This window comes from Strix uralensis, chromosome 5 (genome assembly GCF_047716275.1).
Source record: "Strix uralensis isolate ZFMK-TIS-50842 chromosome 5, bStrUra1, whole genome shotgun sequence".
Classification (NCBI taxonomy): Eukaryota; Metazoa; Chordata; class Aves; order Strigiformes; family Strigidae; genus Strix; species Strix uralensis.
In genome coordinates, this window is record NC_133976.1 from 33,606,124 (window position 1) to 33,894,481 (window position 288,358).

General features: G+C 40.0%; 3 protein-coding genes across 17 annotated transcripts; 1 reads left to right on the forward strand and 2 right to left on the reverse strand.

The window, feature by feature from the left end:
• Nucleotides 1–30,483: 30,483 nt before the first annotated feature.
• ZCRB1 (zinc finger CCHC-type and RNA binding motif containing 1) lies at nt 30,484–42,887 on the reverse strand. 5 transcript variants are annotated; one of them, XM_074870378.1, is made up of 8 exons: nt 42,767–42,887; nt 37,843–37,930; nt 37,641–37,669; nt 34,351–34,462; nt 34,159–34,266; nt 32,621–32,730; nt 32,447–32,522; nt 30,484–31,136 (listed from the first exon to the last, which is right to left on the reverse strand). In XM_074870378.1, exons 2-8 carry the CDS (start codon nt 37,924–37,926, stop codon nt 31,005–31,007), a joined length of 651 nt encoding a protein of 216 aa, XP_074726479.1. In that variant the 5' UTR covers nt 37,927–37,930; nt 42,767–42,887; the 3' UTR covers nt 30,484–31,004. The 5 variants fall into 5 exon arrangements, with proteins under 5 accessions (XP_074726479.1, XP_074726482.1, XP_074726480.1 ...); XM_074870381.1 differs by having other exon boundaries at nt 42,776–42,881; XM_074870379.1 differs by having other exon boundaries at nt 42,721–42,881.
• A 99-nt stretch (nt 42,888–42,986) lies between these two features.
• On the forward strand, nt 42,987–115,822 carry PPHLN1 (periphilin 1). 9 transcript variants are annotated; one of them, XR_012629185.1, is made up of 12 exons: nt 42,987–43,233; nt 47,020–47,067; nt 48,163–48,254; nt 49,327–49,383; nt 53,403–53,582; nt 54,469–54,530; nt 72,780–73,036; nt 77,484–77,566; nt 81,775–81,894; nt 84,450–84,590; nt 90,794–90,872; nt 96,451–96,525. XR_012629185.1 is itself a non-coding variant. In XM_074870384.1 (11 exons), coding segments are annotated over exons 2-11 (1,203 nt in total). In that variant the 5' UTR covers nt 42,987–43,233; nt 47,020–47,066; the 3' UTR covers nt 113,767–115,822. The 9 variants fall into 9 exon arrangements, 8 of the variants coding, with proteins under 8 accessions (XP_074726485.1, XP_074726487.1, XP_074726491.1 ...); XM_074870384.1 differs by lacking the exons at nt 90,794–90,872; nt 96,451–96,525 and adding an exon at nt 113,557–115,822; XM_074870386.1 differs by lacking the exons at nt 90,794–90,872; nt 96,451–96,525 and adding an exon at nt 113,557–115,822 and having other exon boundaries at nt 72,780–72,994.
• Nucleotides 115,823–119,445: 3,623 nt separating this feature from the next.
• PRICKLE1 (prickle planar cell polarity protein 1) lies at nt 119,446–185,267 on the reverse strand. 3 transcript variants are annotated; one of them, XM_074870393.1, is made up of 8 exons: nt 185,035–185,267; nt 128,880–129,059; nt 126,509–126,622; nt 125,534–125,671; nt 124,830–125,033; nt 124,080–124,266; nt 123,081–123,944; nt 119,446–121,704 (listed from the first exon to the last, which is right to left on the reverse strand). In XM_074870393.1, the coding sequence occupies exons 2-8, from the start codon at nt 129,009–129,011 to the stop codon at nt 120,848–120,850; spliced, it is 2,496 nt and encodes an 831-aa protein (XP_074726494.1). In that variant the 5' UTR covers nt 129,012–129,059; nt 185,035–185,267; the 3' UTR covers nt 119,446–120,847. The 3 variants fall into 3 exon arrangements, with proteins under 3 accessions (XP_074726494.1, XP_074726495.1, XP_074726496.1); XM_074870394.1 differs by lacking the exon at nt 185,035–185,267 and adding an exon at nt 170,818–170,942; XM_074870395.1 differs by lacking the exons at nt 128,880–129,059; nt 185,035–185,267 and adding an exon at nt 128,632–128,709.
• Nucleotides 185,268–288,358: the final 103,091 nt, after the last annotated feature.

The window sequence follows — 288,358 nt, forward strand, 5'->3', positions numbered from 1 at the left end:
GCCGTGCTTTACAGCAAGAGAGAAACAAGAAACACTAAACACGAGGTTCTGCTTGGAAACCTTGGTCCAAACCAGCCTGCTACTCAGAGGCGGGTGGAGAACACGATGGGTACCGCTACAAAACCAGGAGATAGTGGCGTTACCTGGTACCCGTCAGCAGTGCGGCGCTTCCGCACTTAAAAGCGTACAGGTAGAATGTGGCTCACATTAACGTAACAACGTCAAACAAACCAGTGGTCTTCATTATCCGTAGTATCTTAGTGCATAGGAGCCCCAGTCACGGCCTAGGATGCCATTTTGCAAGATGCAGTACAAACAGAACAAAGAGCACATGTCCGAAGTACGTAACAAAAGACAGCAGTTAGACACAGGTATGGCAGAGTGCAAACAGACAATGAGATGGTATTGGTCAGCATTGTAGTGGTCAAAGCTATTTTCGCTGCATTGTCTTTGTCAAGAAACAATGAGATTTTGAAAGCAAAATATGCCTGAGTGGAGTTTTACCCAAGAGTATAAAAAATCATTACTGAAGATGTAGACATCTTTGAAAATTTAGCAAGTGAGAACAATTGAGAAACTTTATGATTCTGAAGGCAAAGTTGTCAGAAAGAATTTAATCTAGAAATACTGGGGGGTGATGAAGAAAAGGAAAATATAGGTACAGTGCTTGATGTCATCTAAGGGAAGCAAGGAAAGACCCATTAGTTGGGACACGTACATTTATGTAAAAACACTAATGCTTTTACAAGATTCACAGTTCTCTGTGTCTCTCTAGCAATCCTGTACACAAGCAGTTTGAAACCTGTGCAGTGTTTCCTACTTGTGGTTGGCCATTTATCCTAAACTTCCTTCAGCATTCACATCTTGCTTCCAGTATTGTAATTCTCCCTGCCTTCTGGTTTTTCATGTATTTGCCTTGCCTCTTCCTTTCTTCTTCTATTGCAATTTATTTCTTGCTTTTTTTATAGAGCCTTCTGTAAATTATTAATAAAGTATATGGATTACACATCAGAGGATGGGCAACGCCAGGCACAGACTGCTGGCCGGGGTTTGTTTATGGTTAGTTAGCCATCTACATGAACTAGGTGCCCAGGCCCAACCCCCAGCAGGGAGAAACAAGGTCCTGCTGAAGGTGATTGATCAGATGCTAAGACCAGCATACGATTTTCTCACCTACAGGGACTGTTTCTCTCAGTTGTCTGTAAAGAGAGCTTTGCACCAGTAGTCCAGAACTGGACATCTACTCTTTAAAATTGCAGAATTATGTGAGGTGACTCACCTGTGCTTGAACCTCATGCTATGTAGAAATCTCTAGACAGGAAGCAGTGGAGAAAACTGTCTCCTCATGCCCTTTTCCACAGTGCACTGTCTCTACCGTATAAATAAACATATTATTTCTCTGCTTTCAGAAAGCAATTATTTTGAAACAACCTCTTTCTCTTGACCTTTCCTCTGTCGCAGCCTACTTTTTCCATACCAATTGTGAGAAACAAAACAGAACTTCCACTGATGGTTACAAAATGCTGGGATATGTTGTAATCCCACAGGAACCATTCTTGGAGAGAACCATTTCTAATCAGCAGGAGGAATCGCAACTGCCAGCCACAAATGTTATCCCTAACAGCTGAGTAATCTTTCTGATTGTTGCGTTCCAGACCTTCTGCTGTATGGCCATCGCCCAAACCACTGCGCTTAAAGATCGCAATGTTTTCCCAGCAGCATTGGGCCTATTTCCCACTGATCTCCCAACTAATTCTTATTCTGGGAGCTGAAAGGTGATTCAGATGGCGCATTCAAAAGTTCAGCTGGATGGGTCATGGAGCCCTCCACATGGTGCTACCCATGGTGTCCATGGGCCTATGCAAGGATGGGTCTCGATCTTGAGTAATGCTGACAAGGAAAGAAAGGCCATTTTCCTCACACCTTGTTCTGTCCTCAAATAGGAGCACAAGAGAACACCACTAAAAGTACCAAGCTGTCCCGTGTCATCTCTGCAACTGAAACGGTGGTGGAAAGCGTCTTTTAGCAGAAATGCAGGAAAGCACATGGAAGGGGTGTGTGTAACAGTCAGATGCTTAATCAAGAGATTTAGGAGGACTTTGCCACAACCTGACAAAGCTGAGAATTCCACAGCCAGACATTTTGTCATCCAGTAATACCCATGTGAACCCAGGAGATTCATCTATCTTCTGCTAAATATTTGTATGGCACATGACCTAGGTAGTTTGAATGACAAAATTGATGGCATCAGTATTAACAGTCTTTAAAAAAATGTTTCAGGGAAAGAAAGGGGATGAATGAACCTTCATTTTGAATCCCCTTAGTTTTAAGTTTGATTTAATCTAAAAGTTCAATTCCGGAATAGTTATTTGCACCCTATTTTAATTCAGCTGAGCTAAAGTAAACACATCTTTAAGACAGAAAGGATGGGCAACATATTTATCTCTGTGCATCAGGCATTCATTCTCTAGCTAGTGTTTGGTCTCTTATCTTAAAAATTACTTTTTCATAGTATTGTACTAGGGAAATGCTCATGGTATGATTATGATATTGAATATGATATGCTGATAGCTTTGTGGAAGTTAAAGATCTAATAATATTTTCAATATGGTATAAATGTTCTGGCATGCATGACTTCTTAGTTAAAAGTTTATTCATATTAAAGAGGATGTGAAAGGGGATGGTATCAATTTCTAAGTATCTTTTTGTGTGAAAATTCTTGCTGCAGAGAAAATTACAGTTGTTCCTGAAAAAAAGTGTTCACATATGAGGTTATTAAAGAATAGGCTGTTGCCATGTGTAAATCCATATGAAAACTTGCCATTTAGTCAATACTTGAACCATTGTGCACATCAAACCTATGCCACTTGCTGCATTACCAGCATCTTGAGCAATTAAGTAATCACTTTGTCACTGTCTGAGTTTAATAAAACTCTCCATAAAGACGGTTATCATTACAGTGTAGATAAACCACCTTTTAATCCCTATTTATGAAAAGGAAAACTGCATAACTATAAAATTGCACTGGAACAAATGCCACATTATTCCAGCACAGTGTATCTGTTTTGCTTGGGTTGCACTGATATAATAAAATCAACACAATTAAATCAATTCTTGGGAATTTGTCTGGTGAGTTTTTTAACATGTTTGATATAATGAGGCCTAAATCCTGTCTGGGCTTCTAAATGCTACTGCACTGCACAAAAAAAAAAAAAAAAAAAAAAAAAAAGTACTTCAGAGCTTTTAAAAAGTGAAAGATACTTGCAGACCCTGTAATAAAGACAGTAAAATCAGTGACAGTGAGAACTGCCCCTCCATGTTAACCCAACCTGTGTTTGCTCAGCCTCAGGGTCAGCCCAAGCTATCAAAAAGTATCAGTGGCTCCTGGCAGTCCACAATTCTCTTATTAGGAAGCAGGAGAGGGAAATTCTGTTTTAGAAAGGCCTGGGGCAGAGATGGACCACATCTAGAGTATGTCATAACATCAGAGAGCCTAAAATATGTTTTAAAGTAGTTTGCAATTCCTTGCGTGTACAAGCCTGACCTGAACACATATAATTTTTAGGCAACTATTGCATTCATGAGACTTGGTTCACCACCATATCCTTCAGGCTTCACACAGAATGGCCCTGAGATCAGCAGGGATATGCTGTTGTGAACCTGGAGTAACACAGTGGTGATTAAGTCCAGGAGTCTTTCTAGGGCCATAGTTTGACTGTATAATATGTTTGCAAGAATTTGGCTCCAAACACATAAGACAGAGTATTGTACACAGAACACTCACAGGTTATAGTGCTGCAACAGTATATAGTTGTCTGTGTAGGTGATCATTAGATCAAGAAAAATTCAACCATAGTGGTCATTTTTTATATTTTTCCTCTATGGACTGGAATGAAATTGTCAAACCACTTAATTTCAGATGCTTGGTAATTATCAGATAAGTATTTTGGTTACTGCCTACTCTCCTGGTTTGGGCCCAGCCTTTATCTTGCAGATTTTGTAGTGAGGCTTTTCAGCTTTATAGTCTCTGTAAGTCCTCTACTTCGTCACAGAAAACTCTCACAGTAGATGTTCCCCTACTTTTTCCATTCATTCTCTCTTGAAGGTAATCTGAGGTGTGAAGGATCACTGCTAGGAATAGAAGAACATTAAGTATTTCTGGTCCTTTTGCTGAGATTCCCAGGTATGGTGGTGCACATGACATTCTTTTAGAATGAAGATGATAATTCATTTTGGATAGGTCACTAAAGATTAAATAATACTGATACTTCATTCTTCTATCATAGCTCTCACAGGAGAGGTGTGCTAAAGATTGCCTGTGAATGCTAGATTGAAGGTATGCCAGGCGATGATTTCAGACGCTGTCAAGGTGTTCATGCGGTGTATGTCTGGACTTGAGGAGCCAGTGGAAGTTTCCCTCCAGTGGAAGTTTCCCTCCTAACAGATGGTAAAAGACTGGCTTCTCCAGGGCAAATGGTTCAAAGTGGTATAGCTGGGGTCTTACTTTGAACCATCTATAAAGGGAGCAGAGGGAGACAAGGCTCACTAGCCTCTGTGAATTTGTATCTCTGGGGTTAAGGGAACTGGAGTGAAGCTGCTGTTATCAGCTGTTTAAATTTGGGGCTAAATCTTTTCCTGGCTGCTCTCATTCATTCGGGCAAAGCCAGAACCCCCGAGGAGGAATGGGTATGCATTGCAGAGGCTCCTTTAAACAAACAATCTCTGTCTTCAGCTGCCAGTTCTTGCTGACATCAGCATAAAATCTAGCTGGTTACAGGGTTGAACACATACATACCTTGATTAGCAAGCCAAGCTCCCTCAGGGTCATAGGAGAGAAAAAAAAATAGCCCACTCCCAATGCTATCTGTTCAGGTCTGCTCCCTGTTTTCATCATCTGCCTTTATCCCTCCTACTTTGCTCCCTCTTTCCCTCTCTGCTATTTGTCATCTTCCTGGTTGTTTTATTTTTCCCTCTCCTCTTTACATGTTCTTTCATCCTCTTTCCTGTTTTCTTTTCCTCCTTGTCTTTACATCTGAGATTTATCTTTCTAGCTGGTCTTCTGTACTGCTAATTCTGCCTGCTCCATCCTCCAAGTTCCCTTTCTGTCATGTCTCACTCTTCTCTTGCTTGCTTTTCACCTTCACTGATGCTCTCTCTTTTAAGAGTTGTTTTAAAGCATTAAAATCTGGCCAGAGGTTGAGTTTCCTATTTTTGTGTCGTGCAGGTGGCAGGCTTCCAGTGGAAATAGTGCCAAAGGAAGAACAGCAGCCCAGAGGAGATTTCACACTTTACAGCAATATTTAAAGCATTCTGAATCTGATTAGGGGATATGGCTGAAAGTCACATAGCTTCCTAGTCCTACACGGCATTTTTTAAAAGCTGTCAGAGCAAAAAATGAAATATTGGAACTAAAGCCCCTAAGCAAGTTCCAGCTTCAGTTCAGTACTCCGATGTAGTGTCAGTCAGCACGCAAACACCTACTGCAACGACTAGATTCACAAGTGCCGTAAGCCGCCTTTGGATCAAAAGTGCCATTCAATTTTTCTCACTGTAAATCTCTTTCATACATTCCTCCAGATTTACTTTGAGATCAGAATTTGACTTACAGGCATTATCTCTGACAAACGAAGGGGAAAAGGTGAATGTGTAGTACTGTGGCATCAGGAAGAAAAAAAGATATTGCAGATGTACTGCTTTTTTCAGATATAATAGGAGTAGTGAATGAACAAACCAACGTTCTATCAGAAAAAAACCATACAAAGATGATGACTCCTTAAGAAGAATGCCTTCTCTGTGTATAATAAAAAGCATATTTCACTGCTCATAGCTGTATATACACATACACACACAGAGACATGGGTACATAAATATTCAAAACAGTTGCAAATTTGTCTGAAAAAGTATTCCATATCAGGTCATTACAATTTCATTATGAAATACTCTGAGGTAAGAGATCTCCGTGAGAAACCTTTCAAGTCCCATTTTCCCAATTCCCACATTATTCTAGGTAAAGGAAGAGAAAGATGGATTTAATAAAGGTGCTGCACGCAGGAGTGCTGGTAAGAGATTTCACTTTTTTCTTTTTTTTTTTTTTTGGCTTTGTCTCAGTTTGGCAAAAGATTATATCCTTCATGACATAATCCATGTCAGTATCTTCTGCCTCCAGCCCCAGTGTTACACTTTCCATTTTTTCCCTTTTTTCCCCTCCTTTTAATTAAATGAAGATAAAATATAGCATCTAAAAAACAAAAAAGAACAAAAAAAGACAGGAATCAGATCCAGCTAATAGAACACACCACCATGTGGTTTCAGAATCAAGGCCAGGCAAGGAAGCCTCTCCCCTGAGGAGAAGACAATTTCCTTGCCACTGTGCTAAGGTTACTGCAATGCCAGCATCCCTAAATAACCACACACTGCGTCTTACCACCCCTTCATCTCTCTCCCCGACCTTTTGGCTGGACCTGTATTGCTGCCAAGTGTAGGGCTGGACTGTGTAGAGACTCAATATTTGGTAGAAGCTCTTTACAGAGCTTCTTTTTCAAAATAAATACAGAAATGGGAGAGATAAAAAGTGACGAAGTTCTTTAATTAACGTGGAGCGTACCCTCAGGCTTTGCCTGTAGGTTCAAGAGCACTGTCTGTAGCAAGCCCATTGCACTGACAGGTGGTCTGGGGCTGGGAGAAGCAGAAATCTCCCAGAGGAGCTTGTCAGTCGACATGGATCGGTGTTGATTCCTCCTGTTAGGTAATTGTTTAAGCAGAAGATTCTCCAAATTGTTCAGGATTCAGGAAGAACTGTTCAAATAAAAGACTATCTAATCTTGCAGCAGTGCTATTTTTAAGATGATTTAAACCTTAAAAAAACTGCCATGGAAAAAACTATTGCAATTACCAAGATGATCATCACAGATCACCATCCCTGGAAGTTGAACATTGAGGTCAGGCGACTTCTTTAGGAAGCAGCTGCACCACATGGTCTGACTGGTGCTGTCTGGCCTGCAAATGACTGGGGAGGCTGCACTGCTAATGCTGCAAAGGCACACCGCTGATGCAAAAGCTCTGCTCTCAAGCTAAACTGCTGCTCTCTGGCTGCTAAAAAGGAAAAGGAAATGTAGCTACACAAAAGGGAGTTTGAAAAATGACATATTTTGCTACTTAATTCTGCATTGGAGTTATCATCATCTGTAGCCCTTACATACTAACCCTCAGAATGTTCTTTCACAGCCTTACAAAGAAATCTTCAAAGAAACCCTGGCATCAAGGCAGTGTAAGCACAAGCTTTAAGTCAGCTTTGCATGACAGCTTCTGATTTAGGCTTTCAAACGTACCCACAGATCTCTGCCTCAGTTTGTTAGTTATTACTTGCAAAATACATAAGGACATGCAGTGCCTTAATATACCTCTTTCAGAAGAATACTATCTTTATACATACTCTATTAAATTAGATGGTTCGGAGAAGAATTACATTTTCCTGAGACTGAATTTGTGAAAAGACTATCTAGAAGCTTCTATTTTTAATTAATTGCAAATTCTGTAGCATTCTAGATAACTTTAATGTCCAAATTTGTCCTCACTAAGTCTATTTAACTACTACCATTTTCATATAAACATTGCTAAATATTGCTAAGAATGAAATGTTGAATGTCTTTTTTATGATAGCAGTAGAACATGCAGTAAAGGCTTTACCATTTTCCTTATCCTTGGGGAGGTACTTAAGCAGATAAAGTAATTAATAATGTGAGTTACTAGCTTATATAGTAACAACAGAATATTTGTTAGCTGCACATGTAAGAAGATTTCAAATAAATTCAGTAGTTCTATCTGTAGTTCAATTCTTTGAAAGAAAAAAAAAAATCCTGTAATTGGATTTATTTGTGGAAAAAAAGCTATTTCACAGTTAAGGAGGGAGACATGTAGCAGAAACTCTTAGCCACATCTCATTAATGTGCAGTAAAATGAGCTAGATACTCTGCTTGGCTTAACCATCATACCTTTATGCAAGCTGTTTGACCTATATATTTAACTCCAGATAAGAATCCATCCCTGTGTAACTAGAAGATAACAAACTGTATAGTAGACATAGGGTAAAAGCACCTCAACAAGACAGTGTCAGGAAATGATTGATTGACTTTGTGTTCATTTGGTATCCTCAGGAGGTCAAATACAGGAGAAGTGGTAGACCTTCAAAGTCTAAAATGTGCACGTATTCTAAGAGCTGTGTTCTGTCTTCTTAGGATTGTGCCTGGGACACTAGCCAGAATATCACTGCAATAGCACCTGACAGATAAAATTAAAGCATGAATCATAATCTCTCTGGTCTGCCAAACTGAGCTTTATTCAAATTGTAGCTTTAAGATAGATTACAGTTTATAATTTGGTGGCATGTCCAAAAGTTAACTATCCCTGAACTTCAAACAGTGTTGTGCAAAGGTCATGTATTTGCACTGGGGTACAAACATGGGTTTGTGTGATGAGAATTGAGTGAAGGGAGTTCAAAATCATAATGGTTTAAATTGTTTGAATTTAAATTGTTTAAATTAAATTGTTTAAATTTAAATGAAATACCAGCTGGACATTTGCCAGGATAAGATATCATTCTGACAGAGCAGAACACTCAAGTATATCAAGCAAGCTCTTTGGATTAGTCTAAAAGAATAAAGGGCACTGTAACACTCTTAAAAGGCAGGGAAAATGTGGAACGCTTCAAAAACAAGCATTCAAAATAGCATTGATAATAAATCATTTAAATGGAATTTGGCATATAGAATTGATGTCTGAAACCTTTTTCTTAGATATGAGGAAGAAGGCAGGCAGACTAGACCTGGAAGAAAGCTCATTATAGGGTAGAAGGGTATTATTTTCATTAATGTTAGCATTATTGGTAGTCTAATCTTCCAAAACAAACCCACTTAATCTATAACCTTTGAAGCTATAGTATTGCTTGGGTACCACAGTAAGTATCATCCTTCCAATTTTCATTTTAAATGCTGTAGCACTCAAAGGATGATATAGCTTCAAAGAGTAATATGACATAGTTTGAAGTTCAGTTTATCATGCTGGTAATGGACCAACCACTGGGATATTTTAGTTGGATTGACTGAGACAAGGCATAGACATACAAAAGTCTTCAATCATCCGATTACCTTGATATGCATGACTAATTGGTAGTCTGAATATAGGGTTAGGTAAACTAAACACTTTGTAATTGACAACAAACTGCCTGCTTTATCAACACCAATAAAAAAGACTAATGCAATCTAAGAGTTTTTCTCTCTGTACCTAGATACGCAACACATTTGTGTCTCTTAACAAGTGTTGTAATCCATAGATCAAAGGGCAAAATATTATAGAAATGAAACACACTATTCAATTTATAATTCAAAACATTCTTACATTTGAGATATCAACTCACGAAAGTAGAATATCTAGCAGACTTATGTAAGAATACATATTTACTTCTAGTCTCTTTGGTAGTGTCTATTCAGGACCTGCCATTCATTTCATCGGTTGCAGATATGACCAAACCTGTGAAAAAGGGGATCTAGATCTTGATTTGAGTAGCCATCACTAGATGCAGTTCATATGTTTTCTAGGAGTACTTTCAGTTAAATTAGTGATACACATTCTCAATATCGACTCCAATTTCACATTGATCTTTGAGAGTTTCTTTAAGAGGTTTTACATGTAAGCATTTAATAAGAAAACACAGGAAGAAACCCAATAAGAAGACACAAGAATGGTAGTACAATACCTGCCAAAAACTAAAGATATATATGAAGAATCCTGGCTCAGCTGAAAATGTATCTGAAGTTTTGAGACAGATTCATCAGTAGGCACTGGTTGCTTTGTGCTGCTACATGGCAATGCAAAGCAAAAAAAAAAAAATAGTCATAAGTTAGGCCAGGTCTACAGCTGCTTTACGTTATTGGGGGAACTAACACCAGTCAAAGAGACCTTATAAGCCTGATCATTAATTGACTAGCAGTCAGGCACAGAGATCCTATACAAGAGTGGCACTGGGGACCAGGTGGTAATTGTGTACACTGACAGGGAGAGCTATTAACAGATGAGGCCGGTGTCCCCGACTGATTTTGCCCAATTAAATTGAATCATGCAAATCAGTGAGTGAGGAAGGATGACTCTTGGCTTTGTTATCTCCAGTGTTATACATCCAGGTATAGATCTGCACCTGCTTATTGCCTACAGCAGTTTCTATACCAGTTGTTAATAACGTACTGTCAATGTATGTCCTCCAACTGAAGCCTACATGTGAGATTCCAGGAGCTTTAACTCTACGGAAAGCTTGAATGCTCCTGTGTTTTCACGTTATTGAACAGAAATGTGGGATAAAAGACTGGCAAATGGCAAATTTCTAAAGTGTCTGTTGTGGGGTTTTTTTAATTTTTAAGTTAAAAATTAATTTAAATATTTTATCTGTAAATTGTCACAAAAAATGCTATATCCAACACATGGGTGATGCATCCTATGAAATCCACATCCTAGGTGATGCATCCTACAATCCATTCGAAAGGATCTTGAACTTTGATGTGTACAAAGCAAAGAAGTTTTGAACCATTCACTCAGATCTCTGTAAGAAGACGCATACCACAAACATGCCAGTACTCTATGTTCCTTACGGTACATTCAAGGTCTGGAAACGCGACCAAGAAAAAAAATCACCTATGGTGATGATATTACAGATTATATAAGCTTTCTCTGATGTTCAGAAGGTGTAGAAAGGGTTGGCGTAGTAGGCATAGTCAGGATGATCTCTCACAGCATGCTGCCACTTCAGTTTGAAGTCCTCAGTAAAAAGCTCGGAAGAATTATTTCTGGCCAGTCCAATCATTGTGTCTTAGATGTGCTGATGAATGGTGTTGCTATACAAAACCTCTAAGTTCAGAAGCAACCTTGAAATATCTGTTTCCAGTGCTATCAAAGATGAGAAATATTGTAAAGCAAATGTTACCCACATAAAGATGAACAGCAGGAACGTCAGTGATAATATGAGCGTGCTGCAGCTGTACCTGGACAGTGGGAAAGCCAGGGAGTTAAAAGCAAGAGACAGTCAGTTCCAGAAGATGGTCTGGGTGAAATTTTTCTTTTATTGTCTGCTGTTTTATTTCATTTTTAATTGGCGAGGAAGAGGGGTCATATTCTGGTACCAGGAGCCTTCCAAAAGTCAAGAAATGTCATATACAAAGTCAGTCAGTGTAGCTTTGTTTTCTTGGAAAAACTATCAGCTACTAAGTCATTTTATTAGATACACATTTATTTTAAGAAGCAACAGAACATTATACAGAGGGTAACAAACTATGTAATAGCTGGGGTTTTTTTCTATTGCACATGAAATATTTTGCACAGGCAAATGTGACTACACAGTCAGTTTCTTTGTGTTTGAAATCAGAGATGGGAAGACTCAAAGCATTTGTAAAAACTAGTGATACACCATGTTTTTCAGCTGTATTAGGATACCTGCATTGCTGTACTGTGGAAAAGAAAAAAAAATTCTTCAGCTGGAAAGCCCAGATACATTACTCCAGGATACCAGTAACCTCTGCAAATGTTTGTATTGAGGTCCCCATAGAAAGATTAAATTATGTTTTCAGAAAAAGCTATTGCCACTAGCTTTTATGTGCCCAGTAACTTGCAGTTGTAGCCTCTTGGTGCTTTCAGCAAATGAGCTAAGTTAGAAATGTCCTTGGGGTGTTTTATCCCCAGACTCATGGCAATATTCTCCTCTACTCCAGCCTGGCTTCCCACTTAAGTAGCAGCTGAGCACGGGAGCTTAGTATTCAATATTCCTCCAGTGGCCCAGCTGAGGAACCTTCTCTTGGTAGTTAACAAGGTCAAATTTACTGCCTGAATTGATTCACAGATTTTATTTCAAGATAGCATGATGTGTTTGCACTGAAATAAACAGTGGGGGCAAGTTCTTTCTTGTTTAAACCTGCTTCCAGGTTGTTTACATGTGTTCCTAACTCAGCCTTGGACTAAGATTTTGAGTTCTTGTCTGTCTGTCACTGTAAATCCAAGCATTCACTCTGAATTTTGAAGATGTTCAAATGAATGCAGACTTTTCAGTTTTATCTTGTTTGGGTTTTTTTCCCTTTCTTTTCCACCTGGGAAATAAAATAAGCAGATGGAATCTCAAGTCTTTTGAGAACAACCGCAGGGAAGAAGTTTTCCGTGGGTGTGCAAAAACAAGCTAGAGGACAATTTGTAATTTATTGCTGCACTGCTGAGTCTGAAGTAATTGTGCCACTTCTGAGCAGTCTGAGGAGGCTGGATGAAAGCACACATTAACAGGGGAACGTTGCTAGAAAAAACTGCGACGTCAAACTGGCTAGTTCCCACAAAAATTGCTGATGTGGAAATAATAGAAAAATTATTATTTTTCTGGATGGTGTTAAACTATGTATGGATTAAGTTGTATTAAAAATAAATAAATTTACAGCTTTTCTGGTTAGAAACCTCTGTTAATGGACATGCACACAACATTAAGAATGATTTGTTTATCGCCAACCAAAGTATTCTGACATAATTGTAGCACTCCATGGTCTTTCTTAATGGATAGTGTTAATTTTGGAGCCTATGTGGGTTTGCAGAAATTACTCAGTGTATTAATAGGTGCCAGCTGTGAGATAAGCCACTGACAGCTTCTTAAAAAACTGTTGTTCTTCACACTGACTTAATGTAAAGCTAACCATTGCATGGTTTTACATTTGTTGCCGAAATCTAAAAAGAAAACCACCACTTCACTATTGCAAATATTTAACTGATGAAGTATAAAATATTCTCCAGCTTGCTCTTGTTCTATGCCAGAAGAAATAATCATTTTTTAATAATCATTCTTTTCTGCTACATTTGTTTGAGGGAAAAAAAATATGGCAGGGAGTCTTTTACTGATTCTGCAGCTTCATGGGGAATTTCTCCTGGAAATTTTTCACACGTAAAATCACCTGAAGAAAAATTTTAATGGAAGTACTTCTGAAGAGCGAAAGGTGAACGACTTTGCAGTTTCATGATGACTTTATACAAGCTAACTGTAGCTAAAAGTAGTACCCAAGGGAGTGGTCCCCTTCTCTGCCCAGGGGTCCATCCCTGCCTCCTCCCTGCCTTGGCTGCTGTAGGGACAGAACAGGGCATGGTGTGAGCTGGATCACCTTGCCAGGCTGACAGCAACAGCTCTGCTGGGTTTTCTGCAGAGTTCATTTTCTCTGCTCCAATCTGTGACCTAGTCTGGCTCAGCCCCACAGCTGTTTGATTGGAAGCAGCAGGAGTTTATAACCAGAGGCAAGGAAGAGAGAGCTGGACCATTCTTTCTAGACTGTGGCAAGTCAGGCTTCATTGCACACATCACAAGTCAGCATTATAAAAATAGGTAACCTGAGCAATAAGACAGCATTGGAAGTTGCACTGAAAAATCACTCAAACAAAGAAATTCTCCTAACGTTAAAAAGGACATAAATCTGACCTACGATCAAAAGACAGAAAAGCCTCCAAACAGGCAACTTACTGGGAAGCAAAAAGCTCTCTGTAGGTTATCACTTATTTAATAGCAGACATGTAAGTGGTACTTCACAGATACAGGACTTGATTCCTGGCACTCACAGTCTAAACCCTTGCCTTGCACATTGCAAGACGGAGACACGGAGACCAGCTTGCATCACGGGGTTGCAGTCCTGAAGGATCAGGTCCTACATGAAATAATTAAACATGATAGGGGGAGAACTGACCCAGACAGTGACTAGACACATATACATTAACTTACAAAATAAAACTGTACTACCATCTCACAGTTTGCTGACGTAAGAAGATAAAGCCCTACTTTCCCAGGGCTAATCCCGGCCCTGTGGCCCCACCTTTTTCCATTTTCTCACCTCTGGCACTGTCTGGCACTGTCTGACCCATGGGTGAGCCAGGTCAGCTCACTAAACTAGCTTTCTGCCAGCTCAGCCAGCAGATCCAACAAACTGTGGGGCCATGTGGGCAGTAACAAGAAAGCAGAAAGACTGGCAGAGCAGAAACTGTCCTTCTGGGGGCAGCCAGGCATCCAAGTGTCTCAGCTGTAATGGGAACCCTCCCAACAGTTCTCCGAAGTGTTAATTATTTGCATTCAGTTTATAGCACTAGTGACAGCAAACCCATGTCTGGTTGTTTTTTACTTTAAAAAATCATAGGGTCATGGGATAATTCAGGTTGGAAGGGATCTCAGGAGGTCTCTAGTCCAATCTCCTGTTTGAAGCAGGGTCAGCTTTGAAGTCAGACTGGGTTGCTCAGTGCTTTGTCCTTTCTTGCCTTGAAAAATCATTCTCTTTATTTGAGAAGTTGCACAGTTTATATAAAGTTTGCGATATTTTCCAGGGCAAATGCTTGTCCTCTGTCACAAGAACATGTAACATAGCTTTAGCAGAGAAAATCTATAAAAAATTACCACTGTCCTCCTGTTTGGGCTGCTCAGGTGTAGGCAGAAGAGCATTCTGCAAATGCCTCTGTGCAAGCAGCACACTGACACACTCATAGCCTTCTCTGTTGGGAGGCACCCGTTCTTAGGTACCATTTCTTAGGGTCTGCTCTGAGAGTTATGAACTCCCACCCTGGGACCCTTGACTTCTCCCTAACCATTTCAGTCTGAATGAGGCATGTGAGCGAAGGCTCCTGCTCACCCTGTTTAACCCCGAGTGATTTCATTCCGACCTCAGAGGCAGATGGCGGGCTCAGCCGGTAGGTACCAGGGCACATGCGTTTTTCCTTAGGAAGGAGTGGGTGACTATGAACTGCAAGGAGGATAACTCTTCACCCCAGCCCAGCTGGATCTGGAAAAGGGCATCTGTCCATAGCCTAGGACACACATAACATGGTTGTATCTTCTTCTTTAAAATTAACTTGAGATTTTTTTGTGGAAAATGAAGCAAGGAAGCTACTTAACGAGAACATTATGTGGGTAGAAAAGTCAGCTACCCCAAAGTTAGAAGATGCCAGCTGACTATACGCCCTTGACTTGGTCCCCTGCACAAAGTGCATTATGCAGTATCAGCACGTATTGTTCCTCCATGGGATCTCTGTCTGGTTGAGTGCAGAATACAGATGAAAAAGAAGCAATAAGAGGATCTTAAACTTGCCACTTTCTAACATTCAAAAGCTTCACCTTGAACCTTATATCCCAATTAATATTCCTGTAATGTAGAGGGTTACATGCAGTATGCATGATGTGTGTAGACACCTGTATATACTTTGGACCAGGTTCTCACCTGAAAGAAAAGTAAAAATGCCTTGAAAAAGACTGAAAACCAAAATGATTAATGATGAGATTTGATTTTATCTCATTTTACAATTCATGTTAACTTTGGACTTACATGTTAAACATTTTATATAGGAAACAGTAAATCAGCTTATCACAGCAAATGTAAACCAAGTATGACTGAGTTTAGATATGACCATGTGAACAGTCACATGGGGAAAAAATCCAGGCAGCTGCCTCCAAATAACCATTAATCCTCCCAAAGGCGAACAGACAAGAGAATGGCCTAAGGCCTCTAAGAGCCAGGCTCCATGCATTTCAGGAGAAACAACACTGAGGAAGCTGGGATGAAGCAGAAAGCTGAGAGGAGAGCTCACGTACAATGGCACCATTTGTTACTAATGCTGCTTTTTTTCCAACTCTATTAATTCCTTCAGCTTTTTTTTTTCCCCCTTTTTTTCCCCCCTCCTTCCAGAGACCAAAGTAAATTCCAGAAGACAATACGTGCATAATATTAGCCCCATTAAAATTTTTAGATGTTTAGGAATCAGAGCTATTTTCAGGTAAAATTTCTTATCCTCCCGTGATTCTTGTGAAAGGCCAAGAAATCTGTAGAATGGGCTGAAAGGTGGGAAATCTCTGACATATACTGAGTTCAACAACCCTGTTGTCTAGCCCTTTGTCTCTTTACTGCTTCATGTTGCCTTTGTGGATGAGATACAGGGACTCGATATATTGGCTTTTATTTGGTCCCCTAATTTCTATTAAAAAAATGAGGGAATTAAAACCTATTGGTAGCAACACACATTGGATGAAACAGTACAGCGGGAAAGTGAACAAGAAGCTTCCCATTGATTTGGTGTGATCAAAATTTACACCACTGCGTTTTAAAAATACATCAATTTCTAAATGTCCATACAATAAAAGGGCCAAAAGGTGCCTGCATTTAATCAGAAAAACACACAGAAAAGAAACATTGTAAAATATGAAAAGCCTTCTGACAGAAATAAGATGTCTTTAAAGATACTATTTTAATTCAGATCAAGTGTTTGTCCATTAAGAGCATTAACTGGGGACACAGTCATCCTAACTGGCATATGCATTCATCCGTGGACATAGCCTGCAGGGATGGTGATCAATTATTCAACAAGGCATTTTATGCTGCCTCCACCTTTCATAGCACATCATCTGCTAGCTTGTGATCAGCAGCAAATATCTGAACAGCAGCAAATGTGAAAACAATTAATATTTCTTGGTTGAAACTAAGTGAGATTTTAATTTCCTCAGTAAAAACTCTCCTCAGTCACTAGGTTATGGAAGATGCATGAGTCCAGCTCCTTCTGTTCTCCAAAAAGAGCTGAGATGGTGGTTTCCCATTCTCCAATATCCCATATGCTTTAGCATTCAAACTCCTCAGAATTCTGCCTTTCCCATCACATTTATTGTCACCTCCTCCTCCTCCGGATCTTTGCTGTTGGTCCAGGAGCATATTGATAGAGAACAGCTCTCCCTGTGTGCTTTTCCAGTTTTGAAGCTGCCTAAGACTGCAGTCAGAAACATTGCTCTGGCTAAAGCTGATGAGGTCACTGCCCCACTCATCAGTTTCTTCCTCATCCTCCCCATCTACCTCCAGCTCAGTTCTCTTGGGTCAGCCCAAAGCAAACTATCCCACCAAAACCCTGTTTATTTTCTGTTGGATCAGGGAAGCTGATTCACCCTGAAGTTGCATAATTCCTCGATGTGATGCAAGGAAGAGAACAGGGACACACGTGGGAGTGGGGACATGAAGACAGACAGACTGCCATCTTTTGTGGCAGCCCACAGTTGTACCAGATTAACTGCAGCATGAACCACTCTCAGAGAAGAACATGTTGACCAAAATCTCTTTACTGGGGAAAATACAATATTGTAAGGTAACATAAGTTACTTCCCACTTCTTTTGGCTTTTTTAGTTTGGCTTTCATTGGCTTGCCCCTCGCCCAAGCTGGAGTCACAGTTTATGTGCTTCAGAAATGAGATACATGTAAAAATTTTTTTTTCCTTAAACTATCACTAACACATGCCTGGATGGATCCATGCAGGACTCTTTCCATACTCATTCTCTCACTTTCTAAGTTATTTATACTTTACACCCTTGCGTTTTAGCACTAAGTAGGCTCTACATATTTTTTTGTGTGTAACAGATATCTTTTTTTGCCTCATAACAGGAAAAACATACCAGAGGCCATTATAAAACAATCAAGATCGTTAATCCTATTCTTCTCCTGTGGGAGCTGCTTTGTGTTTCTGTTGCTCCAGGGCATCCAACTCTTAGAAGTGCATATTCAGCATTTTCCCTCTTGTATTTCTTGTTGTCATCGGTAATATCAGGTATGGAGTAGGATACGTGGGTGAAATTGCAGTATCTCTTCATCTCTCTCGCTCTCTCCTAAGAGGTTATGGATAAGAGCAACATGACTTGGGAGGCAGCATTTCAGTTGATCTTCCTGTGGGCAATTATTGTATCTGCATTGTCTAGATGAATTTGCTTAGCATCTTGAAAAGGCCTGGCTGATTCCAAACTGAGGTCAATATTTGGAAAAGAAAATGTTTTCTACTATGAAATTAAAAGTAACTGGTAGCTCTGTAAGAAGTAAACTGTGCAGTTCTTACTTTTGAGTTAATAATCAGACCTAAACCACTGAAAACTGGCAAAAGGATGAACAGCTAGCCTGGTTGTATGTCCATCCACTGCCAAAACACTTCCTGATCGTAATAAACAGCTCTGGGTTTGTGTGAAATGTGTGAATGTGTCTGCCATCACTTTAAAAATTATGTCTATGCCTGTTCAGTGGGAAAGGTTTTGGGAGAGGGAGCCAGCAAAAACTAAATGTTTAGAAGTAGTCTCCCAACCACCGAGGGATGGGAATGTGACATGGTCTTGATGAGGTGGGATGGGCCAGAGAAGGGAGCATCTCGCTGCAGAAAGGTCAGGGTGCAGGATAACTGAGAAGACTGGACAGTCCTGCTGGAAAACCCTGCTGCTTGGCAGTGTGCCCAGAAAATAAGACTTATCATGAAAAGGAGGCAAAGCACTCACAAAGGGGTTTGTCCCTCTCATTTTGTGCCTCTGTTAGCCTGGGACCTTCTCAAGAGTACCTTGGAACCAAGGAAGTCTTGTTTACTTACTGTCCCCCCTGTTGCTGCTCTCACAACACTCTGATTGGTGTAGATGGATGCCCATCTTCAGAGGAGGGGAAGTGGCTCCTACAGAAGGGAGGCTTGGGGGCTGTACCACCAAATCCCTGCTGTACTTGGGAACTGCATCCTCAATCCCACAACAACCGCAGCCAAGTTCACTCTGCTATAAACAAGACTTCCCCCGACACTGGACCATATATTAGTATTCTTAGACTTTTTATAGGCCCCCTTCAAAGTCCTTATTAGACACTCTGCTAGTCCAAGCCCTTTTGATGCCTCTCCTTAAGGGCACAAAAGGCACTGGCACTGTATATCTTATCCCTGGCCATTCTGCCAGTGAGGGACTGCTGCACAGCAGCCCCCCTCCACAGCCTCAGAAGGTCTCTTCCCAGATCCACTCCAGATCACAGCCGATAAGACTGGAAACAAATGACATTTCTATGGCCTTTGATGGGCTCTATATGGGTGATAGTGCCACTGCTCGCTACTATGGCAATGGAGACCTGTGGTGTAAGGCAAGGTCCAAGGTAAAGGCTGTAGAGATCCAGCTGCAGTACCTGCAGGAAAAGGATGGGTGGGACTGAGAATGGGTGCTTTGGGGAATCACCTTTGCTCTTGGGCAAAGCAGTTTTAAGTGGGCAAAGAGCTGACCAAGAAAAGTCTTGAGGGGAGATAGAGGAGGTACAGTAAAACTCTGGTGAGAAAAGAAAATACATGACCTGTCATAAGACCCATCAGCAAACACTTAACCCCTTTTGGGAATACTTCACCATTTGAAGTGACTTTATACCCGATCAGTATTTTGTATAACATAGCTGCAATATTTTGATGGGGTGCAAGGCATTCAAAAGTCAGGCTTAGCGCTTTGCCAGGCCATGACCCACAGCCTTTCAGCCCACAGTACTGTCACATCTGCTAGTACAGTGCAGGACCTAGGGACGGCGGAAGGACCCACAGCTCTACCTCGCTGCTCTGTAAACCACTGTTAGATTTTTTTTCCTATATTTCTACAATAAACTGTAAAGCACCGTTATAAAAAGGGGTTATTAAATAAATAAAAGCTGGCAATGAACAGCCTCCTCTTCAGCAGGAAACTCTGTGTCATCGAGCTTCTCCCTTATGTCAGGGAAGAGAGGAGTGAAGGAGAGGTGATAATGACAGGGGCTGCCTCCAGGGAGGGAGGTGGAGACAGCATTGGAGGGGGTGGAGAGCTCAGATTGTGGCGAAGGGAGAAAAGGAATACAGTACAGTCAAAGGAATACGGTGGAAATAGATAAAGGTCAAGCAAAAGAAGAATTTATTAGAAGTGAAACAAAGCAGAACCATCAAAACCTTTGGGGCTATAAAAATGAGGAGAGAAGAAAAAGTATGAAAACATTCTCATCAGAACTCCTAAAATAGGCACATGTTAGCACACTCAGAGAGGAAAAAAACTAACAGGGAGCCTTCGATCTTGTCTGTCTCTTTCTCTAATCTAGCGAGCAGTGTTGCCCACGCTCCCATGCAACGTGACTATAATTATAAGCTGTGATCTATCAAAGCAGAACCTGGAAATTTTCATGTTATTGCCCTGCAAACATATGGGGAAGGCTGCAAAATTGTTAAAGCATCGACTCTTCTCATCTAACCACATTATTATTTAGCACCATGATTCTACACATAATGAGAGTGGCTGGGTTTCCAGTGAGTAGGGCTTGATAGTATCACACAATTAGATAAGAAATGTAATGAACATGACCAACACCTCACCCAGGTTTACTGTCTCTTGGTGCCTAATGGAAATTGCTTGCAGTTGCCTCCTCTTTAAATGATGATGCCACACAAGGCTCTCTTTCCAATTAACAAGAAGTCTTGAAGTGTAAGAGCCCTTTTTTCAGTTTTGTCACTTACTTGTGCTCAAGAGTCTGTTTCTCATTCTTTCCCCCACATGCTGATAAACTCCCTGCTGACAGACTGAAGGGGTTGAACTCAAATGAGCCCTGAAAATTTGTATTTCAGCTTTGGCATTTACTACATTGGCAATGGATGCCTCCTCCTACCACTCCATCAGAGCACCAGCCTCCTGCTGTAAAGGAGTACAAACCCAGGCAAAGATAGGATTGCCCTCAATCTAAGAACACTGAAGTATTGTATAAATGTGGTATTTGACCTTGCTAGTGATGGGAAGTTATTGATACTTAGAGGAGCATCACAGCTAGAGGCATAATGGAGCTTGTTGAAGGCTGTGGGAAATACAGTCTATGGCCCCAGGCTTCAACATAGCCTTGAAAGACAGAGGACAGTTATTAGCTTTGAAGATCTTACAACTTGCCTCCAAGGAAAAGAGAGTCTTGTTTTGCGAGACAGGGACTTTGAAGATAAAAAAAACCCAAACAAAACAAAATGAAACCCCTCAAACAAACAGCTCCCCTCCCCAAAACAAAAAAAAAAACCCACCACCCAAACCCCACCCAGCTTTAAAGGATCTCTTCCTTGAAATATTAAAATGCCTGTAAACCAAACATTACCAGACCTACCATTCTCTGGGAAAGAGATACAGAATCTACTGAAAGCCTATATCAAGCCAGAAAAAAACGGTCAGGTGTGTGAAACCAGATTTAGGGGTTTCAGTCCCATTTTTATCCAGAAAGCTTTTATTAACATATTCTGCCTTTGAGCTGTGCTTAGTTACCGATCATCTTGCCGTTGTGCCCATAGGACAAAGACACGTAAGCCTTGAGCACAGGTCAGTTCGGCTGGTAAAATTGTTGTGATGAGCCGAGGGCAGAAGCCCATGCCAGCATGGAAGAACCGTGGGGAGAAGCAAGGGCTGAGCAGAAGGTGCTTGCAGGGGTCATTGGAGGTAACTGGTTAGCTCAGGAACAGCCAAGAAAAGAAGAGCTATTCTTATGCCCATTCAATATTCAGCAGTATCAGATGAAAAGCCAAGACAGCTGGTGTCCTACGTGATGCTCGTTATTCACAAGTTTTACAAGCATATTTTCCATTCTACCATCCAAGGTTTTAAAGAGAGTATTGAACAGTATCGCATTCATTGACAGATCTCTGCAGAACCCCACTCAGTACATCTCATCAGTTTGTGAACTACCGAGAGCAGTTTTCCCCAAAAATTTTCATTCAGGCTACAGAAGTAGCATTTAGGCTATGTTGTTACTATGCCACAACATCACAGATCTTAATGAAGTCAAGATAAATGATATCTACCACCTCTCTTTTACATGTAAAATCTGTACCCTTGAACAGAAAGACATCAGATTGATTACAGCCCATATTGATTTTTACTTCTTACCCCTTTGCTCGATAATTTTGTTCCAGGATTGTTTTTAACCATGGGTCTAAAATTCCTCATCTTCCATTTTTTTAAAATCATAATCTGAGTGTATACTTGTAAATGCAAATTCTCAAAGACAACTCCTAAAATTGCCTAGGGTCTCTAGGTACGCTGGGAGGCCCAGTATTTTAACAACATCTAACTAATCTAAGCATTCCCCACCCCTTTCTTTCGCAGTTGCAGCTTGCACTCTGATAGATGGTTGCTAGCATTAGGGTTGAGTTTATTAGTGAGCACTGATTCCATCAGGGCTGACACACCTGCCTTTTGAGCTGCTGCACTGAGGACTCCTCCTTGCTGAAGGGTGGATCAACTCGCTTCCTGGATTTACCCTTCCTATGAACACACTCCTCTTTTCCTGTTACTTGCAAAACATTCATTACTGTTTCTTGTTTGATTGGCTGATCTTTTGATTTTGACTCTGTATCCTGTGCTAATAACACTTAGCAAACTGACCTAGGTTCCCCTTTTCTTTGTCTGTTTTAACACTGTTGAAGAGTTCATGGTTTAGTTGTTGGGCTCCTGTCTCACTCCTTATTTTATTCCATTTTGGGGTAGTAGTAGAAAGAATCATAGCTTCTTTAAGGAATTGCCTTTTTTGCTTTAGACTACTTTCCATGAGCTCTGAGTTTTCATCTCTTACTGCTTCAGTTCTCTTGTGGCACTTTTGAAAATTAATGGGATCAATAGTACTTTTACTAAGTGAAACTTGACCCACTGCCTCTGGATGAGAAAAACAGGTTGGGAAACCAGTAAGAGTGAATAATCAGCCGTAAGGAATTTCTCCTCAGCAAGGTAGCTGGTTTACTTCATATGACTTTCCTGTTTCTTAACAAACTATTAATGCCATGTAAATGATAGCAGCCAACTGAGGCTCCTCCCAGTCTCTCGGTTCCCTCCTGTGATTCTCTGAGTTGAAATGCAGTTTCCCTAAACCAGTATTCAGCTGTAGTGGTACTAGTAAGAAATATGAACATTTGGGAACAGCCTGAGTATGGAACTATAAAAATATGAATCAAAATATGGAATAACCATCTGCTGGTTGGCTTATTCTTATTAAAAGGGACAAACAGCTAACTTTTATTTCTAAATGAATTAACATATAATAAATTAACTTTTTAAGCTTAAGACAGTATCTCTGAAATCCTATAAAAATATTACAGAGATTCCCCACCACACTATTTTAGAAATAAAGATATAATTCTAAAGTGAGTATTTTCTGCCAAACATCAGCAGATTTCCACAGTGAACTCTTAAACCCTTGAAAAGGAGGGGGAAAAGAAAGAAAAAAAATAATGGAACAGTAATAAACCTTTTAAGATAGCAACAGGAAAAAATACTGCCTATCATAATACTATGGCATAAAATACATCTTTTAAAACCAGTTATCAAAGAATAATGCACTTATCACTCAGACTGGAGGCGTGTATGAAACTCATACTTGAGTATTCTCCAAAAGAATATGTCTAGACATTTGAAATATAGTTTGTTGGCCTCTCTCATCAGCTGAAGCCTAAGTATGATACATCTGTCATCAAACATGGCAGCAAACATTAGCCTGTGTGATTCATTGCTGGTTTTGTTATAATTCAGTTAATGATGACCATATATATTTTAATCATCTCAGTGAATTCAATTTAATTCATTCATATTACGTCAAGGAACTATAACAATTATATTGCAAGAAGAGAGAGAAACAGAGATGGCAGAGGAAAGTTTCCAGGCAGCAAATTTTGGAATTAATTTCTTGTTCCTTATTCATTATTAATACAAGTAATTTTAGAACAAAACATAGGATGAACTTTTATTATTAGTTGCTCATTTCAGCTTGCTAGGGTTGTGTCCATTTTTAAACATTTTATATTTTTCTGGTTAATTAAAAATTTAAAAATAGATGGGCTAAATGTGACAGAAGATAACTGAACCCCTCACATTATTAGCAGTTTACTGAAGGGAAAAGAACCTGAATGAGTAAAGTCTCCTTCAGTTGTAAACGTAGGCCTTTATTTAGATATTAAATTTAGTCAATGATAATAAAAGTGGAAAATCAATTGGACAGAGTAAGTAGATGAATGGCACAGCTGGAAAGCAATGGTGTTTTTTTAAACAAGCATCTTGCAGGTGAGGTATAGTTGTAATGAGACACCCTGAAGCTGGTCTGCAGACTGGATATCAACACATAAAAAAACACTGAACAGACATCTCTCCATCTGACAGAGTCAGAAATCTAGGGAGGAAGCCTCCATCATAGGCAGAATAAACAGCAAGTTATGAATGAGGAAAAAACCCTCAGTGTAAATCATATCAACGGTAAAGTGAATAGAGATAGGAGGACTTTGTCATTCAGACAGTTGGAAAATCTGGAGAAACCTCTGAACAATAACAATCCCATGGGGGAAGGAGGGACAGGAGAGCAGGGAAGTGAGTTAAAGAGACACTGGTTTTCAGAAGCATCCTTAGGTCTTAGAAGTTTTTACTAAACTAACTTTAGTTTTTACTAAAGAGCTCTTGAACAATATCCTGTGACACAAAGGATAGATTGGGAAGTCATTCATGGCTTTATTTTTCAAAAAAAGTTGAGGTGCATCCACCTTTGCCATATTGCTGTGAAGTTTAGCACCTGAGAAAAATCAGATAACCAAGTTCAGAGTTGAATGTGAAAAACAAAACCTTCACGGCAATAGGCAATATCACTTATTTCCTATAAAAGCCTCATTTAAATAGAAGGGAATTAATGTTACAGATGATCGTCTGTGTTAATTTGTAGTTGACCTTTTTTTGCTCCCTTTTGTCCTTCATTCTGATGCTGGTCTGTGCTCTACCAGTATTCTCAGTCTCACCTGCCAATTTTATTTTTTTTTCACTTCTGAACTCTCCTTCTTCTCCTCCCAAGCATAATACATCCTCTTAATTTTCACAAAGCCTCTGTGTTGTCTGCATTCAAGCCTCTCATGTCAGAATCTATTTAACACCTATGTAAAAAAATATTTTACAATAAATAGTTCTACTAACAGACAGGTGTCATTGTTCCCCAGAAGCCAGTTAAAGCATGAAGATAATGTGAATATGTAGCAAGTCCCATTTTCATTAATATAATCCATGTTATACTTCTGTGCGACTGAAATAAAATCTTTGCAGTTAGAATTTACACTTGTGCACTCCAGACAGCCACACAAATTTAATCCTCATAAACTCTGATCTAAAGTACTGTTAAGAGGGGAATCTGTAGAAAGAAACCTGAAAATGTTTAGCATAGTTGATATACACTTATTCTGGACGGACATTTGACCTACTCATTTCTTTGCCCTGCCTGCCTCCTTCCCTCCTCCTCTGGCTCCCAGCCCCTAGGAGCAGTGAAGTTGCACCCAGAGAATGCTGTTATAATAATTACTGATTGCCCTGTCCTCAAAGGAGCAAAGTAATCTGTGTGCAGTGCTGCTGGCACGGTCAGATCAAGGAAGCTCAGTGCCTTCCCATCAACCAGTTTTCAAATGTTTAAGTGATGATTGCATGCGTATGAAATCCTAAGGAAGAACACTACACCAGATTTACAGTAAATTGGCAGGAGTAATAATACATATTGTAGCTTGTACTCTTTTAATATTTAGCGGGCATACAACATGTGTGCAATATAGTACAAAATCCGCCATCCTAGCACAAATAACAGCAGAGTGAAAAAAAGGTAAAAGTTTTGCAAGGGCTACTTTGTCCTGAACTCAAGTACTCCATCATGGGCTTGACCTAAATTGTGAAGCAAATGGAGAGGATTCTGGACATTCTCCAGAAGCTTCAGCTAAATTAAATATGAACATGAATAATGCCCTGGGGCCCTGCATTCTCTGGGATGCCACAGGCATGGGACTCACAGAGAATCCACCCTTGCTGCAGAACTGTGTTCCAGATTTTAATTAACTGAGTTTCCTCTGTTAAGCTTTTCCTGTGAAAGCCTCCCACAGCAAAAACACATCTTAAAAGCATTATGCCTCAGCAGATGAAAATAAATCTAGCTGTTGAATTTTCAAAAACTTTATTTGAAAGAACATAATTTCAAGGACTACGATCACTCATTCCAGATACATGGTTCGTGAACTCAAAACCATCACGTCCAAGTACTGCATGTTCTCATCTTTCCTAACTGCCATATGCTACTAAGTCATTCCATTTTATATGCACCCTCATGGCTCCAGGCTTCATGGGCAGATGGCTCTTTGCCACCTAATCAAATTCACACATCAAGGGCATCCCAAGTGAGGTCCTTTGTAGAACTGTATCCTCCTTTAGTTCCTCCCCCTTTCTTGAACATTTGCACATCAGTACAAACTTGTACTACTAAAAGGTTCAAAATTTCAGATATAAGACACTCATTCTTCAATTAGGCACAACATAGTACAAGCAGTTCTATCCCATTCACTCTAAAAATACAATTCAGTGCCTTGGAACTTCACAGCATACCCACACAGTCCTTAATATCCCTTTTGCTTCTATTTTGGCTCTTTCCTTCCTCCATAGCTGCATCTGTTCATTGGGCAGAATGTGTCTACGTCCTCTGCCACCACATACGCAGTTATAATAATGCATCTTCACTCCTGCAACCAAGTGACAGTTTTTGCTGTACTGCACCAAGCTTGATGCAGTATCTAAATTTGGATGCCTTCTAATTTTCTTTAACTGCATATTGATAAAACTGAATTTTCATGGATCAGCTCATCTTAATATAGGCTTGTGGCTGTTGCCTTTGATGGATTCATAATCTCAGAGTTGCATTTGATTCTCTGGAGCATCCTATTAATCAGACAGGAAAGTTCTCATATTAGTAACTGTGGTACTTCTTCAAGACACGGTGACCTACGTTGCCTCACCGTGTTGGTTAGATTTTTCACATATGCTTTTATCACATTTTATTGCCACAGTTTCTATAACTCTTTACTCTCTGTGTTACCGATCTCATCTATTAAATACTTGTATAAGCACACATCTTGTGTAACTGAATGCACAGCAGGGTCAGGGTTAGCCTGGCACTGATGAAACGTTATTTCACAAACCTGTACATTTTTTCAACTTAAAAAATATTGCTTTCTTTTACATACAGAATCTCCTCAGCTTATCCCTTCTAAGATACGTTTTACAAACACCAGGATAGATACAAGAAACAAGGTCATCTACATAGAGTGACTAAACCCTCCACTTGACACCTTTTCCTCTAAAGAAGGAACAGTATAGTAATTTCTAATACTGCCATCAACAGCTACAGAAAAAACTCACCCTGTTAAGATAAACAAAGCTGTTTAATATGAACATTTTAAGGACTCCTAAAACCAGTTTTGTAATCTATACTAAAAAGAAGCGATCAGCTATCCAATACCAGTTATTTTAAGATAACACATGTGGAAGAGTGTTACTTGAAATATTTTTATAGACGAGCAATGGTGGAATTGTGACGGTACATATTATCATATTGATACTGCAGATGCCAAATAGACTAGAAAGTGGAAATGAAGAGATCTCTATACTAGTTACTTCTAAATGTTCATAATAGCACTTAATAAATCCCATTTTTCAATATCATGTTTTACATCTAGCTTTTCTAAGCAATTTAATATTTTGTACCTCAAAAGACTATAGCCAAACAGCATGCACAGCTCACCTTCTCATGCTAGTGTCATCTCTGCAGATCAAAAAAGGGCTATCCCAGAGAATAGTGACCCAGAAGCCAAAGATAAACTGTTTACAATTTGTTCCAGACATCACCTATTTAGTTACACATAGTTCTTTATATTTACAGCCCCTTCTATTGCTCTGCTGAGAGTAGTAACCTGAATATGCCAACATAGTGGGAGCCTGCTAAACATGGACTAAATTTACTCCAATGTCTTACAGCTGCAATGGTTTAACAAGTGCTGCAGAGGCACAGTGAGTAATCCCATTTATAATCAGTTAAGCTAATCATCCTTATCCCCCTTCAATAGCCCCTTCTTCCCCAAGGACAGATAAAAGTCATCTTCTTTTGAGACACTACTCAGTTATCAATTTCAATAGACAAGAGGTCTCATGTCCCAGAAAGCATTATCTTGATAACTTTCAGGCTGTTTTGAAAATATGAAAGACAAAATCTAGTAAATGGATGTTTGGAGAAAGATCCAAGTTTTTGATATTATTTAAAAAAAAAAAAATCTGTCTGCCACAATGTCATTTTCGCTATGATCAGAGCCACAGTATTTATACTCTAAAACTAGTATTTGGCTTGCTAGCCTAAGGTAGGTCCTCAAAGTACTAAAAAACCCCCACAAACCAACACAAAAAACCCCACCCACAAACCCCTGTGGTTTTTGTAACAAAAACAGGAAGGTGTTCTACAAGGCGTTTAATTCTTCTTTCTTTTGATAACATGGCTGCATAGCCTTATCTGTCTGTCCCAGAGCCATGCAGCCACCAAAGCTGTTTTCTGCTTCCTGAGATGGTGCTTTAAGATACCAAACTCTGACAGAAGCACCACTCTGTTGCTCGAATTTTGAAAACTAATTGCACCCTATTGGCCTGATCTAAATTAGGAGCCTAGTTAACGCTCCACTTAGCTTCTCAGCACTGATTGGGCTCGGATAGAAACCTGAAGCCATGCTGTTTGGAGTTAGGTGAGGTTGGGCACACACAGGAGCAAATCCCTTTCCATTCAAAGATTAAAAAAGGGAATTAGTTGACAAGTTTTGAGCTTTTTCCAGAATGAGGCAGCTGCATCAGGGGGTGCTGCAGACAACAATTTTGGATTTAAGCAAGCAGAACAGGTACTCATGCTATCTAATTTAATGGTTATCTAATGCTAGTGTTCTGAATTTCTCACGTAGAGGTGCTTCATTATCTTGCCAACAAAAAATAGAAACTTAAAATGATTCAGGAGACCAAAGTGCAAAAATCCAACTCCTTCAGAGTCCCTCTAGGTCCTGTTTTAGCCACTAGAAGCTTTCTTCTTTAGCCTAACTCTATGGCAAAAACTATTAAGCACTGCTAATCAATAGAAGTTCAGAGTTACAAAAACTGTTAAAAGAAGGTTATTTAAGGTAAGGAATTCTAGATGCCAATTCTGCGCAAAAGCAGGCTCGTTTTTATCTGTTTCTTTTCCAGTATCACCTGCCTCAAGGGATATTGTTTGGAACAAAAGAGCATGGAGGAACACCACTGGGTGAGTTGCAGTAGTCTGGACTGAGGTACTGCTTCATGCTGACAAAAGCAAATCCTACAGGGAAAGCAGTGAGGCAGAGGCAGCGGAGTAGAAAGATATATCAATATGCTTCAGCTACTGGAACTCTTAGAAGAGTACTGTATTAGGTCTGACAAGACACCAGTAGCAAATATGAAACAGTAAAGTGTAAGAATAAAACATTCCTAGACTGTTAATATTTGAATATTTTACAGTTAGGGGTAGTCAGTAATTTAGGATATTTCTGAGTGGAGATTGTATTTAAACTAACATTTTTAAATATCATATTTCACATATAAGTCTAATCCTTTTGATCCTATGACCCTGAAAAAAGTTTCATAGCAGTGAGTTCCACTACTACATTACATAGTGTAATGAAATGTTTGAAACTTGCTGTCTGATCACTTCATTGAATTCTTAATTTTTATAAGCTATCAAACATTCCCAAATCAGTGTTATGGACAAAGTCAAACTGGTCCTCTGTCACATTTATTTTTCCATTCTATTTTTTTTTTTTTTAAAAAAAAAGCATTGAAAATAGTATTGGAGAAGACAACAAATCCTGATTTTTCAAAATCTTTGTTTCCAAATTCTTGTGAAAGTAGCAACAAAAATGACTTTCTGGAAGTGACTGCTTTACGTTAGCTTAGAGTGTGTGTGTCTTTGCACCCAGTTATATATTTGAATGTAAACTGGTAGTAATTAAGAATACATAGTAGTATATTTGGATTTACATTTTCTATATTTGGAAGAAAAGCAAGTCCTGATGAGCAATAGGAAGAGCTTAAAATAAGAGACAGAGGCCAGCTGGTCTCTTCTTCCAAGTGTGAAAGTGTGAATGTGTTTTATATTGTGCCTCCTAAAAACGGAAAGTTTGAGGACACAAAGTGGCCAATACAAAAGGGTTACCACCATCACCATGTGTCTGTGGTTTTGGATGTGATCACTGCTGCAGGGCTTTTACTGTTCTACTAATGTGTCTATGAGGCTTTTTAGGCAAACATGACTAGAACCCTACAGAGATTTAAGGATGGAGACCCTAATTTAAAAGATCTGAACGGCTTTAAGTGCGAAATAGGTGACAACACACTTTGCTTAGAGACCATGACAGTTCCAAGTATACATGAAAGCTGATTTTTAATCATGTAGGAAACTTCATGCCTTTTGGATTTTGCCAGCAGGTTCAGATGCCTGAGAACATAGGACTGTGATCCGTGTTAGATACAAGTTTATTTAAAACTCCGTGCATAACCATAATTACCATGTTAGGCACCCAAACTGCAGTCAGGGGAAACAGTGCAGTATAAGCCCTTATCACAGCAAGAGATTTTCAGTATCAGATTAGAGCATATTAAAACATACGCACATTCCCATTTTTAAAACATACGGCCATTCGCATTTTTAATGCAAACACAACAGAACTATCACTCTTGAAGTTACTAAAACTGTTCATAAGACAGAAGAACAACATCTTAATATCCTTTTGGAAAACAGACAGATGTATTGTTTAGTCAAAAATGATTTCACAGACCAAGCTGACGTGACAGTAATTTATTATATTACTGCATGAAGAGTTAAAAGACTAGTACAATGCTCAAGGCTGATATTCAACCCTATGCAAAGGAACTAGTGCGAGATTCATATACTACTAAAGCACCGCTTCCAAACAGGCAACAAACAGACCAATACATAAAGCATCAGTGGTGCTAACAGTGATCCTAAGAAGAACTCCGCTTCAGAAAAAAATCTTGGGAAATTCTCTTATGAAAGATTTCACTCCCAAGGGTTAGGTCTAGATACTAACTGCAAGAAGCACTCTTCCAGATATTTTTCTGGATTTAAGTATAGAAACACATCATTTTGTTAAGATGCTGCCTTGAAAGATGAAGTTTTGAGAGAGAGATATCAAAAGATGGGAGGTTCGGGGGGCAGGGTAGAACTACAACATGATTTTCAGTGTCTTCAACACCAAGGCAAACCTGTATTACAGATAACTTTATAACACTTTACAAAATGTACACTATATATATTACATATGCATATATACCAGTATTACTTCAATCACTAAGTTCTTCCTCATCACTGAAATAAGCACTTTTCTTAATCCGTGGACGTTTTGAATCATCTGAAATGGAAGATTCCCCTGCAGTCTGTGTCCATCTTTGTTGTTCTTCCTCAATTTTGGCTTGCTACAATGAAACAAGGAAAAGTATTAACTAAGATTAAGAAATATTAAGATGCATTATAAATAATAATGCTAATTATTACTATGCATTGAATTGTTTAATAAGTTAAAGAATTGAAAAAGGTTTATCTCCATTTCCAGATAAACTGTGTGATGAGTGAACTAGAAAACATTTCTTAAAGTAGTTCTCACATGCAAACAGTAAGTCTTCTGCACCAATGCAGGCCACATGGAATACCCTCTATTATCAAGGAGAAGAACTTTGCCCATGGCAAGCTTACAGATCTGAAGCCAAGAATGCATTGCATTTCAAATTGACATTATTGAATCAGCTTTGTTTCACTAGCAAGTCTTCTATCTGTTGTCTTCTGCAGTCATTCATTCAGTGAATGAATTCTTCAGGGACGTAAAGGTTATTCTACTAAAGATTTAAATAGATGCTTCCTATTTTTACTGGGAAATATGCTATCCCAGTTAAAATCTTTGGATGACAAAAGAAATGGGAACGTTTCCTGGCTTGTTTACATTTATAGGTTTTACTTCTAATCACAGAGTTTTCTGGGGGTGGGTGGGGATAATTGTGCATATTTGCATCATTTTTTTGGACTACATCATGTAAAAACTCTTAAAGGTTTTTCTAGGAGGGACAGGGGCACACAGGGGACAGCTGAGGACTAGGGAGCCAAGAAATATGAACATCAGGTCAGGCTTGCTCCGTGTAGTGAAGCAAAAGCCTGTAAAGAAGTACTGAAGAAGATAGTAATACAGCTGTCAGACTATCTAGCTACATAACAAAAAATGCATTAAATATGTTTTGAGAGAAAGAGGTCTATTTAGAGACCACAATGGACTCTATTAGGCAAAGGAACTGCTACAGAAATAGATGTTGTTCAAGGATATTCTAGTGAGTGAGGGCAGAGGATGTACCTGGTCATTTATAAATGACTGTTCTTCTGGTTGCTCAGTTAACAGAGTAAAAGAGGGATTTGTGGACCAAAAACCTAATAGAGCATCACAGCAGAGATGACAGGAAACTAAGCAGCAAAGGAGCTTGAAAGAAAGAAAAATTGTAAGGCACAGACAGCAACAGCGAAACAGTGAAAAAAAAAAAAAAAAAAAAAAGACACACAACTGAACATGCCTGCAATATGGAGAAACCAACTATCGTCACCAACTACTGCCTGGCAAGAGTGCCCTGAGTGCTACAGAGTGGACAGACCTACAGATGTATCTCAGAGCTTTTGAAAAGCAGCTAAAAAAGGAAGTTGATTTGCATTTAAATGATAATAAATATGCAATGCTTCAGTTTTGTACCTGAAAAGCTATGGCTTGGCTGAGGCTATCCAGAGCAGGGTCTTCTCCTTCCTCTTCGCTTTCTTCTTCCTCTTCACTTCATTGTGCAGAGAGAGAAAAATATATAGATCTTTAAGTGTTCAGTATGAAAAAGCTTCCTAAAAGTAGTAGTAACATGTAAATAAGTATACATACATTTCTTCTGGCTCAACTACTTTCTTTCTCTTCTTCTTTTCTTTTTTTTTTGGTGGTTCCCGCTCTCCTAGCATATTTTTAGGACAAGCATAACTTAAGTGTCCTGCTTCCTTGGAGAAAAAGAAATATTGCTTAACAGAAACCATTACAAACAACTATATGTTAAAACATATCATGAGGACAGTTAATGTAAGACAGTTCACAGGGAAAAAAATGGAAGCAATTAGTAAGATAAACAGAACGCTGAATTAGCACACAGAAACAAACTCTCCTCTATAAGTTTGACATGGAAATAAAGAGATTGGTGGTGATATGCATGTTTAACTGCAAATTGAGAACAAGCTATAAGCAAAGTAGATTTTATTTGACTGCTGCAATAGCTGAATACACTATAGCATGTTTAAGACAAGATATAAACCTCAGCATTAACAGTTTAAGAAACAGGAGTGAGCCAACATTTTTGTTCTAAAAAGTGTTATGAATATAAATCAAGTTTGTACTTGACATTAAATACTATCCAAATCTTAATCTCCTATGTTATTATGTTTGGGACAAGTGAGGAATTGCCTAAAACTTAAAAACACACTTCTGTATAAATATATTTGTTTCCAATATTTATTTTACTGCCAACTGTGCATTGAACTTCTAAAGATATAGCAAAAGCACGTATTCTGAAGCAGAGATTAGGAGGTTTCCCTTCTCAAATAGCATTATACTGATACTCAGATCTGTCTGCCCATCATCACGTTAAGTAGCCATTATATGTACATATTTTCCCCCATCCCCAAATAAAAGTCAAAGGGGTATTATCATTCTTGGAAAACAGTACAACTGCTACACAAGTTGATAATAACAACAGAAAAAAAATAATTTAACAGCATGGGCAGGATTAGCAATGGTCAAACTGAAGAAACAAGCTAAGAGTCTGTGCTAGTTTTGGCTGGGGTAGAGTTAATTTTCTTCACAGTAGCTAGTGTGGGGGCTATGTTTTGGATTTGTGCTGGAAACAGCGTTGATAACACAGAGATCTTTTTGTTCCTGCCTAGCAGTGCTTACATTGAGTCAAGGTCTTTTCTGCTTCTCACCCCACCCCACCAGCAAGCAGGCTGGGGGTACACAAGGAGTTGGGAGGGGACACAGCTGGGACAGGTGACCCCAACTGACCAAATGGATATTCCATACCGTATGGCGTCATGCGCAGCAATAAAACTAGGGGGAAGGTTGGCCCAGGGGGCTGCTGTTTGGGTATTGGCCATTGGTGAGCAATTGTTTTCATTTGCATCATTTGTCTGTCTTGGGTTTTATTTCTCTTATTTTTGTTTTCATTATAATTTATTATTATTACTTTATTTCAATTATTAAACTGTTCTTATCTCAACCCATGAATTTTCTCTCTTTACCCTTCCAATTCTCTTCCCTCCCATCCTGCTGTGGGGAAAAGTAAGCGAGCAGCTGTGTGGTGCTTAGTTGCTAGCTGGAGTTAAAACATGACACAGTCAAAAGATGGAATATATTAGTTCATTTCTGGTTTTACTCACCCCACATTCATAACACTTAGACTTATCAAAGTAATTACGCCTGCGAATGAATTCTGCTGCTCTTCCATTATCAATGGCAATACTTGCTTTTATTACTCTTCCAAACAACTACAGCAAATTGGAAAAGAAAAAGGTAAATATTTTGGAACTGTAAACCCAACCCTCCTGCCATAACAACTTTCCACAATTTACCTGTTTGTTATTAAGTGCCCGAGAACAGTTTTGTGCAGATTCTTTATCCAAAAACAAAATAAAGGCAACTCCTTTGCTCTTCCTGGTGTCTTTGTCTTTCATAATAGTAACTCTGAAAACATATAACCACATTATTGATACACTAAAATAACTTCATTTTTTCCTTAAAGCTCTCAGTAGGATCTTAGCTTGGTTATATAGCAAAAAAGTATATTTAACAATAGAATGGCTCATTAAACAGAAATTCAAAGGAACAGCTAACCTGGCCACATGCTTACAGGTAGAGTGGAGATGATTTAAAAAAAGTATGTGGGGGTCTTTCTGGGTCTAGTATCATTCTTTATTCCCAGAGAACATACTCTTTAGATTTGCAGACAACCTAACTGGAGGGAACTACACATACTGGAGGTGAAATTAAATTCAGGAGTAATCTTGACCATTGCTGTCACTGCTGAAAAACACAGTGCATCGAACTGCATCCAAACTGAGAAATCTATGTCCGTGTACTAGCTAAACAGATTCATGACAGGAAACAATAAGTATATGCAGTATTGTTCCACAAATATCTCCAACTGGAATCCAAGTAGGTCATGGATGCATGCGTTATTTTACATGATGTACAAAGTTAAATCTTCAGTCTAACATTGGAATCAACAGCTCCAGTAGCACCTCAAGAAATTCAAAGAAGATTTAGACCCAGTAAAAACAACAAAGAAGAAGAATGACAAGAGGTGAAGAGGGAGGGAACCTACAAAACCTCAATTCTTTCAATCTTAATGTCAATTGTATTTAGCCCTAAAAAAAACCAGTTGGAAACAGGATGCCAGTCTGCATGTACATGAAAGTTTATGTTAAAAAGTAGGGAATAAACTCCTCCCTGTGTCCCCCATGGGCAGAACAAGGTTGCCATAAGACAAGCCAAAATTGTAAGAAGCAATAGGACATTTAAAAAAAACCCCCAACAAACCCAAACCAACCCTACTTCAGTGCAGGAGGTCTACCTGTATAACTAACAGATGACCTACGTAGTAGAAGTGTATAAAATAAAAGATCAGTAAAGAAAGCTCAATTTCCCCCAAACACACACACAGAAAGATAGAGCTTAGAACAGTTTTTCTACCAAACCCTCTCGGACAAGGATGTGTCCAATTGAACACATTGAGCTGAAGTGTCAATAAAACTGACTTTAGAACAGTTCTATTAATTCTTTTGCTAAGTTACTCTTGAAAGAGTTCCAACAGAACCCTAACATAACTGTCAGGCTTCTAATTGGGATATTGATAACACAAGCATAGAAAGAAACAAGTGTGATAAATATTTAAAAGTCAGCAACTTCTTGGAGACCTAGAAAGTCTGATTTCTCACTGAACAAACTGAGCTGAAATCAGAATAGTCAGGATATACCGGGATAAGAAATGCAGTACAGAAGAAAAGTCAGCATGATTTTGCCAAGTCAAGACACACTTCAAAAAAAAAGTCTATTAAAGATTATTTAATTAAGTTAAAGCTGACCTAGCTGGCATTGCAAAGCTTTCTGCAAAGTGTTCTAAAGTCTCTGAACAAAGACTCTACAGAAATCAAGCTAATATTTGAAAATATTTTTCCTGGGAATTAATGACTAGTTACAAATAAAAAAACTGATCCTTGTTGGCCTCAGTTTCACAGTGAAATGGGAATATCAATAGAATCCCACAGTATCTGCACTGTTTATAGTCAGGTCAGCTTGCAAAGGGGCGAACAGGAAACAAATTTTGCTAGATACAAAAAAAAAGTCATGGTACTATTTTACACATGGCATTCTGTGACTCCGCATTTCGTTTAACTTCTGGCAGTGACTAGACAAAATGTCAGGAAAACCAGGTATCAATACATGAATTTTTTTGCAAAACAATATATAGGTGGGGAAAACAGTAATTGTGCAGACAGAATTGCAAGCTCTAAATTAGGTAGTTTCACACAGGATTTCTTCTGCATCGGCATCTGAAAACACCATTTCTGTTGTCTATGACAGTTTGAAAAAACTCAAAATACTAGAAACTATTAAAAAAGGGAAAAAAAAGAAGAGAATGCTGCTGTGACACATTTAAAATAAGCAATGCATCATACAGCCAACGCTTCATACAATTCTCATCCTCCTATCAAAGCAAGTTCAAAAGCCAAGACAGCAGAAGACCCCTACCCCCAAAGACAGAGAGTATATTATCAAATTATAGCAGGGAGGTCAGAAGTGTCAAATTTATGGAGAACAGGGCCCTCACTGGATAAACACTAGCATTACTACAACCTTTGCTCAGGATTTCTTCTGAATTGGTAGTTCAGCAACCAGCTAAAACAGGTCAGACACCCAAACCTGGAAACAACAGACTGTAGATGCCCAGCTGGATTGGTCACTGCATGTCTGCCATAACCTACATAAGGGTTTTTCTCTCAGTCAATTTAAAAAAATATGTTTTTCTAAAGTTGTAGTTTGGATTTTCATGATATCTGTCACGTGAAGCACATTCCTAAGATTTCAAAAACTTTGAATTTAGCTCTGTATCTCACAGATTATTACAGCAGCTACTAGAAGTTAGAGCAGATATTTGCCGGTGTAGGGTTAAAAACTGAAGTCTTGAGTCTTGTTATTCTCACCAGTTAAAAAAATAAAGAAACCAACCAAATCAGCAAGTGACTTACTGTCGCATTTATTTCTATCATTTGAACATAGAGGCAGGTACTCACAACTATTGTTCATGAATACCCCACATATTAAAAGCCATTACTATGCAGCCATACATCTAATCTTAAATATAATACTAAGCAGTCACAATAACAAGTCCCTCTAGAACCACAAATACAGGAACTGTACACTGCAATTGTGGGAAATGTTTGTGGGAATTGTGACATCTAGTTCACATAAGTAGAAGCTACCACTTTTACACTTATCCACTTGTGTCCCAGGTGGTGTTCAGGAAAAGGGGAACAACACTTATTAGAAAAATATTGTTTCAACTATTTCATGGAGAAGACCATCGGCATATAACAACATTCTACTTGCTCTTAAAAAGGGGTTAACAAAACCTGTCCCCTACTCAAATATTGTTAAATCATGTGCATAACTGCAAGAACTTCCAGTTGTTAAATTAAATTTATACTTTATTAATAATGAACAGAACTTCAATACAGTTCCACATTCATACTTATATAATTATATCATAATTATAAAAAGCACAAGATTTTCAAGTGAAGCAAAGACATTAAATATTTAAAATGAAAGCTACAAAAATAGCAGGCCATATCAGGTCACTTACTTGACAACTTTCCCATACTTTGAAAATATCTGAAATATAAAACAAAATAAAAAGATTTAACAATAGATAATTGCATTTTGTTAGTAATAAATTTATCGATGCAAACTTTTATAAGTAAAAGATACATATCAAATACTCAAAATTTACACTCAAATTGTTGTCAGTAAGTTTAACCTGAACAATGGAACTCTTAAAAACTTACCCTGTAGAGATCGTTGTTTGTCAAAGCAAAAGGTAAATTGGACACATACACTGTGCTTTTGCTTGGTGCCAACCCACCACTCATTTTTCTGATGAAAGGAAAAAGAGAGAAGAGTTGAACTGTATTCAACAGAGAAATCAATTTAAAAACAGTTGCAAGACTTTTTTAAAGTTGCTTTTCAAACCTAGCCCAGAGGGTCATGATAAAGTTGCAGGAAAGCATAGCTTTCATTTCCCTTTCATCATTTTTACATGAAATTAGTGCTTGCCTTCATGTTCTACAGAAGACATACATTCCTTCCTCCTCCCCTGGATCCAAAGCGTATTTTTGCTGTATCTGAGTCAATTTGTAAGTCATGAAAAAACAGACCAGTTAGTGTTCTTAAAATAAACCTCGACTGATTTGTGCAGTAAAGAAAGGTTTAGGTCCAGGAAGAAACAAGTAATGTCCACTTATTACACATTATGGCCAAGATGTGAAATTATTGACCTTTGTTCAAGTACCTGCATGATCTGATTCTTTATACAAGTTTCAGTTCAGACGCATTCAACATAGACTGAACCACAATCAGGTAAGGAAAAAAAAAAACCCACTTCCCTAAAGCAGAGTCCTAATTATCGGGGGGAGTGGGATACTACATTGACTTTAAAATGTACCTAAGATGCTAAACCAGCAAGCATCTCCTCTTGCACATGCTTCTTCACTGCTCTGGTACTGCAAGCGTCCAGAGATGATCATAGACAGCAACTTCCCTAGAGGTACTCCCCCTCCCCCTCCTGATTAAGCAGCACTATACTGGCAGGAACCAGGGAACTCTCAAAAGCCATTTTAATTGCCAATCTCTTTTAAGCTCTTGAAACTAAGTATGTCTGGAAACAATGAATCAATTCAGAAAGACTGTTATAACTGCATACACATCCTCTAATACTAGGTGAAGAGTAACTGTACTAACTTGAAAAAGAACAGCCTGTGTTCTTCCTCATGTTTGGACATTTCCCAAAATTTTAAGTGGTGCTAAAGTCTGTGCAAAACACTTCTTCCCTTTGATCCATTTAGTAACCATGGCTCGGTCCAAGAGCTAAGTAAGTAAAATTTAAGTTCAGAATAAAGCACAGCCCGTATGAGAGGGCACACTGAATAGTACAGCAAACCCATTTCCTACACAGTGCAATTACTGTCTCCTTAACCAGTTTCCTGCAGCCTTATTCCTGTTGCTTGGCTCCTCCAGCTGATTCCTAACTGAGGACCAAGCCATTCCTTCAGCAAGACCAACTCATTTTAAAAATGCAGACGAAAGCTGATGAAGGGATAAAAGAAACTAAAGTATTAAAAATCAACATCCATCATAATACAGTTTCTTAGGGGACTTTTTGGGTAGTGAGTCTGAGCAGATTGCTTGGACAAGTGCCAACAAAGTAACTAATACCAAACTCTAATCCAGCTGTTGTTATTTTCTCGCATTTCATGATTTAGTCATCTGAAGACCTGATATTCCCAGTAGACACTGTTTTGCTTCTCTTTCCTGACATGCTTACTGTATCACAATTGATCTCAATGGTAGTTTCCAAGTGACTGAATTTTGAGGTTTTCCATGTTCAGACACTGTTTTTTGGCATGAGCAGAAATGGCAACATAAAGGTTAAGCAAATGAAAACAGAATAAATTTGCAATAAAGGCCACACGTTGCATCTGGTGTTACGCAGACTGGACTCATTACCCCAAATTCCTTGCTGCTTGGCATTAGTATCCTTGACAAGCCTAACCAGACTGACTTGGCAACATGCCACACAAATAGATGGCCCGAAGTGCAGTTATCCAGATGTACAGTGGATACAAAGGATTCCGTAAGCGCTACCTTAGTGCTGCATTATGCTGTGTTGCCAATGCTAATATATTGCAACAGCGGAGGATAAAACAGCAGAGGTGAACCTCACGTGGCTGTAGATAGCAATTTAACTCTGCCTAAAAGACAAGAAAAGCTACAACACCTTGTAACAGGAGACCAAGAAGACCTCATATTAATGAGCAGATGCCAGCAAGGATGGCATGACTGGAGAGCACTCAACTTGCATATTCTGCAAGACTGCAGTGCAAACCTCCAAAGAGAAGGTGATATGTCATGAAAAGATTATTGCAGGCCTAATAGCTCAGTCAATAGGAAATTATCAATGACTGCAAGCTACAGAACTTCCATTTTCAGCTGTATACTACTTTTTCCAGAAGCAAGCTGAACAAGTTGTACCTCGGAGTGCTGGCTTCCAGACAGCTGAGGCTGATCTTTGTTTCTAGTCCCCTGGACAAATTTAAGTGAAACAGTCTTCCTGCTCCAACTGCCCAAATATTCTCAGCAATTTTTATTGTTTCAGACTATTATGCCAGGATTTCTTACTTTTAATGTCTGACTTACCAGACAGGCACAATTTTAATAAAAGAGGAACTACAGTAACTGTAAGGCTATTGCCATGCTCGTGTTCAAGATGGCAAAGGTTCAAATTTACCACTCCAGGAAAGAATATTTCCCCAGATCTGCAGGAGGACTTCCTCTTCTACATACTGAGAGGTCATTGGGATGGTTTATAAATACCTTGTTCAAGCCAGCAGATACACTGACAGGTTTGCACAATGGCAACATTTGGGCCATTCATCTATCTACTTAAAAGCCTGGTCATGCTTACTAAGTCTTCTGCAGAACATTCAAAAATAATATTCTACCAAAAGCAATCTCTCGAAAAGCTTAAGCATGTTAAAATGCAGATTTTTGGTTATCTGTTGTGAATACAGTGGTATAAATGCAGTTTTAGATCCACCTACTGGCACAATTCTTCTTACCCCAATAAACCTTAACAAAACATCATGAGTCAATTTTAACTCTGCTATAACCAGTTCATTAGTCTTCCCTGCCCCCCCCCCCCCCCCCCCTTCATTTATGGATGCCATATCAGCTTCACATTTATTGGTCAGATGTTTTCTAACCAGGGTGGTGTGTGTGGCAAAAAAAAGCCAACTCCAGCTTTAGGCTAACTCTCTAGATGAGACACCTCATCTGGAGGCTCATCACTACAAGGCTGAGTCCTTTTATGTCAGGAATTTTTTTCTCCCCCAAAACGCCTGAGCTTTCTACTTGCTGCAAGGGTCTCACCCGAGAGTCATGTACAAGCTGGCTTCTATATCCTACTAGATCTCCCTAACAAACCAAACATTCTGTTTTGTACTGAGTGCTCTTATGGGGCTTCCTTGCTTGCCAATGTATTACCTGGTGACTTACTTTAAAGCATCAGCTGGAAGCCAGTACATTATCTCCATGGGGTTGAGCACAACTCCCATTAATGTAATAGTCTCTCTATAATATTAATGCCTTCTTCATTTATCATTTTCACATATTAACTTTCAGAATGGAGTTGTCTCTCATTACTATGACTTCTTGAATTCAATCTTCTTTGTCTTCTCCAACATCTCAAACTAAAAGAAGTCATTCTTTGACAAGAGCCATCTGTCAGTAATGATTCAGTTTCTTGCAAAATATATCCAGTACAGGAGTATGTTTTGCTTGAATCCAATATGTTTAATGCAACATCTGTCACTGGTGTTGAGAATGTCATAAGAGAAGATGATGATTAACTTCAATAATTGGCTTTTCTACTCTGTCCCAGACATATAAGGATACCACCAAAATAGTTCAGATGCCTCTGACACATCAAGTGAAGTCTAAATTTACTGATATTTTCATGACCTAACATCAATATTTCAACTTAAGCACAAACTTTCATGTTTGTTTTTAAGTGCACAGCAGCAAGGTCAGATTTGTGATTTAATCAATTAAAGTATGTATAAATGATTCATGGATAAGTTATTCTAGACACACTCACTCAAGCCAACTCATTTGGGTTCTTCTATCTTGAATCTTAAACCACCGTATTTTATTTCTGATTTAACAGTATCAGCAGAGTTTAGACCCAAATCAACAAACCATTAGTTGTGGCAGGAACTTGTATATAGTCAAAAGTCTGTGGTAAAGGAGAAAACCAAACCCATGTTCTCCTTGGTCCCAGACAAGGCTATTAACCACTTACTGCAATTCTGTCCTACACAAGGCACATGTAATGAACTCTCAGAGCAGAATCTGTTTTATCTCTACATAGTGCTTAAATATTACAAGACGAATATTAAATAGGATCAGAATAAGGTAAATAAAGTTGACGCTATCAGCAGAAAGAGTGCAAGAGTGTTTCAATCTGCCGAAGGCAAAGATGTACATGAAAAGGATCCACGGTCTGAATCAAACTACTCTTATGTACTAATTCAACTACAAAAGCTTTGGGACAATAAGACTGAGCGACCAGGCTGCCAGCAGGAACTACGTTAGGAGCTTTAACAACAGTTTCTTTTTAAATGTATTTCCAGGATAGTCAAGATGTGAGAAGAGTTGCTTGGTTCGGGCATATCTAGTCTCACCTAGAACTTCACCCAGGAGGGACAGAGCCAGGTAACTCAGTGACGCTCCTTCCTCCTAAAAACCCCAGCTGAGACAAGCAATTCCATTTCAAAGCTCAGCACGTACAAATCAACATTAAGGCAAGAGAACTACAGGCTACTCAGAAACTTCCAGATGTTATATTTACGCCTTTAGCCGTAAGAAACATCACCCTGCCATTCCTCTACCGCGGCGCGGCCCCGGCCAGCTGCTGATTTCGCGTTGCCCAGCCGCCGCGCGACGCCAAACCGCCGCTTCCCCGGCCCACAAGTCTCTCCCTACCACCACGACAGCCAGAAGCGAGGCGAGCAGCCTCCTCAGGTGTAAACAAGCTCCTGCCACTCGCGGTGCGCTCAGCCGGCCGCCACCGAACCACGGCCGGGCCGGGCCGGGGCTCACCCGCGCACCTGCTCGCACACCCGCTCCCCTCCAGGGGAGGCGGCCCCCGGCTACCTGGCCTACCCGTCACGGCGAGGCTCAGCCCGCGCGGGCGCCCATGGTGCGACGCGACACCGGACGATGGGACGGGACAGGACAGAACCGGACGCGACACACCCTGCCCGCCCGCCCTCCCATCACGCCGGCGCTCTTCCGGTGACGCGCGCCATTTCCAACCAATTAGGCGGTGGTGATGGCGGAAGGAAGGCGGGTGCTTCCGGTAGCGTGCGGGGGGCGCCGGAAGGCGGCGCGGCACGGCGGTAGCCGGGGCAGCTGCGTGCCGTGCCGCGGGAGCCAGAGAGGCGGTGAGCGACGGGCCCGGGCCAGGGGCGCGGGTGGCGGCCGTCTGTGCCCGCGGGGGCTGGTGCGGAGTCGACCGTCCGGTCTCCCTCTTCCGCGGAGTGAGCGTGACAGTTCATCGTGTCAGAGCCGGTCGTGTGGCCTTCGGCGTCGGCCCGCGGGCTCTGGCTCGTGGCTCCCCGGTGAGGCGGCTGGCGCTGCGGGGCGCAGGACGGGGCCCGCCTTCCCTCCCGGCTGCGCTCTGCGCGACCGGGGCGCCGCGAATACGTGCTCGGGTGGTCGCCGAACCGTCTGGGAGGCCCGTCCTGGAAGATGGCACCCCCGGGGGCATTTGGGAGCGGGCGTCTCTTCCTGCACCTGTGGGGAGCCTCGCTGTCGGGCGGGATCCTGTGCTTCCCCGGGTTTATCGGAAGTTGGGGTGGATGGAAACGGCGGGACAGGAGGGGTGGGAGGGATAGCCTCCTCTGGGCAGGCCGCTGCTGTGTCAGCACCGAGGATAACTTGCAAACCTTACCTTTTAGTCCTTTTTAAAACCTATGCGCGATGGAAGATTTTGATTTTCAGTTTAATTTGTGTTTTTGTTTTGAAGGAAAAGATATTGCTACTACTTGTGTGTACTTCTGAGAGTTATTTTAAACTTTAATAGCTAGTCATGAATGTTTGGAGGCTGTATAAATCCTGTTGTAAACACTTTCAGGGAGGTATCTTGTGGGTATGATGGTGCAGCATCGGTATCCTTATGTTTCTAGAGGAATAAGTAAGATGTGTGTTACTTAGCTGATTTGCTTAGAAGTACTAGAATAAATCTTTATGCTTAGCTTAACGGTTGGGTGTCCTGATATATTTAAAGTCCTTATTAGTATTTAAATACTTTAAGTCTGCTCTTCCCGGTTCTTTGTTCTCACTCATACTCCTTCAGTAGGCCCTTTACCATGCACCGGAGTTTTCATAAGTAGTCATAATAATTCATCTGAGGTGTCTGGGACTTCAAGGGATCAAAGACTTTGTCAGAAATACACAAAAAGATATGGAAACCCACAGAGTCTGTGCAAGCAATGAGTAGAGTTTGCTACAGTGATTTGCCCTGGGTGAAATATTCAGAGTTGGTTGGTACTTTCAAGTGTAAATGTTGAAAACGTTGCAGTTTTGACCTGACAACAGTATGGTGAGCTGACATATTTTGTTGTCAAAGTGTTAGTGCTGCAAGACAGAAAGCCACAGTGGAGGTGGTGATCCATGCAGTTGTTTCTGTTGACATTGCTAGCGTAGCAGCCCCATCACAGCCTGGTAGAATATTCTTTTTGTAGCATTGGCACTGATGAAGGACAGGATGTTGGCAACTGCAGGTGTTCAGACAAAGATAAGCACTTATACATCAGTCACTGTACTAGTATAACCCCCAACACATTGCCTCCATTTCTCTTGCTCCCAGTGATATATTAGAATGATGTGGTAAGAAAACTGAACCAGTGGGATTGTAAATCCTTATCAAAATGCTGCTGCTGTTAATAATTTTATTCAGCTTACACATTTCTGGCTTTTTTCCCCTTTTGAGATGGGAGTTAGTTTGACTTTTGTGGGAAGGGCTTTTTAAATATTTTTTTCTTTCCATTATTTTAAGTCAAAATTATTGTGAATGAGTCAGGAAAGATTGAAAGAAAGGCTTTTCCTTCACATTATTTGGTATCTAGGTTGAATATGCCTAGACTTGTTGCAGTCGTGCTTCTAATTGCTTTTGAAAATCTTGTAGCCTAATACTTGTTATTAGGAAGAGATGGATTCTCTTTGTATCCTCGTTTTTCTTCAGTACCTCCCTCACAGTATTCTGTGTACTGTCGTGGTGGATTTTTTCCTCTGCTCTTACACTTCTGCTTTTTCATTTTACCGATAAGAGGACTATGCATATTCAGTATCTCCTGCCTGTCCCAAGTATGGGGGGAGGAGGAGAAAGTTATTTTTTTTTCCCCCCTCAAACTCAGTTTTATCTGTCTTGCCTTCTGCTGTTTAGATTGGAGATACTGGGATGTCTTTGAAGCACTGTCAAATACAGATTCTAACTGATGGAAGAAAAAGCAGTGGTTTTGATCTTTGTGTTCTCAAAGCAACAATTGTTGCAAAATTGGCCGTGGTATTTCTAATAAGTTGCAATTCTCCAAGCATCTCTCCTAGGTCTTATTCCTACAAAAGCATCTAAGCTTTTTTTGAGAGCTTTCCAAAGTGGAGCAGAGACAGAACTGCCCCACATTTGTCAATTTCTGCTGTTTGTCAAAGTAACAGTATAAAACCAGATATATCCCAGTAGCATCAGAGGCACTGCAGCTGCCTGCCTCTGCAGTTACAGCACAGCGTTGGTTTTATGCTTTGTTCACATATGGCAAGATGTAGCCATCTGGATTAGCAAGCTGTATGTTTTTGAAACAAAAATGTAGATTCTGCAGAAGGTTGATAGCACACGCTGGAAAATTATGAATCCTGGAGAATATTTCTAGGCGTGATGAAAATGGATGTCTCAAGTTAAGTGTAAAGAGATAAGAATTGTGTACAATATATTGCAGAAGACTGGAATGCTTTTGCAAATGTGTCAGGGTTTGTTTTAGCATATATTATTTAGAAAGTAAAAAGATAAAATAATGATTGATTGATAAAGAAAACCCAGTTGTGCAAAAAATCTGAAGTTTAAGTGGCCCATGTAATCTTCTTGATGAAGAAATCCTTTAGTATTCCACTGGTTATACTAGCACAGAGCAAGACATAGTGCTATGATAATCAGAGCAAAGCCATTCTTGGCAGTTGGCCACAGTGGAGCAGCTTGCCCTGTGTTAATAGAATGGCTTCTGCGTACACTGGAGTGTCTTTATTTGAGAAAATAAAGACCTTGCTTTATGGAAAACAGTCACCTCTGATCAAAAATAGGAAGAGGGTGTTTAAATTAATATAACAAGTGATTATATATCATGATATTAAAGAAATATCAACTATCTTTGCTGTATATGTTAATAGAAAATAGTCAGTATGGGTGACAATGGTGTTAGGCGTGAAACAAAAATAGGTGGTTTTTTTTAATCTTTGTTTTAGAACAACTTCGTACTGAGAGAACAGATGAATCTGAATACAATGTAGTAAACTTGAGGTTTGATCTCTAATCCTTGTTAATGGAGTATTCTCATATTGATCCTAAAAGTTTAGTCTCTTCTTGATTGTTATTAAAGCTGTGTTAGGTCACATCATTTAAGATTTTTTTTTTTTTTTCTATAGAAACAGATGAACCAGGACCAACCAAACTCTGTTGGTTTAGTCAGCTTTTGATTTATAATCTGTGGCTACATCAGACTAGTCCTGTGTCTTGGTTATAGAACGTTATAAAACCAACAATGTTTTAAGAAGATACTCTGGTTCATTTGTACCAACAGTAGAGTCAAAATCTCTGAACATAAAGGCTTATTACAGTTGTGAAAAGATCTACTTTATCAGGATTTACTATCTATTAACAAAGGAAAAGCATTTGTTCAATCAAACTTTTCATTAACCTCTTATCACATGCCTTATTTTTCTCTACTTAATGATATTGAAAGGCAATTAAATAAATAAGTTAAGTGAATATATTAAATATTTTTCTGAGTGTTTTTAAAAAAACAGTTACACTAGTTTCCAAAAGCTTTCACTGACAAATGGAAGAAAAACTAAGACTCGAGATAGTGAGTAAAAGATGATAAAAAGGAAATAAACTCTGGAATTCATTAGAAAAGTGTTGTATCTGTAATAATTTGTCATGGGAAATTTTTTGATATTGTGAATTCAACTGAGTAGTTTCTATTCTTTCTTAATTGAGTGTAGTGAATTTACTAATTTGGAGGGGTCATGGGGGATGGACAGTCAAAAGATTTAGATTTTAAATGTCTGGTTTACTTAATATGTATTTATGAATATATATGAATTTTTTTGCTAACCAATTTCTTTCTTTTTTGTAGGTAATTGAATGGATCTTCGGAAGTGGAATTGCTAAAACTTAAAGAAAAGTAAGTATACGAGTGTTTGTTGTTTTTCACAAAAATATATCTGACTTAGTGCTACCTTTGTTGACAGTTAATAAACCCTTTTTTCATGTTGATTCTTAACTTCTGTCATAATCAATATTTTTATATAGCCTCATAAGTCTATTTGTTAATTGTTTGTGAAAGTAGATAATATTATGTTTCTCTTGACTATGTCCTTCTGTTTCTTTTTATTATTATTCTTAATAGCTAGGACTACTGTTATGAAGGGAAACTTTGAAAAATATGATTCTAGCAATTTCTTATCTACTTTCAATGATGTATGATATATAATTTGTCACCATTGTAAACATCAGGAAGGTTTCAGCTCCTCATATTTGTGTGTCTAACATAGCATGACTAGGATCTCTTATGGTGAGGGTTTATTTCCACCTGCATTTAATTTCTAATTTTGACTTTGAAAGTCACTTATCTCTGGAAAGAGGAATTTTTGTGTTCTGCTGGCTTCCAGTTTAAAACAGGAAAAATCTGCGTGTGAAGAATGCATTTCATTCATGTATTCAAAATGCAGAGCTTTGTACTAACTGAATGATGTCTTGTGTTTTAACCTCTTTCCAGATGGTTGAGATGATGAAATAATTCAGTCAAAGTTATTATATAAAAAAGTAAAATTTTTTCAATCTAATAAATAGGAGTTGAACTCTTTTTTTAAAAAAATGTCCTCTATTTTTAGCAGAGCAGTATTAAAATTGCTATAAGGTATGTGTATATGAATTTATATGTACAGCTGGTATTTGCAGTAAGCATATATTTCATTAGAGCTGTTTATAGTATCTGTAAGTCCTGTAATTATACTGATTATACTGCACTAATTTCCAGCTGTTCAGTTGTTCTTGCACATACCATGAGTTATTTTTGCTTAAAGCTCATTAATTACTTTCTATAACTAGATAGACTTACTTTCAAAAAGGGCTAATAAAAAAAAAAGGGTATATACAGGGCTTGTGCATAATACCTTATAATGGGAGAAGTCTGGGAACCTTTATTTCTATGCTCATTATCCTTTTGTCTATTCGTAATGAGTCTGGTTTTGGCTAATTGGATTTTTATTGTCTTCAGTGGCATATCGAAGAGATGAAATGTGGTCTGAAGGGCGATACGACTATGAAAGGGTTCCAAGAGAACGTCTTCCTCAAAGGATTCATCCTGATGTAAGTGTATAGTGTGTTTCTTTGGCATTATACCATTATACTATACCTTTATACCATGACTTGTACCATAAAGCCTGGATTTATGTACATAGTTATGTTCCTAGTATACCCCAAGTTCCATTCTTTTCTCATTCATTTAAGCCAAGAATCTAGCAAATGCATCTGCACAGAGTTAATAGGATGCTTACAAAATTAAATATTTTTTTTTCAAATCTATTGGAAGTGTTTTAGAATGTTTGTATTTTGATAAATTTATTTTTTCGGTGTAATTATTTGTGTTATTAAACACGGAATTTTTAATAACTCCTGGAGAACCAAAGGCCATACTATGTTGTATTTTTCCCCAGACTTTTTTTTTTTATGTTAATACCTCTTTGAAGTGATTTGAGGTGGTAAAATGACTACTTTCAGTATTGTTCTTGTCACCGATGCAGTTTTTTATTACGATGCTTAAAGTATAGAAGGAAATGTTTATAACAAATGTTGAAAATTAAATCTTTGCTAAAGAAATTGTGTTTTGGATCCTTGTAAGGAAAATGTTATCAAGAAGTGCGTAGATGGAAATCTACTTTGTAAGGATGGAGAATTCTACTGTATCTTATGCTTGTAAAAGCAAACACAGAAGCTGTGCTTACTCTGCTGTAGAATTACTTTAGAATGCTTTTAGAAAATGTCTGTGCCAAAGAGTTGGGTAAATTTTTTTTTTCTCCTGTGTCTGAAGTCTCTAAAGAAGAAAGAAAATAGGTTGTAGCTTTGTCTTTTGAGCTATTCGACCTTAAATAGAACTTTAAGAATACTTTTTGATATTTCTTTTACATGCTGTGCAATGTACATTTGGCAAAATAAAATTTCAGGTACCTTTGCCTGTTCTCTGACTTTTCTTTCAGTTCCTTTAAATGTTGGAATAATAGCCTAGCTGATGTAGCATATTTTCTGGGTTCCCTCTTCCATATTTTCAGCTTGTCGTTTTGGAAGTGTACCAGTGTTCTAACTTAGTAACTAGTTATGTAGTCTTTTCTGAGTAGTGTATTAGTGTTTGGCTGCTTTGTGACATTTTTAACTCTCTTTACAGGTAACAACAAAATTTCTGCATTTTCAGCAAACTGGAAATCAGATAAGTTTGCACAGGGTATTTAGTCAGCTGCTTCTCCAAAATATTTATCAGCAATAGGACATGAGGAAAGTCAGAGTGTATTTTCACAGATTTTTATTTTTTTTTTAATCAGTGCTTGACTTGACTAACACATTTCTAATTTAATTTAACCGCTGCAACAGTGATATTCCTGAATTCTTTTAGTCATCTTTCAAGCTGTCCAGGGAACAATGCATGGCATGCATTATGAAAATTTACTTAAGAGCTGAAAAGATGTGCTACACTCATTTTGATGCAAGAATTAATTAGATAGTTCAATGATAGCTTTATATTATATGTGTTTGGAACTGGGGATGAAGGAACTAGCAGAATACACTCTTTATCACAATCGATACTATCCATCTGCACCAAAACTGTGGTCCTGAGGGAGCTCGCAGATGAAGTGGCTAAGCCACTATCCATCAGATGTGACAAGTCATGGCAGTCCAGTGAAGTTTCCACTTACTGGAAAAGGGGGAGCATAACCCCCTATTTTTAAAAAGGGTAAAAAAGGAAGACCCAGGGAACTAGAGACCAGTCAGTCTCACCTCTCTGCCCAGCAAGGTCATGGAGCGGATCCTCCTGGAAACTGTGCTAAGGCACTTGGAAAATAAGGAGGTGATTGGTGACAGCCCACATGGCTTCACTAAGGGCAGATTGTGCCTGATGAATTTGGTGGCCTTCAATGACAGGGTTACAGCATTGGTGGATAAGGGAAGAGCAACTGACATCATGTACCTGGACTTGTGCAAAGCATTTGACACTGTCCTCCACAACATCCTTGTCTCTAAATTGGAGAGACATGGCTCTGATGGATGGGCCACTCAGTGGATAAGGAACTGGCTGGGTGGTCACACTCAAAGAGTTGCGGTAAATGGTTCAGTGTCCCGGTGGAGACCAGTGACGAGTGGCATTCCTCAGGGGTTGGTATTGGGACTGGTGCTGTTTAACGTCTTTGCTGGTGACATGGTGTAGTGGTTTAGCCCCTGCCGGGGTCTGAGACCACGCGGCCGCTGCCCCTCCCCCACAAAGGGAGTGAAATACAAAGCCCCAAGACTGAAATAAGGAAAGGTTTAATACAACAACGCAATAGCAACACAACCAACAACAACAATAACAATAACAGTAATAGTGATAGCAATGAACAGAGCAAAATAGCTACCAAATACAGCAGTTTGAAGCACGATGTACAAAACCACGAGTGCACCGCGCTCCGCGCCAGGAAAATGTGACCTGCCAGGATGTGACGTCGGCATGGTATCTGAATAACCCGGCTAGAGCTTCCCCCCCCACTGCTGGGGAAACTTAACCCTATCCTGGTTAAACCAGGACACATGGACAGTGGATTGAGTGCACCCTCAGCATATTTCCTGATGACACCAAGCTGTGTGGTGCAGTCAACACACTGGAGGGAAGGGATGCCATCCAGAGGGACCTGGACAGGCTTGAGAGGTGGGCCCGTGCAAACCTCATGAAGTTCAACAAGGCCAAGTGCAAAGTCCTGCACATGGGTTGGGACAATCCCATGCACAAATACAGGCTGGGCGATGAGTGGATTGAGACCAGCCCTGCAGGGAAGGACTTGGGGGTATATCAGTGGATGGAAAACTGACTATGAGCCAGCAATGTGTGCTCACAGACCAGAAAGCCAACCGTGTCCTGGGCTGAATCGAGAGAAGTGTGACCAGCAAGTGGAGGGAGATGATTCTCCCCCTCTACTCTGCTCTCATGAGATCCCACCTGGAGTACTGTGTCTGGCTCTGGGATCCCCAACATAAGGACATGGACCTGCTCAAGTGAGTCAAGAGTAGGGCTGTGAAGATGACCAGGGGGCTGGAGCACCTCCCTCATGAGGACAGGCTGAGAGAGTTGGGGTTGTTCAGCCTAGAGAAGAGAAGGCTCCAGGGAGACCTTACAGTGGCCACCCAGTACTTAGGGGGCTACAGGAAAGATGGGGAGGGACTCTTTATCAGGGAGTGTAGTGATAGGATGAGGGTTAATAGTTTTAAACTGAAAGAGGGTAGATTTAGATCAGATAGAAGGAAGAAATTCTTTCATGTCAGGGTGGTGAGACACTGGAACAAGTTGCCCAGAGAGGTTGTGGATGCCCCCTCCCTGGCAGTGTTCAAGGCCAGGTTGGACGGGGCTTTGAGCAACCTGATGTAGTGGAAGGTGTCTCTGCCCATGGCAGGGGGTGGAACTAGACTAGTTCCAACCCAAACCATTCTGTGATAAAACAACACGCTCAGTAGTTAAGCAAACCAGGGTCTGGTGTCTCTCTGCCTTACTGAAAGATGGATGTGAAATTCCTTCTCAGTCAGCTCTGCCAATTCAAGGTAGTTGGGAGGCAGTTTCTGTCCTTGTAAGCCTGTGCCATTTTATCTGTGTCCACGTATAGAGGTCTGACTTAATTTTAACTAGACAAGTAAAATGGAGTTAATTTAATCAATATATGAACTTGCTTAGCATTCGCTGATAGGTTAGTATGTTGGAACTGAGACATGCAAATGATACCAAATAAAATATGTCTTCTTTGAGAGAGCAAGAGACTTGTACTAATCTAAACTGGGTGCTAATTATATATCAAGTATAGATTGTAGTAGAAGCACATGCTTTCAGATCCTGGTAAACAATATAAAATTATAAGTACTTGGCACAATTAACCATAAGTGGGTACGCCTTGAGCTTTCATGTATGTAACTGCACTTCTGAATGTCAGTACAGTTATGTGATGGGGACTTTTGGGTGAGATTAAAGCACAGAGCAGTTTTATTTTAGCTTCAGAGCATATCTTTGTAAGACACCAAACTAAAAAAAAGCCAAATGTGGAGGATGTTCAATGAGGTAAGGGTAGATCAAGCATTGTATCTGTGGTTGAATGTGTTTGTAGTCTCTATTTTCTATCAGTATGGCTGTAGGCTGGTTTTGCATTGCCCTCTAGTGAATTTGTTGGGTGATCTCTGAAATCAACTAACTTTTTTTTTTTTGCATGATAATATTTAGCAGTTTGTGAATTTAATGAGTTTTTCTACAAAAACTTTTGGTGCATTAGATTGTGACTTCTACTACTATTAATAAAACTAGTTTGAGTATCTTCCTCCACCTCTGAACTGCATGTGCTAACTTAAGTCTTTGCATTTTTAGCTTGTGTTTTTAAGGACCATAGAAAAAATACCTTGCTAAAGGAAGAAGACTTAAAATACAAGGCCTTGCATTCATGTTTTCATTTGCTTTTTATTTGCAGTTTGCTTATATAATACTTGGTTCTCGAAAATTGAATTTATATCTTTTACAACTGTTGCAATTTGTGCTTAATAAACAAAGTATTTCTTTAATTAGTAAATGGTGTATGACATCTTATTTGAAAGAAATACAATAAATTAATTTTGCATTCCAGCAAAAAGCTATCCAAAACTTGTGTTAAAAGAAAACCTGAGTGTTAAAATTCTCTATCACTTGAATCCTCAGATCACCTACTGCATTGTATTGAGAAGGCGCTTATCTATTCAGATCATGACTGTCTTCACCATAATCTCCATACTATGGAGGATGTTATTGACATTAAGAAAATTGATAGTATTTTCAAAGGGGCTCTTTATTTTACAGTCATTACGGGTATAAATTCCTTTATTGCATTCTGAAGTTAACATAAAAGTCTCTGAGAAATATATGTAGCTAATGCTTAAAAAAAAAAAAAGTAGCTGATGCTTAGAAAGTAGCTAATGCTACTGCTTTAAACTTTCAAAAGAAACTTAACCCACATTGAAAATTTTATCTCTCTGATTACTCTTGTAACACCTAAGGATTGCAACTGAATGGTGTCCAGTTAGATTTAATAAGCTACTCCACCATCAGACTGGCATGATTTTTCATGTGTTCTGTTCCCCTGTGCTATTTCAGCTTTAAGATTATTATAGTCCCATATTTAGAATAACGGGGCTTTTTTTACTTTTGTGTATTCACTACAGATTTCCAGCTGTTAAAAGCAATATGATTTTGTTTGTTTTGTGGTTTAGGATGGTTACCATAGAGTAGTAAATATTGTGCCCAAGAAACCACCACTACTCGAAAGACCTGGGGATGGGAATTACAGTCGGTATGATGATTACAGTCACACTGAGTACAGAGACTATGAAGAGGGTCGCAGTTTTGCCCATGACCGAAGAAGTGGCCCTCCACACCGAGGTGTACGTAAGGTGATTCTTCTTGCATGTTTGTGATGTTTATCTTCTTATTAATGCTTGAATACTGAACTATTAAAGTATTATTTCAAACAGAACATTGGTGCTACTGCTGTTCTCATAAACTGAAATAGAACAAGTAGAAAAAAATCTAGGTTTTGATACTTGCTCCTTTTTTGTAGTTACTGTGCTTCTAAGCCTCTTGTGATTGTACGGTAATACCTGTTTGCTGCTTCTTATGGTTCCTAGCTACCCTATTGACTTAGGAAAGGGCTCTTGTCCAGCTCTGTAGAATGCTCAGAGTCTGAACTGGGAAAACAAAACCGGCCAGAAGGTTTCTGTATGAATAGAGGGATTGCAAAATCTGTTTAACAAGTCCTTGCATGTGCAACTTGTTGAATGTTGTCTACCTATCCTTCTAATTCATACAGTTGTTCACTTAGTTAAATTCTGTCATGATGTTGAATGCATATTTTTTTCCCAGTAGCTACACTTAAGTACAAAATTTATGGTCCTTCTGAAAGGCCATTACTGCTGCCTCCTCCAACCCAGCTGTTCGAAGTTCTGTAATTTCAAGCTAGTGATGATAATTTACATTTCAGTGAGGAAAATTTTCTTTAAGTCAGGGCTCCTGCATATAGTTTGGAAATTTTTGTAGTTTTTGTATTTTGTACAGCATTTCAAAGTTGCTTTCTTTAGTATTAATAGAAGAAGAAAATAAGAGAAATGGGGTAGAGTGAATAAACTGAGAGGAATTTTGCTGTGAATGATTACTGCTTTATTTTATCTTGTTAAGTGCTTTGGTTTTGCAGCAAATAAGTACAATTTGGCAACTAACTGTACCTCACATCTGATGTGGGAGATACACGTCACACAGTTGTTTTGCATGTATGTTTTGCAGGATGAATCAGGATACAGATGGCCAAGGGATGATCATCCTATAAGTCGGCAGCCTGAATACAGGTATTTTAGAAGAATTTACAGTAGTGCCATGCATAAGATGGGACTATTTATGGCATTTTTCTTTGTTATCAAAACAGTTTGTAGAGCAGAGCAATGAAATTACAGGGATGTGGGAAAAGGACATTGTTGAAGTAAAAGACAATAGTAGAAAAGTGGTTTCTAGTTGTATTGTTTGAAATACAAATTAAATAAATGGTACAACATGAAAATCTCTATTTTAGTATTTGTTTAGTAAGGATAGGAGGCATAATGATAGCAGCTTTAGGATGTTAGCCTGAGACTGTAAGTAATTTAGTGTATCTCCCTGGTAAGACACACTTCTTACATGACTTAGCAGAATTTTTTGGTCTAATACTTGCTTCTGTGACTGCAGTACATTGGGGCTACAATACAGTGGAGAGATACCTGTGCCATTTTAAAGGTTGCTAGGCTGGATAATGGGATTATGTGAAGTTCACCGTAGCCTTGTTCTGACCTCCTTGTTTTCTCAGCTGGACTGAGGAGTTGGTATTTCCATCATACACTATATTAATTTCTGTGAGCACTTAGTCTGTACCTCAGGTTCCCATCTATGAAACGTAAGGAATGGTATGAAACAGTAGGGCTGTAACATACATATGCCTGCAATGATATTTGATATGGGATTATTTGATATGATAAATAAAGTGCACAGGATAATGTTACACTCAAAATTTATGGACAAGGATGAAACTCACCTTAAATATTCAGGCAAGAATTAATAGTTAGTATAACTGAAATACTAACAGTCTAACCTAAGAATGTCATCTCATGGCTGTACTTTTATATGCCACATCCTGTGCTTCCACTTCTCAAGGTGTCTGCTATTATTCCAGGCCTGTGTTTCTGTATACTGCATCATGGTGTTAGTCATAAATACCTCACTCTTCATAGAGTAACTCCTTGTTACTGCTGTCTATATAGAACTGTGGTTGCACGATACAAAGATCAACAAAAGTAGACAAACATTAGCTATAGACACCTGGTCAGTTAGAAAGATTGCTGTTAAACCTGCACCAAGTTAAAATAAAGCTTTCAGGAAGGTCAAGAAGAACTCAGAGCAAGCCTGACAAGCTTGCTCAAAGCCACAGTCTTGAGGCCTTGCAAACTCAATATAAAGCTGTTAGTAGCCATGGCAATACAGTGCTACGGGGCTACACAGTTGCAGTAGATATCTATTCATTGAATGTGATGATTTAGACATAGCATAACTAGGTTATTACATAACTTTACCATAAGAAAAATCCTTCCTATACCATAAGGGTCTGTGTCCACTAGACTTCTCTCAAAATTGCATTCTTGGGGCTAGAAGTGACAGTAAAGGGTTCTGGAAAGTAGTAAGTGTTTTATAGAAACTTGTGTAAAAATTCTTGCATCTTTTCTTCCAACTCCAGAAGAATCAGAGTTGTTTAAAGCTGAAAAGAAAAAAGACTCAGAAGATTGAGTTAGTGCCAGGCAGTTTATTTTACACAGAACAAGAGTGGCACCCAGTGGTCAAAAAGATTGTCTTCAATGCATCCTGATTTCTTCCATTCAAACTGTGAGGATAAAATGTAAGCTTGTTTTGTTGAAGGCTTTAAAAATGTGTGTTGTGTGGTAGGTGGTAGTCCCATATGAGTCTATATTTCAGAATATGTAACTGTTATACAACTGCAGTAACACTAGGGAAGAACTTCATAAAGATACTCAGTTCAGTTGAGGGTATGGGAATGTATTTGCAATTGAATGAAGCCCTACTGCTTTATTATATAAATATGTGTTAGCATGTCAGAAGTGTGATTATGCAGAAGAGCACAGGAATAGTAAATAACCTTGGATATAAAATCCTATGATCAGACTGCTAAATACTTGTAGCATTACATGCTTGGTAATAAACTTAATTATGATTTTTTGCATGTTGCTCACTATTGAGCTATGTAGTGAATCTCAACAGAGGAAATCAAAGTACATGGTATATGTTGTCTCCTGTTACTAATTACTTTCCATTTCAAAGACATTTGCTCGATAAGACATGAGATGAAAAAATTATTATATGCAAAAATGCTTTTCTCTTTGGATATGATGAAAGTTATTTTGGGTAAGTTCTTCTGGAGCACATATAAATTTTTTTTTTCTCTTTGAGATTGTAGAAGAAGATTGAAGATTGTTTTAACCTGAAGTACTTTTTAAAAAATTGCACGAAACATGGCTAGTACAAAGCTAGATTTCTGAAGCTAAAGGCACTCAGGAGGCTTGTGAAGTTAGTGGGTTTTCGTAGTCAGTACAGTGACTATACATTCTAAAAAGAAAAGCTCTTTTATTAACATAAATAATCAGTTTTCCTCAGTATTTTTAAAAACTCATTCAGCAGCTAAAAATGTGCTGTAAGAAGTTGTTGTCAATATTATGTTTAGCATTTCCTTTTAAGCATTAATCATTCATATCTTGCTCCTTTGATTTTTGGCAACTTAACGTTAAAAAGTTGTTTCTGATCTCTTTCTAATGTTTGTTCCCCCCATCTTTCTTCGGATTGCTGAAAAATGTTACTCGAGATTCTCCCAAAGTAAAAGCTGCTGCTTATCTGGAATATTAAAAATCATTAAATGATGCAGAATTTGGGAGGGTGAAAGTTTCCTATGTTGAAGAAACCATCTGCTAGGGTTTTTTTGGAGTGGTTTTTTTTTTGTTGTTGTTGTTTCTTTTGTGGATTTTTTTATTTTTAAGCTTCTTGCCTTTTCCTTAAAGTAGGAAGTTCATGCTTGCTTAGCAGTTGCATAGCTGTGGCTTGATCTGTGATGTTCCACTGACCAGCAGCAGTTCTCCATGAGTGACAAGAGGATTGTTGAGGTTCTGCCACTCGGCTTAGCTGTCTTTTTTTCTTGCTTGCTTTCTTCTTCTGGAGTTATGCTCCAGTTTCCAAGCAACTGTCATTTGCCAGTAGTCTGCCATTGAGCAGAGCATTACTGATCCTTCTGCTCTTTCCTGGACCACTCAGTTCTTGAGAGTTATTAGCCTTGTTTTATACTATGCTTAGTGAACAGATCTTATCCTGACCATGACTTCTTTATGGTAATACCATTTTTTATATGTAAAAAATAAAGTAAAATAAAGTAATTCAGAGGATGTGCTAGGCATAGATTTCAGAATGAGTTCCCAGCCCTTTTTCTCCTGTTCTGACCTAAGGGATTTCTGAACTCCAGGAACTGATGTCAACTGTGTAATCTTGTGGTCGTAGCTTGGTCTGAAGTGTCTCTTGGTTCCAGCCTAGTTGGAATGTATAAAGAATTGTATGTACATCAAAGCAGAATCTTTTAGTTTTTAGAACAGAGAATTTTTTGCACACATGATGATAGTTTTAATGTCTTGGTCACTGATGCTATGAGAATTGTGAAACTTGGGAATTATGAGAAGAGTAGAGATCAAATAACACATTCTTTGTACATTTATCTTTTACTGATGTTGATCACTTCTGGGGCTGTGTTACTACTTGTCTTTAGTGATATATCAAACTCATTTATTCAAAGCACTCATTTTATGCATGTCAGACTTTTTGAGAAATTGCAGAGAGCTATGCTGTTACATGTTGAAGAACTGAAATTTTACATTACTTCTGTATGGGCCCTCATAGCAATGGATTTTGCATACAAGTTCATTTTTATAAAGTCAGATGAACTTTTCAATATGAAATGCTTTAGAAGATTGTTAGCTGCTGTTCACTTCAGTCATACCAAATTTTAATCCTTTTGAGTGCACAGAGCATTACTTCATTCTTTTTTTTTTTTTTTCCAGCCAGACTGAGTTCATAAGATGTGAAATATGCAAAACTTGGCAACTTAAGATGGGTAAGACTCATCTTCAAAGAGACATTACAAAATGACGCACTTGTAAATCCCAGCTATACATGCATTAAATTTGATCCTTAAAATTATCCGAGGTCCAGATTTTTGTAAAATAAGGATTACCGTATTTGTAGACAAAGTACTCTGCATCAATAGTAATGTTGGTTCATATAATATAGACTCCTGAGAAGTGGCTCACATAGGACATCTTGAGTATCTTCTCTCAAGCTGTCGATATGAATAAATTTTCCTTTGTTAATGAAGGAAACTTGCTGCTACTATGTGTGTTCTTTTGTTTATTGGTTGTTGGGATTTTTTTTCCATGTCCTGTGTGAAATTAGGAAGTAGTCTTAGTCTAATCTTTAATACTATTGCATTTGTGTATATAAAGCAGATCTACTTATCTGTGAAGTGCACAGGAAATATTTTGTAGTAAATAGAAATAATAAGAAAGTAATTTTGATGCTAGAAATTGAAGAAAACTGACAAAACGTTGAAACTTAATTTTAAACAATTAGCATCTGATTCAGCAGTCAGTTCTATATTTTGTTTTGGAAGTCTTTTAACTCAATGGTACCTTACCTTTCTCCTGAAAATTTGATCCGGCTTTCTGAACATTAAACTTAGTTACCTCTTTAGGGTGGTAAAGCATAATATACTCCAATTTTTGTAGATGCATAAACCTTCACAGTGAGATTGTGTTTACTGAAGGTCATGGAGAGCCCAGTAATCATGGCTTTCTTGAACTACTCAGAGTACTGAACTGCCAGTCAGAGAGGGACCTGGGGGGTGTTGATTGACAGCCGGCTGAACAGGAGCCAGCAGTGTGCCCAGGTGGCCAAGAAGGCCAATGGCATCCTGGCTTGTATCAGAAATAGCGTGGCCTGCAGGGACAGGGAAGTGATCTTACCCCTGTACTCGGCACTGGTGAGGCCGCACCTCGATTACTGTGTTCAGTTTTGGGCCCCTCACTACAAAAAGGACATTGAATTACTCGAGCGTGTCCAGAGAAGGGCAATGAAGCTGGTGAAGGGTCTGGAGCACAGGTCTTATGAGGAGCGGCTGAGGGAACTGGGGTTGTTTAGCCTGGAGAAGAGGAGGCTGAGGGGAGACCTCATCCCCCTCTACAGCTACCTGAAAGGAGGTTGCAGAGAGCTGGGGATGAGTCTCTTTAACCAAGTAACAAGCGATAGGACAAGAGGTAATGGCCTCAAATTGCACCAGGGAAGGTTTAGACTGGATATTAGGAAGTATTTCCTTCCAGAACGGGTTGTTAGGTGTTGGAATGGGCTGCCCAGGGAGGTGGTGGAGTCCCCATCCCTGGAGGTGTTTAAGAGTCGAGTTGACATAGCGCTGAGGGATATGGTGTAGTTGGGAACTGTCAGTGCTAAGTTAACGGTTGGACTGGATGATCTTCAAGGTCTTTTCCAACCTAGACGATTCTGTGATACTCTTCCATTTGGTGATTCACCCCTTGCAGGTGCAGTATCTGAGGACAGGATGTTCTAGAGGAATGGTCTGAAGATTGTACATTAAGAAGAAAATCATTCTTTGGCAAGAATGGTTATTTTAAACCAAAACCATTGATGAGAGAGTCTCCAGATAGAAGTTAAGGGTTACTGACTCTTCTCTCAATAAAGCAGTATTTAATATTGAGGGTTCAGGTGTGTCATAGACTAAGGCAAGTTATCTTTACGTTATCACTGTTCAATCACCTTTAAATTACAGGGGGTGGCTTGTTTCTCCCCTCCCCCATATGTAAACTTTAATGAATGAAACAGTGAACCTATTTAAATATTTTATACTCATTTAAAACAGCGTATTATATTGTGGGAGGTCTTTACACCTTGGATTTAAACTTTCTTGTAATGTAAACTGATCTTTGTCTTGCTTACAGAAGAGAAACTTGGCCAAAGGGATTTATGGGATGGTGCTAAAATGTACATAAGTCTGCTGTTCTGTTGCAATATTTGGCAGGTCTTAAGGGACACCATACAAGAACCTCATTCTTCATTAAAAAACATGTGTGGAGGGAAATAAATATGGCCATTGCCCAAAGAAAGTGGTCTTGTTTTTCACAGAGATTGATAAGTAGAGTTCTGATCATATTCATTAGCGCATGCCTTTTTCTTTTAATAAATGAATAAAATCTCTGCCAGAACATTGAACCTCTGAAGTATTCACACAAACTGCTAGAGCAACTTGTTTATTCATATACAAAGTTACAGTTTCCTTATAATAGGTCATTGTGGTAGATTCGTTATACCTGTCTACAACTCCAGGCAAGGACTTGTCTGTGAAATCTTTAGTTCAGAAGACCCATTGTATTAGGCTGCTAGCTAAATTAGTTTACCTTGGCTTATGATATTTTGGGGGATTGGAGGGGGGAGTTAAACTTTTTTGGAAGAAGATAATAGGTAATAGATAACTCAAAAGTAGGTTCTGGTTTACACGTGACATGTAATGACTTTGTATTACACTTCATGTCTTATGTAGCAGTCTTAGTGATTCAGTAGTTGCAACATTGTCTTTGAGGCTGTTTCCTGCCTCTTTAGCTCTTTTGTGCTTGGCACAACCAATTTGTGTGCAAAATGAGATTTATATTTTATAATTTGATTTTTTGTTACTTGGCCAAAATTATGTATGTCTAATTGTATTACTAATGCTTTGGGTTCTTTCGGACCATGGATTTTTATTTTGAATAGATTTTAAGAACTTGAATCTTCTGACGCAGAACTTAACATTTTAAATCTGCCTGGTACTGAAGGCTGTGTATAGTTAAGAACAGTTTGGGACTGTCCACTACTGTAGGCCAATACAACTGAAAGTAAAAAGCTTAAATTCAGACAAGTCTGGTGTTGTTGCTGTGATGAATCTCTTTTCTCCATTTAACTTAGAACTCAGAGACTTGAAACTATATATGTGAACACTGACTGTTTCCTTACTAAGAATATTAGGTCAGACTGAGTTTCTGCTGTTATTTATATTGGTGGGACCTGCTTTGTTTATATCTAGACTTATACTAGAAATGCCATTCGAAGCAAGACTACTGTCACTCCACTTTCAAAATATTTATCACTTGAGAGAATGGGGAGAAAAGGAGAGACTGGTGGACAGGGTTTCAACTGTAGAATTTTTTTTCCTCACTCTACAGTGTAAAAATATGGGGAGGTGGTACAAATTCCTCTTATTTTAAACTGGATTTTTTTCATGTGTCAGCTAACTGTGGGGTTATTCTATAAGGTGAATGTTGCTTTCACTGGCAGCTAGTTGCAGCTATTGAGTGATTGCTTTTAATTTTTAAATATTTTTATTTGTGTAACTGTTGACCATGATAATTATGGAAGGCCTATTCTGTTTCTTTGCAGAATTTCTCATTTGAATTCTAAAAGACATGTTTGCTTTCAAAAATTTCCTACTGATAATTCTGTTCCTTTTAGGGGATGTTTCAGAATTCTGATTTAATTGCTTATGCAATTTCCATCTCAGCTTGAGGAGAAGGAGTTTAAACTTTAAAGTCATAATATATGCTGTATTGATCATATTTTTTCTTTTTCTCTTAACCATTTCTCCTGATGAGCTTCTGAGGTCAGTGTCAGTATTTCTGCTGTTCAGCTAGGACCCGGGAACCTCCCAGAGAAGTCTGAGCTGTGATATTTTTTGTTTATTTGTTTGGTTTTTGTTTTTTTTTTTCCCTCCTAACTGGTGTAGGACTCCTTTGACTGTTGTTGGTAACAGAGGGGTCCTGCTGTTCTATTTCATTTTGCAATGATGTCGTGGAAGATTTGTTTTTCTAATCAAAACATTTCAAAGTTTCTCATATATGGAAATTGTCAAATTAGCAGAACTTCCCGCTACCTTTTTTTTATTTCCTGCTCAGCTTGTAAATACACAACCTCATGCAGTAGAGCTTACCCTTTATATGAAACATAGAACGGTTCTAAATCTTATTTTTACCTCTGCTGAGAGCCATAAGAGAAAACTGGGTAAGCTTGTTTTTGAAAAGTGTGATTACAAATAGGTAATTTCAGTCTGATGCTGTGTGTATGGTATTTCTTATACTTTGGTCCTTTTGAAATGTTTCAGTTACATTTAAATATGGTCTTTATGTTGTGACTCAAAAGGATTGACAAAGTATTCTTTGGACTAAAGACAGGGTGTTATAATCTTCTCAAAGAACGTAGTGATATTCTTAAAAACACAGCCCGAATTATTCGTAGAATCATAGTATAATTTGGGTTGAAAGGGACCTGAAAGATCATCTAGTTCCAACCCCCCTGCCATGGGCAGGGACACCTTCCACTAGACCAGGTTGCTCAAAGCCCTGTCCAACCTGGCCTGGAACACTTCCAGGGAGGGGACATCCACCCTCTGGGCAACCTGTTTCAGTGTCTCACCACCCTGACATGAAAGAATTTCTTCTTTACATCTAATCTAAATCTACCCTCTTTCAGTTTAAAACCGTTACCCCTCATCCTATCACTACCCTCCCTGATACAGAGTCCCTCCACATCTTTCCTGTTGGCCCCCTTTAAGTACTGGACGGCCGCTATAAGGTCTCCCTGCAGCCTTCTCTTCTCCAACTCCCTCAGTCTGTCTTCATGAGGGAGGTGCTCCAGCCCCCTGATCATCTTCGTGGCCTCCTCTGGACCTGCTCGAGCAGGTCCATGTCCTTCTTATGTTGGGGGTCCCAGAGCTGGTAACAGTACTCCAGGTGGGGTCTTACAAGAGTGAAGTAGAGGGGAAGAATCACCTCCCTCAACCTTCTGGCCACGCTTCTCTTGATGCAGCCCAGAATACGGTTGGTTTTCTGGGCTGTGAGCACACATTGCTGGCTCATAGTCACTTTTCCATCCTCTGATACACCCAGGTCCTTCTTTGCAGGGCTGCTCTCAATTCACTCATCGCCCAGCCTGTATTTGTGCAATTATTGTTGAATAAAGAACAGCCAGGTAGTAAATTGACTTGTAAATATTTATTTGACAATTACAGTAAACACCAAATTTGGCAACAGAAAAGCTAGAAGTTTTAATCATGGTGGTTCTCAACTGCTATCATGTGTTTGTTTAACTTGCTTTTGATCCAAAGCTATATTATGTTTTAAGGATCTGTGGCTTCTTATGTGTACAACTGTTTCCCACTGCAGTTTCTGTAAGGCTGTAAGTTGTCATATGAAATTGGTGTCATCATTATATTTTTTTAATAGTGGTTATTGCATGAGAACTGTTTACTACAGCTGTTAGTATGTTATGATATACATGTAAGGAAAAATTCAATAGTGTGTGCAAACTTAGTTAAATTTTGTAGTAACCTAATTTGTGGCTTAAAACTAAGTCACATTTTGGGAAAATGGTTATTCTTATCAATTATATTTACATAATGCTAATAAACTGTAAGGAGCTCTTCTGTTTACAATGTATGATAGGGCGACATGCCTAAAGATAAGATTATGTACATCTACACTGTAAGATCTTGACTATCAGCTCACTTTAAAGAAGACTTTAAAAAGCAAGCTCATCTGGTTCAGTTTTATAGCTAGCATTATAATCAAGTGGTAGATGGTATCAAACTAGCAAGCTAATGCTGTATTGGGAAATAATGAGGCAAACTCCCATGGATAGCACTTGATTATTCTGGAAAGCCTTCCTAACAAATATGTTGAAAAACAGTGAAGTACTGAGAGATAGTGGGGAGGGAAAGAGAAGGGAGTCTCCTTTCGAGTCCAGACACCTACTGTTAAGATGGACATCTAACTAAATCATCTCAACAACCAGCCAGTGAATTGGCTTAATGAATGTCGTCATGGCTTTCTCAGGATAGGGAGTTATTGTCACAGAGGACTTGTACATAATTTCCCCTGGGAAGATAAATTCCTCATCTGTTAGGTTCCAATGAGTTGTTTGTTATATTTTTGAGTATACTAAACATCTCAGGGAATTTAATTCCCAGTGAGAGAGGGTGGGAATACTAGGATGAGCTTTGCTTAGATGTTGTTTCTTCACATGAATGCAAGTTGCTCCCCGCCCCCCCCCCCCCCAACTGACAAAATGAGATGTGCTGTAAATTTCAGTAGAGTTGTGTTGCTTAGATGTGTATGTCTATTATTTTTAGGAAAAAAAAAAAGTATTACTTAATTGAGTTTTACTGATGCTAACTTTACTCTAAAATTCTTCCAAGGGACCTATTTTAGATACCATAAATAAATAAAAGTCATAAATGCAGTAAGGAAACTGATCTTTCTACAGTAAAAATCTATTTCCACACCAGTTTAAACCTATCTAAGCTGGTGCCATTCTCTCCCTGGTAATGTTTCAGGTGTTTGTACTCTTCAGTGAGCTGGTCCTGCATGCTAACCCACCACAACCAGTTAAATAATTATCTACCAGTTTGGTTGCCTGAGAGAAAATACCAATGCCACTTTAGTCATAGAGTGGGACTATGGATTCAAGGAAGGCTGAGAAGATTAGGGTTGTAGCAGCACTACTTTGAATCAGTATGATTTGTTATGGAGGTGCACTCTGAAGTTAACTGTTATTAACTCACTGAAATAACTGAAGGTATACAGTAGTTTCAAAAGGATTTTTAATAAGGAAATTACCCAAATAGCCTGGCTTGTTAAATATGTTCAACTAAGTGCTATTTCTAATACATAGGAAGTGGCCTAAAATAAAAGGCAAGAGATATTAATGTACATTGTAGTGATTGTAAACTGTAATCAGAGTGAAAGGAAAAAGCAAACTGACCAAAAAAAAGCAGCTACATGTCTGAATGATTTATAAGAGGGTATGTCTGTCAGCTTTGGGCTGATTTTGAACAAACTACATACTTGATAGGAAGGAATGAGAAATAAAGAAAAAATACATTATGTACAATAAAAGTTTTTTTCATATACATATAATGTCTTTTATCTTGAGAAATCCAAAAGCAGAGGTAGTTTGCTAACTTTGATTTAAAATTGCTATGCAGAAGTCTACCAGTATTACAAAACTTTTGGGGCATAAGCACATGAAACTGATTAGACCTGATTGCTTCAAATTTCACTTTGAGAATAAAAATGTGGTGATTTGTGGAGCATTTTTCTGATATAGAGAAACATAGACTGTTTTTCTGATTTATAGATCTCATTAAGGAATTTGGAAAGAGAAGAAAACTAAATATAATAAGGGTATTGTGTGTCAGTATTACTGACATAAGGTATTACTGCTCCCAAACCTGTTCCATAACTTGCTCTTTCCTTTTGCAGCTTTTTATTAATAGCGTTAGAAAGTCAACCACAAGAGTTGATCAAATCAGTATATACTACTACAGTACACTACTTGTTGCTTTCTCTTAAGTATCAGTGAACTAACGGCATTCTGTGGCGTAGGGATGAAAAGCCTTAAGAGCTCCTTTAGCAGATATTTCATGGTTTCAGTGTTCTTCTGTTTAAGAATTTTAAAGATAGTCTTTGGGAGAAAGAATAATAGCTTGCTAAACATAAAATTCACTTATGCCCCTAAAAATATGGTGTGAAAGTATTTCTTTTTTCAGGTGTTTAGTGTGTATATTATTAGACAAATCTTTGCCTATATTGTATTGCTTGGCAAGCACTGACCTGAAGTAAATAACAAAACCAAACCCCCCAAGAAAACCTCCAAACAAACAAAAAACCCCATAAAATACCAAAGCAACAACCCCCCCCAAACAACAAAGCAAACAAAAAAACGACCTACCCCTCAAACCCCCCCAAAACTTTTGTTTAGAAGTTTGGCAATATAAAGTTGCATGACTCCAAACAGCATGTATTTTTTTCTGCAGTCTTGTGTCATTTCCCACATTGATTTAAAAGATCTTTAAACAATAAAATTATTTTAAAATTTCTATAGAGCTCTTGTGTTTCATAGCCCATTACTGTCCACAAATGCTTGCTTTGGGTAGTACTTGGTAATTTTTTCATCTCCCACCCCATCAACTCATTGCTACCACAGGGAAGATTTTTTTAAGTTCTTTTCCCATGTGCTTGGTCTTAGTGCCTGAGGCAGGATGACAGTAAATGTGCAAGCAAATGTGTTTAGAAAGGTCTGTCCCATTAGAACTTTCTCTAGAAGCAATAATGATGACCAGTTTCTCTGGTCTGTTATGGTATCAGAAAAAAAAAAAAAGCGTCTGACGATACCATATCTTGCTTTGTGTTTTCCTTCCAATTTTAAGAGACAATATTTGAATAATTGCCATTTTGAATTAAGGCTGTTTAGGAATTGATTCAGTTGCTACTATATTGAGAAGTTTGTTCCTCAACGTAATTATCTGAACTGCTTGACTGTTCGGGGATGATCTGCTGCTCAGAAAGTTGAGAGTACGAAGTCTGACTCAACAGTAGTGTCTGACAGTAAATATTTTATTAGTGAAATTCTGTGCTGCTGTTGTAGCTGTTAATAGAAATTGCAGCTTAGTCCATCACTTTAAGCAAATACATACTCTGGAACTTAAGACCTATGATTTGTTTTTTATAGTAGAGAAATTGCAGGAACTTAATATGCCCTCATTTTCAAAAAGAAGAAAAGCCAAGATCACGTGCATTTAAATGCAGTTATTTTGTCCAGTTTGCTCTTGATTTGTCTAACATATTTTGTCTTTATTCTGCATACAGCTGTATAAAGCTGTTTGGTCTTAATTCTTTGGAACTTAAATCTGTGTTTTTCTGAACTCTGTCTTTATTTCTTTCTTGGTCCTCTGTCCTAATCTGTATGCTTGACCATAGTTTCTCCCTGTCAGATAATAAAAAGAGAGTTTGAGTTTAAATATACTTCTGTTGTGTGGGCTTATCTTCCAGCAAGTTTAATAAAGTACATTATCAATGACAGTGGTAAAGAGGGTACTCTTTACTAAGGATAAAGAGGAGTGTAATCTGATTTCCAGTTTCAGTTGAAGTGCATAGCTTTACTATTCAGTTAAAGAACAGAGCAGGCATTTCTCTCTAATGTTGCTATAATATTCAAGCTGTCTTATGTTTTGTCTGATCTGTCATGACATCCCGAGGTGGGGGGAGGATGAGTTTAGTAACTTTCATATTGAGTGAGGTGGACAAGTGCCATCAGCATTGAGTTTTGGTTTTGCATACGATGACTTCTGCAGTACCATGTGCAGCATAAAAATCATGAAGCATTTATATATTTTTAGGGGTTTTTGTTGTACATTTGGTACGTCTAGTTATCCTTCTCTTCATGAGATTTAGTGCTGTTCTGCAGTGACTGTTTCCTTTTGCCTTCATGTGAAAAGCTGTTAATAAGATTACATTGACTACCCTAATTATGTTCATTTCATTTAAAGCAAATCCAAATATCACTTACAAGTACTGCAGTTACTTGCTTAGTCATAAAATGTTGAAAACCAGTTGTCATAAGAAATCTGTCATCATTTCAGATGTTCAAATGAAAGCCGATGGAACAGGATTCAATTACTTGCATCTACAATGGTGTAATTCACTGTATTGTTTTAGCTTGTGATAAATCAGCATAAAGATCTTTGGACAATAACGAGGGATTATAGTAAGTCTCTAAAGCAAAACTAAAGTAAATTGTTGGTTAGTTGCACAAACATGTACTGCATACTTAGGAAAGAAAGGGAATGAGTTGTGGGAGAGAGGATGGCGGCTAGAATCTTCCACCATCTACATTTACTTTGGAGATGTTAAAAGTAGAGGTGCTCTTGCCTCTTCGTGTTTGCTTTTTGAACGTTTAACACAGTAAATCTTTTGAGAAACTAAGAGATCAGAGGTGTGGTATATTTTATTAAATGTGTTGACATCATCTGAATCACGTTGGTAGCTCTATTAGCCCCTGCAGTGTCCTGACAAGGAAGACAAGAGGAGTTTTTATTTTTGTTTCACTCTTCCTCCCTCTTCCCCCTCCCTGTTTATTATGAGACAGGAAAAGCATATTGGATTAAGAAGCATGGTTCAAATCTTGTCTCTTTTATCTTTTTGCACTGAAGTCTGGTGTCTTAGGAGATATGGATAATTTCCTCAATTTATTATAAAATTGTGCGAGTTACTTTTAGGCGAGGTTAGTAATCAAGCCCAAGCCTGTAAATGGAATGTCTAACCTCTTTGATAGTAACGATGATCTTTCTCAGATGGAAGGGGTCACATCAGTTTCTTTGTTGACTTTTTGTCTAGGTAATACACTGCACTCACCTGAGGAAGAACCTACTGTTTCTGCTCCACAGCAATGTGCTGTTGAGTTGCCAGTCTCTTCAATGCAGTGTCAAAAGTATGAGATATGTCCTCTACGGCTGGACCACATTGTAGATTAATATTTTAGTTGAAAAGATGGATGTCTGTATTTGGATGTAGAAGTCCAAGAGAACAGTAAGCATGAAGTATTGTACACAGTTGTCAGTAGCATGAATTCAGTGAGGGTGAACTAAGATTTCTTTTACAAACAAAACTTTTTCCCGTATTGCATGTGATGTGATTTCACGTACCCAACTACAACTCCATTTCAGGCATTTCAATCTGGCAAGTGATTGAATTTTGCCTTTATGTACTCTAAAACCGACACACCAGTTCGTGTTAGTCTTTGTTTCACATAGCTTAATCTGTACCGCTCCCTTTTGTAAACTAGAAGGCTTCCTGTAGGCCTCTTTTTCCCACAACATTGCTGCTGAATGTTTTGCAGGGCATAAAATGGTAGGTAGGGATAAGACCAGAAGTACTCAGTGTGGTAATGGTAGCTTAAGAAAGGTGGTGTCTCTGATCCTTTTGCAACTGAAAAGCTCCACTGTTGTATTCTCTTGGTCTCCTACTATGCAGAAAGCCATGCGTTTGCATATTTTGTAGTTGTAATTTTTCCTCCAGGAAACTGGAACTGATGGTTAACTGAAATAACTCTCAGGTTTTTGCCTTTCCTTCAGCTGCCTTTGGTGGATGGTATATCAGGGTATGACTGTTTACTTATAAAATTTCAGGAACTCATCCAAGATTATCAGCTTTAGTGAGAATTTAATGGTAAAGTTTCATGGAGGTTAAAAATGCTAATACTTCTTGTTACAATCCTGATGAGAGAACTCACTTGTGCTATCGGGATTACGTGTGAGATGTGAATTCCAAGGCCAGGTTGGACGGGGCTTTGAGCAACCTGGTCTAGTGGAAGGTGTCCCTGCCCATGGCAGGGGGTTGGCACTAGATGATCTTTAAGGTCTCTTCCAACCCCAACCATTCTATGATTCTATGAATACAAAGTATAAAGATAAAAGGGATCCTATATAAAATGGATTAATCCTGTAGTTGTTATTAAGGGCAGTAGTTCTGTTTTAAAATTATGGCTGAGCACAAAATTTTGCATCTCTATTAAATATTGTCCCTGCTCAATAAACCTTTTCAGTATGTGTTGGAATCTGAAGCATGTGCTTAACTGCTTTGCTGAATTGGGGCCTTCATTACCTAATTGCAGGTGTATGTTAGCTTAAGTATTTAAGCAAAAAAACCCAGTAAAACAATGCTTATTTTGTTCTGCTCAGTGTAGTTTGTTACATTAATAGAAAACATCAGAAATGCTGTGCTGTTGCTATGCTGTCCAAAACAGATTTAATATGTTAATGGCATGAGTGTTCAGTATGAGATAGGGTCCAGTTAAGGATTAACATGGAGCGATGAAAAGAAAATTTTAAAAATGAAAGTGAGATTCTACTTTTTGTGCATAATATTATTGTAGAATGAGGCTTTTAAATGTTTTCCTGTTTAAAAGTGTGTTTCAATGATATTTTGTAAATTCTGATGTGGATTTTAGAAACATTTATTATACGTGTGTAATAGCTGGGGCTCTGTAAACATTTCCATAATAAACTTCTCTGTATACTAGGGCTTAATAACTTGCTCATAAAAATGTGCTTTGGGCATAGAAGTGGTGTACTGGTCTGCCAGAAAGCTTGTGCTTTAAAAATAAATAGGATTATTTAAAGAGTGAGGTTTAGAAGGAAACTGAAGAAAAAGTGTGCTGTACCTAACTCATTCCTGGTAAATATACGATCAATACGTTCTTTAATAAATAAAAAAAGTGCTACTTAACTAGACAAACTAGTTTAGTGTTGAGCTAATCTTTCTGGTATTCTTAAAGTCTGAATTTTAGTTTTAAGTCTGTTACTACATGAAATGTTCATACATGTAATGTAGATAAAGCATTTGTTCCCTATTTTCAGCTACATCTCATAGGTTTGAGAACTTGCCTGGCTTCTTTAGATTTCTTTTTGCTACATTTAAGCAGACAGAGAGTTTTGAGTGTTTCTTCATTAAACATGCTTTCTCAGTCTTTGATAATTTCAGTTATTTCCTTCTGGAAAGTCTCCCGTTAATCCCATTAATCTATACATTTTCTCAAGCGTAGTGTCCAAAGGTGGGTAGCATTGCTCTTAGGCCTTTGAAGAAAGCAGGAGGATTATCCTTTTGTGTATTCTGGGGGTGATTCATTCTTTGATGTAAGTATCTATGCAATGGCTACTGTATAGAGGCTATTAAATAGAGTACTATTTAACAATTCCTTAATTGTTTCTTTTGCTGCCTCGCTTGGGGAGAAGAAAGTATTGCAATAAACAGAAGAAGGAAAGATGTTTAGAAAGGAAATGAATATTGATTTTTAGCACAGCTGCTAGATATAAATCTGTGTAAACATTGTCTTGTATCAGTTTTGATATGCAGACCTTTAAATATGCTTTTCTGTAAGAGAAGATACCTATAAAAGGCGTGTGGTCTGTTAACAGTGAAATAATTATTTTAACTGTAAAACCTGGCTTTGTTTCACTGGCGTTTTACTGAAAACCAGGCTGGCTGAGAGCTATTGATTCATACTTCAGTTTCGCATGAAAATTTTCAAAATAAAGGTTTGTTGTATTTTCCTGATACTTTACTCCATCTGGAATTGGAGAAATAAGCTGAAGGATTGTCTGTATCCTTGCTGGCTCTGCCTCTACCACGATGATTTTCCTGTTGCAGAATAACCTCAGTGTTGCGTATGGGATGTTTGCACTCTGAAGCAGAATCACTCATGCAGATGTGCTTTCCATGCAAAAGTAAATCAGCACTGTATAAAACACATCAGTGTAATAGGGTTTGTATTACTGTGGTGCTACCTGTGTAGTTTCAGTAGTCCAAAACACCTTTGGCACACTGAAGTGCTTTGTTACCCGTCACACATGTGGGCCTGTAACATGCTATAGGAATTGTACACTAGAGGGCTTTTTTCCTTTATCCACCAACATAAAATTAGCTATAGCTACATTATGCTAAACGAGACCACCAGATCTTTGCCCATCTTTGTGAGACATTCCCTTATTTAAAATACAGGACTATGATGAGAAATGGGAGAGAAAAGCAGTGAAATAAGGTACATTCTGGCTTATTATAAATGCTATGAAGTCTTTATTTTTAGGTAGCAGTGCTTCAGAGGAGCTGGGAAGTACTTGCTTCTCTTGGCAATGTGTCTTCCGACCAAGGCAAATGTCACAAGTCTAGATTCAGTAGGTGTTTGCTTGCATGTTTGTTAGCTTTGAGATTCTTTAGGAAAAGTTCACCTTGATAGTGGGTTTTTTTGCCTTTACATATATATGCATATTAATGTAATTGGCAGGTAACCAGGACATATGGGGTATGGTCTGGAGTAACAATATATAAATTTAGCAGAAGGTTTTAGTGTTTACTAGATTATGGTTTCAGATCACTTGGGTTTCATGTAATACCGAGTCTGTAGCAGTCTACAGTAAAATTCAAAATGAATATTGTGTATTGTGAAAGGCAGACTTTGTAGTAGGTACAAAACTTCATAATTTCATATAGGGTATGGCCTTGGGTGGATACATTGGCATGAGGGTAAATATTCTGCAGTTTTCTTTTTGTCCTTGTTGGATATAAACTGAAATCCCTCAGTGTTATTTCCCATAGCAAAGTGTGTGAAATCAAATGAGGGACATAGTCCCTTGAAAATAAGAGAAAAATAGCGTTGAAAAAACAGCCAAATAGTGTGAGCAATATTTGCATATGTGTTTTTAGCTATTGTAAAATAAGACTTCATGTCCAGGTGAAGTGGAGTGTGGAGTGAATCTGAAGAATTAAAATGTGAGAGTCCCAATTTCCTGAATGTCTCTTTTTCTTATATTTTAGCTGTATTATCAAGAAACAGAAAGGAATTAACTTCTAGTGATGAAGTAGTTGAATGAAATCCCAAAAAAAACCCCCGATATATTATTTTTCTATCTTCTGACTTGTTTTTCATTCATTGCCTAGTACTCTAACAATGCTGAAGATTTCAGATATGTTCTGCCAATGACAGCCAACCTGTCTGTATTTACCAGACACAAAATGTTGTCATTGTATTATCTAATGCTGTTCCACAAACATTGGAAGGATAACCAAGTAACTATTATTTTTCTGTTATCTTCAAAGGGACATCAGAGATGGCTTCAGAAGAAAAAGTTTTTATCCTTCTCATTATGTGAGAGAGCGATCCCCTCATAAGAGGGACTCTCCTTTCTTCAGGGAATCGCCAGGGAGCCGAAGGGATTCTCCTCACAGCAGATCTGGCTCTAGTGTCAGCAGCAGGAGCTATTCTCCTGAAAGAAGCAAAGCCTATCCTTTCCACCAGTCCCAGCATAGCAGAAGTATGTCATCTTTACATAAAAGAAATATTTCTTCTCAGCAAGGTAATGCTGGATTAATGATGAGAACTGGTTAGTGAGGTGAAACTGCAACTCACTGTATAAGCCCTTTCTCTTTACGTGCTGTCTTTTACAATGAGAAAACTAGACATTTTGTACCACTGATGTGTTGTCTGCTCTTTGCTTGTTTCATTGTACTATCTGTTCCCTTATGTATTTCATGTGGGAGATTGTAGGTGTTATTTCAGTAACAGCTCTAGACTGACTGTAGGAGTTTCAGCTGCACAGCTTTTTCTAGTATCGTATGTTATTTTCCTTTTAGCATCGACTGCTTCTGTTACTTCTTTATGTGCTTCATTGGATTCCCTTACAAGAAACTTTGCTGTCATCTATAGCAGATGAAGACTTTCCTTCCTGCAACCGGGGAAAAGAGGGATTAAAAAAATAGGAGAAATTAAAGTACATACTGCTACTTGTTACATTTTCTGAAAATGTTCTTAGAACTGTATTATTAGGGTTTTGAAGCTAGTTGTTTTTCAGCAATTTCACCTCATTGTCAGATTCTCTCAAATCTTGCTTTCCTTGAAGAAATGTGAAACATATCTCAGTTAAGTCTATACTGCGTATGTTCTGCCTTTTAAAAGCTTGGCTGTTAATCTTTCCCAGGAATCTAATGAATCATTTGTTTTGAAAATATTTAATGTTTTCCTATTTAAATAATCTGAGAGAAAAAAAGGCAAAATTGCTTTTTTTAATATACTACAATCTTAGCCACTGCTGTTTGTACGACTTATGTAAATTAATCCAATTTGATTTCCCTTTCTGCAAATGCTTTATAGTGAACTATACAAACCTACTGTTGATTTTGGCAGCTTTTTAAAAATTAATTAGATTTTTTCATTTTCACTGATAGGCATATTGTGCATTTCCAGAGTGGCACACTAGACCATCATGTAGCACTTCTTGCCAAAAAAGATCTTGTGGAGTTTAGTTAACATTGTTTAAATATTGAGGAATCATTTCACAACTTGTAGAATACGAATGATCTTTCTAGCTCATTACTGCAATTCTTTTAACATTGTGTAGCAATACTCAATGAACGTGAATTCCTGTAAGTATAGGAGAGGAAGAGGAAAATATGGTATTCAACTAAATTTTAGAAGTTTTATAGATGTGTAGATCATAATTACGAGGAACAGGAAAAAGTTGTTGTGATAAACCATATAAAATTTTGGAATGTTTCAGGGTTTTCCTAAAATTTTGAGGCGACTTCTATCCCATTTATAGTATATTGGCAGAATTACTCAAATACTAGTGGAGGTAGTGATATAGAAGCAGACATCTTCACAAACCAGAAGAGATGCTGGTCAAGAGAGGAGTTTACATTTAGGTCTGTGGCTTTTGGGGATTTTTTTCCAATTGCATGGTTAAACACCTCTCCCCATTATCTTTAAATCAGTTTTAAGAGATGGCTTGTACACTGGACTATTTATTTACAACTGCCGGTTTGCCAGAAAATAGCACTAGTAAACTGTTCCTCTAGATGACTGAATTAAAATGGCCTATTCGCAAGGTATAAATGGCTTAAATAATACTTTTATAATCGTGTTTGAATATGATTTAATATGATTTGTCTTAGGTAAGCTCATATATTACGTATTTAAAAGGAACATAAAGTAGGACATATATATCAGCAGTATATTTTAGTCTGTACTTAAATGGATTTACAACATTCAAAGTATATACTATTTCATGCGGAACTTATAATACAGTGTCTTTTTTTCATATCATAATACTGTTTAAAATAATGCTGTCTGAATCAGTTTGTCCTGATGACTTTCACCTGCAGTACTGTGTCCAGCTCTGGGGCCCCCAATGTAAGAAAGACATGCACCTGCTTGAGCCGATCCAGAGGAGGGTCACGAAGATGATCAGGGGGCTGGAGCACCTCCCTCACGAGGACAGGCTGAGAGAGTTGGGGTTGTTCAGCCTGGAGAAGAGAAGGCTCCAGGGAGACCTTATAGCAGCTTCTCTAGCGGCTGTGCAGTACTTAAAGGGGGCCAACAGGAAAGATGGGGAGGGACTCTTTATCAGGGAGTGTAGTGATAGGATGAGGGGTAACATTTTTAAACTGAAAGAGGTTAGATTTAGATTAGATAGAAGGAAGAAACTCTTTCATGTCAGGGTGGTGAGACACTGGAACAGGTTGTCCAGAGAAGTGGTGGATGCCCCCTCCCTGGCAGTGTTCCAGGCCAGGTTGGACGGGGCTTTGAGCAACCTGGTCTAGTGGAAGGTGTCCCTGCCCATGGCAGGGGGTGGAACTAGATGATCTTTAAGGTCCCTTCCAACCCAAACCCTTCTATGAGTCTATGATCCCATGCTCCTCCAGCACTTCATAAATTAGGATCAATAGAGGATTTGAACAAAGAAACTTGGGGGACATAAAGAAGCTTGGTAAAGGGAGGGAAAAGTCTAAAGGGAAAGGACAGGCATTCAGCTGTGGTGGGAGAGCGTAGAGAGACAGGGTGGTATTCCTTCACCAGACCAGTTGATAAGGGGTCTGTAGAGGGGTATGCTGAGGAGATGCAAGAAAACAAGTAGTGATGCTTGGAAAATGTCATGTTTGATTGTACAGGTAGGGCTTGTGGGTTCAAAATAGACACATGCATTCAGAAAAAAATGGCCTAATAATGTTTCCAAATTAAATGGTGGTTTCTCTCTCTGCTTAACTTCGAATAAATTACTGTCACTTGTATCAGCTTTTTTCATCTATTCAAGTGCAAACATATAATCCACTCAACTGAGATAATCTTTAAAGAATCTAGTGTGATGAAGGAGATATGTAGGAGGCAGAGTTATAGTAGTCTGTAAATTTAAAAGTATGTATCACAGGAGCGAAACTTCTGTGTCACTTGGTGGTGTCCGGGGAGACCTTCTGTGCTTTGGGGAGTGTGACAGCTTAAAGACATGATTATTTCCATCTTCACATTTTTGTCGTATACTTTGTATTTATAGGAACTTTCAATTTTTCAGAGTTTTTCTTTTTGCTATTTCTTTTCATTGTTAAAGAGCTTTTTTAGTTAAAGGCAATTCACAGTTCATATTTTGTTGTACGAAAACTAGAAATTCTGAAATAAGACTGCTTGCTATGTTTTTAAGCATGCTCTCCGTTTAGCATCATCTTCAAATCAAGGGTTAAAGTGCAATTTGGAACATTTGCTTTAGCCAGTGTAAGTTCCCCAATTATGTTCAGTAGCGTTTTTGAAAGACCCATCAGTAGCTGTGAAGATTTTTGCAGGGATTAGCAAGCCTTCAAGGTCATAGCAGTAACTCACTTGCCTCTAACAATGTGCAGAGATGAGCAGGACTTTGATCTTTGCTTTGTATTAAGTCTACACTATACATACAGTATGAAAATGTGGGGAGAGTAGAAGACCAACTTTTCAAATACCTCTTAAACATGTTCTGTTGTTAAAAGCATGCATTTTGAATAGATTTTTCCTTACACTTTTTCTGTAGGTAGTGGTATTTTAAAATACACAACAGTCTTATTTTATGGCATTGAGTAAAAAAAGAAAATAGCCCAGCTATTAGGAGTGCCATGTTTGCTCCTTATTCCTTGAACTCCTTAAATGAAAGCCATGTTCGTTTATAGTTCTACTAAAATAATTTATATTCCAATTTTCATAAGTATTTGATAGACCCTTTTAGTTCGTTTTTTTCTTAATTAATACAAATTTAATGAAGTCAAGATAAGTCTATATTGTTTTCCATTTGTGAACAGTCAACCATTTCCCAGTGAGCATAAATAGTCTAGTTAATTTAGGCCTACTGTCAACACATTTACTTTTCATATTTACCTTTTCCAGATTCGTTAGATGTAATCCATGGAGCACAGGTTGAAAACTAGTAGTTTACACTGCAGCCAGTTCTGCTGCTGCAGGCTGCCTGTAACCCGTCTTTGGCAGGGCTATGCCCAGGCTGTGATTAGCACAGTGAATTTGAACTGTCATTTTGCTGATTTTTAAACTCTTACGAGAAAAACACTGATAATACAAAGAGCATTTAGTTTGTGGATGATACAGTACAGGACTGTTTCCCATGGAAGGGCTTTTCAACATACTGTGGCCTGCTAAACCAGTTCTTTCACTGCCTTGTTTCCTGGAGTGATTGACTGGTGTCTAATATTTCACCCATTTATATTATTACAGGAATATTAAAAAGTAAACCCACATCACCTTGCTAAATCATATTGATATGTCCTTTCAGTTAATGTTGAAAAAAAGGACAATGGGTTTTCCTAAATATGTGAAATAACGTAGCTATATCTTCTGTCTTTGTAAAGAGAAGTGTTATCAAAATTTATCAGATGGTGGAGCATGTAGATTTCATGTCTGACTGGGGTGAATTTCACTGCAATTTTTCTAAGCCAGTAAGTATATTTGCAACATATCTTTAATACAACTTCAGAGTTGTTAGTTTTTTCTTGTAGGTAAAGAGAGGACATCAGTTCAATCACTGAAAACATCAAGAGATGCATCACCTTCAGGCACCACAGCAGTACAGTCATCAAAGGTGAATTTTCTTTTCAAGTACTTATTACCATGGTTTCAGATTGCTCATTGTTGTTTCATTTTTTTCCTCAGTTGGAAGGAGATACTGTATGCAGCTGTTAAGGAGCATCTTGAATTGCTCTGCAATCCAGCAGAGGATAGGTTTCCCTTATCTGGCAGGAAGGTGTTGATAATGCTGTGTATCTAATGATGACACCAACAAACCTTTTTATTCTGTATTCACTGGCTCATTTTAGGAGAAAGGGAGTTTTGTATGTTTTTAAAACTGTCATTTTCCAAAGTCCAGAGTGTGCTAGAAAAGGAATGGCAAGGAGAAAATTGGGGAAGCAGTTTTTAGGAACAACAGATCAATTGGACAAGCCTGTACTTGCAGTGAGCTCCATCCTTCAGTGATTCCTAAGCTGTGACTAGATTTGGAAACAGTGTGGTGAAGTGTCTGACTGGCTCGGAAGATAATGTGAATGAATAGCAGAGTTGACTTGGAAGCAGGGCTGCTGGAGGATGTGGCAAGAATGATAGCATTTACTTGGGAAGGGATCCACATTACAATATAGTTTGGTAAATGCGGTTTTATGTTCTAAATGATGCTGTTTAATTTCCCATCAAATCCTGTGGGCTGAGTACCAACTATATGATCTTGCTAATTAGTTAAACGGACAGGCTAATGAACACTAATGAACAATCAGCATTCAATATTGTTCTGGCAGCAAAAACATTTTCACATCACAGACCGCCTATCTGTAAATTATATTTGAGGTTAAAATAAACAGTTCCACAGGAGTATTTTCTCTAAATTGTTGAGAAATACTTTAATGAGAAATAAAGAAACAATGCATTACATTGTTCTAGGTGCATAAGTCTATATTAAAAAGTAGCATTTGCCGTAAGTAGCATGGTGTACTAGCCTGGATCTTGAGGTCTTTTTAATAAAAGCAGTGAAATGCTTGAACAAAAAAAAAGGGGGGGAAAAAGAAAGGTACTTTTTGTTGTGAGAAGGTGAGACTGAAGGAAATAATTAGGTGGGAAAAAAATCAGGCTTTGGTTGTGCTATGTCATTCTAAGTCCTTATCCCTTATGCAGCTCTTTTAGAGCTGCTGCTAGGCATTAGCTAATTGCCAATGTCCTTAAGGGGGGAGGCAAGCGATATACTTTCAGTGATGTAAATAAGGAAAGTAAGATAAAAGGTGTTACGGACAAGTTACACCGATTTGGATTATAAAATAAACTATATAATTAGTTCACCTATTTTGCTTACAGACTCAGCATACTACAGCCTAATACAAAGTCCTTGCTTAATACAAACCTTTGAGTACAAGGAGGCATTGCAAAATCTCTTGCTCTTGTATTAATATGCAGTGTGAGCTTGAACTTTAAAGTATTCTTTAAATGTTTTCTTCAGTCAGGTCTGATTTATGCTGTACTGGGGTTTTTTTGCCATCAGTTTGCATATATCTGCTGGCAGTGGATATCCACTTGATGTAAGCTACACAAAATGAAACTTCTTGTTTGATGGAAGTAGTTTTCCCAGACGACACAAATATTGTGTATTTATCCACTGCAGAAATGGAAGTACTTCAGTGATCTTTTATTGCTTTTCTGTTGAAGTCCCAAAATCTGTGTGTGTAATGTACTGACCTGTGTCAGTGGAGCCTCTTGGGGTGATGGCTGTATTACACTGGCCCGTTAAATTATGTAAGTGCTTCACTGACAGAAGTATTAACAGAAAAGGTCTTGGCAAAACATGATGAACATCTCTAGGGCCAGGATCTTACGATCTGCTTAGACTTGAGAAATGAGTTATATATTTTATAGATTAAAAAAGATGATTTTCAATGCTCTGAGTTATAATTTAGCTTTGAAATACTTACAAAGGTATATGCTTCAGCAGTATCTCTTTTCACTGTGGTAACTATATGCAAATCTGAAAAGGTATTCTTATCTGTCCCATAATTAATTTTTTACATACTCATGCATGTGAATTAATACATGTTGGTGTTATCTGATCTTAACCACCTGTTTAATTGACTATGGCATGAAATCGTTTGTGTTTTTCTTTAATCGCTGTCTGGACTGCAAGCTTTGGAGGCTCTATCCAACATAATTAGAGCAAAAGGCAGATGTGTGAGACAGGGAAAGCTTCCTGGCAAAGACAGCAGAAAACTAACAGGTTTTTGCTGTTCTTATGTTATGCATAAGGTCAAAAACAAGAAAAAAAAGACACCTCTGAGGCGGGGGAGGAAGTTTCATTGTTTTTTATGAGATATGCTAGGTTGTTCGTTTCTTTGTAAGTTTGCAGCTTAGGTAGCTGCAGACATTTTCCTCTGAGAAAAATGTTCCTGTTCTTTGTTGTGTTGTAGCGTTCCTGTGGAAGTACCATTACTTTATTACATAAAATGCACTCAGGATTTTTTAATACCTATTTATTGAGATGCGACCTATAGAATTAAATTTAGTGAGATTAAATCAGACATTGTTTGTGGTATGCCAGTAGATACTAGTGGTTAGTTTCTGTTTATGGCTTGGGGAAATATCGTAGGTCATGTGAGATTTTATTTCTCTTCATTTCAAGCAAAGCTGACTGTTGGTGAGAAGGATACTGGTCTTTTCTTTTTGTTAGTATTGGCCAGAGCTACATTTGAGGAAACGGAGAGATTCATAACAGAACTGCAGTACAAGATTTTTTGGCAGCTAGGGAAAAGTCAGGTTAAAGGTAGAAGTAAGGCATACTGTGGAGAATAAGAACATTGGGAAGAAAAAACTTGGCAGCAGATAGTTTGTAGTGAGACTAGTGTAAGAGTAATTTTGTAGTTTGGAAAAGTGAGTTGGGCTAATTATTCTATTAATTATATTACCCTTTCCTTTTAAGAACCCTCTTTGTACCCCTGCATTTTGAACTTTGTCACCTCCTGATTTTGCTGGTTATAATTCTGTAATTTACAATTATAGAAAAGAGGGATTCCAATTTGAACATTGTGTTGCACTTCTCTTCTGGATTCAGATAAAGGTGGTGTCTTTACGGCGCATAATCCTGTAAGGGTTCTGTGTATTGTATGGTTGTGCCGTACTACAACACAGAGACATTTGGATAATATTTTACTTGAGGTAAGCACAAAAGGTCTGAAGATGAAGTACTCTTATTACACGTCACAGTATTTGCTTCCACTGGCCATTTATGTAATTTAGAACGAGCTAACAGTAAGAGGGGGGAGTGTTGCATTTTTTCTTTTTTCTTTTTTTTTTTGTCCACCTGTTTGCTAAGATGAAACAGGCATTGGGTAGAAATCGTGACAATCTTTTTCAGACAGTAGGATTTTTGTGTCTTTTTTAGATATCCATCTTAGTGTTACAGTTTTTAATCTAGACTTGTATAGATTCTTGGATGGATGCTTCTATACATACAGTTGATTGAAATGAAATACCCACTTAGTGGTAACAAGATTTATAAAGCTAGCTATTCCTAAACTGGTTTTGGTACGTGGGTACTTGTCATTGTCTGTTTGTTTCTCTGTTAGTAAAAGCCAAACCCTATTCTTGGAAAGAAATCATTTTTTAAATATTATTTATATGAGTATTTTAATCTGAAAAAGTAGATTAAAAGGCCATAAAGCCATGACTGACTAGATTATAAATGATCAGTGTTCCCCCAAATAAAAAATAATGAGTTTTAATGGAAGCAGCTCTGATCATTTCAAGTATGTATAAACCACTTTGTCCCTAATTAGCTTAGATTTTATACCCTACACAGTATTTAATAGTTTAAATTAGTAACAACCTTTTATGCCTGAAAATCACATTGGATTGTTAGATCATTCCACACTTGTATCTGAATTCTTAGTGCCCATTTGATCCATGTCTCTTTAAACTCAACTGGTCTCAAATAATTTTTCTGTTATTTCTGTCCTGTGAATTTAATAAAACTGATTCTGAAAGTATGGTGCTTTTTTAACATTTTATTGAACTTCATCGATTTACCTTTTTTTCTCCTCTGTTTTTTTTTCTCCTCTGTCTATTTTTTTTTTCTTTTTTCTCTGCTCTCCCCCCCTTTTCTTCTTGAAGAAATCAGTCAGCAAATGAAATAGCTTCAGTTTCCTTATTTCCTATTTTAAAATGTTTTGGGGATCTGAATAACTGTTTATGTTTGTTCTGAAGATGTTTTGGCATGTGTAAATATATTTCATGTTAAATCTTCACTATAATGTTTTTATACAGGCCTTGGATAAGAGCAACAGACTATCGGAAAAGGAACTTGCAGAAGCAGCAAGCAAGTGGGCAGCTGAAAAGTCAGAGAAGGCTGATGAAAGCAATTTACCTGAAATAACAGAGTATGATGTAAGACAGGATTATTAATAGATTTCTTTTAAAGTATTACAACAATAGACTCCTGTTTTTCTGTGCTCTTCTGAAAGGCACATTTTCTAACTTACCCCTGAATTTGTCTGCCTGTGATACTAAATGTTTGTTGAAGGGGTGTGAGAGGGAGATGAAAGCCATGTGATTTATTTATTCATCTTTAAAAACACACAAAACAAGAGTAGGTTTTGTTAGTGTAATTTGAATTCATGTTGAGCTACAACTGACAAAATAAGGCTCTGGCTGTCCCAGGGATTCTCCAAGGAACTCTTCCACTGGTGTAAGTCTGTATGCTTAAAATTAGCAAGGGACTTTTGAGTCAAAAGTGTGTATGTGTAAAACAAGACTAGAAGAGAAACTCTGGTTTATTGAATTCAGTTCCATGCCATGTCAGCCTGCCATGTCATATATTCTTTTTCAGAAAGCAGTCCTCCTCCATATTAAAAATTTGCCTTGGTATTGCAGTGGTTAAATATTTTTTTCCCCAGAACCTTTATTTCATTAATAATCAACATAAATTAATTGCCAGTTTATACCCATCTGTTCTTGCCCCTCGTTGTCTTCTACCCTTTGCTATATTAATGTGTGATTATAGCTCTTTTCAGTCTTTGTTTTGTTATGCTGCTCTTGGATAGGATGTGTTTTTTGGATTCTGCTATGTTAGTGGAAGATGTATTTGTAAAACAAATGTAATGTCTTTTTGTAAAATAGTCTGGTTTAATTCTGTGATCATTTAATCTTCAACTTTCACCTTGCTTCAACTTTAGGGCCGCTTTTACAAAAACAAAATAGTACCTACTTTACAAAGTCACTTATCCTTTATAATTAATGGCTTGTATTTTATGTATGTTTGTAAATAATTTGAGGGAAAACAAAAGCATCTTGGGAAGCATCAGATTTCCTCCTTGTGTTTCACACTTGTGGAACCTAACAGCCAGATTAAAGCAATAAATTTACTGGATCCACATTTATCTAAACTTTTAAGTCCTGTCCATTGACGTAATGGCTGAGTGCATCAGCAGCTTCTTGATACTGGACAGGAAGATCCAGTTGGATAAATAAACTGTTCATTTCCCTCCAAGAAAAAGAAATTTTTAAAAAAAGGGGGAGGGCTTGGAGTGAGGAAGAAGCAGCAAACTGATCCAAGCATGAATGCCATACGGAGGAGAACATATGCATGGCCATTTCTGGGAGGTTCAGGAGAGTAACAGTGAAGAGAAATGTCATTCCTGTTCTTGATCGGGGGAAGGTAATGCAAGGGAGGAAAGAATAGAGTGGGCCATATGGAGAAGAGTTGTTTAAAGCTTCCTCTGTGCCGCAGAGAAAATTGGAGTGACAAAAATATTAAAAATAAAGAACGTTTAAAAATTAAACAATTGCAGTTGATTATGGCAGAGTCTGAGATTATTTATTAACTAAGAAAGTGTGCTACAGGAATGCTAATGAAGGAGGTGAGGCATCTCATTCCGAGTCTTAGAAGAAAGGATACTTCTCACCTTGATTAGTAGGTTGTCATGCATGAATTGCAACAGTTTTTAACTTTTTCCAGTCTATCTTACATAGTGCTGACCAGTTGAACTTTGTGTTGCACTGAACTTTTAGCAGCCTTTACTCATTCTCAGGCATGTAATGATTTACTGCAGTAACAAGATCTAGGATGCAATCTTAATAGCTTATATTGCTGTTAAGTTTTGAGCAGATGCTCATAGGATCACTTCAGCTTTTTTTTTGTCTAATGCTTTTCTGTTTCACATTAGTTAAGTTTTAAGATTCTCTTTATTTTTGAATAGTAAAAAATATTTTTATGCATCTTCTTCAATTCTCAAATCTTATTTAAAAAAAAAATTACTACTCTACAAATCTGTTCCATAATATTTGATTTAAATACGCTGTAGGAATTTCTTCTGGTTTTACATCTTCTGTATAGACTCCTTGGAGTGGGAGTCTCTTTTCTTTGGGGCAGGGATACTACCCTAATTTCTGTTTTAGAGGAAAGCTTATACAGTTTTGGTACTTGAGTAAGATTTCTCATATTGTCAGGAATCCTCTAAGCCCATGTTTACTTTCGCTATACAATAAGTATCTCTGTTCCTTTTAATATTAAACCTGTGGTCCTGAATGCTGCAAGAGTTCATTCTGCCAGTATTTGGATTTTGTCAATGCCTGTTTACCTTTGATTCTTACTTTTATCCTTTCTCAGAAAACTAATCCCACTTTCAATGTGGATTTTGCTTGCTAGCTGGTGTTAGAAATACCATATACAAGTTCCTTCTTGATGGAAGGGCAGGTAAAGGTTATCTGACATCATTGTCTTTACATAGTTAAGACTGGTCACTGTTTTTTTATGGTCATGTTTTCTACATGTTTAAAATCCATATTTCTGTATCTGTTAGATTTTAGCAATAATACTTCACTAATAGTCTTAATAAGCAAACTCATATATAACTGAATTACTATTTGAGTTTTTATTTTTGCTCTCACACTTTAAGGTTTTTATTTTGCTCTCAAAACAGAACTTTTTTTTTTTTTATAAGGCTGGATCTTCAGCTCCATTATACATTGAACAAACAGAAGAAACAGAAACAAATATAACGGATAGTACAGAATTATATGAGGATGGCCAGCTTCTTGGTCGCTCAAAAGCAATTGCAACTAAGACAAAGGAGATTGAACAGGTGAGTCCTCTTGGCATTTTGTAACTGTTACAGTACCTGTGTAATGGTTTGATGTGCTAGAAATATGTTGATTTATTTATTTCTTCTTGGAGCATAATATGAATGTAATCTGATTTCCTGAGATGATGTGATGATAACATCTCTACTTAATTCTGAAGAAGCATGGCATTTATCTGCATGTGGGAATTAGTGGTAGTTTTCTGTAATTTACATGCAATACCTGCTATTTTGCAAGCCAAGAAAATGACTGCTCCGAATAATTGTTTTAAAATCAAATATAATACAAATAATTTCAAATGTAATTAAAAAGCAAGGCTTTATGTGAGATCAAATTATCAAAAATTACTTTTACACTGTAATTTCTTTAAATACATACAGTTTGTGATTGAACACTAGAAGCTGCCTGTTGGTCTGGGTTTCTTGGTTGGGGTTTTTTTTGGGTGTGGTTTGTTGGGGTTTTTGTTTTTGTTTTCTTTTTAAATCATCTTTGAATCTCAGGGCCTTTGTCATTCTCTGAAGATTCTCTGAAGAAAACTTCTTAAGTTTTACTTTCACTTTGGTATTTTATATCTAGATGAGGGAGGGATATTGTGTTCTAAATTTATATTCTTTTCTGTTTTGTGTTGGGTACTTGGGGGATTGATTTAATATAAACCAAGATTTCTATTACTCTTGTAACATTGAGTTTTTGAGGAGGTTCAGTGGAAGTTTATTCATGTATTAGTCTTTAATATCATGGCACCTCACAGCAAGGAAATTATCTACAATAACCTTGAATTTCATTTGTCATAAACAATCAAAGTATTTTGCTTCCATGTTTTTGTTACTTTAAATGGAGAGTTTGGAGAGTTTTCTGACTTGATCTTTCTGATGTAAATGCAACTATGCCCAGCTCTGGAAATTACATTTAAAGTTTATAATTTGGGGGGAGAAAGAGATTACTTTCTTCAAACTTGCTCTGATTTACGGTGTTTTCAGTGTAAGCCTGGGATGGGTGGAAGGGAAATCTGGATCACTTCTCCCCCTGATGATTATCTCATAACATCTTCAAGAAAATAGGTCTCTGGTCTTGTTCGAGATAAGCTTATTTTAGGTCTTCGTTTTCCATCTTAATTCTAGTGGCCTTTGTTCTGTTGCCTGTGAGCCCATTTCCTGTGCTGTAGCACTGTTGTTCCTTTTTCTTGATGCTGGAAAAACGACTTTATACTCCATTGGTTTTGTTTCTTTTTTCTTTAATGTTGACTTTGCATAATCATGTCCCTGGTGAGCATGGCTTTACATGTGTGCTGGGTCTGGCTGGGATGGAGTTAACCAGAGCATGCTGTAACTATGAGAGTCATGGTGCAGCTTGTTTATCCCTGTGTGTCTGATCACCAGGTCCTACATGGCCTAAATCAGCTCCTACCACAGGCATAAACTTATGACTATTTAAAAATGACAAACTGAAAAAAGACTAGGAGCAGATTTTTAAAACATGGTGATTGTGATTATTTAGCCTGATGCTGGTGAATTTGTGATTAGTTTATTTCCCCTAGGTCCTAAGGACAGGCTTATAGTGAAAACAGATGAAATGTGGGCATAAAAACCAAATGTTGCTTTCAGTATGATCTAATGTGATTATGTTTGCACTTATCTCTAAGGAAATCTAGATTATGTTCTGTAAAACAGAATACTTTTAGGAACTTAGCTCAGAAAAGCCTGAGGAATAACTTAAAAAGATTTGGTTTTCATAGAACCAGTTTCTCCTGTTGTTGATTTGAATATTGAAACTGTCAGCTTCTGCAGAATTAAAATAAGATTTTAGAATGATACTGGAAGTATCTTCAATACTTTTTATTCAGCTGAACAAGATTTGTAATTTTTTATAAAATCGGGTACAGTGAATTTGTTGAGAGCTAGACAAGATACGTATTTAATCATTTACACTTAAGAGTGTAAAGTGACCTGTGTTTTTCAGATAAATAACTTCTGCTTCAGCAATTAAAAAAAAATCCAGAAAATTTATTATTATGATAGTCCTGATGATTTTCATAATTGTGAAATGCTGTGAATCTTCCTACTGTATATGGAAGCAGTCTCTCTGTAGAAATTTATACAGTGTTCCATTGACTTTCAGTTGTCAGCATCTGAAAGTGAATTTGTTTTAATTCTGTGTGGCTTGAGTTCTCTGCCATTGACAAGGAATGAGAGGGAGCAGAGGTTGGAGTGGAAACTGAATTTGCAGTCCTGTGATGAACTGCTTACTAAAGGTTCTTTGGATGAACTTCTCAATATAATTTGTACTGATTTTACTACTGTTTAACTGAAAGTATGCTTCTGGTTTTTGCACAGTAAAATGCAAATTTAATACTATCGCTAGTCATGCTGTATTGTTTATATAGATGTAACATTTAAATCTTAAAAGTGAACTGTAGGCTATAGTGCACTTCAGGAATAGGAAGACTGATGTGATAATGAAATATAGAATACATTTGTAAGAAAGCTTTTTCATAATTTATTTCTGATTATTTATCTTGGAGACTCAACAGCAGAAAAATGTTTTGTTCTATGGACTTTTTTCCAGTTGAATTTCATTCAGGTGTTTCCAGTAGCTTCTGAATACCTAGTTTTATTGTATTATTTCTGGAATGTAATTTTGTTGAAGGATTACTAAAATAAAATACTTATTACAAAGAGTTATGCTGCAAAAATGGTGTAGCTGTAAACCTTCTGCAAAGCAAGATTCCTGAAAGATTGGTTTTCAGTCTTCACTGGGCAGGTATTAAAGTATTTAAAATAAAATAAAAAAATAAATCAATCAGGGTAGAAGTAACTTCTTGTGCCACTGGGTATGTGTCTAAGATTTGGTGAGGGTCCAGCCAGTGTTTGAGAAAGTGAGGCTGGATTAGAAGGCTTGACCTATCAGACCTCTTCTGTCTCCCAAGTTTTTCTGCTTTCTCTTGGAGCACCAGATCTAGTGATGTTTGCTTTTCAGTTCATATTTATTCTTATCTTGATTCCCAGGTATTCCTGCTGTTCCAAACTCCTGATAAAGCCCTATTTGGTTTGTCCTCTCCATATGCATCTGTCTCCAAAGCTTCAACTAGGAAAAAGAGCAAAATTTTCCAAATACGTACTCTTACTTCACAGTATGGTACAATTTCAGGTAGAGGCACAGACAAAAAAGGCTGTGCTGACAGAACATGTACAGTGTTGCAATGAGCAAATTCATTGCTGTACAGCAGAGAAACGGGCAGCCTGAAGCCCTAAGTGGAAGAAGGGGGGCGGCAGCTTGTGATACAGTCTGTTACCTCTCTTAAGAAAAAACAACAACAACAAAACCCCTTAAGCAATTGAATGAAATATTCATACAGGTGTTCTGTTTAAATAAATCCATCTCCATATGTTATGTATCACTCATACCACTCTTCTGTAAAGTTGCCTCTAGCTTTCCTCTAAGTTACAATGACACAATCATCAAAATCAGAATTTTAAATGTAACTTGATTGTAAATGGTCGCTCTGGCTCATCAACAAAATATTTGTACATTATTTGTTTGATGGGGGACTTACTGCAAGCATTCATGTAAAATCATGTAATTTGAAGAAGAATAAAACTCTTTGTGTGCTGACTATGACAGGACAAAGATTGTGAAACAAGCGCTGTTTGCTATTTAGTAACTATCTTTTAAGAGTCTGCAGTTGCTTTGCAAGTATTAACTGAAGCTGACATAAAGAGAGGAGAACAGAATTTATGCTCATGGATAAAGGCTTGGAAAAATCCAGACACTATTTGAACAGAGCCAAGAATTACCTGTATGACACCCAAACTAGAAAAACTCTAAAGCGTATGTTTAATCTGAATTCTGCCGGTATTACTTGGGAAGGAAGAACGTGGTTGAAGATGCACGGGCACTTCAGAACACTGCTGAACTGGGACTGCAGATCCTGGTAGTCTTTGGTCTCATCAGGCGTAGTGACAGTAGCCTTCTGCAGGTTGGATGGGACCTCACCTGGGCCAGTCTTCTCTTGAAACAGGGTGTTAGATCAGGTCATTCAGGGCTCTGTCAAGTTGAGGCCTGAGTATTTCCAGTGAAGGAGACTCTACTGTTTCTCTGGGCAGCCTGTTTCAGTGTTTCACTGCTCCCTTTCTGAGCTCAGCTGCCGTCACAGTCTTGCATACCGTTCTTCAGATCATGCTTGCTTTCCACCAAGGACAGAGATTCTGCTCCCTGCTCCTAGTCGTTTCCTGTCCCCATCCATGAACTGTGGAGTCCCAGCTCCTTGCTGTGGTCCCCTGCTTTTGGCTGGCCTCACCTGCCTATCAGGACCTGCTCAGGGGCCTCAGCTGCTCTCAGGGGAAGGGTTGAGTTCCTGGGACCCTCTGGCCCTGACACTTTGTGGTTGGTAGAACAGGATCTTTTCTGGCACTTCCACAGGGCAGGTACTGGAAAAACTGATCCCTTCCATCCTGGTGCATCTTCTTTTCCATCTTTGTGCCTCTTTTGCACTGAATGAAAATTCTTCAGCATTAACATGTGTCTCATGTTTTAATATATCCTGTGAAGTTGGGTCTAGATCCATGGTGTGGCTTTTGATGTCCTATTCGTAAGCAATCAGAAACTTTGGAGAGTTTTCAAACACAAAAATAGTGTGTTGTTTTGTTTTTAAGCTAGCCTTTGAACATGCCTTTCCCTCTTTCCTCCACAATTATAATTTTGAAATGTGATGTTATATGTTGTCTTAGCATGGTGCGATAGATGCCCATTAAATAAGTGTTTAAAAGGTTGGTCTGGGTACTTGAAAACAACATAGCAGAGAATTTTGCATTAGCATGTCAAGGTCAATGAATGTCCATAGGTTGCTGATGTAACAATTTCATTCACTTTTTTTATATTTTTGCATTTAATAACATGAAATATACATTAAAGTATTGTTTTGGAGTTTAGTTTCTCTTCTTATATAGTTAAGGATCAGCTTATGCTTTTAGCCCATAATGTGCTGAAGTGTGTTTTTTTTCGGAAGTGATGACAAACATGTCCCTGGTGTTAAATTCACAATTGGAGCGATTCAGCGTCGGTGTTACACAAAAGGCTATCTCTTTGTTCTTCCTTTATGAGCATGAGTAGCAGGGGTTCTTGAAATGTCTTATCTTGTCTAGACATCAAGTCTGCAACACTGTGTTAATTAGTCCATTATTATGTGTCCAGTTTCTTAAGTGTTGCATATGCAAGTTGAAGTGACATGAGTTACATCTGAAAATCTATTATTTTCTGAAGACAAATTTTACCAAATGAGCCAAGTACCTTCCTTGATTTTGGCAAAAAATCAAGCCTCTAAGTTTCTGAATGAGATTTGACACTCAGACCTCAATTTATCTATTACCACAGAGCTCTGGCATCTAAGAAGGAAGCGTAGGAATTAATACATTAATGAATGCTTTTTTTTTTAATGGAATTACTGGCTGACTGGATGCTTTCAGTTCAACAGTATTTTAAAATGTCCAGCAGGATAATATTTTTAAATGTTCAAACATTCGGATCAGTTACTTGGTTACTTGACTTTGTCAATGAATGTTACTTATTAACAGCCCTCAGTAGTATTAATGAACTGTCACCCTAATTGGACAGCCTTCTTGCTGGAAGATGCTGAAAATCACAGATTTTTGTGAAGCTTGCATTTGAAACGTCATATATATGGTGCACAGAAAGAAGAAAAAATGGGTGTGTGGCTGGGCCAACAGGCTGTTCAGATTCTGTTTCCAAATCTGCTGTCTAACTGCTTTTCTTTTTTAGGTAAGTTAGTTAAATCTTTGGCCTAGAAGTTGCAGTTAAGTAAGAAAAACAGTTAGGTTTTAGTAGTTGTAGTGTGTGTAGTTTCAGAACCTTTTCTTGTTCTTCTTCTTCTTTGTCAGATCTCTTGTTCTGGTAAAATCTATATAGCAGTAACTGAATTGTCTTTGTGTATATTTAACGCTTTTTAATGGGATGGAGGTGCTGTTCTGAGAGAAGACTGACAGCTCACAGAATGAAACTTTACATGTCAAGGACTTAGTTAAGAAAGTTTTGGTTTAAATATCAGACCATAAAAAAAATATATACAGGTATTTGTCGTGATAAAATAACCACAATTTCTGTAATGTATGGAAGTATACTGCATGCCTTCCTCCCTGCCCCCGACCCCTCCTGTGTCCCATGTTTTGCTTCAAACAAAACTGTTTTATAGTGCTTCGACAGTGTAAGGTGAAAGAGAATACGAGGTAGCTTCCACATCTTGGCTGGGAATAAGCTAATGAGAAACCATGGTAAGTATACCAGAAAACTTATAAATTCTGGGTATGTTAGATTAAACATTTAAGTTTTAGCAGTTGTAGTAAAATAAATAAATTAATAAATTGGACTAATGGGAATCCAGGAAGGAATGAAGGAGGCTGTCAAAGCTGGCCTTGGTTGTACCTTTTCTTTTGACTTCAGCTGAGCCAGGGAAACAGGTTACTGTTTCCTTACATTAGCTTGTTGGACTGCTTGTGCTGTTGCTCATTTCAGGCAAAATTATCTAGGTTAGAAAAAATTCCCTGATTAAAATATGAGTTAAGAGGTAGGTAAGTTAAGTGAAGCTGAAGGAACTGGAACAGTAGCTAGAAAACATATTAAAGGATTATTTCTGATTATGGATGAGGTCAGACATGCTTTGTTTCTGATGGGAGTAGACCAGACAAGAGTAACAGGCCAGATGAGAGGAAAAGATGGGGAAGCTGTAAATTTTGGTTCCCTCCTAGCTTTTCTGTTGCCGTTCAAACTTTGTGTACTTAATACACAGTAGCAAGGCCTGAATGATGGACTCATCATCATGATCATCAGTCTAATTTGGTTGGTAGCATAATAAGTATCATGCCTCCTCTGAGCTTATGTTTATTTTATTTAAATGTAAGATGTAATTAGGTGTGTTAATTTATTTTTTCCTAATCAAGAAAACATTTGTCTCAGGTTTTGGTATTTTGCCTTAGGCTTCTCAGAAAAATTGATGACGATTCCTTTACTTAATGATATCATCTGCCTATGATCTTGTTTCATGCTTTTGTGGTTTATTAGTTTCCTTGTATCAGTACCCCTCTCCTTATATACAAGGCAAGTAATTTACTTTTTACACATTCTCAGGCACTTTTTCTTGCATATTAATTCCGAGTTACTGATTTTTCTACTACCTTTTAATACTTACTCTAGACTTTAATTTTTATCATTGCAAAATCAAATTAATTAAGTCATTATGCTTATTTGCATCTTTATAGTTCACACTTGCCTTAAGTCTTTTTTGTGCTGGGATCTTTCAGTTTTCTAAATCTCAGCTGTTTGTTAGAAATCTGCATTTTCATGTTTATGAAACTGCAAGATGGGGAACATAAAAGCTTTTGGTCAGTATCTTCATTGTATCATGGATTCTCCTTACAAATACATTGATTTAAAGCAGGATACTTGTAAAAGGATGTGAAAACTTTAGCTACTTTCCTTTTCTTGTGTTTGGGTCACCATGCTTGAGAAGTTGCAGTCCTTCACTTTTCATTTGTTTAGCTATGTTCTCTTCCATTTCCATGGACATTAATGGGTTATTTGGTATGCACTGCTCATAATTTCAAACTGCTACATATGCAAAATCAGTGCAACTCACTCATTTTACTTCAGCACCTGAAGGTATAGTTTAATAAGGAAGTGTATTACCACATTTCAGCTTTTTGCCAGAAGCTTTTTTCATTGGAAAGCTGATAAAAAGTGAGTGTTATTTAGTATGCAGTGCTCATAGGGCAATACTTTTAAGAGAACTTAACACCAGAAATGTACGCATGTATCCAGTACAGGAGGGTATTTCTTAGAGAAACCTGGATGCATCAGATTGAATTCACCTTTAGCTTTCTATCACTACCTATCTATGGAAGACTTTGTGTTTGATGTTTATTTTGCCTTACGTTTTTTAATGTAAACAGTTTTTGGCCTGTGCTGAGCACAGTATTTTGAAGTTGGTGAATTCTGGGGACTCAACCCATTGATAAATGTAATCATTGATACAGTTTTTGATGTAGTGGTTCTTCATTTATGTGATCAAGCAGTACAGCAGATTGCAAGATCTCAAAGAGGACTGTTTGCTTACAGTCAGCCTTAAAGGGGATTGTTTACAGATGTTATAATTTGATTGTAGATCTCTGGAAGACTTAAATGAGAGAGGGTACTTGATAAAATTGCTGGACTTAGTTGTAACCAAAGGAAATGTGAAGGAAGGTTGTACCTGTTTCACTCGGTGCCCAGCTGTTCAAATCTGAAAGACAAGATCCATTTCTTGGTCAGATAAAGTGAAAAACTAAGGAATTGTCCATTAAATAGTATTTTTTCAATCAACAGCTAGCAGTGATTGTTTGATTTAAAATTTCTTGTTCTGTCATGAGAAACCAGAAGAATTTAACAGGCTGAAAGAAGACTTGGAAACAATAATACTGAGTAGACTAGGAAGAAGAAAGATTAGTTTCAAGAGATGATGAGTGTAAACAGGATTGGAAAAGGCATTAAGAAGAGAAGAAACTCTCTAAAAATGTGTGGGCCTTGATGTATAATTAGGAACTCATTATGAGAAATTGCCTACTGAAAAAACTGCTAGAAGTTAAGATGCTTGGAAGGATAAGCAGAACTGACACTGGCAAACCTCCTGAGAAAGCTGAAGGACAAAACCAGAAAGGATGAATAGTCTGAGCCTTGATAAAAAGCAGTAGTTTCTGTGAGTGAGTGAGAATTATTGGTTTTGTTGGTGGTGGTTTTAATAACTTGGATTTAACGTAGAGGATAGAGAGAGCCGCCTCTATTTCTCTCCAGTTTATTCTTGCCTTAACAGAATGGCATTGGTGGACTTGCGAGGTGGTTTTAGCAATGTTGTTCGATTTTATTTTTGAACAGGTTTAAGGGTGGAAGATAACATTCTCTCTCAGTTGATTTAATGCACTGAGGCTTAAAGTTTTAACTTTTTTGTATTTTTCTTATCACCTATGTCTCTTGAACAAGGCAACTTCTGAATTTCAGAGAAATATTTCAGCATTGCTACCAGAGAAACCTTCTGTTTCCTGAATTGAAACAGAATGAGAATAGGATCAGTCCCATATACCTAATAATTAGATCCGGAAATGTAAATTGCCTCAGAAATAGCCCTAGCTCAAAGAACTACTGTGTAGCATCTGTTCACGCTCCACCCCAACACTGATGTCACACCAGCTCTATCAGTATTCCCAATGCTCCCAGTCTGAGCACTGATCTTCTGAAAGACTCAGAGTTGAAAGAGGAATCCAAGTGGTGCTTAAAACAGGATGTATGTAAGGCAAACAGAGGACAGTGTCATAAAGGAAAGGTTTCACAAAACCATATGTGATGATGGGAAGGTGGTAACTGAGCAAACATGCAAAAAACCCTGGTAAGTGCCAAATGAAAGGCAGTGGCAGGAAGGTAGGTGACAGGATGGACTTGATGTCTAGCATGGAAGCTGGTTGCCATTTCTCCTGCACTGACAAAAGCATTCAGACCTCAGGCAGTCAGAGTAGACAGCAACAGAAGAGTATCACACAGACAACCTGTAGGTAGGGAAAATTTGCTGAAGTGTGAATCTACAGTTTTATGTTTTTTTCGTGTGTGTTTTACAGACCGTAGAGCTGCTCTTATAACAAACTGGTTTTGTAGATGACAGTTTTGCTGGTACATGTAGTTTAATCCTCTAATCCATTTGTAATCTAATTTATTTACAACACTGATTCATGTATAAATATAGGGTCATCTGTGACCAAAGACACTTTGGTGATAGGTTGTATTTGTCACCTGGTTCTTAAGTTTCTATTTGTTTTTATATTCTGTGTCTCAGTGCTTAGCCTGATGTCTTCTTTCTTCTGGCAGTTGTTTAACTGAGCAGGTTAAACTCAGTATGTTTTAAAGATGAGTAGGCTATACTTTTTTTAATAGCTTGTTCTTTTCTGTGAACATTAGTAACGGCTGTGACAGCTGTTAATTGGGTGGCATTTGGAAAGCAAGCAAATTATTTAAAATGAAAAAGCTAAAGTTTACAGAGGACTGTTACATGGTTTTTGTTCAAATTATTTTGAGTGCATATAGTATTTATATGGGTTTGTATCTTAAAATCTTGTCACAGAAAGTATTTATTTGCTCTGACCTTTAAAATATAAGGGTGATCTTACAGGTCTTTTTCATAGTTCCTTTAGAAAGATAATTCCAAAAGGCAACAGAATTGGGAATGTACTTTCCTAAATGATATGGGAAGAAATCTTTTGTTGCATAAGTTGCTTATGCATGTTCCTCTTCTGTAAGTTAAGACTGTAAAAACATTAGATTTTTATCTTGGGGTGTAAATGACTAATGCACATCATCACTTATCACCAACCCACAAGGATCACTTTCCTGTTTTGTTTGACTCTTATTTGCACTTATGTGACTTTCAGTCCTCAGTGACTGTCTGGACATTCACTAGTATGGATATCACAATGGCATGCTTCACAAAATATGGCAGAAAAACAAGAGCCCACATTCCCCTCAGGACAAAGTTTTAGTGTGCTTGTTTTACCTTGGTGCTTTGACTGAAAGGCTAATAGAGTCTACCTGATTTATAAAATCACAGAAGTTGAATACTGACAAAATCAAGTGGGTCATGTTGTTCTTTAGCTTCTCATGCATCTTGAAAAGGACTGTTTATACATTAATTTTCTGAACTATTGAACTTCAAGTATTGCTCTGAGTGACACTAATAACCTTTAATAGATGGGTTTGATACTGTTTCTTCATGGTTTAATTGGCATGCTAGCAATCTTTCCCCCTCTCCTGCCCTCCAGATAGCTTAAATACTTGGTTTCATTACAGCATGAAATGTGGTACTTAGGTGGATACTGGGTGTACTTACTTGACCATAATTACTCCCCACAAGCAGTTCACCACCTTAGTATAGTAGGTAATTTATATATTAACTCTCTTGGTCAAGTGCTACCTAAATAAAAAAAATCTCCACATAAGCATTTTTAATCACAAAAGGAGAAATAGATTAGGGTATGCTGACACAAGCTTTTCAGTGATCATCTTCAACTGGAAATTTGCCCATTTTATTACCTTTTTTTTAACTTGGCTTCCTGGAGAAACTAGCTTATGCAGTTGCAGAGTGTCTGTGCTGTGTATCTTTTGACTCTGTTGTCAGGTTTCAACTAAATTCACTTCAGGCATAAACCAAGATGATTAGTTGTTACAGGCTTTATGAAAACAGGCAGTAGCAGAAACTGTATGAGTTCCAGTGGAGAAAGACCATAATATGATTGCATCTCATTAGACATCAGAAAGTCCCCTTAAGCAAGTGCTGCAGTTGTTTCATAAAGCAAAACAAAACAAAACCCCCCAACTTGTACCATTGCAGACCTCAGCTGCACATTACAGAGTTTGGTGGCAACCATAGTTTAAAAAAATTACATCCCTGTGCTGTACTGTCCACTGTGTTGGCACAGTAGTCTTTGTGGGGCCTGGCTATGAATCGGATCAGGAAAAAGAATGAAAAGTTTTCAGATATTTCTTTAACCAGTTCTATTATTCACAGTGTGGTTTCTTAAATGTGCCTGCTGCCACAAATGATTATCCATGCTGTGTTGTGTGTCAAGCCACTACCATCTCTGAACATTCGGTAACTTGAAAGCACTGCCTTAGACACCCAAAGTTTTTTAATTATCAGGCAGAAATCTATAAAAAGCTACAGTAACTCTTTGCATAGTGACTGTTTATTTTTGTCATAGGGAAGATAAAACTCTTAAAAACAGTTCTGTTTAATTTCTATCTAAAGCTGCCATGACCAGAGCTCTCTTCTTCCTTTAGGACACCTCACCATCTTCGAACTTCAGTAGCTTTGGTTCTACATATTCTGGAGAATTTACTCATTTGGGAGCACTAGTGCATCACTAGACACCCTCATGACAGCTTGTTCCAGCTGGCCTGTTGGAGCCGAACTTTGATCTGGTTGTGAACCAAGCTGGTACCCAGCTACTTCAGCCACTAAAATTCTTGAGTAGATCTTGAAAGGAAAGAGCAGTCACAATTTCCAGTGGTTTTGATAGTGAAATGGCTTGGTTTTGTAAACTAAATGGTCCCTTTTAATTCAAACTCTAACCTCTTACAGATCATTAAAGTATTTGCACTTTAGGAAAATGAAGATCAAAACATTTTTGAATGGTTTACGTATTTATTGCCTGTCAGCTATAATGTGATGAAGAACTGGAAGTGTGCAATTACAGATAAATGTTCCCACTGAACAGGAAAGTTTAACATAGACTGTTATGGTTTAAAATAAAGATGTCTCTTTGTTCATTTTGGGGGACCTGTGAGCTGAATACAGCCTCCTTGAAACCTGTAATTAGATGACTTCTACTGGTGGGGCAGTCTCACCCATAACTCCCCCAGCAATGGGATGGAGACTGTACCTTCACCAGCTCTTGACAGTGACTGGTGCACCCCTCCACCACCAACAAAAGTGCAGGGTTTTTCACACAGTTGAAAGGAGAGAAACCAGTGTAGGAAGGCATGTCAAGTTAGGAATCTTCCTGTCAAAGTTCCTTCTCTATGGAGAGAGACCATGCCAAGGGGAAGACAAGAGGAGGACTGGATGCAGGAGAGCATCCAGAAGGCAGAGGCAAAAGAATGCAAGAGTTTTTGACGAAGAGGCAGAGTGGAACTATGTCTAGCTGAGGAATGAGGTGACCCCTGAATTGGAGGGTGGAGGAAATCTGAAAGAGATGAAAGGATTTGTGGTGACAGGAGAGATACAGTTGGGAATTGGGAGTGTGGGAAGCAATGAACAAGGGTGGGACTAGGCTTGCAGTTGAAAAAAAAATATGCGCCAAGATCAGGAACTGCAGCCAAGAGGGTGGGGAACAGAATGAGATGGGGAACAAGAGGAACATGGGTGGAGATGGGAATTAATTCCACTGAAGCTCTAAAGCCCATGGGCAAATGCGGTGGAGTTTCTCCCTGGCTGGAGGGTGGAGACACTACATCATGCAAGAAAAAAAACTTGTTGCTATTTCTGGTTCCAGAAACAAGTGGGGAGCAGCCAGGTGCTTCCATCTTGGTGTCTTCTCCTCTGGATGCCCTTGAGGCATCTGCAGGAAGCTACAATCATAAGGCAGGAAATGCAGCGTTCCTGCATCGAGTACCTGAAATCGCTTATTGAAGAATTTGATAAACATGTCAGTCACTGCTGATTGTTCTGTTGTCTGATTCGGTTTACTGTATTTCTCAACTACAAATAAATGTACTAAATGTGAATATTTTGTTAATGTGAATGATTTTTTAATTGTAAAAATTAGTTTTTAATGAAATTATTAATCTGCTTACCCAAGTGTAGGTCTAGCCATAACTCAAAAATGCCCTGATTAATTTTTAAATGCTTTTCATAGTTCTTCTCAAATTTACTATTAGGCATAACTGCAGCTCACTGTACAGTCTTCCTTTTTCTTACGTTGCTATTGAAGGATGTTTTCTTGCAACTATGTTTTTGCTAAATCAGAAGCAAAGATAAACTCTTAAGATTCTGTTTCCTGTTTCACTGAGGTCAGTTAATGGTTTTTTTTTTTTCCCCTTTGATTTTTCTAGTAACAGGATACCTAAATGTTTAACTCTGAGCTCTGGAAAGGTCTTGACTCACCCTTGATTTCGTTTAGGCTATTGGTTTCTTAAGCCCACCTATAAGTGATTGGTTCTTTAATAACAGAGTGAAATGTTTCATAATATACAACAGAATTATTGGTCTTGTTATTCTTGCAATCTCCTTTTGGATTGGGAATTACATCTGCATTCCAAATGTGACAATTATCATCTGTATACTAGTAAATATACAGTAAAATGGTTGCAGTATTAAGTCATTAACATATCTAATACAGATGTGATAAATCTAAAATTGTGAATTTATACGTGATTTGATAAGTCATACTTTTAAAAAATTAGTTAAATACAGTATGTGTTCTTGGTGTGTGAATTTTCTATGTCATTTGTCAGCTGGTATTTGGGGAATGTGGGGTGGTAAAAAAAAAAATCTTGAGTTTAAAGTCATTATAAGGTCTCTCATGACCAAGATAAGTTACCAAAGAAACTGTTTTAGGAGTGTTCCTTTCTATTTTAAGCAGGATGGGCTTTTTGCTACCAAGAAAAGCATGTATCATTATAATGAGCTGGCTCTGGAGCCTTTTAATTTGTGTAGGTGTTATTCATGTCATGGTAAGCAGCCAGAGCAGTGATTCCAAAGAGAAGTATCTCATCTACTGTAAAGATTATTCCCTCCTTGTTCACTTATATTGATCCAAATACTTTTTTTATTGATGGGGGAAACATAGTTTTTGCATGTACGTATTTCTGACAGTGAAAATGTAAGGTAACCTTGCTTGTCTTAAACCTGTGCTATACATTGGGGACTTCCGAGAACATAACCTCTTCTTTGCAACACCAAGCCTCTTTCTTTACTCTGCGTATGGACCAGTTTGTCCACTTTTTTGAATCACAACATTCATCATAAAAATTATCCTTTCTCCTTTAGGAAAAGCAGGATTCGATCACTTATAACCCTTTTGTTAAAAATGATACCGGTTATTTTTGAAAGTCTAGTGCCTTTATAGTAACATGGCTCATGTCTTATTTATCTCAGGCTTCAGGTTCTCTTCAGTCTGTGCTGTTTGACTAAGTGTTTCTGTACAGTAAGACTGAGTATTCTTGAAAAATATATGTGCATATTGCTGAAGAGTTATATTAAGATATGCAGAGGTCTGTTAGGGATAAACTGATGAGCTTGGTTTTGTCCATCGTGGATCAACTAAGATTTTCAGAGTCATTTAACATGTTAGCTGAGTCTGAATACCCAGTGTCTCATGTCAGGTGAGGTTTTATGCATGTAAGGGTACAAGCTTTCACTGATATGCTTGCAATTCATTTAAATATTAATTGCTCAGCATCTATGTGTTAATGTGTAAGCACATAGCTTTTTACTGTATTCCTTAAAGCTACTGTATTAGATATCTAAAATTATAGCTCTGAAAGAACATGTGTGCATGTCTGTAATTGTAACAGTGGGCAGTCTTTGTTTCTCTTCTTTAAATAATGTTTCCATTTAGTTATGAAACATACCTTTTGTTTATGTTTTTTGTATGTGCTGGAAATGCATGAGATGTAAATGCATTTATGCCACAAGGTAATACAAAGATACTTTGATAATTCAGTTGATGTGAAATATTTTTTCAATTAATTTCTGATTTTTCAAAGAGCTAGGTTATATGGGAGCTTGAGTGAAGACTTGCTGAGGGAATGAGGAAGACTTGGATAAAATTGCGGTGGCAGAAGGGAGGGTAGTCAGGGTTTCAGTAGTGGTTTCTTTATTATGTATGTATTGGCCAACTGCAGGGTCTTTGGAGCAGGAAGAGTGATTTGGCTTTGTCCACAGTGTAGTTTGCTGAGCAATGTAGGCTAAGGAGAACAAAGAGAAGAGGTGAACAAGTGAAAGAAAGGTTAATACAAAGTTGAAGTAAGATTAATTGAGTCAATGGATCATATTAAAACGAAGCAATAGTTCTAAGATCTAGTTTCAGTGCATTGCAGCCAACAAATGGAAAGTGATTTTCTTCATTAAGAGTGTAAGCTACTGACTTATCCTGTAGAAGGCAACTTTTTCTTTTTTTTTTTTTTTTAAATGAAACGGTTACTGTTATCATTCTACACAGTCCATGGTACTCTTAAATAAATAATCCTTTGGTTAGCATGTAAATCAATCCTTTGTGGATACTAATCCTTGATGTCTTACCTGCTGATTTGAAAATAGAAAGTTTGCGATGTTTATACCCCTATGTGATTTTAAAAAACAAAAAGTCCACTGTAATTTCTAAATGAAATGAGAAAATGTCATTCACTTTCATTGTGGTTTTTTATTTAATTTGTCTTGCTCTATTCTAAATAATTAATTTTTTTTCGCTCATTTAATTGTGTTTCCAGACAGTGTAGTTCAGACAGATCTTTACTAGCATGAACTGTTTTGTTTGGTTTTTTTTTAAAAAAAAAAAAAAAAGTGTTCTGGAAGCCTGCATGAAGTGAGGAATGCCTTATTTTTCAGGATATGTTTGTACGAATAACCCCTGTCTATTATGTATCTTTGAGAGCACATGGTAATCTTGTATGAAGTAAGGTTAAAAGGTAAATGGCATGGTGCTGTTTCTTTTGGCTATTGTACTAAAGTGTTTGACCTTTAGCAACCTATTTTTATCTTAGGCAGTAAACTGTTTAGTTCTGCTTATCAAAAGAGACTTCACTGTTCTCTTTCCATGCTGTTCTTATCCAAAACACACTGTATCAATCCAGCATCAGTAGACTTCATCAGCAACAGCTATTATTTTGCTTAGAGATACAGCATTAAAAGTTTATTTATCGTAACAGTACATTTTATTCAATAAATACTTTCACATATAGTTATGTGGTTTCCAGTTTCATTATCTAGCTTAGATCTTCTTTTTATTACCTCCTTATTAGCTTACTTTCTCCCCACATTTTAGCTGTTTGACTTGAAATTATTTGTTTTGGTGTCTGCCCTAAGGTGAATTATTTTAGACTATTCAAACAATAGGTTACGTATCTCTAAAGATTAATATGGCAAAGTAAGTATGTTTGCAGATATTAGCAGATTTTGTAATTATTTGAGAATATCTTCAAATCATCAAGGTGTTGGGGGTAATTTGAAATTTTATGAAGTGTTTAGTTGAAGAGTCAAACCCCACTTTACCTTTTAGTTGCCTGTGTGATTTGCCAGAGTGAGGTTCTACACATTGGAGTGTGGGCTAGAGGCAGAACTTACTGCATCTCTGAAGTGACCACAATTCATAATGCTGCTGGTGATACTCAACAAATCTTTGACCTGCAGGAAGTTGACTGAACTGCTGGGTAGCGGCTAATTTGTTCTACCTTTAATTTTTTTAATTGACTTGTTAATTTACATGATGTTTTACCATCATTACTAGTAAACAAATACTGGTACCATAATCAGCCTTCTTGTTTTATGGTTAGAATAAATAGGACATTCCATGAAGTAAATCCAAGAGGACTGAGTCTTAGACCTCTAGTATCCTTGTGCAAGTTTGGGCTCTTGAGTACTAGAAATATCTCTGTTATGTTTTTTTTCCTTAGTGAATTTGGTGCATCATGGTGTTTTCACAATTTATAGGTGTCAGGGATCACAGAAAGTTGCTCTAAGGTATGTGAAGAACCCAGAGCTAAAGTGCTCTCTCAAAAAAACCCAACTAACCACAGAACCCAAACAAGCCAACGCAAAACAGTATTTGATGATCCCAGTTTTCTTCTGTTGTTCATAATAGTTTTTATAAGGGCTGACTGAAGCTAGACTCAAAAAGAATCAAAGCTTTTCAGTGGATGCCAGAATCTGAAGACAAGTGAATACTTCAAAAAGTCACAAGTGTGTTCACGTATCTTGCCAAGTTCGTTCCAAATCTGTCCTCTGTCAGTTCACCCCATCAGACAACTTCTGGAAAATGTTCAGTGACGCTGGATTGAACGTGTCAGACATTCCTTTAATGAGTTTGATAGGTACCAGTTCTTGTGCTGAAATGCAGCATTGCTTAATTATCTCATTAATAAAGGCTTGTAATGAGGAAATAGAAAGCCAGTGTTCTTAGTCTCAAAAGATCTTTTTAAATACAAAACAGGCTTGTTTTTCACATGGAAAAATAGTTCACAATTTAAAAATCAGTGATTCCCAGTCTTTTTTGAACCAGCTAATTGCTGTGATTCTTCAATATTACTTATGAGCTGTAACCCAAACTTATCAAATAACTAATTACAAGTACTGTGGGATACAGTCAGTGGTGTATCCACTGAGTAAATGCAGAACTACTATGTTCCCTTCGAACCAGAATTGGTAATCACTGCCCTAAGACATGTGATTTACTAACCATAAAAGACAATCTCTATTCCTTGTGGCTTTCTCTTTGGGGAAAGACATGCTTTCTATTTTAACCGATTTTTGGATCAGATTTCTGCTTCCAAATTGAAGTGGAGATAGCTAGAATTGTGGGAACAGATTCAGAAGGAGATATAGTTTGGGTGTTGAATCCTAAAAATACAGAAGGGGTTAACATCTTTGCAGTGAAAAATGAGGCTTCACCATACAGCATTTCTGACCTGCTCCTGCCCCAGCCATTATGCTAGTTCTGTGTTCTGTTTCTTTCTTTATTTCGTATTTGACTGAAGATACATTCTGAGTATGTGGTTGTTTCAGCACAGATCCTGTGTGCTTTATCTAGGTTAGGTAGCAGTTCTATGAGCAGTCCTGGATGATCTCAGAGACTGGACACACTAGTAAGGCTATAGATGTCCTTTCTAGATGTCATCTACAGCTGCTCGTTGCCCTTACACTCAGAATAGGCGATTGCTCCCTGCAGCACAACTGATGGGCATGCAACCTAATCAGGCTGACTTTGCCTAAAAATGAGTTTTAGGAGTAATCCTGTATATCGCTGGCTCACACAAACAAGTGGTGTGATGGTTTCTGGTGTGGGGATGGTGACAGCTGGGAAAGGGGAATAGTCTTTTCAGCCGTCACAGCTGCATGTGGAAAAAGATATCCACAAGCCAGGGAAAGCTTACAGAAGTCTTCAAAAACATGGTCTAAATTTACTTTTTCCTTTATTTGATTTTATATTTGAAATGAGTACTTAAAGTAAATGGTGAGAGTGACTATTTAGAGGGTAGAGACAGGACAACGACTTGGACATGAAAAAAATTCGATCCATTATTGAGGCACTAATAAAACTGATTTGTGAGGCTAATATAATGTGTGAAGTAATTCTAAACTTTCAGAAACCTTAAGGTTTAACATAAACTAAGTAATAAAATGTTGGTAATCTAAGTAATTGTTTTTCTTTTTGCAGCTGTTGCTTTTCCTTTCTGAAAAGTTGTCCGTTACATACAGTAGTTTACTTATTTTGTGTAGTATTTTCTTTATGCTGCACACATGATTAAAAAACCTAGCCTTTGGTATGCCCATCGCTCTAGCATTTTTTTTAACCATTTAAGATAAAAAAATGAAGTTGCTCTTTAGACAGTGATGGTGTGAAAGTCTTCTCATTTAAGGGCTGGTTCTCCAACTCATCGTCCACTAGCTTTGAGTTTATAATAACTGTGCTGCTGCCAGTTAGTTGTACAACTGATCTGCTGGGAGTTGCTCTTAATTAGAAAAGGAAGAATTTTTTTTGTTTGTTTTCTTCTCTTGCTGTTTGTTTACATTGTGCCATGCAATCAAATACAGGTGATCCACACCTGAGGATAAAATTCTGTCTTGCCCATTAACAGAAATGAGCCCTCTTAAATGCAGAATGTTGAATCTGAGCATATTTGTAGCTGAGGATATTTGTTGAAATTGAGTATGAAGATTTTTGTTGAGGGGAAACTAAATCACCACTAGTCACTTTTTTGATAAAAGCAAATGCATCATTGCTGATCTTGACTGCAATACAGTCCATATATGTGGATTTTAAACTGCTGTATTTTCTGTACAAAAATATTGGTGTGTTTTTATGACAATGAAGATTGGTTTGTCATGTAATTGTTGCTGTTAATATATACCCCATTCTGATGAACCTTAAATGAATATTGCTTCCCTTTATGGTCAGTGCACATAACTGAAAGCTGTTAAAGCATTTTTAACAAGAGAATTAACATAGAGTCTTTTGTAGATAAACTTCACCCTTCCTGTTTTGGATGGAGCAATAAGTTTACCATGGAGCAGATTTAGGAAATAGCTTTCCATCAATTCAGTATTTTATAAATAAAAAGTTGCAGGGTGGGGTCCTTCCTTTGGCATAAAGCTGATTATTTCCTGTTTAATCTTGAACTGGTGCATTTCAAGTAATGGGATTCTTTTAGCATCCATCAGAGAGGAGAGCTTTTAGGATTTTGTTTTCATTTATGGTTCTATGAAAATACAGTTTCTAGACTTGAAGATCATGATAGAACAAAGAGAAATTAATAGATACATAAATTTTTGCTCTTTCAGAGAACTTTTGGACTTAGCTGCACAGTTGTTTGTAGCTGGGCATTCTTAAACATATAGCTTCTTATACGTGAGATGTCACTGATATATCTTTAAGAGATTATCACTACTTCTGGTGAGGTTTAGAAATTGATGAATTGCAATTGCTGTGGATTATTTGAATTCAGATATATCATCTGCTTGCAGAAGGCACACGCTTTCTACAAGAAGGATATGTAAGAAGTAGAACTTAAACTATTACTGCTGTTTTACCTAAGGAACACACAAGTTAATATATGAAGTAACACTACCCTCATCCAACACATCTGTTGTAAAGAAGCCTATGAAATCTAGGCCACACACAAACTGGTCTCCAAGGGCCTGTAGTTGGTGTTAGAATGCTGTTATTATGTGGTCTGATTGGTTTAGTGAAGAATTATCTCCAGTAAAACCATGTAACATAATAGTCCTTGCTCTCCCACATGGGAGCTACTTCTGCTTGACTGAGAAAGACATTTCTTGAAGAAGTAATAAGGCACTTGCTCTTGCCAAAATGTAACATTAAATGAAGTGTATAGTCATGTACATTTTTGCTGTGTATCGATTCTTGTTCAGTTAAACATTCGCTTAAAGTCCTCCACTGTTGTATTAAAAATTATTAAATACATGGACTTCCTAGCAATATATTTATAGTAAATGTCTTGCTTCTCATTGAAAACTTGTTTGTAGTAATTTTAAAGCAATGAGCAATTATTTGGAAAATGTACGTTTTTGTAAACAAAAACTCAGTTGCTGCACTTTCCAGATACTAATTTAATTGCCAGGCAGTACAACTTTGTATGTGATGCTTTCCCTGTTCACTTTGACTTAAAAGAGATGAGACAGTTCAATAGTTCATATGAGCAGTTCTCTAAATAGTACCAGCTAGGTTGGCTTTTGCTGTGATTGTTCAGAACTATATAGCCTTGCTCTACAGATTTGTCCTTGTTGTGTAACTGGAGCTGGAAACACTGCCATTGTTGAGGACGTCTTTTTAATTGCTTTTTGTTATTTTTTGGCTCTGCTCAACAGTATCATACTAAAGCTGTATGTTCCATCTTTAGATTGCTTTATAAACATTGAGTAAATGCACAAAACCATGAATTTTTTTGTTTGGATGGTGAAGGGAAGAAGAAAGGAGTTGAGGGATGGTGCTTCTCTACAGAGATGATGATTAGAAGTATTGCTGAGGAGCAGAGCCCTGCACAACAGAAGCCATGGGAAGATGAGGCTGATGTGTGGAAGACAAGGCTGTGTGGCTTTGTTGGGTGCTCCTGCAGTCATTGCACTCCTGAGCCAGTCACAAGCTTCTCCTGCGCTGCAGTGGACGCCTCCACCCTGTGCAAAACCCATGGCTTCACTGTAATTGCAGAGGTGTCACCAGGGGCATGATATGAAGCAAAGGAGTATCCAGATGATGTCTTGAGCTTAAACTGGAGATAATGGTTTCATGCAAGTAAATAATTTGGCCTGATGTTTTCTTCCCAGTGTATTAAACAATGTGGAAAAGATGAGAGTTGTGTCTCAGGACCCAGGCCAACTCTTCAGGGTTTTCAGCCTTAAAATGTTCATGCAAACTCAGCAGAGAGTTTGGAACTGTAGACATAGACACCCACTCCCCAGTTTTACAGAGCACTTTTCATACTAGAATTCTACTTTAAAATGAAGCAGGAAGCATTGTTTTAGGCAATCTTCCTCGTTCAAATTAGTTTAATGAAAAGAATAAATAAAAGTGCAGGCAGGAGATGCTGTGGCATAGAAGCAAGATGCTGTAGACCTGCTGAACAGAAACACCATGGCCCTGTGCGGGGAACAGCGACTGGTTTCTGGAGAGTTTAGAGCCCGGTGGCCTCAGCTGCCTCTCCCAGGGGCCCCCTCCCAGGCGCTGCGGGTCCCAGCACCCAGCCCTGCTGCACTGTGCTCACGCACTGACCCCCACGTTGCTGTTCCGGTCCTTGAGGGCAAAGCAGAGTTCAAATTGGAGTTGATGCTTCTTTTAAGATGAGGGCTGTATCAGCATCTATTCCCCATGAGGGACTTCCAGCAGACCTCTCAGTCAGGTATTTGAATGCCAAAAATGGTGGGCTTACATTCTGAAAGCTGATTAAATCTATTAAACCAAGCGCTTGAAACTTTCAGTAGAAAGGGAGGCAGAATTGCGTTTAGGTGCAAATAACCTTAATATTTTGCATATATTCAGTACGTAGCAAATTAACATGAAATTGTTCATTATTACATAGTAGACTAAATAACTTGTTTCCCCCAATTTGCATTTCAATGCATATCTAATTGGTCTATGAACACATTGATTAATGGGTGCAGAAATTATTAGATAGATTCAAGGCAAAATTGTTAGTGTCTTTTTAAGAAAGGAACAGAGTAGACTTGTTGATATTTTATAATTTAAAATTGTATATGGCTATTGTAACCAAGTATTAAAATTGTTGTACGTTAATTTAGCTTTTGTAACCATGAAAAATAGTTCATCTTGGTTGAAAACCAATTTTAAATGTCTTGATCATGAGAATTGTCTGCAAGTGGTTTAATGGCAGTTCTGAGCATTCTTTGCACTGTGGAGCTATAAATTTATATATTATACTCATAAACATAACCGTACAATTACACTGCCACTGCAATAATGAAAATTTCTCTGTACTCTTTCAGTAGAGGATTAGCTTATTGTACTTGAGGAGAGTAAATTTCGGGTAAGCTAGTAAAGTCTAATTTGCATGGTTGAGAAAAATCCAAGATAATATGTAAATAAATTAAAAAGTTATTTGAGGAGAGGTAATAATTCCTTTTTAAAGATGTCTTTGGCAAAGAAGATACTGTGATCCCAGCAATACTGAAATCTTTCACTGTATAGTAGTTTCCCAGTTTACTATAGCTTACGTGCACAATTATAGTGCAAAATCTTACTGTGTATGCAATCATGTTAGAGCTAGGTCTACGTTACAAAATCTTTTAGTATTGCCCTTAGGAATACAAGAAAAATTATAGCTCATCGTCGCTCTACCCATGCCAGGAAATCTTGGCATAGATGTGTCTGTGTTAACAGAAGAGTGCTTTGTCAGACTTCTTTTAGGTCTGCTGAGGAGGGGAAATAAGAAGCTGGCTTATACCACCAGAGGGCTATACCAGCCTAGCTATCGTTTTTTAGCTGGGGGAGCAAAAGCTGTTACCTCTGTCTGGTGTAGAGGAGCCCTGGGGCATCACTGAAGCAAGAGACATTTCAGGCAGTTTGCTCTTTCATTACTGGGGTGTCTAGAGGGGATGTGGTACGGCTTTCAAACTTGTGCTATACTTGTGCTCTGCAAGTTCAAGCTCTGCCTTTGTCAGAAATCAAACAACTACCAGTGAGCATGTTGCTTCTTTCCTCCTTGCATGGGCTATTTGATACATGTGGGATATGTGCCCTTAGTAACTGAAAAGTTTCTGTCTACTGAAAGATAATATATTAAATGAATACTTGCATGAATCACAGATACAAGATTGTGATTGCTGGGCATGTTGTGTCTTCTCAAGGATGAGTTAGTATCTAAGGGTTGCAGGCTGTTTAACATGGTTTCTGAGCCACAACCCTAACTCCTTCCCCTGTGTGAACTGAGAACCTTGAGGGTCTTTGGCCTTCTGGATGAAGAGCTGAGAACAGGCATTTCTGAAGATGAGCGCTGACTCACAAGCACTGATGGTGGGCTGTATACATACGGTGCAGAGCTGCTCAGAGAGCCTAGAGTTGCGTCATGTTGCTGTGAAGGAGTCCTAGTGGAGATGAGAGTGTGTTAGATGAATCTGTAAATGTATGGAATGATAAGAATACTCAAAAATGCAGGGAAGATTGTGGTGAAAAAGAGCAAGGGATTGGAAATTACATAGGAAATCATGGGCATCGATTCCACTTGCTAAATCATCACATCCACTTAATGGATGTGGTCCTCCTCATGCCTGGTGGTCCTGCTTGTGTTTGTGAGCAGAAGTACCACCTGCATTGAAATTAATTTGCCCATCTCTTGCATAAAGCTGCTTGAGCCTTGCATGCACAAGTCTCTTAATGATTCCTATTCAAGAGGCTTTTACACATGTATAAAGCCAAGAGCATTCAAAAAAAGTGTCACAGTCATATTCGTTCAAAACCATAGCTGGAGAAGATAGTTAATGTTGTCTACATTTATATAAAATAAAACACACTCATTAGAACAATTCTCCCAGAAATGAGAAGTGAAGATTCAGTCGAATCCTTTCTGAGACGGAGAAGAGAAATTTGCATCTCCCATTTGCTACTCAGTTGGATGTTCTACCAGCTGTGGACATGGGAGATACAGAGGCTAACGCAGCCTGGTGGGACCAGTCTTCCTGAGGGTCTTTCCAGTTATCAGGGGACTTATCTCGTTTCCCTCTTCTTCAGAGGCTGCTTAGACCAGAAGCTGTAGTTTTAGCTGTTCTGAATGACCTTGAGAAGTTAAAAAGCCTTTCTTTGCACAGACTGTAGAGCTAAGCTGGGGAAACTTGGTGCATGGGTTGAAATAAGGGTTGCAAATATCTCCACTGTAACTTCCCTTCATGTTTTTCAGCAGCTCTGTTGTGCAAAATATACGAGCAGCTTTGCAACAGTTTTGGAGAAGAACATGGGACTGTGCTAGGCAGAGGAAGAAAATGATGCAGACTTTGTCAGTGAGTAGTAGACAAGTCATCAAGGTATCCCCTAGCTAGGTATAATTTCATCCACGCCCAGAGTTCAGATTTATAACAAAGTTTTGGTGATGGTGTTTTCTACCCATCAAATGAGCCATTCAATACATTTTCTTTGGTTTAAGCCAAGACCATTTCTAGTTTATCATTGCAGGAGGGATTTAGCAGTCTTAAGACATGAGCAGTCTGCACGTGCTTGCTTCCACCCCTCTTTCTTCATCATCAGAGGTTAACATCCTAGAGCTGAGCTGGAAGAAGAGAATGTGTGGTATCCTTCATCTCTTTTGCGTCAGTGTCGTAAGTCACTGTTGATGGGGCTTTGAGGGTAACTGTGAAAACTTTGCACAGACACAGATTAGGGAGTTCTCAAAAGTTTCATTCTGCCTGGTGAGTTCTAGGGCTTGATCACCTCCAACCTGGGGGACTAACTCCATTGCTCTAGCTAGATCCGGAAGTAAATGTCTTCTAGTTATTTTTCAACAGTTTTAAGTGCAAATTTTGGTTTAGTTTTCACTACTAACATGTTGCAGGTGCATCACACCTTTAGATTTGCCTAAAGTGCTTGTACAGAGACTAGCACAGTGAAGGGTTGATCTCAGCCAGAGCTTCTATGCTATTATCATGTAAGACTAAAAAGAGCTAAAATGCCACGAGAATAATATAAAAGTAGGCATATTTTTGAGCCTCTGACCTCACAGATGCCAGATGTGCTGATTTTGGAAAACTCTTCAAAGGCAACTTGAATTCAGCTTATATACTTATTCATAGGAAAATCAAGACTATATATATATTTTGTGTATGTGTATATAAAATAAATATATTTATATATTTGGGAATAGAACAGCTGTTTCTGCTTCTCCTTCATCTGCTTACTAAAATGTTACATGTTCTTTCCGTTATCCTGATGCTGTAGCTTAGGTCAGAGAGTAAAAGTATGCTAGGGCCTTGGTAAATGATCACCCTATGGCTTTAGCTATTTTCAGGATTACCTGACGTATATATCAGACAGAATAACCATGTTGTTGGTGTTATTCCCTTTCTTGTTTTTTAATATAAAACCGTTATTTCTTCTTTCCCCACACCTGGAATCATTTTCAGTTTTTAGTTCCAGATGTTTACAGATGAGCTTTCTATGGTCTGAGCTCAAAATCAATATCAGCTGGAATTTTAAAGATAGGGTTATTTTCAAACCTTGTTGGGTCACAAGTTCTTCCAGTATTCTTCTACAACATAGAGCTTTTTTGCTTGTTTGGAGTCTTTCCTGCAGTTTTCTTTCTTCCTCAAGCATTGTATTCTCAGTTTATTTTCCAGAAGATGGATTTTAATATGCCATGTCACCATCCTCTTTTTCAAGAGCTTTGAGTGCTTTCACAATTTTTTCAAATAGTTGATTGTACCATTAAGCTGTAATTAATATCTTCTGTAGTTGATACTCTTGTAATTGATAATCTCTACTCTCTTTTGCAAAACATAGTAACTCCTCTCTGAGGGTTGGTAGCTGTGCACTGGCTTCAGATGTAAACTGGTTTATGAAGTTATTTCCACTTCACAACTGTGGCTTATAGTTCTTTCAGTTGTGCTGATGCATCTGGTTTTACAATTGAATCACTGAATCACATTAATTGGAGGGGAAGTAATTTTGAAAGGGATCATCTCAGTGATGCAATTTACGTTGCAGCTATACAAATAGGTTTATCAGCACAATTGAGAAGGAGACAGATTGCGCCAGGAGGATCAGAATTAGCAGCTGGGGTAGAAAGCTTGTTGAGGGAAAATTGCTCAATTATTGTTAGAGGAGCTGAGCTGTTTCCTTTTGTTTTCTGTTGTTAGAACTGCCTTCCTGCTCCACCTTTGCCCTCTTCCCCTATTTTAGGTCAATTCTATTTTTTTAAAAGTCTTTTGTCACAAAGTATTGAAAACGTTCATCTCATGTATGAAGGTGTTTAGTTTCCAGATTGTTGTGACAGCAGAGTGACTTCTGACTCCTGATACAGTGATGACAATGGCTCTCTTGATTCTCAAGTCTTCTTTTGTGAAAGTTTTGAAGAAAGATGTGCTTAGATTGAGCTAATATTTGTATGCTAAGGGTCAGAAAATGTCATCTGGGTTAGTTCTTTGTGGTGTGAGAGAGAAATAGCAGATAGCACTATTTGCCATTAATTTGAAGACCAATTAAAAGTAGAGCATTTCCTTCAGTTGTAGCTTTGGGTGCCTTCCCATGCAGAAGGCAGGGTGATGTGCCTGTGTTCTCTATTAGTGTCAGGATTTCACTTGTGCTGGTGTTGCACGGCGTCCTCTGAAGACTGACAGTTACCAGGTTTGTTTACCTGTGGAAGATCACACGCATCCTTGGTTTGACCACTTCAAAGGTGATAAAATAGGACAAATAGACATGCAATTAAAAAAAAAAAAAAAAAAAAAAGAGGGCTCTGGGAAGAAAAGACCTTTCAGAAATCATTCTGTGACAGTGCTAGCAAGCATGCTGCAAGTACTTGAAAGGTATGAGTTATCCAAAGTGAAATACCATCTGTCTGTCTTACGGCTAATGAGAGATGGTGATTCTTCCTGAGCTTTTTCCTTGGAAAGAGTCAGAAAAAAAGTAACCCAAATTTACTCTGAAGTTCTCTTAGCAAGTGCTGTGTTTTACTTGCTGTGGATCATGGACTCTGAGAGTCTGGGTTTCGTGCTGATATTTTACTACCAAAGAACTAAACATACAAAGCAGGAAACAAACCTTCACTCAGAAAAAATGCCATGTGTATACCATTGCCACACTTAAGATGTTTAGCTCCAGTTTGTTTTGGGCTGCGCTCTTCTTTTTGACTTCTTAATCTCCATTGAAAATGAGTTTCTTCCAGAAGGTTTTATTTTATTTGCCAACCAGGGTTTGAAAACTGGGTCATGTTTTAAACTATTTTTATAGAATATACTATCAAACATGTGAGAACTGTCTTTATTAAAGGTATCATGTTAAATCGTTGTGTTTCTGAGAATAGTTTAATTTGTGTGCGGAATGTGGGTTTTTTTACTGCTCCTCTGACATGAATATCCCTGAGCTGCCCTTGGACTGGTCCTTAAGAATAAAATGGTGTTGGTGGTGTTTGGTTGTGGGGGTTTTTTTGTTTGTGTTTTTCTTTCTCTTTTGTTAATGGGAAATTGCTTATATACAGTTGTATCATTTGTGTCGACAATATAGATAAATATGAGAGGAAAGGGTCACACATTTTGTAAAAAAACAAGCACACCCTATTAAAAGATACTCTGAAGAATGTCAACATTTTAGCTTTTTTTTTTTCCTCCTAAAAAAATGTACAGAGATATAAAACTTACTTATCTTCGTTCAAAAAGCCAGTGTACTTTCTAAATGGAAATTGGCCACAGAGGTGTGAAAATGAACTGCATCTGGCAGTTGGAAGACTTTGACAAGTTCATTTTTTGGTGGGTGCTTAGATTAATAACCTTAGCTGGAATCTGAAAAAAAGTTTTGAAAGGCCACTGACTGACCTTTTGAAAACCACCTAAGAGCGCTGTCAGATGTTTGTTTGAAAAACAGTTGCAGTGATAATGAGAATTTACTTCTCCTCAACTGTGGTACATAACTGACTTGCAAACTCTTCATTCCCTGCAGTACCTGATCAGACGGGTTCACGTAAACTGTTGCCAGGATTTCTCTTATCCTTAGCGGTTGAATCACCAATGCAGTCAAACTAATTAAAGTCATATTTGTCAAGGACCTCTACAAGAAACAGATATCCAACAAGCAAACATAATTTGGTGAAATTATTTAAACACAACTTGTATTTAAAGTATTAGGAAAGATTACAAAGTTATTGTTGCTTTGTATAAAAATTGAGATTGCTAGACATGCCACAGTTAAATTAATTTTACATATATTTGCAATGAAAATCTGGTTTAGCATTTGCAAGAGGAATTTAATCTCTTTCCTAAAGGCGTTTCTTCCATTAAGAGTTATTTCTTATATCCAGATAGTTCTGAACTAGTCGCATTTGTATTAGCGCAGGTCAAAAGAGAAGGCAAATACATCTTGCAGTTGAAACTTGTGTTAAATCCGGTATTCTTTGTTTGGTTTGGATCTGCAATAGCACCTAACTCAATGAAGGTTGTTGGTGTGTTAATGTAAAGAGTCTTGCAATTAATTGTTTTCTAAAATGTGTTGTTTCTAGGTCTACAGACAAGACTGTGAAACCTTTGGCATGGTAGTAAAGATGCTGATTGATAAAGATCCATCATTAGAGAAGTCCATTCAGTTTGCCCTGAGGCAGAATTTGCATGAAATAGGTGAGCGATGCATTGAAGAACTCAAACATTTCATTGCTCAGTACGATGCTGCCAATCAAGATCTATCAGAATCCTTCAAAGAGGGCTCATACTAAGGACAAAAATAGGCTTTTAGATCCTCTACGTTGTGTATGCCATAATACATAAATCTGCTTTTGCGGGGAAAGAGGAGATCTTGCTGGAGATTTGAACCCAAGCCCTGCCCTCCTCCGTAGTAGCTCAGGTGGCTATATCTTGTTCACTGTGGTCTCCACAATTGTATTCTTCCTTACCTGTACTTGTTGACATATATTCCTTTGAAAGGATGTTCTTTTCAAAAATGCTGTAAAGTGACAAACTATTTTTGAAACCTTTCCACAGTTACCTAGGAAAAAATGTTCAGTCCGATGTATGTGTACTTATGTTTTGATGTCTGTAAGTGTGACTTCAAAAACTGTATTTTTATTAAAATAACAAGAAGCAGCTCTTCATTGGTCAACATGCAGAAATATGTCTTGGGTTTATATTTACTATAGGAAGGGAAGACTTGCAAAATTGTTCACAACCATGATTTAAATTATTTATTATAGTTTAATTTTAAACTTCAGATTCATTCTGTAAAATTACACTAGGGGTTATCTCTAGTCTCTGACTGCCAGAGCAACTTAACTACTTGATATAAGAAGTGCTGCATTTTTGTTCTAATTGCAGATTCTGCAAATGCCTTTTAAATTTTGGTGTTTTCCATATCATGAGTCATTACTAGTAAGCAGTATTATGTAGGGTGAATTCCATTTTTTGTTACTATTTGCTACTAAACGTTTCCTTTGTTACATTTTTGACTACACCTCACAGAGTGTAACTGCAGGCAGCCACTGAACAGGGAAAGGTCCCTTCTCCTACTCTCTCCATCTCCCCCCTTACACCTTCTCACCACTTTTCATCCATCAGTTTTAACAATTGGGAGGCTGTGTGTAATCTTTATTTCCACCATCAAGAAGGGAGCAGGAATTTGGGGTGGCAAGGTGGGGCAAGGAAAGCAGGCAGGACCATCTCTTTAGTAACTCCAGATTATTTTGGATTACGTGAAGTTGAACACTAAGGCCCCAAATTCATCATCATTTCAAACCTAGGTGATTCTGGGTGATGTCTGCCATCATTTTTGACCTGATAAAGCAACTTGTAGTGGGGGAGCAGCAGTTGAGGAGTCAAGAGACTGCCACTGCTACATGATTACGGTTCAGAGATGAAAAATATTTAGGACTCATTGGATTGTGTACAGCTTTACATTTAATAAGGTACTGTTTTTTATGAATGTTTTAGGAAAGGGATAATTTGAGTCCTAATCACAAAGAGGTAAGTATAAGCACAATTGTTTTATATACATTTGCATTTAGAAACACGTGAAACTCTGTAAAAGGACTAATGACCAAAGCTCACTGTTTCCAAAGTGCACAGTATTCTGAAATAAAAAAGTCTTTGAATTCAGCCCCCTTATCAAGATAGCTTCTCAGATTTCATCAGAATGCTGTGCAGAAAAATTAATGAAATAGCAGTGATTTTGCTTGTACAAGGTACTGTATGCATCACAGCATCTTACACATGCAAATCATTATATGGTATATTAAATGTGTATTACATCAGATTCCTGAGATCCCTGATTAGTTTTAATGTCAGTAGGGTGTGGTTTTGCAGTTGGCTTTTGTTGGTTTCTAAGAGTTCACATTGCTCAAAGGAGATGACCTGCAATTTACCTTGTTGGCACCTGGGATTGTGTGGGCTGCACAGTGAGTGGGAATCAGCTCATGGATCCTACAGAACGCTAATTTGGGGAGAGAGAGCGGGGAAGAGAGGCAACCTGTTGTGGCACAGTAGCTAGACCTGACCCGCCCCTTCTGGCAACAACCTGGTTTACCGAGATCAGTCATGAAACCACAGGCAAAGTCTTCTCTGAGGCAAAAGCGTAACTACAGCACTACACTACTTGTCTACGGGACCGAGAGCCTTTGGGGTGTTACATCAGAGTTTCTGCTTTGGGTTAGAAATGCTAATGAAAAAAATGCTGAAATCATGTTTAATATATTTTTTGATTAAAAATGTCCATTATTACTGTACAGTTTGTTAGGAATCTCCTTTACTAGAAGCCTGATTAAATTTACTATGATAAAAGTATCTGATTTTTCAAGTGTTTTTCTGTAAAGTAAGACCTAAGCTTACAATCACAGAATCATAGAATATCTTGAGTTGGAAGGGACCGGTAAGGATCATCGAGTCCAACTCCCTGCTCCTCACAGGACTACCTAAAACTAAACCAAATGGCTAAGAGCATCATCCAGATGCTTCTTGAACTCTGACAGGGTTGGTGCCGTGACCACTTCCCTGGGGACCCTGTTCCAGTGAGCAACCACCCTCTTAGTGAAGAACCTTTTCCTGATGTCCAACCTGAACTTCCCCTAATGCAGGGGGGGATTCATTCCATTTCCTCATGTCCTGTTGCTGGTCACCAGAGAGAGGAGATCAGCACCTCCCCCTCCATTGCCCCCCTTGAGGAAGTTGTAGACTGTTGATGAGGTCGCCCTGCAACCTTCTCTTCTCCAGGCTGAACAAGCCAAGTGACCTCAGCCGGTCCTCATAAGTCTTACCCTTGAGACCTTTCACCATCTTGGTCACCCTCCTCTGGGCCCACTCTAATAGCCTGATGTCCTTCTTATACTGAGGTTCCCTAAACTGCACATGGTATACTTGAGGTGTGGCCGCACAAGTGCAGTGTAGAGTGAGACAATCACCTCCCTCAATCGGCCAGCTATGCTGTGCTTGGTGCACCCCAGGACATAGCTGACCCTTTTGGCTGTCAGGGCACACTGTTGACTCATGATGAACTTGCCATCCTCAACCCAAACCACCAGATCTCTTTCCACAGGGCTGCTCTCCAGCCTCTCATCTCCCAATTTGTACGTATAAGCAGGATTACCCAGTCCCAGGTGGAGAATCTGACACTTGCTCTTTTTAAAAAATTTCATATAGTTAGTGGTTGCCCAGCTCTCTAGTCTGTCCAGATCTCTCTGCAAGGCCTCTCTACCGTTGCGGGAGCCCACAGCTCCTCTTAGTTTAGTATCATCAGCAAACTTAGTTACTGTATGTTTGAATCCTGTTTCTATATAATTTATAAAAATATGAAAGCACTGGCCCTGAAATTGAGCCCTGGGCAATCCCACTGGTGATTGGCCACCAGCCTGATGTAACTCCAGTTACTATAACTCTTTAAGCCCAATCCATCAGCCAATATTCTTGGTTTTTTAGATTAGCTAGTAAGGCAGTAAGATCTTTCAAAAGTTTGTTAAGTTGTCCTTGGCTTAATCCAACTTTTCTTTTGAAATGGATTAAATTTTACTCATGAACTAAGGAGCCTTTTGATTTTTTTGGTAAGTGCCATTTCTGTGAAAGGTTTAATTCACATTCATGAGTGATTGATAGGTAACTGCTTTTCTGTTTAGCATTTGTCATTATGTTGAATGTTCACATTTAACCTTTTGTGATGTATGCTTTGTGTTGAAGTAAAAGTAAAATATTATGCCAATCACTTAAGCAAGAAACATGGCTGTTAGTCTTGCTTCCTGTAGAAGCAAACATATACTTTGAATTTATTTCATATCAATGTAAAAAGTTGTCCTTGGTCTGGTGGCCAGCCTTGATGGAGCTCCTGGGAAGGAGTATTGGTGGAAGGAACCAGATGCCGTGATGGAGGAATTTTTCTTTGTCACCGTTAGAGCTCCTGAAAACAAAATTTACTCATTAATGTCCAGATAGCCTTAAAAGAATAAAAAGGGAAGAGGAAAATGGAGGAAAGGAGCGTGGAAATTCGGTGCTACCTGCTGAGGCTGAAGTGGTTCTGAACAGATCAGTAACCTGACTGGGTGAGTTGGCAGCTTGGAGTGACAACGTAAGCAGTTAGCATGAAAATCAGCAATAAAACCACAACTGTGAAAGGAGCTAATGCCACATATCGGAGAAGGACCAGTTCCTTGACACCCTGTTGTCTGTGCAAGGTTTCCTCTTTTGATGAGGATGTGGATAATGTATTGCCCTAATACTTCTCACTATTATGAAGGCTGTACTGGTTTTGGCTGGGATAGAGTTAGTTTTCTTCATAGTAGCTGGTATGGTGGTGCTATGCTTTGGACTTGTGATGAAGAGAGCGTTGGTAATTCAGGGATGTTTTAGTTACTGCTGAGCAGCGCTTGGACAGAGCCAAGGCCTTTTCTGCCTCTCACCCCACCTCACCAGTGAGTAGGCTGGGGGTGCTCAAGGGGTTGGGAGGGGACACAGCCGGGACAGCTGACCCCAACTGACCAAAGGGACATTCCATACCGTATGGCATCATGTGCAGCAATAAAATCAGGGTGGGGGTATTTTGCCAGGGCTGCCATTGCTCAGGGACTGGCTGGGTATCTGTTGACTAGTGGAGAGCAACTGGGGTTTTTTGTATCAATGGGGCTTGTTTTGGTATTCTTTTACTTATTAAACTGTGTTTATCCCACAAGTTTTCTCACTTTTACTGTTCTGATTATCTCCCCCCTCCCCTTGAGTGTGCAGCTGTGTGATGCTTAGGTGCCTACCAGGGTATAAGCTCCAGTTGGAATATAAGTGCCAGTTCTAATAACACAAAGTTGTTCTAATAACAAAGTTGTACGGCTATCTTTAAACTTAGTGTATCATTTTTAAAGTGGATAAAAATCCAAGTCAGCCCCTCTTTCATTAACGGTGCTTACAAGTACCTGTTATTCTTTCCCTGTCACGAACATCTCTTACCAGTCTATTCCTCAGCAAAACAAAGCTTTCCAAATGTTTTCTAACACTGTTAATTACTTGTGGTCCTGCAGCCCAGCACAGGTAAGGGAGATGTGCGTGCCTCAGAGCAGAGGTATCTAAACTAGCTCTCAACAAGCTGCTTAACCCCTGGAAGGCAACACACTGGAACACGGTTTCCCTAGGCATCGTGCTGTGCAACCCTACCTTCCTTGGCTGGGTCTGGTCTTGAGGGAAAACAGGTCAGAGCTCCTGCCTCGGGCTCTGCCGTTTGGCTGCTAGGAAAGCAAACCTGCCTCAGCCACCACAGCAGCCCGCCAGCTGGAAGCATCCCATGAGCCGCCCATGGGCCCCTGCGATGTAGCATGATATTACTTTGATCAGCTTTCATGTACACAAGACTTGTTTGTACTAGAAAAGTGACTTATATGGTGAATACCACCTCTGGGAGTAAAGGATCTTTTGCTTATTTTACCCTGAAAAATACAAGCAAGCAACTGCTAGTTTGATTTAGCTTTAGCAATAGCTTCATTTTCTTTGGTGTAAGACAATACCTATGTGTCCGTTCCCTCCCTTACTTCTAGTTGCTTTTATTGTAAAACTCCTATACCCTCAAGAATTACAAGCTTAGTTCAATTTGCCAGGCTTCTGTTATTTCAGTAATTACCTTTCTTCAGGTGGTCAGAAGGCCAATGGCTTTAGCATTTACTATCTTAATTGGTGGATGTCTCTGTTAATTCAAGTAACAAATTTCTGCCCTTTATCTAAAAAGTTGGAAGAAGTTTATTATTACTTAACATAGCTCCGGCTCCATATATGAGTTCAAGGCAACTTCTGAGATTACCTACTACTTCGGAGTTTTTTTGCCAGCTTGCCCTTCTAGAACCACCCAGCATCTCTCTTCCTTTATACAGGTGAACTTCAGAAACTATTTTTGGGCAAAGAGAGGAACAATAATAATAATAAAAAAAAATCCACAACCAGAGGAGTTGCATATTTGTTGTACTGATATATTCCAGGCTTGTGTGGTTTTTACATTTATATAGTTTACATTTTGCTTGACCCATAAATAACACTTGCAAGATTAAGAGGGCCATAGCTTAGAGAGTATTTACATAGCCCCACCATGCATACAGAGCTTTTCATACCTAGTAGACAAAATTAAGCTGTTTTGCACTAAACATTTTTCAATATTTTTCAACTTAAAACCCCTGACTAAAATACAAGCAATATTTCATCCATAATGCTGCTGTTAAACCCCTAACAAATCTAGTTTGATATTGTAACAAACTTCTTCAAATTCAGGGATATAAAAATATTCAGCTTTTAAAATTTTAACTGTACAATATGTACATTAGTATTTGCACTGTTAAATTATGAATACATTTAAGCCTATGAAATACTACATTATAAATATCAATGTTTTTTGATTTAGAATTGCAGCTAATACATTTTAAAACCTGGATAATGCATTTGAAAAGACACAATTCTGGAGCCTAATCCTTTAAGCCCTTATGAAAGTATTTGTTACGTAAGTAGATTCATTGACTTAAATGGGGTTACATGCCTGAGCAAAGGACTCCAGCACTTGTACCTCTCTTTCACTGATAGGGGGTGGGGGGCACAGCCTAAAAACCATCACCACTGATTGGCAGCTAAGTCCAACTCCAGCAGCTGAATGAGTATCTTCCTTTAAACAGGCACCAAAAGAAACCCCTTAGAATTCTTAAAAAATTGTGGAGGGGAAAACATGAAAGTTAAATGTGTAAACCATTTACTGCTGCTTTAGGATACATCAAGGCCTCAAGCATTTCAGCTCCCACATTCTGATTTTTGCCCCTTTAATAGTGGACTCTTTGGAAAAGGAGCGTTTTCCCAAATTAAAAAAAAAAAAAACCACAACAGTTTTTGTAAGGAAACCTGAAGGAGGAGTTTTATCAGTGAAGAAAGGGCACAGTATAGAGCCTTCTTTTTCTTGGTGGTAAGAGGAAAAAGTCAAAGATCACCCTGTGTGGGTATAGCTATAGCACAGGACTGACAATTTCATTTATTGATCTCTGTTGAATCCCCTCTCTCAGATAATTCAACATAGGTGAATAGCGAGCATAAAATAAAACGTCTACAAAACATCTGTATCAAGAACTGCAATAACAGTATTCTGACAGCTGAAATGTAATACGTAAACCTAGCAATATCCGAGCAGATCATCATTTGGCATAGTGACATTTCTGAATGTTACTTGTACAATGTAAACTCTGGCAGGGTTATCATTTACACTGGCAAAGCATTAAGAACCTTAGCAACTTGCCTACGTACAATTATTAATATAAAAAGATGTGGTTCAAACTGTAGCTACAGAGTTGACTGGTCTTCCCGACTGTTAAAAACAAATTAAGAAATGATGCAATTTTTTCCTTTGTGTCCCCTCTTCTTCTTTGATTTGGTTGTCCTTTGTCCAAACTGAGAACTAGATAATGCAGTAGTTGGACCAGAGAGGTCATCTGTGTAATAGGGGTATCTCAGTGATCGTGGCTGTGGAATTGGCTGTCCTAGAAAATATCCTTCCTCTTCAGAATCAGATGATGAAGATGAAGTTGAACACCAGGAGTCATCTTCCTCACCATACAATCCAAAAAACTTATCAACCACCTGATTCCGCAGTGCATAATCAGACCTAGTATGGGCATATTGTCCATACAGCTCCGCATTTTGAATATATGCCCGAATCTCACGTGAGCTTCTATTTTGAATAAATTTTTCATGATCCTGAGGGGAGTAGTAACGAAATCTCTCTCTCGGAGAGCATCTTCTTTCTGTGGCCAAGTTAAGTGCATTATCTGAACGAGACTTCCTACTCCTTCTACGATGATGAGAAGGCCGATTTCCACGCTCTTCAAAATGGTAAACACGCCTACGAGTCCTTTCACTCATTGGAGGCTGACGTATTTCAACATTCTCATAACTTCCATTATCAATAACATCATCTGAAAACTTCACTTGCTGTGGTCTAGACTGGGATTTAGATCTTCTCAGTACAGGCATATGCACTGGCTTTTCCTCCGGCAAGACCTTTTCCTGACACAACTCTGAGCTCAGACTCTTCAAGGACTCTGTGCTCCGGTGGAGCATTGAAGAATTCAGAGTTCCCATGTTGCTCATTTTCTCACAGTCCTCTACCTCCAGTTCTTCGAAAGTTTGCAGAGAGTAAAGAGATGGCCGTGGCTTGCTTTCTCCGTCCATTGAAGCCCCTGTGGTGGGAATAGAGAAAAGAGAGGGAAAAAAAATAAATGAGAGGACCATCCAAGAGGTAAGTATTATAACAAAATATTGAACATTTCTTTTCAGTAAAGCAGACCTTTTTAGTGTTATTTGGAACTATTACCAAAAGGACTAGCTTCATAGAAGAATTAAGCTTTGACTTAAAATATTTAAGTATTAGCTCTGATTACTAAAGAATTAGCTAACATTAGAACATCAAGAGCAGAAGAAATTTAATGGGTTTAAAATTTTTAAACAGCTCTAACATGCATACACCTAAGCCTCTAAGAAAAAAAGAATTTCTTAAAATTATTCTACAGTTCACGCTTACCATTTTTAAGGCTAAAATATTTCATGCTTCTGGTATCACTAAGTTCAATATTCCAACTGTTGCTACAGGAAAGCCAGGCTTACTGCCTTGCAAAGAAGGATCCTTGCCCTCCAAGAATCATCAGCAGTAAGTTGGCCTGGTTTATTCCAGATCTGTGCCCAATGACCCTTTATTCCCACAACAACAGCGTCATCTGCCCTGTGACCTTCCCGGGTGCAACACCTCTAGTTCCTCTTCTTCCCGTGACCCTGAATCAAGCTCCCCTCATCAGTTCCTTCATTACTGCTTGGGCAATGCAGCATGTGGTCAGGCCTGAGCTACATGAGGAGCTACAATAATGCAGGTTACAGAAGGAAAGGAATGGAGAAGAGGATACTTAAAATGGGTCTCTCATACCTAACTCTCAGGTTTGGGTTTTTTGTAGAGAAATAGGAAAGGAAGGTTAACACACACACACACACACGCACGCACACACACAGACACTTGCATATCTGACTTTTATTCCTTTGGCTAATTTCAATCATGTTTGACAAGGAGGTTCACAAAAGTGGATTATCAGTTTCTCTTTAGTCAATGAAGAAAGATAATCTTATAAACCTCATTTCCTAAGCCTAAACAGGTTACCATCCTTGCAGATTTTCTACATACTTTTACAAGCAATCATTATATTACCTGAAGTGTTTTGCAGATTATTTTTAATATTACCCTAGTATATAATGCAACTTCTTGTACTTAAGATATGGAAAAAATAAATCTTCATTTGCTTAAAGCGGTCGTTTGTATAAACAAATGCATAATTCAAGACCATTCTTACTCTGTTTATGGATTTTTTTGTTATAAGCAAACGAAAGAGAATTCAAAAGGAAAGAAGAATTTAAATAGAAATTGCAGAAATGTATCTTGTGGAAGAATATGTGCATGATAAAAGCTATTGCATACTTTACATGCATCTCTTGCTACTAAAGCTTTTTAGAAATCAGAGATATGAAAAGTTCAAAACACTCCATCAAAACCAGTCATTTTTTCCCCCATTACCTGTTATGTTAGACAAAGCCAAAGAATCCATTGAGTCTCGAACACTTTGTTCTTGCTGTTTCAGGTCAGACAAACATTCAAGTGAACCTCCGTACCATGGTGTTTGGTCATGTTTGTATCCTGATGCCCCATGTTCCATGTCTAGCTCCTGGATTTTCCTGCTGCTGGCAGGGCCTGGGTGGCTGCCATACGCAGAGTCACCCAAGCCATCTTGTGACTGGGCCCAGTACATGTCTGATTGATACTTCTTACTTGCTAGGCTTGGATTATTTTTTTTCAAGTCCAACTTGCTCTTGACCATGCTATCAGAAATCCAGTGTTCGCTCGATCTAATGTCTACTTCAGTGGGCTGCTGGAAGAGGCTTTTATCACCAAACTTCAGAAGAAGTTGAGTCATGTAGTCTTCATGTTCAGCCCATTCTTCAGGGTCTTCAGGCGTTTCTTGCTCTACTCTTCCTTTCCAGAAGTCTTCATTAACAAAGCTTGCCTCTTCCCTTGAAAGGCTTAAGTCATCCAGTTTACGAGAAAGAGTATCATCAGCATTGCCTGAAAGACCAGGAAATTTGTAATTGAGGGCTGGTGAGAGGAGGAGAGACTGGCGGCACTGGTCGGCTGACCGGCTGCTTTTTCCCATGCGAACACTCCTCCTGGAATCTCTGGATCGAGCAGACTGAAATGCAGAATCAGAAGAGTCGGAGGCATGAACATCCTCTCCCAAGCTGCAGGTTTTTGAACAGTAAATCTGCCCTTGCTTTGGAAGGAAAGGGCAGCCAAGCAAAGAGGTCTTGCACTGAGCACAAGAAAAGCAAGTCTCTGTGGCATGCCAGTGCTGTCCATCGTAGGTCATCTGAGCGTGGTCAACACCTGGGAAGGGAGAAAAAGCAATGCTTTGGGTTTCTCTAAAAAAATGCTTGCAGAATCCACACTTCTAGAATGTGAAATGATTTCATAAATTGACTTTCCCTTAATTTGTAAATTTAATGCTTAAAAAGAACATACCAATGTGTTCCCCGCAGGTCTCACAGTATTCCGCATAGAGAGATTCAAAACAGTTACAGCAGAATGGTCGCCCATCCTTCATGATGTATCTCTGTCCACCCAGGATTGTTTCACACTCGAGGCAACAGAAGTGCTTCATGTGCCAGTGGCGACCCTCAGCTTCTGTACACTCATCAGCAAAAATTATCTTTTCAGAGATAAGAAGTAAACTTTTAGTTAAGTGGCCAAAACCTCACCTTGGGAGTTAGAACATGCGAAATATCCTAATTGTGCAGTTCATACGCTAAGTTTATTTTTATTTAGCTGCCTCTTGAATACAAAGATAGAAACAACAATCTCCCATAGCAACTGCAGCTTTCTGACCTTTTCTGTAACAAAAACAAAAAAAAAGGAAAAAAAAGAAAAACCTGTCCTTTTTAAAGCAAAACACATAAAGGAAAACGTAAGAATGCAGCCATTAAAGAAACTATCAGGATGATATTTTGGAGTACTTGTACAGATCCTTTTTCTAATTAAATCTACAACATTCAGTTCTAAATACAAACAAGCACGTGCTTTCTAAATACCATCACATTGCCTGTATTATTGCCAATTTGACAAGAAATGAAACATCCTTCAGCCTTCAAACACATCTATGCAGCAGAGTCCTGACTTCTTAAACAAATGCATCTGAAGTTAGTAATTGCTCAAATAATGCAGTTTGTTAGTCAAACAGGAGTGTAGATTGGCTGTAAAATGTGAATTATTTACCTCATCGCAGGCTGAACATCGAGGTTTGAGAAGTTCAGCATGGTGTCTGCCACAGTGGATTTTTCCATCTTGGTAGAAGTAAATAAGGTCAACAAGCAGCTCGTTACACGTGAAGCACACAAAACATGAGGGATGCCAGCACACACCAGGCCCAGCTCTTGACGCAAAAACTGCAACTTCACCACCGTTTACTTTTGTACCACACTAGGAACAAAAGCAGAAAGTGAACACACTTCTCATCCCAAACTACTACCTTCTAGCATTTAAACGAAGTTAAAACACCCAACCTAATATATGCAGGTTTTATTCCAAAATTCTGACAAGAGGGAAAAAAATATTCTCAATTTTAGTTTAAACAAATTCTGTGCATCAACAAACCTTTTGCAAATAGAAGTTCATTTTATATATGATAACATTTTTAAGCATATGCCTGTTTTTCATTTGTCATTACTTCAGTATGAGTCAGCAACAAGTTTTTTTGAGTAGGAATGAATCAGATTCACTTCATTCCCAGTACCAAAGGTTGTGTTTTGCTTAAGCAAACACTACCTTCTTTCTATTTACATGCAGTTTCAAAAATAATCTTTTTTTTTGTGTGTGTGTGTGTTCAGACATAGACAGAGATAAGCCTACATTTAATATTGAGATACTGTAGTTTTCCATTATTTAGCCCGCTAGTTGGCTTGTGGCACCAGGAGTATTACCTGTTCACAAACCGCATGCATCACTGCTCTTGAGAGTAGTTTAATAGTGCCTCGGCCGAGTGCCTCCTTTTTGCGCTGAGAACTGAACATCTGCAGTTCCTTCTTTTCTTCTTCGCTTAAAGACTGGCAGTATCTCACCTTCCAGTGAAAACACAGGAGAACTTATTTTAGATACTGAGCTTTTAAAGTAACAGTTTAATAAGTAAGTGCATATATGCAAGAAATTCATTTGGCGTGCTGGCAGTCATTAAACTTTTCCAATTTGTCTTCTCTACTATCTTGGTATTTAGCTAATATGGCATAATACAAAAGTAATACGGAGAAGTGATTTTGTATTGCAGGGAAAAAACCCACTACACTAAACTAAGGAGTTGTCTAGGCAAGAAATAAGATTTTAAAAAGCCAAACCAAAACCTGCTGCTATCCTAAAATAATGGAATGAACCTAAACCAGCCATAACATTGCCCTTTAGATTTACGGTTAAGTGCCCGCAACTAAGTATTGCAGTATACACAAGATCTTAAGTATTGACACCCCCGCCCCCTTTCCTTACAAAGAGCTTGTTTGTTATTTCCACTTCTACTCCAAATTACACTGCATATCTGAGATGCAAACCTTTTACTATCACAAAGCATCCTTTTTGTGTGCTACAATGCAATTCCAGGAATTTGTAGGTTCCTGGTAATTGGTGGGTGGCTGCAAACACTATAAAACCAACTTGTGTTAAGTTTATTGCAGTGACACCAGCCTCCATAGCAAGCAAAGGCAGTGTCCTTCCAGACAGCTCTTATCTGCTCACAAGCCAACCGGACAGCTAAACAATGGACTCAGTGTACACACCGTGCTGCTTTATAGGTCAGATGCCACTGCAGGCCATGGTTTAGGCTTGTAATAAATACACAGGTAGGTAATTCTCCATGTAAGACCGCCAGGGAGACCTAAGCCCTGATGCTGCAACCTGAATTCCGTATTTACCTCGTTATCGTGGGGTGGCAGCTGATACAGAAGTTGTTTAATTCGGTGTTTCTCTCCAGGGCTGTTAACGTAAGGGACCTTCTCCTCTGGCAAGCAGGCAAAATACAGCTGGACCTGACCAGGAGGAACACAGAGCTCAGACTGAGGGGCACACATCACCCAAGCCCTGCAAGCGTCCTTCAGCTACTGTTTTATCTCAGGTCTCATTTACAAAGTAAGAAGGTTACGCTACATTAGACCTGTGACAGGGTTTGTGCTGAAAATACGAGACCCAGATGAACCAGCTCAGCAAACCTGAATTGTCTCTGATAAAACTAGCACACAGCTGCTGAATTGTTTTTCTGGAATGCAATTTGCAGTGACAATTAGGAGGGGGTATCATAAATTATGCACATTTAATGTTCTCATTATTCCCACCCCCTTCAGGGCTGGTCAACAACCCCGTGGAAATTCCAAGTTTCCCTCTGCAATTTACCACACAAGGCATGAAGCTTTCCAGAAAACAGCCACTATATAAACAAATTTAATTTGCTCTCTGCATTTTACACATTGTTGAGACAAAAGCTGTTTTGTAGTCTCCTGCTGATCAAGGTTCACCCAAAGCATCAGCTTTCATTGCTTCCATGTGGGCTTTGGTAAGAAGGTGGAAACATCCTTCCCTTGGGAGGAGGCTGGATCCAGCCACATTTCAATCAGATGTAAATTAACTGCGAAATCTTCACGGGCTGCATGTTTTTGATAAAGAAATCAATATTAGGTGTACACACCTATCAATCTTCACTCTTTTTTTTTTTTTTCCCCAGAAGAAAATTATGACAGGAAAGCTGTAATGAACACTATGACAAAGCCCAATGGCAAAAAATATTTTTGTGGAACAGCTACAGATTTATTGTTTTTCCTATGCAGTTTCCAGCTTGTCACGAGGCCTGGGGCTGTAAATAAGAGCCGACTACTGGCAAAAATATTACTTGCCATCCAGATTTAAATAATGCTCAGGTCAACAGCTTATTAGTGTGCAAGACAGATGAAAAAGAAGCAGTAATCAGTCACTTGACTCAGGAAGCAATCAAAATTATATGGGAAAGGTTGTACAAAACATGACTTGGTCTTCATTTAACCAAAATTTAACCATCACAAGTCTAATGTAAGCCCACTTACTACTGACTTTATTTCAAGAAGCTCCAGGAAAAGATAACAACATGCAGTAAGAACTGGAGCTTTAAAGGTACTTTATGCCCTTGTTCTCAAGTTTATTTCACTGTTCTCAAAATAGGTCGTTCTTCTTGGAAAAAAATCTTTAGTGAGTTTGAGCTAGATGGATTATGAGCGTATTTTAGGGCACTTAATTGTTCTGGCAAAATGTTAGCTTGCTGTTTGCCTTAAGGTCTGATTCATCACGATCCTTATATATGCTTAAGTAAGCGATAAAAAGAGTTTCCCTAAAAATAGCCCATTATTTGCCATTCCTGCTGACTTGTTACTTTATTTATGATTAAGAAAATCTCTGCATAGCAAAAAGGAGACATCTTCTACACCTTTATGACTAAGGACTGTATTAGCTTGCCAGCTGAAGGAGGGTTGCTCTGCCTCCATTAGCAGACACTACAAAGCCACTCTGTCCGTTTAACACTGGAGTCTGAGTTCTGGGTATTACCAAGTACACAGCTTCAGCACAGTTGCAATATCATCAAGTAAATAAATACCATGAGAGGTTCATTTTGATCTCCCATAGCAACTTGCTCATCAATAATTTCACTTTTTTTTTTTCATTACTGTGATGCTACAAAACATAAAGAAGAAAGGGTAGAGGGGAAGGAACAGCCCAACCCACCCAGAAGTGTCAGCTCCACAGACTGTGCAAGAGAAAACCTGCCATGAACAAATGGCAGGCATACAACTATTTAAACAAGCGTAAAATACATTACTACTTGTCACAGTGACAGAACGCTTTATGCATGCTGTAGTAACATACACGTTCTAGATGTCAAATGCCAAATTATTTAAAAAGTTGTACAAGTGCAGAGGAGTACCAGCCAAGTAGCACAATGCCACAAGCTTTAATCAGTAATAACTTCACATAGAAAGCAAATTTCTATGCTGCTTTTAGACATGACAATACATACCTCTGTGGCACATATTTATTGAAAAATCTTGTCTGGAAACTTTTTTCTTGGAATATAAAACTCCTCAGTGACGAGGATTTTAAGCTCCCTAAACACAGCCTCATTCATTGGAACTGAAAACAAAACAAGCAGTGAAGAGCTCTAGACGACTTTATATTGTAAGAATTTAATTAGACTTGTAGAAGCAGCATATCACTCCCTTAGTCCTTACAAGGCTTATTTTAAAAATGCAGAAGCAGAGTTGGTACCTGCTCTGGTCTGAGGCCTGGGGGGACCCAGGCATATTCTTCCAAGGCACAGCCAGAGTCATCATCAGATGTTGAGCTTCGCTGACACCCGAAAACAAGATTGTTGGCTTTGGGCTCCATCTCCAATGGCATAAGTGTGAAGCGTTAAATATTTCAGCTGCAGCTCATCAAGCAATTGATCTGGAAGAAGAGATTAACAGAGTTTTAATAAATTTGAACATGCAACAACTAATTATCAGTGTAAATGATCTTACAACAGTTTAGTATTCCCTGTGTGGCCCAGAACAACAAATGATTGAAGCATCATTACAGCTTGCTACAAGCAATTCAAAAGTGCTTAAAAGAGTTATAAAAATAAAACTACTTGAGAAAAAGAAAACTAGACACACACTACCATGTTTGGCAACCACAATGCATTTCAATATTAACACTTCTCATCTTTTACACTTCTGCTTGTTTCACATCACAGGTTATATGTAGGCATATCTAGGAAAGATTCATTGAGCAGATATTATCAAAAGGAATGTCATGAGCTCTTCCTCAAGTCATTACTACCACCAATGTAGTAATGCAAAAGACATGACAATCGCTTGTCAAAAACTAAAGAAGTTGTTGGGGAAAGACGGTTGTGCAAGTAGCATTCTGTTTTTCACAAGCTAGGCACAGAGCAGCGAGCGTCTGCTGGATTCCTCCAAGAGCTTTGTTTTAGCTGTACCGGCGTGGAAGGGCGTTGGTCCAGTTAAATATCTGAAATCCAATTATGCCAGATTAGGCTCTGTAAAATAGATCATGATTGTTCTGTTAATTTAAAACCCTACAGGGAGATGCTTCTGTTGATTCATGAAGCCTGCGAAGCTAGTATCAGCGGGATCATTTTGAGTCACAACTCGCAAAGAAGGCTCTCACCAACATCCATAGCATTCTGCAGTAAAAAGCTTATTAAGATAAATATATTACATTAATTCTAGCAGAAGTTCTTATGAAATTCAGACCAGGAATTTCAGTGAAATACAGATAACCAAAAGCAGAGAGGATGTATCCTACCATGACAGACATCCTGTACATTACTGTAAAACGTGCCTTCCCATTTTAGGCAATTCTTTCACCTATTCATCTAAACACAGATGCAATCTTGTCAATGCTAGATTTGAGCTGTAGAAAATTTTAATCTCCTTGACATATAACCTTGCTGGTGGGTCTAAAGGGGAGAGCAATCTAAAAACTTCTGGTGGGTCCCACATTACATTTCCAGTCTCATCACCACCATATTAAAGAAAACAATTTGCTGATCGATCACAGGTGGAAGAAAGATTTGAGACCGTGTACTCAAGTATTCTGCTAGTTACTCAACAGAAGTTCTTCCTCCTTGAAGCGTGAGGCACTGTTAGTGCCTGGCTCTGTTGATTCAGTACGTAAACCCAAACCTGCTCCATAAAAAGTGACCACATGCATCCAAAGCTGCAAACTCAAGAGAAATTATGATATTGAATATTACACAGTCTATTTACCCTCATTTTCAATATGTCTATATATTCCCACACCCAATAAAAAGAGATGGGATTACTTAACTCTTCCACTGGACTAGTGCACAAAAAAAATTAACTTGTCTGTTAACTTTACTCCAAGAACTTCTGGTTCAAAAAATATGCGCTGTTTTTGGTGCACTGCTAAGATGCCAACACATTTCTATTATACTGCACTGTAATAAAAGATTCATTTAATATTTGATGGCGCAAGCAAACCTCCCAACCTCCCCTTTGAGAACAGGCTATTTCTATAAAGCTTGTGAGCTGTCAAGGCAAATTTCTGAAATCTTACTCTAGCTGAACAACTGAAGGTTAGCAAAACAGTTTCTAGGCTTAGCATCACCATATTACAGCCTCTGTCAAGGAAAGTGACTAAAACCAAACTCAGTCCTAAAAGCTCATTCTTATATATTTAAAATGGGCAGACAGACATCCTGGTACATACTAGATCCCTTGAATCAGTTTCCTTCAGAAACAGATGATAAGTGATACAAAACTGTTTCCCCTCTCCACATACTAGTGGAAATGAAGTCAAGCATCAGGTATGTTTTTGTTATTGCTTGTTTAAAACCGAGCTGTGAGGAAGTAGGGACAGAAGAATACTGTGATACAGTTAAGAAATCACTCTAGTAAAAAAAGGCAAGTGCTCATTGTTGTGGACGAATGGGGATGCTCAGGTTGGCAGCTTGTCCTCCATCATCTATATCCAAATAATTCTGAATTATAAAATTACTACGAGTATCACTGAGAAGCCCAATTCCTTCCAAGATGATCGTAGCAGCAGATGAACTGTTTTACAATTTCCCTTCAGAAAGAGGTAGATATCTGGTTTACAATAACGTGCCACTCACTGACACGTAAGCTGGTATTTCCAACTCTTATGGCATTGCAACACAAGAACTTGTGTTGGTCAAATTGTCACTTTTCAAGAACTGACTCCTGGCCAATAACCCAGGAATAAAAGGAGTCACTAGGTGAAACACCTTTGCCAACATTTCATTAGGCAGCCTCACCTCAACCGCACCACAGGAAGCAGATCTGAAATGTAATTTAGGCAAAGAGACAGGTTCAGCTCTGCCAGTCCCCAGGCACTCGAGCAGGGTGTACCCCTGGCTTGCTCACACACCCCACGCTCACAAGCACACAGGTAACTGAGTAATGGCTTCATACTGGCTGTTCAGAAACCTCTCTCCTTAAGATCAAAGATTAACTTCTCTGACTTACTTTCTTCTTTTGAAAGACAAGGAAACAAACCAAAATCTGAATGCATGAAGACTTGTTAACTTCTCAGGATTTTTGAACACTAAGGCTACATGCTACTTCTACATGTCAAAAAGCAGTGCTGGGTAAGGTTGGGATTTGAAGTATAGCAAAGGTACGTAAGTGAAGGACTGTTGCCTAATTCCAAAGGAAGACAAGGCATTGGTATGAGAGGCCACACTGCTTTTCCACAGAGACTAATCCTGCCTGGGCCACCTCTGACCCATTCATTTCAGACAGCACGCACTCCAGCTCCAACAAGAGAAAACCACAGACCCACAGGTCCATTTCCCAGTGATACAGGGCAGGTTGAAAGGATGGCTGGTAGAGAATGAAGGAGGAATACACCTCACCTCCAACTGTTAAATGCAACTTTACAGTCAGGGTGTTCCACCCCAGATGAGGCAACTGGAAACGTTTAAAGCGAGGTTCATAAATCTCAATGAACCGAGATTACTCAAAGGACAGCATTCACTTTAAAAGAAAAACGCTGCCATAGAGCTGATGTTAAACCAGCTATAAAATGACTGACAGTGCACCATATATCAATACCACCATGTCACAAATATTGTGGTGTTGCTAAGAGTGAGGTTTCTAAACCAGCCCAGCTTAACAGCAGGCTACCTGCAGAACTATTTTAGCAATTGCTTGTTTAGGAGTCCTCCTTCCTCTCCTGCTCAAGTGTAATTTGGTTTGCATTTTAAAACTACAGGGTTCTTCCTCCCTGTCCCCCAACCACACTCATCCTTCAAAGCGATCTGTTTAAAATGATTAAATCCTAAGGAGGATTCAAATGAATATAAACAACAGCTGAAAAAATAAATGCTTTCCATGGGATGAGTAGAAAGGTGGTCTTTCTACTCCTGCCATGACATCTACAAAACACTGCAAGGATGCTTTGTTTTGCTTTCTTAAAGTCCATGGAACATTTTGAGGTTTCAGCTCTGTTCAAATGCTACCTTCTCAAAAAAAGCTTCATAGCCTAGAAAGAGGTATGTATGTCACTGGCAGCTTGACAGCTATGAATAACATAATTGAAATAAACAGCTAAATTTAATTTAAAAAGAAAAGCAATTAATACTTTTTTTTCCACTAATGGAACCACATTATGACAAAAGTTCTTACCAGTGAGGATAAACTACACTCCTAATTACAAACCTACTGGTACACAAAATATTAGGACATATTTAGAGCAAAGCTATTGCTGAACCCCGTATAAAGGTTATCCCTGCACTAGGATTTCCAGTTCACTGATTATGTTCACCCCTGACCAGATAGAAGAGGTCATGATTTGTGAGCACAGTTAGACAAACATCTCCTTGCCCATCCCCTGCTGTTTTACTCTGTCCTGCAGGGCAAATTGTTTAACAACTTTTTTGTTAGAAGGCTTGTTAACAAGGCTATAGGGGATACAAGATGCATATCACATGCATCCATTCACAATGAGGGCTCAACGAGTTAAGATTAGCATGGCCAGCCCATTCACCTGCTTATTGGATCCCTGGTGCATGATAACTACATTAGAAGAGGAAGGGTGTAATACAGCAGCAATAAACCACCGTAAAATAACCATTAATAACTGAAAGACTTATTTCCAATATATATTACACAAATGATCAGAAAGTCCCATTCCCTACCTGCAGTATAAGTAACGTATTTACGGACAGCTCTATAGCTCGGTACTTGGGAAATATGGATCCAGAGTTGAGCAGAGTTTTTATCAGCACCAGCACACAGCAACTTCTCCAGCTCTTGGGTCCCTTGAGTAATGAACTATCCAGAGCAACGGAATGAAGCCTCTATACTTGGCCATTCAACAGACCTTTAGATAGACCCTAGGAGTAAGAACTAGTTTTCCCTTTCATTAGCCAGCATACACGGACCGACAGAATAGTTAACCACTTTCCTCCTCTAGCATCCTGGTGCAAAGAGCACTTTTCCAACTGCAAGTCGGACGATCCTTTTCAGAGTATTTACTTTTGACGAGCCACACTGCAAAGACAAGCTACCTGCGTTAACAAAGGGAGGAAGCACTGTGACAAAGCCTCGGCCCACACCAACACGTCTCACTTGGCCGTGTCACGCCTGGCACGGCGAGGATGGCAACGCCGGCAAGGACAAACCTCTAGCTGAGGAAGCGTGATTCTCACGGATGCTTCCTCTCTCCTTCGGAGGGTGTATAGATTTAGAAGGAAAGAAACCTTGCCTTTTACAGTCTCCTATTGATTTTTTAAAATTCTATTTTAAACAGCAGCCAGACTTTACTCCAATGTACACATATACTCAGGTTTCACCCCGTCACCTGTTGGCTCCCAAACAACACCCTTCTTTGTTAGGGCTCACAGCCCTCATCTGAGACAAGTTTCCAGAGAAAACACTTCAAGAAAGTGTTCAGTAAGTCACAAGACTGGAGTTGTAAAAAAAAAAAAAAAAAAAAAAAGAAAAAAAAAAGATTCCACGCACAGCCCGGTTTATTCTGACAGACGCGCCGAGCCGTACGCGCTCATCTCAGAGGAGCCGGGACGCTGCCTTCTTCAGCAGGCAGAGCTCTCTGAAGGACAGGTGGGTTTTTTCCCCTCCTGCCCGAGTTTCAAGGACGTTACGGTGGGTGAGAGGCGCCCCCAGCCCCGCAGCGGCTCCGGTCTCCCACCGGCGGCGCGGAGGCACCGACACCCCCCACCCCGGACGAGCCGCGGGGGAGAGCGGATACCAGGAACCGCAGGCGCCCTCTCCCCAGCGCCGGGGCAGCGGCAAGGCTGTCGGCGAGCCGGCAGAGGCGCGGGAGAGGCGCCGCCCGCTGCAGACCCGACCCCGCGCCCCCTCGCTGTTTTAAACCGAGAGCCCCTTTCCCCGCTGCCCCCGGGGCTGGAAAGCCCAACAGACCCGGCGAGGCGTCCGCAGCTCCCCGGCTCCGGGACGGGCGCGGCTTCCCTCCCCGGACAGGTCCGGAGGAGCGGCCAGCGCCAGGCACAGCCCCGCCGAGGAAAGAGGGGGGGGCTCCTCCTGTCCTCCCCTCCCCGTCCCGCCCGCTGGCAGCGCGGCGGGATTGCTACCTGCACCGCCTCCACGTCCTCCCCTCCCCCGGGGCTGCAAGCCGGGAGGGAGCAGCCTCCCGAGCGCTCCTCCCCCCCCGAAACGCGCCCCGGGCCGGCACCGGCAGCGCCTCCCGCCCGGACCCCCGGGGGGCTCCCCCGGACCCCCAGCATCCCCCGCCGGGACAGGAGTGCGGCCCCAGCGCCGGGCGCCCCTCACCGCTCCTCCGGCCGGGCGGTGGGGGAATGTCTCCCGCCAGCGACCTTCCCTCCGCAGTGCTGCCCCAGGCGGGGGGAGGAGGGGGGAAGCGGGGCGCCGCTCCTGCCCCCGGCCCCGAGGCAGGAAGGGGCGGCGGCCCCGTCGCCCGCCCTGGGGACCACCAGAAGCGATAAATTCCTGCGCCGAGGACACGGCGGACGCGTGGTTCAGCGCCAGGACTTCTGTCCGTGTTTAACGCCCGAAATAGATTTCCCACCCCGCCCTCCAGGCTGACCCTGCCCGGCCCCGGCAGCGCGGTCGTGCCGGGGAAGTTAAGGGCTCGGATAAGGACGGGAAAACAGTTGTTCTAGATGGCTGTGTATAAATCAAAATCAATCCGAAACTAAGGACCACAAGGAGCAGATGTCCATCACTGCCTCGCCTGGCACATCGCAAGCGAGAAAGAGGCGTCCGCGCCCCATCTTATGCACAGGAAAGTAGCACCCGGGCTACCGGGTCATTTTCTAAGTGTCCCTGGACAAAAAACTGCCAGCCCTCACTTTTACTCCCCGCCCAGCGTGGGCATAAAAAGCCCCGAGAGACGGGTGGTTTGGCTTCAAAGGCCAGCGGGCAGCTTCCCCTCTGGCACCGTGAATGTAACCGTGAACACCGCGGTCAAATTTCCTCTTTCCTCTTCCCTCCCGCTCTTTGTCTCCCTTGGGAAGTCATTATCAAAGGGAATTCATTCGCGCTGCATCTCGGGGTCAAAGCAGCAACTCCCCGCTTCGCTGCCAGGGGCAGCAGCCACCTCCCGCCCCCCCGCGCCGGGGTCTCGCGGCCGAGGGCGCCTTATCTACCCCGGCCCGCTGTGCGGGACGGCGACGGGCACTTCGCAGACACTTATCGCTTTCTCCAGGAACCGAATTTGCATGAATTTAAATTCATTCTTCTAAATGTGAATGACTTTGCCCGCAGGGTGCTAAGAGGAGCCGGCCCTGACGGGTAAAGGCGCGGCGGGGGCCGCGGGCAGAGGCGCTCAGAGAAGCACCCCTGTGTCCCCCAACTCTGTGTCCCCCTTCCCGTCGGGCCGGGAAGAGCCCTCGCCCCTCCTGCCTCCCGTCTGCTGATTAACCATCGCCAGAGGCAGCCTGCAGAACGGCCGGCTGGTGCAGCAGGACCAGCACCGGGCTATCTGATCTCAAGTCGCAAAGCCCAGCCTGGGCTAACGACGTTAAAAAGCAGCCGATCCCCATCACAAGCCGGCCGTGCCCCGAGATGTGCCCGCAGACCCTGCCCTTCTACTTGCAACCGTAGGTGAACCCTGCGCGGATCCAGCCTCGTGAAGCCAACGCTGCCGTCCGTGGCTCCTGCAGCAGAACAAAACTGCTGAAACTCCAGCAAATGAACCAGCTCCAATCCTTCCACACCCCATTTCACTTCCATAAGCAGTTTCGCTGGTTGTACTACCTCCATTCTTAAACTGCGAAGTTGTTTTGAGGTCAAAGTTGGCGTATCGCTTGGATGAACTAGAGATTTTGTCAGAGCGTTTGTCAGGGCTGGCTTTACAAGACCCAGACTTTCTATTCTGTTTGTTGGACTGAGCAGACCCCATCTGGTGGCCAGCTGAACATCTGCCAACTCCATTCACCATTAATCAAAAATGGAAATGTCAGGAATAATGTTTATTCTTCCCCACTACACGACTGAATTAAATACCAACAATTTGCATATATTGTCTACTCCTTTTCCAGGGGTGCCTGACCTTTTCTTAGCAGTTCCCTGCAGCGAGGGCTCACAGCGTCTGCACAGCACATTGCAAAAAGGAGACTCTCATCTGGGGTCTTCTGCAACACAACCATCTCAATGGCTGCAGATAAGTTCGCAAAGCTTCCTGACCCAGAGCCTACCAAAGCCAAAGAAGAGACGTTCACTGACTTTACTGAGCGGTCAAACTGTCCCCGATCTTGCTAACACTTTCCCTGACACTGAAGTGTCTGAGGGTATAGAGATAGTTGGCTGCACTGTTCTTTTTTCCCTGGACTTTTCTGGCTTGAGCACAGAAAGTACTATATTGTTCTGGGCAATGCACTTAAAGATTATCAGGCCAAAAACAATCACTGTGATCTTCTAGCCTGAATTCATGTGGTCATAAGATTTTCCTAAAATTACTGTCTGCATGAATAAAACATTTGATTTTAATTTAGAAGTACCAGCAATGAAAAACCCACCACGCTCCTGTTAAACCCACTACAGCCCTTGTTAAGTTGTTTCAAGTAGTCAATTATTTTAATTTTTTTTTTTTTAAATCTCAGATTGCTGTGTTTCAGTGCTCAAACGCTGGATTGTACCATACCCTTGAACATTAGGCTAAAGAACCAGCTATCATAACTCCCTCTAGCCATCTGCAAATTGTGAAAGTCATTCCATCACTATCTCTTTTGATTCAGGCTGCTTCCCCAAGAACAAATGTGTTGCTATTTTTTTTATTTTTACACAACAAATATGACAGCATACATACTTGTTATCTGAAGCATAAACTATGCCACAGAAGTTGCCTAAAAAAAATCCAGCTAAAACTAAAAAAAGACAGGCACAAACAGACTTGCCCTTTAATGCATGTTACAAATTCTTGACTGCAGCTCGATAGAGCTGATCCTCCAAACAACTGAATGCTTCAAGGGATGTGTAATGGGTATGGAACCTTTTACCCTAAGTTATTAACACAAATTTAGTACGGGTAACAACTAACTTTTACTACTGACCAGGACAGGGGTGTTCTCTGGCCTGTAAGAAATTCTATCAGTTTGGTTTCCCAGTTCGAAATTATCCACATCAGGGAACATCCCCTGAGATAACACTGGTAATTGCTACCTTTGTTGGCAGTCACAGAAGAGAGACCAAGGAGCAGAAAACAAATTAACCTCTTGTGCTTCGGTGGTAGCTTCTCCAAGTAGGACAGTGAGTGGCATAACACACACCTCTCAAACCCGATCAGTTCTGTGGGTAAACAGAAGAGTTCACTCTCTACATCATCACCCTTTAATGATCACCACCTCCACTCCAAAAGTTTTAATTGAACATCATCTCACCTGTTCATTTAAAATAAAAAGTCATGAGTCAGCTATGAAAGGTGAAAGTATGCAGTAAGGTGAATGGAAGCTAGAACAAAAAAACTAGTATCTGTGCGTAATAATTCTTTCAGAGAAGTCAATGAGAAAACTACTCAAAATAAACAAGGTTTCATGTTTTTAAACAAAACAAAAGAAGAAAGGTTTTGCATGTTTCTGACAGCACAGAAAGAGTCCACAGAGCAGAAATTCCAACTGCTGCCTAAGGGTTTATGCACAAATCAAAGCCCGCCTAGCCCAGGCGGGTATGCCCTTCAGGAATTTTAGGGACGGCGACTCGACCATGTATGGTCCTGCCTGCAGGCTAAGCACAGGGAGCTCTAGGATGTGTTTACATCACCAAGATCCTTTTCCATCTTAGGTGGTCCCAGGTCTATGCCCTGAGGGAGTGGCGAGGCCAGAGTAAGGGATGTGGTTTCACCCATGGTATGAACTGATCTACTGGACAACCCAATCCAGTGAAAATATGCAGGTTTAGTTCCCTGGACCTGTACAAGGAAAAACCAGGACCAACTCCTACAAGGCTGGACTGTTGTGGAGCTGCAGGCTCAGCTGTCAGCTTCACTCCCTCTCTGCGCAAACTGGGAGTGGTGGACCTTGCAAACACAAGGGCAAGAGAGTCTCGCTCAGCCAATGCATAAACGGACTGACCTCCAAGACCACTTTACATAATGCTCAAATACAAGTGAAATTTAACTACGTTCACCTTGGTGCATTCCGAAACCCCTGTGGACATCCATCTGCCTCTCTAGATGCTTGAACATCTTGTCAAACCTGGCCCTAGACCTCCCCTCACAGGTCAAGAACATCAGTGTGGAAGTACACCTTTGTAGGTGGAAACAGTTTGCACAATTCTACCACTACGTATGATCACTAGGAGACACTGGATGCCCTTGAAGCAAAGTTGAAGCCTTGAAGGACCCTAATGGGCCCCCCAGAGCAAGGCCACCCCTCTTTGTGCCACTCCGCACCTACAGCCATAGGTGAAACCTCCTTGTGCTCTCCCTGTTCAACACTGCTTCCTCCTGCCCACTCAAATGTGGGAGTTTGGCCCCAAGAGCAGATGACCATGTGCTGCTCAGAACAGGGGTAGACTGGTGCTGTTACTGATGTATCAGGGCCTCTCGACTGTGTCGCTAACCGGTGTCCTCCTGTATTTTCTCTTTTGAGCCTGCAAAGAAAGGACACAGAGGCAGCACCTCATGAGTTCTGATGGCTCCGAAGTCTGAATCTTTGCCAATTTTTAAATAACATTTAAAAATACAGGGAAAACCAGCTCTGTAGGAGACATGCAGGTAAAAGACAAGAGATGATATGCAATAGAGAGGAAGAGATACAGGAATTAAAAAGAAGCATGCATGTGAAATGCAACAAGTTAAAAAAATAAGGATAAGACTAGTTTTGTCCAGCACAGGTTTATGACCAAGTCAGGGTGCTTGGTTTCCACTCTCCTCTTTGCTGCATTCCCTGTGATCCTAACGGTCTGCCTCTGCCTGCCTCAGTGTTGACAGAGCGGAGACAATGCCTCAAACAACTTTAGAAAGTAACCGAAAACATCCAATGGAAACATTAACATCAGGTAACAAATCAGGAGACAGTCAAGTAGCACTAGACAAATAAGTAATAACTAAAAAAATGCTCATTTTTATTTTCACCTGCCAAACAACAGCACAGGGAACTGCCAAGGCATCCAGCAACCAGGCATCAAGGAGGGAAACAGCGCCTGAACAGCTTGCTACAGAGAGCTACACCAGCTATCACTGGCCTGAGGACTGGCCGGCATCAGCTACTGTATGTTGGGCATGCACATCTAAGAGGTTTATTTTATCTCCTTTTCTTAATGCAGTCAGAGTCTAAGACTAACACACCTTTTAAAACCACAATCCTACTTTGCTTCAGCAGCAAAGAATTAAAGTTTCATTAAAATGCCCTTCCTTGTTGGATCGGGCTAGGACTTGCTCCTCAACCAACAGGTCTGTTACCATATCTGGAAACTTGTAACCCCACAGGCTTTTCTGAAGACAGTAATGTTGATTTTATCATAATTGGCTCCGCACAGCCCACAGTCACACAGGGCAGAGGTAACCGCCCAGGTGCCCACAATACCACCGCAACCACCAGCTGATGGGGGTGAGCAGGGCTCTCCTACCCAAATCAACATCCTCAGTTAATTAGCACCCCCTTTCCCAGGCTGCAAAAGGCACAACAAAGTACATTGCAACAACATGCGTCTGCAACGCTTTGCCAGTAGCAGAGGCTGACACAGGGTGGAATCGCTGCCTGGGTTTTTAATAACACCCCAGCACAAACACCATTATGCAATGGGGAAGGTGTTGCAGAGCCAGTGCTAATGCATTGTTTGCTTATTGAGGGACTTTTCAGCCAAGTATTTTGCCAAAGCCTGTGTGGATGATGAATGATGTCACTCTCATCTGTGTAAAGCTCCATTCTCAGGCCTTGCCTCCAAAAAACCCTTTGCAATTTATCTAAATTGGTTTGGAAATTGATTTAGCTTAAAAAAAGAAATGGTTCAAACTGTGTGGCTCTTCTACTATGGTCAACACATGGTACACCTGCCATGGTACACCTACTATGGTACACACACACAAAGGGAGATCCACCCCAGGAGCAGGGCATCCATGTAGAGAAACTGATATTTAGACAAACATTTAAACTAGTATTTTAAAAACAAAGTTCAAGCCCTTTGTGAGTACAGTTTTGTTGCGTGAGTAATACTCCAGTTACACTCAGTCTGCTCTGTCACTGGCAATGCTTTGCAACAGCCTAAACCTAGGGAAAAAACCTAGGTGATTGAGTTTAAGTGTGGCAAAGGTTGACATGGAGGATTACTACTACTGCTGCTGCAGCATTATATCCAGAGAAAATAAAAATCAGTTTTAAGCCAAAAATGAGATTTGCAAAGGTTTGCGGTAACCTCCTCTTGCTTAATCCACAGGGGGAGGGAAATCTAGCAGTCACTGAAACCCAGCAGAGTGCTACGTTGCCATTTTCCATAAGCTATACCCACAGCACACTACAAATACAGGGGAGAGAACAATGCTTAGATTAACTATTAGTTTATTTTACCAAATTAATCTCACAGGCCATCCTCAAGGCAGACAGTGATGCAAGGAGGATGTAAAAAAATGGCAGGTGTGTAATGAGATACATTACACCTTTATTAGCTTTCTTTAGTACAGCTGTTGTAAGAGAGAGAGACTACCAGATTGATGAGCTGTCAAGACTGAAGGCGACAAAACTCTACCAAAAGGCATCACCAAATAAAGATAAGTGTTTCAGTCTTCTGTCCAGAAAGATCAACGGCTAAATAATTATCCTAGTCAGTAACTCTGGGAACAGTCCTCTCACTTCTTGCTCAGCAGACAAAAAACCCTGTCGCAAAGCTGGGCAGGCTTCTACAGCAGAGGTTCATCCCTCTTCTATCCAGCCAGCTCATGCTCTCTGCCACTACTGTTACTGTAGCTTTCTTTTTCTTCACGCTTAAGAAGGCTTGCCATGGGCTAGGCAGCATCCAAATGACACCCTGACTCCAAACTCATTGTAAAATTATACATTAGAGTTTCCATGTTTTGTCACTGCCTTAAAACAGAAATTATACTCAAATCTCCTCCCTTCCCTTTTCTCTCCTACACTAAAAAAAAAAAGCAACAAGAGAAAGTCCTCCACCTCACTGAACTTCCTTCTGTGAAAGCCATGAAGGTTTCCCTCTCACTCCCATGTCTTTCTTGAATGAGTTACAAATCTCCATAAGCTGACATCTTGCTAAGAAAATTTCCACTGTCTTGTTTCCCAGTGGAAGTGCTGTAATGTAACCCATTACCCCAAAACAGGCAGCAAACCAGCTCCCATTTACACACCTGGGTAAATAAAAATCAATGGTAAAGGGGTTTTGCCCTTAGTATAAACTTGACCTTACTAACATTAATCTAACCATGTATGACCAAATAAGATGCAGGGTAAATATGCAAGGTTTAAGCTTGCTATCTCTTTTCCTAGGAGGGTTATGATTCAGCACGTTTTCTGGGAAACCCAGAGAGGCTTTCTGCTTAACAGAGTGAGGAATGCTGATTTGGGAGGTGATGTCCTTTTTTTTTTTTTCTTCTCCCTCCCCCCCCCCAAGTATGTTAGTTTTTCTCTTCTGGTTTAGCTCCCAGAACTGGCTTATTGCAGGATGAGTTGAGCGCAACTGTCCGTATTAGGGAGGGGATGGGAGGAAAGCCCAGAGGGACGGTCCCACTCCTGGTCAGTAGCTAGCTATTATAACTACACTGATACACCACAACCACATTGAAAGGCAGCCAGGGAAGATGGCTTCACCAGCACTTCTCTCAGTTGCCTGCCAAGTGCCCTAGGAATTATGGACACAAAGGTATCAACTGAGAAGAAAGATTAGGCAAGAAGTGCTAGATCAGTAAAAAACCCAGACATGGTACAGTCACCATCCAAAGGCATTTGAAAGAATCAAATTTCTCCTCCAAGTAGTCCCTTCACCACTAGATGCTTAGGATTGGATGGTTGAAGACATAAGAGTGCTCCTTTCCTTCTCTTCATCTCCATTGCGCTTGAAGTTCAAAGCCAAATGGGCAGGCAGTGTTTGCTCAAGATGTGAGTTACGCCTGGGTTTCAGCAGGATAATAATTTAACATATATTAAATAGTTAAATAAATATTCAAATAAAAATCCAGTTAATTATGTTTCTTAGCTAGCAGTCATTACCCTTTCCACACCAACTAGAAAGATATTTAATTGTAACTATAACAGGGAAAATCAGTTTAAGTCCCCAAAACATCAAGCTTCACCTCATCACCAACATGACATACTATAGACAAGTCTGGAGCCTCCAATACATATGTATTGCCTTAACTGGATTTATAGAAATATTTGCAGACTCTTAAGAATATATAAGCATATTTTCGGTGTAAAAGATTTTATTCACAGTAATGAAAATCCTTATGTATGAAGCACACAGTACAAATGAAGATTGTTTTAAGAACACTCAACTGGTACCCTTGACATGAGTGACCTTTGTACAAGCATCCATTAAGTCCTTACCTACTGTCAGCTGCTGAAACAGCAACTGCTCGACAATACCTGACACCTGATACTCAGCTAGCAGCCTCGGAGCTTTAAGCTACACCCACCTGGGCTTGCCAGCTTGTCCCAGCTTTTCTTACCAGCTTGCTCAGGATGGATTCCTTTGGATGCCTAGCCTTGAAGTCATAATGTTTAGCTTTGAAACAGTACCAGAATTTAATAGAAGTGAACAAGTGCTAATGTAATCTACAGCCATAGACAATGCATGCTTCTAGAACAGACAACCTCCACCCCATTTTTAAGAATATATTTACATTCAGACACTAGGAAGTGAAGCATTTCACCATTGCTACGAGTTCCAACATCAGAGGTTAAGGGAATCTGTTCAAGTGTCAGGTCACTTTCACAAAGACAGTTCAAGGTTAATTTCTGCAATTCTGCAGTTTCTAAGGAAAAAAAAAATCAATCACTTTCAGGATGAGACAGCAGAAAAACATGCAATCTTTCAACTACATAATGCTTCAATATCTTTTAAACAGGTTTTGAAAGCAAATATTTGAGATAGCAATGTGAACTCAAGGCAAAACCCTAAATTTTAACAAATCAGGTTTTGGTAAGTAAAACCTGTGAATATCAGAGCTGCTTGATACGACTTCAGATATGTCTGACAAGTGATTTGTCAATACATGGCATTTTTATAGGTCTGAGAAATGGCAATCGTCACATACAGAGTCTATAAAAAGTCCTGAGAATATTCATGCACGTTTAGCATTAGTTTAAGTTTTCCATGATTTAGTACCTTTAAGCTTGCATATTTTCCTTACTTGCTTTCTTGCCTACAACAATTATTGCTGAGACAAGATTAACTCTCAATCAGTAAGCAGAGGAAAGATGAGAATAAACGTTTCACAACAGCTGTATACACATGACTCTCCAGCTTGATGTAATCTTTGGGTTTTTGTGTTACACACGCATCCCTCCCTCCTCAGTCATCATCTACTTTCTCTTCAGTGGTACTCCTTCATAATTCTCCTTCCCTGATATGCAGAAGTAATGAGTCAGTGATAATTCAGTGATAATTACATTGTTTTTGTAAACGCAATCAATTGACAGCTGGCCTGGACTTCCACATCATAACAAGAACTCAAGCCTTCTGAAGGTACTCTGAACCTTGCACTGGGCAAGTTTTAAAGCAAGACAGAGCAAGGTAGGGATTTGGGCAAGAATCACTTTTTAGGTTTGGCCTATTGACTTTCATCAGCAGATACCCCCCCCACACCTCCAGACTGGTATAAACTCCATTCACAGAAAGAGGACCTTAACAGATTACTAATGGGCACATTAAAGAAAAGAAAAAGAAGATTAACAGGATTAAAAACCCAATCTAGTTAAATTAGCTACACTTTTATTAAGAAGGCTTCAGTTACAGAATGGAGAATCCTGACCTTGTTTTGAGCACTGCCACTGCTTTCCCAAACAAGTTGGTGCCACTATGCTGTTGAATTAGAAAGTCCTTCCTCAATCAATTCTTGGTGTGCTGATCAGACAATATCTAAAATTTGGCAAGACAAAGGTCCAGAGACGTGCCTGCTCAGCGAGAGTGAAACCAGCTCTCGCAGAATTTTATGTAGCTAGTTTACTCCACATTAAAGTACAGAAAATAAGGAATGCCTGTATCAACCCAGACTGGCTCTGTGTTGGGACCGCAGAGCCTCAAGTGTTACTCAGATTCCTCTTGTAAATGAGATTAAGGCTGGATATACTTCTTCACTATGCATCACACCAGAAAGACTACTCTTGAAGAAATCCGCATAGCCAAAACCAGCTTGCAGTGTAGGGTCAGAAGCATACACTTGGCACTATCTAAAGTACCCAAGTAGATGATAGTTTGTTAAAATTGCAACTAGATCAACTCCTGCTTGATACCATTACACTACACCACCGTAACTGGTTGATTCTTCAAGACATGAATGATCAAGTGGCATCAGCTGTGCACTGGGATGACACACCTGCAAGAGGAACAACAGACTTCACAAATGAGGAAGAGGAAGAACACCAGCAGAAATGGAAGAGGGTGGCTAGTACTGTACAGCTTAGATGCTAAAATAAGACCTTCGTACCTAGTAACGATCTTATTACTCAGCCGCCACAACCGCAATGGACAGGTTGCCTCCTCTTGATTTCTCTAATCTAGAAAAGACAGTGGAGCTAATGTAAAAAGGTCAAAAAACTGAATCAATACACTGATCCTCCCAGCAGTGGATTTTCAATAGAGATCCGTTACCACACAGTGAAAATGACTGAGGTAAGTTTAGGAGATGCAATTATCTGTAGCTTTTCCTCATTAAGCCTTGTAACTCTCTCAATGAGAATTTAAGAGCATACATACTTCAACTTCTGTGTGAAGTTAATAACTTCACAAGAGACAGACAGTGGAACAAGCCATTCATATTTTGTATTAACAACAAATAAATGCTGGAGAGCAAGATTTTGGATCCAGCTATTACCTCTAATTACACCTATCTCTATGAATAAATGAAAACTAGTTTGCATTTTTTCCCTGATCATTAGCGTCATTTACATAAGTGTTATGAGGCCAGTTCTTTATCCATTAGCGTGAATTAAGCGATATCCTGCTGGGTGCAGGACTGTTCAGACATGCTGACTGCGGAGCAGCTGCTCTCCTCTTTTGGTATTGAATGTTGATTAGCATCATAGCACATGACACACTGCAGGGCATATCGCATGTCACACTATGGCATACAACATTTAATGAGAACCCAAAGCAAATCCCGTCATTTAGAAAGCCAATGTCTGCTCTGAACAGGAAGGCAATAATTAAGCACATGATCTGTCTTGGGAAAGACTGAATCCCTCAAACAGTGGGCATTCATTTTCTGGGACAACGCTGACTACCTGAGGCAGAGCTGTATGTTTTTAGTTATTCTAAGCAGTACCAAGTGTACCCCCTGCCAAATAATCAAATCTAGTCACATTTTCCAGCAACACACTTGATGTTACCTTTTCAGTTCCGATCTATGAGACAACAAAGCTTCTGTATCATTAGACCTATACAGAACATTTAAAGACACAGCAGCTATGAAAACAGAGTGCACAATACAAACTCAACTCCTTGAATACAGATAAAGGTTTAGTATCACTTTCCTGTGACTACTAACAGATCTCCAGCAGAACTTTTATATTGTCAGCTTTCCTCATCTGAAAGATGGGTTGACACTACCTCGTCTTGCAAAGATTCATTACGTATGTGAACGCTACTTCGATAATACTGTAAAATAGCGCATCATCGTACTACTATTTCACTACTTTGGCACTATTAAATGGAGGCAAAGCAAAACTTTTCACAACAGTGGAGAAATTAGTATCACGCTGTTCAAATTTTTGGAGAAACTCTGGTTATTTTACAGAAAACGTTTCATTATAAGGCATGACAATGTAAGAATGCTGAAAGCACTGCTGACTCAACTCATCTGCAAAGCAGCATCCATGAAATACTGACAATTAGCTTAGTTTGTTCTGAATGACTGGAACTCGATTAGTAAAGGTTTCAGCATGCCCATTTCTTCTCTAGAAGACCAATGCAGCAACAGAATCCACTTTTCCAGCTAAATAACGTGTTTTGCTCTGCACAGCTCCCTCTTGCTCCTAGGCACTGAGGTAAGCAAAACAGGAGAAACCCTCTGGGGAGAGTGGGCCAAGTTCGGTCACTGGAGTTGAACTAATTACTGTCATAGTTGTACATCTGTTTCAAAGCGCAGAGCTAGAACCCTTGTATGAGAGGTGTTGGAAGAAATTAGAGATCATTAATCAGAAGAATGATGATGAAGCATAAAACAACCCACTGCTTTTTCTGTGCTGTTCACAATACAGTCACTTTGTAGGAGAACATCATAGCATTAACCACAAGGGGCCAAAAAATTTTACATCTACAGCTCAGACCATGGAAACAGCTAAGAAGGGATATATATCACCTCTCTATTTTAAAAGATAGAGGAGAGAAAAAAAAAATAATCACAAAAGGTCTCCAAATTGCATGCTCTGTTCTTTTTCTCCTCCTGCAACTCCAGGCCACAAAGATATTTTTCAGATTTGGTGGAGAGAAGCCCCTTCAGAGGCTGGGCTTTATATTAAAAGGGGTCTTATCTTTCAAACTGAGAACTGACTTAGTTACACCAGAGATCTTTATAAACTGTGCTGCTGTTTCTGACGGCATCAACCTCCTTCCCCACGACCTCAGTGAGACTCTCTGCTAGAATGCTTCAGTAAAGAGTTAGAGACAAATGCTACCTCTGCAACAGTATTGTAAGGCAGCAGTGCCCAACTTTTCTTCTGGACAGACCACTGATCTTCATTCAGTCTCAGAAAGGGTTACCCATCGTAACACCTCCTCATCCTGGCTCTTATTTTTACACCCTAGAAGGTATTCTCACATACTGCAAATGCCTAATAATATAACCACATATTTATCTTGTAAGTGCAGAATTGCATTCTGGGGACTCCTGGCCTGCTGCTCCCTTGGAGAGGGGCAGTCACCAGAAAGGAAGCCCCAGGAGCAGACTTGGTGGACAGCTGTAGCGCGCAGGTCATACTGAGCGCTTTTGCTAGAGGACAGTGCTGAGAGACTTCAGCCCCCAGCCCAGGGGGCACTGCAGCATGCTCACGTTGGAGCAGGGGTCGGGAGGACCAGAGAGACACGAGCCATGAGCTTTCAGTGCAGCTGCAGCCTGCGCAGTGCCAAATACAGCCAGCCACTACAGGAATACCTCAGACCTCCTTTAATGGGAAGGACACTCCAGCTGTCTCTGTACTACTAAATTAAACAGGGCCAGGGCACAAGCTCAAGCACTACCCTGTGGCACCTACACCATTTCACTGGTGGTTTGCCCTATGGCGTGGTTTTGAGTAACTAGCACTACTGGACACAGTGTGTGGGATATAGGAAAGGCCACAGACCATTCCTACCAGGTGGGCCAGAAAAGAGTTGGTTGGGTTTCTCCACCCTCCCTCCACAATCCTTCAGTTCTAGATCAAAGAGGCTTTGAACCACTCAGTGCATGCTTTCATGTAGTACTCCAACCCATGCAACACACACTCTCAGCTCCCTGGTAAGTATTTCAGACACACTGAACAGAAGAAAAGACAATCCACCAAACAGCAATATCTCTGTGAAGGGCACGTGTGTGGTGGGGCACACAGCACAGTGCAACTATGGGCAAGGGCTACGCAACACGGACTGGTCTCAGAGGACCAGTCACTGCTGAAACTGCCCAGACAGATGTAGTCTAGGGCTTCTGAAAAGTCTTCCACTGACTTTAATAAACACATTTAAAATGTGGAATAGCAGAATAACTGCTGCTTTCCCTCAATTTTTAGACTTACATATGTTTCCTTATAAAACAAAATTTTGGAACTATGATTTACTCCCACCTCAGTGGTGGAAGTTGTTACAAACTTCAATGCAAAGCATCTATGTTATAAAACACTTTTACACATAATTTGGAAACTTTTTGATAGAATTCAGTTTTTAATAAAAATAGCTTTTAGCTATACACATTTGAAAAGCAAATGCAGAAAGACCGTTGTTAAAAGACTGAAAAGGAAACAAAATTAGAGAGATTTGGAACTACTTTTTGCAGTTAGGATGATTTTTTTTAATGCCTCTTACACTTATAAATGAACACTAGTTTAGAGTAAATGCAAAGAAGAAAAGAGACTTTCAATGTAATTCACACAGACATTAATTTCAGAGGATACTGCTGTTTTCAATCATGTTTAACAGTGTTAATTTTTTCTCATTATCAGCAAAACAAAATAAGTACATGCTGAGGATAAGGAAACAGCTTTGTTTATCTTCAAAATCATGTGCTTACCAGAACTAAAGCGTGTATTTGCCATATGTCAGCCCCTGCCCCCCCTTCTTTAAATTACAAATTCATTAATATAGCACAGCAGTGCTATATTGTTAGCAAGGAATAAAGCACATTTTAAAGAGCAATTAAGTGGGATAAAACTACTTGGAGAGAAAGGTTTTCCACTGCAGCAGTGTCTTAGGGAGACCAAAGAGGAAACCTGACACGAAGGAATGTCAGCCTGAACTTGATTAATTTGTACTCAGAGAAATGTGTCCCGTCCCCCACTGCAATGGCAGCAGCTTCCCACATTGCTTCACAATACCCTTCCTTACAGTTTCCTTTTGTTCTATAGGTCATCCACAAGACTGATCTGTTTGGATCGATATATTTAAGAGAGCCATATCTTCTTCTCTGTTACTGTCTCAAACTTTGCAACTCAAACCATCTGTATTGGATGTGTAGCTTGCCAGAGATGACTGCTTTGCCAAACAGACTGCACGGGCTGAATATGCAAAATCCCGGTCCAGAACATGCGAAGCTGACTCAACACTCCCACAGACAACAGCAGGACCATCCTGGGACGGTCATACTGGAAATATCAGTAGTCCAGGACAGGGACACAACAAGGCTCAAAAACAGGTCAAGTCTGAATTTTAATTACTTTCTCTTTGCTTTTTTGGTACGGAGATTTGAGACAAGAAGCCTTATGGTTCAGTTTTATGGCTTAGGAAAAAAAAGCCTTGAAAAGCTTGATCCTTCCTCTAAATGAAAGCAGATTCTCACCTGCACAGAAGCAGCCTAGTACTTAACAGTGCTTGCTTGCAAACATTGTTATGTTGAGACAAATGTTATATTTTTAGAGACAAATGTATCTGTGGGGTTTAATGCAGAAGAGAGCATTTATTTCTATAGTGAAATGAAAACAAAAGTTCTTTAAATATATTTCCTGACTTTTTCTTTATTTTTTTAAAAAAAGTAACACTGAAAAAAACTTTGTATCTTTCCTGCGAAGATGCTAAGAATATCCTCACAACTCCTCTCCTTTCCCTTGGGAGTTAGGATGCTCAGCAAGTTTGGCTCTTAAACCAACATACGTTTGTTATTTAAGTTACATTGTCATTGCTTCCTTTCTGTTCTGTGAGAGCACACCATGGCTATTCCTTCCAAGCCTGGCAGCAGCATCTTTAAAATGTGAATATTACATTATCCACATGTCTACTAGATAGAGAGAAAACACTTTTGCTGCATAGAAAGACTGACAACTCTAAACACGCTACAATAAAAAGCAAGACCTGATAAAAATTCCATTACTTGCTTATCTGGAGGGATTCTTCCCAGTTCAAAGGGTCAATTTCCCAGCAGGGCACCAGCACTTATCAGCTAGCTCTGCTGAGCCTTTCAATTGCAAAGAGGAGTGTTGCCTCCAACTGGCATGACAATGGCACTATTAAACAGGCACTTCAAAAGATATAAATGTTGTAAATGCTTTGATTTTGCCAAGTTCTCTATGCCATCACTATCCAACAGACTTTTTCATGCAGAGGTCAGAGTCTTCGCTAGGCAAATGAAAAGCAGGTAATAAAATAAGTCGTGTGAAATGCAGCAAATCCATCACGTGCCTCTACTTCCAAAGCAGATCCCCACGTTTTCCTGAGAAGCCTGTACTTGACCAAGAGAGAAATGGGGCTACTATACTATAAAGTTCAACTAACCTGCTGTAGCAGGGAGCCAGGGCCAGTAGGACTTGCTTATATCCCACAAACCTGCAATCCTCCTTCCCGCAGGAGAAAACACGTGGACATTAGTATTACTGAGGAGAACTCGCAGGAGTGGACATTTGGAAGAGCAGATCTATTGATCAGCTGCTTGTCTGACACACCAGCCTGTATTCATTTTAAGTTGTCTGAGTAGGCAGGAGAGCCAGTACTCACGCGGATGATTGAAGAGACATGGGGTTTATTCTATATCTTGTTATATGGAATGAAGGTGAGGAGACTGGGCAGTCAGCATGGACTGACTGGCCATTCCCTAGTTATCGCAGGATCACGTGATATGGATCACACACATTAAGGCGCATACACAGTCATCCAACATCTGCCAGTTTGCATCAGCGCTGGATGCACATACCTTTATCTAGATCTTCCATGGGTAGCCTCAGACCTTTCCCAGCATGTGATCTTTTCTCTCACAAACCATATGTTTTAAGTAAAACTCTCCTGCCCTGAGAGCAAGAAGTTTGCACGTCATTCATCTTTTAAAATTCTTCTTCGCTTAGCTCTCTCCCCACTCTCTTTGGAGCAATGTCCCAGAGTCCCAGCCTTGTTTTATCAGGCCAACCATGTGCTTGGATGGAGCAGCATCCTTTGGAAAGGGCTCTGCAATCTCTTTCAAATGTCGGCTGTGCAGTTCCCTTGACCTGTTAGCTTGTAACCCTTGGGACAGGGGTAACAAGATGTGCCAGAAAAGATTGCAACAGTAAGAAGCTTCTTTTTCACATGAATGAGGACGTGACAGGAAGCTTTTCAACCCCAAACATTTCCTGTCTGATCAATATGCCACAGTTTACACATAGGAGTAAACTTGTGACCCACAGCAAACCAAGGCCATCTACTCTGTAACAGGTCCGTTGATAGCACAAACAGACTATGATTAAATTTTTAAGTCTAGAAAGCAGTTTAAACTCAGATGGGGTTAGATTCAATCTTCACTGAAAGAATTACCCTTTTTCTAGTTATTCTAGTTCCCTTCAGAAGGGAAAAGGAAATTTTCACTTGGACCTCCTGTGCTCGGTTTATGCAAGCATGGTTAAGAAAGGCATGGAATACAAATGAAAGCTATTACATTATCACATCCCAGCAAGTCACACCATACCAGCAGAGGCCCACATACTTTCCACTTGTCCCAGCAGCAAAGCTGTAAGAGCAGTTTACACCAATGCATGACACCTTGCAGAGGCTGCAGTTGCCTTGCCTTAGCCAACAGGCAGCAACACAAGTACTCCCCAGCATGCATCCAAAACGCAAGGCATGTTGTAGTTTAATAAAATCGAGCAAAACAAAACCCTAATCTCCCCTGTAGATGGGCTGATGTGGAATATAGCACACAAGTTATAAACAGTTTTGTCTTAGGGCTTTATTCCATCTCAGCAAACCTACATTTATATACCCTCTCCTTCCATGCCCCCCGGGCAGCAAAGAAATACAGCTTGTGGTTGTGACTTGCATTCACATAGTCTCTCTTCCTCTCTTTTGTCCTCTCCCTCCCACCTCCCTTCTACTACATTATCTTTCAATTAGTCACAGGAGTACAGCAAAACACACAGTTCTCTGATCTCTTAGATGATCTTTTATCTATAATCACTAGTACCTGCCTTCTCTCTAGGAGAAGCAATCTTTCCAGAAAGAAGCTGCTTTTCAGAGAAGAATAAAGACAAAAAAATTGAAGGAATTAGGTAGGAGGTGTTTTAAATATGCTAGCAACCCCTAATAAAAGCTCTGGTCTTGTTTCCATTAAATATATTTAGAAAAGACTCTCTCAAAGCTTAAAGGCATGCAGTTGTGCATAAAACTACCAGGTGAGTACTGTTATGCTTACACAACCAGCATGTACACCAGCAGTCACTTCTCCAGAGCCACCTGGTTTCTTTAGTCCTCAACACTTGAGTGTCGGAGGCAACCTGTACAGATAACTCTTTGTGTCTCTGTAAACACATTGGTTTAGGTGTACACATTTTGAAACAGAAAGCATTTCAATTGGCCTAAAGTTTCACTGGCCATTTCATTGGCCAAGAAGGCCAATGGTATCCTGGTTTGTATCAGAAATAGCGTGGCCAGCAGGGACAGGGAAGTGATGTTACCCCTGTACTTGTGAGGCCACACCTCGATTACTGTGTTCAGTTTTAGGCCCCTCACTACAAAAAGGACATTGAATTACTCGAGCGTGTCCAAAGAAGGGCAACAAAGCTGGTGAAGGGTCTGGAGCACATGTCGTATGAGGAGCGGCTGAGGGAACTGGGGTTGTTTAGTCTGGAGAAGAGGAGGCTGAGGGGATACCTCATCGCCCTCTACAGCTACCTGAAAGGAGGTTGCAGAGAGCTGGGGATGAGTCTCTTTAACCAAGTAACAAGCAATAGGACAAGAGGGAATGGCCTCAAGTTGCACCAGGGAAGGTTTAGACTGGATATTAGGAAGCATTTCTTCACAGAAGGGGTTGTTAGGCATTGGAATGGGCTGCCCAGGGAGGTAGTGGAGTCCCCATCCCTGGTGGTGTTTAAGAGTCGGGTTGACATAGCGCTTAGGGATATGGTGTAGTTGGGAATGGTCAGTGTTAGGTTAATGGTTGGACTGGATGATCTTCAAGGTCTTTTCCAACCTAGATGATTCTGTGATTTATTGGACCAAGGTACAGGAACAAGTATATTAAAAATACCATATGCCTAATTTTATAGTGTAACATATAAGCAAGCCAGGATAGACCTGGGAACCAAACAAAGCAAGATTAGGTATGTAAAGGTTTATCACAAACTGACAGGCTTGGTTTTCTAAAATGGTTACTACTGATCTAGAAAAACTGATCTCTTCATTAATGTAATTATCTTAAGTTACTCCATCATAACCCATTTGGATTTTCTCATGTTGCTTGTCACCTTCTAAGCATGTCTTCCTAAGAAAAGTCTTGCTAGAGAGCTCATTTCACAGTGTTAGTAAGAACTAAGTTTTACATCCACCTTTGCAGTTTAAGGTTCACAGTTGCCCACTTGTTTCCTGGGAGAGTGCTTCAAAGTGGAAGACCAGGCTAGTCCATCCAAAAGTTTGGAGGGTTCAAAAGATAGATATGACTCCAAATGGAGTCAGTAAAGAGAATAAGGAATTAGACAACATGCCCTTTGCCATATGGCTGCTGGGCTCCTTGCCAGTCATAGCTCAAGAACCAGTACTTGAAATATAAAGAGTCACAACTGCCTCAGACCGGACCCCTGAGTGCATGCATCTGCAAAGACATGCGTGCCTACACCAAGCAACAGATCAGAGGCAGAGATTCATGAGCTAGTGGAGACTCAGGCTCATAAATCCACATGATGCAGTGCAGCTGGGTATTCAGCTTGGGCTAGCAGTGATATAGCTGCATTTACATAGCTCTTGTGCCGCTAAACTTGAATGTCTCTATTGAATTCCCCCACAGCTTCTGCTTCTAAGGAAGCCAATTTGGGAACACACATCTGGAGTCTAGAAATGCTCCAAGTCAAAGCTGACAGGATAAATTACCATCACGCTGCAAGCTGAAGGATGGAAGAGATTTGACAACCAACCTCCTTCCCTATCCCTTATATGAAGAAGCAGCTGCAATACTCAGGAGCAGAAGTGGGGATTCAGGTGAACAGGAGAGCTAATGCAGACAGTCTGGATCTAGAAACAGATGCTCACCGAAGAAAAAAGATGTCAAAGAAAAATGAAAATGTTAGAAATGCAAAGCTGTTTACGGGTAAATTTCAAATAGGACTTCCGTTCTTGACAAAAATCAGAGTAAACTCAGAAAGGTTTGTTGCTTTCAGTTAAACCTTTGAATATTGGTGAGACTATGACAGCTTTAGATGCAAACAACACTGAGCTACCGAATAGCCTAAAAAATTCTACTGAAGCTTTATTTTAATGATGTCCAGTGGGATAAATAAGCAGCACAGTCAGCACTGGCAGTGTTGGGAAAAAGCCAACACCAATGCAACAGGTTAAGCCAGGACTCAGAAACTGGGGAGGAAGCTTCTCAGGGAGGCCTGTAGCCTTAGGCCAAAACACAAAGCACTGCTGTGCAGAGCAGGGAAGGGAAGGGCAACAGAAGACAACTTCCATTAAGTCACCCAAATCACCAAAACTATTTACAGGGAGTGAAAGAGTACTGGGAAGAGAGGCCTGACCACACACTGGAGACTGCGACTCCCTTCCCCCTTCTTCTATATTAAAGAGTTAATATTGAAGCAATACAACCACATTTTCTTTGTTTTGTCCACTTTAAGTACTTTCTGTTTGAGCACAGAGGGAAGGAGGCAGAGAAACACCACCTCCTCCCACTTCTGCTCCCTATACCCTGCTGTGCTGGTCTGGAGGACCCTGGTCCCCCAGACTCCAGCAGCGCTGGGAGATCCCAGGGCCAGGGAGAGGGACAGCAGGAGCAGGATCAGTTACAGCATCTGCACTTCCAGAGGCTGCCCTTGCAGTGGAGACACTGCTGGTGCAGAGCCACCTTCCCCCAAAAGGCAGAGCTTTCAAAAGAGCAAGTCTGAAAGTCATGGTACACCATAGTTAAGAGAGGATGGGCTGCTCAATGGAGCATGTACTTTGCTTTACACGCAGCCTAGCTCCTCCCATCCAGTCCTCCACCCAGGAATTAGAGATGCCCAGCACCACCACCAACTTTTGCATCAGATTTCTTTCACCGAAGACCTAATGGGGCTTCAGCTCTCGACTACTTTGTGATAGCAACAAGATCCCTGGCAGCCTTCCTGGCAAAAGGAGAACTTGCCCCATCATCAGTCTTACTATTCGAAATGACACATATAGACCTTACAATTTCTCTCCCCAAGGCCATCTCAGGTTTTATAACTTCACTGCAATGCTGATCCAGACACACTCCCTTTCTTTCATTTGAAACGATGTAAAAATGAAGTAATCTCAACACTTTGATTACTATTGACAAGACAGGACTCGGAAGTGCAGGGAGGGAAAGATCTGGAGACAGTACAACAGAGAAGCAGAAGACACAGACTGTGAGCTACAACAAAGACAAGCTTGGCTACATGTTCTTGCTATACATATATACAAGATATACACTACATGTGTGTATATGTATGTGTATATACACAGGCAAGACTGTATGCAGGCAAGATGATTCCAGAGCACTTAAGGACACAACAGTAGACAGGCTGAGGCAAGTAATAACACAATTTAAAAGAGCAAGCTGACAGCTAAAAAGATGCAAAGTAGTTTATTCTAAGAAGTACCTACATCTATTTTGTGGTGGAATAATTCATTTTGTATTCAGTAAAATTTGTTTCTGTAGTAATTAATGCAAACAGGCTTCAGACAACTTTTTAAATTATTTGTGTGGGTACAAGATGAGTTTGACCTGAAATAAGTTAACCTGAAATCCCTATCAAGCTTAACAAGCCTTAAATTGTTGCTTTTTTCCTTTATTTTATTCTATGGCTAGAGCCTAAATAGCTATAGCTATAGTTTGTGTAAAGCCATGGCTGCTTTTCTTAAAGCACTAACCTAGCAGCCAGGAGTCACAGGTCTTCCAGCCACCTGATATGCTCTACTCCAGAGCTCTGAGTCACACGTGGACTGCTGAAGGAGAAGCAAATCCTCTTTCACGTGGACCAAGAACCATCCACAGAATGTACATTTCATAAAGCTTCACCAACAAAGAAGAAAAAGGTTAACCTCTCTCACTCTCTAGAAATAGGCTTATTCAGTGTGTAGACTCTTGCTCGTTCTGGTGAGTGCCATGAAGATCTGTTTTGTTTCCTCCACAACTCTTCCAGTCACTGGAAAGCCTGAATGCAAGCACATATCTGTGACCACATTTCGCTTCACCAAGGCAAACGGATCATGGCTATTCCTCTCCCTAGAGAGAGAGATTTCTGGAGCATATCTTTAGAACTTTGTCTGTACTGCATTTCCAGTGCATAGTATTAAGTACATATGAATCAAATTGTCAAGCAAGACTACCTCCCCTACCTCTTCAAAAAAACCCCTCAAGAAATCCTGCATCTCAAACCACATCCTTATTAAAAAAATTAATAAGTAAATAGTCAGAAGGGTGTGTGCAAGCCACTAAACCCAAATTCCTAAACTCTAATCCTCTCCAACAATAAAACTTTCTGCTTCTGCCAAACCACTTGGTCCATCTGTTTCACTTTCTTTGCTGTAAAAAGGAGAAGGTCGCTTCCTCCACAAAAGCAGTCTGTGGACTCGATGTTTATAGTGTCTTTTTCTGAGTAAGCTTTTCTTATCATTAGATCATTTTCACACTAAAGCTTCAGGTCTTGTCTAACAGAAAATTCAGGTGATTATACAAGCATTAGTTCTTGTACCACTGTCAGAAACACAGGATTATCTACTTTTTGTTGTTGCCAAAACAGCTGGAAAAAAATTAGTTTTTGACTTGGATTTTTTTGAGGGTTGAGGGATGGAGAAGAAAGCATCTTCCCACATATAACATCACTGCTCTCCTGAAAAGTCTAAGTTCTGAAGAACCAGAAAAGCAGTTCAGTCAAACTGCTTCCAGGTTTCAGAATTTCTTTTGAGCATTTCATTCTCTTTCCTGAGAATCCAGAACTTTGAGAAAGTGTAAGTATGTATTTATTCTAATGTCTTCTCATCATGAAGAAAAACCTACTGTATTAAAAGGAGATTTTCTTTTTATTAGTCATTAAAGAACTAATTAATACCTTTTAATACTTCAGTGATGTAAATTTTGAAGAGATTCCATTTCTTGTCCTGTACCTTGGTAAACCTTCAAAAACACATGCTGTGGAGAATCTGACCACCAGTCCATCAAGATCTGGGTAACTAATCCAACACCCTTTGTTATCTAAGGCAAGAAACAATTATTTAAAGAATATATACCACTTAAGTGCAACTATTTTTAGGCCTCCTACTTTGAGGTATGAAGCAAAGCAGCTTGAGAGCAACTTCAAAAATGTCTTCTGCAGGCTACCTTTAGAGGAATTGTTCCTGTGGGTGGATAGATGTAAAGAAGAGTTCCTGCTCCTCAGGGTTTCATATGGAAACATTTACAAAGTTACACCAGCATAAATGGCTGTAAAATCTCAGAACAAACCTTCTCCTTCAACATTAGATGCCTCACCTCGGATTTTATTTGTAATTAAAAAGTTCCACAGGAAATAATAACCATAGCCCTAATTAAGTAATTAAACCTGTTCTTGAAGGCTTATGTAATGCAATAGAACAATCATGCAGATGGAAAAGTTTAAGCCTACTAATTATATGCATGCACAAGTTACAAGAAAAAGCTTCTTTCTTAAATCTCTTTCTTTAACTTTGGCAAAATTACACTTTCACCAGCTGTTGTGCATCTCAAGAGCTTACTAATGCAAACCTTCTATATCAGTGCTTCACTAAAAGCCACACTTATTAATTCTCGTAGATTTAGAAGACTCAAAAGCAGTAAATCAAAGATTCACAAAAAGCTTAAGTCTGCTTTCTAGATTCTCTTGTGCTTAGATGTGCCAGAATTCAGTATAACTTATCTTTACATGACTGTAGATGTTCCTTCCCCACATGCCTGTTCCACCCTTCTCTGAGTGGTAATAAGGATGCCTTTGCTGCTCATGAGGCAGCTGTTAAAACTGTTTTACTTCAGAGCTATAGAAAGTACAAGGATTAAAGAGGGTGGGGAAAAAAATGAAGTACAATTATTTTTCTTAGTGGATAAGTGTTTGCACAGTTGTAAATGAGCTCTGAAAATTTAAGACAAGGATTTTTCCCATACTGAGGAGTCTTATAGATATTAAGGAGATTTCAAAATGGGTGTTTTTCATTCTCTTGTGCAACTTGTTGCTCAAAATATGTACGGCCCAAGTTGGGTTCTGCATCTCAAAATTAACTTTCCTATGATCAGCCTATGGTTTCATGAACATCTGAGAAAGGATAATTGCAGTTATATCTATTTGTATAGGAATGCACTTCCCTAAAGCACTTGGATTAGTTTACACCAGTGTCTCAAGTAAACAGCCAGTGGTATTTTACAGCAAGTCAGCCAGTTCTCAAAAGCTTTTTAAATAGTCTTGCTTCACAGAACTTGGACCACAGAAAGGAAGAAAACATTGGTCTTCCACACACCTCCCTCTACTGATTAGATCTTCATATTTCGTCATGTTGCAAGACTTTTATAGAAGACCATTCAGCCATACAGATTTTATAAGAGGTCAGAAATACTTGAATGTTCTTACGCAAAATATTTAAGTATCAAGTCTCAGAGAAGAAAAAGAAAAGCCATGCAAACAAGTCAGCCTTGTGCGCCCAGAAGCTACTCAGTTCCATGAAACCCCTGGGGAAAAAAACCAACTAAATTCACGTGTCTCCTAACCAAAACAAAACTAACCATACTAAAACCTCATGGACAATTCCAGCTTTTCAGAATCTGGGACAATAATAATGCCAGACTTACTCATATTTACTAGCCAGGATTTCCCAGAAGTGTTGAATAATTTGATATTATTACCTCAAGATCACAGAGGCATCTTAGTATCAAGAAAAATGCAAATCAACTTGTCTATAAAAGAAACAGCAAATAAAGAAAAACAGAAAACCAAGCAACTTCCCAAAGTCCTAAATTGAGTCCTATCCCTGGAGAATGGATGCTACCCATCACATTGCCATATTTATTGCAACTTTAAAATGCTTATATTTTGCTTTTCTCTTTTCAGCACAAATTTGACTGAGTTTAAATGTACAGGTTTTCATTTACAAATTGAAGGTTGATCTCTCAGCATCAAACACTGATGAAAATTTCACCAAATATTAAGAACTAAAAAAAAATTATTGCCCATTTCAAGACAATCTTACAACAATACTTTCAGATACAGCATGTGGCATTTTTGTGCCTGGAACTTAAGAATCCCGACAAAGACTTCACTTGAAGCCTTAGGGGCTGGAAATTGCAGTTTCCTCCTTTTCCAGTAATGTTTGCTTATGCAAAGCCTTCGCAACATTTGTTACCAGTAAAGAGTACAACTAGACAGAAATCTACTTAGAGAGACCCATATTTGGTGAATATAGATCAATGTGGATCTAAATTAAGCAAGTCATCTGCACTACAACTGAGAAGACAACACAAGAACAGTAAGAAGCTTTATACTAGCCAATTACCTGGTTTAATTTGATTTTAGAAAAAAGTAACAGTTAATAACCTACTGCCCATCAGAAAAACACTATGATTTTCTTTGACTTAAGAAGCTATGACTGTAGACAAGATACCCAGTAGTTAGTTCACCTGACCTGATCAGCAAGGATTCATTTGTGCACATTTAGATGACACAAGAATATGGTGGTGTGAGAATTGTCATCATCAGCACCTGTATTAATACTTCGAAATTACAATTCATAGTCAAGTTGTGTCTGTTCTTTCCACTGAGCCTTTTAACTGTAAAGTCTACATATGTGCAACACTTCCTTCATGTCATATTTCACTCTATGCAGCACTTAAGACTCTCAACATGTGCTCTTCTGAATTTTTGCAGCATATTAAACAGACAGTAGTCAACAACTGCTCCTTGAAGATGGGTCTTCCCAAGTATCCATCTTGCTGCTTCAATTTAGTAAAATAGTCTGTGTTTATTCCTGCCTCTTGGGTCCCACAGTCTTGTCCTGGAGCACTAAGTACCAAAGAGCAGATGGGTAGCCCTCCCTTCTCTCTTCCTGTGAGTGATGGACTGAAATATCAGTGGCTTAACAGCATGAAGCTACTCAGCATTTACCATTATTATTTTATTTTAAGATCAGTGGAAGTATCTACTAGGTGTAACAACACTTGTAGAGAAATAAGAAAACCACACTTTGCAGCTACTTATGCTTCTCCCCAAAGCTGTGTTTCCAGCAGCAAGACAACCCCACAAGTGCTTACCTGACTCTTGTAGCCAGGCTCTGGCGTTCCAGAAACAGACCTCCAATTACAGTCAAGCATGTCCGCATGCATCCATTTTTCTTACTGTAATTCTGTTCAGAATTCCTTCCCATTCAAGCTTTCCCCTACAGATATCCTGAAATTCATGAAACAGATGCATAAAAGTACCAGTTTTAAACACACTTCTCCCAAGGAATTATCTCTAGCTTCAGAAATGGTGATGTCCTTTGGAAACAGCTAGACAGAGCCATCTCCTGGCTAGACAGTAAACAGAACTTCTGTAAATACAGACCTTCATGTCTGCGAACAAGCTATTTATCTACTGCAAGAGAAATCCTTTGTGCAGATTCAAGGTTTGGTTTCAAAGGATAGTCTTCATATCTGCATACTATAGTTCCTCAAAACAATCAATTAGTAACTACCTGGATGATGGAGAACAACCCATCCTGTTTGCTACGAAGTTTCTGAAGAGTACAGACGTGAAGTTAACAGCAATTCTGGAGTAAAAACCTCAAGCCCTAATCCTCTCCTGCTGGCTTGAGAAACACTGACACAGCAGTAAAGCTCTATCCATAGAGTCCTTAACAGAAGTCCCAGAAGAACGTACAAGGTCCAGGAGACAAATTGCACCCAAACCTGGTCAGTAGTATGAGGCATTCCACCCGACAACCCTATCTGACTTCTTTAGGCATAACACAGAGATAATTAAACTCAGTTACTTTGACTTTTCACGATCAATTGGTAAAAACAAGTAACAGCTATGTTTTGGGGGTCTTCTTCAGGCTATATGATTAAGTTAACATATTGAGTTTAACTGTTTCTAAATATCTCATGCTACGGATTTGCTTTTAAAAAAATCATAGAAATAACATATCCTTAGACAGCATTCAGTCTTTTGCTTCAGTAGGTTTCAAAGCTGTAATTGTTTCTTAGACAGAAGTCACTATTAGAACTCTCCAAAACCACTTCTCTGCACAACATATCTCCCACGTGCGAGAGTCATTTTCCTGTTTCTACCAGCCTGGAAGAAAGATGTGAACACAGCAAACAAGCCTTCTTCAGTACTTGAGCATACCTCTAGATTCCTTGTTAAACCAACATTCAGGACAGCTAACGGATGTGAGTTACAGATAAACAAGTGGATTTCTTCAATTAATGGTCTTTGTTAGTTTTCCTCCCTCCTAAAAAAAGGTATTTCCGTGTTATTCTGAATGTTTGCAAACACTGACTCACCTGTAAACATAAACAGCACAAACACTACACACACATTAGGGTAGGTAGGGAAAGATGTCATAGTCACTAGGCTGAAGCCTAGCAGCATCATGAAATACAATGGAATAAAGAACTTGCCATGGCAGTGAGAGCAATCTATCATCAGTATCTTCTCCAGATTGTGAGTGCAAGCAGTAAGCAACTGCAGCCCTTTGAATCAGCCTTTATATTGTACTATGGAAACCCTCACCTCAGAAGGACTAGATAGAGACTTTAAGATCCTAGTTTTAACTAGAGCTGAGGAACTATCCTTCTGTTCCCTTCTTAAGAGTAAGATGAGGCTCAGAAGTCTCTTAAAATACACTCAAAAATCAGGGTGATCTACTGTCTGTATTATCACTTTCAAAAGATTTGTGATTTTGATCCTTGAAGTGAAAATTCAGCTTTCTCTGTGAAATGTTCATGAGTTGACCTTGACATATAAGCTCACTGAGCAAAGAAAACGTTCTGAAGAAGTGTCAAAACACAGAGTTTCCAAAGTCTTGGTTTTCCTGCGTACCATCCGTATGATGGCAGGAGCAGGCACAGCCGTTAGCAACAGGAGCGCTTGTGGCTCTGCGCCAGCCTGGGAGCCATTTCAAAGTGGATCACATATACCAGGATTTGGGGATCTCAGGCTAGAGCAGAGCAGTGCATGACCGAGGTCAACAAAGCAAAGCAGAGCACTTTGGTCCTGCTCTAAGGCTGCTGTCCCCTCCTACACGGGTGCACGAGCAACAGCTAGATCATTGGAAGCATTTCACGTAGGCAGTCTGGCAAGTCACAGATGTCACTTTTAAGTAACACAGACATTATTCATAGCCAGTCACTGCTTGCTATCTACAGATAACTGATTGCATTCAGACCAGATTGGAAACAAGGTTGGCTAAAAAAAAAAAAAGAAAAAAGAGCCAGACAATCTGTTCTCTCAGAGCTCCAGCCATTCCTGCACGGAGAAAGTGGGAAAGACTTCGACAGCCGGGACCCACACTTTAGCACAATAGCTGCTCAAAGTCAAGAATACAGCAAGATAATGCATTACTAGCCAAGCGCTGTAGACACCTCAGCAACTAGCATTTGAGTCGGCTTTTTGCTGCAGCTGGAGAATCTGACAACTTCATTTCCCAGTCCCTGCCTGCTCTGTATTTGTGTAATAATTTTTTTTAAACATCCAAACCTTCTGCACACAGTATAACACTAGAAGAGATCATGTAACAGTTCAACAGGCCATGTGAAGATGCATGGCCCATTTTGCATTTTTTAATTGCATGAATAAATCTGATGCTTTTTATTTCTTAAGATTTATAATTACAAGAGTACACAGGAAAATTTAAACACTAGGAACAGCACAGATCACTGACAACACAGAGTTTCTACATCAGCTCATCATCACTTAACTATAGGTATCACCTCAAATGAACTGATTTCTACACCTATTATATTCTTGGCTTCTTTTCTAAAGGATGGTGTGGCCTACTTATTACACAGCTGCAATCAGGATCTCCCTTCCCTAGGAGCAGGATATAATGAAGTAACAATTTTTGGCAAGTACTTCATAGGCACAACTTGCCTAGATCAAGTTTAATCTCTCTTTAGTTCAAAAATGTATGAAGTTTGTTATCACCAGTTTTTGGGACTCAGGAAGTCTGCTCTCTGAAAGAATATGTTAATATTTTAAAAATGCAGTTGTGTTCACAGTATTTAAAAACATATTGAACTTACTGTATGATCTAATGGTTAAGGAGATCACAAAGCTGAACTACTAAACAAAATGTTTTATGCAGATTATCTACAAAAATATAAATTCATGTCAGAGCACCATCCTTTAAGTAAGTCAGAACTTTGATTCTCTATAAACTTCCCCTCCTCAAGAACTCATCTCTGTCAATACCAAAACCCAGTATTTAGTCAAGCTGAATAAGGGAGCACTTCTCTACAAGCCCTTAGATGTGGAACCTCTGAAATCCTCATTAAGAGCATAGTAGTGGACACACAGTATGAATGCATTAAACTTTCTCTTTTTAAGCCTTCTTGTTTTTTCTACTTTTGTACACCTGATGAAACAACACCTGTTTATGAACATCAGACCCAAGTTTGCATTTGTGGGCACAATACAGATCAAGTGATCAAATTAAGGATGGAACACACAGATGTTTACAAAAGCATACAGCACAACCACACTGAAGAGGCACTAATTTTAGCATTCAAGGTCTAGCAAGTTCCAGCCATTTTCAGAGGTTGATGATTATTGTAAAGCATTCTTAAATCTCTTGCCACTGTCCTTATGTGCATCAAGATCAATATGACACAAATGAGACGCACAAAGCCAAACTCTCTTCCTTTGGAAAATGCAAACTCAAGTGCTGGAGTCTTTTCCCTGCACTCTCAAAAAAACTGAAAGAACCAACCAAAAACCCACAAACCAAAATAAATTATAGTACCCTAGAAAAAGACTCAGAAGATTGGATGGCAAACTAAGAACCAAACACACCACTGACTACATACAAAAGATTCTGTTGACTTTTTTTTAATTGGAATAATTCTGTCTCACTGCATATCACACATTAAAGAAAAGCACTAGGACAAAAGTTCTCAGATTTTATCTACAGGAAAAACATAAAACAAAAGTCTGTCATGTAGGAGACTTCAGCTTTAGTAATTACTTCCCTCATCCTAGACCTAAAAAGATCTGAGGATATGCCTTTTTTTCCCAGGGCATGTACTCTTTACCTACTATTTGGGTTTAGACCCATCTTTAAGCATGGTTTAGACTGAAACCTCCCCTGAAGCGGCTGAGACCTACCCAACCCACCCTACGCTCCACCCCCTCCACTGGGGAGGGGCAGCAAGTTTTGGCAAAGAGGCCAGGAATGACAGCCCTGCTGATGCACACAGGGCCAGCAAAGGGTTCCAACTCCTAATAATCTTCGCACCACCAAGAGCAGTAACCACTGGTAGCAGGTCCCTAACTATTTTAGCACATGCTAACATCTCTGAGGACCATTTCGCTATTAGAAAAGTGATAGAAATGAGCCAAGTTAAAAGAGCAGAAAGACAGAAGTAGGGTGTACCTGCATAACAAGACAAAGCAAGACACACAAGAACTAGATAACTGGGGACTTTTAAGACACAAACCCATCTATGTTTGGGATGCTGCAGGGACTCTGCCTTCTTCCTCTCTGCTGACTGCACACAGCCTCCTTGTGCCAGCACTGGCACTCAGCTGATCGCATGGTGAAACTCTGCAGGAATTTAGACAAGCAGAAAGCTAACTCTGCCAAAAGAAAAAGAGAAAAAAGTGAAATTTCCTGTTGATTTTATTCTTTAAACCAGTTCACCATGAGGTCAGACAAGCAGTAATGCCACTGTAAGAAGAAAGACAGACCACAGCAGCACTTATCTAAACAGTGCTCTAAGCCAGTGGAACCAGGCCCTCTTCGAGCACTTTTCCCTTTGCTGTTCTCAAACCATTATCATTCCATTTCCACTAAATTGCTGTAGATATCTTTGGGCATCTGAAATTTCAGATTTGTTCTTTAAGGTGTAGCTACAACTTATCAAACTTCCCCTTTACTGCCAAATTACCTGGAAGGAATCCACACTCAAAAAAATTTTGTCTGAAAGGGCACAAACATGCAACTTCAACTGCTTGCAAGGGAGCATGATGCAGACATGCTGAATATAAAACCAAAACAAACTCAAGAGGTTCAAAACGAGCTGCAAGATTTCTACTCATTCAAAATGACCAGTTTCTCATCCTTATTTCATGACATGCAGATTTAGGAGATGACAATCTTTATTGCCTTTTATTTATATTTTCCTCTGCAAGTACTCTAGACTGGCACTCATAAGCAGTTGTTTCTGAAGACTTTCCTGACCATCCATGGGCTACGAGTAGGATCTGCTGTCCCGCATAATGGCCAAGTTGCCTTAGCATGACAGAGTTCAATTGTCCATCCCTTGTGGCATGTCTCTAGACAGCAACAAGCCCTGTATTTCATGAACACAGCTTCTAAATTAGTATTTTAGAACCTGTTTAAATAGAAAACCAACTTAGTAATTGAATCTTAATCACTTCCTAGCAGCACTGGAAGATATTGTTACTTAAGTGCCACTTAGACAATCATGCAACCAGCTACTTCAGCAACCAGGCATCCACAAATGAAGGAAGCCATACAAACAGGTCAACATACTCTTTGTAACCAATCGTGATGCAGTACTGCACCCTCAAAGAATAACTGTACAGTTATTCTGTAGGGAAGAAAAGTTTGATTTTTCTATTATCGTCATTCTTCCAGTGGGAACATGATTTATTAAAGACATCCTAATTTATGAAGACACAATTCTTAGAAACATTGGCTTATTTCCTGAGAGACCTTCTGTGTGCTGCAGAAATCCAAATGCTGCATTGATGAAGGGCAGTCAACCCTGCTTTGAGAGAAGGTTAGATCAAATGATCTCCTGAGGTTGTTTCTAAGCAGAATGATTCTACAAAAGATCCTGTACATTCTCCTGTGGGGAACACAGTGAGTAACTATGCCAGCTCTCACACAGGATTTGTATCTGGTTTGACCTGACAAATAAATGCAAATGATAAAATAAGTCTAAGGATCCAAAACTGAGTTTTCCAACAATCCATGGATGTGAAGACTGATGTTTTACAATTGTGATCAAACTCCCCCATCCAGCATAGTGGCTGCTTCAGTTTGGCAAGAACACACTTGAAGCACTACAGAACTGTTCCCTCCATTAAAATGAATCTGCAACATTTTGAGCATGATGTCCTTTGTATTTGCTCGTTTAAGCAAACTAGGGGTCATAGATGTACAAGCACTGCTTACACAATAACTTTGTTTCCTGATGAGTACAACACCCTAGTTCAGTTACCCTTTGAAGTGTACAACTCCCACTCAGGTCAGAGCTATACTGCCATTTCATTATCAGCTGTATTGGGTCACTATAAGCTTGTTTCTATTCAAATAAAAGGAGGAACTGTTTGAAAAGTAGATAAGGTAATTACTCCAGATTCTCAACCTCTTTACCTCTTGCATATGTTACTATGATCCCATGAGTACCATTTTCCTTCTGTAACCACCACTGTAATCATCAAGGACTCAAGTCCTTTAGTGGCAGAAGAGTAAACCCAAGTCTGGACCAAGTTAACCAGTAGCAGGAAAGAACATATACAATACTTTAGATGGAAATGAGACTAGTTATGTTCTAAGTTTAATTTTCTAAATGTCCTCCTGACAGACTCTACTGATAAGAAAAAAGGACAGGGGGGAAGCACATTCACACTTGAAATTCTTCAATTCTTTAATGGATTTTTTTTTTTATGTACAGATGGAAAAATGTGCTTTTGGTGGAATAAACAATCTTGTGTAAATCTGCCAAAGTAATCAATACTTGCCAGATGTCACTCTATGCCAATAATTTAAGGTATTCCATAGCAATAGTACAGTAACATTTTACAGAACAAGACAAAAGCAAGTCAGATGAACAGATGCAGCTTAAAAATGAAGTACAAACACTTCAAAAAAACCAATGGATTTTTTGAAGTGACATTTTTTGCCTTTGTTAGGGTACAGATGTTTGATTAAAGATGGATTTGGTCTTAAGGGAGAAGCTTTCAAAGATGTTGCCAGTAGTAGTCCCAAGTTAAGTTTGTTTATTGTTATACAAGGTAATTTGCCCAAGAGTTGCCTTCATGAAACATGGGCTTAGGAGAGTTAAGAACTTTAGAGCTGGAAATGCTACAGAAGATGGCTTTTTTCAGTGTTTTAGATCTTTGCTTTGGTTTATGAGTTAGGTTTCTCAGCAGTACTACATACTTCTGTGAAGCGTTTTGTCCACATGTTGCCCTGATGCACCATACGGTAGCTTTACTGAAGGTGCTCACAAGCTAGGTCCATCAAATTAATTCAGTCCTATTAAAAAAAAAAAGACAGCCAGTGGCACAGAGATATACATTCTACAGAAAGGGACGGGATATTTTAGGTTTTCATTAAAAAATGGTTTTATGAAGCAAAGAGGTGCTGTGTGGAGACAGCAATCAGCAGTAATCATCCATGTAATGTCGGCCCTCTAGTGAACTTACTTGAGCTTACAGAAGAAACAAAACCTTCCTGTCCTTATTTTTCAATGTATTTTGTCTTATTTGAAGAAACATCTTTGACATTTAGTGCAAGCTTCAGTGAAGGGGAAGAGCTGTCTACCTTTTAAAGAGACTTTTTAAGATAGAAGCAACACTGAGATGAGAATAACACTTATCACTACGCTTTCCTTGAGCTGACAATCCTGTCCAATCTTAGCTTGCTCTGGTCACAGCACAAACATTGAACTATGGCATATCAACTGCACGCTGTTGCCTGCATTGCCAATTTTTTGTATTCCTGTACTACGCTCTACTTGTCAGGGTACAGACAGCATGCTATCCACTCGGAGGCAAAAGAAGTGTTAACTAATCAATATAAGCTTCCCAAAATTTATGCTAGAAAACTTAAAGACAAAAATCCCACATGACCACAGTCTGCCATCCCCAAAGGCATGTGTCATGCTGCCAGACATGATTACAATGTGATAAGAAAAGAATTTTAAAGACACTGAAGATCATGTACAGGAAGCCCCTTCAGGGTTATGCCTTATCAATTCAATCTACTACCTTTGTAATGAGTAAGAAATGGTCAGACAAAACATTGAGTTAGCACTTGCAGTAAGACTTAAGTATTGGTTCCAAACATTATGTATTAAGTTCCAAATAAAAGTATCTGTACTTTGAAACGTAAAGTGCATTTGTTAAGAAACCTTAGTCAGTATAAGAAAAAAAAAACTTTAAAAAGTAAGGGCCAGTTCCATTCCTCCCTTGTTCTGAAGGTCTCTATTTGTCAGTCATACTCATTACTGGGCAAAATTATTTCTAGCTATTTGTTATACACACTCTTTTGGTGTGAAATGTGGGCAACTTTGATCCTTGAAGTCGGTTTCTTGAGCAGGTTGCTCAAGACCAAGATGATCACAGGCATTACACACTTTATCATTACATACTGAATCCTGAAGTGCTCTAACTGCTGCTGATATTCAAAGGACTGGCATCTCAGATGCAACTACGTTGTTTATATTACTTCCTACATTTAAAACAGTTCTTTTTTTAAACTTATCATTCAGGTGTATTTGAAGCTGTGCATCATCTGATTAGAACTGAATGCTAATGGAATAATATTCAAAACCTTGGGGCTTGGTTTCCTTTTTAAAATACTGGAGGACTGAGCACTTCCCTATGGCAATTTTGATGCTTCATGATTGCACAATAAAACCAGCACCAGGGCTGAGCAACGCTTCACTCGAAGAAAGCTGTCACTTAAGAGACCTCCCATTTTCTAGAAGCGCATAGGAGTTGACCATTTTTACTATTCAGCTGGGGGAGACAGTGATTTGTTTTTACTTACCCTTTGCCACTGGCTAATAAGTACTTCCCAGACTGTGCTCATTTGTACATATCCTACACCAGTAAGCCCTGCGAGTCAGAAACAAACTTTTGAGAGCCTTATTACACATCCATTTTAATACCTTATAACATGTTCAGCACCACAAGTCTAACTCCCTGTCACCCAATGGCCATGCTACATACTAGATAATGTACATTTCAGAGTAGCTCTTGCTTCCACGTCACTACACAATCACAGAATCACTACATTGTGGTTTTGCCCAGTCAAGAGGCAACTAGCAACATACTCTGTTCAAACCCAGAACAGGGTGACAACAACAATAAAAGAAACCTTACAGGAGGCCCAGGAATCACTTCATTCTTTCCAATATGAGAGCGCAGAACACCATGTTCCCACCAGCACCTTATTCCTATAACAAACCAATAAGCAAGTGCAAACAACATTAGACAGGAACTACTAGAGATATGCAGTTAAAAACTGGTATTTTGGTGCAATTATAGCTTCTTAGGACAGAGGAGACAGTAGCATCACATAGAAATAGCTGTATATCAATTGAATACATCAGCAACAAACAACTGGGAGGAAAGAACATAGAAGAAAAGTGCAGAAGGAGGACAGAAGGATTCCTTGAGGTGGTTAAACTGCTGCCACACACAAGTACCCTGTTAAACACTGACCAAGGGTTTGTGTGCCATGTGGGAGAATGTTAATTGTTTACAGGTATTCAGGGCTGGAGGACTTGGATGAATACCAGGAAGCAGCGTTGAGAAAGTCCATTGTACAACTAAGAAGGGAGAGGAATCGCTGAAGGAGGCACTTTCATTTAAGCCCATCCTGCTAGTTCCTAACCTAATTATTTACCACTGAGGGTTTCCTTTCCCAAGATTGAAATCAAGGAACAAAAAAACCACCCCAAAAGAATGTTTTCTTTTTCTTGTGGGAAGAAGGGTACAAAAGGAGACAGGTCTTGTTTGGTGTAGCACTAACCAGTATTTGTAGAAGATAAAAAAACCCTTCTGGTCTATTTGGGAATGGCCTCAATGCCTGCCACTCAGGTGATTCATTATTAGCACCTCTGTCTCACAGCCCCATCAGAAAGTCTACAAAGCTAGTAACTCTTTTCACACTAGCAGGATAACGCTCACAAGGATTTAGCTAAAAACTCTCAAGCCGTATACCTAAAATTTTTATTTTTAAACAATATTTTGGTCAAGTTGGCCAGATGCTCGAGTTCTGCAGTGCCAGCAATTCTTCCCCATTTCTTTTCTGCAGAAGATTTTCTGAATACTTAATATTTGTCCCAGGTGTAATTCTTGCAGTTAGACCGGTTTAATCCAGGTGGAGGAGTTCACCATGCACACAGTTTGGGGTTCAATGCTCAACGACTTTGACCCACAAATGTTCTGGCTGCAGGCTGCACAGGCTGTCACCCCTTCTCTTGTTTGCCAGGTGAGCTGCTTCCTTCCCTTGTGAGAGCCACCCTGCATCCATGGAAAGAGACACTGTCATCAGAAGGCACAACCCACCTGAAGTCTCAGTGATCTCCGGAGGTGCCCCTTCTCCTTCCAAGGCCATTAGAGGGAACCTGTAGCTGCCTGCATCCCAAGCAGGATTACTCCTCAGGCCTGAATTTAGCACCTGCCCATCCTTCCTTCAAAAGAAGGACCAATAGTTACTGACCCCAAATGGCCTCCTCATAATTATTAACAAAACGCATTTCTCCTGCAGTCTCAGGCAGGCCTATCTCACTCCCATACCTTCACGACAGGCTCACTTCAGCGCAAAAGCTCCCCAGGAATGAGGGTGATAAGGAAGCACTCCTTTGGCTATTCAGCAGAATCCATTTCTTCCTCCCTCTGCTGTCTCAGGGCCTGGTTAAACTAGTTTAGGCAGCTTACCAGGGGCCTTGAAAGGGACTGAAAGGCATCATGATGCTTGGTTTTCTTCTGTTGTCTCCTGTGTTTGCGGAGCAGCTGTTATTAGGCTCCTGCCTCCATCTACACACTGGACGGTTTACACCCTCATGGAGCTGCCATCACAACAACAGACAAAACATGTCCTCATCCTGCCAGAGGGTCTTCTGGGGAACAAAAGCCTGGTGAGAAACAGCTCACTCCCCAGGCACAGGTGCCACAGCCTGCTGAGCTCCTGCCATACCCCTCTGGTCAGCTGGGGCAACCCGAGGCTGATGGCTTCCTGTCCCTTCACATTCTCCAACTCTACCTACAAAGCCACATCCATCTTCCCCCAACAAAAAAAAAAAATTGAAGTGAGATGTCACCCCAAAAGATGTACATTTAAACATACCTTTGAGCACACTTTCAAGCTTGTTCCCTTCTCCTTCGGGTTTCAGTACAATTTTGTGCAAATTAACACAGATACACAGCAATCAGAGGAACGGAAAAAATAGCAAGTCCTCTGCTTTTTTCCACTGGAAGGTTGCTGTCTGTCCTTCAAATCCATTTATTTCACTCATTTCAAGTAGAATTAGAATAATTTGAGGGAAATTACAAAGCACACTCTTATTTTCCTCTCAGTGTCACAGCGAACAAGTCTTAAGCGTCCCAAAGTTCAGCCTTGAAATAGTCGGGCAGAAATGCTTCGAGTGCCACAAAGTACCCTGAAAAAACAGCACGAGCGATCTCATTTCCTCGGACGCAGCACGGTCTCCGACACCCCCCGCCAGTCTCCGCCGGGAGCGGGGCTCGCCGCCAGCCCACCGCCGCCACCTAGCGGGAGCAGCCGCCGCTCCGCTCCTGCCGCAGCCGCTTGTTCCCGGCCGCGGCGCCGGGAGCGGTGAGGCGGCGCGAGCCGCACCCCCGTCCGGAGCGGGGCCGCCCCCCCCCTCCCCCAGGCTGAGGTGGCGGCGGGAACGAGCTCTCCGGCAGTCGCCGACCCGCCGTTCAGCTCTAAATTAAGCCGCCATCTCAAGACACACCAACTCCGCGGCGGCAACTCCATCGCACCTCTCCCAGGTGAGGAGACGAGAGCACGTGGCGTTCTTCCACCTGGACTTCCAGTGAGGCCCCCACTGGAAATTAATAGCGGCCAGAGTCCTACCGCCACAGGCTGCGAGCCTTCCATACCCCACCAGCCAAGCAGGACATCTTCTGCCACCTTGGAGCCTGTAATGTGGTGTTTGCCTGACCAGACCTGGCTGCTCCCCTCCCCACTGCAACACCCCGCCTCAGCCAGGGAAGCCTGGTGACTTCTCCGGAGTCATAAGAGAGCCCAGGCAGGCACAGTCACACAGTCGTGGTTCAACCCCGGCCAGCAGCTAAGCGCTCCACAGCCAGTCCCTCACTTCCCACCCCATAAGATGGGGGAAAGGATCGAAAGGGTAAAAGTCAGAAAGCTCATAGGTCGAGATAAAGACAGTTTAATAGGGAAAGTAAAAGCCACACATACAAGCAAAGCAAAACAAGGAATTAATTTAGCACTTCCCATCGGCAGGCAGGTGTTCAGCCATCTCCAGGAAAGCAGGGCTCCAGCACATGTAACGGTTACTGGGGAAGACAAATGACATCACTCTGAATGCCCCCTCCCTTCCTCCTTCTTCCCCCAGCTTTACACGCTGAGCATGACGCCATACGGTATGGAATGTCCCTTTGGTCAGTTGGGGTCAGCTGTCCTGGCTGTGTCCCCTCCCAACTCCTTGTGCACCCCCAGCCTACTCACTGGTGAGGTGGGGTGAGAGGCAGAAAAGGCCTTGGCTCTGTCCAAGCGCTGCTCAGCAATAACTAAAACATCCCTGTGTTATCAACACTGTTTCCAGCACAAATCCAAAACACAGCCCCATACTAGCTACTATGAAGAAAATTAACTATCCCAGCCAAAGCCAGCACTCACACTAGTCTGGTTTTCTTTACAAAAAATGTAGTTAGAGCTCAAGCCCCATGTTTCAGTATTTAAGTGAAGATGTCCAGGACTATCATTAATTATGCATATTTTTCATCTATGCAGTTTCAAGGTGGCTGTTCCCAAGCATTTCTCCTGCAGACAGCCAGCACAACACTGACTTGAGATCCACCTACACCTTCTCAGTCAGGTATGCTCTGCCCTCCATGCTGGTAACACACCTTTCAGTGCTAGCCCAATAGCTACAGAAACGCTTCAGTTTTGGAGACTGGAGATGGGGATCTCAGGCTTTCTTATAGAAGCATGCTCGGTGTGTATCTATTGTGTACAGGTGCAGTGTGTGCACACAGGCTCATATGTCTTCAGAGATGTTTTTCTTAAGGGTCAAATTCATAGCTGTACCAAGCTGCATGCATTCTTTGGTAAGAAATTTAGAGATAATTGTTTTGCAATGTGTCCTCCTGATATTTATTCCATAAAGTATTACAGAACAAAATAATTTGTAGGTGAGGGCTGGAACTGTTTCACAGGAAAGAAAACTAAGGCTACCAGAATGCTGTTAGACATCAACATTACAAAATGGTCTTTAAATAGTAATTTTGGAAGGGTATCAAATACATCTTTTCTATGCACCCTTTCACAGCATACCAATTTTTAATAATTTTTACCTTTCTTAAACAGGACAAAGATAAAAACTTAGAGCTTGCTGGTATTATTTTAAACATTGCTTTACTTCCCTCCCTCCCCTTTTTTCCTTAACACATGCATATTCTTAAAGAGTTTTAAACACTTTCTTACAGTGTACACCATGACGTGGACCTGTAACTAAACAGAAGGATTACTCAGGAGTAATCTATTCACACTCCTGATCCCATACATTTTTGCTTACTGCCACAGAAGACATGGGTGCCCAGCATTTATCAGAAGCCTGTTGTCAGCATTTGTGTGAGAAAAAGCTAGACTTTGGAGATATCCGGAGTAGGTACATAGTGACCTATTCACGAGTCATAGTTTTTAAGATACCCACATACAAATCAAGACTGCAAGCAAATACCTCTGGAATTATTTACTAGAAGGACTGCTTCCTAGGATTTACCTTGGGTTTATTGCTACTTTCAAAACAGATTTGTGTCTTGCAGAAGTGTTGCACCATCAGGCCTGCATTTTTCTGGTGACAACTCCTCAAAACTATACACAAGTTCAAGCTCTGGATCTCCAAATACATCTCCATTTCCTGATGTCAAGTGTTACATCATCAGTTTCACAACAGGCAGAAAGCCAAACTTAAGTCTCTTCAGAGACTTTAGTCACCAACCTCATTACACAAGTCTTTGACTAGTTGTCAACCACCACAACTAATAAAGAGCCCAAAGCATGCTCTTCTATTCCCATATCTTTTTCAATGGAAGCTGCTCCGCTCATGAAACTGATAAGCTGCTTCATATTGCTTGGTAAAGTTTTTAGACGTTCAAGCTTGCTGTATATACCAATTTGCATTAGAGACTAATTTTCCCAGAGATTCTCATACTCTGGCCACAGCACCTTTTTGTTTCTCTTGTACCCAAAAATGACTTTTACACACCAGACCTTATGCTTTTAAAATACTACCAGAAGTAGTTTCTCTTCTAGACATGTGTTGAAGCCTCCACAATAGTAACTCTCAGAAGAGCTTAAAAATGCTCCAAAAATGGTATGACAGAACGAGTCTCAAAGCCATCAAATTAAAAATGAGTAAAACCTGCCACCAGGAAGACTGCCTGCACATCTCTGCATCTGGAAGGCTGTCAGTTCCTTACTCCACAAGGACTGCGCTACCAGAATAAAGCTGAGAAGCATCCAGCTTCCAGCTGAGAAGAGCTTATTTGATTGACAAGCATATGTATCCCTATCATACACGCTTCTCTGCCCCCAGCACTCTTCACATCAGCTATAGGCAAGCACTACAGCACACCATCACGACAGTTTGCAGCAGCAGTGAACACCACACGTTGGTTTAGTCTCCATCATCAATGCTACTTCACTGTTGGACAACTATACTTCAGAAAAGCCACAGTTAAAGCTACAATCAATCCACTATGATAAATCAGCTATCTAAAATGCTTCATTTTTCACATGGTAAGTAATGCAAAACCTAGCAGGGGCAACAGAGAACTTGCTATTGGAATTAATAGCTGTAGTCGAGAGGTCAGAAGCTGGTTGTGCATCATCTCTGTGGCTGGGAAGCCACACTGAAGATGGAGGTCTGCAACACTACAACTCTGTGCAGCACAGCAACCTTCTGTGCTATCTTCTGTCCCTGATATTTCACTGATACATAAGGCTACCACATACTAGCTAAGCAACCTCTTGACATTTTTGGGGGATGGGGGATTAAAATTGAAGGGGGAAGCTCAAAGACTGAACAGCGCAAGAGACTAAATACCACAAAGTTTTCACTCTCGTCATAATCAAGTTAGAGATAAATTTTAAGTGATAACTAAGCCTACCACATTCTTCAAGTTTAAAGAGACTCCCTTACGGACACCCGTGATTTGCTACTCAAGCAGAAAACAAAAATTCAAATAAGCCAACAGATCTACTCCAAGTTAGAATACATTACAAGAGTCAACTATTTCATGTTATTTTTTTAAACTATAAAAAGAGGCAGTCAAAGCAACGTTTCAGTTAGGTAGAGAATGCTGCATTAATTTCAAAAACTAAATAGTGGTAAAGTTGGAGACTGTTGGTTAATGAATGAGGTGACTGTTTTCAAAGATATCCACATATGTACAGATCATAGCTAGCATGAACAGTTTTTACAGCACTGCTGTATAATCTCGTTCAGTTATTTGACTACTAATGGTAATTAAAGACCATAATCCATTGCCAAAAAATAAACAAATGTGAGCAACCACCAAAACTTAGGTAGTGGCAGAAATTGTGTGTGGATATTCCAGGTTTATTGCCAAGTACTTAGCTGTTCAGAGAAAGTTTGAAGTTAAAGTTCTTGAGTATGTACAAAACATAAGAATGGAGCCAAACACTTTACAAGCACAGGAAAAACAATAACTGAGAAAGTTTTGTTTATGTAGAATTAGTATCTTGAACCTGGATAACAAGGAACAAGATTCACAGATTAGAACTAAAGCAATAGAAAACTACAAAGTTTAAGTTGTATGGATAGAGCCAATCCAGCCTTCTTTCCTTCAGGACTTGCACAGGAATACAGCTACACCCCAGACTTTTTGTAAGATCTGACCCTAGTAAGGTAAGTACTTTACCATACATATTGCTTATTAGCTACCAAAATTGATGTAGTAGTACTGAGGTATTAAATCAAAGAAATGTGCATCATGATTAGGGGCACTAGCTGTAATGTATTATATATGAAAATGAAACATTATGTATGAAGAGAAACAAGCATAGCAAGTGATATCTACAAACTAAAGTCACAGTGGCACACTGAACAATTTTAGGTTAACCAGACTCACTTAAAAATAGAAACCAGAGGCTGGGCTCTTCTCTCACCCCATTTTACATGTCTTTACTTCCATTGATTTCAAGTGGAGTTCTTCACAATTTATGCCATTGTGAGAGGAGAATCAAGCCTTGTGTGTTTGAAAGGAAACAGCAGACATGTTTCCCACCAGAGTGCAGGGGGAGATTTTAAAAAAAACCACGAGTATATGAACTGTGAAACCGATAGAGTACACAAGCAAAAGCAGGCAAAGAGGCTCTAGCTGGGGGTGGTGGTGGTGAACTTGCAGCTTATCCAGGTTTTTTTTTTTAAGACTTGGGATTGGTATTAAGAAGTCAGAAACCCAGTAATTAAATTGGCTTTAAAATAAAATTTTAAAAATAAATACTGCATTTTCTTTGATTTATATTTTTCTACAGTTAGTCTATAAAATGAGGAGCAGACCATTTTCTTTGCAAAGGGGACAGACTTTTTGTTCCTGGAAACTGAAGAGTGGGACGAGGGGAGGTCTGAACTATTTGCACCACTAGAAATGGTGCCTATCCATCACTCACACCCAAGCTCAAATAGGTATCTTCCAAAATCCTTCAGGATCATCCAAGACAACTAATATTACAGTAGCTACAAAGAGCAACACTTGTGACTGGAACTCATGTCAGACAAAAGTTCTAGATAATTTATAGGTGACAAAACTACTTCATGGTTTGGACCTATGGCACAACAGAAACTACAGCTTTATGGTCTCTTTTTGGGTAGCAGCACATGGTTAGGAATCTCCTCTTTCACCATCCCAGTGAGCAATTCTCTACACTAACACAGTCATTGTACCAGTCTGTACTGATTTGGGAAGTTCACTTAAAACAAAAACCAAGAAAACACACAAACGTTTTCAAACTGTCTCTACATCCCCGCTCAAGCTGTACCAGCACAACTAAGTGACAGTGCAATGAAAATAGCTTGAGTATTTTTACAGAGGGAATACAGACTTATTTCATTTTTATATCAGGTTTATATACCATAGTAATGCAAGATTGACTCATTCAGAGTCCAACACTGACAGAATATTACTGTAACTGCCTGTTTGGAAATGCTTTTTCCCCACCTTCACTTATGTGCACAACCGGTGTCGCAGCTCACATACTGTTTTTTAAGTCTCCCCCCTGCACCCCGGTAGGTAGACGTGCCAGCAGTTTCCTTTTAAAAACAAGTCTAGATTTTGTTCTCACAACTGCATTATATATTGGCTGATTTAGTACATGACAAAGCAGGAAGAAGGTAAATACACAGAATTGCACAAAGGAGGATGACTTCTAACCTGTGGAAAAAATGTTGCATAATTCAAGATAAACCTGCTGATTTTCATGAGACCTGTTCTTTCAAAGCATTAGTCTCCTTCCAGAGGCCACGGAAAGGTGGAAGGAGACCCAAAAACAAACACATATGCCCTTGAATATCCAAGTTTGAGTGTTTTGGACTTAGTATTTAGATATCGAACACTAGCTTACACAAAGTAAAGAGAGAAGCCTTAAATGAACAGGAGCCTAGTATAACCTCAATTCCTAAAGTAAGGCCACCAAGTATACCCTTGTGCTACTATATCACAAAGTCATCATCGTATCAGTACCTCTTTACAGCATCAGCTCCAGGCTAGTAAGACATCAATTAATAGATCAAAAAGGTTTATAAACAGCTACAGTATAAGACAGACAGGGAGACATTAGGATCTAACCTACCAAAATTACAGCCTAAAATGTGAATCTGCCACAAGAAGACAAAAGAGCTCTGAATGTCAGGGAAGATTTTGCAAGGAAATCTGAGAAGCAATAAATCTGCTGCAATGAAACATGCCTGATTGTCACTGTGGTCACTTCAGTTCAAATACCTGTGATTGCTCAAGTTCAGTATATTAACAGCTACTCTAAACCATAAGAGCTGTTCTTGCATGAAATCAACAGTTTTATATGACTGGAAAATCACATATTGAGAAAGAAATGGGCTATTCACCTGGACCACTGAAATACAGTGGTTGCACCGCTTGAAATCCCCTGCAGAGATTGTCCAAGCAGATTGTCTGTATGAAAGGTCAGGGGTTAAAGCTTGACGTTTACTGGATTCACAAACAGCTAATTCAACAATTCAGCTCACTATCCTACTCGGCAGCATCCTTTGCTGCAACTGCTTCCTCAGCTTTTTAGCAGCTCACACCTGAACACACCAGCAGGTAAGTAGGGCTCCCTCTTACCATCCAGATGCTCTCTCCAGCCTCACCCCAGTGGGGAGGCCAGTGCCCTGCAAAAGAGGACCCACACTCTGGAAGCTGGCTGCAGAGAAGAGTTGCCATAACACAACTGCTTGCTTTCTTAGGCAGCTCACCTTTCTCCTCAATAGTAGTGGTACCTCCTAGTAGATACCTGCTGAAATCCAAACCTGTACTGAGCTGCTGAGAAGACTGAACAAAGCTGCATCCTGGGTAACAACATCCTTACCAGGCTGGAAATTACATACTTTTCCAGTACCTCAGTGCAGATGAGAGCCTGGTCTGCTTTCTCCATGTTTGGCAGTACTCTAAGAAAGGCATTCATTGGCTATTGGCCTGCCAAGCTGTTTAGGCTTTTAAGTTCCTTTGCACCTGCTTTATACTATTAATTTTGTTAAATATGAACATATCCTCTGTGTATCTTATTCCCATATTCCATACTCACAAAACAAACTCATTTCAGTCCTAGGATGAATGGGAACTCAGTATCATCACACAGATCCACCATGCTTTGCAAATGTGACTGGAAAAAACCCTCTTACAAGGAAGTCATCCATATGATCTTTGATGAGCAAAGCATGAGAAAACAATTCAAAGGTCTCAAAAAGCCATATGTATACTTTTACAAAAGACATCTGCAATTCACCAGTGAGGTTCAGACGTAGCATAATTCATTTATCAGTCTGTATATATTGATGCAAATACACTAGGTTCAGACATCTCTTCAATGCCTTCATAAAATTAAAGTACATAAATTTTCACACTTTGAATAGTCATCTCAGCATGCAAAGCTTTCATTTTTTTATGAAAATACCAATTCCTGCAAGGAGGCCAAAGCAAAAATATAGTAGTCCTGAAGTATGCACAAAACACATGCAATTTTTTTACATAAACACTTTTAAACTTCTGGGTGGTTAACAAAAACATTTGATTACAAAAAGAGATCTTTAAAAAAAATCTTCACTAATCATGCACTAATTTTTAACATACTTGAAAACAAGTTAGCTTTTACTGTGGTTAGACAGGTTGATCCACCCTTCAAAGTGCAAGGTGGCTTTCAATTTGTGCCATGGTTATTGTGCATTTGTGGTGCTACAGAAATAGGCCATGGGTGAGGGCAGTGTCCGACTAGCCCATGTGCTCAACGGGTTGAGCAAGAGTGCCTGTGTGCCTCGGTGGAGCCTCTTGCTGAGCTAGCACTATCTCTGTCACAGGAGTACTTTGTTAATGAAGAGATTAGGGGAGGGTAAAACGGGTAAAGCTGAACAATTACAGCACTTGTGTCAGAGGTGGTTTACATTGCTCCAGTGAGGTACACAGGAATACAGAAGTGCGCTGTGAGAAGCAGTATAGCAGAATCTGTTTAAAGATTCAATTGCACAATTCTTAACATGTAATTTACATTTCAGTGTTTAAGACTGGTGAGAGAAGATGCAGCCTTCCTACAGAACAAGAGGATGCAAGAGTCCCACCACGCAGTGTGATCTGCAGCCTACATTGCTATATTCACAACTGCATCTACCACAGAATCACAGAACAGTTTGGGTTGGAAGGGACCTTAAAGATCATCTAGTTCCAACCTCCCTGTCATGGGAAGGGACATCTCCCACTAGATCAGGTTGCTCAAAGCCCCATCCAACCTGGCCTTGAGCACTATGTTCTATGTTCTTATTTTCTTTTTAACACACTCAAACACCTTCAGAAATTAGGATGTTTGGACAATGAATACTCCCTTTAAGAAAATTTAAGATACTAACATCACCCTGCTTAAAAAAGAAATCTGTTTTATTATAAGCATCATGATATTGACATGCAGATTTTTAATCATGCCAGTTGCAATTATATGAATCAGTGATCAAATCCACTGAGAAGTCAGTTTTTGTATACACCACATTAACACAAACATAAGACATGGATTTGGCATGTTGCCGTTGGAGAACTCTAGTTCTGAAATCATGTAATAGAAGACTGGGGCTACTTGATGCAAGATTAGAAGGCAACAAGCTCGAAAAGGTGGTTATGAAAACATCACAGGAAACAAAATTTATTTTAAATAAAAGTAAAGCCATCATATTTCATTATTTGGATGGCAGTTGGAAATGCTTTTTTGGCATGCAGCTGCTCCACGAAGCCAATATTGTGTGTAACTGGAAACATTTCAAAAAAACAGAATTGTTACTGAAGTCAAAGACCGTAATTGCAAGCTGTGGTATCTGTGCTTAGATAAAAGAGGAGCAACTGAATAAAACTGTTACAGATATAAACCTACAAGCACACTCCATAATGCTCTTATCACTTTATTGCCAGCTCGGTAGAACTAGAGAGCAAGGGAGTAAGGGGGAGGGGGGGGAAGAAGGAAAATGAAGGAGAAGCACACAAGGCAGAACAGCAAGAGCTATCAGGTGCTATAAATCAATGTTTCAAACACAAACCTTAGACAGGAGTACATGACTTTGGTACAGAACAACTGAAATAACACAGTTCCAGCTTTTGTTGATGTGTAATCCACTGGAAATGAAAGGCCTGCCTGAGAGACTGTCTACCTCAGGTTTGCTAGCTAGCAAAACACTGAGCTTGATAGGTTCAAAATTATCTTGAAAAGCAACTCACCAATCTTATGGTTATATTTACGAACTTTTAAGGAGTTAGCCTTCGCCTTCCAGGCAGAGCTCCAAGAAAAGGCAAACTAGCAAAAAGCTGTCATTTACAGATATTTAAAAAAATATTAAAAATGCTTGTATTGGCTCATACCTCTTGTATCTGAGCACTTAATTTTGTACATTTAAGAGTCTCCTTGCACAAGAACATGCTTGAGAAGTACTGTCAGTTTGTGCTGAGAAGTCATTCGTTCATTCAGTTTTGCTAAAAAACCGTAACATATTTAGTGCACAATATAAACAAGCAAAATACAAAGAAGAAGAGTTTATGGACCACTTGTGAAATTTTCTTCAGAAATATCCTTTGACAATGAACCAGCAGCCAGAGCTGTTTCTGCAAAAAATGCGTAGTTTTGGCAAATTGTGATCTAATACTCTATCTGGGAATTTCTGCCAGAAGCGCCACGACTTCAGTGTGCTATTACTTGCAAAACATGTTTCTTCCCATCATTCTTCAGTCATAAGGTGGGAGGGGAAAAAGATGAGCAATAGCCATTCTGTATCCTTCCAAGCTGGTTCTTCCCATTATACAACTCCTAATCCAAACAATTTAAGCACACAAATAAAAGCTACTCATTTCTGTAAACACTTCCAGGAGCAGGACCTAAGCATGCATGGTTTACACCAAGCATATACTAAGGCTAGCGCTAACCTCAAGTTTACCTCTGTTTAAACAGCATAAGCAGAAAACAGTGGTGGCCAAACTGAAGCTTAAGTCTTAGTACAAGGGGGTAAACTGAATATTGATATAAGCCACTTGGTCATTATGCACCCATCCCACAATCAAGTATTCTTAATGCAATATTATATCATACAACAGTTTTCTCAGAAACACAAACGATGCTTTGTAGTTGTAAAAAAAAAAAAGTAATGTTTCAGAGCATGTTTTTATACCCCAACAGCAGGGATCTCTTTACTTTAGGATAAGGTAGTGGTAGAAAACAGAAACAAAACCCAGCTTGTTCATTTATTTTAAATGGACTTCACCACTACACATACGATTAACTCTGGAATGCACAAGACATAGCATCCAAGTAAATAGAGGCTTTAAATTTAAGTGCAACTCTCAGCCTGCCCTGTTAAAAGCTGTGTATAGCAGCCGTTGACAATATATTATGCAAGATCCATATTACAAAGGGAAAGGACTTTTAGGCTAGGATACAAAGGCTGCAGCATTAGAAAGGGTCAAAGCAATCTGCAAGGACATAATATGAACCAAAGCCATTTAAATTACTCTGTAAAATGACGTTCATTAGCATAGAAAAGTTTCACAGGAAAACAATGACAAAGTAAAAGCCATCTGATTTTCATATGCTAATTAATTAAATATGCCAAATGCATTTAATCTCTTATTATAACCATAGGGGGAGACAGACCAAACTCTTGAAGTTCTGAAAAGCCAGGTCATTAGTGTGCCAACTCATTCTTCAGATCTCCTCCTTATATACAAATTTACATTCCTGACTTATTATATATGTAAGTAAAACCTGGCTTCCCCCTCCCACCCCCTCGATTTCTCCTTTGGAAGACACTTGCTATCTCCTATTCCTGTATTCTAAACATGTTATTAAATGTTAGAAAGAACAAACCACAGAAGACTTTTTGCCAAAAGCTTGAGTTAAATGCCCCGGTCCCCCCAAGATGTAGAGTAAGCTAGTTGAAAATGAGATTAATAACATTCTTGCACATATGCATGAAAATCCATGCATAGTTTGTAGTCTTTCACTTTTCAGTTCAGCTGACATTTCTAGCCATTTCTTGCCTTTCCAAACAAGAAAAGGATTCTGATGTTTACGTAAGGTTCTTCTTGCTTAATAAATCTTAAATTGAAACAGATTTTTTTTTTTAAACAATTACCTTCTTCAGAGTTATCATACTACAGGATATTAGGAAAAGCCAGACTCTCCTGTTGCTTTTACCCACATCTGACTTCAATCTTAATAGTTTAGCTATTAACCCTGCAAGGTCCCCACACGCACACCTTGCCCAGTTGATGTTAAAATTTTTATATGACTGATCTGGGCTTACTCATTACAAAACCTTTTGTTATACAGAAAGAGAGCAGCTCCGTGGACCTTGATTTACAGGACACAATTAACCGTGTTGTCGGCAGAACTGCACCAGCCCAGCTCATCCGGGGCTCTGCAGTGGGAAATGGAAGAATCTGTCACTGCAGCCAGAATAACTGCTCTCCTCTCCCCTTCGTTCCCATTCCAAGCTCACTCTGCCCTGCTGACATTTTGGGATGAAAACCTGGCCACTGTGATATACCTGTGATGTAGAGAAGTAATAACAATAATTCCTCCTAGAAATAATAATAACTAAAGGGGAAAAAGCACATCCTACTAGGAAATCTCAGTAGTCGCTCTGAGTTTGCCATGCAAAACCTGCAGTTTAAAGACCTCGGTTACCAACTGAACAGCGAAAACGGGGAACTTCGCCGGCAGTAAGGCCAGCCGTTTATTTTTGCCACCTTTTAGGTTTTCGCATGTAGGGAATATGCATTGTTAACCTTTAAATCCTCTGTATAAACATTTCTCAGAGAGCTTGTAAAACATCCCCCGCTGCGTTTCCTGGCTCTCCAGTTGATAGCATTTAGAAACACTGGTACCGGCGGGTGCTTTATTTTGCTTTCCTCGGCTACCCCGCTGGGGTACAATGACAGATTCCTGTCCGCCCCAGGCTCGGACCACAACGAAGGCGCCTGGACTCAGCCCAGCCCGGCCGGATGATAAATGGTGGCTGCTGGACTCTGAAATCCCGCGGTGGGAATAAATATTCTGGGAGAGGGGGGCTCAGGGAGCCTCCGTCGCCCTTCCAGAGCTCTCTTCAGTGAGGAAAGAAAAACCCCCACACACTTCGGTTGGGTCCCTGCCGCACCTCAGCCGCTGTCAGGGGGGTTTACCCCCAGAAACACAAGGCGCTCGTAGCGGAGAGCCCGAAAGATGCCGCCGGGATGCCGGACCCAGGTCGCCCCCCCGCCCCCCTCCGCGGGTGCCCCGCTCGGGGCAGGAGAGCGCCCGGACTCCGCGAAGGGTAAGGGTGCAGGCGGAGGCTGCCTGGAAGAGACCAGTTGTCACCCCACTAACAGGCAACAGCTGAGCTCCCGCACCCGGACCCTCATTCAGACCAGCGGCCCCGGCCCGCTCCGCCGGACGCACCGAGCCGGCGCCGCGCCGCGCCCCCTCCGGCAGCCGCCGCGGGGCCCAGCGGGACCCCCCCGCCCCCGCTCTCCCGAGCCCGCAGCTCCCATCCAACTCCGTGCAGGACGGCGCTACTCCGGCGGCGCTGACGAGTGCCGGCTCCGGGGTCGGGCGGCTCCTCACCGGCACGCCCCGGCGATGCAGACCCCAGGCGGGACGCAGGGCCCCCCGCTGCAGAGCGGCATGCCGCGGGAAGGGCTCCGCCGCCGCCAGCGGCAGGGTCCCAGCTGCGGCCGGCGCCCCGCCAAACCCGCTGGGCGTTCCGCCGCGGGCCACCCGTCAGTCCTCCCTACCGGGGACCCGCCACTTACCCTCCCGGCGGCGCGGCCCACCACGGCGACGTATTCCCCAGCAGCGGCGGCGGTGGGGTCCGTCACGTCGACAGCGGGGGAGGCGGGTACCCGGCTCTGCCCCGCGGAGTCAGCGCCGGCGGGAGACGCGCATCTCCAGCAGCGCCGCGGAGGGGACGGACCGACCACCCGCCCGGAGCCTCCGCCGGCAGCCGCCTCCACCACCGCCCCGCCGCGAGTGGCCGAGCCCCGCGCCCGCTCCCCGCCCTAATGGGGCTCCGCCGCCCCGCGCCCGGGACGGCGACATGCGCGCTCCGCCGCGCCCATTGGCTGCCGCCCGCCGCGCCCGCCAATCGCCGCTGGGCCGGGGCGGCCGGCGGCTCGGAGAAGCCGGCGGGGCGGGGCGGCGGCGCGGGGGGAGGCGCCGCTGCCGTTTGAAGCTCAGGGGGGGCACGTCAAAACCCGTGAAAACCCCTTTTCCCCCGCCGACGGGGGAAGGCCGGGGAGCAGGCGGAGGACGGGCAGGTGCCCCCCCCCCCCCGCCCCCCTCCATTTCCCCTGGTCAGACGGAGCTCTGAGGCCGAGTGCTGGCTCCTCGCCACCGGCTCTCACCCAGGGAGCTGGAGAGAAAAAAACTAATTAAAAACTTCTCCCTCTGATCTGTGCAAAGTGGGTGATGGAGCCCGCTCCGGCTGTATTTGCAGCCCACGGTATTGTCTGTGGGCTGCACGCACCCACCGTCTGCACCTGGGGCACCGCTGGAGAGAGCAGGGCGGGAGGTCATTGCCCTCCTCGGCCCTCGCCATCATCGGCCCTCGCCATCGGCCCTTGCCCTTGACCTTCTGGGTGTATGGAGCCAGCATGGCTTAGGAAAGCTTCCTGGGAGGGTTGGCACGGGTGGGCACTTCTCAAAGCAAAGCAGCCCTAGTGTTAATGTAAATAAGATGGCAAAACAAATGCGGTAGGCATTAAAGGGACACTGAAGTAGCCAGGTATACATTTAAATCCCTTCCCTTATATTATTATTGGCACTTTTGGTATCTGTTTAAGCTACTGGAGTTTGCAGCCCTTGTTTCAGTTGCTCACACCTCACACCCTTTAATAAGCAACATGAATTTAGCTCCTGGTTCTCTCTGTAGTGGTCTTGCAGTGTTTAAATCCTCTATGAAAAAATCAAAGAGAAGGATGACTAACAATGAAGATGTTTAGCTTAATGTTATATTTTTTCTATAGATGCAAATTGGAAGGTGAGGTAGTTTACCAGTGTGACTTCTAAATGATCACAAACTCTCCCCACTTGGTGAAACAAATGTGTTCGGAGCAATGAAAGCTTAATGTGAAGCTGAAATTTGGTCTGTTGTCTGGCAGTGGCTCTCTTGATTCTCTAAACAAAGAATTATTTGAGGTTAGGAAACGGCAATTTTCCCTTCATGTTTTGAAGCACATTTGTTTTTCCTGTGGTAGCAGAGTAAGTTTGTTATCTGGAATTCATGGTCAAAATCATCTTTCCGTACCTGAAAAAATAAAAACATAACACTCACAGGAAACAACTTTAGACTACAACCCTAGGCTACAACTTTATTACAGGCAAGAGTGTTAAACCTACTTATCACCTTAAAAGTTTCAGTTGCAATTCTAACCCTGGGTGCTCTGTTCTCCCGTTTCCTTGCAGCCTGGATGTAGTACCACCATCACATTGCTAAACACTTCCTTTTAAATCTTAACCAAGTCTGAAAATAAACACTTCCAGATTGCATATGCATGAAAGTTTTCAGAGAGAAAGCAAAGACACTTGTACAGACAGGTAAAACCTCATTGAAGTCTCCATCACTTTTTCCATCAGAATGAATTTGGATGTCTCCTATAATTTAAGAAAAAACCCACAAGGTTTTGTAGAAATGTGAAAACATGAATACATTCTAAATGGAATATAAAGAAAAGGGGCAAAGATGGCAAAAGGGCTGCTTGTAGCTGCTGCTGTAGAGCTGTTTGTCCCTTGTCCTGCCACCTATTCAAGCATTTCTGTAGCACTTATCACTAAGATCTAAATACATTTAGACTGTGCTGGCAGCATTCTATGATTTCCGTCATTTACTTCTTCCCACTTCAGGTTCCAAAGGCATAGGAAATAAGATTGCTTGGCTTTTAAATAACCTTGTCAAAGGTGTTTACAGTCATATATTAGCAGATCTGAATCTGGAATGAAAGAATTTATGGCCAATGCACTCTTTTAAGTTGTATATCTGTTTATCTGATCCTCACTTACAAATGCCTCTAATTAAGCTATAAACTCTTAGTTTCTGCTTAACCATATGGGTAGCCTGGGAAGTTTGCTACAGTAATGTAATTTACCCGTTCTACAGCCATGTCTGCAATGCAAATCCAGCATAACTGCTGTAATAGTGTTACAACCTGCTCTATTTTTCCCGACATGGACAGAAATAAGGCAAGTCCAGGTTACCAACTCTAGTCCTGATGAAAGAGTGCAGTCAGTTTTCTCTTTGGACCTACAGGACTTGGCGTCAGGGAGAAAAATACGCCCATGACCCTGTAAACAGTAGGAAATAAGATAAAAAATTACAATCTGCAAATGCAAGTACTGGGGAAGGGGCTATAATATTCTCCATCAATATTTTTTTGCACTTTCCATGGGAGCTACTTGTGTCCCCTGTGATTTTGTTGCATTCTACCCTTGGGTACTGTTCGCAGTTTTCAGTTGCATGCACTTTTCATTCATTTGAAGTCGGGATAATTTGAGGATGGGGTCTACTCTGACACTGGAATGGGTTGAAAGAGGAAAACCAGCACATAAGAAAGTCCCAGAGTTACCATATCTATTTATATATCTCAAACTTTTATCAAATATTTCAAAAATATTTATGCAAGAAAAAACATGTAAACTACCAATAAACAAGTTTAAAAGGGACTTTAGTCCCAGCGTTGTTACCATAACCCTGTAAAAACCTCAACTTCCATGGTTACCTATTGTATGAAAAAAGTATTCTGAAATATGTTCTATATTTAGGATTTTTCTCTAGAAAGTAGTGCTGACAGTTATCGTGAATTTCATGTGAGGAATGCAATTTTTGGCCTATGTTGCAGGAGCTTAAAATTTAAAAATGTGAAGTATGAAAAATTTTTGTGTGATTTTGAAGTAAGGGAAAAAGCATCCCTATAGGTTCACACAGGTACCCTGGAGGGAAATACCTAGAGCAATCCATCAGACCTTCTTTTCCAATCCTATCTCTTCCAGTGAATACTTTAAATATTTCTTATTATCTTTAAAGTATCCCATGCTTTCATACTGAAACCTTACACACAGAGTTGCAACCACAACTGCAGGTAGGTGAACAAAAGTAGCTTCTTAGCTAGGTAGCAAAAATATAATTTAGCACTGATATAGCTTTGAAGCTAGGCCTGCTTGGAAGAGATGGCTGGACCAGATCATCCCCAGACGTCCCTTCCAACCCTGATCCTATGATCTAGAGCTGTTGTATTCAGCCAGTACAGAAGATACAGGTCAGAATATGCTGTCTAATTACTAAAGCAGTTTAAGTATTGGGGATAGAAAAAAGGCCGTGTCTAGGGATGTAGAGTTTGAAGCATAGTGGTCTACCTGGTGGTTTTACTGTGTATTTAAAACAAAAACTGTGTTAGATTAGGGGCAAGATTTTGATTTTTTTACAAGATCAGATTGTACTTTTTTGTTTTGTTTTAGCTTTTCTCTGCGGTGTGAAGAATAGGCCAGCTTCATTTGGGGATTTTTTGGGAGAACAATGCTTTAATTTCTCCTGCTCATTTTCGACAACACTGTACATTGGGTTTATACTTTCTCATTTTATTTCTTAGTCTTTCTTCAGGAAGGGAGCCCACAATAGGTATAATGGCTATTCTTTTCCTGTTTGTACTTCTAAGTAGTAGTAGGAATGCTTCAGTTTCCCTGTTTGCATACAGAGAATAAAACTGTCTTACACCACATGTGTCTTGTAAGGCTTAGTTAATTTTTGTGCAGCACTTGAGCTTTTCAGACAAAAAGCTGTACAGAAGCACATCAATGATTCATATTAGCAAGAGCACCTTGTTGTAGTTCTGCATTGGGTGTTTCTGGGCCACTTCAGCTGGAATCAAGTCATGTGGACTGGCGGAAGCAATTAGGCATAAATTTTCAAATGCTGATTCTTATAAACCCAACTCTTCCTTTGGCTTGTACCCAGCAATATGTTCTTTATCAGGTGTATAGATTTGGCTTAAAAAACCCAGTCTTAATAGTGAGTTTTCAAAATGTGATTGGTTAAGAGCATAGCTCTCCCCACTACCTTAGCAGGTGTATTGCTTTTCTCCTCTGTATCCTCAGGAGTCTCAACAAATCAGAACTACTCCAAGTGCTCAGTGGTCTTTGCAGGGTAGTTGGAAACCTGGTCACCAGTCACTCAAATCAGGGATAGACTGAGGAGTACTATGACTCCATCTCAGCATCCGGGTTTGATTCCTTTTGCCATGTGAACCTGGGTGTAGCATATATGGAGGGAGGGAATTGCATCCTGATACAGAGTCAGGACAAAGCTGCAATGTATGTTTGCATTTGGGACAGGGGATAGCTTCTCAGGTTTTCCAGTTCAAGTACTGTTCTAGGCTACAGGGTTTCCTTTTCTGATTTATTTTTGCAATAGTCCTTCATTTTTGTGTAAGAGCTCTCCTGCTGATTTTTGCCTGTTTTGTTTGTTTTAGCCTTATCCAATGGCTCATAACTTTTTCAGCTATATTTTTTTTCCTAATCTCTGTTTAAAAGTCAGCTGAATCCTCACACGGCCAGCTAGACAAAGTTTCTTACAGATTTCGTTCCCAGGCATCTTCTTTAACTGTTTAACTCTCTGTCCTCTCTACCTGGGGTAAAATGTTATCCTTAGGTGAAGGCTTCACACCCTGCCTTTGATCACAGACTTCTCCACTGGTTCTTCTAGCCTAGTTATCTCCTGTGGACTAGGATAAAATGGGCAACTGGACTGAGATGAACAACATTCAGTTTACAGTACATGTGAGTAATCCCAGTCCTGTTTCTGAGATCCACTGCTGTGCCTTGGGCTCCCTCCCACTGGAGCTGGAGTCAATCCTGCAAGCTCCAGTGACGTTTGGAGCAGCTCTTGGCAAACATCCCAATGTTTCTGTAGCTATTCCAGCCGTGGATGATTGTACTCTGCCTTCTGAGTGGTCTCAGATGAATCCAGTTATAGTCAAGAAATAATGGCAAAACTCCCTGCATTTCTCTAGTTCTAGATGGATACTCAGAAACCCAGTGGTCCTTTGCATATCTGTTTCCCAGTCCCACCAGGCATTAGACTCCTACCTGTATGCCTATGAGGCTACCATGGATTTTTCAGTGTTTTCCTCAAGTGTGGCTATTTCATTGCGTGGAGCTGTTTCTGTTTGAACAGGAGACACTGAGGTTGAATAACCTTCTGTTGTCCCCACTTTGAGAGATGAAACATCTCTGAGAGCATATATCGGATCCCATATCCCCTGAGACACTTGATGATTAGCTGTTTCATAAGATCAACCCATATTTATAAGTACTACACAGAAAAAAACTTGATAGAAGGCAATAAATATTATTTTGGATAAATGTCCATTGTGATTTTAAGAATGTTTTGTTCTTATTAAATTCAATTTACTTAAAAATTACACTTTGAGAAGCCAGGGTGTTTGAAGTTAAGGATAATACACCATACCGTTTGTCCTTTTCCTTCTCTGTAATGGCATAAGTGTAAATCACAGCCCTAACTTGATTAGCTTTTGTTTCACTGTGTTACGGTTTTAACATTATTTAAACATAGTTCATTATTTAACTGTGCAGAAGATCTTAATCTTTTACTTAAATGTAAATTGCAAAGTACAATCGCTAAACAAATTGATTGAATACCATTGATTATTCATCAAATAATTGTGGCAAATCATGTAATCAATTATTCATCATCCTCAGAGAAGAATAGATGTCATGAAGAATAAGCTATAATTAAGATAAAACACTATTGCGTTCTGTACTGATAATTTCTTTTGAAATTACAATTCTTGCAATTAAATCAAATTGAAATTAAAATGTGAGTAGCCTGATTGAGGCACTGAGTAATGATTGTACAAAAGTGTAATCTGCTAGAATGTATTCACGTATGGGGACACAGATGACATTTGCTACCTGAAATATTTTCTGTTTTTCCCCATGCATTACTTCTGTCTAATGCAAAGATGCTGTTACGATTATAGATTTTAGTCTCCTCCATTATTATGTGACCGATGCATCGGTTACAAAAAGTAAAACACATTCTTAAAACCAAATTCAATGTTTAATTCCAGTGCTATATTTATCTTTAGCCTAATTTGTGTTTTTTCATACTAAGTGCCACCCAGAGTCTAGATTCAAACTGAATATGGATAAATTTAAATTGCTGTAAGAATTTGTGTTTTGGCCATCTAAACCAATGGAAAATCTCCTTTTGTCTTCAGTCGTGTAACATACCTAGAAAAAGTATCTCTAGGAAACACTAAAAACATTAGCATTAGTCTTCATCAAAACCACTGTTAATGAAATAATTTCTCAGTCAGTTGGACTCAGGTAAAAGTGAAGTCTGATCTTGACAGCAGTCCCCAACATGTATGAATGCTGTCTTGAAATATTCAGCATTTTTTGGCTATCATGCTAAAAATGAAAGGAATGAAATGATCTTCCACCTGAAGAAGTAAACTGAAAGGTCACTAACGTAGCAAATTGTTTCTTTACCAGATTCAAAAAATATGTCAGAAGGATTGATAAAGTTAAGGGATTTTTTTAACACCAGGGATGAACTGTTCTGTAGAAGTAATCACTATTCAAGCTATACAACTGAATGCAGCTGTTAGTTGCAAACAATAACCTCATATGACATTGTTTTGATGCTGATAGGATGAGTGTGGTAATACACAGAATACAAATATTTAGGTAGATTTGAAATTCATGTACTGGGAATATGCTTTCAGTTATGATTAGGACTATGATTTAGATATGAGTTGTCTCAAAGTTTTTAGATCTTTTTGCCTCAATGACCTGCATTTTAACTATCAGTTCAGATGCCATAAAGGCAAAGTTTGCAGGTAACATATATGCACATGGAAAAATGTATTCTATTGCCTAAATAGTCATTGTTTTGAAAAATTAAAAGGGGGAACAGAATTCAATCAAATTTAAATAGCACTTTAGCTAGACCTCTAACATGAGGCAGAAATGGTAATGTCATCAGAAGTATTTCTCTTCTCTCTCCTTTCTGCTAGACAAAATACATTTTACCGGGTCTTTATATTAAGTATCAACTAATGAATGATTTTCAGCATTTGTTGAAAGTAATTATGGAAAATAAATGGGAAAAAACCAGACCCAAAACAAAGTAAAAAATACTCATATTTATATTATTGAAAGCATGCAAGAAATTTGCTTTCTGTGCTTTAAATGCATATTGTCTTTTCAGTATTTGATGTTCATTATGTTTGCCAATGACACCAAGCTGTGTGGTGTGGTCAACACGCTGGAGGGAAGGGATGCCATCCACAGGGACCTGGACAGACTTGAGAGGTGGGCCTGTGCAAACCTCCTGAAGTTCAACAAGGCCAAGTGCAAAGTCCTGCACATGGGTCGAGGAAATCCCAAGCACAAATACAGGCTGGGCAATGAGTGGATTGAGAGCAGCCCTGCAGAGAAGGACTTGGGGGTATTAGTGGATGGAAAACTGACTATGAGCCAGCAATGTGCACTCGCAGCCCAGAAAGCCAAATGTATCAAGAGAAGTGTGTCCAGCAGGTCGAGGGAGGTGATTCTCCCCCTCTACTCTGCTCTCGTGAGACCCCACCTGCACTGCTATGTCCAGCTCTGGGGCCCCAACATAAGAAGGACATGGACCTGCTCGAATGAGGCCAGAGGAGGGTCACAAAGATGATCAGGGGCTGGAGTACCTCCCTTATGAGGACAGGATGAGAGAGTTGGGGTTGTTCAGCCTGGAGAAGACTCCAGGGAGACCTTATAGTGGTCTTCCAGTACTTAAAGGGGGCCTACATGAAAGATGGGGAGGGACTCTTTATCAGGGAGTGTAGTGATAGGATGAGGGGTGATGGCTTTAAACTGAAAGAGGGTAGATTTAGATTAGATGTAAGGAGGAAATTCTTTCATGTGGGGGTGGTGAGACACTGAAACAAGTTGCCCAGAGAGGTTGTGGATGCCCCCTCCGTGGCAGTGCTCAAGGCCAGGTTGGATGGGGCTTTGAGCAGCCTGATGTAGTGGAAGGTGTCCCTGCCCATGACAGGGGCGTTGGATCTTTAAGTTCTCTTCCAACCCAAACTTTCTGTGATTCTATGATTATTCAAATTACTTGTGTTCCCAAGTATTAGGGTGCATGACATTGTTTCTATTTTCTTACTGGGTAAAGGCACTATGCTGCTAGTGTGTGCATAGAATTTAAGGTTCTGATTCCTGTAGAAGTTTCAAATGACTTTGAAATGCCTTTTCAAAAAACGTTTGACTTGTAAAACTTGGTAACATGGGAATTCATGGAAACATAAAAGTGACAAATAAATAAATCAAAGGATGTTTTTTGGAGATGGTAAAGAGCCAGAAATTCAACAGAAGGAAAAGGGGATAATGAGTGGGCTGCATTTCTGAAAATCAAAAATGTTTACAGATTTCGAATGCTTGTTCTTTTTTCCCCCAGTATTTGCCAGATTCAGATGTCAAGTATCTTCACTGAAGATGCAACCCAAACAGTTGATAGTTTTCAGGTTTCTTCTCTTCCATGGAGTGTCACAGCGCAATTTGCTATAGCCCTGACAGCTCCCTTAGGCACTAAGTTTCTCTCTAGGTCTAGTTAGAAAGGACTGTTGCCAAATTTTTTTAGTTTTTCGTTTTCTATCCTGTAAGGTTCATTTTATATTAATTGCCTCTGTGAAGTGTCAACAATTAAGTAAGCTGAGGTACTGGATGTAAAAGGGCATCCTTGTTCCTTTGGAGGTGTCATTTTTTCAGGCACTGCCTATCTATCTGTCAAGGTTGACATGTGAAAATCTGTCAAGTTGCCTGATTTGTCAGCTAAATATGCCTTATATTTCTTTGCTTGCATTTTTGGTAGTTAAACCTGATATAATGGAAACTCCAGAAAGTCAAAACACTGGAGTCAGCAAAGCAGGATTTGGCAAACTTACACTGAATTATTTGGCCAGTTTAAGCTAATTGGGAAGAAAATATCTCAGGACTCGCTGTGCTCTTCACATTGTTTTGAGATTCTCTAGAATACAATATGATTTTATTCTGTACATTGTTTAATTGCATCAAAGAAAAGCACCTGAGCCAATGCACTTAAAATTGGGTACAAAAATTACAGAATCACAACCTTTTGTAAAATCTTTCAGCGCATTTCCTTCATACTTAGAAAACAGTATTCTTGTGCATGTGTTAGTTGTGATCCTTTTCATTCTTCTCATTGTACTAATCTGAGAAATTTGCTCACCCACAAAGATATCTTACAAAGTCCCAGTTCTTTCAGCTGGTGGCAAAACTGTATCTTGAAATGTCATCAGTGGGAAATTTGTCAGGATTAGTCAGTACTTGTCAAACCTATGTCAAACTATGGCAATATCTCACTGACCCCTAGCTCATGACTTATCAAATGTAGCTAACACACACACACAAAATGAAAACAGATTTTAAAAGGGGGAAAAGAGGGAAGGAATGGCATTAAGTGAAAACATTTTCTTTTCTATCTATATAGTTTCTAAGTTAAGACTTGGTCAAAGATGTTGCAGACAATACCAAGACAGTGAGGAGAGCACTTTCTTTAGAAAATTTGTATATCTGCACTGGTGCTTCCTAAAAGGTGGTCTTGGCTTGGAAAATCAAAGGGGTGCATGCCAATTGGAAGAAGTTCAGCCCCAGATCCAGCTGATGATGGGGAGTGCGATTCCTATCTTATATGTCAGCCTGGTCATCAGAACACTAACCTGAGGCTTGGCTACCTTGCTTCTCTTCTATCCACAGCTTAAGGGCTAAAATTCATATCTTCTACCTTGCAGCAGAATGATGTGAAAACAGTGCTGGAGAAACAGGACACAGGGTGCTGGACAGGAAAGTAACCCCATTCATCTGACCAAGGAGGGTGTAAAAAGGAGCAGGATCGAGGAGGAGTAAGTAAATACAGGTATAGGAAAACACAACTGGAGACCTGGGATTATCTGCTTTCCCAGCACTGTTTATTTTACTAGTGACTATTTCATTCCTGCTGTATGAGCATCCTGAAGTTTGAGATGTGGATCAAAGCCTTATCCTTGGCTGGAGGCTGCCTGTGCCCCTGGACAGCACAGTCGTGCTGTAGCTTTGGCTACTCTCCTCAGCATCACAAGTCTCACTCTCCTTCTTGGATGGCGATACAGCTTTGACAGTGGCAGTGAAGTTTTGCTCTCCCTTATTCCCTTGTTGTTAATCTACTCATTCTTACCTCATTCTATAACATTTGCTATTAGGTTCCCTCTGCTGACATATCATCCCTGTACCACCTGCTCACTCAGCACCTCTGCTGCTCTGTGTGTCACTGTCAGGAAGTGCTCGCTGGGACCAGGGCACTCATTTAAGTGTTTCAGTTCCAGGAAGAGAGCATCCAAAAATGAGGTGTGCAGCACTGTGTCCAGAATTGTTTTTATCAATCTGACTCCTATGAACAAAAATTATGAGTTCTCTGAAGTCTGATTTACTTTTCACAGAAATGGAATGGAAGAGAAAAATGCTTCTTTCTTTTGTTTCACAAACAAAAGTGAAATACGAGGTGTAAGGTAATGTGTGAGCATGTACAAAATGTATATGAAGTAGTGGGTATGTTTGGTGCATTAGTTTGGACACGGCAATCCTGAAACAACCTGTTTCTCTCTCCTTGGTCCACAAAAAAGTCAAGGGGACAAACTCTGCCCTCAGATACTCACGCAAGACTCCTGCTGAGTTCAGTGAGAATTGGCTGTGTTACTCTGGAAGCAGAATTTTGCCTGAAAAACAGAATCTAGTAGAAACTATGCTACTCTCTTCACTGCTAGAAATTTGCTAGTCTTGCTTTCTTTACCTGCCCCTGCTCCCAATTCAAATGGAAAAAGTTGACCTTGTGCACAGGTATCTTTGAGATGCTGTGTTACTCTCAGTCTGTAAAATGACCCTTCAATGCAGCAGGCTTACAGAAGGTGTGGTGGAGGGTGAGAAGACAGTGTGACAGTAAATTCTTTCAAGGAGGGGGAGATAAAACAGTTGAGATAAATCTTGAAACAATCATCAAAATCAATCGCATTGTGGGATATTGTTGAGGTGTTGAACTTCACTCAATTCCTTTGACTGATTCCCAGTTATACATCAATGTGGTGGAGAGCTCTGCTCTCTGTGACTCTGCCCCTGAATCTCTTGAGATGCATGTAAGTCTTCATGCCTGCATGCAAGATCCAAGTCACAGAGAAATCCTTTAATAGGTCTTCCAGAGTTGAAAAGATGTAAATAACAAGTACAATTTCTTTGAGAAGTACACTAATAGTGAAAGATGTAAGGCTGCTAATCCAGTCCCTAGGACCAAGCAAATGAAGAAAACATATAAAGAATAACCTCCAAGACAAAAAGGGTAACCATAGTCTACTGAGTTTCAGTAGCAAACTTCTTAACTGTTACACCTATTCCATAGACAACCTGTTTCTCCATTTTCTCTCCCTGCCATTTTTCAGGCAGCTGTCTCTAGATTGCTAGGTTTCCTAACTCTCCCGAGTGTTTCATCCTGATTTCATGTAGGACTTCCATACTCTTTGCTCCGAATCTTATGGGGACCTCCACTGCCTGGATGTTCTTCATAATTTCCAAGATGCTAAAGTATAGGACAGACCATGCCAGTTTAGGATGCAGCAACACTCTTCCCCAGCTACTCCCTGTTTGGCCTTACACAATAGGCTGGACTTAGTTTTAAAGATACTGTTGTGTGGAAGTATTCATTGTGCTTCATAACACTGACTAGGTAGAATTTATACTCATAAACAGGTAACCATTTTTCTTCTTTCTTACCTATGCAATGCTGTAGTATCAGAAAGACAATAGATTACCACAAAATAGATGTGGAGGAGCTGGGTGCATTGGAAAATGTGAAAAGTCTATCTCATGTTAAGTTCAGACCCAAAGCACACATTCACCTCAAAACTGAATTTCCATCAAGTACATGATCTTTCATATGAACCTCTGGGTTTGTCTGAATTCATAACACCCATGTCATCCTGTACAGTTTTCATTCAGGGAATCTGATCCATGCTCTATGCCTAAATGCAGGGGTGAAAATTCATTGTTTTCATTTAGATTTCCTAATTTTCTCACTGGTGCTGGGGTAACTCCAGTAGCTGGTTACAACTGAATAATATAACCACAATTTATGCTAAGAACTACAATAATCTGTCTCAGAAATCAAGGCCAAACTTCAAGCTTGCCTCTCGTGTGTATGACTGATTAGCCAATTTTACTACTTCAGTATTGAACTGTGAGTGTAACTGATAGCTGCATGTTTAAGTACAGCTTGGTCACTAAAAGTAATGAGAAACAGTGATATAGTCGATATTTTATGAAAGGCAGTGCCATGGAATTTCTAGTTGAAGAGATCAAATAAGCCACTGGAAAGCAGCTCTAGACACAACATATCTCCTGCTAGGGTGGTTGAATATGACCAGCCTGACGGGGGCTGCCCAGGACAGGTGGGAAGAAATAGTGTCACCCCATTTTAAGACTTCTTGGTAGTAAGAGCATGTCTAACAAACGCTGAGGTCCCAGTGGGGTAAGAGGTTGGAGCCATTGCATGCTTTGCAGTCCTGGCTAGCTGCCTCTGCCATGTCGCCAGCAGTCACAGGGAATCCAGCAGGGCTGCTCAGGGCAGCCCATGGGACACCTTCCCTCTCGTGCATGAGCTGGGGACATTTACTGCAGGAATGTGTAAGAGGGGAATGCCATATTAACACCCCAGGAGGGAAGAAGAAGAGGGGATCAGGAAAAGACCCAGTGGTTCAGAAGGACTGTGGGCCTTGCTGCCCCATCTGTGCTCTTCTCATCTTGCTGTCCCTCAAAGAAGGCATCTGCCAGAGCCTCCATCCCTCTTCAGGACAAGGAGAAGGGGCGGGGACTGAACCCTCCCTGGATTAACCCCATCAGACATGGAGCCTCCAGTGCTGCAAAAGGAGCAGGGGTGATGCTAGGTCAAGAAGCAGATGTGAGGCTGGGGGCTGAACTGATCTATAGCTGGAGAGTGTGTGCTTGCTTCTGCTCTCTGGCTGAGCTGCTCGAAAAGTTAAGTTGTAGATGTGGGGATGAATGTCACTGAATTGATGTGAAGCTGAGGGAGACATAATGCCCAAACAAAGCCACTGTGAGCTGACCACAGGTGGGGCTCCCAGGTGGAGGTCTTGTAAAGAACTTCCAAAAGTATTTCTCAATAGTCTCAATATTTTGAATCTGGCAGCACTGTAAATACCGTATGGATATCTGGCAAGGGAAGATATGATCTAAAAATATGATCTAAACTTTCTAATGAAAAATGAAAAAACAAGAAAAAAAGCATCTAAGGATTTGGGAGCTCATCACATACTGGCCTGGGGTAGGAGTCATGACTTTTAAGTGCTTGAGGTTGACAGGAGTAGGCAAATATTGATTCAAAGCTCCAGGGTGTAATGTGACAGGCAAATGCTCCTTTGAGATCACTAAATATATCCTGGGGAAAGGAGCACATGCTATAGCTTTTGGAGAGTAAGTGAGAACATCTACTAATTGTGCTTTCCTTCAGGTTCCTGTAGGAATAGATTTTTTTCCTTTTTTTTTTTTTTTTTTTTCCCCCCAGATGGTTTCTATAGGCAGGCCAGGCATTTTAAATTCTCTGTACAATCATAATGCAGCTGTAGTTCTGGGAGATATCACTGAACACACTTTTTTCCCTGGTATTTGAGTTAGACTGGAAACATTATTTTCTTGTATTGCAAGAAAAAAAATTGAAATCCTTGTGTAAAAGATGTATCATACACAGTCTTTGAAATCACAAGGTTTGGGAAAGGAAGTTTAGTTGGAAGACATTCAGCTGAGATGAGAGATAATGTCTACAATAAATTTTATTCTCAATTTTTCTCAATTTCTCCCTCTTTTCCAACACACAGCTTTGATAAGAAAGGATAATACATATAATTATCCATTTTCTCTCCCTCTTCTTACATTTATACTTATAAAAGCAGTACATTTTGGAAAGCCTGCAATGTGGGAAAATAATAAAACATTATGTCTGTTTAGCCAGAAAAAGACGATATTAAAAATCTCTGAATGCTCAAATGAATTCTCAGCCTGATCTAAAACAGAACAGAGGGAAAAAAAAAATCACCAGAGTTTCATAAATTCAAGGTATAGCTTTGACAGAAAATGTAGTATAGAGGCCAGATCATGTGCTTTGCATCACAGAATCAGCAGTTTCTGGCCATAGTATGGGCATATCTGTTCCTAGAGAGAAAGGGGTGTGCCTGGGATACTTTTCTGGGGAGCTGATTCCCTGCCTGCTGTTCTGATCTCTTGTGGCTTAAATAAACCTGGAAGAACATTTTCACAATTAAAAATTATGCTGTTAAAAAACCAGGAGTATTCCCCTTCTGGTTTTTGACCAGCTCTAGCTGTTCCTAGCTGATGTAAGGCAAAGCCTGCTGGGTGTGTGGTCTGCAAATGCAGCCAAGGATCTGGCCTGGCGTGTCTGACTCTGGTCCGAGTTACACCAGTGTATGTAGAGCAGGACCAAATCCATTAGCAGAGCTGCAGTAAAGCTGGATCACACTGCGCTGTGCCAGAGCTTTAAATAGCAGGAGGTAGAGCAATGCTGAGAAATAGCTGCCTCTGACTGCTTGTCCCCACCTGTGATGTGACCAAGAGTAGCTGTAGCTCCCTGGGCAGAGTTGCCCTGAGATCCTCTCCTGCCGTGTGGGACACAGCTGTCTTTGTCAGTGGGTCACGGTGCTGCAGTTACAAGAGCATCCTCTGTTAAAAGGAGTAATTTCCTCTCTGTTTTGGCTCCTGGGGCTCTTAAGAGTTAATGTCCTGGAATTAGATCAGTTCAAAAGGAACTTGATTGATGAGGGACTTGCACCTTTATGACCCAAAACCAAACCAGGATTTGGTCTTTGGTCAAATGCTACATTTGTTATGGAAGATTTTTAGTTCTCAGAATCGATCAACTCTATGCTCCTCAGCTAATACACGGCAGTTCTAAAGCACAGTAGCATATCAGCAAATTTACAGTCCCAAGCAACCTGAAAGTAAGAGCTATATGTTGCAGTAAAATATGAGCATGAAATGTTCAGTCTTTTAATACAGGCTCCAGGTCTTTTGTGTTTAGTGTCTAAGTAAGATATATGTTACTCGTAGATGCAAAGTAGAAACTAACAGATTCATATTAGCTAGAAAGTGTGCAAAAAAAGGCTGTACAGAATGTCCATTGAGTACAATGGAAAGTCCTCACAATAAATCAATTCCCAGATTTCTTCTTTACTGCTGTTAAGAACAAGTGGTTTAAAAGACCAAACCCCCCAAAACCCAGTTGGGAAAAAGCCTATTAAACTAGGGTGGGGAGAACTGAAATTGATCTCCTCAATTAATCCTCTGTTTGGACTCCTTTTAAAGCTTTAGCACATGTTATTTTTCTTTAAAGGGGGATTTAGTACTTGGGCAAATGTTCCCACATATCAGCAAATGTAAAGTCACTTCTTTACTTTTTCCATAGCCTTTCCTGATTAATGAGGGAAAATATTTTTATTTTGAATAAAGGTCTATTACTTCCTGATAATTTTCATGCTTGAACCTGATCTCTGGTAAACTAATATAAATCAGGAGCAACTTGTTTGAAACCAGTGAAGTAAGATTAGCATGGGAGCAGAGCTGTACCCATAATAGTCTTGCAATAGATCTCTCTCCTCTCTTAAATTTCTACAAAAGTATGCAAGCCAACAGCATGAATCAAGTATAATTAAGAGCAGAATTTAGCCCGAAAGGTTGCATGTAAGATGACACGCATTGCTGTGGCAGCAGACTGATGTCACGCACACAGGAGTTTTTACTTTCTTCCTGCACCAATGAGAAGATCCTTGAGTTGTGGAAAAGAAAGCAATTGCTCAGGAGTAAACATTGAAATCAGTGATGGAACAGTGTGGAGAATACACAGTATTACTGAGCAAGGAAATTGCCATTTATATTACTGGTGCTTTTTGAACATTTGCTCTGATATAAAACTTTTTCTTCAAGAAAAGTAACATGAAAGACAAAGCTGCAGCAAAGAAAATAACTTTTGCAATGGCTTCATGTGTTTTCTTGCTATTTAAATGTAATGTTTATCTAATAAATAGTATTTCAGTGTTAAACAGTAACTCTCTGTCCCATTTTAAAAGTCAGAGCGTCCTACAGGATTTGCTATGATGCCTTTGAAAGCAGTTTTTCTTTAATGAAAAGACATACTATGTCACTGGAACAGGGTCCCAAACAAGGCTGCCCACCACTTTCTGCCTCTGGGTAATCTGGCCTCAAACACAACCCTGTGTCAGTCTTTCTTGCTTGCTTGCTTTCCTCCTGGTCTGGAGTAAACTAAGCAGTATCTTGGAAAGAAAGTTTATCAAGACAATACCACAGTCCAAAGTCGAGTCATTAGTTACTGCATGAATAGGTTTTAAAAAAATAAATTTCTATTGCTTTTTCTATGGGGAAAAAAATAGAAATTATTTTTCAGACTTTCAGGTCTTGCCTACAGTGCGATATTAATTCTTTACTTCATTAGGGCTACTTACTTGTTTAAAACTGTATGTATGCTTAAGCATGTTGTTGAATGAACGCTGTACGTGGTACCAACCCCCCACCCTGCAGAAATCAGCCCTAAAGTAAAATGAAATTACTATTCTGCAACTGTGAAGTTTAAAAACAAGCTTCTCTTCTAATTCTTAAACAGAGGAAATTAAATTCATACTTTCCAGTACAGTTAATCCTGAGCTGTTTGACATATTTGAACATTAGCCATTTGCACTGGGGTATAAACTGAGTGTGGCTTTCAGAAATGCACTATTCCTGTAGACGGTTGATCCAAATTGACTGTCAAAAGTTATCTGAAGAATTTCAGCAGCTGACCTGTTTTATCATGGCCACCAGCTGCTAAAAGCTGTAGATGGTGATGAGAGCTTAGGTGAGAGAAAGGAATATGGAGAGAAGTTAAAAGACAGGAGGGCAAAGAAGCTCTCTGAGCTCTTCAGGGCTTTGGCCCTCATTTCTTACTTATTAAAAAGAAACTGTGGCTGAGCAACACCTACTGAGTTGGGCTCTTAGTGTGGAGCCATTCACAGAGAACAGGGAAATGATAAACTACAATATTTATTTCAAGCATATAAAATAAAGGGTTATACACCTCATGCCTTGTGTTAAACTGTTCATAATCCAGAAATGGTAAGGATAAAGCTGATTAAACTGTGGTGTCTCAGATTGGGATTTGTCTCATAGGACTTTACTATAGATAACTATGTTTAAGGTAGCCAACAAACCACCTACATAACTACTGGAGAGAAAGAAACATTAGAATAAGATTTACCTGGCCTTCATTAGCAGAGATGCCCATTTCTTTCTGTTAATGGTAAAGGGAACATTGATAACTAACTCAGCCAGATATGTTTCATTAGGTGAGCCCTGTTCTCTTTGTTTCTAACTGTGGATTAGGCAAGAGGAGAATAAAGGAGTCAACTTTTCTAGATTCCTCAGCAGATTTCGAATTGAGGTTCCCAAGTCCCTGTAGTTTGCAAGACTTGTATGAAAGGTCACCTTCACTGCTCACAACATGATTCTTATTACTAGAAAAAGATAATCACTTAGGGCAACAAAAGAGTACCAGAAAAAATCCAACTGTTCCCTTCTTCCACTACCTCACTCTTTTCCCAAGCTGCATTTTTTATTGTCTTGAACTGGACAAAAAAGAGCATGAGAATGAATAAAGACAATAAACAAGCACTTTGCTGAGCAAGTTGGAGATGTGGCTGAACATTAACGTCTATTTTCTGTCACCACTGTTTCTCTGATGTCTTCTTGTCCACTCCAAGCAAGGGGAATGCAATTGGCTTATGACAATCCTGAGATAAGTCTCTTGATTTATATGATTGCAGCACTGCTCTTCTGCATCATAAAATTCCTGTAGAAATGTGGATAAAATTCATAAATATTTACTGGCAGCAGTGATGGCGTACTTGTAGCTATTATATCAAATCAAAAAGTCCTAGAGATAATGGTGGCCTGAGCTTTATTTTTATTTTCATGTCGCACAGAGGAGGGGACGGAGCATGGGAATGGGATGGAGGAATTCCTGAGATCTGAACTTCGTTTGGATGCTGAGTCTGTGGCCTTGGGCTAGTCTGGCCTTTCAGTACTTCAGCGACTGACACCCTATAAATACACAAATAATAGATACCAACAACTTAGGTCTGAATTTCATCCTGGTCTCAGAAAGCATGAATCCAGGAGCTGCAGACAGTAGTCTCCTGACAACCTGCCTTATGGCCTGTGAGCCACTGTACTGAGTAGTGCAGTCAACTTTCCATCTTATTCCCAAAATACCTATGAAGCAAGGCTTAGAAGTGGTACATCATCCCTCTGTCCACTTTTCCTCATCAATAAAATGGGGCTAATTAATAGAAATATTTTTCTTATACCTGTGCTTATTTACAAGACTGTCAAGATTTAAATCAATGACAGAGTAAGCAATAAGCCACTATCTTTTCAAAAGTTCTCTGAAATCAGAAGTGCCAGTGTGCCAGAGACTAACAAAACACCACATGCCAGAACATGAACGTCTTCCGTTGGTGAACGGATGGTCACGCAAGGGGTTACACTGAAGTCAGCAGAGGGTCATAGAACTTTTGGATGTTAGAGAAACGTTAGTCATGAAAAATGTCTAATCAGTACCAAAGAACTGTGAGATTTTTAAAAAAGAAAGTAACTATTTAATGACAGATAAAATTGTGAAAGAAAAGGAGTGATGTATGAAAAAAGTGATTACTTAATATATCTGACAAACCACTGCAAGGGGTTTTTGCTATAATTATATAGCCCGTTTAAGAATACATGAACTCTGATGTTCTGTTGGAATTAATTGTTGTAAAGCATCGGTGTGGATTTCTCCCTCTTTCTGTTGCTGGTGTTTGCAATTCAGAAGAATGAAAGGAGCCTGATTACTAATTGGGAAGAGTTCAATAGGTTACATTTTCTGAGAGAGTTGTGCTTCCACAAACTCTTTGTGGCCAGATCCTCCCAGCTCAGACAAAATTCCCAACAAAACTCAGCATTAATGTGCTTCAGGATTAGGTCTTGCCTTTGCTACCTGCCTCTGCCTTTGGGGTCACTTAAGGTTGCCTGTAGCCCCAAGTGAATGAATTACTTTTAAATAAGAAGTGTGTTTCTTTGAAGCTGCAATGCAAAAGGGGATATATAGTGGATTACAATACACTACACATAGCATAAAATCACCCAGCACATACTAAAAGAGCTGACTGTAAGATGCAAAACTCAGCCTGAGACTCAAAGTTCACCCGTTCTGGGTAATGTCAGTGCTGAGAGGACTGATTCAGTGCTGTGTTGCCTGTGGAGCACTGCGCAGGAGGCTCAGACCAGGGGGAAATCAGGAACAGCTAACCTCATCTCCTCCTGCCATCAGCTCCCTTGGTACCCAAGGGAGGCCCACAGGATGACACCTCTGGATTTTCTTGTGTGGGTCTCTGGGGCAGTACAGATCAGTGGCATGCAGCTGCCCCAGGCACTGGGCTGCACACTCTGGCTGGATCTCTCCCTGTTTTGCAGGAGCTGATGTCTTCTCATCATCCACACTGCACATATACTGATTAATCCCCACACTCCCTTGCTCCACAGGAAAAAACCAAGCAACAAATGATAAAATTATTCTCTCTGAACTCCTCTCAAACATATGTCTGTATCTATTTTGTGGTATGCATTAGAGAGCAAGCCCTGCTGATGTTTGCAGATCTATGTCCATAGTGCTTATTGCTAGGACAAATCTGCCCTTAATCTGAGAGCTGCATTAGAAGGTCACTGTGACTTCTTTATCTCATATAGCAACATAAAGCAATCATATTGTGGACTTGGGTCCACCCCAGGTTGCTTTTAAGGACCACTCCTAGTCAAACAGGTCTCTGGGGCTTATAGATGTAAGTAGTTTTCTTGTGTAAGAAGCAGAGGCCAGAGACCGAGAAGGTCTGGTCCTTTGGGAAGTGAAGACAGGACATTTGTTTGCCGAAAGGAGAGCTGCTGGTTCGCTGTTTGATTTGCAGTCTCCCACTGAGGCAATAAATATTCAGAACTGCTGGCATCATTATGTGCTGCTACCTGGAGTCTTCACTGTATCAGTAGCCATGCAATGCATCTGAAAAATTTAACAAGAAAGAGCTTTGCTTCCAGCCAGGACAAGGATAAATAGTAGAAAGAATGAAAATCTGCTTACCTTCTCTCAAGTTTTCCAGAAACTGGTGAGGTAAAATGCAGTGGCAAAATATGTTTTGGGTGTGAGGAGGAGCTGAATCTGAGCACAGACAATCATGTTGCTCTGTGGTGTGCAGTGGTGGTCCTACTTCATCTGCATCTAGGCAGAAGGGCTTTCTGGTGCTCATGCCTCCCTGACTGAGTGACACTGCAGCTGCTTCTTCAGGCATGAGGGGAAGCTTGAGAGTCTCTCTGCAGGACAGTGGCTGTTATTAAGTGAATTTTGCCCTGCATGGTTCAGGAAACGTATGGATACTAATCACCTAAATATTGTGCAAATATGTGCTGAAGTAGAAATTGTAGCCTGTAAGATATGCTGCTCTAAGCCTTCCAGATCTCATCAGCAATGTGTTTACTCTGCATCTGTGGCTTGATGTAGCTTGGAGGGAAAACGGCTGGTCGTACAAATCGGCTTTATATGAAAAGAAGAAAGGTCCATCACTGTTCCAAGCATGCACACCTGACAAATGCATACTGTTCATGATTCATCTTCAGGTGTGAATGCTACCAGCTAGAGAGCAAACTTTTGGATTTATACATACCCTTCATGGATGTGGTTCTACTGTATGCGGGAATGATATGGGCTATAGCTCATCGTACTTTCTGCAGTGCCTTGAAGTTCATCTGAAGTCTGCTGTGGTCTTTGTGTAATACCCTGAGTCATTGTAACAGAAAAAGATTTGGGTATAGATTTGCACTACATGGCTGAGGCCCTCTTTTGAGTTCCTAAAGTTGCTAGAAGGAATAATGTGTCAGATAACTGGTACATCACTTATGTCTAGTGTTGGAATACTGTTTCCCCTCTGTATTATGTGTAGAGGAGCTACTAAGCTTAGCATAAAGAGAGAAATGCAGTTATAGCACACATGACTAACATTAGAAAATTATTCTTGAGGCTTTTGCTCACTGAAAATTACAAAAAAAAACCTCAGGCCCTTGAGACAAACACTTTGATGTAGCTTGGAAAATAACAGAAAAGCTGCTCTGAGTGCTGGGCAACCCACCAAGAGTTCATAAGTTAATAAGACTCAAGAAAGCATTACTGTAAGCAGCATTTCAGTTTTGGGCCTTAAATTAAGCATACATTTTCCATAATGAAGAGAAACGCATGCCTGGGATTTAAAGAAAATGCAAAGAAGGTTATGGGAATAGGGCATAGTAGGAAAAATTCCCCTATTATGCCTTGTGCTTCTCCACATACTAACACCATCAAAAATATCAACAATAAAACCCAAGATGCAGAATTTGTCTTTCAGCAGCTATGGAAGGTGCTTGGTCTGGGATTGTGATTTATGGCTATTCTAGTGAATAAAAGGGACCATGGCCTCTGAGGGCATTGAGTAGTGGCCCTTGAGACTCTGAGGGCAAATAACATGTCACATCTCAAGCCATAGTGCTTTTCTCCTCAAAACAGGGTGGTTCCCCCCATGTTGCCAATTAGGAACAATCTTTCATATGGACTCTCGCCCAGGTGAGAAGAGTGTGAGCGGTGATGGACAGAGATCACAGAGAGTTTGCTAACAGCTGAACAGAATGGACAACCATGTGCAGGCATTTCAGCCTGGTCCTGTTGAAGTTACTAGCATAAGCCAGTAAAAAATGAGACCATATGATGGGTGTCCTACAGTCACATTTGAGAGATTTGCTGATGTGTCCAATGGAAAGTCTTTCCACGACATCCTCAAAAGGGTTTCCTGAGGAAGAATGGAGGTCACTGACTCCATCTTTTTTGTTTTGTTTATTTTAGGAGTTTGGATGACTCAATTATTGTACTGCTGAAGTCCCTCACACTATTCAGTGTGGACATCCTCATAACATCCTGTGCAATAAGGGAAACTATTTTATGAATAGGGAGACAGATGCAGAGCAGGAATTTGTAGTTACATTGTCAGAAAAGAATAATATCTGGAGCATCCTTCTTTGAAATTGGATCACTTTTCCTCTGCATTGGTTTATCCTTTTTAGTTCTAGAAAAGACAAGAATCTATTAACTCCATGGAAATCCGACCAACATTTCTAAAGACCTGTAGAGCATACTTCACAGAATCATAGAATGGTTTGGGTTGGAAGGGACCTTAAAGATCATCTAGTTCCAACTCCGCTGCCATGGGCAGGGACACTTTGCACTAGAGCAGGTTGCTCAAAGCCCCGTCCAACCTGGCCTTGAACACTGCCAGGGAGGGGGCATCCACCACTTCTCTGGGGAACCTGTTCCAGTGTCTCACCACCCTCACATGAAAGAATTTCTTCCTTACATCTAATCTAAATCTACCCTCTTTCAGTTTAAAGCCATCACCCCTCATCCTATCACTACACTCCCTGATAAAGAGTCCCTCCCCATCTTTCCTGTAGGCCTGTACTGGAAGACCACTATAAGGTTTCCCTGGAGCCTTCTGTTCTCTAGGCTGAACAACCCCAACTCTCTCATCCTGTCCTCATAAGGGAGGTGCTCCAGCCCCCTGATCATCTTTGTGACCCTCCTCTGGCCTCATTCGAGCAGATCCACGTCCTTCTTAAGTTGGGGGCCCCAGAGCTGGACACAGTACTCCAGGTGGGGTCTCACAAGAGCAGAGCAGAGGGGGAGAATCACCTCCCTCAACCTGCTGGCCACAATTCTCTTGATGCAGCCCAGGACATAGTTGGCTTTCTGGGCTGAGAGCACACATTGCTGGCTCATAGTCAGTTTTCCATCCACTAATACCCCCAAGTCCTTCTCCGCAGGGCTGGTCTCAATCCATTCTCTGCCCAGCCTGTATTTGTGCTTGGAATTGCACCAACCCATGTGCAGGACCTTGCACTTGACATTGTTGGACTTCGTGAGGTTTGCACAGGCCCACCTCTCAAGTCTGTCCAGGTCCCTGTGGATGGCATCCCTTCTCTCCAGCGTGTTGACTGCACCACACAGCTTGGTGTTGTTGGCAAACTTTCTGAGGGTGCACTCAATTCCACTGTCCATGTCGCTGACAAAGATGTTAAACAGCGCCAGTCCCAATACCAACCCCTGAGGAATGCCAGTCGTCACAGCTCTCTACTTGGACATCGAGCCATTGACTGCAACTCTTTGAGTGTGACCATCCAGCCAGCTCCTTATCCACCGAGTGGTCCATCCATCAAATCCATGTCTCTCCAATTTAGAGACAAGGATATAATGTGGAACAGTGTCAAAACTACTACTCAGATTCTTCCTGATGATTTAATCAACCAGACAAGCTTTGCTATATTTTCAGCTACATTAACAAGACAACCATATTTGAGATGAAATATTTTTAATTAAATTGCCACTAAATCAATAAATATTTCAGAATGATAACTTGTGAACATTCTTCTCAATGAGTCAGTAGATAATCATATCAAAGTGTGGAGATAAAAGAATGTTACTGGCATAAACTAGGGACCTGTGTCTGAGCATGGGGGTACAAGGTAACATTGGGATTGAAAGTAGGTTTGGGTCCAGCCTCAAAACAGCATAATATAATCTAGAGATCCAGTTGCTCTTTTAAAATTGAGTTTTGAGCAAATTGGTCTGTCTGAGAAAATGCTTGTGAATACATATGTTGACATGTGCTGTTTAAGTTTGTCTTACCCCTGAAACATGGCAGTGAATGATCACTATGTGTGTAAATAATTTCTAGATCTACATAATCAGTTTTGGGATAGAACACTGCTACATTCCTACAAGCTGTTTTATTACTTTTTAATGAATTTATCTTCTCAGCTACTTAATCAAATGTTATTTCCAGCCATGAAACAGGATAGGGGCTGGTGGAGGTTCATATTTATTTGACAAATATAGCTTTTGTGGCTTTCTAGATGACAAATTAGTCTGACTTTTGCAGTGGTCTGGTGACTGTAGTGATCCCAATGTAGTTTCCTGAATTCACAGCATCTTGTTTCCCTTAATGCTCTTCTTTGTTTGAATCTTTGAAGACATCTGTACATAATCTCTTCTACAGGTGTTCAGCTGTGGTCTCATCTGTAGAGAGGCCAAAGAAGGATTTCCAATATGCTAGAGAACATCTTTAAGAAGTTCACTGACCGAGATCTATACCTGATATTTGGACTAATGTAAATGAGCTTTCAAAGGCATAAGCAATGCTTTAAGATTCCAGCACTCAGGGTGATATCACCAGGGACATCACTAACATGAAAACTAAAATTATTCATGTTATGCAGTCACTTAAAAGGAGTGGCATGATAAATAAGGGCATGATACACATTCACTTTTGCTTGATATTGGCCAATGTTTTGTCTTACATCCCAGCCTTCTGACATGTACAGCTTTTCACAGACTATGGCAGAACTGCCTCCTTCATTAAATTAATCCTGATGTTTGTATCTGACAAATCTGGAAATCTCTTCCAAATTATAGTGCATCATGTATCTTTGAGATTTTTTTCTTCATGGTGTTTCAACATTATTTGTGTAGTTCAGTACATGAGTTGTAGAAGCAAGTAAAAGCTTGGTCTCTACATGTGTCTTAGTGCCTGCTGTCTGCAACCCCAAAATGTGAGTAATGCAAAGAGGGTTGTATAGGGAATTTGTGATGGAGGTTTATGATTGATTTTATATTTTTTATATGAGTAAGTCTTGGTTATCAAAGATATTAAGTATGATTTTAATACTTCTAAAACTAAGAATCCTGCTTGGTTTACCCACTTCAGAGGTGAACATGTCTGACTGTTACTTCAAATACTATAGTTTTTTAGTTAAAGGTTTTGTTATCAAACATTTTCCAGTATTTGATTCCAGTAAAGGAATTGTTTGTAAAGGAACCAAGATTTTAAAGTTCATCTGAAAATCTCTGTGGGTGTGCTCACTAGAAAAAGAAATCCCTCTGAAAGTACAGGTTTATGAAATCTGTTCCTTAAATGTATTTATTTATGTTGAATCAAGATTTGCTAGGTATGGAAATGAAATCTTTAAAAATGGTAACTAAATCAAAAGCTACCAACATTTTGTCAGAAGCACATATTTCTGCTGATCACACAACAATAATAATGCATTTAAAGTATTTTCTTCAATGGACTTACCTCTTGGGACCAAGGAAATATTTGGCCTCTGGTCTATTGTGTACCAAGGACAAACAGACTAAAATGGTTGTTTTGGTCTGATTAAGCCTGTTTCAGAATAAGAATGTGAAATCTATGACTCAGCTACTGGTTCTTTGAACAAAAGAGTAGAGAAAAAATACTTAAACCAAAATGCTCAGCTGTAATTATGGTGACATATTAAACTATCCAGTCATTCTGGTTTGGATCCAGAAGTAATTAAATATGTAAGGAAGTTGTGCTCCGAAGTTGTGCTCCAAAGTTGTGCTTCAAATCAAACTTTCTGTGAGATGTAGCTTAGAAATATCTTTTCAATGAGGATGGGAGTTCTCACAATAAAATACAAAATCTACATTGAAGTCGCTTATAAGCTAGGAAATGCCAAAATTAAGATGCTTGTGCAACCTTAGCTCACTTCCCTTGCTGTGTCTTTTTAATGTTTTCCTTTACATGATCACACACCTCATTTAGCAGATATGCAGCAATCACTGAATGAGCAATTGAAGTGCTCCAAGGAAAGATGTCTCTTCCAGGACAGCAAGAATAGTACGAACAGTGTCTAAACAGTAAAGATAGACTGATCTCCCTCACACTTGTTTGGGGCAGTTTCTCTATAGCAGAGCTGCTGAGTGCATAGAGGCACCAGTGGCATCTCTGTGACCATAAGACGCATATATGTGTGTGCATGTGTGTATACATAAATACTTACTTTTACTTGTGATTTTTCATAATGTGAAGGCAATATTGCAGACTGTTTTTTATAAGATGATACTGAGGGTATCAGTCGTATGCCTACATGTGAGCATGTACTACGTGGCTTGCTGGTAACCAGACCTCTCACAGTAAGCAGCAGTCCCTGGAGTAAACTCTCCCCAGAACTGCACCCGGCTTTGGCCTTAGGGAGCACCAGTTTTTTCCCTTGAAAAGTGATCCAACTTGAGCAGTGTGGATAATTGTGGGACTAAGTGATTTGAGGAATCCTCTGCAATCCCATGAGACCAATGCTTATTTCTCATTTCTGATAGTCTGCATGACTGATCCTGGTGAGTTGGGCATATCTCCTTTGACTGAAACAATCTCTGTTTTCCTAGAAAACTGACTTTTACACAACTAGATCCACCTTTATAAATGTGGTTGTCAAGAAAAATGATAAAATAACTGAGGAATATTCACACCAGAAACTGTAAGCTGCTGAAGCGCAGCAGGAATCCTATAAGCTGCTCTGTATTTGTGCTGTGCCATGAACCTTGGGGCCACATTACTGGCTGATCCTGAAGTGTTATTTTATTAAGCATCATCACTATGAAATTGTCATATCAGTAAGATGGTAGGGACTCTGGAGATAGTGGTGGTGGAGTGGCTGCTGTCATTATTTGTGCTGCAACCCCTGTGTGGATGAACAGGGGATTTAGTTTTATACAGCATACTGATGATAAAAGCATTTCCCTTTTGCAGCATGTACATGAGTTAAAGCATTTTCAAATAAAAAGTGGAATGCAAGAGGAATCCTTGCAGCTCCCAAGTACAGTGTAGTCTACATGGGGAGAAAGTGTATTAAGACTCAAGCTCCTAGTGGAGTCAGTTCTGGTAATACAAACCATGTATGGCTTTGGTTTTGCAATTCTGGGAGCAGGTATAGTTTAGATCCTAGACAATACTGGGAGTAATTTCTGTCTAAAATAGAGTATTGGGGCCCAAAAAGGGGTTGGTTGCATGTTATGTCTGAAAATTGGGCAGCTACTGAGGAAGGAAGGAGACTGAAGAAGCAGACACCCCCAACAGTCATTCTTACCATTCTAAAGAGGCATCTTCATCCTTGACTTTGATGGATTCAGGGAAGGCTCAAAATTTGTGTTGTGGTCTGATAGCATTCCAGCCCAAACACGTGTAATTTCCTCAATTAGACTCATCAACTCCTCTCTTCTGGGGTCATATTAAAACACCTGAGAACGTGTGCACATGGTTTGGCTGAGCAGGAGTCAGCACACTCCTCTGTGCATACAGGGCAGGAGAGGAAGAGGAAGAACAAACGAAGAACCTGCCTGTTGCTCTCTGTTGCAACTCTCTAAATCTGAAGGGAAGGGACAAGACATGGAAAGAGTCATGGTCAGGAAAAGGACAGCCTAAGATCCAGCGTCTGGCAGAAAGCCCAAGCTTCAGATTTGTGAGAAACTGTCTGGGGGAGAGAAACATCTTTACACTAGATGTGAAACAGGAGGGCCTGAGGGAGGGTTGGAGAGGAGCCCAAGAATGAGCACAGCCTGCTGCAGTCATCGGCTCCAGTCAGGGCCTCCCTTCTTCCACTTGCGTGAAACTATTTCTATTGTCATTAAGCCTTAAAAAGCTGTTGTGTATCTGGATGTGCACGTGTGTGTGTGCATGTGTTTGCAAAAATGACATGTTTAACTTCAGATCTGACAATGTGCCTTTGGCAGATTCAATGTAAAAATTAACTTGCTCTATGCCTTTTTTTTTTAAAAAAAAAAAAGAATAAAACAAAACCAGATTGAGCTTTTACACTTAAAGCCCTAAGAAAATCATAAAAGTGAATTATGGGGTGAGAATTACTCTTTAAAGGAAAGCTTTACACTGGAGTAAACTTGGAACATTTATACATAAAATATTACATATAACATTTATGTGGATAAAATCTGCTGAACTGGCCAATTTCTGACTATTATGTAAACTTTATGCATTTGAGAAAGCAGACTTTCTTTCACAAAAAATAATTTGTTCTAGCTTCTATTATAAAATAATAATCCCTCAGTATCAACACTTGATGCTATTGTCACAAGCTGTCTCCTCTGTGTGCTGTCTGGTTGAAAAATTTGTCCTTTGTAGATTAAGCATAAAGTGCATTGGTCTAGCAAGCTAAAAGAATGATGCAAATGAGAAGAAGAAAAAAGACAAGGCTGGGAGGGGAGCATGTACTCCAGACAAAGAGCACACAAAGTTTTGGGGTGCAGAACTTGTATCTAAACCACTCCATGTTCAAGGTTAGCTTGGAGAGGGATTCTGGGTCTGGGCAGCTGTACAGATAGTGAGTTCTGAAATTTAATCTTCCTGATATAAGACAGACCCCAGGTTTTACAGCCGTCCTTCGAGATGCCTCAAAGAAGGGACCAGGAGAGGGTCCCCAGGGAAGGCAGCAAGCAGCATCATGGAGCTGGTGACCAGAGAAGCATTGGGAAACTTCTGCCAGGAGAGAGCCCCTAGGGCTGCCACCTGTGCTCCCACTCTTCCCTCGCTTGCTGCCTTGCTCCCGTGAGCGCTGAGCGCACTCAGCAGCCTGGGCCTGACACCCCCATGAGGAAGGATGGTGAGCGCAGCCATAATTCTCCAGCACCTCCTGGTCTGACAGATGAGTACCACCTCCTGGAGCAGCGGGACCTCCTTGGAGATGGTGGATTGACTTTCCAGAGTAACTGGACTCCTACAAGCACTAAACACATGTTAAATGAACAGACCTAGAAAGATAGATGTTGTCCACTGTGTGCAGTGCTGTCCTTATGAGGAAGAAATGACAGAGAATGAAAGAAAATGCAACAGATATTAATGCTGTCACTTAATTCATGTCTGGATGTACTCAGATACCATAATGACAAGGTCTTAGAAAAGCCAGAGCAATGCAGAATAGCCTGCAAAAGCATTTGTGTGGGATAAGTAGGCAATTCTTAGCTTATCTCTAGAAATATTGTCTATTTTTGCAGGTTGTCTAGTGTTGGGCTACTCCACAGCAAGTCATGTGAGATGTCTTTCTGCAAATCCACTGTTTGAAAGCTATGACTTGTTCTTGCAGAAATTACTACAAAATTATCTAAAAAGTAGATGAAAATCAGAGACTGTTCACAGAATTGTAAGCTGTAGAACTGTTAATTTTTTTCTTACTCAAAACTGGAACAGAAACTAAGCATTTCTGTGCCCTCAGAGAAATCCAGCATATATGATCTCCTCTAATTGCCTGCCAGGGAAAATCTGTGATTATGAAGCAATCACTGATCTGATCCCATAGTAGCTTTTCCTAAGTCAAAATACTCTGTTTTCTTTTCACTTCTCAAATATTGCATTGTTTTAAAGAATTTCAGAATGTCCTTTTCACAATGAAGCAAGCATCAACACTGGATTAACAGAATCAAAGTTTATATCCTGGAATGATAGGAAGAAAATAGATGAAACATTTAATTGAATTGCAGATGTTATGTCTAGGAGAGCAAAATACTCTGAGAGTATTTGAGTAGGTTGCCATCTACACTAAGCAGAGATTTTTAAAACAGAATACATATGGAGAATGCAAATGTGCAGAATGCAAACATCTGTATTGAATGTTAGTTTCCAGTGGTATCAAGAAATACACATGTTTTTCTTAGATTTTAGAACTTAGTGGGATCAGTGGAAATAAAATAAAATGTCTGATTATATTGCTGAAGTCAGCAGAGGAAGAATGCAGAAGAATCTTACTCTTCTTCCTGAGAGACATCTATAATAAATCATTAGTGGTATATTAAAAAGTAGATTATAGCCATGGGACTAAGTGTTCTCCTGTTCACCAAAGGAATAAAAAAGGAGGATATTGAATTATGAACAATATCAATCAGCTTTTGTGCTTATTTAGGCAAAATATGAAAACATCAAAATGATCTGTAGGATGTTGTTCAGTCCCTTAAACTTCATAACATTTTAAACAACATTTGGTGAATAGAAAAAGAGAAGAGAATTTTTTTAGCTATCATTTGTAGTATAGAAACTATAAATTAGGTTTTATAGTTCTCTAAAACAAGCAGTTATTCTGAACACTGAGAAGTGATGATTGTGTGGAGTTAGAAATACATTTTCAAATTTTAGCTTCTCAGGTAAGAAGAAATATAGAATTGTGGATGTTATATTAAACCATTCATCTTATCATTCATTTACATTTCAGCTTGCAGCACAGAAGTCTGAATAACTAAGATTTTAATTAAATCAAAGGCCAAAGCATGACAATTTAATGACCTTATATGAAACCTCATATGTTTCCATTGGCCCCAGGAGTCTTCTTGAAGGGAAAACAGTAAGAATCAGATTTTCTGATCTATGAGGGCTTGGACAGCCTGTTCCCAAGAGAAATGTCTGGGAATGGGGCTTTATTTCCTATTGGTGCTTGAACCCCACACAAATTGCACCAATTCTGGATCTGATAGATACTGCAATTATATTAATTAGGCAAACATCCCAAATTAATTATGGAAATTATCTTCTTTGATTGATTGCAGTAGAGCTTTGTTAAGGCCTAGTCACATTTTCTGTTTATAGATTTTGAGATAAAATCAGTGTGGCAAATCTTGGTCTTTTCTGGTTTTGAAAACAAAACAACAGATTATTCATCCCCTCTTATCTGTTCACGGTGAAACCATCTCTGTGGTTTAATTCTAGCTTGGTCTGAAAACACACCAATCTTCTTGACACACTAAGAAGGAAATGGCGTTTGGATCACTGCTATGGCTTGGCAGGAGCTATTGATGTGATGCCTGCACTTTGTCAGATGGCTTGGGAAATTCCACCGGCGATATTCAAAGCTCTAGTTCAGGCAGGGATTTCCAATCCCTGATAAGTGTGAAGTTCACAAGAAGTTAGACGCCCTACATTTTCTGCATCTGGTGGCTGTGTCAAGGCTTGCATGACATATGCTGGTGGCCAGAGCTCCACTTAACACCAGACATCATTATGACAGCCTGAGGTGGTAAACTGGTGTATGATTTGACTACCTTCTTCTTATTGAAATGGAGGTTGAGGCCCCTTACTAAAGGTGGTGTAGTAGCTGAACCTGATATAGAAAATACTACCCAAATACTAGAATATATGGTTATATAAGTATTGAAATGACTAATCACATAATACGAATATGATTCAGAAATCATTCCATAAAATGAATTCATTGCTCTTCCCTTCAAAAAGACATGTTTAGAAAACACAGGTAGTTGGGAAGCACTTCAAGAAATGCTTTATTTAGTTAAGAAAAAGTAATAATGAGAGGGGACCTTGAAGAGTTTCACCATATTTGAAATATACCTGGAACTGGTACAATTGAGGGCAATGATCAATTGTTCTCTGAAGTTTGACTTAAACTAAGTAGCTGAGGTTTCATCAAGAGAATGTAGGTTAGGGAGCTGAAAAACATTTTCAATGGTCAGCATATCCTGATAGTACAGGAACAGCTATGCGGGGAAATTTTAGACTCTCCTCTGTAAGAAAACTTTAAGAACATGTTACACAAAATTTTATCAGATGTGTTCTATGTATATTAGTTCTTCAGCATAGGAGAAAATTGGATTCAGATCTTACTTTTCTATGGCTTCACAATTCTGAAGGAAATGGCCAGTATTATCCAGGAGATTATATTGGATGGACATAAACATCCTTTCTACAATAGGAATTTGTTTATATTTTATGAATGTCTCCCATACATAAAGACAAAAGTTCAGATCCAATGCTATTGATTTGAAGAACATTGCATTACTCTATTATTTTATTGGCTTATTCAGACTCACAGTGAATCATTTTCTTAGCTTAAGTAAGGCAATCACATCTGGAGCTGGTCAGAATATTTTCAGTGAAATGAAATATGTCACTTCATCAAAGCCAAAATGTTGTATCAACATATCAGTTTTGACAAACATTTCTTGAGAAAGTTTTTGCCTGGGGTTCCCTTGTCACTTAAAGCCAGAGGAGAAAGAACTTGAGCTGAAAAGATCAGGTTTTCTATCCAGAAACAGACATTTCATAACAATTTCCATTTAGAAAAATGTTTGAGGGGTTTATTTTCATTCCTCTGAATAGTGAAAACAAATTCTGAAACCTTGAAATTTACAGCAAAATGGAATCCTTGTCCTCTGAGCAGCTTTAGTCACATCGGAGCATACAAAATGCTGATTCAGTAGCTCATATTTAGAGGATTTAGGTATACCAGAAGGCAGAAAATCAGGAAACCATAAGAAACGTGGCTGTGTCTTGCTAGTTGGCTTCTTTTTCCTTGAAATAGTATTCATTTACCAAACAGCATGTAAACATCATTGAATTTGACTCTTGCCATAAAGAAATCTCCACAAAACATGGATGATAGCACATTGTATATCTTTCACACAAAGGATTAGTAAAGTGCATAGCAAAGTCCTTCCTAAATGATGTATGATACAGATTGGGCCCTAAGTGATTAGAGGGACACTAGGAATATGTTTTTTTTAGCTTACTAACATTTGTGGGCACTTCAGTTATTCAGTCATGGTTAAAACATTTTGACTGCTCCAAGGGAAAAAACCCAAAACCGCTTGTATCAGCTGGAACAGGAGGTTCCAGTGCACCGGTGAAGCTCATTAGCTGCTTGACTGCATCCTGGAAGAAAAGGACACTGTACATGACTCTGCAGGAAAGAGGAAGGTACAGCTGTGGCAGACACTGCCCTTACCTTCCCTGGCTGGCATTTTATAGCCATATTTCTGTAACCCATTTGTAGCCGTTAGAAAATGATCTTGCTGAATATGTATTTTAAGTAGTTATTATTAAACCGGGCAACACCTGTGGCTGGAACACGTATAGTGCTATTTTCAAAATGAAAGAGACAAAATATTGTAACAAAAAGAGATACTGAAGTTCTACTGTATGAAAGTAAGCTTGTAAAAAAAAGTGGGTTAAAAAAAATTTCTGAACACTTTCTGCACTGAATCTGGAGAAAGATCATTTTCTTCAAACATGAAGGAGCCACATGTCAGTGGAGGAGGCTGAAGTCTGTCTTCCAGTTCTCACATGAAATTTGCATAGCAGTATTCATGGATACGTGTGTACAGCAGTGTACGTGTACTCCCCACATGTACAGACTGGTGTTACCAGCGGTAGAATTGTCTTCAGAGGAGGCAGCTCTGGGACTGAGACCCACCTTGGTGAGGAGCCTTACCATAATAGCACGACCACTGCACCTGCCCCCTCTTCTTCTCCACGGGTGAGTTATACCAGAAACTGCTGAGAGGCAGCAGAACTAGAATGTGAGAAAAGACTGTTAAGGACAAAAATATTCAGGAGATATTGATTTCAGAAAAGGGAGTGCTAATGCTGCACAAAGCCAGATGTGTGACCACATATACACATGTGAGATTGTTCCTGTTATTCTCTAAGAGTGTGTATCAGTAGAGCTCATATTGCAATGCAGGCAGTAATTTTTCCGTAGGGAATTGGTTTAATAAGTTTACATAAATATTAAAGCATAAAGTGCATTTTTTTTTCAGTAACCATTTTATCATTAAAAATATTACTGAACGAATTCTCTGCAAAGAATCAAAAAATCCAGCTCTGATTTTTGTCCCCTTGTAGTTCACCTTTAACTCAAAAGGTCAAGAATATTTTTCTTGAGCTGTTTTTACAGCAGAAGTTCAGATTTTAAGGAGTCTGTAAGACTCCATTTTATCTGTAGAGCTAATGGCGCTACACTGTGATAAGACTTGAAAGTGAAAGCTGAACAACAGAGAGGAGGCGAGATTAAGGATTTTATTTCAGTTGGTACATGGATTAGTTTCAGTGGATTTATGGCTGTTGTTTGCAACTACGGAGCCAACTGCACTGATGCCTGTGCCTCTAATCTAGTGGTACCTATTGCCAAACCACATCACTGAGAGCTCTGGTAAGGCTTCAGAAGCCTTAATAGAGAGTGTGCATGCTGTTGTCAGACTCAGCCTAAAAGCCAGCGATAAACTGAGAATAGAAACCAGTGTACAGCTTCACCTTCTGGCTCTCCAGAATCCAACAACTTTATACTGTGTTTTTGGCCTATCTTCTTAATATGTGGAAATAAAATCACAGCTGTTATTTTGTCTGAGGCTTGTAGATCTACTGCTGAGCGAGAGGATAATTCTTGCTTCTTACACATGCCACTGCATTTGTTCTGATTGCTTCTTTTTAAACTAAGTTGCTAAAAATACATTTTACATTTATTTTCTGGTTCAGAGGCAACAGTGAACAATGCTCATGAAACACTCCTAAAGAGGAAAAAAGATAAAATCTTGATGCAGCTGGCAGGATATACAAGATAAAGTGTTTTTTAAAGGGAATAATTAGGGAAAAGATGCTATTTGCTGGAATAATTAAATAAAAACCTTTAATAAAGCTGATAGCCAATGATTCAATGAAAAAGGAAACATGAATTTTAAATATTAAGGATAACATCTATCTTTGCCTAGATCTGGACATTATTGGCGCTCTCCATAAATCATCCTCTTTTTAATTTAATATGAGCATCTGTAAGGTCCAGAGATAAATTAATTGCTGCCAGATTTAAATAATACGCTTGGTTTCAGGCATTTCCTGGGGATTAATGACAGGTTAGGGGGAGCCGAGGGCCTAAAGTTCAGCCAGAAACCATTAACCTCAGGTTATCATTAACCTCAGGAAACACCCTATGTCTCAGCCCTGTCTGCTCCTACAGAATTGAAATAAAAAGCATAATGCCATGTATTTCTTTTAGGGTTTGATGCCATTCCAGTTGGTATGTACAGAGAATTTTAACAGCCCGTGTTCTACCTGGTTAGATGGCATGAATCAAACGTGTGCATCTACTTGGCTTATCATGGCTCCTCCAAAAGGAAGAGTTTACTGCAAATGATACATTATATGGATGCCTTTTGTTTGGGACCCAAATAATAAAACCGTAGAAGCCCATGGAAACTGAGGCACGTGTTAGCACGGGGTCGTTGACACTTCAAGGTCAACATTTGGCTTGCAGATGCACCTTGCCTGGGCATGGGGACCACATCTTCTGATCTCTTCATTGCTGTCGTCAGCTGTTGCTCAGCAGCATTTGGGTGCAGGGAAGCAGGCCTCATGTTTCTTAATTTAAGCAGTATAAAATTATGTCTGGAGGAGAATTTCAGAGTTCCTAACTCATTAAGAGCCAAATTTTGACCTACTTTAAAATTGCAGAGATCTCTGGAGACATAGTATCTGGATACAGAAAATAAGAACAATATTTATAGGAAAGTTTTTATACATTTTTCAGCCTGAAGGTTTCTAAGCATTTTCCAAGCATTTATTAATTAACATCCACAACATTCCTGTGAGATATGTGTTAGCCCCACTCTGTGCTAGTAATGACATCAGAGATGACACCAGAGAAAATCTGGGGAGGGAGGAAGAAGATGGCACCACACAGGGACAGGACTATGAGAATTCCCACTTCTCCCTCGTCTCTGCTGTGGATGTGGGGCATACTCTGGGCTCTGTCCGCATAGATGGGGAATTGGGAGCTGAGACTAGGGGGCTTGGAAAAGTATTGCTATGAGTTGCCAGTCTTATGAAAAAGAAAGAAGCAGGTTAATTTAAGCTAATTTCAAAGCACAGTCAGTGCGTGCCAGAGAGAGAGGACAAATTGCTGGTGAGCCTATGGTGGTTTTCAAGTTCTGGTCCAACGAGTACTCAGGCTATGGACAGGTTCTGGTAGACTGTAGCAGCTACTCATGTATGCAGTATGGTTTGGATGCATCTTTCTAAGCACCAAATTCTCTTACTTAATGTTAACCATGTACAAATTGGTGTCTAGCTTGAGCTAGATGTTTAGGCTTCCTCTGTAGTTAACATACACTTTTCCATAGTTTTAAAATTAATGTCTAAAATACTTCCTTCCTTTGGAAGTACCCAGTTTTTTCTACCTATTTTAGAGTGGGACTCTGAAAGACAATTTTTTTAACAGCTGAAGTTAGTTGGGGTGAATACAAGAGCAGGAGAACGCTTGGATATTCCCAGTGAGGGGACAGCAAAATGTCCTGCTGGCTATTAACTGCATGAGGACTGTTGGCTTGGGGACTGGACAAATAATCTATATTCACACACAAGCATACCTACACCAGTTTGCCTTAGGCAGCAAAAAGGCTACAAGCTCATGCTGGCTTCATGGAGGGAGATGATGGATGAGTGCAGAGAGATACATTGGGAACAACACTTGCAACACAGATTAATCTTACTGAAACTTGGTATACTGACAGGGTTGCTCTTTGTTTTCTGCTCTGTTCAACTCTGTTTAGTTCAATGTTCATTTTTTTGAGTGTCCTTACATGCACAAATCTATAGTATTGTATATAGCTAGGTGGTTTGGTATCTGCTTTTCATTATAATGCAACTTCTCTGTATATTGCTGAAATACATTTAAATATATAAATCTTATCTAGTTTATGTTTTTGTAGCCTACATGTTAGTTTTTGTTCTTTATGTTCAGAACTTCTTATTGCCATATTTTAAATGCTTCTGCTGCCAGGCTTCTTTAATTCTGATAATGGCAAAACCTACTTCTTTAAATCTGTGACAATTCTGCAGACAACTCTAGAGCACTTTTTCATGGATTTCAATTGTTAAAAAAAAAGGTATGGCTGTCTTTTAAAGCACATTAGGTCAAAACTGGGGCCAAACTGCAGCACTGGAAAAAAGAGGTCCCTGGAAGCTGGTAACAGAAGACTTTTCTAAAGAAAAAAAACTCCAAATACACAGCACACAACATCTTTCCAGAAGCTGGCAGAAAACAAAGAATTAAACTTAACTAAACCTCTCTCCTGCTCTTAGTCCACAGTTGGCTGCAAAGTAACAGTATTAGGCCAGCTGTACAATGCAACCTAATTCCACACAAAATAATAGCAGTGGGCTATGGAGAGTTGGAGTCTGACTTTCATGTGGGCCAGTGGGATAAGATATGTCTGGTTTTCTAGAGCTTCTGATTCATATGCCCTATACTTTTGATTTTAGTAAATCTTGCTGTATCTGAGCTTCACTGAATTGAAGGACAAAATATTCACACTGCTTTCTGCTTGCACACAAGGAAAGAATGTGAAATCTCCTAATTATGTCAAATACCCTCTCTTCCACCTGGCCTTTAGTGCTATTGGAATTGCTCGCTTTTGTAGTTCATCCTGTTTTTCACAACACTCATGCAAGTCTGACAGAGGCAGGTGTTACTAATCCAAGACGGATGTCTTCTGCAGTTCCCAGAGTGAGTAATGCCACACTGGTCTCTGTGAAGGTGGTGACGCTTCTCCCCAGATTTTGGAGTCCAGACAATAATTCTGCTGTGTAAGCAAGTTGGGCAGAGTAAGCAATGAGGCACAAGAGCCCCTGAAGGCAGGGATGGTTAGCTTTTTAATGCTCTTTGGTCACTTTTTTTCCCAGCTCCATATTTTGAAGTAGAGCAATAGCTGTGCAGTGATACCATCCCTCAGGTGGAGTTGCCAACCCAGGCTGGTCCTCTTAATTCCTCCTCATACAGAGGAGTGCCCTGATCTGCTTGACCTTCCAAAAACCCATGCTCTCATGGACCAGGTAAAATAGTCTTTGGGCTGGCACAGGGTCATGCCTGTGTGACGGTGTGCCATGGAAGGAGTTGGAGGTCCTGCATTCCTGGAGCTATGGGGAAAAAAATATCTTTTTGAGCAAATGGAAAGCAGAGCTACATCTGAAGTAATACTTTCTATAGGAAATAGAAACTTGTAAATTGAAGACACTTTCAAATCTGGCATCAGATGTCTAAATCAGAAATCAGAAAATGGTCAAAATATTGTGGTTATTTTTTGGATATGATGCTTTAGGACTAATTTTATAATTTCTTTTATCTTTTAATTCCTTTTGCCTAAGATGTGCAATTTATGTCTATATTGTGTATATGCATATATGTTACATACATGCCATATGCATTCACTCTGAAATGGCACTCTCCAAATCATTCTCAGTTCCTATGAGAGCAATGTCATACAGACTTACAGCTAAATTACTGTATTAGAGAATTTCAAAGATACCAATTCTCAAAAAGGGAAGATACATTGCCACTCATTCCTACCCAGGTCAAACAAGTTATATAAAACACCAAATATAGTTTACAAAATGAACCAGATGTAAGTAGTCTAATATTCCAGGTTCATGCCTCCTTATTTCAATTGTCTAGAACGAAAAGCAAAAGGATACTCAATATCATTAAAAATAAACAGAGGTTACAATTGCTTAAAAGATTATAGCATAAAATTTGCATGACTGATGTGCTGCAAAATACAAGAGGGATTTGCTATACAGAATTTCTGTTGCTTTGCTTGTAGATGCAGCTTGTATTCAGGCGTATCAAGAAATAAGATCATTTAATGGTTTATTCATACTATTTAACAGAATATATCCATGGCCCATCATCCACATATTCACCTGCTGTCAGCTGCTATTGAGCTCTGTAATGAACAGCTGGGGAAAGGGCAAAAAACGTACAACAACCTCTGGCTATTTGCATTTAAGATATTTAGTTCTGTGTGAGAAGAATGACATGTAATCAACTAGGCACATGGGTAAAAATAGCAGACTCCAATTCTGCCTACCATTTTTCCCTTCCCTTAGAGATGTTTACAAAACTCATGAATTATTTGCATTTTGACTTTCAGAACAACATGCAATTTTTATAGGGCAAAGGGTTAGATTCTGTCAGTCTTGTTTCTGAGGGGTAACCAGAGAAAGAAAGCACTTCTCGGTGTGCACCATGGGAACAGAGCCTGATCTGTACTGTCAGTAGATAAAGTCTCATTAACAGGTCAGTGATAGCGAGTGGTGCCCACACAGCAGGGGCAACACCTTGATAAAGAAGCAGATTTAAATATCAGTGTAGTAACCATTGGAGTTGTACTGCACTGGTAATGGCCTCTCTTGAAGGAGGTGGCACACCTATTAAAATCTGCAGGAGGTGTTGTGCAGTGACTCTCAGAGCATCTTGGCTTGAAATGGGATTGCAGCTCTCTTACCTCTGTGGTGCATTCAGGTTGTCAAAGCAGTCCTTGAAAATAATGGACTCAGCCCTGTGAAGGTCCTGAGTGAGTTCTGAGAGGCTGAGAGTGCTCCTGGCTCCCCTGGATTTCAGTGGGAGCTGGGAGCCAAACCAGGCCCCTCCAGAAAGCAGGAAAACAGGAGACAGCGAGCAGCAGGATCCTGCCTGTGAGTCGTGCTGTTGGAAGCTGAACAATAAGTCAGTCTGTTCTCAGATAAAATTCTCGTAGAAGTTGCCAGGCATCCATTGATTGGGAAAATATGAGGGCTCATTTGATACCAATAGCAGTGTTATCTGCTATTATCTACTACGGATTAGAAAATTGTGTGTTAAAGGTTATTTACTAGAAACAACAGGGACTTGTAGCTCTCCACTCATAGTAAAATCTGGCCAAAGGAAATACATCCAAGCTTTCCAAATAATAAACAAAGATTCTGTAGGTGTATGCCTTTAAAGTTTCCTCTCAGCTTGAGGGTAGTATGTAATAGATGGAAATAATAAAAAAGATACTGAAAAAGTGGTGTTCCATGAGCCAATTTACAGGAGACCATGTGACTATGATGGTTGGAAAAATAATAAGATTACAGTGGAAGCTTGTAAATATTAGGTGTAGCTTCTAAAATCCCTTTTAACTAGTCAAAACGATGACTAAATCATTCCGAGAATCTGGAATAAAAATAACAGATATTATAAAGCATTTATGGCTTTACTAAGTAGAAGAACCAGTATGATCTGAGAGTTAAAAGCACCATTAAAAAGGTGGAATAGCCACCTTTCTGCAGTCACTTACACCAAAATGCCTTCATTTTACAAATGAAATTTTTAGACAAATTTGCAGTACACAGTGAAAATCAATTCTCTGGTTGTACAACCAGGTTATTGTGAGCATTTCAGTGAAGAGACTTCTGCAAGCACACGCAGAACTGCATGGACTGGAAAGGCCATTTCCAGAATGAATTGTCCCACTCTTACCAGTCCATGATCCACAAATGGAAAAACCAAAAAGGTTTTTGACATAGAATCACAACAGCAGTATCTCTTTTCCTCTGTGGTGTGATGCTGAGTGGAACTGAGTCATATTGAGCATCACTCAGTACAAGTGGTGCTGAGGAAACAGTGCCAAGAGGGAAGGGGACTGAAAGAAAACATCTCACTCCAGACGTGATTTCCTTTCCTTGGAGGCTCTCTGCACAAATACAGGCTGGGCAGAGAATGGATTGAGAGCAGCCCTGCAGAGAAGGACTTGGGGGTATTAGTGGATGGAAAACTGACTATGAGCCAGCAATGTGTGCTCTCAGCCCAGAAAGCCAACTATGTCCTGGGCTGCATCAAGAAAAGTGTGGGCAACAGGTCGAGGGAGATGATTCTCCCCCTCTACTCTGCTCTTGTGAGACCCCACCTGGAGTACTGTGTCCAGCTCTGGGGCCCCCCACATAAGGAGGACATGGACCTGCTCGAGTGAGGTCAGAGGAGGCCACAAAGATGATCAGGAGGCTGGAGTACCTCCCTTATGAGGACAGGATGAGAGAGTTGGGGTTGTTCAGCCTAGAGAACAGAAGGCTCCAGGGAAACCTTATAGTGGTCTTCCAGTACGGGCCTACAGGAAAGATGGGGAGGGACTCTTTATCAGGGAGTGTAGTGATAGGATGAGGGGTGATGGCTTTAAACTGAAAGAGGGTAGATTTAGATTAGACTTAGATTAGATTAGGGTGGTGAGACACTGGAACAGGTTGCCCAGAGAAGTGGTGGATGCCCCCTCCCTGGCAGTGTTCAAGCCCAGGCTGGACGGGGCTTTGAGCAACCTGCTCTAGTGCAAAGTGTCCCTGCCCATGGCAGGGGGGTTGGAACTAGATGATCTTTAAGGTCCCTTCCAACTCAAACCATTCTATGATTCTATGATTTGATTTGACGCCTGCCTCCACTTCCCATGCACTAAGAATGGTATCCTGCTCACTTCTGAAGCATGGTGACAACCTGCAGTCTTTCTTCTGCCTGGTGACCACCTGAGCGAGACACAGTAGTCGCCAAGTCATGACCAGAACTTGTGTCCTCTCTGCCTCATTGCCCCATGCCCAAAGGATATGGTCTCAAACTAAAGTCTTAGCATCTGGGCATCCTTCTCCTGGCATGTGAGCAAACAAAACAGACATGTCCTTCACCATGTGACAGAACAAGGCACTGCTTGATATGTTAGAAAAAACAGATCTACAGAAGGTTGTGCAACATGGGAGGATTAGCAGAAGGAAGAACTGAGGAATAGTTGCTTGATTCTTTTGGAGTTTACAGAGCCTGAGAATAGCTCAGCTCATCTGGATAAGAGAAGAAAAGCACAGGCTAGACATTAACTATCTTATATGCTGGAAATAACCACAATAAAATAAAAAGGTCTTTTTTAGTGTGAGTAAGGTAACATGAGAGGATCTGGATATAGAAATTACTTACTCAGAAGCCCCGTCAGACCAAACAATTTAAACTTCAGATATACCATGAGATTAGTCTCAAAATATTTCTGGCTACAAAGATGGAAAAGCAAAAGAGAAATGGCAAAAAGCTTCTATAAACAGTTTGATATCCAAGTTAACAAAAAATGCCTGCTAGCTTTATTTCCAAACACAACTGAAACCCAGATCAGAGCTGGGATTTAGGGGGTTTTGCACTGCTCTTCTCCTGCCCCTAGCACAGCCTTCAGGACCCAGGCCCACAGTTCTGGGCTCAGAGACGGAAGGAGGTAGAGCTTGAATAGTGTTCAGTGACTTAAGAACCTTTTCCCTTTTTCAAACTAAAACAGAAACCACCTGGCTTCAGATTTGACTCTCAGACTAAAAAACCCACAAAAGCAAAGAAAGCAACTCACATGGAAACTGGGACCATATTCCAGACCCAATAGCTCCTTTGGATGCTTTTCCTTTTATGAGCACAAAGGTCAGGAAATCAGCCTGGATTCCAGCTGCTGCTCAAAATGTCCATGCTCCCATGGCTTCAGCTCAGACAATTAATGATGCTTAAACGTCCCTGGTTGTGGGTGGAATTGGTTTCTTGTCTGGGTTAGAAATTGGACATGAGCTATACGCCTCAGCTCCATCAAAGCCATTCTTCTCTCCATTGCCCTTATGTGCAGTGCCTATAGAGTTATCAATCAACTGCTAATGGAAAAATAGTCATTCAGGCTGGCCTGCGCCATGCACAGTACTGCCCTTGCATAGCCTGTCACACCCTCCTTTTGTTTAAACATTTGTAGACTGAAACATCCTGTCAAGCCCTGTTCTGTGGGAGAACATATTTCTGAGACAAAGCAATGCTGTGGTCTACCAGGAGGTCTATGACTCTCTCAGTGAATTATTCACTACTTTGCTGTGGACTACATGCCAGGTCACCCATGTTCACAGCAGAGAATTAAGCATTATTCATTATCAAACCTTTGGTTTTCTCTTCTAGGAGGTTCTTCCCCCATCCCTATTGCCCTTTCAGGTTTTAACAAGACATTGCATTCTTTCAGACTTCCCCTGGGCAGCAGTTTTTTGCACTTGCAGAGGTACAACAATAATAGGTAGAAAGCCAGAGCAGTTGTAAATTGTAGCAGTTAATGTCAAATTGATGGGACAGTGATCAAATGAAGTTCATAACCACAGAACGCAACCTGGGGGTGGAATGCTGTTTCAGAGATTGCTAATGACAGGGTTATAAAATCATAAAATAGAAAGCTTTTTCCACTGTGAAAGTTTGAAAGAATTTATTTGGCTGACCAAAGGTATTAACAGTGTTAGGGTCAGACTTTTATAAGACATTTAGTGCAATTGCTAATCAATGAAGAGACTGACCAGTCCATTTTGAAAAGGCACTGAGGGAACAGCACCTGCATTGTGTTTCTATTCTTGGACACCCCGAGTGCACCTTTAATGATCTTTAGGTCCTCTAGCATGGTGCTGTTTAATTAGAAACTGCTGATACAAAAGGAGAGCAAAGCTTGACTAAAAAGAGCAGTTTTGGTGATTTCATATCTGCCTTTTAACCACCAGCATTCAAGAAACCAAAGCAGTGGGCAATGTCACAGTGTTAGCACAAGGGAAAACATTGATAGCTCATCAAAGCTGGACAGTACACAGCTGTATCCCAGCTGGGTTCTCCAGCCGCAGTGCTAGAAATGTCTCAGAGAGGAATAAAGAAGTTAGATCCATGAATATATTGTAAGATAAACAGGCATGAAAAATACTGAAGACATCCCCCTGCAATTTGCATGCAGAAGCAAGGAATGAACAGTGCAAATGAGGTTTATGCTTTTATGAATGGATCCTTCTGTATTTTCAGATTTTTGTGGCTTCTGCTTCAGTTATTGACAATAATCTGTCATGTGATTTATCATGCTCTCCTTACTCATTTGTGCTTATCTTAGTCAAGAAAGAGCAAAGCCAGAAAAAATGCTTAGCTTGGAACTGGCCTTTTTTCCCCTCATGGCAGAACATGGAAAAGGGAAGAAATCCACTTGTAAAAGCTACAACATGACCAGGTTTTGGTCAGAGAGGGATTAACATCCTCAGATTGACACAAAGCCTTTAAGATAGACAAATCTTGGCTTCCCTATGACAGATACCAGCCTTGGTCATTCGGATATATCACCTGAGTCTCTGTAAGTCCACACCTCATAGAAATGTGACAGTCTCTTTGCACAGTCACTGTGTTTGGAAAAGATGCAGGCTCAAAGTAATTTCTGGCATTGTTCTTTACAATCAGCTGTTCAATTTCTGACATGATGGAGGACCATGCCAAACAGTAATTTTTCTTTCACTTCCAGTCTCCCTGCTCCTGCCCTGTTTCCTGCTCAGGGGCTCTTCACAGCAAGGCTTCTGAAGCTGAAAGACACCTAGAAACTGCTTAGGTGCTGTTTCACCCTGCAGATCTCCAGTCACTTCCTTCCTTGCTCCCAAAGGCTTTGGAGTATCAAATTTCATCTTTGCAGTTTGTGGCCCTTTGAATTGGATGACAATCATCTCATAAAATACACCCTTCAGAAAATGTACCTTCCAGTGCTGAGTTTCAGTCTTTAAAGGTTTTCAGGTCAGTTGCCATTTAGGCAACTTGAGATGCTGCAGACATACCCTTGTGGGCTTTGCATTGCCTAAGCAGTAGCCGCAATAGCCCATCAGCTCCACAAGGCTCTTTTGCAAATTCTACCAGATGCTTATTGTTTTAAGTTAAGTCTTCACATAAGGGAAGAAAAACCACAACCCCACTTTTCTCCATTAGTATATGGTATTAGACATCTGGCTTTTGTGTTGAGAGCATAATACAGATGTTCTGCTCTGTACGTCTACTTGACTGATACATTGCTAGCGACCATTTACATTGCCTATTAAGAAATAGATCATCGTGAGTCAGAAAATAACTGAGGACCAGGTGACATCAGCTGGATGGGAGTGAACTATGTGCCATCACTTGGAACAGTATAATCAGTGCTAAATTAATTGTTGGTCAGCTGGTCAATCTGGTATCACAGTTTTGTACTGCAGATGCCATGTGGAAATGGTCTTGGAAGAACCAGTATATTGAGAGACACAGGGATATGTAATCTGGTTGTGATTTTTGGGAATAGAAGGCAGCTGATTCCTTCAGTGCCAAACCTGGAGAATATTCTCCTTCTGGTAAGTAATTTATACTTTGGCAAAGAATGCTTGAGATCTACTGCATCAGTGACAACAGCAAGCTGCCTGTTGCATCTTTCCATAACATCTTCTACTGCATTCATCAGTTGGTGACGTTTTCACAAAAGTGACCTGTGAAATAGATTAAAATGTTGACCTAAGAAGTAGCATTATGCTTGTAATTAATATTCCATTGTTAATATTGCATTGAGATGAATGAGTGCAGGTTACATATCAAAACTGTTGTTTTCACAGTGTTTGCAACATCAGAGAACTTATATTCGCTACGTGACATTTTCCTTTACTGTTAATGATTTTAATATGTACAAAATGAAAGCCTAGGTTTCTGGAGCAGGAATATGTGGCTGATTTAGAAAGAAAAACAACTATGTTGAAACATATGAAGTGATAGTATGGCATTACAAGCGACCCTGCTAGAAATCCTAAGAAGCAAAGCAATTTCAAATGGAACATGCAGCCCCTGGTAAGATATTAGATATAATATCTCCAATTTTTGTATGCTTGTTTTTCAAACAAGGTCTTCAAGTTACAGTGTCTGGAGCTGACTTGTTGTTTCTTAAACGTTGGTCTTTGTGAGTAACCTGGTAAGAATTTTATCAAGTCATCCATCTCATGCTTTGTGAACACAGAAATCTGGAGTCTTGCAATCCATGAGTGAAAATAATTTCCTAGAGAACATCCTAGTTATTTCTGCTTGCCCAGTGACAGGACCAGAGCCAGTGAGCACAAACTGAATCATAGGAGGTACTCTCTGAACATCAGAAAACACTTTTTCACTGTGAGGGTGTCTGAGCAGTGGCACAGGTTGCTCAGGGAAGTTGTGGAGTCTCCATCCTCAGAGATATTCAAGAAGACATCTGGACACGGTCCTGGGCAACTGGCTCTACAGAGGGGGTTGGACCATGTGACCTCCAGAAGTCCCTTTCAGCCCCAACCATTCCATGATTGTGGGATTCTGTCTTTTCCTTCAGGTTGGTTTTCAAGATCCCTTACTACCACAATGTCCATGCCAAACTGCTAGTTGATGGAAGGTGCCCACTGATATTATTATGATCTCTTGATTCTCTTCTTAAAAGAGCATATGCCCAAGTTTCACTAAGCCAGGCTGCCCTGACATATGACCTTCCTTCTCCCTGCTTCTTCCTTTCAACCCTTTTTGTTTGCTTGCACCAACTTGTCACATTTTCTTTTGAGATCCTAAAATATTCTGGGAAGGACCTATTTCTCAGATCATGTTTGAACAGCAGGTAGAACTGGGCGCCCCTAGTCTGACAAGCTACTGCCAGAAGAGACAGTGCTGTTACTAAATGCCACCCTGCTGGGCATATTCTTGAAACCAAACATCTCTTTAATTAAACGTAGATCTTCAATGTAGTCTCTTTTCCCTTAAAAAAATAAAAAATTATTAAAAAATAATTAACCCAGACTTTTTGTAAAGGCATGTGACTCAGCCACATTGAATTAGGGTCAAGTTTGCGCCTCCGTGCTTCTTAGCCATGTTACATCAGGAAGCACAGGGACACTTTTTTTCCAGGGCTTATAGGCTATAGGAGCAGTCAGGGAGTTTAGCATGAGTAATGAAAGTAAAGCTGTGTTAAAAAGTTCCCTCATGTTATTACTTGGCAGTTCATTAAGATATACCTTGTTTACCTGCTGCAGCCTGCACACCATATTTAGCTCTCTGCAGGAATCTGAAGACATTTAATGTGCAGAAGCTGTGAAATGCAATGGGAAACAAAACACTTCTGCTTCATGCTTTTATGAAAAGCAAGGTATTTAAACAATGATTGAGAGCCTGCTCATCCCTTCCAGATTTTTCCCCATGGCAGATACAAGTGTGGAACAGAAAAGCAGAGAAACAGATCTGATGATCTTCACTTACTGGCAGGCTGGGAAACATGGTACGTTTCCTATTCAGCTCTTCAGGCTTTCTGTGAGATGTTATAATCTCCTTTGGCTTGTTAACCACTGCTGAAGCAGGCCAGAATTCATTTGCATTCTTGTGCTGCTCAGTGACCCTCCAGTCATGTCAGATAAGAACACTGATTTTTAATTAAAATCTCAATTTTCAAGTACATTTCACAGTTAATACATGGTGAGAAATTATGACCAGTTACATTATTTTGCTAAGTAGTACAGGTTCAGCTGTCTTCTTAATCACCTTTGAAGCAAAAAGTCACAGCTTCACTCCTGAAAAATGTGACTTCACAGAACAATGAATACATGAGTGGTTGATCTGCTGTATGCACCAGGAGTTCCCCATTTGGAGGAAACATCAAGTGTGTGAGAACAGGAAAACATCCTGTGTTTAAAGATTTTAAAAGCCCATGATGGCAGTGTGATATAGTATACAGCAAATTGCTATGCACTATAAATTGCTGCTTAAGGTGTTCCCATGCTATTTGTTTTACTCGTTCTGGCTTTTTAGGTCTTTATGAGTCCATCACAATAGTCACCCATGAGACATTAATGACTTTATCATTAGGCCAAGGTCCTCAAGATCTAGGAAAGCATTACCCACCCTGCTATACCAAGGGGCATGAGGTATCAGGGCCCAGATCTCCAGCTGGTATAACTGATCCACAGAAACAGAGAAACCTCTCACACAGCTACAAGAATTTGTATCTGCACACCCAGGGAGTAAACAACTCACCCGAGGTTGAACAGAAATTGTGTGGCCCAGCTGGGAACTGAATTCACATCTCTGAATTGCAGGCTCAGGTTCAGCCTCCTCACCTGCCCACAGTGCCTATAAATACTATTAAATATTTATTTTTTTCCATTCATAAGCTGTTGCACTCTTAGTAAAGACGGTTGGCTGCACATGTCAGCTCCAGCTGGCCCTTCAGGAGCAGGCACAGAGAACAAGGACGTTTCCTGCTCAACAACCATTCTTCCATTTTTTTTTTGACTGTTGTGGTTGACTGCTCCCCCAGCCAAGGCTTTTCAACATTTTCAATGAATCAAAAAAAAGCAGTTCTGGACTGCTTGCAACATTTAATTCACCTTGAATCATTTGGTTTCACTTTGGGACATTGTAAAAAAAACCCAAGGGTCAGATTCACAAGAGGAATGAGGTAATCATGAGAAGCTGGTATTAAAGCTGTTCCTTCCTGTGCCCTAGATCCCAGTGTTGGACATTCACATCCTATGTGGGAAACCTTGGGTCCGATTCCTTCTTTGTCTGGTCTGCAGCAGGAGTTTTAACCCCAGGCTGCCCCACTCAGAAAATATCACAAGTGTTAAGCTGCAGTGTGTGCTGAGGCAGGGGGCTCATGGCTCTTCTGTTATGGCTGGACTACTTAACAATGAAAACTTAAATATTTAATGGATAAAAAATAATATACATCTAAGATGGTGATGAGCTCATTGGACAAAGGGAACGTCAGATTTTTAGTTGCTGCTTCAGTGAATGTTTATTTATGAATATGAGTGGAAGCATGTCTATAAGAGAGAATATCCCATCGCCCAGACAACAGAGCCAAGTTGCTCTCCTGGGAAGTGGTGCACTTAGTTAAGTTTCCAACGTGATGCTTGTCCTACCTACTGGGGAATACAGTCTTGGAGTGAGAGTGGTGAAAGGGACCATTGACTTCTCTCTGAAATTTATACTCTAGGAATTCAAACCAGAATTCACAAATAATTTTGTTGTATTCAAAACTATGATTTTGGGACAGACTAACTATTCAGCAACAAAAGTAATCATCCACCTCTAGTTATACCATTGCTTTTAAAGTAGAAGGCTGACAGAAAGCAGTAATGTCCACTAAAATCTAACAACCTGAGCTATCTCTGGCCCAGTGTTCAGTTAGGCAAAAAAAAAAAAAGAAAACATCACTCAAACTTGCAAGATATGGGTGACTGGGAAGGTAACTGTCAAATGTTGAAGGCTACATTTTCCATTTCTTCCCCCTCACCTGCCCTTCCCTGCTGGGAGACTCAGAAAAATGAGGTTTCTAGTTCATAATCTGCAGAGAATTCCTTATAAACCCCTTGGATAGGTTTCAGGTTTTAACATTGTACTGAACCAACTGTTATTCTTCTGAACAAAGAAGCAAAAAAAAAAATCAAAAGCTTTCAACTAGGTCATGCTAGTATTATCATGAGTGAGTGTGAGTGGTATCATTTCACACATACTGCATCTCTCAATTAAGGAAAATGCCAGACTTCTGTTAGCAAGACAGCTGGTGGTACTCAGTGGCTAAATATAGTACTGTCATCACCTAGGAGCACAGCCAGGACATTTTAATGGTTGGGACAACTGATATTTTGGTTTAGCCAAAACAATTTTTAATCGTATGCTATTATTTTAAATAACCAGTTTAAGAAATCAGTGAATTAATGTATTTTAAATATATTTTACCGATTTTAAGTCAATTTTCAACTAATATGTAACTGATTTTTCAAGAATTACACACGCTGTGTACATTTGAGATGATAGAAAAAACCGCTAAGTAAATACAGCTGGCATTCAGCTGATTCTCTGATGGTCTGTACATTAGATAGACTGAAGTCCTTTAGACAGTCTTTTTATTGTGTGTACAGTCCCTTGATCAGTGGGGCTTGGGTCCTTTAGGGAGTGATTATTAGGGATGACTCCATTGCTCAGGAGAGGCAAAGCCACAAGTAAATATATGGAGCTCATCTTAAGCGAAGATTGATCCAGTTCACCCCATGCTTGATGAAAATGCTTTAATCTGCAATTACAGCTGAATTAGGTTCTAAATTCTAGAGAATTTACCTTCCTGAAAATGTCTTCCAGGCAGAGGGAAAAAGAATTCCAGGTTCTCACCTCTCCATCAATGTCCCAGGCATTTTGCATTTTTGTGCTAGCACACTTTATACCTACTGTGGACCAAGCCAAAAAAAAAAAAAAAGATACACAATTAGGTATTCCTAAGGTTGAATGGAAACAGCTTTCTGTACATAATGCTTTTGTAACTTTAAGGTTCATAAGCCTGAGCCTGCCAGGTTTACAAACAAGGGCTGTGCTCATGAGTAGCTGAGGTGCAGAAATGAAGTGTTTGTTTCTTTCCTCTTTCCAAAAAAGATTGGGTTTAGGTCTGGTTTAGCTATGACTGAGTAGGTATTTCAAAATATTTATTAACAGTTTTATTGCTTTATTTCTGCTGCCAGATCTAAACAATAGGGGCCAGGAACACCAGCTTTGTTTGTACTTATATTAATCCATGGTTGTCTGCAGACATACATGCAGAGGTATCCTCTGCAGCCAGTGGATTAGAGGATGAGTTGCTAGTCCTGCTACATGTTGAATGTGAGCTTAAACATGATAATGCTAGAGACCTTTCTCGAAATGAATTACCAGTGTGAAGACCTGTTTACGTCTGTGCTAACATTAGCAACAGGCTTTTTCAGCATCTATCCTCTTTCATTACCTTCCTTAGTCAGAGCAATGAAGATTGTTTTAACATTAAGAATGAGTTGAAATCTTTTTTGTGTGTCTGATTTAAAAAATGGGGTGGAAGCTAGAGAGAGAGAGAAAAGCTGTAATACCTTGCAGCATACTTGTAAGGGCAAGCTCTTTATCCATGCAGTCAAGATAATGAGGGCAGCATCAATGCAAATTTCCCTCTTGGTCTCTTGGCCAATTTTCTCTCCAGCCTCCCTGCAGCCTTGGCCCTTGCAGGACTGTTTTGCCTTGGACCCACACCTGGGTGAAGGGTAACTCCGGCAGGGCCACCAGCAGGCATGCCAGAGCTGATCACTTATTTCAGTCACTCCTTACTTCAATGTTAACTAAGAGCTGGTGCGTATCTAGCCACAGACCACAGTAAACAGAGAGGTGTGTGTACGCTTTGTTCTGTTGCTGCCGCTTACCATATTGTTTGCATCCAGCTGAAAGGGCTCAGCTGAACAGGGAATAAGCTCATATTTTCCTGAAGGCAACAAGAGCACATTGCATTGTGCTTCTGCTGGTAGCTATCAGCACAGCTTCCCTTCCTTAGGCCCTGGGGGAAACCAAAACTGTATCAAGCATTGTAAGGGAAACAAAGTTCTTCTCTTCATTGCTCTCTACCAAGGGTTTTTCTCTGATCTGACTGATTACTGGAAAAATAATAATAATCTGGGGGAAACTATGCTTTCTGCTGCCCCAGTGCTGTTGCGCTGGCTTGAGGGTGGGAGTGCAGCTCCTGGCATCTGGGAAGCATCCCTGCTCACTGGAGAGAACCAAAGACCCCAGCTTTTTCTGATCTTTTCCTCTCTTGCCATTGCAACTGAAGAAGTTTCTGGAAGATTTAACATCAATGGTAGACAAGTTTTGCTTTTGGATTAGTCTCTTGCTTGAATAGTTTTCAGACAGACATCTATAGCAAGGACAATTAATGTATCCTTCTACAGAAAAGCATTATTTTTTCCCACTCATTCATTCTTTGTTCACTGGACAGTTTTTTAGTTATTATTGCTTTAATAGCTCCATAATTGTCACAAAAACACAGTACTGTTTGTGAATGATGTAATAATTACAATCATAACCAATAAAACTATTCTTTAGTGAAGTTACTAGGCTTATCACTCTGGTTTTAACCTTACCACAACTTGAAAGCTTAGTCAGTAAATTATGATAGCCTTTGTCTTTTAATGTATTTTTTTTAATTACTTCCATGCTAAATTGGCTATTTTCAATAACTTTTTTTGAACACAACAGAAAGGTATAACTGGGAAGCATTAATTTGTGCTTGACAGGTGTATTTAAATTTTTTCTTTAAAATGAACACACACTGTGACCTAGTTTTTACAAACAGAGAAAGCAATAAATGCCAGATCTGAAAAAGTGGATGTAGCTAGATAGTTTTCTAACTTTTAAATTATTTTTTTAAATGTAAGAGATGATTTCACCTATTTACATATTGCTAGAGGCTAAGGGGAAAAAAGCATTCATCCTGAGTTGAGTTCAGAGAGTCTGCTTTGCCAAAAATAAAGCCAAACACATTAATATACAGGCCTTCTCAAAGTCTCGGCAGCATCAGGAATACATTTGAGAGAGGAGAAGCTGGTCTGGTTTGTCAGCCTGGCAAGTATCAATTGAAAAGTCCATCATCTACCAACAAATATGTACCTGCACAGTCAGTCCTACAGCTGTGAAGGGTCTGCACAGCATTTCCACACCCAGGGGCTGAGCCCCTGTTAGTGCCTGAGCCTGTGTTGGCTGTGCTAGGGAGAATGGCAGACATAGGAATGCAGAGGTGGAATATACTGCAAAGATGATTTTTCTACATAATATTAAATGTGCCCAGCATAAAAGTTTACAAGCATATCCTGGACCACACAAAAGCTGTAGTGATTAATCCAGAGATCTGCCCTGTCCTCTACATGATTACTTTTAAATGCTCATTCGTTGCGATATACTTTATATTAAACATAGCCACATGGAGTGTGTTTGTAAAATACACGTGTAGTCTAGAGTATACATGCAATCTAAAGGCCTGCTTCTCTTGTTACATTAGAGCTCCAGACATAAACTCCTTTTTTCAGGAATTCAACGGTTAGATGAAGAAACCTCTTCAAAATTGAAAACAAAGAATGATTAATTTAAAAACCTGAAACTTAAACTCAGACTTGATTTTAATTTACTAGACTGAAAAACACTTAGCTTTGTGGATACACAGACAGGCATATCTTTACAACTGATTTTCTGGCAGATAATTGGTTAACTCTTGCAGCAATGACCTTTTTGAATACCAGAGAAGGCACCCCATCAAATGGATGTAATTTATTTTACAGGAAGGGGGGAAAGCTTTGGTGCATTTTCCGAGAAAAATTCCAAGGCTTAAGTGAATATGTTTGCCTAACAGTTGTACCGACATGAATTGATATATAAACCTGTATGTCTAAGACAGCTATGGGTAGTAAAAGTAACAACTTTGAGCTATTAAGACATCTAAGTGTGTCTTTACATAAAAGCCTTAAAGAGCTGCACAGGGAGTCATTATAGTGTATTATGTCAGGACCTTACTTACTCAACATGTAGAAGTCGACACTGACACCGTCAGCTGTGATGTAAAAAGCTTGGAGGCTAGTTTCACAGGGCAGCATTTCCAAAGAGTTCAGTACCCACCAGTTCCCACCTAGGCAGCTAAATGAAGTGATGAAACTTTAAATGCTCTCAGCTTTCGTGGGAGCTGGCAGATGCCAGGTGGATTTAAAAACCCGGTCGCGCTCATAAGTGCTGAATTCTTTTGAAAAATCCAGCTTCCCCTCGGGTAGCTGTGCTGTCTGCTTTGAGCTCCCAGGGGGGTGATGAGGGGGACCAAGTCAGACACTAGCGACCTGTGACGGTAGCTGCTGAGGAGGGGCTCTTCTGAGTCCCCCGGGGGATGCCTAAAGCAGGGTGAAGGAACATCCTTGCTGTACCTGTAATATCTACGCCATAGCTTAATTAAGAAAAGAAAGCTAAGGATTACCTGTTCTGGAAATGTCCTCTCTCAGATCATAAGATAACACTGTATTTACTGTGTGAACATGGTATCTTCCACAGCAGACTCTTATTCTGAATGGCTTCAAACATCCTGTTTCAGTACACATGAAAGCCAGCATAATTCACAGAACGCCTTTTATACCCTAGTAATTTTATTTTAAAAAGATGCAAACAAAACAATGTGTTAGATTACATTCTGGAACTGTTGTTCAGATGTTTTATGCTATTGCTTCAGCAATAAAAGGAACATTAAACTCCTGAGGCCAGACTGAGTCTAGCTATTTTCGGCACCTCTGGCAGGCTGGAGTGGAGCCGAGGCACCTGGCTGCTGGGGAGCCGTTCAGAATGCCTGTCCCCCGCTGCTGCCGGCTGGCCCCTCACTCTGGACCTGCAGGTCCCTGTGGGGGCACAAATATCCCCATCACTGCAGGAGATTGGCTTTGTTCATGACATTAGAGGGGGAGTCCACAGAAGGAAAAGCCATCAAAGGCTGTCAGACAAAAAGACGTCAGCAATTACACTGTGAGGTGGGGCAGGTACCAGGGAAGCACGGCTGTATGGCTTGCCCTCTTCTCCAAATCCTCCTCAGGTGTCAGCTGATGGCTATGGTCCTACTGCTGGAGGCAGGACAGCAAGTTGGGCAGACCAACTGTCTGTCCATGAGTGCACTGTCTGGTTTCTCACACCATGATCCAAATAGGTGAGTGGAGAGGTCCCTAAATGTCACCCAACTCCCTGGAGAAGCTAATCTGCCAAAGCACCTGGGCCCTTCAGTGCTTCTCACTTCTTGGCTTTTTGGTGGCATGGCACTTCCATGCTCAGCAGTGCAGTGGGCTTTCCAGAGATGAGGGTAGATTTTCCTCTTCACCCTCAGCTGACCCTCTCAGTGGTCAGCAGAGTCTCCTGATCAGCATTCTGTTCAAATGCTCTTTCAGAGTTAATTAAGCTCATGTTTTCTCCTGGTCAAGTGCTTCACCTATTCAGTTGTTTTGCCATCATAAGTTATGGTGACAAAACTTTCTCCCCTGCCATGCACAGGTAAGATACCTTCTGTCTAGAGTAAACTCCAAATTTTAGTTCCCATGTGGACAAAAATATCTGTGAGCAGTCTTCACTTAATTGCATAAGATGCAGACAAAACATCACTATGCCTGGCATTTCTGTTGGCTGCATTTAGGTAGTTCTGCGCACAGCATGGGAACATTAAATTGCTCTTTGGTACTGATGTATAATGAAGCCCCAGAAACACTGCACTTAATACATCCTTAATTTTGGAACTTTCTAGCATCCGTATCCTGTACTTTGCAACTTCAATGGTCTTTTTCTACAATTTCAGGGGCCTATGTAATAGAATGATACTGTGTCTGACTGATTTGAGTAATAAATGCGTCATCCGATGCATCTTTCTCCTATCTAATAGGAGGGAAAGTTGAGATAATTTTTCAGTATGGTACATTAGGATATTATTTCATGACAGTCCATCGCAGAGACTATTCTACATTCTTTGCAAGAAGCCATGGAAAGGTTTGACCCCCTGCAAATTAACTGTAAATTACACAGAGAGAAATGGATCTTCTGTAGGTAAAATAAAAAGAAACACAGGAATGATGACTTGGAAGAAGAATAATTAAAGAAGACGAGGTATTTTATTCCTTCTCAGGCTCTTTCATCTTAACTGATGTTCTAAGAAATGGGTAATCTGAAATCTATGATTTATTACCTTGAAAGTTTTAGGACTTGCCTTTTTTTTTTTTTTAAGCTTTGTCAGATTTTAAACTTCCACGAGATTCTGCCTTAAGTCCTTTGAGAATTAATAAGCAAAAGGTTCCAGTTGCAGAGACACATTTTTCACGCTTCCCTCCCTCCCAGTGACTTGTTTTCCATGTTCAGCCTCTTCAGAATGAAAGGGGGAAAAAATTGCAGCCAGCAATGTCAGTTCATGTTATTATTCTAGATACAGAAATGCCTTAGCCAGCATTTATGCAAAGCTTGGTAGAGTGTAATAAAAAAAGACTGAATCACTTATGACTTCCTTATTTTACTTGGTTATTTTCCCAAGTTCAGACAAAAGCGTGAGATTCATCTGACTTATGTTGAACTACATAAAATTTAAGTTTCTCACTAAGCTATTTGCCTAAGTTGTCCCTGTAGTCCCATCCCCCCATAGATGGAGATAAATATTTCCACATGGTGATTTGTCTTCTTCTGAGACTACTTGGGTGACTTGTACTGTGGAAGGGCCATCGCTTCACTGGGTACAAGGGACCATCTAGCTGACCAGCCTAACTGGTGCCTACATCTTGGATGGCTGAAGTTTGGTCTGATTCGTTCTCCTCTAAGTTCAGCTTTCCATTTAGGAAAACTCAAGGGGGCAGAGTACCTGAAAAGACTGCATCCTTGGTCACAAAAGCATTCCCTCCCTTCCCAGATTTCCACGGATGTGGCCACCATGGTGTTTCTTGCCCCTCACCATGGTTTTTCCTCATCATGGTGGCCACCATGGTATTTCCTGTATTTATATACATATGAATATCTATTTTAGATCTGGTCAACTACAGAAAACAAAGAAGTAAAAAAATCCAGGAGCAAATGGTGAATGAAAAAATTCATGAAAAATTTGAGCGGGTCACTGGTCTGATTCACTAAGTCAGTCTCTATACAAATGAGTTGAAATGAATTTCCTGGCATGAAAAAATCCCCAAAGTCTCATGAATTTTAGTATGAATGATTCTGAATACCTTAAAATTCAGATGGGAAGTGAATTAATCATTCTTCCTTATTTTCTTGTTGACAAAGTCTTCCTTCTCATCCAATCAATGTGAGGACTATGCCGTGGGTTACTAGCTGTGCTCAGTGAATGTTGAGTAGCACCCATCAGCTGAAAGTTTGTCACAGAAAATATTTGGTGGATCCTTGAGTACACAGAATGCATTAGAATGAAATCAGAATTTATTTGCAAGTGATTCACTGACTGCAGAAATGTCTGCATTTATAATGAGTAGTTTAACAGTCTCCACACACATTCATGGTTTATACAGGGCACATCTGTCATTTAATTAAAAAAAGGAAATATGAATTAAGTATATAGATTTGATCGAGCCATGTGTATTTTACTAAGGTATTAGTACACATGACAGCCCTCTGTACATTGTTCTAGTATGTAACTTATCTAAGGAATGTGGACAAACTCTGACATTATTACTACTTCTAATATGACCAGATTCTGCAGTTCTCACAAATGCAGTGTATACTAAAGCTCATGAAAACTTTATGTTTGTGTTGGCATGAGAAGGGGTAAGAACAGACCCATAAGTGTGCTTTCGTGTTCATGCATGTTAATGAATATATATGCATATTTATCTTTATTGTATTATATAGTATATCCCAGTCCAGTAGTATATCCCAGTTCAGTATAGTATGTGAAATATTTTATGATAATGTATCTTCCCTGACTGCACAGCATTTTTCTTTGCTTGAGACTGCACTGAATCACCCACACTTGCTTGAAGAGAAACCTGGAGTTTGCATAGTCTGAATGCATCTTGAGGAGATTTTGTCCTACATACGTGGTAATCTGAAATGAAATGTGGACAAATGTCTTTCCCAAAGAAAGCTAGGTAGGAAAGAGTGGAAGAAATGGCTTCACGCTATTCCTCTCTTTTATAATATTTACTCACCATCTGGAAGTTGTGAAGTATTGCGACTACACTTTCTTTTACACAATACCTTCAGTTCAGTTCTTTTTCTACAGTTACTATAATGATGTTATTGATACTGATGTTATTGGTAAATTTCTATAAACCAAGCATCTGCAAGCATCTTCTGTATCCGGGCTGGCATTTATAGGTCAGGGCCGACCTTCGGATAGTCTGGAAAGGCAGCTGGTATCTGATGACACAATCAGGACCCAGAGCACAACTGAGCTGCTGGGAGATGAGCATTAGTTCTGCAGTTAGTCTGTAATTACATGGCTGGTTTGTGATGGAAATTACCGATTGCACCGAAGGATTCTGCAGCCACTTGGGACCGTGTTCATGGGGTTAACGTACAGTTCAGGTTCTTTATTTCTGTGTATTAACCAGCCTCCAGAAGTTGCTTTATTGGGGTGAATTATTCGAAGGACATTACATGTCCACAGCATGTGCATGTTCCGTATAATCAACAATGAATGTGCTGGGGAATGGGGTTACATGGAGGGCCAAAATCCCTGTTGGCACAGCTCCATGCAGTCATTAGTGTTACGCTAGCAGGGGAACTGACCCCAGCCTTTCCTCAGTGATTTGGCAGGCCACCTCGTCATGAAGACATTCCAGTGCTTCCAGGGACGTGAATTTGGAACAAAGAGTTATTTCAGCGGGACGAGGTTGACAATTGTTTGGTTTTTAAAAAGTTACCACATAATGTTAAAATAGTATCTTGCCTTAATGTGAAATCTTGATGCGGTGGTATCTTATGATCTACTAATCTGGGAAAAAATGTAAACCAAAAGATAATAAATGTAAACAGTGATTAAACCGCAAGCATTCCTCAGAGTAAATGACAATATAATTAAACTTGAACTCCACAATGCAGATTCTTTCAGTGCATAAGTGAAATTGTGTAAGATGCTTTGGAAATATGTTTAACATTAACTTAAAGCATGTAATTTTAGGCACCAGGGTCTGATCTTTCTCTTATCGACATTAGTTGTGTGGCTCCTGCTGGCTGTGTCTATACTATGGCTTCTTTGTGACGTGCCTCACAGACTCGCTCCCAGAGAGTCCCCCTCTGTGTCCTGGCTCCTTGCTGGAAGGAGATGGGACTGCACACCATGCCTCTCCAGAGCTGGGGTCCCTTCAAACAAAACCTGAGCATGCAGGTGATGCAGGGAGCTGCAGGGTGACCTGCTGATAAAGCCAGGGAGAAGGAGCACCCAGGGGGCTGCCCAGCACACCTTCCCACAGTTGGCATGCCCTCCTGGGGACATAAGAGTGGCCATATCATGTTCACCAGAGGTCCATCTTGTCTGTCTCTGATACCAGCTGAAAATGTATGCTTGGGAAGAGTATATAAAAAAAGGGTAAGAATGTAGTATTGCTCTCCCAGAATATCCACCTATGTGTCTGCAGACTTCAGGTTTGGGACTTTGGATCTTCTACTTTCAACTGATGTAACAGTATTCCTTCTTGCTGGTCAGCATGCACGCCTGGGAACCAGGACTCTGGAAGTTTTTGCTAGAAAGATCCTGAGCTTTTGCTTGAGGTCTTCAGTCAACGAAGAGAAACTCCCAAATTTTCGTAGACTGGATGACAGTTTAAAGCTTCCCTCACCTTGCTCCCTGCATATAGCCTAGATGTCTTGGCCAAGGGACATGCTTTTAAAGCTCACACTTCATACGCTCACATTGCCATCTCAAGGGCACTAGCATCACAGGAGCTGTGGTCCCACATCATTCTCATGGCAGTGGAGATCTGGCAGGAGTCTCATCCCATGGGCACTGCTGCACACCTAAGACCCAGTTAGGAAGATGTCTCTGGCTGATTTGTCTGCCTTGCTCCAGCCCCAGATGATGGCCTGAGCCCCTGTGAGGTACATGGGACAGTCCTAAGCCAAGTGAGGGCACTCCTGGCAAACCTGTATCTGCTGTGCTTACACTGTAGGTAGGTGTGTGCTCGGCTCCGTAGTTAACACTGAAATAGACTAGAATAGAATAGACATTGATGATAAGTGAGGAAAGACAGAGAAAAAAGAAGACAGGTCCTCACCTAAGAACTCTAGGGACTGACTACCTTGACCTCAGCAACTAAGAACTGTTAACAGCCACAGCCAGCATGGCTAACTAAACAGCATCTGTTCCATAGTATTGCATGATTATATAAACATAAATGATAAATAAATATACAATTATAAATATATATGTATAAATAATAATTAAAAAACTGCTCATAGCTCCTTGCTCTGCTCTGGAATGAGGCTTGTTGGGAAAGCCATGAATTTGGGCTTTAGCGGGGGTTACAGGGTTGCCAGGCTGTGGTTCCCAGAGCATTTGACAATAGTCTCTGGAGAGCTGGTTGGTCACATGCTAACGGCTCCTCTTCGTTGTTTCCAGCCACTAAATTACAGCCACAAGAACCAAGAGTTATATTAAGTGCATTCTTAGAATAGTGGTTCCTCAGGCTCTTCTCATAGTGAGGAGACACAATTTCTACAAGGACTTTGTGACTGAGAGTAGCATCAAGGAGATCTCAGCCCATGAGGCAAGCTGGGCATAAAGTTGTGGACCAAACTGTGAAAAATTCTGGAAACTTGCTTAACACTGGTAGTCATTCACATGACTGACACTTAGGCAATAGTGGTTTCCCAGAAGTAGGAGCTGGTGGATTTGTGAAGATGGTTCTTTCTGCATCTATCTAGAAAAGCATTTTTCTGAGATAAACAAAGGGTGTACAAACATTTTTACTGAGATTGTCCTCCTTTATACACAAACCTGATTTAAACTACTGATAGACTCGTTATAGCACATGCACAGGAACAGATCCCAGGTTAAAATAAACAAGCAAGCAAAAGTGAATATATATACCTCTTCCTAACATCTCTCCCCTTGAGGATGATTTTATGGCTGTTCAAATTCACGCAGTTGGGCTTTGGGAGGACATTTAAGCTGGAGTTCAAAATCCTGGATTTGTCCACAAATGGTTTAAACCTCTTGATAGTTGATACTCAATGTTAATGTGACCAGGCGGCATGCATAGCAAACAGCTGGCAGGGAGTGCCAGCTAGCTGAACTTGTTTCACTTCCTTACTATTGTCACTATCTTGAGAAATACCTTATTTCTGGAAATTATGTTACATTTTAAAACAAGAGCAATTGACAGAGTTGTCCAGGGGACAAGAATAAATCAACATTTCTGCTAATGTTTTCCAAAATAGATGTGAAAGTCAGGCAAAACTCTCTTTAAAGTTTATCTGTTTCAGTTTAAAAAAACCTCAGATTATATATCTTCATGGCACAGATTTAAATCAAGTTACCAATGGCATCAATCACAGAGGCACAGTTTTGGAGCTCTATTTAAACCTAAGGTAAAAAACCTGGAAGAATTCCTTAAGGAATTCACACGCACCTGATTTTCAGCCACAGATAACTGTGATCCCTGTGCCTCCGATCCCACTCCGATCCGGTCCAGCATTCAAACAGGTTAAAATTACACTGGTACAATTTAGAGATATGGGCAGTGAATTCACAGCAAAATTTTTTATTTTGGAAAATACTCATTTATCAGATGCTTTTCTCAATGCGAGTGGATCCTCTTTGCTTGAATATTCTGTGTGAACCCAGAATCGCTGTCAGTGCACTCAGAGCCTGGAAATGGCTGCTTTGGGGTCTTGGCCTGGGGTCCCACATGCTGAAGAGGGTTACCTTCTCCTCTCTTCTGGGGAAAGACTGAATTACTGCTTTCTGCTGGCCTGCTTAGCTGCTTTCTGGCTGACATATGCATATGAAGGACTGGATCCTGTTGAGAAAATGGATCTTGAGGAAACTTTAAAGAGACATTTCTTCTTGAAGAGATGTTGCAGTAGCACAGCGGCCACCTTGGACATTGTGGGCGGCTGAGGAGCTGCCGCCACTTGTGCAGCTGTGCTGCCCTTAATACTGTAAAACTGCTTGTTCTATATTTAGCTCAGAAAGGAGACAACAGGGAATGTGGCTGCTGAGTATGAAATACTGACTATACCAGGCAAGGTAATTAGGACACTTCATGAGGAGGCAGCAAGAAGTTTAAAGCTGAGAAGAGGCTGCACTTTTTCACATGAGAGGGAATGAATTTGTGGACACAGCTGCATTACGCTGTTAGCGCTCAGATGTTAAAAGGACAGAAATGGGACTAGAAGAATTTAATAGAGGAGAAATGTGTAGAGAGACTTCAAAATGCTAGTCTTTCAGAGAAAATAGGTCTTGGTGAAATAAAAAATGTTCTTGCACTTTTATCCCTCAGTGTTTTGCTGTTTTTCCCCTTTAGACACTGGATCCCAGATTAGCAGAGTTGCCAGTCAGTGCCAGGGTGGCATGTCTTATTTTCCCATGGTGATGTTGGCTAAAATTCAGAGTAAGTTTATGCCATTTAACTGAAACAAATACATGGGAAAAAAGGTAAAAAATGGTGCATCAGTTTGATTGAATACTTAGATACTATGAGACTGAAAAAACACATACCAACAACATTGCTCTAGCCACAGCTTCAGCTGTGAACGGTTTTATCTTTCCATGTATAGGAAAGGTCAAAAAAAGTTTAAGTCACCTTTTCATATGTCTAGGAGACAGCTTTTCTTCTCATGCCTCCCAGCCACAACATTTGTCTGGATGCCCCAGCAGAGTGGCTGCTGAAGCACAGCTCTCCCTGTCAGTCCATCACAGCTGGGCCATGCTTTGCCCTGGAGCTCACATTTGTAACCCGGGCACGGCGCAAAGCTCTTCCTTAGGCTTTGGCAGGGGGGAAGAAGGAGGATGCAGGCGGATGGGGCTCTTGTAACCCAGGTTTGGGGACAGACTGGTTTCCCTACATGGGCACCAGTAATGGATGTAAGTGGATTGTACATGATGGGATTTTTATATTTGGGAGTTCATAAAGAACTATCCAGAGTTTGGGATAAACTTCTCTGTTAAATGGTCTCAAAATGCATCTAGGTAAATAAAACAGTATTTCTATCTTGCAGTGTCAGTACTAAAATACTGCAAAGCAACCATCATTTCACACTCCACCAGACATTTCTGGGCTTTGTAAGCACATTGCTCCATTCAGAGCAGTGTCTCTCCGTGCTGCTGCCTTATAAAAGCAGCATAAAAATAGGAAACATCCCACCACAATCAAGTCATTCCAATGGGGGAAATTCTGACAGCGACTGCTCAAAAGAAAAGGACTAAACAGTTCAGATGATCTCTTCCATTTGTGTTAGTTTTAGGTACCAGTTGCTATGGCAGTACAGGAAACTATTTCAAATTGTGTCCTTTTTAAATCTGCAGAATTCTTTTGTATTTCAGCAACATAGAGTGAGTTTAGAGTTAGTACCAGGCATATATTGGATATTGTTTTGTAGCTGAACAGTGTCCAGTTTAAGCTTTGTTTTAGATTAGCTGGAGATCTCACTGGATATTTCATTTCTAAGTTATTTCTGCCTTTAAAATGGTATCCTTTAAAAAGGCCAAATTTTAAAATATAAAGATAAAATGTATTTTAAAAATATAAAGTGTTTTAGCCATTTCCACTTTTGCCCATTCAAAATATCCACGGAATAAGATCTGACTTTATAAAAGCTGCCAAAAATCTGAACTTTTTCAGTGGCTGTTTTAGCTGCTAAAAAAATTGAAGAAATTAATTCAGCCATCTGCATTTTTAAACACAGCTTACTTCTTCAGTCCTTGCTAAAATGCCGTTCCCACAAAGTTCATTCTAAGTTGTCGAAAAGATATTTTCACCTTTGGGGATTTGCAGGAATCAGTCCAACATATATGTTTTTTAATTTTTTTTATTATTATCTTATAGTTGTTCACCCTTTGCTGCCTCCCACTTTACAAGATGGTTATTAGGCTCTCACTGAGAAATGGTCTCTTAGAAACAACATACAGAAAATAAGGAAGGAGGGCCAGCAACAGAATGCTTAAAGGTAATGGTGATGAGGATGATGAAAAAGAATGGCAAGATAGGACACAAGGGGATTCAGAGGTCAGTGGAGTGGGATTGAACAGGAAACGGAGGGAGGAACTGAGTGTCAGAAGCAGCTGATAGATTCACTGACTTGCATTTTCTTAGGGTAATACTTCCTCCATTGATATCAATGGCCGAGGCTGTATGGCCTTGCGTCCTAAACCTCCAGTCTTTGTACCTGACAAACGCTGCCTGGTGACTCTGCACTTACATTCCTTCTGCATGTCTTAGGCAAAAATCCTGGTTACTCTATAACAGGGATGTAAAAACATCCAGGGACTGAAGGAGGAGAAACATTTGCTTCACTAAGTGACATCTAGAAAATTCAAGTATTCACTGAAATCAGATCTGTTTGTAACAAGCATTGGACAGCTGAGGTTTAATTCTCCTTCTCTCATATATAATTATTTCATAAAGATTATGAATCTTTCTGAGAAAAGGGAAATGGTGAAGGTATATCCATGGGCTAGTTCACTGCAAATCTTAAAGGCTTTTCATATTTTAGAGAAATTAAGTTCATTTTAAAGACTATATTTTATGAGAAAACTAGCAGTGAACAAAGGATTGAATACATAAAGCAAAGGAATGCTTTAGAACATATTAAGAAATTAATTTGCTAAAAGTGGCCATCTGCTAGTGGGTAGAAAATGAAAAGTAAGTTTTCAATTTTTCAACATAAACACAGTTTATACACATTTCATGCACATAGGCAATGCATGAAATAGGTGCTAACCAACATTTATTTGGGAATGTAACTGCTAAATTAATTTTTCAGAAAATGCTTGGACTAGATCTCATTAAATAGTCTTCCTCTCTGTTCACTGTGGGATACACACTGTAGCATGTTCTCACAGCTGGTCAAAAGGAGAGTTTATAGGTTTATGCAGTATTTGTTAACCATGTGCAAAGATCAGCTGTAAAACAGTATGTGTTGAACTCAATTGTTAGGTGTTGGAATGGGCTGCCCAGGGAGGTGGTGGAGTCCCCATCACTGGAGGTGTTTAAGAGTAGGGTCGACATAGCGCTGAGGGACATGGTGTAGTTGGGAGCTGCCAGTGTTAGGTTAATGGTTGGACTGGATGATCTTCAGGGTCTTTTCCAACCTAGATGATTCTATGATTCTATGAAATTAGTAAAAGAGCATAACCCTGATCAAACTACATTGTCATATATTCATCACCCAAAGCACATATAGAACCCATGAAAAAAGTAGCAATAAATAAACCTTAGAACAACTGGTACTATATTTGCAAATACAGTCTTCATATTGGTTTCCCTCAATACCCTTCACAAAGCTGCATTTAAGAGTGTGCCCAGCCTGGGATGGGCACACTACAATCTGTTACTGTGCTAGATGGACCTTTCTTATGCCTCAAACTCTGATACTCTTGATAGTGGCTTTTTGCTTAATTAATTACCTTTAAATGGCCTTTGTAGGCCATTTACACATCCCTCTGATTCTCACAGGGCAGGGTTTGAGGAGCCTCTTGTTCCTCTGCATGCTGTGCCTGGTCCCAGCTCCCCCAGTGTCTTCCCCCAGTACCCACCATTTTCCCTCGGGAGAGACGTCCTCATGCTGTCTCTGCCTCCAGCGCTGACATTAATCAATGTATAAATGTATAAAGAATGACCCAAACCTGTAATCCTTTGAAAATGTTACCATGTTAATTTGGCAAAATGTATTTTGCATAAATGCACGTTGATTGGCATTTCTTTTACTACCTTTAAAAATTTGTTATTAATAGAAACCAACAGTAGCTGTTCCACTGCCTTTGATAGCAGACTGCTGGGAGTGTGATTGCTCAGGATGTCTGCTTATATTTCTAATGTATTGTCACAAAGTCAGCTTTCTTGTAATCCTCTGCAATTACTAGGTGTTCCAAAACTTACTAGAAATGATGAGTATTAAAGAGATCCTTGGCTGGCTCTTTTAAAATTCATACATGGGAATTATCTGATTTTGCTGATATTAAATCTTAATTTGGAATCTGCTGTTTAGCATCTTCTTTAGCAATGGTTATAACTGGTATGCAAAATATTTTATCATATATATAAATCTGCCTTTTTCCCAACCACAAGGCCAGAAATATTTATTAGGTACTTCTGCTCTTGTACTAAAACCATTGTTAAGATTTCTTTTATTTTAGTTATACTTAAATTTTGGTTTGTCCTTAATATTTTTTTGCTATAGATTTTATCTTGTGTTGTTTCCTGCCTTATTCACTTCCCACTGTACCATGATATTTGGTGCTGTCAACTTTCTTGCTCTTCCATTTTTTAATAATTTTGTGACTGACTTTATTACTTTTTCCTTCTAAGTTATTATTTTTTTTAAAAACAAAGCAGAACACTGTCTCTGTCTCTCTCAGCTGCAGATTTTTGGCAACCGAGGGAGTGTTCTTAAATTCCCAATTAGCATGAGTATTTTTTATCTCTAAAAGAAAATGTGGGCTTGATGACAGAAGTGCTGTTTTAAGATTCATAGCCATGTGATCAGACTAGAGAATCAGAAAGACACTCTCTGGCCTTGTAAGCAGTAAGAAAATTTAGGAGTAGTGCACTTGGATCATGAATATAGAGTTGCATATTTGTTTCCCGAGTTTGCATTGATAACATTCCTCTGCAGCTGTTCTAGTAAAGGAGGCTGAGCCCTGTCCAAAAACTTGCATGTCTGCACTGCTTTGAAGTTGTTGGTAAAGGCTTTCTGTTAAGTTTGTCAGACATAAAACCCCTTCTGTAGGCCTGTGCAAAATACCTGAGTGCATTTTGTTCTTTGTTTTATTACTTTTTCTTTTGAAAATAAATGTTTATAATATTCTTACACTGAAAACAGCATTTGTTACCTTTCAAAAAGGAACACTATTGATCTTGGGAGGCTGGACGACTACTGCATAGTTTCTCAGCTATGCCCCAGTAACGCAGCTGAAGAGAAAGTCATGACGTCAAAGAAAACTGGCAGCTGCCTAGTTCAGAACAAATGGAAGGACTCACCTCTCGTTATCCTGCAGTGTTAATTCATAGGCCTTCGTGTCACAAAATGCTGTGGACAGTAACATTATAGACCTGTTCAAAAGAAGATTTGATGGATTCATGGAATAGAAGTCCATTGAGGGATATTAGATAGAAAGATACCATCTCTGATTCACAGAGATGCTGAACACTGGTGATATCATGTGAAAGCACCACTTTCTGCTTGCCCCATGTGTATACTGCTTACTGGACATTCACTGCTGGGCACTTTTGGAAACTCATGCTGGGGTAGATGGACTTTTGGTCTGACCTACATGGCTGTCATCTGCAATTAATCCTATTTGTTTGAGTCAACGTAAAAAGAAGAACAATTTGGACTGGCAGCAAGGCTTGACCTGCATGGGTTTTTGTTGAAGTATTTATAATTCTGATAAACCAAGGCTGAAATTAAAGAATAAAGGAAACACAATAACTCTTCCCCTGCTTCTTCTTATTGTGGTTTCATTCCTTTGTTTCTTGATGTGGATTCCAGAAAATTAATTAAGCATTAAGACCTAAAGAGCAGTACTTTTGGGGCTGATCATTGCACGCCTCAGCTGCTGTAATAAGGTATGAGTTAATGACTTTAACCACCTGAAAAGTGCAACAATTTCCCTGTAAATTCAGTGCCTGGAGTTACTTATTGCCTGATCACCTAGTCTGTAGCTCAGGAAAAAGGAGGAATTGAAAAAGCAGAAACTTACCGCTATTGCTTTTAAGTGTTAAAATAAGTTTAAAAATAAATCCAGATTCTTGTGCTTCCTGGACATTATCGTCCTGTGCATGACATACCTGGCAGTGAGTCAGCACATTGTGCTCACGTCTGAAGTTTGGAAGCTGTTTCATAACTAAAGAGAAACCTGTGACCAATCCTTAAAGGCAGCCAGGCCTGAATCTGGCAGCACTGCATGTTGTAATACTGGCATTAGATCAGGCTTGGCTGGCATAGGGGTTGCTATTGAGTTGAATTTTGAGCACGGTCCTGCTTAGCCGTGTGTGTGCTTTTCATAGGTCAGTCAGTATTATCAGTAACTTTCCCTCTCAGCTCTGCTTGTGGGAAATGAGCAAAAATTCTGTCTGCTTTGAGTGCTTTTCAATACAAGACAGAAAAAAGGATAATCTGGAATTCAGTGCCCCTCGTGTTCCTGGCACCCTGCCTCCCCTACATAGGAGGGCTATGCGGTTTTTCTCATATAGACAGCTGCATTTTTAAAATGTTGAGTGACTGGCCAGTGAAAATGTCAAGGTTGTACAGGATTGTCCCAGCAGTGTGAGGGTCTGAAAGGCTTATTTTTGGATTTCAACTTCTTCAAGCCAAAGGCCATCCTTTCATCTGTATTTTTACAATCCTTGGAGCAATGGTCTCTCCTCCTCATTGGAAACTGTGCCTGCTGTAATACTGTGTTTATGAATAGCAATAACAACAAAAGGCGGAAGCTAATGGAGACAAAGGATGGTGAGTTGCAGTAGTTTATGTTCTTTTCCCAGCTTTATCACACACTTGCTATGTGACCTTGAAGAAGTTATTTAATCTCCTTCTGTTTTAAAGTTCCTCCGGAAACATAGGATAACAGTTCTTAGCGAGGGTGTTGTGAGGCTTAATTCGGAAGCGCTTGTGAAGTCCGCTGGGCTCTGCAGAGGGAACGTGTTCTGTACACGGCACATATGATTGTACTGGTGGCAAAGAATCTGCAGAGCATGCAAGTAGGTCATCAAAACATGAACTCTCATGTTGAAAAATGTCAGACTGACCCTTTCTGCCACCTCTATATAGTTTGGAGACAGATAAGGCGAACTGAGGGAATTCCTGTCTGAAGCAACACCACAACCGCAAAGGTTCCCTTTAAGTAGGCACAGGGAAACAGCCCCAAAACCTGCAGCATAGTGGAAGAGCGAGCCTGCCCTGAGTACACAGGCTACTGCAATTACCAGGAACCAAAATCTCCTCTCTACACCTGAGGGGAATCTCTGCCATCAGTGCAGCTCTCTCAGCCACCAGCAAAGGCTGAAATGAGCGCTGCAGCTGGCCTTGCCTCAGGCATTCCCGGCCATGCCAGGCCCTTCCCCTGCCAATCGCCGCCGCTAACGCAGCTCTTCCAGCGGCAGCGGGGCCGGGCCGGCTCCTGGAAGCCGGCGTGGCTGCCAGGCCACGTTATCTCCCAAGGCATGCCTGTGAAGCGAGCTGCCTGGGGATGTGATTTACAGCGTGAGGCTGAATCCCAGCCCTTGTTCTGCGAGCGGTGTGGCGGTGGTGAGAAACACCACCTCCTCCAGGAAGGGACGGCTGGAGCCGGGGTCCTGACAGTGAGGGATTAAACCACGAACAGACTTGGATGTGATACAATCAAAACCTCCTTCTTCCCGTAACAAATCTGCAGCTCCGAGGATCTTATTTTAAAGTACCTCTGGGAGATACCGCCCTTCCTCTCTGCTGGTTTATCCTTGCTGCAAAGCTCTGCCGTGCTGTGCCATGCGGACCCGGCCTGCACTTCCTGGCATGCAGGCCTACGCCTTTCCCAGGGAGCTCCTAAATCATGTCACCGCTGTAAATTGTCTTTTATTGCTTTTTAAAAATTTTATTATCTGATCCTTTCAGTTGGAGGCTTTTGCTCGAAGATACTGCACTGCAAACCCCCAGGGAGTCACGGTTCCTCCCCTGAAGAGCACAGACTCTAAAGTCCATCTTTCATTTATGGACAGCCCCATCTGAGCATATGATGGGAAGAGCTGCCAGAAATGCACATACGAACATGTACCCAGATTAAGTGAAAAAAGTATCACTTGATCAAGGGAGCAGATTTTGTGAGTGCATTTTACACCATACAGATGGTTCATTCACTTCCTCAGGGAGCTGTTTAGATAGATGCTATTGAACCCTTATTTCAACTAGCTTATGACTAAATGCAAACTCTAACGGTTGGGAGCATTTTGTGGTTTTGTGACTTTCCTTGTCAAATTTTAGTTTTTCAGATCAATGTCTGGATTACATCTATTCACAGATCCAGTGCAGTGCCACTATATTTAGCATGTGAAATAAGTCAGGAAAGATACGAAAGAAACACAAGCAGCAACAGGTAGCCACTTGCATACAGTAAAAAACTTTCTGCATTTTGTTCAGCTTTTTCATAGTGTCCTGTGTCAAAAACACTGCTGAATAGGAATGGCATGGCTTCATGTGACAAAACAGTTTCAGCGTTTTATAACATTTGGCATGGCTTTCAGAGAAGTAAATGCATGTCACAGAAGGCGTTTTCAGCTGGGGCATATCACTGCTGGATGCACTGGCATTTCATTTCACTGACATGCATGCTATGTGCTGTTGAAATGCTACAAATTTCACTGGGGTTTTTTTTTGGAACCTAATCCCTTGGTGACAGTAAACATGGCATATGAGAGAATCCAGAAGTTATTTGTGCATCACTTTACATCACCCCAAACTTGCTGGATATGCTTTGCAAACTGCAGGAAGAGAAAAAGTCACTATTTTAAAAATCTAATTCTAATTTCTGCATTTTTCAGTAATGACAAACAAGGATAAAATTTTAGTTTCGTGATTCTGGGTAATGAATGTATTTAATCACTACAGTTGCAGGAATAAATACCAGACTAAGAATGTGATCGACCAGACAAGAGAATCAAGAGAAATGTGCTGATTTATTATCTGCTGGAGTAACATTTCAGTTATTTGAGGAAAAGATGGTCCAAATGAAATGAACAAATGCAGCCTGCAACTTTTATATGAACAAGATGGCTATTTCAAGAAAACCATGCTCTATCCTGGATCAGCTCCACTATATTTTCTTGGTTTTACATTTGTCACATTTCTCTCAAAATTTGTTTAATAAAGTTGCATTAAAGAGTTCTGTTTATGATTAGTAAAAAAGAAATAAAATAAATTAGCAGTTCAAGAGAGAGTGAAAGCTGTGTTTGCACTGAAAGATGTTTAAGTGACTGGATCACATAGCTAGAAGCTTTTCTTGCAAAAGACTACCTGAAACTGAATAAAACAGAAAAGTTCCAGCTTTATTGAATCTTCTCATGGAAGACTATTTAAATGCTAAAAACTTTCTGCCTCCGGTATGCAACCATCCTTGCTGACTGGAGAATGAAGAGACTATAAAAATGAGAGCTGAGTAAAAGTTCATAGAAATAGTTTTTTAAAAATGAAAGAAAAAATAAATCCTCATTCAGTTTTACTTATTCCTTTTTTTTTCTGAAAGCCCTGTTTAGGCTCCTCCAGTGATGGTGTTAAACAGATGTTTTCCCTGATCAGCAAATAGTTTTCCTGTCTCTTTGGAAAAGAATGAAGCTCCTTTGCTTGAGGACCAGACGTTTCCAGCTTATTTCAAGGTCTGAAATGTCTTCAAACTCCTGACTGCTTTGTCGAATCGAAGTACATTCTGCTGGATCTTCTTTTGGCAGGTTTAATCGTTACCTGGCTGAGTTCCAGGATTAAGTATGTGGGGTTATAGAAACCATTTGATACCGTGAACCTAGGGAGTTTCATTACCTGACTATCACTGCAGTAGAAAACACTGCACAAGTTCTAAAATTTAATTTCATGCTCCATTCGTTTTTGTGTCACTGCCTGTTCCGTGACACCCAGACCTGCAGGTCTGTCCTCCCTTCCCTTCATATGCACATATGGAAAGACAGCAACATTTGGATAGACATTTTAATCCCAACTTTCCAGCATCTGCTGAAAAACTCAGAACTGTAGTGTGCAGGTGCTTGCCCATCTCAATTATCAAGCAATGAGTAGGTAGCAGAGGATGGTAGAGCACTCTCCCAGGAAGTGAAAGATGTCCAAAAGAACAATAGGAAGGCTTTCCCACCCCCATCCATAGCACAGCAGAGTGCAACAAATGTAGCCATGGTTATACTAATCAATGCACATTTAATTATTGAACCTTCCTGCCTGATGTTGGCCAATCAGATTAGAGAATTTAAAAACAACTTTCTGTCAGAAGCTAGATGGATAAATTTCCCCCTGGATGGATGGATTGTCCCTAAAACAAGCAGTAATTCAGACAAGGGGCATACATCATTTTTAATTGACAAAGGCTGGTCCCTGAATACGATTAATCGAAGCTTAGTGCCAACTAATGAATCTGCAGTGCAACACCATTGTAGCACTTTGTCTTGAAGTTAGTGCTTCTAAACTACCACTTAATTGTTTCAGTTCATATAATTTGGATTTATGAATAAACATGTGTTTTCCTTGGGGCTTTTCTAGCCCTTTGTTGCTGTGGTGAACAAAGTAAAACTTCTTTTCAATTTTGGTACTTCTGCAGTGTTTTGACTGCTGGTTTTCTAAATTCTAATAAGAATTTGTCAGGGTAACATCACTGTCACGACTCTGCTGAAATCTGTGATTAAAAGTGCAAATGGAAAATATGATTCAATGTGTTGTTTTTCTTAAACTCCCTGCTGCTTCTACCAGTTCATAATTTAAATCATGTTAGCTTTATTTGAAAACATTTCTGTCCAGAAATATTGTATACAACAGCATAAAATATTCTTTGCCAGTGAAATGCCTTTATCACAATTTTTAATTAACTTTAATTAATTAACGTTAATATTTTGAACGGAAATTCAAATTGCCTAACACTTGTCTGTTTATTCTTTTGCCACTTTTCTAGGACTTTTTTCTAACCCTCTTTGCAAATTCAGTATCTGAAAAATAAATTATAATTCCAAAATGGTAAGACTAATTTTAGAGATATGTCATGGACTGAGTATGCAAATATCTTTGCTTTGCCCTAAATTGCATGTTGACAGGAGAAGGTACACACTAACTAGCTAAGCTTGCAAGTCTCAACTTCTGCATTTTAGGGTTTTTTCTGGATTTTGCAGATTTTGCTATAAATAGCAAATGAAGCTTTGAGTTTGAAAATCTTGTTGCATAGGCAAAAGCTGGTGATGATTTGGGTCATATTACTTCCAAGAACATCCAAATCATGCACTGGTGTTTTATAAAGATCAACAGAGCCATCTGCAACCTTTGGTCCAGGTTGAGAACTCGAAAGCCAAAAGGAGTCTCCTCATAAGCAGCAGGTGAGAAACTGAGCTTCAATGAACTAGACTTTTAAGTCAATCACTTAACATTATAAATACAGTCTGGGAAAAAAAAGGTGTGTAATTTTTTTGTACACATACTGATGAACAGACTTAAATAATATTTGGCACATCTCTGCTTAGTTTGAAAGCTGAAACTTGGTTTATGTATTAGAAAAGCACAAACAGTATGGGTGAGTTCAATTTATTTTTCATATGATGGATGTTGGAGATAACCTGTATGTAATAGTCATATTCCTTTGTTGAAATGGTATGGATTTGAAATAAAAATATTTGGCAATAAGTAGAGCCATATGAATCAAAAACCTACATATTGTTTGAGATATTTTTGAGTATCACTGTGGATTTGAAACCAGTGGTTTTTGCTGGGAAGACATGGTAAAAAGGGAAGTACAGGCACAGGAAAAGGTGGTTTTACATAGACTTGAAGACCACTTTGAGGGTCATTAAAACAGATGTTTAGCCCTGACAGGGTAGGATATCCTAAAAGTAAAATGACTGGTTTCAATTACAAATGCATACTGTGATTCAGTTAAAATTAGACCATGAGAAATCGCAGCTGCTTGAAGTAGGATAGCCAACTGCACTCTAGCCCATCCGCCAACCTCCACTATTTTTTTTCAGAGATAAAACAAAATATATGTGAGATAAGTTATTCAAGGTAAGGAATGACACAGTTGTTTTCCTAATCAGTCATGGCCAACACCACTTCACCATGACTGTCACAGTGTGTAATATATCCCTCTTTCCATCACATTCCCAAGTCATAGGTGTGGGGCCTCTCTCGCCAGGAGAGACATGTTGGCCCCATGGGGACCTGTGCTGCAAGGTATTTATTCACTGTCCTGCATATGGCTGTTGAGATGGATGCAGCTGTTGTATAACTGTGTTACCTAATATGGGTAAAGAACAGCATCATCTGGACCATCCCAAGAGGATTTTTTTTTTACTTTTCCTTTTGTTTGGGGTTTGTTTGGGGCTTTTTTGATTGCTTGTTTTCAATTTTGTTTGATTTGTTGGGTTTTGTTTTGTTTGGAAGGTTTTTCTGAGTGTGTGGAAGATATCCTAGTCACTTTATAATACTTATCGTGTCAAATGGTTTGTCCTACAAAGACCCCTTAGTCTTATTCTGAGGCATGAATAACTAGATATTTCAGGAATTACACTGAAAAAACACGTGCTGTATGTCAAAGGAAGACTGTTTTTGTGTTTAATGTTGTAAGGACAGTGTTTGCACAGGAGACATTAGTGTGATTTAGCAAGGGTGTGCAAACCCTGCACTCACAGAGAATGCATTGCTCAGTCTGTTCAGGAGATGCACTGAATCAGCCCTTGCTTTTGCTTCTTTAAGCAGATATTGCTTATGGGTATATGATTGCCGAAAGGGTCACTACCTTTGCAATGCATATTCGGTTTTCAAGCTCAGAGTAAGGGGAAAACAGTTCTTCTACTGCTTGAGATGGGCCCACCTCAGCCAGCTTCAGAGATTTTCGTAATCATTACCAAGGAAGCTCAGAGAGTACTCAGGCATCCTAATGACCACGTTAAAAAAACCCCCAAACCCAAACCTACTCACAATACAAAGTGCTCTGAAAGAATGTGGGACAAGGAGGATTTGTGTTACAGCTGGATACCAGAGAACAGTGCTGAAAGGGAAACAGAAGCAGGAGTGACATCAGCATGGGAAGGGCTCAAATTAAAAAGTAGAGAGAAGACTGTGAGAAACATATATATATATACACATAATTTAAAAGTGTGAAACTGGAGGAGTCAGCAACATATGGAAAACTGTATTTTCCATAAATTAATGTGTCTTGGTGATACTTATTCCGGGAATATTATTAAACATTATGCATTAAAGTACACTTTCATGTGTACACAGGTATGAGTATGGAGTGTACAAAAGAATGCAGGAGGGTGTTGCTAGAAACATCATCTGCACATTGGAGAAGCTGCTGTTCTGCATCTGTGTTCCCCAGTTAGACTTGTGCAAGAGTCCTACGTGACCCTTCAGGTTTTCTGACATCCCTGTAACTATACCAGTGGCAATGTCAGCGTAGCAGACAGCTGTGCACTGCCCATCAGGCAAGTACATCGACAGGAGTGTGCAGCTAGCATCCCTCCACACTCTCCAATGAAGACAAGGTGCTAGCACTCATAGCTCATCAGCAAAAAGCACCCGACCCCCAAAACGCTGAAGAACAAACCTCGAGCAGCTGTACAAACAAGGAGCTGACAACCAGTTTCTATAACGGGTACTGAACTTGGTCGACCTGACCACACAAGCAGGACTACTGAGTTCAATGCTGACAATAAGGGTAGAAGGAGCTGTTACTGTCACCCTGGCAAATCTGGCTGAAAATGCTGGCTAGTTAGATGTATAGATACAATTCAAATGTGCTTTTTAGATTCCTTCTTGGTTAACCCCAAATACAAAGAATTGAAGAAACATTTTCAACTACCCTTTTATGGATGATTTGACATGAAGGATCAAGGGCATGTCCGGTCTTTGAGAAAATCGAAGGTGTTTTCAAACAGCTTTGCCTGGGGTACATATAACCTTTCAGTACCTTAGAAAACAATATTAAAACAGATGGTTATCAATAGGTTAAGGAGAAGCCAGCCCCAAAGCTGGTGCAGGCAGAAGGTTCTGCACTGCCGAGGAACCTCAGGATGAGGCCTCCAGTCTTGGTTCAGACGGATACTTGATTAACAGGCAATACCGTTTACTGTAAACAGTCATGTGGTTGTCTGGGGGAGCCGCTGTCTGCAAAACTGTCTACAAGAGCTAATGTATTCTTTATATGTTTTGTCTCCAGGTTGTGCAACACATTTTGTGAAACTCATAAAAATCTCTGGACCATACCTGATGTATCATAAAGGAAGACACAGCGGGATGGGGAACGACAACTAGGCTGAGGGAGCAGGTTTGAGCACTCTGCATGCCTGCCAAGATTTCAAAGGGAAAACAACAGGCGGGCCTTTCAAACTTCTGCCAGCTCCTGCTCTATCAGGTCACTCTATTTATTTTTCCTTTATAACATCTCCAGTAACTTTAATAAGGCTCTTCTTATGACTAACAGCTTGAAGGGATCAGGATATTAGAGGAAATACAAAGGGAAAGACAACACTGATAGGCCCCTCCCTTGTTTCAGTGTTGTGACTCAAATAAATGTATGCAATCTGTGATCTTTTAAATAATTACCTGGTGTTCCATTACCTACTCCCTCTTTGCAAACTTGTTTTTGTGCTCCTGCAAACCCAGATCCCACATAAATGCTGCCAGGCTCATTCCGCAGTGTAACCATAGCTGAAATGCTGAAACAGATTGATGTTAAATTTCCATTGATTACTGTAAGTTGATATATTAAGAATTATTGATACTAATACAAATGAGAATTAAGCGTAGGAGAAAGTCCTGAGAACAGAGGGAGAAAGAGGGGAAGGTATCTTTGTGGCTGTATGCATCCATGTGCACAGAGTGGTGTGATATGTTTATTCATTTCAAAGCTACTAAACTGGTATTAGTGCTTCTGCTTCTCTGCTGTTTTGAACGAAGATGTCATAAACCAACACTAGAATAGAGTTTGGTGCTGTATCTCCATGGATACTAATGTTACACAGGAGGTATAGATTTTTCTAGTTAAGGAAAATTACTTTTTTTTTCTAACTAAGTTTAATCATAAATGTGCAAATGCAAGAGATCCAGTTCATCAAAGGTACCTTTGTGGTTATGACACATGCAGCTCCTCATCGCTCCTCTGCCGAGGGCTCCTGCTGTACTATGAAAGCACAGTTCCCAAAAACCAATATTCCCGTGAGGCAAATGCGTGTGCTTGGCATGTGGATGGGAATTTAGGAATAGCCACAGATATCTGCAGAAATTGGAGACAGTGAAATCTCTGTGAAGAACCCCATAATTTTTTACTTGAGGTCTTACCTTTAGCCTGGCACAATGTGCATGGCAGCACTAACAGGGAATAATTGGTAGTAAATGACTTCTCTCTTTTGGCGTACATTTTAGCATGATTTTCACCCCAGAGTTGTGTTTCAGTGTGAGCAAGGTGCATCTTGCTAGCTGATGACCCAAATGAACCTGTCCTCCCACTCCTGACCACACACAATCCAACTCCCAGCACCGTATCGCATTGCTCAAGTTAGTTTGGAGACAAAAAATCAGCTTCAACCATCTAAATATTTATCTGAAAATGGGACATGTGGCTGCCACAGGGCTCCCCGGGGCACTGTTTCCAACTTGCTGATGGAGGGACAGAGGCCCCGCATCACCTGCAGCCTGCTAGCAGTGGTGAAGCCAGGGATGGATGTCCCCTCTGGCCTCCAGATGCTCAACCCAGGTGACCCGGAGTATGGAAAAGAGCTGGGAACTGGCTTCATGAGGGCCAAAGCTGGTGCTCTAGGGAAACATGAGATGGCACCAGGTGAGTTTTTCCCATGAGGAAGAGCCCTGAGGTCCTGCCCCACATTCTTCCCCCAAAAGGTGGGTGCATGGGGTCTGCTCTGCCCAGACTCCTTCACCCCGCTAGGCTGCAGGTCTCAGTGCAGCAGGGTGCCACCAATCCGCTGGTGGTAATTTTGGGTCAGCAGCACCTGTGTGAGGGCAGTGGTGCACGAAGCAGGAGTGGGACCAGCCTTGGTAGGAGGCAGGATGCTCAGGGTGCACCCATGTGCCCCTGTGGTGAGTGCTTGGGCTCTGCTGGTGGCCATCTACCCACTCTGCTGAAGCCAGGATCTGACAGCATCCAGGGTCTCCCCCCTCTGCTTGCAAACAAGCTGTCACCGACCAGTGCAGGGGATGTATTTTTAGCGTGTTGGAGGCAGTCTCCTAGCTACAGCTTGAAGAGCTCAGCTGGGCAGGGGCTGGCAGTCCTCAGCCTGCACAAAAGCAAACACCACTGATGAATCCTGGTGTTCAGGCCAAATCCTGCCCCAGGCTTGCTGCCGTGTCCCCCCTGCCTGCCCCTTAGCTTGGCTTTCAGGGTATGGTAGAAACGTTGCCCAGGTATACCTGCGGGTTCCTGGAGCACGGCTGGTGACCGGGGTTGTTTATATCCTCTGCTGATCTAGAAATGGTCTTTTGTTCAAGTACAGAGATGTATGCTCCCCGCTGCCAGGATAAAAGACCAAATATTGTTTATGTTGCATGTAGTAATCTATCTCACATCTGCCAGAGTCTGGCTTTATGTAAAGATGTGAAAGAGCATTCATTAGTTCCTCTTTAAGGGCAAGGGTATTAAAAAGTTGTTTTAATTTTGGGCATGCATTCAGAATTTCCACTCTTTCTGAAGTTGCCTGTCTTCCTTAAATTGCTATCTGTCTCAGAACTGTTTATGGATAATAAAATGTCTTTAAAGATTCTCTTTTGTTTTGGAAAAACCTTGGAGATAATTTGTCTGGCATCTCCTGGATGTTTTGCAGACACTGCAGGGTTGTTGTTGGGCTGTTACTAGGATGACTGGAAGTCAGGCAGGGTTACCTAAGCCTTCAACTTTCTTTGTACTACTTAAACAGGCAATGTAACTGTTGCAAAGTGCAGAGCACCTGTGTAGCTCAATAAAAGCCAAGCTTTAGAGAAGACCGAGCTTTGAGACTGATCAATTCTTGTTTGTGAGCAAAATGTCTAACTGTTGCTTGAATTAACCAAGTTAATTTATTTTTTTCCTCCATATTGCCTTCCTTTTGCTCTTTGGAAAGTCTGCACTTGCTCTCTGAGGGCTAAATGACTTTATCCTAGACTTTACTCTGATATGCACTGCATAGGAACAATGAAACCTCTTGTTCAACTTTCAGGAAAATTCCCCCAGGGTCTGGACTTCTTTTGCTGCTGCCATTGTTTCCATTTTCCATTTATAATTTCATCTGTGCATGCACAGATCTCATCAACATTTATTAAAGAGTGGGACAAACTCTGAATTTGCACTATTGCAAAAACGTGGGATGGGTGGAACATAATCTCAGACTGGGGGGTGATGTATGTGTACCTGTACCATGCAAGGTTTTTGTATGGAACAGGCACCAGTGTTCTGAAAATTATTTCCCTCTATGGTTTCACCAAGCAATCTTTCCTCTCCAATTGCAAGGAGTGCTACATCTCCAAGGTAAAAAGAGCACATTTACAGGTGTGATTTAATTGATTCCCATATTACTAAAAAAGAAGGAATAGGAATCCTCTATAATAAAATTTGGACATGGTTATGCACCTTATATAGGAGTTATTCATAAGCTGATGAACAAATGTGTTTTGAGGCTTCTATTTTACATAGCCTAGAAAGAAACAGAGAGTCTTTTCATGTCTTTTATAAGTTTAGGAGTTACTATTAATAAAAAAAAAGAAGAAAGAAAATTCCTTCCAGAAAGCTTACACACATGATTATAGTGAAGCTCTCTTATAGGATAAATATGGTTATGTCCTCTCTTCCGACCTGTTTCTTTCTGGTTTTGTGGAAATTAACTGCTGCAACACTTACAGTCAAAAAAAGGTATTTTTTCATATGCACTGGAGCAATCCCCAAATTCACTGGGATCTACTCTAAAGAACACAGTAAGGTCATGGTGCTCTGGCCTATCTAATACCATATCTAATGATGTAATCTCTTATTTCCCTTTTCCTTGAGTAAGCCTAGCCCTAAGGTATCTTCCGTGGAGTCACCTGAAGTAGGAAGTAATCGTCCTTGTGACTACGGAGAATTTGAAGTCAAACTTTTTGAGATAAACAGAAGTTTTCTGTGACATTCGAATGTCTCTACCTTTCTTTTCTCTAGGCAGAAATGATGGACGAAGGTAATGTAGCTGCCACAACTAATTTTCAGCCAGTCTGGGTCTTCCGAAATTGCAGTATGTGCACTAGAGTGAAGTAGCGCATTGCTGGAGTGTCCTGTCCAGCTGGGAGCCGCTGTCATCATCAGTGGTGGCATGTAACCAAGATACATTTGGGAACACTTGAAGCAAGCAATGAATCACAGGCTGTCATGTATAATTATATGTCACTGGATAACGTAATGTTGGTGTTGGAGTGCACGTGGGCTAGTAAACCTTGCTGGAATGGATGAACTGTAACAAGACTATAAAGGCCAAGAGACCCACTGCTTCCCTTGTTGAAGTTTTCAGACTAAGGCTGGAGGTGCCCCTGGGGAGCATACTGCTCTTGCCAGCACACAAGTCATTACTGAATGGAAGGAGGAGCATGAATTTTTATGGCCTGTGCTATGAAGGAAGTAAAACTAGAAGATCTTATAGTCCTTTCTGGGTTTCAAGTCCATGAAAACATATGTGGTGTCATAAGACTCTCCCTGCTAATAGCAAAGCCTTTTCCCTTTGTTTCAAATGGCAGCAATCAGTTGCTACTTGCTGCCTGTAATGCATTGCTTACTTGTCTCTAGAGATATGCAACTGATGTATTATTGTGCTTTGTTAATTTTCTTTTCTTTTCATACTGTCACATACATTTTTTCCTGAATTGTTTCTTTTATAGCTTTACTAAGTGCTGCCTCTTCTGGGAAATAACTGTGTTTGAGGCTCAGCCCTTCAAGGTGTTGAGAGCTCTGGACCTTCTCCAAGAAAGTTCTTAAGAGAATGGTCAGCTTTAGGTGTATGAGTAGTCTGGGCTAAGAAGCACAGTGTTTTTAGATGGAGCCTCCAGAGCATAGTGGCTGCTTTGCCAGAAATCAGTTGGTTTAAACATATATAAATTCATTATTTTGACACTTACCTGTTGAAGGTTCCCTTACAGCATCCCTGAAGTATTAGGGCAGCCATGGACCACTTTTTATTAACACACTGTTGATTAGCTATGACTCTGAAGTGATCTAGGGAAAAAAAAAAGAGAGAGAAAAAAAGTGCTGTTAGATAATTCTGTATTCACATTTTTTTCAGAAGGAAAAATTAAAAGCTCAGACTTTGGGTGTTTATTATTTCCTTTTAGACATCCACAGAAATCCACATTCAAGCTAGGAGATAAAAAGATATAACAAGAACAAAAGAAGGGGAATAAAGAATGTTTGAAAAGAAACAGCATAGCCTGGACTGATGTATTTAAGCAAGAGCTGATGTTAGGAATTTCTATGTAGAATAAGCAAAATAAAATGTCATCTCATGGTTTAAATACTGCCAGATGATTCAATATACTTTTCACAGCATTCTTTTACCATGTGATATTCTCTTATGTTTGTTGAAGTCAGGAAATGAGAAACTGCTTGAAAGGGAAAGGTTAGGCCTCGTGTCATTGTATAATATATGCCCACAAGCCTATTATATTAACAGAGTTGCTTGAGATAATTCAGAATAGAAGATAGAGTTCATTTCTACCACAGTATATTCTCACTGTGATCTGCTGACAGAAATCAGTGTATGATACACTTGTTAAATTAAGGTTCATAAAGAATAGAGCCAATAAGGAAATTTTATTTTTTTCCTGGGAAAGTTGACATTTGAACAAAAGTTTTTAGCTTGAATCGGGATGAAAAATCAAACTGTTGCACATGTTCATTCCATCAATCTATTAAATAAGACATAAAATGTTGATTTGAGCAAATTAAAACATTGTATGTCAATATCTGTAGACTTTTCATTTAGATTCTGACTCTCATTTACAGTTTTTACTAGAATGTTTGAAGTTCTGAAAGATTATTTGAACCAATGATAAATTTTTATAAAGAAAATGTTGAAATTTGACATTTTGATAATTTTTAAAATAGGCTTTAGGAATAAGTAATTTGAGAAAAATGACTATTTGCAACAGACATTTTTCTTTTCAAAGCACAGGTATTTCCTAAAGGAAAAATATTTTGTCCAAAAAACTCTCAGCCACCCATAGTGATGAATTAAGCAATACCTGTTTTAATTACCTTACTGTTTACTTTCTCTGTAGTTTCCCAGGCTTTAAGGAAACTATTAAAGCAAGGGTAGAGAGGATTGTCTGTTCTGCTCTCACTCATAAAACTCAAATATTGTGGTCTGGTCCGATGTCAGCCTAGTTCAGATGTTCCCCTGCCTGCCATGTTAGAGGCTCTGTTCATGACCAGAGGCACATACAAGGCATTAACATATCAGTGTCACACATAGTCAGCGCCGTGTGTCGAAGGGGCTCGGAGGGGAAGAAAGGATCTGTGGAAGGGGCTCAGAGGGGAAGAAAGGATCGTTCAGTAGCTGCATTTCTTCAATTCACATGTTTGACTGTCACTTTTGATTGGAAAATCCAGTGAAATTTGGTCAGTTCTGGTTGGTATAAAAAGATTGTATCTTTTTCATAAATCTTGTGATGTTTTCAGTTATCTCTGAGTTTAGCAAAAATTCTGACTCCCACCTTTACATTAAAAAGGGTTGAGAGGTGCTGCCGCTTTCTTACTCCTTTGGCTTTAAGATGTAATTCAAGAATTAAATGTTTCACATGCAGTTTACAGGAAGAACTTTAAATGCACATGAATGGTTTCTGCCATTAGCGGACATGAAGTGGAAAATAGGAATGAATTATGAGTGAAGGGCTTAATAGGATTTTAAAATCAGCAAACATTTTGAGGCAATTCATTTTTTAACAAATGCTGCCAGTATGTTTGTTCATTCACCTTGCTGCTGCGTTGGTGTTGCTAGAGCTGCCAAGGCAGAAGCTGGCTTGTGGCTGCTTTTCCTGCGCCTGGCAGCCCTTGCCCGTGGGTGCTGCTGCCTGGCAGGATTGCACACACCCCACACAGGCAGGCACCGCTGCCCTCTCCCATCATCCAGCCTAGGGAGGGGGCTTGGATCTTCCCAGCGATGGGATCGATGGGATCGCATGTCCCCCTGTCCTTCTGAAAAGCTCCCTGTGCCACCCCCAGACCCTGCAGGGTAGGGGGAACTGCACTGGGTTTAACCCTTGGGATGTCACGGCTCTTGGTGTGCTACAGGGTGGTCTCTTGAAACCTGCTGAATGAGGTCTGGTAAATAACCCTAAGAAGGACCTATACTTCAGTGTGTGCTTTGTCTAGCAAAGTGTCTCTTATTTTCCTGAGTATAATCCATAAGCATTGGTACACGGCAAGCAAGCAGATCAGGGTTGGAAATGGGGATTTCACCACTCTGGACTCATCCATGGTTTTTTTTTTTACCTCTTCTCTATTGCATTATTCAAATCTATGAAAACGTTCTATTCAATATTACTGCATTTATCACAGCTTTTCTGCAATTTGACAAGGATGCGGGATGTGCTTACACTTTCCATACAGATATGAAAAACTCTTTCTGTATGCTGACAGGACAAGCTAGCTCAGCTGCTTTCAATGTCAAGGCCCATCCATAACTCGAGAAGACCAACAAGAGGTGTTTCTAAGAGCCTTTTAGTTCTGCACACTCCATTTTGTGTCTCAGAGGGACCCGGAAATGTGCAGTTACAGTCCTGCAACTCTTCCTTTACAGAATCATTCCTGCTAGCTGGGGCAGGATGCATGGTTTTCTTTTTAGTCTTTGGCTCTCCTACAGGACTAGAACTTCTTCAGGCTTTACACAGCCTTCATACATTTAAATCTTTCAAAGGAGTGAAAGGAGAGAAGGAACTGTTGTAGACTGTGGTCACCTTTGTAACCTTCATTCCAAATACCAGAGAAGATAACAAAGTCTACAGTTTTTCTATGCTGAGGGTTGTAAATTCACTAAAAATCTTGGAAATAATCATAACCCATTGCATTTTCCAGAGATGACAGAAAAAGGAAGGGACTGTCAAAGGCATGAAGTATGAGCTCATTTCCATGATCTTTTGACCATAAAAGAAGAATGCTTATGTGAAACTATTGCATCCAGTCTGTCCTCTGTTGGCTGCCTGCTGATTTATGCAAGCACATAAATTACTCAGCATCAGAGGACTGTATATTGTATGGCCTCAAGTCAGCAAGACAAACAAGTACATGCCTAATTTTAAGCAGATGAGTTGTTCCAAGAGAAAGGGCTTTCATGAAAAATTAGAATTAAGCATTTTCTACAAAGAACTGAAACATATACATTACTTCCAGATGGACCTTCTTACAGAATCCAAACATCCTGACATCTGAATATGCTGATGTACCGTACTCCATCCCAACCAGACCCAATACAGTTGGCTTTTCAACAGAAATATGGAATACCTTAAGTATGGCAGATCCATAGTCTCAGGATGGAAGAAGCTGGACTTGCTTACAGGCTTCTGAAATTTCTATTCTGGAGGGCAGCAAAGGATCTCTGGGAACAGAATTTATTCAGTTTTCCAAAGCAGTGACTTCTTCAGCCAGTGTTTCAAAAAATGTCTTTTGAGTATTACTGTCAAAGTCATGTGTTAAAATTTTATTTCTCCTGTCAGAGGCATTAATTCATATGGTAGCAAGCCACAAACATTGCTTTATAAATGGCATAGTGAAAATATGTAGACAACATCCTACTTTCCTCAAATCAGGCACGCTAAGGACAACAGCTGCTGCTTTTCTAGCTCGGGGAGCAGGTGTTTGACCACCTACAAGCAGGATGTTTCCTCCTTGTATGAAAATCATGCAGGTTTACTCAGCAATGCCAAAGAATCAAGGCAATGCAGTAGTCCAAAAATGAAAATGCTGACAGTCTTCTTCTTATTACATAACTTGGTCCAGTGCCATGGAAAAATACATCAAATTAATAAAAATGGAACAAAGAGTTTTGTCTTTGTATGTGCTGTTGAGGCTTTTTGAAGCCACCTTTCTTGTTCTGCTGTTTGTTTATTTATTTTATTGCACTCTGGAAAAGTCTATATGGTGAATAATTAACTTGGGAAATCTTGGGAGCCTGGTATCTCTGAAGAAATGCAAATGCCTCTGAGCTTCCTCCCAGTTTAATGAATTCTAAGGAAATTGTTGGAGTTGGTTCACTGATTGAACAGTATTGGCCCAAACCCTTAGTTTTGAGTAGCATGAAGTTGTTATTTGGCAAAAAAAAGAGGTTTTTTTAATGCAAGTGGTTAAAAACTTATGACAAGAAAATGGTAAATTAAATCTCCTGCCTCAGTAAAATGGTAGGAACTGATAGGAAGAACTGCAGGAGAGCAGCAGAAATGGATAGAGGAAGAGTCCAACAGCTGGAGCAAGGAAACATAAAGCATTTTGTAAGCTAGCCTAAGGTGGGAACTGAAACTTGTTCCTCCGTGGCACAGATTGACTGGAGCTTAGGAAGAGGAGTGATGTAGCTGCTTTCACATGTTTTCTAGCTGGGGAGGAAAGATATTCATGAAAGACCCATAGCTTTTTATTTTGGGAACTGAAAGAAGATCAAAATAGACCATATGCTTAGTGCAGACAGTACCAGTGTTCGATGAAATGGCTGTAAACCTTTCAGAATTTGCTGAGGAAATTAGCAGGAAATGAAAAAAACCTCCTCCAGTTCTATTTTTACCTTTCATGACATTGTATTATATTATCCAGTTTTAGTACAAAGAAATCATGGCTTAAGTATTGAAAAAGGCGGTTCTTTAAATATCAAGGAAAAAAGCTTTCTTAAGAGCAGAAAACCTGAAAGAACATTTCATACAGGTGCAAGTGCTCAGAAGAACTTTTTGTTTTGCATAATTAAGTCTGTAAAAACCTCGGCCATTTTGCATTTAAAATAACTTTTAACATCTAGCACTGAAAGCCAAAGTTCTGATTTAATGTAAGGCTGATCTAATGTTCCTTAAAATCAAGGGGTTTCTCTTTATCGTCGTTAGCAATCTCTGTTTGATATATTTTTGTCTGTATTTGCATTAGTGGTTCAAAGTGGCCACTGTTCTAGCCAATAATGCAACTGAAAATAAGAGAAAGCTGAGATTTTGCATGTACTAAGCAAAAAAGTTTAGTTGCATAAAGTACTGTTCTCACCCTCACAAAGGGGACCTAGTGAACTGGTCTGACATGTGGCATCTGTGAGTCAACACTGGCTCTGATTGAAATAAACTCAGTTCTTCTAGAAGATGAGTCAGAGGAAAATGGCAGCTGGGAAGACTTTTCTCAAGGATAAGACTTGCATCTGCTTAGTGTGACACTTTTCTCCTGACTGCTATTTTGAATGGCCATCTGGTGCGAGTCTGTTCCAGCCACGTACATGTTCTGAGCAGTTTCTCCATCTACCTCCAGTTCTTTGCAGGCAGAGGCTTCACAGGCCAGTGTAGATATGATCTGGGAAGCAAGCCTAACCATATTGCAGTTCAACATCACTGCGTCTCCAAAGCAGCCAAGGGAACTGGCTGAAGAAGCAGTTTCCAAGACACCAGATGCTGTTGCAAACCAGTCATGCAGAGCTTGTTGTTTTCTTTTTGAGAGCTCGTTTCCATCCTCCTGCAATGGTTAGGCACAGAGAGAGGGGTTGCCAAAGTAAGTTGCAACTCTGCTCTATGAGAGGTACATATACTGTGTTTTGCTCTTCAAAAACAAGATGCCTCTTGTTCATGACAAACATGAAAGCTTTCTCCACATTTTGATGTTTGTGTCCCCTCCTCTCCTGGAATCATTGCAGGAGAGAGGTGCCAAAAGTTGTTAATTCTTGTAATGTGACTTTCTAGCAATATGTTTTTAGCTTCAGAGCAGGACATTGCCAGGTTCAAAGCTGCCCTTGTACCATGATTACGTTAGTCTCCTAGTCTCTGCCCTCCTTTTTTAGTTCACCATTTCTTTCATCACTCTCTCTCCTGTCTCCACTCTACAACCTCCTGTTTGTTGTATTTTCTTTAAACAGGAACGTGGAGAACTACAATGAAATATACATTACACCACTATTCTTGAGGATCTTTGTGGATGTGTAACAGGCTTGTATATCTTCCCAACTATTTTTTTAAATCTAACCTCATCAAACTAGGGAGTAGCTGCTACTGATGTATAATCTGTTCTTCATCTTCTTCCTAATACTGCACCCAAATTCTTTGGCAGCTTGCAAACGCTTAGTGCTTGTTTTGGAATGTCTTTGATCACTGAGTTGGGGCCAGGACATGACATTCACAGCTAAGCTGTACCTTCTGCACTTGCCTTTTCTGCATCCACAGTGATGATTCAATCAGTCTTTAAGTTTGATTTGGTTGTGTTGCCCTGAAGCTGTTGATCAGAGACCCTCAGTTCTCTTATACCCAGCAGTGTCCATAGATAATAATCACCACTGATGGGGGACAAGAGGAGGAATAGTTCATTTTCTATTAAATGGAAGTCTCCAGGTGCTTCGTGGTATTGCACAAATTGCAGTCCATCATTTCAGAGCTTATAAGTACAAAATCTTCTTGGAGCAAGAGCTTCAGCTGCGCATTCCTGCTTGGTCAGTTTATGTGGCATCAGAAATGCAGTAGCTCAGGCCACAGGCTGAATGGAGAATGAGCAGTTAAATACCTGTTTTGCCATTACTGATTCCTGCGACAGCTTCATTGAACAGGTTTAATTCTGTATTACTCAGAAGAATTACATATGCATAAAATGAGTTTCTGTGGTTTGGGAATCAATTCCCTGCTTTTTCAAAAACCTTCTTAATCAGATACATATTTCTCACATTATTCTAAATTTCTTTAACCCTATCAAAGTGAGGTTAAAGCTGACTGATTTCAAAATTTATTAACGTCTAAGACAAAAACCCGTCCTACAATTTTTATAATCAAGAACTGTTTAATACCAAACCAGGTGAAATAGTTAATTATGCATAGCTATTTTTTAGAAGTGCTATGCTTCAGCTTTATTTAAATAGTTTTTTCATTCTAAAATTAATACATAAATTCCCTATGACTTTATGATAATAATATTTGTTTTTCCACTAAACTATGGGAAACTATATTTTTCTTTTCTGCTGTACTATCCTTTTTTCCTTCTCGTGTGTAGCATTTCCAAATAAATAGAGCAATCAGTGGATCTTTAGAAAATACACAAAGAACTAAAACAAACACATCGATGAACCATAGGCCTGTTGGTCTATTTCCTGCTCCACATGATATTTTTAGCACTCATCAAGCTTTCAAAAGTTAATTGGAAGTCCTAAGTATTTCCCTAATTTCAGATTTCATTCTCCTGATGCAATGAGAAACTAACAACACTGAGAAACTTGGCTTAACACAGTGGGTTATACAAATGCATGTATTTCAGTAGGTGAACCCAAAACCTCAATGTATTTAAAATCAGTTTTCTTTTAATGTAATTGCAAACTAGAAACTAAACACATGCAAATGCATGCAGTACAAGATGCAGCAGTTTTGTTAGTGGAAGACTACTGACCCCCTGTTTGACTGTTGACGGCATTCAGACCTGGAGCTGATGGTATTGTATCCTTAAGCTATTAAAGGTAACTGATAGCAGCAGTGTGGCTCTGTAAGGGTCGGACATCGAAGGAAATGTACCAGATCCCAGGTACACAATGCTGGAGCCTGCAGAAGCTCAGGGGTCTTGAGCCTGGTTTGAAGTTGGGGGGTGCTGTGCTCCTCCGCTCCTATCTGAACCCCATTCTCTAGCTCCTGCCCTCTCCCTTGTTCTTTCCACTGCTTCCCCTTTCCTTCCAGTGCTCCTCACAAGCCCTTCTGATATGAGGCAGCTTCTTCCTTCTCATTCAGGGAGCTGGAAGCCATCAGAAAAAGTAGTGAGAGCATACAGGAGGGTTTACTTGCATATGGTTTTAGCCGCTGGGTCACACATCCTTGAGTGCCTGCAGGAGTAATTGCAGGGGAACAAATTCTTGTGCCTTTCCACTAAATAGACAAAGATTCTTGGGGAAATGCAGGTACCAACCTCTAACATGTGATCTATTATCAGGGGCAAACTGAGAATTTTCATAATTTTATATTTTAACCAAATTTGGGAAAATTTCCCAAGAAATGACTAATGGCAAATTCTTAATGCCAGGATCTTATACACACAGCCCTGACATATTTCAGATCCCAGACCCAAATCAGTAAGACACTGAAACTTCTCCTATAAATAATGTTATTTTTAACATGGGTAAAATAACATTATCTCTTTAATGTTGTTCTGAAAAATGGGTGAACCCATTCAATTGAAATTTCAAATAAAGTTCAGCTTGCGGCAAATGTTTTTAGGCTCTGTTCTAACAATTAGAGCTGGGCAAAGTGATAAGGATTTAAAACCCAGCATCTTAAAACTGTAAGAGTTGGACATTTTTAATTAGAGGGTTTTTTACCCGAATTCCTTGCAGCTACATCTTCTGCTCTTCGTTTTAGAATGCTAATCATCCTGTCAAAACTTCGTGATATAAAGAAGGAAAAAGAGTGCTCATACAATAAACACAATACATACTTACCCAGTAAGTGGCATAGTTACTCATCTTACAGTGTTTTCACCTTTTCTCCCAGACGATCTTCCTCTGGCAGGTTAATTCAGAGTACCTACTTAAAGTAGCCTTCAACTACTGAATTACAACTAATTCCCATGCTTCTGCTTGATACTCTGTAGCTGTGGATTAACCCATCCCAGCCAGACCCAGTACATCTGTAAACAGGAAATGCTTGAAGAAGCATAGGAAATTTTGAATAATAGTTTATTCAGGTTGCTGAGAATTTAAATCTTTCAGAAGTATGTGACTGCATTCCTCACTTTATTCTCGGAAGGCAGCACGGGAAAGAGAGTAGCAGAAATAGCTGTCATTTGAAGATTAAAAATTACATTGATTTGAAGTATTTGCCATCTAACAAAGGTGACCTTAGTTGTTGGCTAACAAGACACTATCAAGGTTGAAAACTAATGCAGGAACAAGCTGTAAGCAACATGTGAATTTACAAGAATGCTACCCAGTATAAGTCTCTCCCAAGCAGATGAGTGAGAGGTTTAATTCTTCATCAGAGAGCACCAATGAAGAGAACAATGCCAAAAGCAGCTCAGTTTTACTACAAAACCTTGCCAAAAATGCTTGAATCACACTGAGTTTGTACAAAAGTACTTGTGAGGTATCTATGTGTAGTTTTTCGTTTTTAGTTATTAGTGGTGCTTAGTCACACTTTTTTGCACAATTTTACTTAACAGACTTCAAGAACAGCAAAGTGCTTTTTTTTTTTCCCTCTATGAATTCCTGCATTGATCATATTTTCACACTTTGTCGTTTTGAACAAGTAGTGCACAGCAGCTAACACTTGCCTTAAATTTTATCAGCTGTCAGAAAGTCTTTGACAACATGAACAGAGACACTATGTGACACATACTGGAAATTTATAGATTACTTGCAAAGCTCTCTGGATTTTGAAGGCTTTTTGTTAAGAAAGAAAATGTGCCCTCATCTATCCTTCTATTCCCTCTACTTCCACCCCACTGTCCTGATCTCTCCCTCTCTATTGCTGCTAGTCAGAATTGATCCTCACCCTGGAGTGTGTAGTGGTACAGTGATTTTGCTAATGATAGTCACTGCCTGAGAACTGCAAAAAGTGCTTGGAGAGAATCTTTGATAAGAAGCAGGTCACAAAACCTGCAAGCCAAAAATCCAAGAACTATGGAGGTCCATATACACTCAAGTCTGCATGATCTGGATAATCCCAGATGACCTCTCCTGTGAGTTTCTTACAGGCTTCTATTCTTCCCAAGTCTCGTCATTTTATCTGTAAAGCAGTGAAATGATCGAATGGAAAAATGCCAGTTTTCAGATGCTTCTGTGCTGCCCAAGTCCAACATCACTGGCATCAGCATGAAGTTTGGTATCTTTAGTGGCAATGTGCTAAACAGTGCATTTTTAGCTACAGCAGACCAACACATCTATGCAATGGATGACAGATAAGTTTTTGGCATGAATGTGTGCTCCAGATAACAAGAGTGAAATGGCCCAAAATCTTAAAATCCTGAAGATGTATCTGCCATTGCATGGATTGCATGCAGACAAAGGGGCTTACCCTGGCTAACTGGTGTTTTGATGACCCTGAAATCTACAGAAAGAGAGACCAGTTTAGTAACACCTATCATGTCATAATTTTACTGAAGCAACAACTTTGCAGGTCAATAACTTCAAGGAGATCACCTAGTGCTCTTGGTAATGTCTGACGTGGGTTACATTGGCCACCAACAGGAAAGAAGGTGGTTGTTACAGCTTTACAGATGGAAATTATAAAACTTTTCTAAATTGTGCTAAGTTTTGTATTGTATTTTGTTCAGAGTCCAAACGAATATATTTGTTGTCACATTGGGGTCAATCTTAGTAATTCTCAAAAATATGCTGATTCTGATACTTGCTCAACATGATAACAAATCTTGTCATCAATATATACTGCTTTTGACAGTAAACCTCCAAAGAGAAGAAACGTGATTCTTCATGAAAATATCTCACCAAATTAAGGAAGGAAAACAAGAAAGGAAACCTACTAGCTCTTACTAATGAAAACAGAGCACCTAGAAATGACATCAAGAAGTTAAGAAAGCGTGTGTCCATTGGGTATTACATAATCTAACGGTCTAAACAAAAATTCTCTGCAAAAAGAACCATTGGATGTGTTTTTAAATGTGGAGTAGCATTTTCTAAATATGCATGTGTTTTTTCTGACTTCTAGCCTTTGGAGGAAGAGTACAATAAATTTTTGTTTTACATGATCACATGTTGGAAACTTCAGCTTCAAAGATGAGATTGAGAGTGGGTAACTACAGTGTGATATATAGCACAAGTAATCAATTTGTTTTGAAAACAGAATGTTCTTTGCATTTTGAAAATAAAGATTTTCCATGTGGTTGTTTCTCAAAGATAAAATATGCAAGCACTCTTTTTAGAATATCAAGAAACAGCAATAATGATATTCATTCTATTCTGCAAGTTTATCTGTACGTTCTCCAGTATAATTGCTGACTGTATTGTCATGCCAAACTATCAGAGTATACTCAATACCTCATGGCAACGAGTTTAACATGTTACATCTTATTCTTTCATTTTATATATAAACAAATGTAGTACTTTGATTTGGCACCAAAATTCCTCATCAACAGTTTCCTCTTTTTTTATTTGCTAGTGGGGATTACATTTTCCATAAACTTCCATCATGTTTGTAGGTGAGAATTACACTGTTTGACTCTTATACTATGTTTTTTACAGTACACTGTGAGGCTGATGCACTGCAAGAAATAGTGTTGCTAGATAATTGTCAATGTATCATTTTATTAGTGAATATTAGCTGCTTTTTACAGTAAATATGTGGTTATAAAAATGTAGACGTTGTGCCAAGAACAGATATGTGAACTGTATTAACTAAGCCAAGAGTTTAATAACTAACATGAAAGTTTAAACTGATTTTTAAGTAGTTTTTACACATATAATAAAAATTAAATTCTTCAGTTGTTTAGATGAGAAGATCCATAAATCTCAGTCTTTTATATAAAAAATATAAAACCTCCCTAAAGTATTTAAGCGTATAGCATGCAAGACCTGTTAAAGTAAGCAGCTCAAAAGCAAGTAGCAGGGAAAAGCAGAAGCCCTGTGTAATGCAGCACATAGATTATTGAACATGACTGATATGCAAGGGTAAGACATTTTTCTTCTGACCGCAAAGGAGGCAAAATAGTACAATACATTCTTAACAAGAACAAGTGAATGAGATCAAAGTGCCTTTTGTTAACATTTCTGGCAGATTCAGTATTTGGCAGCCATTGTGTCAGTGTTAAAACTAATCTGTAAGAGCAAGGAGGGATCACATTCATTTGGAGAGACCTCCCATCCTGAGAGCTGTTCGGGCTCCACCTCGCACTAACAGGACTCTGCTCTGGTGGGCCTGGCGTAGTTCCAGTTTGCTACATGAATCTCAGTCGGTTCAAACTGGGGTTGCCTATAAAGTTAATACAGTTATTTACACTGAATGAGCAAGTATAAGCAGCGCCACAAAGTAAAGCGCTATCTTCTAAACATACCCTCAGAGAGCAATGGAGAGCCATGGCGGGAAAACAAGTGGTGGGACAGCTTGGGAGACCTTCGCCCACAGCCTGCTCCAGAGGGGAGGCCAAAGCAGATTTTCCTGCACTCAGCATCTCTCAGCTTCTGCAGAAAGCATTGCTGAGATCAGAGTTCATCTTTCCTACAGATAACAGGCATATCACAGAAGTGTGTCTGCTCCCAGGTCTGTAAAATCAGGGTGAAGATGCCTGAGAGCTTTTCTGCTTCTATGCCTGCTTTCTGCTGCTGTCACCGTGCCCCCTCCCCACCAGCAGCATGGTGGGAGGTTTGGTTTTACAGCACTGAGTGATGGATTTAAAAATACCCCCGCCTTGTAAACACATTTTCTGCACAGCTATCTGCACAGTTCTTGTACTGCGCCTGCCTTGGCCCTTTCCCAAGTCTTTCCACCAGACCGCTCAGACTCCCAGTGCCTCAGGTTCAGGATCTGTCCTCTTACTCTGTGAGTTGCCTCTAGCCATGCACTTTCTCTTCCACCTGGAGGGTCACAGATCTCAGACCTTTTCTTGATGCGCCAAATCACTCTGGCCTCAAATCTTACATTTGAAATACAATAATATATGGTGGTCCAAGGCTCTGAGGTGGCCCTACCAAGTGGCCAGTAACAGCTGGTGGAGGTCCCACGTGTTGGCTTTGCCTTGCTCTTATTCCTGGCCTGCAGTGCCTCACTGGCTCTGGCTTTTCCGGCATCCAGGCCCACTTGGCTGAACTTCCCTTTGCTTGGGTGAAGAAACACCTTTGCTGAGTTGGAACAGGATTATCTCATCCAGCATGAGAAAGCCAGAGCCATCCTTAAAAGGGCAATCAGCCACTGCTCTTGCACATCACTAGTCCCAGGCTCAGCCAGGAGTTTTTCTTGAATAGAATTCCTTCATTTAGATTTGCTCCTTTATCCTCCTCAGCCTCCATAGACACCCCAGGTCCTGCAGACACAGCTCCTACCACCATGAGCACACAACCTTCTCCTCCCCCACCATATGTCCTTCTCTTGGATGCCAATTAAAACCAAAGTTTCCTTTCCCCTCCTGAGTTAGAGAGATCCGTACACCATGAGCTGGAAGGTGGAGTCATGCTGGGAGAGAGGGGCTGACAATGGCAACCCTTAAAATTCAGGAAGAGAAGCTCCTGCCCCTCTGCAAGTGAAGGGAACAGAGACTGCTTTCATTGCCCTGTGCTTGGAGTCGCAGACCTGTGGGTGAATCCAGTCTGTCCGTGACAGGACTGCATGCCAGAGCCAAAAGGATGGTGAATTTGATCCAGTGTAAACAAGGAAGAGGGAAAGGAGGCTGGCAGCTTTCAAAGAGGTGCTGCAAACTGCCAGCGTGCGGGAGTAGGAGGAGTGAGGCAGCCAAATGTGGCACTCAGCCGAGCACCGCTGGGTCCCTGAAGCCAGCCAGCTCTGTGGCCAGGCCGGGAGGGACAAGAGGTGAACACTGTGAGAATTGGTACAGGCAGCTGCAAGCAGCTAGCGGCTATTTGCGGCCTCTTTGGATTATACATTACATGGACATCTCTGCATCCATTTGCCGTGTGCAGCCAGGTGCCCTCCAGCCAGCCTCCTGGTGATCTGACGGCAGGAAACAAGGAGCACTTTATGGCCAAGCACAAACCTGCTGAGCCTAGAGACCTCACAGCAATCCTGGCTACCTCCCCTCGTTCCTATGGCTGAAAACTCTAAATAGCTGTACATGCTTGTTCCCAACACCTAGATGAATTCTTAGCTTTTTTTTTTTTTTTTTTCCCTTGCCAGTTTCCTTCATTCACCAGGTTAAGTTTCCACCAATGTTTCTGAGGGAAATACTACATTAGCTCCTTTAAGCCTGGGATGTCGGGGGCTGCCAGAGGAAAGGACTGCTTATGGTACAGTGGAGGAATAAAGGAAGTACTGGTCTTTGGGCAGAGCTGTTGAGGACTGTGGACCTTGGCTGTCAGCACTGAGAGCAAGTTGCAGAAAGCAGGACTGGAACCAAGAGATGATACAGTGGCCATTTGTTACTTTCATGGAAAGTAACAATTTCGCTGCACAGCAAGCCACAAGCAGAGATTTTATGGAGAATATTCTGCCAGTTGTCCTGCCTAGTTTGCTCCTTCCAAGTTTCACAGGGAAGTGAGAGTCACGTAGGGAATGGTGGCAACTGTAGTTTCAGGAAGGCTTCATTTCCTGTTCTTCCTCCATCTTTCTCCCCCTTGCTGTTGGAAGTGCTGTGCAGGAAACTTACCAGATGAAAAGGTTCTGGTGTGGAAGTCAAACTGTAGCACGTCAGTCCAGTCCCTCCTCGAGGATGGCTGAGCGCCCAGTCCTCTGTTATCCAGCAAACGCTCAGGTGATAGCAGAGGAGATCCTGGACATGGCTGAGGCAGCTAACGAGGGTTCCTCACCTGCAGGAGGCCAGGAGGATAAACAGCCCTAAATAGCGAGGGAAGAACAATGAATTCGTGATGTCTAGACAATTTGCCTGCTGGACTATTTCCATGGCTGTTACCAGGCAAGAACTGTGGAAAGCCAACGCAGATCAGCCAGAAATGTCAGCAGTAAAGCATTCATGGTGAACCACAGAGGCCTTAAGCACAATAGAAATAGGAAAAAATGCCCCTTATTGACAAAAAGTAAGCTGAGCTTAGAGACATTGGTCCACAGATGACTGTAAAAGAAATTGCAAGGAAAAGTACTCTGACCTCTTCTGTGTGTGTCACAAATGAAAATAAAATGGAGCAAGGACCTTCCAAGTGGCAAACCTCAACTCTTTCTCCACATAACAACACTCTCATGTCAGCCTTGGCAACCAAAAAATATACAGCAGGAATATTGCCTTTCATTTCCTGCTGTTAGCCTTCATGGCTGTCACTCCCAAATCTGGAGCACGGTCCTCCGCACCTGTTTTGTTCTTTTTATAGTTGTAACACTGAAAAGGAGCCAGCCTCTTTGGGGGGATAACTCATAGCTATCACCAGGAAAAAAAAAAATGTGCAAAACGAGTCCTTGTTGCTAAGTATCATCATCCAGACCTTCTGAGAGCACCCTGTTGTGCATGTAGTCTCAAATGGTCAGCCAAGATTTTCTCACCAGGGTTAGTTAAGTTACATATGAAGAGGATGAATAATTTGCTCTTAAAATGTCAGAGTCCCTGGTGATTAACAGATGTGATCTGTTGCAGTGCTTTGGCACCAGAGGAGTTTGGGACAGTTGGAGCTTAAATTCAGTGACAATTCAGAGGCTTGGAAATGTGAAATGTCATGGAGATGATTCAGTGTTTTCAACAATGCACTGATCTCAGTGATGGCATTCCCTTTTTCTGCTCCACAGAGAAGATGGAACATGATATGGAGGGATGGCTAAGGGGAAAATCATTAAATCGGTCCTCTTAACACATGAAAGAACTAAGGAAATGCCTCTTGGTTAGTGTGGGCCCACTACTGAGGTATACAGAATGGAACATCTGCTTAGGCCACAGCCAGTTAGAGGAGCTTTACCATAGACAACAGAGATACTCCGTCTTCAAAGATAAGATTTGGGATTGATTTCCAGGTGTGTGAACACCCAATTCAGAAGACGCCCTCATAAACTAGTCTTCTGCTGGGTTATGTAGGATATGAATTAGGCTACCAGTATGGCTTACTGCCCAACTGGTGAGTTGTGGCTACAGGGCCGTGCCTGGGGTCTTGCTGAGACCTGTGAGCATGGCTCATAATCAGGGCTCATCAAAGAGGATGACACTGGGGTTTCATTTATCCGACAAATGCATTTAGCCCTTGAGCAGGCAGGTTGCCCATAATAAAACATCAGCAGATAATTTCAGTGCGAGGTGATGCTGGATAAAATCAGATATAATCCAAGCTCTGATTACACCCTGAATCAGAAGTTGTGAGTCTGAACCAAAGCATCCTTGTACTGGAAAACAACAGCCTTGGAAATCTTTAAGCAGCATGCAGGATATTTTTGTGGTCCTCTGTGCTTCTTCCTTTTGATGTCTATAGAAGGGCTAAAATATTACATGGAAGTTTGATAATCTTGACAGTGTTTCTTTGGCCTGACTGGAAATGCTGAAATACTTGGATTGTGAAGGACCAGTTTCTCTAAGATTTTTTGGTTGATTTCAACTAGCCCCAGAGACTGTCACAATTAAAATGAGGTTTAGGCAAGCCTCCATGCTTGTATCTCCTTTGCCAAATTGACTGCTGGAACCTCTGCTCACATTTCCTCAGTTTCCTACTGAAACTGATTATTTCACATATGCTCTCTTCATTCATCTCTTCTCTAGGACCCCATCAAACCCTCACCTTAGCTCAAGTATGCTGAGTTTATCTCTGTTTTCAACCAGAGAAAGAGTTGCTGGCCATTTCAGCAAAATGATACGTTGCTGAAAATTGCTAGTGGAGTTTTCTCCTCATTGCATCAGCTGGTAGCAGAAATAATTGAACAATCAGCCTATATCATAGACTTTCTGGTTTTTTTTAATCCCTTGGTGCGTTCAATACTCTTACAAAAAAAAGTCTCCATGAAGAAGACTGTAAATGTTTTTTTTCTGGTTAACATCAGTTTACTCATTTTCATTGCTAATTGATGGATGGATAGGTGAGTCACAGGGACCTGTTGCCCATCAGCTAGTGACGGGCAACAGGTCATTTCTCAGAGTAAGCTGGGGCAGTGGAAGCTGATGGTTTGCTAGATGGTGCAGATGGTCCTGCTATGAAGTATGAGGTGAAAGCTGGGCTGGCTGAGTGGTAAGAAACTTGAGAGAAACAGAGAGAAAGTAATTTTGGTTGATGAATTTTGAAATATTATAGGGGTTTTAAAATCCACTTTGTGCCTCATAATTCCAAGCATCTCATGCAGTCATCAGTGATGCCACAGATGAGTTGAGCTAAGTAGACAGAAACAGTGTTCAGGAGAGAATAACAAATAACAAAATGGTCTGATGTGTGAATTCAAGCACAGATTATTTTATTTATCCATGATCAGAACTCAGAATTTTTCTGGAGAGGACAGAATAAATTTAGCAAATCCCATTAGGGACAGGAAGCATTGTTTGAAATGAAAAGAAATTTTGGAACTGATTTAGCTGCTGATAATCAATACCAAGTACAGTGCAAACAAAATCCATAGAAGAGAAAGAATTCACATAATATGTATTCACCTCATTTGCAGTCCTGACTTAAAAGAGAAATTAGTCCCAGAATTTCTGCCTTCCTACCAGGCCTTCATACAAGGGTTATGGTGCCCAACTTATCTACATAAAATAGCTTTATTTTTAGATGCATTGGATAACTGTTGTCAAGGAGAACTTTTGATGCTCAGTGTCTCTGAAAATCAAGAAAGCTTCAGTTGATGCATGCTTATGATTTACAAGCCTGCAGTAAGGCTCACAACTTGGGAAAGGCAATGCAGACAACCTCCATGATTTTAAATGTGCCCCTCATGATTGTTTTTGTTTCTCTTCAAGCACCTCTTTGTGGTGCTTCTTTCAATCAGCAGAGTGTCTCATCTTTGCTTTTATCTTTTTTTAGAGAAAATTCCTGGTGTTTTTGAAAAGAAAAATCTCAAAAATGTGACCCTAATGTTTCAGAAACCAGACTACACATAAGAAGACTTAAAATGATTATTTTTCTAATCTTATTATTTCAAGGTCAGTATCATGATATGATGATCATGAAACAAATTTAGGAAGTCTAGAGTTGACACTAACTAAAACATTAACCATAGTTACATCAAAAATTGTTATCCAAACCATGACAATAAATTACACTACTAAAATGTAAATACATGCTGTCTTTCAAGAATATGTAGCTTAAATTGGACTCTATTTACAATAAAGGAATAAACAGTGAAGCCACAGAAAATCCTATTGCTTGCTTGCCTTTTTTTTTTTTTTTTTTTTTTTTTTTGTGTAAAGAGAGGAAATAGAGTAACCAAGAAGTAGATAAATAGCAATAAATATATGAAGAGAGCATTTTTTTAGAATCTCTTGTATTTTCAGACTTCTTTATTTATTAACTGTTTCAAGTAAATTCATTGTTGTAAAGTGCCCAGATCAATGAATAAGGTAGGTGTGATCTTAAGTGACATGAAAAAAATAAATAAAAAATAATGGAAATTGATTTGAGTAACTGCAGCTGCAAAAGCAATATGTAGAGGAGGGAGACTTTTCTTACTTGAAATGTGAATTAATTGTGTCCCAGAGAAGGAAAGATGGAAATCTGTAGCTGGAAAAGGTATGAAAGTGATTTTGACTTTCAAGTATGGATGAATTAACTCTAGAATTGTATCTTTACAAATGAGGATAGCATAAGTGGTGGAAAGCAGAAAAATGAGCAGTCGTGTCATTTTAAACACATTACTCCAAGTTAGGCTCAGATGTCTGGGAATTAGTGAAGGCAACTGTTCCTGAAAGGAACAACATTTTTGATTAATCAAGTGAGAATTTATTTCAAAATCTTTTAAAAAGCAACATTTTCTCCCATTTATGCTGAAAGAGTTGGAACTTATGAAGCAATCTTGGATCTTTACCTACACATGGAATTAGCACATTAGATGTCAGAAATAACATCAATGTTAGTAAATTAAACATGTCCAGCCATGCTCTCACACTGGTAGGCCAGCTGACCAGGAGCAGCCATGTCTGTGGTACAAGACTCCTCAGCCACCAAACTGGGGGGACCATGCACAAGCTTTCTCCCAGGAACCAGCCTTGGAAAATTTTGTTGCCAAAACTGTGCTTGGGAACAGCGTGACAGAGTGAGACATCCAGAAATGTGCTGGGGAGGAGTATTAGTGGTTCAGCAGTGTGACAGTCATGCTCCAGCTCCCAGGCACGGTTAAATTTCCTTGTACGGACATATGCAGATTGCCCTAGACTCAGAAGCCCAGTCGAAGCACTCAGATGTCTTTAGGCATCTAAAAGAGAGCGATTCAGACTGCTTTCTTTTCAGGGCAGTATGTCTTCTGGTTCCATATTCAGCTAAAGGAGGGAAATATGCACTATATGCACTGCCCATTTCAGTGCTTCCTGAACCTCAGGAGCCAGAGAACAGTCCCTGAGAACAGGCTGCCTAAATCTCTCATCACCTTCTTAATGGGAGATGTCACACCGGGTATCTTACTCTATGCATGGCAGGCTGCCTGGCAGCAACCTGCCAGTAACCACGGTGTCCTCCAGCACCGATGTGGCATGGGAACCTCATTAGGTAGCAGCAATATGCTTTGGGTAGAAGTGCTCCTTCGGTATTTCTGTAACTTCTTGTATATCCTTCTGAAAAAGAGAGATTGCCCCCTTTCTTTTCCAGATTTCTCTCATGTTGTCTGTTGAAGAAAAAAACCCAACTGCATGAGGCTATTCTGTAGCTAAATAATTGCTTAGATATGCATCCCATTTATTTCCAACATACAAAAATGCAGACTGAAGGATGCTATGCTCAGCAGAAGGTTATTTTCCTCCAATGACTACTGGCTACTTTGGAGGCAAGGGGTCAGGCACTTGATTAGATGAATTACAACTTCAAGTCCCCTAGTATAAACTATGTCATGCCCCAGGCTTCTCAAAACAAGGCATTCTATTTTAACTCATAATGGGTAGCAGGATTCAGTAAATGGCCTAATCATAGCAACATAAATATTTATGGGAGAATTTTTCTAATTAAGGTATGCGCTTGTTTAGATGTTATCAGTTAGAAAGGGCTTTCCCAACAAGAAAATGGCTGTTAGGAGACATTAGGAAATGGTTAAACTCCAAGGGATTAAAAGGTCATTGAAGTGGCAACATGCAGAGTCTATTATGGTTGAAATTTAGCTTGCGTTCATGTCTTATATGTCTCCTACATCTGGAATTAAAAGAGCATCTTTCACGCAGAAAAACAAAATGGTAATTTTGTTTATTCTTTGAAAAATAAAGTAACACAGAAGATTGTGCAAGCTATGTATTTATGCCCATTTTAGAAATGAAATGCTCTCAAAAGAAACATGCTTTTTAATTCTTGCTTCATGCTTTGCTCCATGAAAACCTGTATTTACCTCAGCAGTGATGTTTGCAAAGTAAAGATCTGATAATGGCTGAAGATGTCAGAATCTGTCCCCAGTATCTCAGTTACACAGTAACTTTAGTTTTAGAAAAATTACATCTAACATAGTTGTCCTTTAACGCTGTTGTTCCTTGCTGATGTTGTGAGTGCTGATGGTATAAACATGGATAAGGAATTCGGGGTAAGTGACATTTTGGTAACCATGTTTTTCAGGTCTCCTGCTATAAGCACAAACTAACAATATATAGATCCCATTCAGAGCCTTGTTATGCCAGCATAAATCTTAGCTTCAGTGCCTTTAAGAAAATTGCTCTAGGTTTACTCTGGTATAAGTATCAGTAGAATTCATCCCTTAAAGTAAAATTTGTAAGTTGACTTACAGGGAAAGAGCTGTATAGAATTGGCTATGTGAAGTATAGTCAGAACTATTCCCTGGGGGAAAAAGTATGTAATTTCTGTGGGACTTCATTACTCTGCTAAGAAGTGTGTGTGTGACTGCCATATGGTATTTCACTCTGAAGGAAAATTCAGAAAAAGAAAAGACTGTTCTACAAACCTTCTGCCTTTGAGAAAAACCTATGTATTTTAAAACATTTCAATGAGAAAGTATAAAGTATAGAAATCTAAATGGCATCAACAAGGCTATTAATTATCTATGTCTACCTTTTTGAAGTCAGCATCTGCAAGGAGTTTCAAGACCAGGCACAAGGAGTTAAACATTACTGCTTTCCTGAAATAATGAAGTCTGTACTGTTTGGTAGTTGATATCAGCTGCAACCAAACTGGACATAAAACTATAGTTTAATGTGAAGGCAGCTTTGTTCATTTAGAATGTCATCCTAGCCCAGAACATGAAAAATACTTCCTAAATATCACAACTGTAACCTTGCTAAATACATCTACACAGCTGACACCGCAGGAACTACTGCTGCAAACCATAAAAAGGCATGTTCAGAGAGTGATAGCATTCAGATGTTGAATAAATCAGATTCTAGGCTTTATCCTTCTCCTTTAACTAACCTGTTACTGGTGAACACTCGTCTGCTATACATGAGTGCAGTGATTTAGAGGACTGGGGGCTGGGGGTGTCAGTTCAAATGGCACAGACCATTGCAAATGCTCCATAGCAAAGAAGAATATTTGGAGGAAGGCAGCACAGTAAGGGATGGTGTTGATGTCCTGTTTGATTGAGATGGGCCTGAAGGTGGCAGAAAAATAAAATGTAAGGAAGCCCAAAGTAAATGGTTGGAGAGCCTGGGAGTTTGAGAAGCTTATTGGATGCTGTCCAAGCCCCCGTGGCCTCTGTCACAGGAACCTGTGTGATGCTCATGTTCATGCTGCGGCTCCACAGCCATTAGTTGGAGGCCTATGTGCTGACTGATCTCCCAGAAGTACAAATTTGATCTGGCTCAAGAATGGGCACATGATCACATTTCTGTCAAATTAGCCAGAACGCACCATACGGAGCTTTCATGGAGTTTATATTGGCTTTATATCAGCTGGGGGAGGATGGATGACATTCAGTACAGCTTAGGAGTGGTGTAGACCAACAATACCTGGTCTGAGCTGAGGTCTGCTTGATACAGATAATCCATTAGCATTTCTGGATGGATTTGAATGGTTGGTATTATGTCTGAATAATGCGTTTTGTCTTATGGTTGCAGCATTTCTGATGCAGTACTAGGAGCTTCAAAGGGTAGATGTACTTCCCTGCTGAACTGCAGTTTCAGTTTTATAGCTGCTCTCCTACAGAGAAGGAATTATTTAGCGATGATTTGCTTTCCTCTTTCTAAAGGATGGTCCTTCTATGGGTAGAGTGGTACCCAGTCATGTATGCTGAAAAATACTATTGAGATGCCAGAGGTGAATTGAGCCTGGGTCTCCTGTCACCCTGACATCTCCAGTGATCCCTGATCACAAATGACTGTGTTAATGGGCAGCTGTTGCCCATAGTGCTGGAAGTCTATAGCTAGGCTTACTGAGTGTCCCTTGGGCCTATGTATAGGGTGAGCTGTGTTTTTCCCTTCACAGAAAATAAAGATGTTTGAGTTTTCAAAACCGTTATCCAGGAAAAAGTCAATGTGTTAAAATAATGATGCTTTATTGTCTGAGTGCAACATGAGAAAAGAGAAGAAGAGAAATAGTACTTGAGGGACAACTGTCACAGCACAGGAGTGAAATGTGACATGACAAGTCATATGGCTGTAAGACCTATATGGACAGGGTCATGTAACTGCAGCTCCCACCTCTTGACTGGATGTGCAGTCAAGGAGTTATGACTTCCCTTAGGTCCAGTGCCAACCCTGGCCAGCAGTTTCTCAGTAGAATTCATAGAAGTGTTGGTGTACTTCAGGCATTTTTAAATAAAACCAAACTCTGACTGAAGACCATCTCATTTTGTAAGCCCACTTCATTTTCTAGACATATGGTTCCCATAATGTTTCAGTATTATGCAGCGTTCCTATGAGGGGATGACTGGACACATGGATGGTGGGAGGAGGAGGAGGTTGGGCAGGGAGCCAGTCCAACAGGAGTGAGATAGCTTTTACCACACTGTGCCCACCATATAAAGAGAGACAGTCCAACAGTAAACAATTTGCCACTGGAAGATTATCGTTGATAGCAGGCACCCTCAAAGCCTCAGACAACTCAATTTCCCCAGGTACGATGGAAGCTATCAGCAATCTTTAGGTTGCTCTTAAACTTTATGACAGTAATTTTCTGGGAGTTAGCAATTATATTTCATTGCAATAATTTATTGGACCTCTAAAAGCACCCAGAGAAGCAGCCTTCCTTCACAACATGAATGCATGGGGCTTTCCCTTCAGGAAGAGAGGGTGTTCCTGTCCACAGCCTCAGCATCAGGCAGCTTTCTGGAAGTCTTGCTTGTACGGTGGGTGAAACCTGATGCCGTGTTTATTCTGACATCTCCTTGATACATATAAATTCCTGCCTAAGTCTTTCCAGAAGAATATAAAATGCTAGACCTAGTTTTTCAGAAGAAATGTATGATTTTCAGTGTTTCAAGTTTTGCCCAACTTTTACTGATTTTGAGACAATTATAAAGAGTCTGGCTTTCCAATCTGTATTGCTTCCAAACAGCTAGAGGAACCCCACAGATAGAGTTGCCCAGACTTCTTAGTCATGTTTAAATATCTTGGACTCAGTAAAACAGCTATTTTGTCTGAGATTTGAC

Coding starts and splice junctions, on each gene's coding strand:
- ZCRB1 (XM_074870376.1), bottom strand. Junction 34,463..37,640: donor AAGTATGGGAAAGTTGTCAA/GTAAGTGACCTG, acceptor ATATGTTTTCAG/AGTTACTATTATGAAAGACA. Junction 32,523..32,620: donor GTAGTTGAGCCAGAAGAAAT/GTATGTATACTT, acceptor TGCACAATGAAG/TGAAGAGGAAGAAGAAAGCG.
- PPHLN1 (XM_074870384.1), top strand. Junction 48,255..49,326: donor CTCAAAGGATTCATCCTGAT/GTAAGTGTATAG, acceptor CTCTCTTTACAG/GTAACAACAAAATTTCTGCA. Junction 81,895..84,449: donor CTGAAATAACAGAGTATGAT/GTAAGACAGGAT, acceptor TTTTTTTATAAG/GCTGGATCTTCAGCTCCATT.
- PRICKLE1 (XM_074870393.1), bottom strand. CDS start 129,011: ATGCCATTGGAGATGGAGCCCAAAGCCAACAATCTTGTTTTCGGGTGT. Junction 124,267..124,829: donor GATGTTCAGCCTGCGATGAG/GTAAATAATTCA, acceptor ATCTCTGAAAAG/ATAATTTTTGCTGATGAGTG. Junction 123,945..124,079: donor GACCTGCGGGGAACACATTG/GTATGTTCTTTT, acceptor CTCCCTTCCCAG/GTGTTGACCACGCTCAGATG.